Raw genomic sequence first — 288,358 nt, 5'->3', positions numbered from 1 at the left:
TTTGCATCTCTTGCAAAAGATAAGAGGAGCAAACCCCTTGTTGAGACCCCCTCGGTTAATACTTGATAAGGCAGACTGGGAACTCTTCTCTTCCTTTACAGAGCTCACAGAGAACATGGTAGAAGATGTGTGTATCGATGATGCAGTGGAAGCAGTTACGAATGCTATTATTCAGGCAGCTACGTTCTCATTTCCTAGAACCTCATGCTAAAATATTCGAAACTAAGGTGGAATTGTGACTGTCATGAAGCACTGAAAAAAAAAAAAAAAAAGCATGGGGAATTTTTTATAGATACCCTACTTTGCGAAACCTTATAGCATTTAAAAAAGCTAAAGCAAATGCACGAAAAGTAAGAAGGCAGAGCCAGAGAAATTTCTGAATTTCATACGTGTCATTAATAACATCCTGTATGCCTAGTAAGTGAGTTTGGGAAAGAGTTAGAAAAGCATGTGGAATATATAAAGACCACTCACTTTCCTTTTTGGGAAAAGATGGTCAAGTGATTAGTTCCATAGAAGAAATTGCAATTACTATTAGTGAGACATTTGCTGCCGTTTCTTCCAGCAGAAATTATTCACCTGCATTTCTTTCTATCAAGCAGCGTTCTGAAAGGAAATCCCATCACATTTTAACTCTTCCAGCTCTGAGCCTTATAATAGAGATTTTACCATGCTTGAGTTAAAGAGAGCTTTGTTGAAGACACATAAGTCTTCTCCGAGTCTTGATGATGTGTATTATTAAATGCTGAAGCATAACTCACTGACTGCCCTTCTCACTCTTTACACAATGTTGTGTAAGGAGCGAAAGTTTCCCAGTGCATGGAGTAGAGCTGTTGTGATTCATATTGCTAAGCCTGGGAAAGACCCGAGGAATTCCTCGAACTATCCGCCAATTGCCCTTACGAGTTGCGTATGCAAGCTGTTTGAAAAAATGGTAAAAAGCTGCCTAGTCTACTTCTTGGAAAAGAATAATGTTATATAGTCTTATCAAAGTTTTCGAAAGGGAAGAACAACCATAGATAACCTGCTCTCATGGGAGACATCCAATCGAAAAGGTTTTGTTAGAAGAAACCATCTTGCCTCTATATTTTTGACATTGAGAAAGCTTATGTTAATGCATGGGAATACGGTATACTTCGGGATCTTCATGACAGGTAGCTTGCGCGAAAACCTTTCCAATTTTCATTCAGAATTTTTTGAACGCTAGAACATTTCAGGTAAGGATTGGCTATGTTTAGTCAGATGTTTTTGAACAAGAAGAGGGTGTGCCTCAAGGCTGTGCGCTTAGTGTAACCCTGTTCAGCGTTAGAAGCTTTTCCAATCACTCAGAATTCTGTAATAGTGGATGTTCTCAAGATACATATAAACTTAACGAGTCGTGGATATAAAAACCTGTACTGCTGGGTTCCCGGACATGCAGGAATAAAAGGAAGTGAGCTGACAGATATCACATCGAAATCTGCTGTTGAACTGTCCATTCGCCTCATTCCTTTTAGATATATCTGTTATGCCATCAAACAGCTTCACAACAAGTTGAGAAGTGTAAAGCCTAGAATTGAGCATTGGGATTTTAATAGAAATCATGAGGAGGAAGTTCTTTTGATTCGCCTCAGAATTGGTCACACTAGAATGACACATAACTACCTTTCGAAAGCTGAAAATAAGCCTGTTTGTTTAAATTGTTTATCGGTTCGTCATATTTTAATTGAGTGTCTGTGTTTTAATAGTCTTCGCCAGAAATATTTTAGTAGCAGTGACTTACCTCTCGATTGTTTAATCGGAAGAGAGGCCAATTGTAATTTATTTTATTATTTAAAAGAGACTGGCTTTTATTACCTAATCTAATCTGATTTAAAGATTGTGTATTGCATTTTAATGTTTACCACTTGTGTGCCTTTACCTTGTTTTTACATGACTTCATCCTCTGGTTTTGGTATATTTGTCCACTTTTCTATTTTGTTTACTAATAATTTGTTTTGAATTCATCAGATTAGATCATACTACCTCGCGTTTGGCGCATTTTAATCACCTTTGGTTTTGCGCCAATAATCTCACTCACTCACTCTTCTGCATAATTTGAGGAGTCTGGCGAAATTTCTAAGTTTTCGTCGGAAATTTAAATACGGGAGTTTTTATTATGGCCTGTTTTAATTTTTCAAACGCCGTATTGACCTTGGCTGACCAAGTAAACTGGGTTTTCTTTTCTTTTAGTTGCAATGATGATTCGGCTATTTGAGCGAAGGCATTAAATGAAAGTCCTATAATATGAACACATGCCTAAGAATGAAGACAGTTTCTTTGTTTGGTGGAGGATAGTTTTTCATTGCAATTATTTTTTAGGCTTCCGTTTCGATGCCTTTACCCGATATTTTGTATCTTAAGTAACGAAGTTCTGGAGCAGCGAACTTACATTTGGCAGCATTTATTTTTAGTTCGGCTTCATTTAGAAGGCAAAATAGTACTTCACATAAAACCTTAAATGCTGGTCAATTGTTTCGCTCATTTCTACTATATCATCTAAATAAATGAAGGCGTTTTTTTTCCGAAGGCTGGTCGCAAGATAATATCCACTGCACGTTGGAAAGTGGCAGCCACCTCCCCATACACACACATGATCTAAACGGTATTCTAAAAACGGCATAGTCACCGGACTTGCACAGCACCACTGGGCTCGCATAAGAGCTGCTGATAGGGGTTATAATTTTCTTTCTTAACATCTCTTATGTATGGTTTTCAATAATTTTTTCTTTAATCTTATCGTATCGCTAGGGATTGGATTTCACTGGTGCTGCAGTTCTTCAATCAATCTCATGGCTAATTATACTCGTGTACCACGGACTACCATCAAAAAGGTTTAAAAATTCACTTACCAGAATTTCAATTTTTCTCTTGTTTTTCCGCTTCAAATGTTCAGCAGCCAGTTGTGGTGGTTGGACTCTTCCTTCTTGTACTTTATTCATCTGCAACTGTATATACGAGCCAGTTTCCTGCCCACCAGCGGCCGAGCGGTAAAGTCGCTGAACACTGGTAGTTCGGTCTGACGTTCGAATCCCGCGAACGGGCTGGCTGCATGGGTGTTTTCGTGGTTTTCCCCATGCGTAACGTATATACGAGCCAGTTTCCCTTAGAAAGTCCTCCACGAAGGCATCCATCCCCTTAGGCAGATAGCCTTAGTGTGCTTTGCCGTAATTAAATACACACACGCACGCACACACACACGAGCCAGTTTCCCTTAGAAAGTCCTCCACGAAGGCATCCCTCCCTTTAAGCAGATAGCCCTCGAGGCTTTGCCATAATCACATACACATACACATCTGCAACTGTAAAACAGAATCACAGAAATTAAGACGAGCCCCCTGCCGCCTATAAAATAACGGCGGCTTGCAGATTTCGCACCACGAAGAAAACCAAAATTAAAAGCTAACCACTTTAAGAATTTCATCTTTTACTTTGTGCCTCCAATAGTAGTTTACCGATATATGTTCACTGCTTGCCTTGTGCAGAATAACTTTCGCACCGCCTATTTAAAAGGCCTATGTTTTCGAAAGTATTTTCGAAGGAATGTTTCTGAAATGAAATTGCAATGATTCCGAAATGAAACTGCATTGAGCTCTGGAATCAATCAGCGCTTCTGTAGGAATACTGTTTAGTAAAAGCTGCACTATAAACAGTTCCAATTTTCTTACTGTTATAGTTTTTAATTTCCGAGCAATTTTCTTTATTCTGGGGTGGTTGCACCCTCTTGTCACCAGCACCCATTTTTAGATTAACTACTCCCCCTGCTTTTGTTTTGCTACGTTTTGGCCCCCGCTACTCCCGGTTGAATTTTTTTACTTTCTTTTCAAATTGCTTCTTCGGCCTAAACTGCGGTTTTTCCCTGAGGCGTTCACCTAAGACCTCGCTCCTTTGATTTCTCACCCTAGCCTGCTATTCGTTTATTTTTCAACCATGCATCGACTTTGGAACTTACTGGTGGCTACTTTGAATAAGCTAAGAAAACGTTATGAATAATGCTGACTGTGATATCATCCCGTTCTTCATCCACCGCCTCATAGAGAAATAACTCCACCTTCTTGTATTTTTAAACATTTATTTTACAAACACAAAACTAATACTAAACTACAATACTAATAACTGAAGTATATAAAGTAATAAAAGTGAATTTCGGTTTCATTAATGGCTCCCACGAGCCTTCCGTATGACCTCTTTGTCGGTCTCCCTCTTGGAAACTAAACCTTTTGCGCCTCTCCAGACTGAGAGTTAGCGCCCTCTGTATATCTCGTTGGTTGGCGTCACCCATACATCACACCCCCCATCCAAGATTGAAATAGGGTGAAAGCCTATTGAAATATGTCAAATTATGGTGACGTCAAACAAAAGAGTTACTTACCTACTAAAGTCTACAAATCAATCGATACTGAAGTTGAAAGATATGTAACACAATACTTATACAGGTTAGTTCTACACCTACTACAAGACTTCTTCTAAAACTGTAATATATAAATGATTAAAATTAGTATTCAAACAATTCTAATGCAATAGAATAGTTAAAGCGTCTATGATATACTTAAAAGTCTCTAGGAGAGTAGCTGAAAAAGAAACACACACATAAAAAAATAATATTATTAAGAGTTCATAAATGTCTATGAAAAGTTCTTTCTTTCACACAAGTCACTCAATAGTCTCTAGTCTGGACAACGCATCAGCATTGCTTAACTTAACACCTGGGCAATGTGAAATTGTAGTATCATACTTTTGTAATGCTAAAGCCCATCTCTGTAACTTAGAAGATTGTGGTGCGTTCTTTGTGATGAAAGTTAACGGATTGTGATCAGTTATCAGTTCCACAGGTGATCCAAAAATCCAAGTTTCAAACTTTTTCAAGCTCCAAATAACAGCATAAGCTTCCCTCTCGATAGTTGGCCATGCTTGTTGTGTTTTGGTAAGTTTCTGGCTGGCGTAACTAATCGGGTACAACTTTCCGTTTTTCCTTTGAGATAAGCAGGCTCCAACACCTGTTGAAGATGCATCACATTGAATTATAAAAGGTAACCCTGGAACAGGGGTATAAAGACTAGGTGCTTCCATTAGGCATTTCTTTAATTTTTAATTAATTTAATGAATGCTTCGTCGTGTTTTTCTGTCCAGTACAGCTCTTCAGGACTTCTTCTTTTCGTGAGCTCGGTTAATGGATAAGCTGTTTCGGCATAATGTGGAATGTAGTCTCTGTAATAATTACATAGGCCTAGAATGCTTTTCAATTGTTTTTTTGTTTGAGGTCTAGCTAATTTCTGGATAGCCTCCACTTTCTCTGGATCTGTACGATGACTGCCGGAACCGATGATATGTCCTAGATACTTAATATGAGTTTTAGCGAAGGAACATTTCTTGAGATTTACGGAAAACTGTAGTTCTAACAGTTTTGAAAAAACGGTGTCAAGATGTACTAAATGTTCATTCCAATTATTTGAATAAACAGCTATGTCATCGACGTAGGTTCGAGCAAAATCTTTGTATTTAGCAAGGGCCTGATTCATGACTCTCTGAAATGTTGCAGCGGCGTTGCGTAGCCCGAAAGGCATGACTTTAAATTGATACTGAGCTCGATGTGTCTTGAAACATGCTAATTCTTGACTCTCTCTTTCTAATGGTATGGCCCAATAGCCTTTGAGTAAACCAATGCTGGATATCACTTTGGCTTTTCCAATGTAGAATAAGAGCTCTTTAGGATTTTCCATAGGGAAGTCATCTGGTTTCGTTACTGCATTAAGGGATCTAAAATCAACGCAAAGGCGAATATTACCGTCTTTCTTCATAACGCATACAATAGGGTACGAAATTTCAGCGTTGGTTTCTTCAATCAATCCCATTGATAACATTTCTTCGATTTGTTTATCTACTTGAGGCTTCAATGCTTCTGGAATTCGATAAACATATGGCTTCTTCCTTTCATTGTCATTTAATCTTTTTTTATGTTCTCCTACTCTTGCAATTTGTACCTTATTTATAAATAAGTTTTCATATTTTCTTAACAAGTTCATCATTTCATTCCTTTTATCATCATCTAAATGGCTTAAATTTACTTCGCTAAGATGAAAATGATCGGACTTGTCACTCACACTGGGTGTGGGATGGACTTCTCCTAGTTCTTCTTCGTTCTCAAATATTACACCTACTGCCTGTACTTTTGGATTAAATTTTCGAATTTTATTTACATGTACTCTTCTTATTGTACCATCTGTCAGTCTGACTCTGTAAGAATCTGGATTACAACGAGATACTATTTCTGCAGGTCCTATCCATCTGGCATATAATTTATTACTGGAATCTGGAATCAGCAGGTACACTTGATCTCCAGGGTTGAAGTCTTTATATATAGCCCTTCGATTAGCATATCTTGCATATGCACCTTGTTTCAATTCTGCAGTTATAGATGCTTGCTCTGCTGCTATTTCTGCTAATTCATCTTTAGCTCCTGTAGATAATCAACAGCACTTTTACCCAATTTTATTGGTAATGGAATTTCTCCTGACCATGACGATTTTAATACTGACAACGGACCTCTGGCCTCTCTTCCATACATTAATTTAAATGGGGATACTCCCGTAGTACAATTTGGAATTTCGCGGTAAGCGAATAACAGGTATGGTATATGTTTGTCCCAATTTTTAGAGTCGTTTCTAATGATATGATGAAGCATATGTTTTAGAACTTGGTTATACCGTTCAACTAATCCCGAACTTTGTGGATGTCCTGGTGTTGCAAATCTAGGACTTGCTCCTAATCTAGCATGGAATTCTTGTGTTAATTCTGCAACAAAATTCGTACCTTGATCGCTAGCTATTACCCGAGGTATGCCCGTTCTCATAAAGATTTCTAATAATGCGTCGCATGTTGATTTTGCTGTAATAGTTCTCAAAGGGACAGCTTCTGGCCACCTAGAATGTTGGTCGACTAAACATAGTACATATTTGTGTTTACGTGCTGATGGAGGTTCAGTTGGACCGATTATATCTACATTCACAGTGTCAAATGGAAATTCAGGCCTCTGAACTGGAACTATGGGTATACGATCGTTAGTTCTTTCTCTACTTTGTAATTGACATTCCTTACAAGTTTTACAATATTCTTCAATATCTCGTGACATGTTTGGCCAATAAAATGAATAACGAATCCTTTCTTTTGTTTTTCTCATCCCTAAATGATTTGCAAAAATAGATTCGTGAGCCAATTTTAAAATTTGTTCCCTTCTAACTTTAGGTAATACCAATTGACTAACTTGTTCTCCGGAAATTCTTTCGGTATGATAAATCAAGTCATCCATTAAAAAATATTAATTTTTATTTCTTTGCGCGTTTTTATAGATACTGCGTAATGTCTCACATTCCCTTTGCTGTTGTTTAAAAATACTGACATCTGAATGTTGACCCACCCCACTTTCGTTTTCGCCCTGAATGCAACTTATGACTAAATCTTGCTCTCCTCCTATCATAAATAAATCAGCGCGGCTTTCGACTTCGAATTGTTTTGACTGATGATTCCTCGTTTCCGGTATCTGCGATGGAGACACTGTGTCGCAATCACGATTCGCGCTAAGCAGATGAGATTCAGAGGTCAATAAATCATAAACATTTGGAGTAATTACGCAGGGAATATGAAGTTTTTCTGTTAAAGCTACTAATATTTCGACAGGTTTCAATAAATTAGGATTATCAGTATTTTTGATGGATAGAGGAATTCTAGCCACTTTAGCTGATATGGTTTCTCCGAATGCCGAAATTAGGTCAATATTACAGTTGTTCTCAATAGAGAAATTTGATATGTGTTTCGGATTTATAACAGAAATTTCAGCACCTGAATCAATTATGGCTTTGATTTCGTTACCTGCAACGCAAATATTTACTTTTTGCAATGGTTGCGTAAAACTTTCATTTGACAAGCATGAAGATCCGATTTTTGCTATTACTTTATCATTAGTATTTTTCTCTGGTGTTTCTTTTTTTAGAGGAGGGTTTTGTGTTACCGATTTGTTTCTTTGTGAACAAGATTTAGCGAGATGCGTTAATTTTTCACATATGTAACAAGTCTTTGGGTGGATATTTATTTTTATTTATGTTGCTTCTCATATGAGGCGGAATATATTTCGATTCTCTTGAAGAGTGGGACGATTTAGCTATGTTTTCATTAGTGTTAAAAGTGGTTTCGTTTAACGATTTGCCTTTGTTTACAAAATACAAGTCAACTTCTTTAGCTAAATCCTTAGGTTTTAACCAATTTTCTCCTGTTTTAATATTAATGTAATTTGCCGTTTCTCTATCTAACGTTTGGAAAAGTTTATCCGAAATCATTAGTTGACAAAGTGCATGAAAGTCCTTAACTTCGCGTAATTGACAGTAAAACTGGAAATTTGCAGAAAGTCTAGAAGCGAACTGAACATGTGACTCTTTAGGATCGCGTCGTGCTCTTCGGAAATTCATTAAACATAAGCAGTTGATTAATATTCTCTTAATACTAGTTTTTTAATGGTTTCGTAAGATTTTAGTTCATCATTAGTGTAAAATAATATATTAGTTGCCTTATCCCCTAAAATGTTGATCAAAATTTCGGGTTTGAGCTCCTGTGGTACATTTTTAGTTGTGAATGCCCTCTCTAATGTTTGAAAAAACAAATTGAAATTTTCCGATCTTCCCGGAACAGGAATAGTTAACGTTTTAACACTCTTTATCAAATTTTCTAAATAATTTCCCGAACCTGTAATCATGTCTTTATCTGCGCGAGATCCATCTTTAACTGTATTCTGACTTCTAACTTTTTCTAATTCTAATTCTTTCTCTAGCTGCGCTAATTTTAATTTTTCAAGTTCAACCTTTTGAGCTTCTAAGGCTAACTGTGTATCCCTAGCAGCTTTTATTTCATTTTCTTCTCTAATTTTTCTTTCCTCAACTATTTTTCTTTCCTCAACTATTGAGTTTAATAATCCAATTACAAATTCTGGATCATCTTTAAATATTTTACTGTCCTCAGTTTTACCTTTTAGTTGAACCACTGTTAAACCAACAGTTTGTGTATCTTCAATTTCACCAAGAAGGTTTACTAAGTCTTCTTTCTTAGTATTCTTATACATTTTAATTTATATATATCTTACACATATATATATATATCTTCAATACATCTATACTTTGAGTAAATAAGATCAAAAGCTTCCTACCTGCTTCTCTTCAAGTTTCTCTACCGTCATCTAAAGCTCTGGTTCTCGAAAGAGAGCGTGTGATATCATCCCGTTCTTCATCCACTGCCTCATAGAGAAATAACTCCACCTTCTTGTATTTTTAAACATTTATTTTACAAACACAAAACTAATACTAAACTACAATACTAATAACTGAAATATATAAAGTAATTAAAGTGAATTTCGGTTTCATTAATGGCTCCCACGAGCCTTCCGTATGACCTCTTTGTCGGTTTCCCTCTTGGAAACTAAACCTTTTGCGCCTCTCCAGACTGAGAGTTAGCGCCCTCTGTACATCTCGTTGGTTGGCGTCACCCATACATCACACTGACAAAGCAATATTGTCAATGAACGTTAAAAGACTTGCTCAGAAACTTTATGTAGACACTTGCATTATGCCAATAGAGACTTTTTAACGAATATTTCATCATCGCCTTTACGTGATCGAATAGAAAATTTGTGAAAAAAAATTATTTTAGTAAGCATGTGTTTTAACAAAAATATGCTTATTTGTATTGAAATTTATCTTTATTTAGCTTTCGACTGTTTTTTGTTATGTTTCAAATGAATATCTCTTTATTTTACTCTTAACGTTCTAAGTCTTGATAAGTTATCATAAGAATGCTCTTTTTTTACCGTGTGCTGCTTATAGGAAATAATTTGCTATTCAGGTTTTATATTAATGCATTAGAAGATTTTACATTTCATAGAAAAATGGACAAAGTTTGACCATTCCTAATGAGTGGTATTTTCTTAGTGTGTATGTGGGTATTGAATATTTAACTGCATTTTCCCCCCAATAACGCTTGAAACTAATCTACTAATATGTAGCATAAATATGCTTATCTTTTAAAAATCCTAGCTGAAATTTAATTATAGTTAGTTGAATCATCATTAAATATATCTAAAGTGTTGATTATACTACAGAATGATTCATAGTTTTTGTGTGTGTAGTGACAAGGCTAGATAAAGTGAAATTCAGGTTTCCCCATTTATGGTAAATGTGCAACCGACAAGAATCTGTTAAGACTCCTAGTCTTTGGAGTTTTCTTAAAAAAGGTAATATTTAGTAACATTAATTAGACTACAATTCTCGAAAGTGCATAGAAAGCTCCTATAATGCAAATTTGTATGTGCTATAGTAAGAAAATGGAACAATTATTTGGGCGTAATTTTGTATCGAAAAGAGGTTATTCCTCATTAATTAAGTATTAGTAAGGAATATTTAACTGATATAATGAGGATTATAGGAAGCAATTTCTGTATTCAGGATGAATGAAAGTTAAAAAATTCGAAAATATAACGTAGCTTCTGGTAAAATAGCTCTTACTGTTCCTTTCTTTGGTTCCTTATGTAAATATATGTATATTGATAATGCTATGTTGTGTAAAGTATAATAGTAGTGTTTAACAAGATTTCGTTTATAAGAAAATGCATTGGCAAATAAATTAATGAAAACTGACATTCTTGAAAGAAAATCCTAGTATAAGAAATTATAAAATAGTCTATTGAGTGAAGTTGGTTAATGAATTAAGTTGGAACTGAACTAAATTAGTGCAGAAAAAAGGTAATAAAATTTTCTTAGTCAGGGAATTTAAAATATAAAAATAATGGTATGAATTCAATCAAATAAACAAAAAAAAAATCTAAGTTAAAAAGTATTAATTGTTCAAAATAATAAGATAGCTTTCTGCATGCGTACATGAAAGAAATAGTAACTATGCCTCTAAAATTATGGATAAAAATTGAGATTTCATTCTAAACTATATCAAACTAGCTTAAAGGAAATCGAGGTTCGAAACTAAACACTGGTAACAATGAAGAGCTTAAAGCCATGCATTGAAATATAGCTGATATGAAAAATTTAACAAAAATATCTGAATATGCAGGAACTAATAAAGGTTAGAATGCGTATGATGTTAATAATGAAGTAAAATAGTAGAATTACATGGGAAGACTACTACAGAATGAGAAATTGTAGAATATGCGAATTAAAAATAGTGCTATAGAACATATAAAGGTTATTCAATGAATTGGATATAAATAATACCTAATGGTTATAAAATAAAATGCTTAATTGAAAACAATATGTATATTAAGAAATTTAAGCATGTAAATTTAACTGAAATATTAAAATAAGTAAACTCAAAAGCGTTACAAATGAGTTAAAATTTATAGTATGTTGGAAACTAGAAAGAAAAAAGTGTCAAAAAAGTACAAAAATTACATCTAAAATTAATTTAAGTTTATGTGCATGGTGGGAAAATATAACAAACAAGCTAAAAAGGTAGAGTAATTTAAAGATTACGAAGGTTCAAATGTATGAAACAAGTTAAAAATTACATTTAAAACTAAATAATGTTCATATATATGGTCAGAAAATATAAAAAATAAGTTAAAATTAAGAGTATGTTTGAAAGTGTATGAAAGTAGTTAAAAATTAAATGAAAGTCATGTGTATAGCGTGAAAATATAACAATTTAGTTAAAATTCAGAGTATGTTGAAAACTACAAACGTCAAAAAGTATAAATGAAGTTAATATAAAATTAAATAAAAGTCAGGTATATGATCTGAAAATATGCTTAAGTTAACTCGAAGTGTATCCCATCAGGCCAGTGGTCATACGATTAGATTACTGGTTTTATGAGCTATTTTAGTTCCGAGTTGGTCTCGAAAACGTAGTAACGGATGTTCACTTACTCAAACTAAACATTACTAGCAACGAAGACTCTAAAATTTTAGGAGAAATAAGTATTCACTTCGAGTATGACTAATATTAAAAAACGGTTATATGTGTACATATGTGTGTGAAACTAAATGAGTATTATGAAATGTTTTCATTGATATTTGGAATATTTTTAACAGTAATTTAAGCTTTTTACGAAAACAAGCAACAAATGACACTGTCGCGTCGTCTTAGTAACCCATGGTAGCCGTTACTACGATTATCGTTGCCACTCGATGAACATAAACTTTAAATGTTGCTACTCACATACTTTTAATTTTGAAGCAGCAACATGCGAACCTCTCCACTCGACTACTCTGTAATCTCCACTCCTTTCGGTGATGTCAAGGATGATGTAGCCCCTGCGACCTAACTTCCCGTGACGTCATCGGCCACGCCCACACCGCACACCGCGTGCATGTGAACCCGCACTTTATATCTACTGTAATATACTTTAATATTATTTTATTTAATGTTGCTAATGTTTTAAAGTGCATAAATTGATTAAATAGGGTTTATTGTACGCATGCCACACGAATATCTGTTTAAATAGAATGCAATGTTATCAGCGTCTTCAGATATCGACAGTAAGGTCTCGGAACATATTATACGTGGATACATTGATCGTATTATATACACGGCAATACTGAGTTTTATGCAATCAAATGAAATAAATTTGCTAAATACGTAATTTCATTCGTGTTTTGAAGGCATGGGTAAAAAAAAAAAAAAAAAAAAAAAGCTAAAATATTTATATATTTTAAATTCACATCTGTAGTACAAGTGCAAAATAATATTGTATTGCTCATACACACATGGAAAAATAGCTTATGTTTTTTTTTTCGAAAACGTGTATTAACGTGTAGGTCCCGATGCACTTTAGTATGCAAAGATAAACTTTTATTTGTGTGTGTTGCTTGAATGTGTGTAATTTATCCACATGCTGAAAGAGAAAGGTTTTATTTCTATTTAAAATGCTTTTGTGTAAAGCCATGCTAGGAAACTAACTGTAATAACTCCAAACTATAGGCTTCCTTTAGGCATATAGCTCTTGCATGCTTTGTTATAATCTAAGAAATCCAGTCAAATCCATTTACAAATAATAAGTTTCTCAGTTATCGTGTGAAATTTATACATTGAGCTGTATGAATTTCATAAAAAACGAAAAGTAAGTTTGCATAATTTACAGGGAAAAGTCCAAGAAGTTAACAGAAAAAACTGACTGCTAATAAAACTGTTGAAAAATACAGCGCGCGTATTCTCCCACCCTCTTTGAAGATTACGTCACTGATTCGATTGTCGGCAGGTTTGCTGCAATCTTGCTAGAAAACTTTAAGGGGTCTTAATGTCGGCTGGTTCTCTTTTCTGCTTTTTACGATTTCCTGTTCTTTTTTGAGAAACACCATATAAACTTGACACCTTTAGTACCGGTTGTCAACTCCAAATGGTTCCAAATTCGTCTCTTTCCACCATCAAACGCACCGGCGTTTAAAAAGAAATTTAGTTTCTTTTTTCCCGATAGGATTTCACAGATAAAAACCAAACGTTACGCGTCTCAACCATTTTCCAGAACTGTAAATTTCGAGTGAAAAACAGAAGAACGCGCAACAGGTTCGCATGCTTCCTCTTATCATTTCCTTCTCATACTGGGTAAAATGAGACAAAATCTGCCAAGACTATCATTTTATTTAGTTTTTCTAAAGAAAAATACTCTCTTTCTTCCTTTTTCTTAAATGAAAGATGAAATTTTTTAATTTTGGTTAACTTACATTACATCGCTATAGTGTACAGATAAAAATATGATATGCTCATTTTTCTTATTAGGAATACGAAGAGCCTGCTTCTTTTGAGTGTGAAAAGCAATTATTAAATGAAGTTTTTAATCATCGTCAAATTAATGGCTTAAGAACTCTTCCTCATTACCTTTTTTATGCCTGCCATCTTATCCTCAATCTTCTATGTAAAAAAAAGCAAGTGAAGTCCTATGTATAGATGAAGAAATGATGCTTTTACATTTGTAAGAATATGAAGTGTTGATTTTTGTTGGTTGCAAAAGCGTTGCTAAATTAAGTTCCCGTCTCCCCCCCCCGAATTAAAGATACTGTAGAGTCATTAGGTTATTTTGAAGCAGGAAATGCGAAAAATGATTAATGCCTTCGCTGGGACTCGAACCTGGACCTCTCGAATACGCGCTATCTTTATACCACGAAGGCATGCTGGAAAGAGGGAGAAAATACCTCATAATACAAAGATTCTTGCTTATTAATATTGTTATAACTGGGATCCTAGTTTCACTTTTGCACGGAGAAGCAAGTAAATTCCTATAATTTCCAAAGCAATAAAGAAGCTAAATAAAATTAGCTATTACAACAAGTAACGCAACAATGCTGTCTAAATTATTATGGTAGTACAAATCCCAAACTGTATTGAAATTTGTTGAAATCTTTAAAAATATAAAATTATGAAGTTAAGGATAATAATGTATTAAAACTGGATTAGCTGAACTCCATTCCTAATTGCTCAACAAATTATGCATCTTATAAATTCCTTATGAGTTTATAACTTGGAATGCAGTTGTCTTTCATATAATTACCGAAAAATAAAACTAACTTAAACATGCGAGGTATTTTAAAGAGATTGCACAACTAATTCTTTCAGACGACTTTCAACGACTTATTTGCTACTAAGATTAATAAAGCAAACCAAAATTCTGCTTGTATAACACGTTATCCTGACTCAAAATGACACATAAAGTTTGCTCTCTTTCAAGTTAAAGATCAAACAATCTACCGAAAAACAAGCTCCCAAAAATTTAAATCAGTTGTGTGTTAGTGTTTCAAATGACCGGACCCTTGCAAATTAATGCATTTGTCAGCCGTGGGTCATTTTGCCGTTTCATCACCAAGAGCGTCGCTCAAGATGCCTCTCAAGGGGCAAGCGATTTTACACCCGCGAGAAGTTCCGTCCCAATTTTAACGGAGAGCGTGTCAGAAGACGGGGCCAAAAATTTCCCACAGCTCTTACTCTAAAACCAAACCGCTCTTTCGGCTCATCATGTATTTTGAGTACCCCCGTGTCGCACAGACATTATACATGCACAAACATCCATCCTCCTCAGAGATTCGTACCCAAGCCTTGTAACGTTGCGTGCCTCCAACTTGCACGCAACCAAGAGGTGACTGTGAAAACAGGATAAAACACAGAGTCTTGTAAAGGGTTTAAGTCCCTTTTTATTCAACGTAATAAATTACAATTGCGTGCTCTTGACGCTTACAGACGGCGCCAACTCGGCGGTCAAATAAAAATAATAACCTGAAAAGAAACTAAAGACAAGACTCTAACTACGAGGCTCTCTAAAATAACTAACTCACCGCGTTTTACAACACCGCTGCTAATTCAGCAGACTTGAAGCTCACTCGAACGATTAACACTACTTCCCGCCAAGCACATAGGCCGAAACGCGGGGTTCTTCAATTTCTCGCTAACTACCTCCGCGCTCGTGAAGTAAGAATATCACACACCGAACTTGTTTCCTTTCTATTTAACTCATAATACTTCCGCTGATAATTTGAATCCTTGCGCGTTCTACTAAAATTTACATATTCTGGCATTGGCAGTTCCAGGGGAAAGTAAGGCTTGACAGGAAAGATAGTTTAAACTTAAAATAAATGTTAGTTAAAATAAATATAAACCCTACAGCCTTATACGGAAAGAATAAAAAAAAAGGAAAGTAAACTTTCTGCTGAAAGGTATCACGTTATCACAGTAGTTGCAGTCTAAAAACTTTTTCCTTTTTATTTTTTTTACCTTTCCAGATTCATTTCTTAAACGGGAAACTATGGGCTTACATTCAGTCCCTTGAAAGATATTTAACTGTGCAGTCTCTTTTAAAGATCTTGTGTACAATCTGAGCTCATCAATCAGTTTTTATTTCGCATATATGCTAATCATATTAATTCTTTTGGAGAAAAGAGACTCTTCCCCGGAATGTTTAGGAAAATGTTAATGTCATTGTAGGAAATAAAACATAAAGTGTTTGCTTTCCATGCGACAAATATTAAACGAGATATTTAATTTCAAAATTTGCGATTTTTTTTACTATATTCTAAACTTGTCTTGAGGAAAAGTCGGTAAATTTGAGAAATACGAGGGTGATTTCCCCCCCCCCAGAATCTTAAGCTAAAAATCGTACAGAAAGTTCATAAAACTAGAAATTTTTTAATATTTAATTTATGCAAATAATGGCTGCACCAGTGTCCAAGTGATTAAGACCGCTGAATACTAGTAGTTCGACATGAGTTCGAATCCAGGTTGGCTGCATGGTTGGTTCATGGTCCGTTTTTGCCACATTCAAATAACCTAACATAGTTTATGTAAGTAACGTTGCCAGTTGGCAATAGGACAATACTTAAGCCTTCCAGTGCTTTGTAGAGCAAGAGTTCTGTAAGATTCCGTGAATAAGATCTCTTGTTTGAAAAAACAAATATATTGATCAATATTTTCCCAGCAAATATACACAGAAATGCTCGTCAGTTAATCTATTCACATTAGAGTTCTTTTCCTAAATTGATATTTTACTTTTAAGTACGGATGCAAACACTTCTTTCTTCCATTTCTGAACGACTCCTGAATTTAATGTCCAATTTTAAAACTAACATCTCAGTGAATTTGTGCTGTACGGATGTCACAATTTTTATATTACGTTTTTCATAATAGTTTAATATTTTCCTAAATAAAAGTATAGGAACCGGAGGGCAGAATGCATAAAACGTTTAATTTCGTAAATATTACAAAATTTTTCTTTTTATTTAAAAATGCAAAAACATGAATAGGCTAGTACGCAAAAGCGACAAATTCATTTTTCAATACACAACCACGAAACTGTTGAAAAGGGCTATTCGCGATCAGTAAAATGAAAAACCGACTGAATAGAAAGGAGATGCATATACAAATATCAGCGCCATGACGTCAGATGGAACATCAGGGCATGCAAAATTCGAGAAGTCAGACAACTTAAAAAGGAGAAAGGAAGGTGCATTTACAGACATTCTTCTGCAAGTGAAACTGAGATTGCACATGCAGTAGGGCTACAATAAAATATCACGCCGCCTTTACACGTGATAGAACGATTAGTGAGTTCGAGGATGGGCGTAGTTTGACGCTTGTCGCCCGAGAATTCGGAACTGATAAAAATGTTGCTTCACAAAGGCATCCTTACCTTTAGGCAAATAGTCTTCGAATGCTTTTCCGTAATCAAAATAAGGTGGTGGTGGTCGCCAAGAAAAACAACGGGGACTGATGACAGCTGCTGAGCAATGTCGCTCTGCCGGCGGGCAACATTGCTCAGCAGTGCACGGCACTATACTATACGACAGGTGACTTAAAAGGCGAATGACATGATAAAGGTGGCCTATTCGCTTGCCATCTTGAACGCTGCATACCGTTAAGAGCAGCCCATCGGCTGCACTGTTTATAGCGGTGTACAGAACACAAAGACTAGATACCTTATCAATGGAGTCCCGTCTCATCGGAGTTACCAATGAAAACCGTTTCAGTCTGACAAGCGAATCTCGGCGGCAGTTGATATGGAGAAGCTTTCATCCCACCAACATCAGGGAAAGAGGCCGTTGGGAGTCATTAAGGAGGAACGGACAGAACGAAGCTCCACATTTTCGATAGAGCATCTCTTACCCGGAGATCATTACAGTGACGAAGCTATCCTCCCTCCACGGGCGTCTTTTCCGGCAGACCATTGGTCCCGTTTTGGTTTTATCAGTGACCATACACGGTCAATCGGCTATTGCTGATGAAAATGCAATCTAATTTGAAACCTCTGGTTTAAAAAGTTATGCAGTTGGAATTACGAAAAATTTCTATTATAATGTTTGGAAAATTCAATGGGAAGAATCTGAGAGGTGCGCGGGATTGCCCCAAGCTATAAAAATCAAAAGGGGCATCAGTATTATTAGTGATATCGACCTGAATCAATTTTTAACAGGGCACGGTCGCTTCCCTGCGTACCTCTCAAGATTTGGCTTACAGGCCACAGATTATTTCAATACCTGTTGTGTAACTGGAGATGTTGAGCACTTCTTATATCACTGTACCTTATTTAAAGATTTGAGATTACAATATGGTTATAATAACTAGAAAGATTTTGATACTTAGGGAAATTTTCCAAGTGTGCGATGACGATTATCAATAATAACAGGGAGGCATTTGGTGTCTTCGTCTAACAGATTTAATTGTCTTTATATCTTGACTTTTTGATCTTAAAGTATTGATTTTAAATTTCAATTTGTTTTTAGAGAATTGATTATATATGTGATTTTACTTAAGTGGTTTGATTTTTTTAATTCTATTGTAAGTTTGGCCAATAATGTATGATGTTTTATTTGTTTTTGTCTTGGCCATTAATGTATAATATTTATTTATTATGGCTCTGCCCTCTGGAGGTCCTTGGTAATTACTGATTAAGACTGGTTTGATGTCGCTCTCATGTTAAAAGATGAAGCCTCTGTTATTCTGTAGTTTTGTGTTTTGTGTAATTTTTCATATGATTTAATAATTTCCTTAATTTAATTAATATTTTTAATTTAAATTAGTAGGGTTTAAATATGTTTGAAAACTAAATATGTAATGGATTATTTTTTTAAATTAATTTAATCTTTTAACTGTATTTTTGTTTGTCTGCGTCGGGTATGCTGCGTTAACTATAAGGCCGACTATTATCGGCCAGGAGGGTTTCAGCATACTCGTAAACTAAACCATACACGGTCACACTGGACTCATGCTGTTGAGGAGCTCCTGGTGATACCCAAAAATTGATGACCAGCATACTTCTTTCCCTCCGGAGAACACCAGACAACTGAAACAGATTGAAAAATGGGAACTCTTACCCCAAGACTTGTTAGATAATGGGGTGTTGATTATCGACAGACGATGCATGCAACCACAGCGGTTAGGGGAGTTCATATCCCTTACTAAGGCTCTTTGGTTTGTTGTTCTTCCTCTTGGGCAGACAGTTTTTTGTACAAACGCCATTCTGTCAATAAAGTCTTTATCTATTCGTTCTGGCAATGTATGCGTCTTATTCATGTTTTTGCTATTATACTTTTTTCATCCTTTAAGTACAATATTGTGCCTCTATAGTATGAATTTCATGTCTCCCAGTTGATTCTTTTGCGGAATTACAGTCAAAATCAAAAACGTTGCTTAAGTTTTGCACACTAGTGCATATGTGCCAATTAAAACATTTTTTAAACTGGAACCGTCGATAACCAACGGTTTCAAAAGTAAGGGCTGGGTAAAAACTTTTGTGAACCCTGTGCATATTATCCCTTCCCTAGGGTACGAAAGTCATACGTTCGTGAAAATATCGAACTCGTTCGTAACTTGAATCCCTCATAAACCAGCGCATATGGTAACAATAAAAAAGAACAGTATTAATAAAAATATTGTAATGGGCACATGTGGTAAGGTCCACCATAGGCCGAGAGGTTAAGGCAATAAATACTGGTACAAACCCCGGCGAAAGGGCTGGCTGCATGAAAATGTTCATGGCCTGCCCATGTGTAACGCGGATAGAAGTCCATTTTCCTTAAAAATTTCTCCATGAAAGCATTCCTTCCTACAGATAGATAAGCTCTCAAATTGCTTTGCTTTAAACAAATAGCCAATTCTTAGGTTACTTGAATATGGCAAAGCACATGCAAGCTAGCTGCCTAAATGAAGGAATGCGTTCATGGAGGATTTCTCAGGGAAAGTCATGCGTATCCACAATGCATTTGGGAAAAGCCACGAAAAACAGCCACGTAGTCCCTGTTCGCCTGGAATCAAACCCAGGTCGAACGCTTGGTATTCAGATATTTTAACCACTCGGCCATTGGTGTGGTTGAATTAACCGAACAAAACCTTCACGTGGTAATATAATATAATTTAATGATGTAATAATAGTAATAAAAATAATAACAAGTTGAAGATACTATAAAAATAATTTTTCTTTAAATTCAAACTTATGCCTAGTGACGATTATTAAAATAGAAAATTCAGTGAAGTGCTTGTCTTTTTGAAATATTAACTTGCATTATTCGCTGCTCGTGTTTAATAAATGAATACTGAAACTGAATTTCTATGGTTACAGATAGAACATGTTTTGCTGTCTATTTGATTGGGTAGTTCATTTGCAGATGTTAGGGACTTCAGGAGTGGCCAACGACAATATACCAGTGCACTCTACCTTTTGATGACGTCACTGTACTTGGGGTTTTGTTTTTGGTGTAAAAGTCCTATGTCATTCACGATTTCCGGACGATGTTTGAAAATATTTTTATAATCTCATTTTGCGGAATGTACTTTTAATCGGCATAAATTCGTGTATTAAGCCAGATTTCTAAATTTTATTATATGCATGACACTGTTATAACATTTTAACCACAAAACTATCAATATGCATTTAAATTTATTCAATCAGATTACTAAGTAGAAACTTTCAGTATATGTAGGCATGTAATTTTTATATATAATTTATTGAATTTAATATATGTAATCTCGATTATTATTAAATAATCGAGATTACATATATTAAAAGCTCTTACTGAACACTTTTTTCTTTAAAAACAGACAAGAAAAACAAGAGCTTTTTAATACTGAACGGTTATAGGATGTCTACAGCACGGATTTAGAATTATACCAATAAGAACAAATACATTTTTATGCTGATTCTACATAGTTCGCATACAGTCAATTATTTAAAACACGTATTATATATTAAGTAAGGTATTAAACATACTGTAGCTTAGTAATTAAGTACTTATCTGGTATTTTTATTAGTAATGAAATATTTATAAAGTATTTATTGGACACACCTTGTATCTGCAACATTCGACTTGAATATAAAATTGTATAAAAGTATCTAGCTTCATTATTGATGGCGTATTTTAATGGTTATATAGCTTTTTGAGAGCACTGGCCAAAAACTTCAAAAGAGCATTGAAGTTTTAACTGAAATCTTATCCATGAGAAACGTGAAACAGAAAGATTTGTAGAAAGCTTTGTACCTCTTTCTATAGCGAAAGATCGTAATAATTGCCGAAAATAAGGCAGAATATCCGTAGTATCCAAAAAATCAACCGTTACATGCAAGGGCGGTATATTCCGATGTTTATACATCTTAGAATTTTATTAATCGATAAGAAGGAAAAAGTACTCTTTATATTTCATTACTTTTTCTTTTAATTTTCAGAAAAATCATATTGGTATATCATTTCAGCAAGCAAAATGTTATTGCTATTGAAAAACATATAAATCTAGCCTTCATGCATTACCTTGCTTCGTTAGTAAATATATAAAAGAACTTGATCAAGTTTCATATTAATATTTTGTTGCTAGGCACCTCTAGCACCATTGTGTTAGATTAATTAATTTGACCTCGACCTCGAACTTTGAATTAGGTACCGGATTTTGTAATTCACATCGAATCACGTGAAATAGAAATACTTAAGCTTGCGAGCTTTTAAGCTAGAGAGAGTGCTTATATTCTTGGCAGTAAATAATTTCCTCTATTCTGCATTCAGAAAAGTAAACCATCTCTTTGTTTGCTCGCTTCTCTAGGGGCTTTACAATGCTTGCAAAGCATTAATTATTTTAACACTGTCAGTACTTTCCTCTGTAGTATGCTTTTGTGTTCTGAAGACACTGATAAATGTACTTTCTCGCAGTTTAAGTGCTTTACATTTTTTTTGGTAAACTAAGTCCACTTAATAAACAGCTCGTTTAATATACTTTGATTACCGGGCTATTGAAGAAATGGTTGCCGTTTTAAGTCACTCCTGACAAAGGCGGAAACTGTCATTATCTGACTTTCGATAAAATATCTCTTCTGCAGGAAATTGCTCCAGCAAATTCAGAAGAACCTCAAAAGTACCATAGTATCATGTATACTTCTTTGAGATATAACTTTACTTATTGCAAAACGTAATATGAGAAAATAATAACACTGATTTTAACTTTCTCAAATAATGAGTCTTAAATAACTGTCGCGAAGTATTAGTTTGTATTTAACTCACATATACCAAATATTGAGGCAATCTCAATTTTATGCAAGAAATGAATGGGAAAAATGGATGGGCTTGATTAGAAGAAATAAAGGACGCTCAGTTCATCGAGCGTTAATCCTTAATACAATTCTAGGTAAAATTAAAAATCGCTCTAAATTGAAAAATTTTAAGCATTAAAAATTTAAATAACCGGAAAGGAATATTAACAATGAAATGTTTTAAACTGGAAAGATTTTAAAACAATAAACATTTCCTGTAGCAAACTGAAAGGAAATGTCCAAGTGCCTTTAGTCACAGTTTTTGTAATACATTTTACAGTCAAGTCAAATCGCTAAGTATTGAACTTGTGGGGTTCCAAACTTTTATCTAACATCTATAGTTCAGAAACAGATACGTAAAACTCAAGAAGGGTTAATTACCCTTTATTTCTCAAAAGAATTTCAGAGACGGCCCCTTTCTCAGGACGTACAGCAAAGCCTCCACTTGGGTTGGAACTCAAAGTAATAAGAAATGAAATTAAAGCTTAATTAAAAGATATAGCCGAAGCTATCAAGATTTCGAAGTAGTTGGCCCTTAAATATCAATTAAGCTGGTGAAGCTATGAAGGGCCTGAGATACGGCCGAGCATAATAATAGCTTATAGAAAGTGTAGCCGAAAGGCAAAGGCGCACTAGTCAGAATCTCTGGCTCTGTAACGAGGTCAGTGGAGCTTCGACTTAAATACCGCTCTTACTCATTTGCATTAACGGCGATTATAAAAACACATTCTGGTAGGAAATTGTAAGCTGAAATTAATAAGGATAGGAAAGTAGCTTTAACTAAAGATAACTGTTAAAACCTTAGGATAAGCCTTACAAACTTAACCGGTAAGTCATAAAAGCTGGGAAAGATTATTTGCTACGGCAGAGGTACTCAAGGGCGTAAGATGGTATAGATCTTAAAAGAAGAAATGCTTATATGAAGAGAGAGGCGGGTCTTAGAAGAGATGCCTTACTGAAGTACTTTAATACTGTCCATGTGAACATAATCACTCCTAATTTTCTCATATCAACAATGCTAAATTTTTGATATTTTGACGCAATTTCCTTCATTGTTAGTATGATTTATTAAATACAGCAATTCGTGTTAGTAATATATTTAATTTCGAATTCCAATCTTCTAATTCATGTTGATCTAGGAGGAGCATTAGATTGCTTTTTTTTTTTTTTTTTTTAGACTACGCCACACTAGGGCTATCTGCCTAAGGTAGAAATGCTGTCATGTTTGATATTTTAAAAGAAACTGGCTCGTATAGTCTCATTAGATACATGGAAAACCAAAACACTTTATACAGCCAGCCCGTATAGTCCTTGACAATCGAAACTAGAGCAAACCTTCAGCGTTCCGCTACCTTAACGGCTGAGCTATTAATGGGCAAGTAATTAATTATCTCCTAAAGCTAATACAACCTATGTATTCTTAGGGAAGGTTTACCTTTTTTGGAGAAAATTTATTAGAGAACTAGACTCACAAGTAAATTGAAAGACGGATGCCTCAAACCAGCCATTTTTGTTTCATTGGAAATCATGCTTCGGATGAAGCTACTAGAGCTTAATAGTTTTCTCTATTCAGCCGCTGGTGAGCCAATGTAAAATCTAAGCGCAGAAAAGATAACCTATGAAATATTTATTACAATTTCCAATACAGAGCTTTATTACACAAGGATATATTGGGGAGGGATGAACTGGTATTAAACAGGCACCTTTTTGGTTTTTTTCTGCAAGCTTTGCATTTCCGAAATAAATTTACACAATAAAAGTATATTTTTAAAGCTGTTGGAACTTTTCATAGGATAGAGGGCGCTGTTGTGCCAAAAGAATTCTGTGTTTTTTACATTATGTAACTGTAGTTCGCCATTGCGATGTGTGTGTATTACTGAGATATATTTGCTGTTTTCATTAAATATAAATGAAAGATATCGTCATGAATTTTTGTATCCAAATCAAGATCAAATTTACCACTGATGCAAACTCGTTTAAACAAAATATAGTTCGAACAAGAATAGTCAAGTTATTACTAGCCTTTCGAACTACGCATTAGATATCGTTATTCGCTTCGTAACATGTGGTGCTGTCGCCGGGAATTATCGTAATGGTGGGGTGAGTAAATAGTTTTGTTGAAAATTTGGTTGAATAGAATATTTTGTAATTGTTGAAGTAGTAGGGTTGTTTGATGTTGTTGATCTTGTTTGGTAAAAATTTACAACTTTAGGTTTCGCATTTACTGAATATTTGCATTGGTATTTGCAAGTAAGAAAATGTTGTGCTTTCTTAGAATTAGAATTTGTTGTTAATGCTTGAAGTGTGATTTGTTGTTGAAAATTACAGTTTGTTTTCTTAGAATTCTAGAATTAGAATTTATTGTTAAAGTATTTGAGGGGTAAAATTTGTTGCTAGAAACTGTGAAAATGGCTAAATTGTTAAAGCTTCGAACTAAGCGTGACACACATCGTGAACAAACATTAAAGTTAGTAGAAAAAATAAACATATATTTGAATGAATCAGATATTGACATAGATGTATGTGATTCATATTTAGAACAGTTGAATAGTAACATTGAAATTATTAACATACTAAATAGTGACATTGATGAATTGTTGAAAGAAGAACAAGAAATTAAGGATGAAATTAACACAGTAGATGAATATAACGAAAAAATAATACCAGTTAAAGTAAAGTTGCAAAACAAAATTAAATCAATTGGAAAAGTTCCATATCAGTCAGGTGAACAAACAGTAAATCCAGAAAATGTTCACGTAGAAAATAAAACTTTGCATTTAGGAAACAGAACTAAACTTCCTAAACTTTCGCTTCCTCGATTCTATGGTGAGCCTTCAGAATATTTAGATTTTTGGAATCAGTTTGAGAATTCTGTACATAATAATTCTAATTTAACTGAGGTTGAAGTCGTTATTAGGTGGTAAAGCCCTAGCTAGCATCAAAGGATTCTCAATTACTCCAGAGAATTATAAACAGGCTGTTAAATTAATTTCGGAAACATTTGGCCAAAGAGACATTTTAATAAATGCTCACTTGTCAAATTTATTAAATCTGGCACCTGTAAAAAATGCTTCTAACATTCAGGTCCTTCGTAACCTTTATTTTGAATCCCAAACTCAAATTAGATGTTTAGAGGAATTAAATGTCAAATCGGAAACGTACACAACAATACTGACTAACATAATACTAAAAAATCTGCCAGGAGAATTGACTCTTGAATTTTCGAAGCAAAATATAAATAATTGTCATGATTTACAGGAATTGATGAAGTTTTTACACAATGCTATTAGTGCAAGAGAAAAGGCATTCCGTATTAACTCTAATAATGTATCTTCATATAATAATTTTCATTCTAACCAACACAAACAAAACAATTTTCGAAATCAGAAACGAAACTTCCCTCCGAATCGCAATAATCAACACGCGTCAGTAACAGAATTTATGGCGAAAACTTCCGAAGTTTGTTTATTCTGTGGTCATGGTCACTGTAAGACTGAATGTGAAAGCATGACTGTGCAACAAAAAAGGGATAAATTAATTAAGGAAAGGAGATGTCTGTTATGTTGTAACACAAACTGTTTTGTGAAAAAATGTAATGCTAAACAGTGTTCATTCTGCTTTGGTAGACACGCCAAAGCTATTTGTTTTAAATTTGAAAATTCTAGCAAGTGTAAATCTAATTCAAAACCGGAAGAAGAAAAACCAAAGGAATTGGAAATTCAGCCTACTATTTCGAATTCAGTTGTAAATGATAGGAATGTGATTTTATTGCAGTGTGTTAGGACAGAAATTGTTGGTCGTAAATCGTCAGGTACAGTTATTGCAATGTTTGATAACGGTAGTGAGAAGAGTTTTATTAAAAGAAATGTATCTATGAAGTTGGGATTAAAATGTCTAGGGTCAGAAACATTAAAGATTTATTCATTTGGAGCAAAGGATCCTAGGTTGCAAACATGTCGCAGAGTTGAAGTGAGATTGCGAAATATTTTAGATGGAAATGAAGTCGTAATACAGGCGTTGGAAACAGATGAAATTTCGAGGGCGGCGATTAATTTGCCGAATGAGCGTACAAGAGCTGAAATGGAAACCAAGGGATTAACTTTAACGTGGGGATATAATCAAGCGTCAGATGATAATGAAATTTCCTTGTTAATAGGTATAGATTTTTATTGGAAGTTGACAAAAGGTTTTGAAAGGTTAAATACGTCTTTAGTAGCTGTAAACACAGAACTTGGATGGTCCTTGCAGGGAAATTGTGGTGATATGAGTAAAACGGCTGCTGTGAACTTAGTTTTAGGTGATCAAAGCACTGTATCAGCTGAACTCAGGCGTTTCTGGGAACTGGAAAGTTTAGGTATTGAAAACAAGGAAGCGGAGTGTTTGACTTTAGTGGAACAGGAGATACTTGATGAATTTAATAATTCTGTTGGGTTCGTAGATGGAAGATATTGTGTAAAGTTGCCGTGGAAACCAGGTATGCAGGAGAAATTAGCAAATAATAGAGAAGTGGCTCGGAAACGTTTCGATAGTCTGGTTAGGAGATTTAGAGGTTGATCTTTACATTATGGTAACTTGGCGATTTTTTGGCGAAAATTTGGCAACCAACTCTCCTACAGCAACCCTCTATTTTTTTTCCCCGCCGCCATTTTGTCTTCACGAAGTAAAGACATGTTTCTTTTCTTTTTATCTACTGAACACTTCTTCCAACAATCTACTAGCCGAATTACACTTATGCTAGAAATTTTATCAAACAAAACTGCTTAATCATGACAAATATTCACTGCAAAATTGGGAAAAAGTGCACAATACCATACTCCTTACGCGTTTTTCAAAATAACACATACACATAAACCATGTACACGCCGACTTATTTTTACTTAAAAAAACATCCCAGAATTGCACAAAAATGGCATTGCGCACACTCTTCACTATATCCATGTACACTGCTTTTTTCTCATAAATTAGAAAAATTTCACGAAAATACATGACAATTTTCTCAATCTTTAAACCCGGTAAAAAGAACATATATGAAATTACCTGATCGCGAAAAAGTATTTACCCTTTCCAAATATGAACATTTCCACATATAAAATAAATAAAATATCCAAAAACTTTTACCTCTAAATCATCTATTATATTATAAACGTCACCAACGAATTCATACCGCAACCATTACAAATACTTAGTGTCAGATATTTAAATTATTTCCATGCACGTTTACTTCAACTAAAACGTATACCAAATTCCTACAAACATAAAATTCACAAAATAACTATCATTTCATTAAAATATAATTAAATTCAAAAACACTACTTAAAATATAAATGAGCACATACATTAAATTAATAAAAATTACCTTACAATCCTAATTACTTTAAACTAAACCATTGCTAATAACAATTTTCCCAATAATACCAAATTCCTTTCCACCTTACATTTAGAACAATGCATAAAAATAATATCCTCAAATAATTAAAAATACTAACTTACCTAATCTTCTTCAGAATCTTGATTACTTGGCGGATACACTTTTCTAATTCGTTCAATAAAATTATTGAAAGATTTTTTCTGCGAATTTTTCCTCCATACTTCCTCCTCTAAATAAAAAGCAAACTTCTTTTTATCACAATGCCTAAATACCCATTTCGAATTCACTTTAGTTAGGGCCATGGGATCCAAAAATTAACCAACACTGTTTCACACAACACAGAATAAAGCTAAATACAAAATTTCCAGATTTTTTCCCGATTTCCTCCCTTTTCCGATTAAAGAACCGTAATTCGTCCATTAATATCACATGCCATATCCCATGATCTCTCATTTCCCTCACGCAAAATAATGCGTAATCGGAACTGAGTACTGCTCACATTATTACAAAAGTCCCAGGTAGTAACCTTTATCGCCTCCAAAATGTCGCCAAACTACCAGTTACCATATTGTAAAGATCAACCGATTTAGAAATGATACAGCTTTTTATGAGGATTATAAAAAGGTAATTGATGATTATCGTAGGGAAGGTATCATTGAGAATTCGTCGTCAGATACTGAAGTGTCATATTCTGAGCAGTCATTCTACTTACCCCACCACGCTGTCATTCGCGAGGACAAATCTACTAGTCGACTTCGAATCGTGTTTGATGGTTCTTCTCATGAAGGAGGACAACTTTCAATTAATGACTGTTTATTTAAAGGACTAAACTTGTATCCAAATCTATTTGAAATGATTTTAAAGTTTCGACAAAATACAATCGCCTTCACAGCGGATATAAAACAAGCGTATCTACAAATTTTGATCGATCCTAGTGATAGAAAATTTACTAGATTCTTCTGGACTGATGATATCGGTTCTAATTCATATCAAGAAATGAACTTTAGTAGAGTTTTATTTGGACTAAAACCAAGTCCATATTTGTTAGCTGCAACTCTGAAATATCATTTTGATAAATGTAAAGAAGAATTTCCTGATACTTGCAAATTACTGTCAGAATGGTTTTATGTCGACGATTTGATTGGAGGCGAAGAAGACTTGCAAGCGGCTTTGAAAATTACGACTGAAAGTGTAGAAATCCTCAAAAGATGTGGCATGATATTACGAAAATGGAAAACCAATTCCATGGAACTGCGTAAGCTGTGGAAAGATGCTGAGTTCGACATCGATGAGGAAAAGAGCTCAAGTACGGGACTTGACTCACCATCCAAGGTGTTGGGTCTAGTTTGGGATCCAGATGCGGACAGTATATCTTTTAACGTAAAAGAATTATCAAAGTTTGTCAAGAACGGAACCGCTTCGAAAAGGTTTATTCTTCGAGTAGTGGGTCGTGTTTATGATCCTATCGGATTTCTTGGGCCTTTCATCATAAAGCTGAAGTGCATTCTACAGGAACTGTGGAGTCATGACATAGACTGGGATGATAAACTTCCATCGTCACTGGATCACAAGTGGCAGTTGTGGTGCAGTGAAATCGAACACTTAGAAGATCTCCAAATTCCTAGATGTTATTTTTCAAATTTGAACTGTAAATTTATTTCATTTGAAATTCATTCTTTTTCAGATTCATCTCTTTTAGCCTATGGAACTGTATTGTATTTAAGAGCTATATCTGAATATGGGAGGATAAGTATCAGTTTTATTTGTTCTAAAAGTCGTGTAGCTCCTCTGAAAAGTCTTACATTACCAAGACTGGAATTAATGGGAGCTTTATTGTCCGCAAGATTAGTCCATCAAGTAAGTAAATGTCTTAAATTTAATACTTCTAGTTATTTTTGGACCGACTCGATGATTACATTATGTTGGATTAAGGGACAAGCTAGTAAATACAAAACTTTCGTAAAAAATAGAAGAAATTCAATCTTTATCAGATACCAATAATTGGGCTCATTGGCCTGGTAAGGATAACCCTGCAGATATCTTGTCCAGAGGAATTTCTGCAGCAAATTTAGCTACAAACCATCTTTGGTGGAATGGTCCACCGTGGCTAAGCCAATCACCTGAATACTGGCCTACTGAAAGAGAGAACTTAAAATCTACAGACGTAGACTTAGAGCTAAAAAAAAGAATTTGAAAGTACAGTGCAAAATAACTGTTTGGTAGAAAATTCGAAATTTATTTTAGATTTAAGGAAATATAGTTGTTCGTTAAAAGTACTAAGAGTAACTGCACTAGTTAAACGGTTTGTTAATAAACTTCAAAAACGACAAACGATTGCAGGTCCCCTCACAGCAGAAGAACTTCAAAATGCTGAAATAGACTGGATAAAACATGAGCAAAACATAAGAGTTCAACTTAGAATTGCAGAACCTTAAAAATGGTAATTCGATTCCTAAAAACTCACCACTTTCAAATGTAGCCCAATTTCTCGACAGTTGTGGTGTATTGCGCATAAAAGGAAGGTTAGAACAAGGAGCGTTTACAAAGGATGAAGCTCATCCTATACTTCTTCCTAAGCAGTCTAAATTTACAGAGTTAATTATTATTCGAGAACATAATAAAATTTTTCATGGTGGAGTTACATTTACGCTAGCCAAAATTAGGTCTAGATTTTGGATTCCACGAGGTATACAAATTATAAAAAGAGTATTAGGTAACTGCCTAATTTGTCGAAAGTATAAGTTGAAACCAGCTAAACAAATAACTAGTCAACTACCTAAATGTAGAATTACTGAAAACCCTCCTTTTACTGTAACTGGCATAGATTTCACTGGCCCAGTTTTAATAAAATCAGGAAAGGATACGCCTCAAAAGGCTTACATAACATTATTTACATGCAGTGTTACTAGAGCTGTGCACATAGAATTAATCACAAATATGTCAACAAAAAATTTTATTTTGTCATTAAGGAGATTTTTAGCTAGGAGAGGAAATTGTAAAGTTATCATTTCCGACAATGCTAAGAGCTTTAGAGCCACTAATGAAATTCTTAAAGAATTTGCAAAAATTATAATAGATTCAAAATTGAAAGATTTCATATCAATAAACGGCATAACTTGGCAATATATTGCGCCTCACGCGTCTTGGTGGGGTGGTTTTTATGAAAGGCTTATGAAAAGTATCAAAGATCCTTTGAGAAAGGTTCTCGGAAGGGCTCTTCTTAACTTTGAGGAAATGATGACTATTCTATCAGAAATTGAGTTAGTTTTAAATCATAGACCTCTTACTTATGTCCATAATGAAATAAAAGAGCCAGAAGCTCTTGCACCTGCCCATTTCTTGTTTCCAGGGCAAGAAAATATTTCTTATCCTGTACATTTCGCCGACCTTTTCAGGAATGAACCATTGAGCAGGCAGACTTTGACTAGGAGAAAACTGTATCAAACTAATCTTTTGAAACAAATTTGGAAAAAGTGGAAGGAGAATTATCTCCTCGAATTACGGTCTGCGCATACTTTTCTAAATCCATCTCCTGAAAGGAATCTTAAAAAGGGTGAGGTTGTATTGCTGGAGGGGTCGACGAAATCAAAATGTTTATGGCCTATTGGAATTATAGAAGAAGTTTATAAAGGTAGGGATGGGTATGTGCGTTCATGTTTGATTCGTACTTCTCAAGGACTTTATCGAAGACCCGTCCAATCAATCTATCCTTTTGAAGTTTAAAGTTATATATATATATGTTTGTTTCATGTATTGTATTTAATTTGCAATGTAGTTTTCAGTATTAATTCGTGCATATTGATTTTGATTATATCTAAATATATTATTGATATGTAAATTTAATGTGCTCTTCTAAGAGCACAGGTGGGGTGTGTTGGAACTTTTCATAGGATAGAGGGCGCTGTTGTGCCAAAAGAATTCTGTGTTTTTTACATTATGTAACTGTAGTTCGCCATTGCGATGTGTGTGTATTACTGAGATATATTTGCTGTTTTCATTAAATATAAATGAAAGATATCGTCATGAATTTTTGTATCCAAATCAAGATCAAATTTACCACTTATGCAAACTCGTTTAAACAAAATATAGTTCGAACAAGAATAGTCAAGTTATTACTAGCCTTTCGAACTACGCATTAGATATCGTTATTCGCTTCGTAACAAAAGCCAATGTTTGTTCACAAGCTGCGTAGTGCAGCACATGCTACAAGGAAATCCATTTTATTTTCAGAGACAATTGCAGAAATGATATATTTGGTGCACTTGAAAGCAATATCTATTACTTCAATTCTGCATATCGTTTGACCATCAGCTGCGATTTAGATGGGTTTGTTTATTTAATGCAACAGTTATGTATTTAAGACACAATAACACGCCGAATAAATACTAATTCAGAAGTCAAACAACAAAAATCAGCGTTATACCTACAAAATTTTCACAGGACTAGTTTCGATGGTTTTACCGAACCATCATCTTCAGCTGCAAAACCGCAAATGAACAAGATAGGAAATAATGATTAGATAAGATAAGAAAGCCTGGACAAGAATAAGCAAGTGGCGCCATCTGTTGGCGAAACCAGAACTAAAACATAATTTCTCTAAAAGCCGAAGGCAAATTTGGATTGGAATTAGGATCGTTAACTAGAACAGAAAGATTTTTATGAATGTGAAATGCCTCTAGAAAATCCAGTTCTCCAATGGAAGATGTTTTTTGAATAATTTTGGCAGCAGAAAAATTGAAAGTGTGATTTTCGGACCAACAATGTTGAGCAACAGAAGACCTCTGTGTTTCCTTTTTTCTAACATATGCCTCATGTTCTTTGACGCGAAATTTTAAGGCTCTCTTAGTTTGGCCAATGTAAATTAAACCACACTGGCAAGGAATCCTATAAATACCCCACGAATTCATATCCGGAATGGGGTCCTTGAGTATAGAAGTTGGAATTTTATTGATGGGAGAAAAAACAACCCGAAAGTTAAATTTCTGCAAAATATGTGCAACTTTATAGCTAATTGATGGAAAGAAGGGAATGACAACAGAATTTTTATAATCTCCTAAAATAAGAGTGTGGCTTTTAGTGTGTTGAGATGAGAATTTTTTAACTGCTTGATTAATAATGTTGGGTGAAAAGCCAGTGTCAATAGCTATTGCTTTTAAATAATTTAGTTCTTCATCAAGGGCTAGTTTGGAGGAGCAAACTTGAAGAGCACGGAAAACATAGGAATAAAATGAAGCTAACTTTTGTTTAGTCGGATGACATGATTTAAAGTGTGGTGGAAGGCAAACCGATGAAGGTTTACGGTAAACTGTAGTACTGAAGTTGGATGTGTTACGTGTGACCAGAATGTCGAGAAACGGAAGAGAATTGCAAGTCTCAAGTTCAAAAGTGAACTGAATAGCAGGATCAATAGAATTCATTGTTGAAAGAACTTTATTTAAATCATCTTTATTACCTTCAAACAGGGTAAAAGTATCGTCTACGTAGCGTAACCATGCCGGGAAGTTTAAAGTTTCAAACAATTTTGATTCATAATAATGCATGTAGATATCAGCCAGGATGGGACTGAGGGGACTTCCCATGGCTAATCCCTCAGTTTGCTTGTAATATTTATTTTGGAAAACAAAATGTGTTTCGAATTGTGCCAGATTATATGCTCTTCCCAAAATTCATAAACGCGGTATTCCTTTCCGCCCTATTGTATCAAATTTAGGTACTGCCTCGTATCCTTTAGCTAAATATTTAGTTTCTAGATTTTCCACTCTATTAGACAATAACATTTACACCATAAAAAATTCAATAGAGTTTGTAAAAAAGGTTAAAAACATTTCTCCTAGTAATTTACTCATGGTTTCTTTTGATGTAAAATCATTATTCACCAATGTCCCAGTGGAGGGTGCATTAAGATGTCTAGAAACCAGACTTCGCGAATTTCATTTCTCTTGCATCGAAATTGATGAGCTAATTTCTCTCACTCAACTCTGTTTGAAACAAACACATTTTGTTTTCCAAAATAAATATTACAAGCAAACTGAGGGATTAGCCATGGGAAGTCCCCTCAGTCCCATCCTGGCTGATATCTACATGCATTATTATGAATCAAAATTGTTTGAAACTTTAAACTTCCCGGCATGGTTACGCTACGTAGACGATACTTTTACCCTGTTTGAAGGTAATAAAGATGATTTAAATAAAGTTCTTTCAACAATGAATTCTATTGATCCTGCTATTCAGTTCACTTTTGAACTTGAGACTTGCAATTCTCTTCCGTTTCTCGACATTCTGGTCACACGTAACACATCCAACTTCAGTACTACAGTTTACCGTAAACCTTCATCGGTTTGCCTTCCACCACACTTTAAATCATGTCATCCGACTAAACAAAAGTTAGCTTCATTTTATTCCTATGTTTTCCGTGCTCTTCAAGTTTGCTCCTCCAAACTAGCCCTTGATGAAGAACTAAATTATTTAAAAGCAATAGCTATTGACACTGGCTTTTCACCCAACATTATTAATCAAGCAGTTAAAAAATTCTCATCTCAACACACTAAAAGCCACACTCTTATTTTAGGAGATTATAAAAATTCTGTTGTCATTCCCTTCTTTCCATCAATTAGCTATAAAGTTGCACATATTTTGCAGAAATTTAACTTTCGGGTTGTTTTTTCTCCCATCAATAAAATTCCAACTTCTATACTCAAGGACCCCATTCCGGATATGAATTCGTGGGGTATTTATAGGATTCCTTGCCAGTGTGGTTTAATTTACATTGGCCAAACTAAGAGAGCCTTAAAATTTCGCGTCAAAGAACATGAGGCATATGTTAGAAAAAAGGAAACACAGAGGTCTTCTGTTGCTCAACATTGTTGGTCCGAAAATCACACTTTCAATTTTTCTGCTGCCAAAATTATTCAAAAAACATCTTCCATTGGAGAACTGGATTTTCTAGAGGCATTTCACATTCATAAAAATCTTTCTGTTCTAGTTAACGATCCTAATTCCAATCCAAATTTGCCTTCGGCTTTTAGAGAAATTATGTTTTAGTTCTGGTTTCGCCAACAGATGGCGCCACTTGCTTATTCTTGTCCAGGCTTTCTTATCTTATCTAATCATTATTTCCTATCTTGTTCATTTGCGGTTTTGCAGCTGAAGATGATGGTTCGGTAAAACCATCGAAACTAGTCCTGTGAAAATTTTGTAGGTATAACGCTGATTTTTGTTGTTTGACTTCTGAATTAGTTATGTATTTGTTTTATTTATCAAAATCTAGATTACAATACATGAACGTGCTTTATTATTTTTACGAATGGAAATCCACATTCATTTCGATGGAAATACAAATGAAATATTTATAACGGTAGATAATTTTTATTTCTTATTCTATATATTTTTAACGAAAATTTTCTTTTTACGATTTAAAAAAAAAATTTTTTTTTGGACATAGTGCACACTAAAGTAAATTTATAACCTGTGTTCACGTTTTGTGAGGAGATGATACGTCAAAAGTAAGTACAATATGATTTCTGCAAATTTTAATATTCTGTGACACTAGAAAGGAAAGCGAAAAGTACCATATGCCTGCCTATTTCCAGAATTAAAAGAAGTAAAAAAGCACATCGTACCAAGTCCTAAAAAACTGCGTTAAGTGCTGTTCAATTACGACGTTAAATTAAATTTACTTGATGGCTATGATTAATAACGTTTTAAAGAAAAACAGAAACATCACATTCACAATAACCGGAGATACAAATTCAGACTTTATTGTTTCCTTGCATCTTTTTCTGAGTTTTTTGGTGTAGTCTTTTTTTTTTTCTTTGGGGGGGGGGGGTGTTCTCTGTGCAACTTACCTCAACTATGGTGGTGATGTTCATGATGAGTTGTTGCGGTATTCTCGCCTCAGATGCTGCCCTAACGACCGGAAGGAAGGGACAAGCTCTCACAGCGACTCTCTAGCATGAAACCCAATCCACCGTAATACCCATGTAGGGTTACCACAATCAGAACAATTTTTTTTTAAGTCGCGCGAAGACGTCGATCCTCCCGTAATCGCAGTGGGCTACATTTACCCCCCCCCCTCCATCTCCTTTTCATTAGCTCCTTCCTTTCTGACGGTTGTTACTGTTTGTGATTGTAAGATGATTGATGTTAGGGTACGCAGCAAATGGTGTGCATTAATTGCTAGATATATATCGTGGAATGTTATTTGTAACGTTTCCGTTTCTTTGCTTTATTTCCAATCTAGTACTTGTAATCTCTTTCGATGTAATCTTATGCGGCATGCGGAGCGAAAAAGAGAACACGTAACATTTTAAAATCTTGTTTTCCCTCATATTAAGTGATATTCCTGAAAACGTTGAAATGTGAAATTTTACAACAATTTTAAAATGTCTCTTCTAAGGATTAGAAATTCTTTCCAAAATTTTATCTTGATTTTACCGTTAAAATAGTTATTGGGATAAAACAAGATTCCGTGGTTACTTCTTTTTACTACCTGAAAAGTATCGATCGCAGGATGTAAGGCATTTTTGATGACCAAGTAAGGTCATGATGTCCGATGATGAAGCTTATACGAGGATCAACATTCCTTCCTACCATGGGTATTTCACATTCATGTCAGGTTTACGGTCTTAGCGTCATGAGAAGCATTTACTCATTTAGCTCCAAGAACATTAAGAATTAAAGTATAAAAGTTGCTGATAGTCCTTTGTTAAAAACCGTTCCAATACATAATATTAGATGTTTTAATCTCCGGTAGAAGAAAGCTTTTTTGTTTCATTATTATTGATCAATTTGCCTCAAATTATGACTCTTTCGTATCAAACAACTTTGAGCTTCCACGTCACAGACTTTTTAAACTTCGTATCTAAGTTCAACGTAGTATTATAGCTTAGTAATGCTAGCGAAGATTTGTCATTTATGACGTTTTTTTGCCGTAGTATGAAACAACGTATAAAACCTTGTGTTTTAAATCTTAGTTTAACACCAGTTTTTGCCAAACAACAAGCTCCTATTCAATTTATGAAAATGGAATGGATTAATTATTCAGTGTAATCATTCAGGAAACGTGTATTGAAATAACATCCATCTTTTTTAGGGCTTACTAAGAGTAAAATACTTATTTATTTCGAGAATGATTTCATTCTGAAAATTCCTTTGCCACGCTTTATGTCTAGATATTATGATAATTTAATGTTACAATTAAACTCTCAATACAAAATAAAGTGATATCTTTGAGTATGTTTGCTTTAAAATACATCCAACTTGGTGTACATCCTGTTTGAATGCGAAAATTTATGTTTGGTATAGTATATTTGTTTGAATTACTATTCGAGTTCGATGAGACAATACAGCTCGAATTAAACTTGTTTACCTCTTTCGAGACCCACGGCTGCCTAATGAGCGTCAGCATGCTTGTTGCTACTATTCAATCTGAGCTAAATCCAAGCGCTAAATCTAAATTTTCAGGTGATTTTCAGGTTTATGTTTTTCGAATAAAGTTTTGGGAACGTTAATCAAAAAGGTCAAGGAACGAACCAAATTGGTTAGGATCACCATGGAGGTGGGGTGAAAAGAAGTTATTGTTGTTGTTACTTACGCTTACTTTTCTGACAGTAAGATCAGCCCAAGCCCACGCAATTCCTCGTGGCATGGAGCCCAAGATACGCCAGCCGTTGGCAACAGCCTTGAACACCTTATAGGTGACAGTGCGATTTAGCTCAGTTCCGCTCCAATTTTGATGGAGAGCACTCCCCCGGGAAACGGGTCCGAGGGTCTCCCTCCCAAACCCCACGAGAGGACTATGGGCTCGCCGCATATTTACTGTGACGCCATGTCGCACCGATGCTATACATTTACATATCATTAATGCCTTCTCTGGGATTCGAACTCGGGCCCTTCTGCACAGCAGTCAGCGACGCTAACCACTATACTGGTTGGGCGGCACAAGAAGTTATTGAAATGTATTGAGATTGCATGCGTATACCGAACTTGACTTTTGCATAAGTTCAAGGATCTGGAACGGATTAATTACGTATTCCGAGGTACCTCTGTAATCTGAAATTCAAAACTGATGTGAATGAAAATCTCTTTAAATATGTAAAAAATATTAAATAATCATATCTACGCCAATATTCTTTCATGTTTTTTAAAGTCTCTATTTAAAATTAACATAATTATTAATTTGAAGAACAAAGTAAACATTATATGCAATGCAGCACTCTTAAAAGTAAAAGGCTCATTCTCTTTGTATTGTTTGTAAATGGCCATCGAATTAGCCGACTCGAATCCAACCAATTTAATTTCCCTCCGCTAACCTTCTTAGAATCACCTGCTCGCTACAAATACTTATGATCGGCGTATGAGCAAAGATATCCCAAACGCTAGATGACTTTATTTTCGACAGGAATCGACTCTATAAAGCAGTGGTCTCAAATCTGCGGCCCACGAAGCAATTTTATGCGGCCTACGAATGCATTTAAATATGCATCTGTTGCAAAGATTTCAATTATTTGAAGTCCAAGTTAATATTATTTTCATTACTATTAAAAACTAACGTGAACAACTCACCAAGAAAAACTATAAATTGAGCTAATTAATTTACAGTATGATGTAAATCTTAGTCAAAGATTTGAAGATGCATATTTGATTAATTTTTATTCGTACTAGTTAAAAAGGTAAGCACACACTCAGTTACGAATTTTTGCACTAAGATTAATAAATTTGTTTGGGAATACATTTATATGTGAACAGCTTTTTTTCACAGTTGAAGATTAATAGGAAAAGAACCCAGATTACCGATAAGCATCTACAGTCTGTGGTGAAGATAATTTCTAGTACTTTTTCTCCCGTGCATGGACATCATACAAGCAGATTTTTTATTTACATACAAAATTTATTATTTTTTATATGCAGGCATATGTATTGTAATTTACGTGTCGAAGAAAAATTTTAATAAACAAGAGAAAGAGACTAAGTTCACATAATTTATTCTCAAATTTTGTCTCACTAGGAAAATTTCCTCTGAAAACTTAGAAAGTTTACATTTTTTTTTTTAACTTTAAAATTAAAGTAAGTTATTTAATGATCAATTAAATATATTGGAATTATTTGAAGTACATCTCAATCTGAAATATTAATATTTAGCTGCCAATATGTTGAATCAGAAAGTGTAACCAACAAAATGTCTTGCAAGTACCAAACTTCAGATTTCAGATGGAAATAAATATAAATTTGATTTTTTCCCCTTTACGTTATTATCATTATTCTGTAGAGACATTACGTATTTTTTTGGAAGCAGGCAAGATGAAAAATATGTAACGCCTTCGCTGGGAATCGAACCGCGGACCTCTCAATTACGCGCTGAGCGTGCAGACCACTACACCACGCAGTCTCGCTAAGAAGGCGGGAGAAATACCTTATATACTCCCCCTCTTAAAGGGTGACTGGGGTTTTTAGGGGACCCAATCGCCAAATCCTAGGTGAGGAGAATCATCATCCAACATCCTTTTAGTTCGAACGTCTCTGTAGAGACATTAGTTTTTCTTTCTTTTTTTTTTTTTTTTTTTTTTTTTGAAGCAAGCAAGATGAAAAATATGCAACGCCTTCGCCGGGAATCGAGCCGCGGACATCTCAATTACGTACTGAGCATGCAGACCACTACACCATGCAGGCTCGCTAAGAAGGCGAGAGAAATACCTTATAGTTAATGTATGTTTTGATATATAATGAGCGAAATTTGAAATTTAGTTAATTTTTATTTTACCGATAAAACTTTATTTTGCTAAGGGGGAAGACAAGTGTGGACCGTCTTCTGTTTTCAAATCGTACATCGGCCCGTATGCATATAAGCAAAATGTACACTGCTAGGACAACGGCTTGAGTTTGGCCAATGACAATCCAGATAAGGGTCACCCTTAACTCCGCCCACATGAGTGACGTCACATTTCTGACGTTTGTTTACATTCTGCTGCTCGGCGTTACGAAGTGCGTTCTTTCAATGAAAAACATTTTTAATCTGCAATGTAAATTTGCTCTAGTGATGCTATTTTTTAAAATTTTCTTTAAAGTATTATTTTTTACTGTTTCAGAAGGAATATAAATTTATGTCACAAACTTTATAAAATTTCTTTCTATATGCGTGTGTGTATGTATATACATATATGCGTGCATGTGTATACACATACATATGTTTTCAATATATAATCATATATGAATTATATGTATCATTATATGTGTGTGTATGCATATAAATATGAGTGTGTGTGTGTATGCATGTATTCATTTTTCAGGATGTCAGATTTCTAGCGAATAATCTTTTTCACACCTAGCTAGAAGTTAAAAAAAAAAAAAAAAGGTTTTTTTTTTCTCTTAATGAAAATCATCTTTTTTTTTTTTTTTTTTTTCTTTTTTTTTTATTAAGAGAAAGCTTTTTTCTCTTAATTTTTCACATGTTCACATTCAGTTTTTTTTTTAAATAATTAAGATGAATGTATTCATATTTAATATTTCTTCACAACTTGATTTATCACTTAAAAATACATTTATTTAATTTTGGATAAAGTGGGATGTGAATTCCAGCACCATTTTTAATAGTAGAATAATTTCTCTAAAGAAGCTTTTGTTTTTATTTTTTAATTCCTTTAAAAGATAATTATTTCTAATATTATTAAGTAATTTATCTATTACTCCTTGCACACATCCTAAATACGTTAATGGAAATTTTCATTCAATAGCTTTATAAATTTATTTTATGCAGTATTTTAATTTAATAAGAACTAGTATTGATAAAGGAATTTCCATTGATTTCCTTATTCATTTAGTTTAAAATTCAGTTTTCAGTTCATGTAATTATTCTCCTTCATGGCCCTCCACGCACAGCCCAAAAGCGGCTGACTGGAACGCTGATAGTTTGATTCCAGGTGGATAGGCTGGCTGCATGAACACTTACCTGGCTTTCCACATGTGTAAACATGGATATGATTTTTTTTTTTTTTTTTTTTTTTGCTTAGAAAATCCTCCGCAAAGACATCCCTCCCGCATAGACCCTGCATGCTTTCCTTAATCAAATAAACCAAACCAAACCAACCCTTCAAGCAAAACAGCTCCTCAATAGAAATTCTTCATATCTGTCAAGCAAATGACATTCACTAATGTAATAAATTGTCATCATACCACTAAATCAAACACGAAAGTTTTATTAATTATGCTTACAGAAACAAAGTACCTAATACCAGATTTTGTTGATTAATTTGCATTTTTAGAAATAGTTGAATAAATTTCTTACCTTTAATAAATAGAGCGAACCCTCTCTAAAATGACCACCAGCAGTTCTACAGGGTTTTAATTTTGTGTAGAGCTTGTCATCTTAAAGAGAAGATGTTCAGTACCAGAATTTTTTGTATATTGAGGAGAAGTGTCAGTTTCAGAGGTGATCACAAAGAAGAGGTTTGCCATGTTAAAATGCTAATCTGTTCCTAACTTTTTCACAGGGTTTGGTTTATATGATTATGGTGATGCCTCGAAGGCTATCTGCCTAAGGAGAGGGATGCCTTTGTGGAGGACTTTCTAAGGGAGACTTGTTTGTATACACGTTACACATGGGGAAAACCATGAAAACGTCCATGGAGCCAGCCAGTTCGCTGGATTCGAACCTCAGACTGAACTACCAGTGTTCTGCGACTTTACTGCTCGCCGCTGGTGGGCACCTTTTTTGCAGGGAAGAAAGTGTTTTCTAAGTGTAGGACATAACATATCAGTCTAAATGGTCCACATTAAGATTTGATCTAGGAAATGAATAATGTTGAAGCTGAAATTAAAATTATATAAATTTGAATGCCATGCATGTAATGTGAATCTCAAATTTAGTTTCCTGCGATGTGATTTTTCTTTATGTAAAGATCAGGCTCTAGTATATTGATATATATCAATTTTAAATATAGCATGAAGTTTTATATTTGAGTATAATACTGAAAAATGTTAGACATATGAGAAAATAAATGTATGTTTTCTTCACATATTATGAAATATTCATTCCTGACTTAAGGGAACATGAAGTTACACGATTTCAAATCCACTAGAAAAATGTATGATAGTCACAAGTTTGACAAAAGATTCTTTGCTCAAATGATAAAAGGCTTTGGGGCTTTGGAGAACATAGATGCTAATTAGAAATGTGTGCTAAATACGAGCCCATTGCCATCGACATAAATGACCTGCATTAATTTTAATACTGTTTAGGGTCTTACGCATTATCCCTTTGACCGGCCAAATAGCATGATGTAGTGCCAACTATGGATGACTGTGCCCTTTAGTAATTCCATAGAAATGACTGGCGCTTGGTTACCATAGCCCAAATTTCCACAAATGATTGGTGAGATAATACATAAGTATCCTATTTTATATTGACATGAATGAAAACTAAATTTTTTATCATATACCTTTCTACTAAAAAAATTTGTTTGGTCCTTGGTTTGGTTTCGTTTATTTAATTATGCAAAGCACTTGCATGCTATCTGCTTAAAAGGAGGTATGCCTTCGTGGAGGACTTTCAAAGAGAAACTGGCTCTTATACATATTACACCTGAGGAAAACCATGAAAGTGCCCATGCAGCCAGCGTATTTTGCAGGATTTGAAACCCGGACTGAATTGCTAGTGTTCAGCGACTTGAATATTGAAACCACTCAGGTGCTGGTGGTCTGGCCATCGGTGCTATTAAACTAAAATTCATCTATATTTATAAATGGCCCATCAGAAAAATGCACGCACTTTAATTAATAAAAGAAAATTCTTGTGCTTTAGTATTGAACTGAATTATAAGTTAATTAAATCATACATATCAAAGGTAAGCCTAAGTTTCATATAACATTCCTGAATATGTACCTATATAGTTACTTAGATTGCTCAAAGTGTTACAGCGGTAGCCATTAACAGCTAGACACATAGCACAATACTGAGTAGTTATTTGAACAATGTTTAGTCGATGTGTCTGAGGGGACTTCATAATTTTTTGATGAAGGACCTGTAGCCTCACCGATTTACTATACCACACAACATCCCTCCAAATTCATTTTGGTTCACTGTCATGTGTCACATATATGTGAGAGTATCAACATGTTAAGGAAATATCATACTACATATTATAAGGATAATTCAACTTTAAAACCAATATATAGATATCATCTGTTAAAGTCTGGCATATCCTGTATGTGAAGTTGTACTTTTCATTAGTCCCACCTTTTAATTAAAGTAGAGGTAGTACTGTACAGAATATATATGAAACTGAACTGATAAATTTTCATATCTGTCTCTTTCATTTGTTTGCTTTTCGTATATTTTTCAATAGTTTTATTTTTAATGTTGCTTTACATGATGTCAATTTAAACATAAGAAAGCAGAGAACAAAAGAAATTCACACTGAAACTAAATTTAAAATTAGTCTGAAGATTACTGATGTAAAATAAATAGTGGCTAATTTATCAAAATTACATAAGAAGGAAAATGAATAATTAGCATATTCAGATTTTAATTACAAGTAAAAATTTATATTCCTAACAGTAAAAATGCATATTACAATGTTATTCATTTATTACTCACAACCAACTCAGCAGAACTCGTCAAATTTTTAAAATGTGCCAAACTCTGCAACCATGCTCATAATAATCCTTTAATAGGGCAATGTCGCCGTTTTCGTATACATTATTTGGGTTGTATTCCAAGTTTCAACATTTTTTATGAACAAGTTGTGATATTTTTTGCCTTAATTTTAAAATATGCGCTTTGGAATTTGCCAACAGTGGAAAAAACTGCGATGAAAATTCTACAGGAATACAAAATTTTGCCAACAAATTTCTAAAAGAAACAAAAAGGAAATATATTTGGTAGATACCCAATGCTTCTGAGTTTTGTGCGATGCCGAGTTTCTGAAATTCTTTAATGTTTTTTCAAGCAAAAATAAATCGCCCATGGAAAAGAATAGGGCAAAAAAATTGCAGAAAGATTTGGAGATGAACGTGTTTTAATTTGAACGTATTATGTAATCCTTATTTAATAATTGAAATTTATATTTCAAATTGCTAAAATTTTCTTTTCATAATTTGATAATGTTAGCCAACTTACGATAAATATCAATAATTTGGGTATCTGTTGTGAAAACCATCAACTTGCACCCAATGAGTAACTTTTACCTTTTCATGTGTTAAATCCAATTTGAGCCAAGGTGGTTGTGTTAATATGTACCGTTAATTTTACAGGCAGTATATTGTATTCTCTTATATACTGCAATATTTAGTTTGTACTGAAATTATGTAGTGACAATATTTTTACTTAAGATAGAAATTTTTCAATATTATAAGTTTACATTTTGGTTAATTTTTTTTTTTTTTTTTTTATGCGATGAAAAGCAGCACGTTAAAAACTTTAAAACGAATATTTTGGAGTTCTTAAGTTTTGTAATAGTACCAAGTATTATATTTTAAATTACTCGATGGCTATTCCAAAAATAAATAATTTAATTCTGCATACTGGAAGAACATCATTTCTGACTAGCATAAAAATCATTAAAAATACTTATTTTTAAAACTTTAATGCAATAAAAGCAGGTTATCATGAAATGTCTCAGTAAAAGAGAACTTGTGATCATTATGTATTTACAGTCATTCTTATGTAAATAAATGTTACATGATATCTTAGACCTCTTCTTTTCAAACTCTATCTATTAATCTGCGAATCTGAGTATTTCACTATAATAAATAAATAAGTTTTAATAAATGCATTATAGATGTCAATATGTTTGTTTTCTGTAACATATACTTTGAACATTTTTATTAAATAATTTTTCATCTTCAATTTTTCATCAATAATGTGTGCATATATTTTACTTATGACGAAGAGAAATTAACATTTAAAAAATGAATTATAGGCTGAAAGTATATTGTAAAAGAAGATATCGGAAAAGGAAATTATTGCAATTCATAGAACTTATAAATGAATAAATGTGATAATAAGTATCATATTGTTCTTATTTGTTAAGATTGGATATTAAATTAAGGATAATAGAATGGACTTCTAAATGTGAAGCACATGCGAACAATAATACTAATTCACAATATTCTGATATTGATTTTAGTACTTAATGTAAATATAAAGTCTTATTGACAGCTTAGTGGAACTCATATTAAATAGTTACAGTGTGATCTTAAATCCAGTGTATTTATTACAAGATAATGAAATATAGTCTGTATTTTAATTCAAAACTCTTTTCACATACATATCTTTAAAAGCCCAATTTTAACTGGTACTCTTCTGTTATCGGGACAGGATTCAGACATGTAATGTATGTAGCCACAAGTGGTTTTTGGTTTCCTTTTAATTTAGTATGGCAAAGCACATTGGTCTATCTGCCTGTGGGAAGGGATGCCTTCGTGGAGGACTTTCTAAAGGAAACTGGCTGGTATACACATTACAAATGGGGAAAAACACGAAAACACCCATGAAGCCTGACAATTTTCCTGGATTCGAACTTAGTGTTCAAAGATTTTAACACTCTGCCTCTGATGAGCCTATGTATACACACATGTACATGAATACATACATACATTTCTGAATCTGGTCCCCAAAATAAAATAGCACCTTTTAACCTTTGTGTGTTGTCCGCTTTCACGCGGCAATTAGTGACACATAAGAGTAGTAAGCGGAGGTAACCGTGCTACGCCCGAGGCTATAGGGGGCGTGGCCTCCGCCATCTTGGATTACGTAACAACCGAAAGTGACGATACCAGCGCCATCTTGGATTCCTTCCCGCGTTGGAATGACATCATCAAAGTTTCGTTTTTATGGTGTGGCAACGATCTTTTCAAAGTTTTTATTTTTGTGGCAACGACACTATTTTTCAAAGTTTTTATTTTTTGTGGCATCGAATATATATTTTTAGGTTTTGTGGCAACGAACTCTTGAACCACGTGTTTGGAATGACATCTCTTTTAATTTATTATTTTTAATTATTTGACACGTGATTAATATTAGTTTGATATTTGATTAATATTAATACTATTTTGTATGTCATTAATTTTACTTATTTAATCTTTTTAATAAGTATCTTAATTATTTAGTACGTCATTATTTAATTAATTACTTTTAATGAATTTTTGTGGAAATTAATATTATTTTCCCTGAATTTTAAAAGTAACTCCACGTCTGAGATTCGAACTCGCTATCTCTGGAATGGGAGTCTAGCGCTTTACCGCTCGGCTACCCGGTCCTCTTATCAGACTTGTTATTTGAAACCCTCTTTGGCCCTTTTGACTTTTTGCACCATTGATGACATAAGGCTGAAAGTCTGAGCATGCGCTTCATTTGTTTTTACACGACGGCTAGAATTTCTTTTGGCTTCTTAATCATTACTTTATTCATTGCTGTTTTAAATGTAAGATTTTCCCACAGTTTAATTTTTTTTATTATTAAGATATTTTTAATTGTTTTCATTTTTCATCTTATTCTTACTATTTTTTTAGTTAATTTATTAATTTTTGATTTCATTTTTTTCCCCCTTTCCCAAACATAAATTTTATTTTTAACTTTCGCAAATTGACTTTTACTTCCACAAAAGTGAACTTAAATTTTCTTTTTACTTTTTATCTTGCAAAGTTTATTTTTTTATATTTAATTTTCTTTTTGGTTTTACAAAATTAATATTTATTTTTACAAATTTAATTTTCCTTTCCTCTTTTTATTTTAAAAAAGGTGTTACTACATTTTTAACTTAATTTTTTACAAAAGTAATATTTAGTTTCATAATTTTAATTTTTTGAGTTTTTTGTTTACACAAATGCAGTTTTGTTTTTTCCCTTATGCAGTTTACTTCCAAAAGTAAATTTTATTTTTTTTCCCCTTTCCCTTAATTTTTTTTTGTTACATTTTTATTTTACCCTTAATTATTTTCCCCCCTTGTTTTAAATACAACATCATGTTACACTTCCATTTCTCCAAAAGTAAACTTACCTACATTTCTCCGTCTTTGAAATTTTAAGCTGGAATTTACATGCATATAACTTCACTAGATAATATTTTCTGTAACATTAAGCCAATATACACAATGCTCTTTCTATACAGTTTAACTGGAATACTACATTTCTTACTTTTTACTACTAAGTTGGAGATACTCAGAACTTTTCCTTCTAATGTATTTTACTAACTATACAAAACTTTGTTGATTCCCTTTTACACGTCTTACTTTTATTCAAAGGATTCACCAAACAATGTCTGACAAATTTAATTTTTACACTTTCCATTTACACATTTACCCTTATATTTAACTTATAAAACATATTCATGTTGTATTTCTGATTCCTTTTCCCCATAATAAATACAGACTTACACATGTTTCTTTATTGTAAGACCTACTGACTTTAAATAAATCTTATAAGGAGCAATAAACTTTCATGGTATAAAGCCACTCGAACCAATGCATGGAACATTTCTACCCAGTTAAGTTTAGATACATACCAATAGTACTTCATTTCTTCTTATTTTACTCTACAGACATTTATACATATATATTCAGAACACTTCCTTTTATTCAGTAAGATTCATTTATACCACTAACACAAATTTTGCTAACTCTTTGAAATATTTTACAAAAATATCTTGTATTTTCTTGCACATATCCTACTTAAATCACCAAACATACACTGAAACCTTGATTTTTTCCTTCATGTGAAAACGTCACTCGGATTCTTAATATGATTCCACCATTTACCGCAGAACTTTATAAACACTACTCTATTTCAACTTATCACAGCCTAACTCTCTTAACAAGGTACAGAAGATTGAATTATATTTTTTAACTACAGAGAAGAATATCCACATTGTGTCGTATTATTTTAAATTTGAATTATAGTCACATTTTGTGAAGGAGAACTTAATGTCTATAATACACATGGAATTAATATTCAGCCATGGAAATGAAACTTTATCGCCTTTTTCCCAATTTGGAAAATAAAAATTTGTTAACTTGGAATATTTTTAACGTATTTATTGTAACTTAACTGAAAAAGACCCATATTTCACATTGTCAATAATTTATTTAGCACTGAACTCTTACAGCCTTTTGAGAACGAAATTTAATTTATCATACCTGACAAATGACTCCTACATAGTTGTGATACATTACACGAAATATTGAGCAGAGTTCCAAATAATGATCTAACATAGTAATTAACATAAAAGACCTAACACAAATAATTTTAAGATAGAAATTTCAAACTGACATTGCTTAATAATGAACTTTTACAGCTTTTTTGACATTTAACTTCTCGTAGATAATAAATAAAATTACACACAAATAATTATACAAAATAGGTAATAATGACAGCAAGTACATATAAAGATCTACTATAGTCACCAACTTTAAAAATTTTAACGCATTTTGAATATGTTATAAGAAAGACCACACTTTTTGAAAAGCATTATTTTAACTAAACATTGGAACCACACAGTCCTGCGCACATGTATAACATTTTTATTTATCATGAGCACGACACATAATAAGTAAATAAAATGTTCGCAGTGTACGAAACACATTTCTCTTTTAACTGACTGTACTCTTAAGAACAATGCAGTATGGAATGCTTAGAACACTCAGTGCGACAGTTCCTCTTTTCCCCACGCATTGACCAAAATATACACGTACTTTAAAATCAGTTAAACAAATTCAAATGTTAGTATTCAAACAGGAATACTTCACAAATTAGATAAAAGAGAGGTACACAATGAACTTGAGTGATAAATACAGAAAAAGATGTATTCGTGGAGAACTTTTTAAGATAAACTTGCTCTATTTTTCACACATGGGTTACATTTTGCATTTCAGATTAAGGAAACATTCAAGATAATTCCTGTATAACTAGGGATTTTCACTTGTTAGTAATGTAATTTATTAGAATGGTCGCAGATATATAGGACAAGGATGCCATTTCCAAGGAAAACAATTTTCCCCAAGCCAGACTTTAACAGTGAAATATAAAATGAAATAAGAAAATGTCCTATTTCCAACAAAATTAGTATCTGAGTATGCAAAAACATGAACAAGAAACGAATATTTTTTCTGAAAATGTTCCGAATGGGATAAGTCAGGACTAGTTTCATGCACAGAGCGTGAAAAAAAATGATGAATTTTTAATTTTATTTTGTCTGTAGTACATTTACTTATGCTAAAATCTTCCATTTGGTTGACTGTACTTTACATTTAGACGCAAGTTGATAAATCAGAGTGATTTTGTGTTTTAAAGCTTCAGATTCAGAAATATTACAACTTCAGAAATAATACAACTCAAAAGCAAAAAGATTAAAACGACAAGAGAATATACTGCAAGCAAGCGAACGCGATAAATGACTTTTTTTGGGCTGATTTTCATGAATTCATAGATCGGGTGCAAAATTTTAATGCACTGTATATGAACTATTTTTCAAATGTATTACCATTACTGTTTTTCAACTTTACATAGACTTTAAGTAAACATTTCATGTTAATTTACCATTTTTCTTGAGATTTATCTACGTATTTACTAAATTTTTGCATTTTGTTTATAATTTTAATACCAAAAGAACATAAGAGAACATTTTTTTCTTGAAAATGTCCATATTTTTACCCAACTGTTATTTCTTTCATAGCTTTGAAGTAAGCTATTAAACGCATAGTTATCTTGTATTGACCAGACAGCCGTTGGTCTTGCCAATGTTTGAGGGAAGTCACAAAGCTGGAGAATTAGAAGTAATATTTTACCAGTACGGTGAACTTCTTACGGCGTTTTTGATGAAAATTGACCGAATTTAGTAGTTCATTACTAACCTAGGAGCCTTTAACTATTTTTTTAATTCGGAAAAAACACACTCAGAAATTATTATCAAGATTTTCCATACAGATATATTGTACTAGTTTTCATGCCATTAGATTTCCAATGAAATTTGATTCATTGTCACATAGTTAAATGTTTGTTATTTTTTCGCATACGAATGCATTTCGCGTCTCACATACGCTCATTACATATGATTTAACAAAACTGCAAACAAGTTAAATGAATATTTCCTGAAATACTGTACATTTCATTCCGGAAAGTTTACATGAGTACCTTCAATTCAAACCCCTAATGTTTCTTTTCCTGCTTTCACAGTCAATTTAGAGTATAGAATTTTCAGTTTTGACAGAAGTTATTTGTGGGTGGCTGTGATGTGTTCGTGTTTTCATAAACAGTTTTTTGTGGAGTATCTTTTCGATAACCTTTTGAACACTTTGAAGGTTACCACTTTTACATTACTGCCACTGCAAATCATTGAGTTTTCAAATATTTTCCTATTTATCGTTTACAACGCTTCGTAAAGACTTGAGAACAAAGTTTTACTAAATAGTTATATTATTTGATTTAATAATTGTGTTACACATTTAGAAGATTTAACAACACTACCATGCTGAACCAGAAATTAAGAAAAGAAATGGAATTTTTATCTTAGTATACTATAGGAATAGATTAATTTTCTCTGACTTAGATGTATTCGAATGTAGATAATGGAGACTTTTAACTCAGCTCATACGGACTTCGAATATTTTCTCTAAGTCACCACGATCACTGATTTGCATTGTCTTAGATTTTTCTCGTAAAGACTATTTCTTAAAAGAAGTTCATATACTAATTTCATTAGAAACATGTCTAAAAAATATCTCATCTTCTTAAGAAACATCAACGCTTTGATTTAAATTACTAGGAAAACAAGAACCATTGTTTTGTAAACATAGTTTCTCTCTGACTCAAAAAGTTTCTGCTTTGTCATATTCGAAATAAACAATTAACCTTACATACCTAATATATTGTATTGATGAGTTATATTTTAACTTACTGCATTACATTTCAAGCGAATGTGTTTATTGCATCTTTTAATAAAATCTTAAAGGCTGAAATGAGTGAAATGGAAGTAAAAGAAATTCTTCAGATCTAGGCAATTCAGTTGAATGTGCTAATATTCATCCTATTCGAAGCTTATTTTTGGAATTAAAAGTGTAAATTTGATAAAAATAGTTTTAATGAAGATCAAGTACTCTGCAAAATCTGAACGGTAATTATACAAAATTAGTTATAAGGCAGGTTTTCGTAAAATGCGGTTCCTGCGGAGGAAACACTTCAGCAGTCTCCTAAAACTTTAAGTGAGCACCTGATCTTTGCTCTTACAAAAGCTAAGTAGAATTGTAAATTCTACGTAAGAGCGAAGATCAAATGCCCACTTAAAGTTTCAGGAGATTGCTGGTATGTCTCCTCCGCAGGAACCGCATTTTACGAAAACCTGCCTTATAACTAATTTTGTATAATTACCGTTCAGATTTTGCAGAGTACTTGATCTTCATTAAATCTATTTTTATCAAATTTACACTTTTAATTCCAAAAATAAGCTTCGAATAGGATGAATATTAGCACATTCAACTGAATTGCCTAGGTCTGAAGAATTTCTTTTACTTCCAGATTTTTACCTTATGTCTGTATAACCTGCATTTATTCCATTCGTCTTCCTATTACTGATAGGAAAAATTACATTTACATGAGAGATTTGGAATACTGAAGTTCATATGAATGTTGAATAAAGAGAACAAATACAGCATTCTGTCATAATTGACTAATACTCTGAATAATAAAAATTTTAAGAAAACATCAACTTCATTCACGTGAATAAATACATTCTCAAAAACAAACATCCAGAAAATCTTTCACAAGTGTCAACATAAACGATATACAAATATATTTTTAAGTATTTAAATATTTCATAAGCTGAAGATAAACCAAAAGAGTATCGGGAATTCATTGGCATATTTTCAAAGAGATAAAGCAGCAAAGATAAAATAGTTTCCAATAGCAAAGAAAAAACAGTTTCGAAATTTCTAAGCGACAACCTAGAGCACACTCTCAAAACGTTTGCGAAAAGACAATGATCTCACAAAGACATAAATTTTGTGGAACATGACATTATTTAAAAATTTTCGTTCGAAATTTTAGTTCTGATATAGGAAAATACACATTAAGTAAGTAAATGTGGGTATTCGTGTACATGTTTGTAAAAAACAAATATATAAATTTTTAGGAAAATTTTGCATGTTTTCTATTTGGGTAATAATACTTTTAAGTTAGGAACATTTTCTATACTGAATATATGTGTCTACGAAATTCTTTGGAAAAAGCGAAAAGTAAATAATCATTTCGATACTTCTCTAGAAGTCAAGTGTTATAAATGAACAACGATTTAAAAATTAACCAAGAGCACAACGAAGTACATATATAAATTATTTTGCTAATCGGTTATGAACTTTTAAGTAGGATATATCCATAATCTTCAAAACTAATAATGAAACGTTCAATTTAACCCTTGAGATTTTACTAAAGAAGTCTCTGTAATAGTAAAATGCTGGTTAAAATTGTGCTAACAGAAGGGAAAAAACCCCTTTTTTCAAATATTCACATGATATGTAATAAAAATGAAAGCATGGCTCCGGTTCAGCAATGCAATGCAAGTTGTTAAATAAAAAAAAAATTCTAAACTGAGGTTTTTATGTCACGTACGAAATGTATTGAAATAGCGAAAATTAGTAATTCATTAGCAGTGGAGTAGGAAACAAATTTTCAAAGATGATACTGTGGTATGAAAATTAATCAAAAAGTATAACACGTAAACATTTTCTTCGCAATATGTTATGAATGTTTTCGTTTCAGTAGAATGAAGTTAGAAAGTACAAATTTGGTATTGAAACACTCATTTCAGCCTTTAAGAATTTATTAAAAGATGCAATAAACACATTCGCTTGAAATGTAATGCAGTAAGTTAAAATATAACTCATCAATACAATATATTAGGTATGTAAGGTTAATTGTTTATTTCGAATATGACAAAGCAGAAACTTTTTGAGTCAGAGAGAAACTATGTTTACAAAACAATGGTTCTTGTTTTCCTAGTAATTTAAATCAAAGCGTTGATGTTTCTTAAGAAGATGAGATATTTTTTAGACATGTTTCTAATGAAATTAGTATATAAACTTCTTTTAAGAAATAGTCTTTACGAGAAAAATCTAAGACAATGCAAGTCAGTGATCGTGGTGACTTAGAGAAAATATTCGAAGTCCGTATGAGCTGAGTTAAAAGTCTCCATTATCTACATTCGAATACATCTAAGTCAGAGAAAATTAATCTATTCCTATAGTATACTAAGATAAAAATTCCATTTCTTTTCTTAATTTCTGGTTCAGCATGGTAGTGTTGTTAAATCTTCTAAATGTGTAACACAATTATTAAATCAAATAACATAACTATTTAGTAAAACTTTGTTCTCAAGTCTTTACGAAGCGTTGTAAACGATAAATAGGAAAATATTTGAAAACTCAATGATTTGCAGTGGCAGTAATGTAAAAGTGGTAACCTTCAAAGTGTTCAAAAGGTTATCGAAAAGGTACTCCACAAAAAACTGTTTATGAAAACACGAACACATCACAGCCACCCACAAATAACTTCTGTCAAAACTGAAAATTCTATACTCTAAATTGACTGTGAAATCAGGAAAAGAAACATTAGGGGTTTGAAATGAAGGTACTCATGTAAACTTTCCGGAATGAAATGTACAGTATTTCAGGAAATATTCATTTAACTTGTTTGCAGTTTTGTTAAATCATATGTAATGAGCGTATGTGAGACGCGAAATGCATTCGTATGCGAAAAAATAACAAACATTTAACTATGTGACAATGAATCAAATTTCATTGGAAATCTAATGGCATGAAAAGTAGTACAATATAGCTGTATGGAAAATCTTGATGATAATTTCTGAGTGTGTTTTTTCCGAATTAAAAAAATAGTTAAAGGCTCCTAGGTTAGTAATGAACTACTAAATTCGGTCAATTTTCATCAAAAACGCCGTAAGAAGTTCTCCGTACTGGTAAAATAGTATTACTTCTAATTCTCTAGCTTTGTGACTTCCCTCAAACATTGGCAAGACCAACGGCTGTCTGGTCAATACAAGATAACTATGTGTTTAATAGGTTACTTCAAAGCTATGAAAGAAATAACAGTTGGGTAAAAATATGGACATTTTCAAGAAAAAAATGTTCTCTTATGTCCTTTTGGTATTAAAATTATAAACAAAATGCAAAAATTTAGTAAATACGTAGATAAATCTCAAGAAAAATGGTAAATTAACATGAAATGTTTACTTAAAGTCTATGTAAAGTTGAAAAACAGTAATGGTAATACATTTGAAAAATAGTGCATATACAGTGCATTAAAATTTTGCACCCGATCTATGAATTCATGAAAATCAGCCCAAAAAAGTCATTTATCGCGTTCGCTTGCTTGCAGTATATTCTCTTGTCGTTTTAATCTTTTTGCTTTTGAGTTGTATTATTTCTGAAGTTGTAATATTTCTGAATCTGAAGCTTTAAAACACAAAATCACTCTGATTCATCAACTTGCGTCTAAATGTAAAGTACAGTCAACCAAATGGAAGATTTTAGCATAAGTAAATGTACTACAGACAAAATAAAATTAAAAATTCATCATTATTTTTCACGCTCTGTCCATGAAACTAGTCCTGACTTATCCCATTCGGAACATTTTCAGAAAAAATATTCGTTTCTTGTTCATGTTTTTGCATACTCAGATACTAATTTTGTTGGAAATAGGACATTTTCTTATTTCATTTTATATTTCACTGTTAAAGTCTGGCTTGGGGAAAATTGTTTTCCTTGGAAATGGCATCCTTGTCCTATATATCTGCGACCATTCTAATAAATTACATTACTAACAAGTGAAAATCCCTAGTTATACAGGAATTATCTTGAATGTTTCCTTAATCTGAAATGCAAAATGTAACCCATGTGTGAAAAATAGAGCAAGTTTATCTTAAAAAGTTCTCCACGAATACATCTTTTTCTGTATTTATCACTCAAGTTCATTGTGTACCTCTCTTTTAATTAATTTGTGAAGTATTCCTGTTTGAATACTAACATTTGAATTTGTTTAACTGATTTTAAAGTACGTGTATATTTTGGTCAATGCGTGGGGAAAAGAGGAACTGTCGCACTGAGTGTTCTAAGCATTCCATACTGCATTGTTCTTAAGAGTACAGTCAGTTAAAAGAGAAATGTGTTTCGTACACTGCGAACATTTTATTTACTTATTATGTGTCATGCTCATGATACATAAAAATGTTATACATGTGCGCAGGACTGTGTGGTTCCAATGTTTAGTTAAAATAATGCTTTTCAAAAAGTGTGGTCTTTCTTATAACATATTCAAAATGCGTTAAAATTTTTAAAGTTGGTGACTATAGTAGATCTTTATATGTACTTGCTGTCATTATTACCTATTTTGTATAATTATTTGTGTGTAATTTTATTTATTATCTACGAGAAGTTAAATGTCAAAAAAGCTGTAAAAGTTCATTATTAAGCAATGTCAGTTTGAAATTTCTATCTTAAAATTATTTGTGTTAGGTCTTTTATGTTAATTACTATGTTAGATCATTATTTGGAACTCTGCTCAATATTTCGTGTAATGTATCACAACTATGTAGGAGTCATTTGTCAGGTATGATAAATTAAATTTCGTTCTCAAAAGGCTGTAAGAGTTCAGTGCTAAATAAATTATTGATAACGTGAAATATGGGTCTTTTTCAGTTAAGTTACAATAAATACGTTAAAAATATTCCAAGTTAACAAATTTTTATTTTCCAAATTGGGAAAAAGGCGATAAAGTTTCATTTCCATGGCTCAATATTAATTCCATGTGTATTATAGACATTAAGTTCTCCTTCACAAAATGTGAGTATAATTCAAATTTAAAATAATACGACACAATGTGGATATTCTTCTCTGTAGTTAAAATATAATTCAATCTTCTGTACCTTGTTAAGAGAGTTAGGCTGTGATAAGTTGAAATAGAGTAGTGTTTATAAAGTTCTGCGGTAAATGGTGGAATCATATTAAGAATCCGAGTGACGTTTTCACATGAAGGAAAAAATCAAGGTTTCAGTGTATGTTTGGTGATTTAAGTAGGATATGTGCAAGAAAATACAAGATATTTTTGTAAAATATTTCAAAGAGTTAGCAAAATTTGTGTTAGTAGTATAAATGAATCTTACTGAATAAAACGGAGTGTTCTGAATATATATGTATAAATGTCTGTAGAGTAAAATAAGAAGAAATGAAGTACTATTGGTATGTATCTAAACTTAACTGGGTAGAAATGTTCCATGCATTGGTTTGAGTGGCTTTATACCATGAAAATTTATTGCTCCTTATAAGATTTATTTAAAGTCAGTAGGTCTTACAATAAAGAAACATGTGTAAGTCTGTATTTATTATGGGGAAAAGGAATCAGAAATACAACATGAATATGTTTTATAAGTTAAATATAAGGCTAAATGTGTAAATGGAAAGTGTAAAAATTACATTTGTCAGACATAGTTTGGTGAATCCTTTGAATAAAAGTAAGACGTGTAAAAGGGAATCAACAAAGTTTTGTATAGTTAGTAAAATACATTAGAAGGAAAAGTTCTGAGTATCTCCAACTTAGTAGTAAAAAGTAAGAAATGTAGTATTCCAGTTAAACTGTATAGAAAGAGCATTGTGTATATTGGCTTAATGTTACAGAAAATATTATCTAGTGAAGTTATATGCATGTAAATTCCAGCTTAAAATTTCAAAGACGGAGAAATGTAGGTAAGTTTACTTTTGGAGAAATGGAAGTGTAACATGATGTTGTATTTGAAACAAGGGGGAAAAATAATTAAGGGTAAAATAAAAAATGTAACAAAAAAAATTAAGGGAAAGGGGAAAAAAATAAAATTTACTTTTGGAAGTAAAATGCATAAGGGAAAAAACAAAACTGCATTTGTGTAAACAAAAAACTCAAAAAATTAAAATTATGAAACTAAATATTACTTTTGTAAAAAATTAAGTTAAAAATGTAGTAACACCTTTTTTTTTAAATAAAAAGAGGAAAGGAAAATTAAATTTGTAAAAATAAATATTAATTTTTTAAAACCAAAAAGAAAATTAAATATAAAAAAATAAACTTTGCAAGATAAAAAGTAAAAAGAAAATTTAAGTTCACTTTTGTGGAAGTAAACGTCAATTTGCGAAAGTTAAAAATAAAATTTATGTTTGGGAAAGGGGAAAAAAATGAAATCAAAAATTAATAAATTAACTAAAAAAATAGTAAGAATAAGATGAAAAATGAAAACAATTAAAAATATCTTAATAATAAAAAAATTAAACTGTGGGAAAATCTTACATTTAAAACAGCAATGAATAAAGTAATGATTAAGAAGCCAAAAGAAATCCTAGCCGTCGTGTAAAAACAAATGAAGCGCATGCTCAGACTTTCAGCCTTATGTCATCAATGGTGCAAAAAGTCAAAGGGCCAAAGAGGGTTTCAAATAACAAATCTGATAAGAGGACCGGGTAGCCGAGCGGTAAAGCGCTAGACTCCCATTCCAGAGATAGCGAGTTCGAATCTCAGACGTGGAGTTACTTTTAAAATTCAGGGAAAATAATATTAATTTCCACAAAAATTCATTAAAAGTAATTAATTAAATAATGACGTACTAAATAATTAAGATATTTATTAAAAAGAGTAAATAAGTAAAATTAATGACATACAAAATAGTATTAATATTAATCAAATATCAAACTAATATTAATCACGTGTCAAATAATTAAAAATAATAAATTAAAAGAGATGTCATTCCAAACACGTGGTTCAAGAGTTCGTTGCCACAAAACCTAAAAATATATTTTCGATGCCACAAAAAATAAAAACTTTGAAAAATAGTGTCGTTGCCACAAAAATAAAAACTTTGAAAAGATCGTTGCCACACCATAAAAACGAAACTTTGATGATGTCATTCCAACGCGGGAAGGAATCCAAGATGGCGCTGGTATCGTCACTTTCGGTTGTTACGTAATCCAAGATGGCGGAGGCGCCATCTTATCCCCCTATAGCCCCCTATAGCCGCCCCCTATAGCTTCGGGCGTAGCACGGTTACCTCCGCTTACTACTCATAAGCCACATTAGAGCGTCGTGAATAAGCACCTTTTAACCTTACAGTTTAATCTTACAGTGTTTTGATTAATTTTATGTACTGTCATCAATAATACATCGTATGAGATACATCAGCAATGTATCTTATTATCATTAATTTCTTACTAACAATTCAATTTCAATTGCTATGAGTTGATTCCTGACTGATACATATCTTATATAAATAAGTTGTTTCAATACAAAGATCAAAGTTACATAGCATATTTACAATAATTATTTATTACTCATACATATAATGTATAAAATCAGACAGTAAATTGTAAAAAATACTTTTAATGAATTTGGAAATAAATGAAGATATCTCATTATCTCATTAGATAATGAACATATCATAGATATCTGCATCTCATTAGATAATGAGCATATCATAGATATCTGCATCTCATTAGATTTTATAAATGCACAAATTTCACACTCAAAAATACATCCTTATGTAAGAAAATCAATATTAAATACTTAAATAATATAATTCTCAAAAAAAATTGTCGGTACAAGACATATTTTATCGAGTCCAATCATCAGTGGAACTCCAGGTAATCAGTCTTTAATATGTCAAAATGTAAAACTTGAAATGTTCTTTAAGCTGAATTTTTTTTAATCCATTCATTTTTGGCTTATGTAAGTTTTACAGTATTTAACTAGATGTATATTTAACTAGATGAATGTGTATAAACACACATTCAAGCAACTCACTTGAAGGTATGTTTCCTGGAAATAAAAGTATACTTATTGGATTGAATTCAGCGTTACACCTTAGAACAGGTAATGATACCTCATTTTTAGGCATTTTCGATAGTCTTGAAATATCATAACTGGAAACATATCTTACTAAATTCACTTCTTGCTAAATTATATTCAGCATCATTTAGCATTTGCACTTTTATAGCTAAATTAGATTTCAGTAGGTCTATTACACTAAGCACTTAGTTATTCAGTATTATTTTCTTTACATTTCAGCAAAACAACGAACTTCCTTTTAAGAATGCTTACTGAACAATGAAAATTCCAAATATGATATATGCTTTACCATAACTATAATGTCTGTTAATAGTGATTTTATTGAATTGAATTTGATTAATTTGAATTGCTTGAATGTGTGTTTATAGTAAAGAACTATAAGCACACATTCAAGCAATTCACTTTAAGGTATGTTTCCTGGAAACAAAAGTATACTTATTGGATTCAATTCAGGGTTACACCTTAGAACAGGTAATGATATCTAATTGTTGGGCATTTTCGATAGTCTTGAAATATCATAACTGGTAACATATCTTACTAAATTCAGTTCTTGCTAAATTATGTTTAGCGTCATTTAGCATTTGCAGTTTTATAGCTAAATTAGATTTCAGTAAATCAATTACACTTTGCACTTACAGTTATTCAGTATTATTTTCTTTACATTTCAGCAAAACAATGAACTTCTTTTCTAAGAATGCATACTGAACAATGAAAATCCCAAATATGATATATGGTTTACCAGAACTATAATATGTCAGTTAATAGTGATTTTATTGAATTGGATTTGATTAATTTGAATTGCTTGAATGTGTGTTTATAGTAAAGAACTATAAGCACACATTCAAGCAATTCACTTGAAGGTGTTTTTCCTGGAAATAAAAGTATACTTATTGAATTCAATTCAGCATTACACCTCATTGTTAAGCATTTTCGATAGTCTTGAAATATCACAACTGGTAACATATCTTACTAAATTCAATTCTTGCTATGTTCAGCATCATTTAGCATTTGCAGTTTAGATTTCAGTAGGTTTATTACACTAAGCACTTACAGTTATTCAGTATTATTTTCTTTGCATTTCAGCAAAACAATGAACTTCCTTTCTAAGAATGCATACTGAGCAATGAAAATTCCAAATATGATATATGCTTTGCCAGAACCATAACCCCGTCGGTTAATAGTGATTTAATCTTCATAGATAAGCATATACAATAGTCTTGAAATATCAGAGCTGGTAGCATATCTTAAATATATTCAGTTCTTATTAAATAACGTGTTCTTCATTTAACTTCAGTAGTTTCACAGCTAAATTACACCTCAATATCTTCATTAGAGTGAACCCACTTTTTCATCTTTATATTCTTTACGTTCTAATAATAAAATGAAGTTTATTTCTAAGAAAGCATATTGAATCCAGTAAAGAAATCAAGTCGCAGTTAATAATGCTGTAAATATTCAGATATATATATATATATATATGAAATGTATTTTAAGGATTTCTTGACACACACTATGTTAATTCATTGCAATGGTAACTGGTGGCATTTTGATTCAAAATATTTACTGCATTAATTACTGACAGAAATTAGCACTTGGTTTCACTAACTTAACATTAACTTCCCTTGGTTTAAATTCACGCAGGTACATTTTATATATTAGATGATTTAATTCATTATCACTTAAAAGTTTCTGATTATCAATATGCAGAATAATTTGTAAATTACACTTTACATGCATCTTCCAGCCATCAATAACTTCCATCCGACTAGATCTCATTTTCTATTGGAACAGTAGAGTAATCCTTAATATTCCGAAAGTAACATTAAATCGCTATATACATATATTTACGCATATATATAAACACTTTCATTACGAAAAACTAAATGTACATTCAAAGAACGCACTACGTAACTCCGAAAAGCAGAATGTAAACAAACGTCAGAAATGTGACATCTCTCATGTAGGCGGAGTTAATGGTGACCCTCATCTGGACTGTCATTGGCCAAATTCAAGCCGTTGTCCTAGCAGTGTACATTTTGCTTATATGCGGCCCGTATGCAATTTGAGTTTGGCCTGTGTTTGCAGCAAACATTCTGTATTGTTAGACCGATTTTCACCAATAAAATCTTTTGCTGTCCAGAAACCTGTCTTCAGTTACTTCTGCTATTTAAATATTCATTAATTACTTTCTTTACATTTCTCAGCGTTAGTATCTTTTGTTATAGTCCTTATATTGAGAATGTTTCAAGGAATTCGAATAAACATTTTCCCTGGCATCTGTTTTTTTTTCACTTTGTTGCCTGTTGTACATGAATATATTTTCCAGGCTCCAGACGTTTTTCAAATTAATATTTTTTAAAAGTATTTGCTGTTTTAATTTTGAATAGTAGTATATGTAATTCTTTGTAAGTTATTTCCAGTTTACTTTTCTATTTCCTATAATGAGAGCTAAGTTTAAAGAACTCTCGTAGTTCTGAGTACTAACACTTTTTTTCTTTGATATACGTTTTCCGGTTATATTTTGAGGAAGTGTAATATTTACAATATAATGAATTTGATTATAATATAATTACATTTCTTAGAATGTTTGGTTATTTATATTTTTAGAACAACAGTAAGAACAGTATGCTGTGTTTAACGAATGTCTCGCCTGGAGTGAAAACAAGAGCGTTTCAAAGCAGCTGCCATTCATTAGTTTACATTTATGTTCCTCTAACAGTTCAAAAAGAGCACCTACAGCCTTCAAGTGCGATGCGTTGTTTATATACGAAATTTAATGAGCAACGGCTACAGATCAATAAGGCTTGTGTCAGACATTTGTCTTTTAAAACTAATTCTTTGCAAAAAAACAAATGGCTTAAAGTGCTCACTAAGGATACATTTCTTCCCAGTTATTCTGGTGTGAATGTGTATGCTTGCGGTGGATGTTGATTAAACACTATTTATCTATTTATTTTGACCTACATTGATATGCTTCTGATTGTGATACTATCTTAAAATAGACGAAAAGCAACCTCAGACAGGCGTAGATTTTCAATAACACTGTATCGATATCGACAGCATTCGGATGTAAGTCATTCTTCTTTGGCATTCATTTGGCAAAAATATTTTGCCAAAATAGTAAGAAATTCCTCAGAAAGAAAAACATTTAATGAAAAATTCATAGCCTTCCGGAAACGAAAGAATCCACAGTGGCGTTAGGTTAGCTGTTTAAGGCAATGCACAAGAGGGATAACTGTTTGAAGAGAACAATGCCATAATTAAAAGGAGTTCTTAAGCGAAACTGGTGCGTATTCACATTACAGGTGGGGAAAACTACGAAGATTTCCATACAGGCAGTCTTTTTGCAGAGATTTGAAATCAAGTGGAACTACTACTTGAACAGCAATTTTACTGTTCAGGTGCTAGTGGGCTCGAGAGAAGAGATCAGAGGCAAGCATGGAGGTAGGAAGTAAGAGCATGGGAAAGCTATTAGCCATTGAGTAGTTGATTGGAATTAATTAATTAATCAGTTTACAAAAATAACTAACTCTAATGCATTATTAATGCTTTAATTGATGCATCTAAAACAAAACTGTTACAAGAATTATTTACTTTTTGTTCATTTTCCAAACTACTTTATAAATGCGTGCTTTTATGTCTTACTTAGCTTTTAAAATTCTTTTGATTTCATCTCTTTGATGCTTCAGCGAAGGGGCAGTTGAAAAATAATGATGAAACTACCAATATTTTCATAAATGCTAGTAGCTTTATTTAATTAAAACAATTAGGATTGATTACTTTCTTGTTGTAAACTCACTTTAAATTAATTAAAGAAGGATCCACACCTTCAAATGATTTCTATACCAGCACAAATAACCGTGGATAAAATAGAACTTGAATACATCTGCAGTAAATGTTACTTCTCAGCTTGCCAAGAAAAATTTCTTAAATATGTTTCTTAATGTGCAGATTTCTCTACAGATGTTTAAAACTCATTCTTATAAAGTGTGATCGTTTCTAACCAATTCAGAAAATATTCAAGAAACAGTTTTAAGATGGTGGTAAAATAAAAGCTGCTTTTACAAATGAACACCCGGAAAACTAAAACAGTTTTAAAATTTTGAGTTCAATTTTGTTTTTTTCCCATCTGTCTGTAAATAACAGCCATATATTATTTCACAACGAGTCTTTGAAAGGAGTGTTGTTTATTTATGTTTAGTGGGCGTTTTATTCACCATTTCTGCGAACTACTGAAGGCGTTAAAAGAGTCGCTGGAAGGGGGGAAAACCTAGTTAGGATTTATTTGAAGAAAGCCGCAAAATTTATGTCCCAGTTCAAAGGCGACGAACCATTAGTCCACCTGTTTTTTAGTGTTCCTGCGGTATGTCGCTTAATATTTTAAGCTTTGACATGGACGGAAAATTTACAACGAGTGGAAGATTAAGACACCACAAGAAGGGGCACAAAGTATGTTTAAAGCTTTACTCCACGCTAGATTGAATTCGCTGACAAGGCATTGTAATAAAGAAGCAGTTACGTGTTGAATCCCCCAGTTTGTTAAAATGCTCTAATCTGACGGTGATTAGAAAATGTTCCAAATTGTGGACAAATCAGTAGAAAATAATAGATGTTCCTTTCCTTATCTAAAAGTAAAATGTATTTTTTATGTGTAATAAATACATATTTGTGTGACTTTAAAATTCCAATAATTGAGAGTGTAATAATTTGTTGTAATACAGTCTCTGATAAATAAAGCCCCAAATTAATTTATTTCATTCATTTCCATCAATAAAGCATGCAGTCCCAAACAGAGAGGGCGGTTATAAATGTTCGCTCTTCCTCAGATTGCCCCTCCTTTTTACTTTTGATAAAATTTAGTACCTTTTTCTATAACATACTAACAACTTATAAATTATACAGTCAGCATCGTTTTCATGCAACAGCAATAAGAAGCGAAAATTTCGGGAGGGGCTAATTAGTGGGAATAATAATTTCGGCTTCCGAAAACCAAGATCTACGGTTTTTATCCGTACAGTAGAATTCTGTGAAAGAGTTAACTTTTTGCGTTGTTAACTTTTATGTCCACGTACATAAGAAATGTAATGAACTGTTTTACTTTACTATTATGTTTTAGCAGTTAAAACAAATTTGAGCATCCTTAGAAAATACTTAGCAATCTAGCAATGTTTGTGTTCATAATTTTATTTCTCTAAATACTTTCGCCAGGCCTTAGGAAGCAGAAAACGAACTGAAAGAGGGAAGTTAGAGCTGTTTGTTTAGAGTCAATGTGTATCAAGTGCTTGCTTTCAATTTCAGATCTATCTAATAATTTACGGAATTGTCATTAATTGATGCTGATCAATTAAATTGCAAGGAGTTTCATTTTTGCTGAGTATTAATTGAAAAAATACCATTAAAAATAGGGTAATTTTTAATACCCTATTTTAAACACGGTCATCAAGCATTTATTATTTTATTTGTTGCAAATCTGTGATTTTCTTACACGTTTCTCTTTTCTGCATAAACGCAGTTTTCCCTATGTTTTATGAACGTGCTGTATGAAACTGTTTTTAATAATGACATTGGTTTAGTAACGAATCTATTTTTCACGATTACTATTTTACATTTGTCACAGTTTGTTTTATTCATATTTAATTCCTATAATTACTTTAAGTATATAATGCATAACATCTCGCATCATTAAACTGTATCATTTAAATAAATGTAAAGAATTTAGATCTCTTTTGCTTGGTGTACGGGAAGAGAAAAGGAAGCTGAAACGTCATCAGAGATAAGTTAAACATTTTTTGAAATAAAATTAACAATTAAAAACTAATTCGTTATTAAACCCTTTTCATTATTAAAAGATGTGTAACGTGTATACGAGCCAGTTTCCCTTAGAAAGTCCTCCACGAAGGCATCCCTCCCTTTAGGCAGATAGCCCTAGTGTGCTTTGCCATAATTAAATACACCACACCATTATTAAAAGCAATTTCTTACAACACGTTGATTAAATATGAGAAAAACCGCAATGATGCAGAAGTGAGACAGAGTGAAGGAAAAATCAATGTTAATAGAATGTACACTTAAAGGTTTGCGATGACTGCTTTCAGCAAGACGTAAAAATTGATATTTCGGTTCAAACTTTCGAAATGAAGCGGAAGTTATACATGCGGTGCTTAGTCTAAGGATTACGGCATCTTTTAAAAGGCATACTTATTGACCATATCTCTTGTCTGATGCGCTTTATATACACCAAAAAACTTACTTAAAAAAATGTATTCTGAATCACGCATACAACTTCCACAAAACACTATCACTGATATTACTGATACGCCGTTTCGACTGGTTTCGAATGAGTGGCAAACTAAAAGGACTACTTTTATATTTAATCACAAAATCGAAATTTAATGATAACTAGCTATAAGATTAAAGAAGTTTCATGTATATAACTAGGCTTAGCATAATATTTTTTCCTCATACCGAGACAATTTTGAAAAAAAAAAAATACTCACAACAGAGAAAAAAAAAACATAAGTACCTATGATTGAAAAATCTAAATAAAGAAGTTGTTAACAGGAAACAACAGAGAGTTAAAAGAAATTTTAGTAACTCAACTAAACATATCTCAGTATTAAGGACTTATTTTATCACTAGTGTGAATTTTCTTTAAAAGTTCTTTGTTATTTTTAATGGCACTGTCAGTTTTGCAACTATGTAAAGCTTTTACGGATGTTAGCTGTTTTACCTCTTTCTTCAAACCATTTGATATTCATTATTGAGAAAACTCTTTCGACTGGTACCCATGTTCCCTCCATGCTGAAAATTTATTGCATTATTTAAGCAAGATTGGGCAATGAATTTTTCTCCCTTTTAAATGACTGAAAAATTTTATCCATTTTTCGTCCCAACTTCTATTTTTTTCAGATTTCATAATTAGCTAACCAGAAAATTTTGCAATTACTACTACATCAAAATACTGATCCATGTTCATTGTAATAATTGAAACTTTCACTAACATTTTCATCCGAAACTTCATTTTCAGACATGTTAACGACAAACTGGCTATCAAGCTGGGACCAAATCATCAAACCGGGACAGCCCCTGTCAAAGCGGGATGCTTGGTAATCGTATGTATAACGACGCCCTTAATGTGTACGCATTTGGCTTTTTTACTCTTCTCTTATCTCTTGCACTGCATAAATATCTGAAAAATAAATATTTAGTTTCATACTCAGTATACAAAAAATAGCAATTTATTAATATTAATTAATATAAATTCCAGAAATCTTAAAAGAAATTTTTTTTTTTTTTGGTTATATAAAAATACTTTGCAAGAAACAAACTCTGACTCTGGAAAAGCCTTGTTTGCAATTTTTCGATTAAGTTATCTGAATACAAAGCCTCCGAGGGCTATCTGTCTAGAGAAAACGATGCCTTCCGAAAGGTTTTAAGAGTGTCTATAGGTTGGTATATATAGGAAAATCATAAAGCACTTATGCAACCTGTCCGTTCATCGGGATTTGCATTCTGCTCGAAAGCCCAGTGGTTTTAACTACTCTGCGGCTAGTGGGCTTTTGCTACTTTTCGGATTCTTCTTTTTACTTTCTTGTACGAAGTAAAAAGGAAGTATTGTAATCGCGAAAAATTTCAGGCCACATATTTCAACGAAATTATCCATTTTGACCACTATCGAATGCAATTTAACGATGTTTTTGTGTAGCATCTGTACGTAAGGGCAGAATAAAGGACACTTCTCTCCAAAAAAATATAAAACTGATTTAAATTGAATTCTGAAGATAACTTTTCGTCGCGTCTGTACGTACCAGTACGTCTGTGCGTATCGCATAACTCAAAAGCGAGTAGCCTCAGAACGCTGAAGTTTTGTATGTAGGATTGCTATAACCTGTAGATGTGCACCTTGTATTTTGATGGCAATCGGCCGCACCAAAAGTATATAAATATATGTATATATATGTTACTCTGCTCAGTGAGCTCAGTTTCTTTATTCTTATATGTTTGAAAATTGTGCATTTTTTGCTTTAAAAGTGATTGAATTATGTTGTTTTTATCTTCCGCTTAAGGTTTTTATGGCTTTAGAAAATCTGCAAGCAATATTTGTAGAATTATCAACAATTTAAAAGCTGTTTAAGTGCAGCTAAGCCTAATTTTTAAATACAGTGGCGGCTATGTTTGTTTACATTTGAAACAGCAGAATAGTGGATTTATTGTCAATCTAGAGAAACTAAACTTCGCAACAACAAAGATAACGCCTTCATTTATTATTGCGAATTAAATCCTGCTTAATCCATTCTGGAATTTTTTCGAGGAAATAAGTGTTTAAGATTTATTTCGTAATTTTTAATATAGATATTTTGAGATTTTAAGTATTTTTGCCTTGTCGCGAAGTGAGAACTGAATTAATTGAATGAGAAATACTGAATCGTCTGTGAGAAACGGTTTCTTTTTTTTTTTTTTTTTTTAATTTATTTAATTTTTTTATACATCATTTTAGATTTATTATAATATTTGAATAGAACATGTGGCCAAGATTAGAGAATTCTTAAGATGGTCTAAATTTTGTGCATTCTGAGTTATAAAATGAATGAAATGTAACGCTTTTAAGTGAACATAGCGTCAGAGTAAACAAATATAGTGAATTTTAAAGAGTGCATTTATTCTGTTGTGGTTTATGAACTATCGGCGAAGCATATTTAATTCAATCCAATAAGCTTAAATCAAATGCAAGAAAAAATGCGTATAATTTAATATTCCGTACAAGGAAGTCATGTGAAGTACACATCAGATTTTTTTTAAATATGGGGGCACTTGCAATTTTTTTTGGATATTTTTAGGATTCACAGCACTAAGTAAGTAAATATTCTAAAAAACACAGAAACCACATTATCCTGGAATCAACTTTATGGTTGCTTTAAACTAAAAGCGGAGAATGATGTAAAAAAAAGTCCCCTTCAAATATCTTCAAAGGTTTAACTCCCGTCAATATATAACTACAGAAAAGACCACTGTCACATTCTGATGCAATGTACTCTAAGTTCACAGCTGGAATCTACAACTGTTAGCTAGTGAAATTGAAAAATTTGGCTATTTAATTATGCTTAAAAAAAAAAAAAAGAGTAAAGTGAAGATTTTATTTTATTTACATGTAATGACAAAAGCTTATTATTTTCGTATCATTAATCTAAAATTTATATGCTTCCTAGAGAATGTGCCTATGAATGGAATGTTTAATGATTACACGTGTGTATGTGTGTGTGTGTATTTAATTACGGCAAAGCACACTAAGGCTATCTGCCTAAGGTGAGGGATGCCTTCGTGGAGGGCTTTCTAAGGGAAACTGGCTCGTATACACGTTACACATGGGGAAAACCATAATGATTACACGAAACGTCCTGCATGTTTCTTCAAATTATGCACATGATAATTGATGTCACGAAGGTAACCTTATTAATAGTCATATTAATTATTTTTTTCATTCTTATAGATAAGAGTATTGATGTATTTTTTCTTTATTAAAAGATATAAATGAAAAAGATAGCAAAAATGTTTCGAAATTTTAAACGTACAGGAATTTTTATTACTGTGTATTCGCAAACGAAATCTGTTTTTTAGTTGCTGTTGTCGTTTACAGATTTCATCTATGTCAATAATATTATAGGAAGACGCAAATTTACCTTGAAATAAAAGATTATCACGAAAGACTATGTATTCTGTTCCCTTGTAAATGTTTATATAAGTGAAACACTATTTACAACAATCCAACTTCCTGCATTTTCTCCACTAATTGTAAACTGATCATAAAATGAATAAGAATCACTTTACCTTTGCATAAGTTTAGAGAAATGCTAGAAAAACCTTTAATTTTTTGCAAACCAAAAAGGGAGCACTCTTAGAAATAAAATTAGGAGAATATACGTATAAACTATCAGGGTACAATATGTAAAAATCATTAGAAACTATTATTTATAATGAAAACAATGAAATTAAACAGATGCAATCACATCATTAGCAGGATATGATAATTTTATCTAGTTGCATACATGGAATATTACTAAAGATTATTTTCCTAATAAATATACTTCCTGAAACATAAAAACCAGTAACTCATCAGAAATTTGGCTACAGCAAGGGAGGGAAAAAGGAAAGGAAAGGGGGAGGAGGGAAAAAAAGCGAGTACTTTGATTTTGAAAAATATATGAAAATTAACTATCTGCAAAAGCGAGAAAAAGTATTCTGTCAAAATACAGAGAGTTTGTGAAATTTTAAAATCTGCCAAACTAATTCACAACATTTATTACAGGACAGAATTATTTCTAGACAAATTATGACTAGAAGTTTTTATGCAGTTAATCATTTGCTTTGATCCAGTGAACATCTGTTGTCAATGGCTTCGAAAGCTGAGCAAAGAATAACAAAGTTTTGCTGCGAAGCTGGAAAAACCGCAAGTTGGACATATGAAACTTTGTACAAATCACACGAGATTAAGCATTAATACGATCCAAAGTTTTTGTTGGTACAGAAGATTTCGAACGCGAAGATGCTGATGATGAATCCAGGAATGGTTGTTTATCGCAGTTATGATTGGACGAGACCACAGGTTCTTGCTAAAAAATCGTAACTTATCTATGTTCTTGTTTCTGTTTTTGTTACCAGTTTCACTTGCCTGATAACGGTCAGCACAAACCCATGACATTCATCGTAACAAGGCGTCGAATGTGCCTGTCGTTGGCATGAGCCATGTAGGTGACAGCCCGACTTTAACTCAGTTCCGCTCCTCCCCTCCAATTTTGAAGGAGAGAACCTCGGGGCGACTGAATCGAGGGTCTTCTACCCCCTCTTCCCCTACCACCAACCTTTTGGGATGACTTTCGGCTCGCTGCATTTTTAGAGTTCTCCCATGCCGTACAAATACTATACATTTACAAACATTCATGACTTCTCCGCGATTCGAACCCAGGCCCTTTGGTAAGGCAGGCAGAATCACTAGTCACTATCCAGGTTGGCCGTCAAGCTTAACTCTTCTAATGATAACTGATGAAATTAACATCGGGAAAGACACTGCTCACAAAATTATCATCGAAGATCTTGAAAAAAAAAAAATTATTCTTGTTTTTCCTTTCAAGTAGTGATTGCAGACCAGAATGAAGATCGAATACCTTCTTTTCTTGATTTGTTCCAAATGTCAGATATGAATTCTAATTATTTCAAACAACTTGAGACCGGAGATGAAACTTGATGTGTTGCTTTTAATCCCAAGACAAAACAACAATCATCTATTTCGATTGAAAAAGATTCAGCACGGCCACAGAAATTTCGTCTTTAGAAATCTCGAGTACAGACCTTGCTGCTGAAAAGACGTGTTTTGATTGGAAAGGACTTTATTCTTTTAGCTCGTCTTTCATTGTAACATTGTTTCGTTGTCGGCTGACATATCATTGTAACCAACACAAAAACCATTAGCTATGCAAAACTTATGTTCAAAATACATAAACTCCCGAAACAGTTCTATTGATACCCCTGCAAAGTGTTGCTCTAAATAGGAGAGGGTGTGGAACACACACCTATTTTACCTATGTTGGACATCAGATATCCCCGCCTTTCGTCACCAATCACCAACTCGTATTTCATAAAGACGTTATGGCCAGAATTCTGCACTTTAGGCTTAAAAGCTCGTAACTGAATAACTGGTTTGTGCTTCACGTCAATACAAGGCCATATATTTCCATTCTCATCAAGCAGTTTATGGCAAAGAAAAATGTCACAGTTCTTTCCCATCCTCCTTGTTTACAGGATTCGGCAGCTGCAGGTTGCTTTCCCTTTTTTAAATGTAATTCTTCTTTCAAATGTCATTAAGTTCCCTTAAAGATCACTGGAGAGATTCAATAAACCTCTAACAGATATTTAAATAAGATATTTAAATAGTATTCCAAGAAAAAAGTTCTGCAAAGAAATCAAGCAGATGTATGATCCTTCCTAGTGTTGCATAGATTTACAAGGATTACTTATTGAAGGCTAAGAAGTAAGGTTTTTGTTTTTTTAACTTTTGAGTTAATCTTAAAACTTTGTATTGGCACTGTGTATTCACAAGCTTATATTTTGCCTCAAAAAAAAAAAAAAAAAAAAAAAAAAAAGCTGCCAGTTTTAATTTGCAGCTTTCTATACTTTCTTAGATCAGTTCCTTAAAGAGCATCACAGAAACTGTCACCTTGCTGCGTTTAACTAGTCAGATGCTTTACGTGACAGAAACATATTAGGATAATAAGTGGAGAAACGTTTAGTGTTGAGAAAAAAAGCCTGCAGCATGCGCGTTATGTCTTATTTGCTTCCTGTGCACCTGCAGAATTCAAAAGCGCAAGCAATTGCTTGAGCTATTTGTAGCTGTCAGCTTTTACCCTGAAAAATACACTCAAAGGAAGCCGCTTGGATAAGAGAAAAACTGCTTTTAATCTACATAAACAAGGGCCACCTTTTCAAGAAATAGCAAAGACAACCTAATTATGCAAATACCAGAAAAGTAATCCAAATCGGAAAATATCGGAAAAGTAAAAATAAAGTAAAATATGGTAAAGTAAAATAAAGTAAATAAAGAAAGGTAAGTAAAAATATAGTTTATATAGGAAAAAATTTGAAGTTTTTTTTTTTATTTTTTCAAATATCGAAAAGTAATCCAAAATCGGTTTACCGAATGTTTACTGTCATATGGCACTAAATACACTATTTACTCTTAGCACCATATGAGCAACCGCTGAACTGCAGTACTAAAGGCAGTAGAGAATCTGGTAAAAAAAAAAAAAATCCCATATATATAACATCTGAGTCACAATATAAGTTCAAGACTTTCCTGCGAAGTTCCATGTTAGAAATTTTTTTATAAATTCTAAGTCACGCTGTATACAATATTAGAGTTCCCGGAAGAAACTTTACACTTGTGAAGTAAATCAGAAATAGTGTCTCGAATTTTCAAAAAATTTTGGCACAAAACAAACAGAATTTGGGGAGAATTTATTGCGGCTGAACAGAAACATAATTCAAAGTGATAGCCATATTTCAGTTCGGAGAAATTCTAACCCCGAATTGTGGATCCTGAGAATATCTAAATCATGGCTAGATATGAAAAAAATGACAATTCCAGCGAAGATCCAGCTATATTTTTAAAATTGCACTCTTGAAAGCCTATTTTTTTAATTGGAATTAAGGATTAAATGAAGAACACTTGGTAGCTTCGAAAGATGTGAGATGAAGTAACCAGTAAATTCCTAGAACAAAAATGTGAAAACAACAAAAATCATAATAAACATATCAACATCAGTTACATAAATTTTAGTTCTGGAAAGCTGTAAGACAGAAAAAGTAGCATAATTTAGATGATAAACTGCTACTAGCGGCAAAAGCCGTCGAGCTGATGCGAACAAAGTCCTGTGCTTAGTCGTAACAAGTCCTTTCGTTAGATTCTAACTGCTCATTCGTCGGAGCCAGTCACGTGGGTGGTCACCCTGCCCGAAACTGACCCAATCGATGCTGCTTGAAAACCAGAAAACTGGAACTTAGAATAAGTGTAGAAATGTGAAGAAAATGATAGTAAAACGTAAGATTACTGCATCGCTATTGATGTAAGATCCTTAAAAGTCTTCATCAGCAATTGAAATGACTTAATTCTATTTCCCGTCGATAGCTGTATATCGTAATAAAATAACTCCACAGACATTACACAGTTTCAATACATTTATTTTCCATAGCGACACTCAGGCGCTAGGTTTCACCTTACAGCGGAACATATAAATCACAACTTCGAATATACCACAAAATCAAGTTTTTCACAGAATACATTTCAGTGCCAATTCCGGCGGCGTATGCGCCATTAGCCAACATTCCGCTCTGGCGCCAAGCATTTCTCAGCTAATACAAAACAGCAATCTTCACAAGGTACATTGCAGCTTTAAATCCACATGAAAGTTTCTCCGCAATAGTTTTTGCACTCTTGATGTTTTCGATGAGGTGTATAACAGCGCCGGATCTTTGATTTTTCTGATGTGGGGCAAAAGCTAAAACAGCCGCCCCTCACCCATCATCCTTTACATTTCTCTAAAATGTTTGAATTTCTTTAATAAAAACAGAAATAGGAACGGTTTGAGGTAAACACCTAAGCTCCATTTTATACTAAATTCTTTACGTGTCTTTTTTTTTTTTTTTTGTTGTTGTTGTTTTTGTGCTATAAAGGAAAAATGCGTACCGAAGTTACATAATTAGAAAACCGTCCCCTCCCTAGGAGAATCGCCTTTCTGGTGAGCTTACTTTCGGATTCAAGCCTAATCCTAACTCTAATACTGAGTGCTTCTAACCCTTCAGTCTTCGCCACCATTTTTTTTTTCCGTTCTAGGGACAACGGGCATCCCTTAAGCTTCTCAGTATTCTGTATTATTGCATTACTCGTTAAATTAGGTTGGGTTAGATTATATGAATATGACAGAGTCAGGAGGACTACCTGTTTAGAGGAGAGGTGTTTTCGTGGAGGAACTTTTTAAAGGAAACTGGCTCGTATTCACATTACACATGAGGAAATCCAAGAAAAGAAACCATGCAGCCAGTCCTATCTTGTGGGTTTGAACCCAGGCGAGGTCGAACTACCAGTATTCAGCGGTCTTAATCACTCGGCCACTACTCAGGACATTAGTTTGATTATTTACTATGTATTTCGCCATTAGGCACTGCATGGAAAGGGAGGAATGCCTTGTGGAAAAAATTTTTAAGGGAAACTGACTCGTATCAGATTAGAGGAGAGGGGATCTTTCGTGGAGGAACTTTTCAAAGGGACTGGCTCGTATTCACGTTACAGATGAGGAATTCCATGAAAACAAGTCATGTAGACAGCCCGTCCGCCTGGGTCTGAACCCAGGCAAGAACCAGTACACCAGCGGTCTTAATCACTCGGCCACTGCTGAGGACATTTGCCTGATTATTTCCTATATGTTTCGCCGTTAGGGTCTGCATGGAAAAGGAGGAATATTCCGTGGAAAAAAACTTTGTTAGGGAAACTGGCTCGTATCTATGTTACACACGGGGAAAATCCCGGAAATGCTCATACAGCCAGCCCATACACCTATACTTGACCCTCGGACCGAACTACTAGTGCTCAGCTGCGTTTATTGCTCAGCCACTAATGGGACCACTGCATACAAAATATAGGGTATTGCCGAAAGGAAGTATTCTGAAACGATTATACAGAATATGGGCTATTACTGAGAGTATTCGTGCTTCTTGTCTTGTTTTTCATACTTAATATACTTAAAATTACTTTCATAAGTAATTTTAAGTTATTACCTACCTCAACGCTATTAAAATATCACGGAATTAGTAACGAAAATTAAAAGTTTAATCTGTAAGCCTTTTCTTCTGCAAATAAGGGAATGGAATCGTCATAATTTGATCTGCGGTTTGATTTTCGGTTGCCAGAATCGCGAGACTTGATAAACGCTGCTGGCTCACCAATGATCGTAGATATTTTTTAATATGTTTTAATTTGCTGAAACTTCGATCTGAATAGGTTGAAGTGTTCGTGATTAGGTCCTCAAACAGTTCATCAGATTGCTTTTTGTGCTTTGGAATTCTTTCTTTGTCAGAATAGACTCAACTGCAATTTTTTCGGCTACTGTTGACTCTTGTATCAAATATTCCATAGGATTTTTCTCTCTTTATAATTCTCCAGTTTGGGTCAGTTCTTTCGTTAACTACACAGAACGCAGAAGAGGAATTCCTTTTGAATTTCTATATTTACTAGATTGAATTCTGGAAAAATATTAGCTCTAATTTTCAGGTTGATAGTAAATTCAAATTTTTCACAGCATGTACCAGATGTCCTACCTCGTGCTTTGATTTCGCATCAAGAGAAATATCTTTAAGTTCTTTTAAATTTTTGAATATTTCCGGTAAATTCATTAGAAGGACTTTCACAGCCACATATATTAAGTTGCTTTTAAGTTGTAATTTTTTCATAATATAGCGCCGAGTAGTGCCTCCGTCAAAAGAGCGAAGTATTTTCTGAGTAATTCCAAACAAATTAAGTGCTTCTGGGCACGAAGAAGCAGAATGCATAATGACAAAATACGAGGAGTGAGCCAAACATGGCACTAATTCCTCCAGCTTATTCATTTCTGTAATTCTAGCATGTACTGTTTTAGAAATGCCAGCCATATTAGTACCGTTGTCGTAAGACTGACACCGACATTGTCCAATATCTAAACCATCAAGTGTCAATTAAGGCCCTAATTTTCTACAATGCGTTCAAAAATACATTCTCCTATCTTTCCACCAACTTCTATGAAATCAATTAAATTTTTCTTTATCTCGCACAATCACCATACGTTTTTACGTATTGAGTCACCTGGTTCATTTTTTTTTCTGTATGAGACACATGTGGGGTAAATTTGATTCCTTTCCCTTTGTTAGGTCCTTTGACTGGTACTTAAGAGTTGAATTATGTTTGACAAGCGGAGAGATTAAATTCAGAAAATTTCCTTCGCTAGGTCGAGGACACTTTATGAACATGCTACTTGGGATTTCATCAGACCCAAGAAAAGAACGACAGTTTGTTGAAAGATATAGTACCGCATCCAGTATATAGTACTATATAACATTTTTCTCCATTTTTCTTTCTTTGTATAAATGAGTCGCTCAGGGTCTTGATCGATGCCTTGGCACGATTTCATTTGTTATATTGAAATTTTCCACTTAATGATGCACCTCTCTGAATTCCAAACGCTTCACGCTTAGTTAATCTTGCTAAAACTTTTTCCCAATTAATGAATCCTGTTGTTTGGTGTAACGGCAGCACCATGTTTCTGATAAATCTTGCAGGGTGTACAAAAAATTGCATTCTTGTTTTTAGAATATGTAAACAAAGATCTAAGCTTTTCATTATTTACTAATGTTTTGTATTACATGACAAATGTCTACCATCACATATAATGGGATTGAGGTTTACGTTTTCCCGGATGTCTACCGGCTAATAATACTGATTGACTGCTAACCTGTGGCGCCCTCGTTTAAGAGTGCGCACCGTTTTGTATCGCCAGAATCGAGCCATGACGAGTATAGTATTCCTCAATCACAGAGTAAGTTGCGCTGGTAAGATATTGGATGAAAAAGATGGGTGTATTTTATAAAATTGAAAATTTTATTACTAATATTTACTTATTTGGTTAACATAAGCATATATTGCATAAATATTAAACTAAAAACGCAATAAATTAAATTAAATATTATACATATAAAAGTAAGAATTTAAATTCCTGCTGTGGAGTGATATTCAGCGAAACAGGGGACTTTGCAAATCGAAATTACCAGTAACACGATTCCTTCCTGATCTTACGTTTGTAGCAATGCGAACACCTTCGCGTAGGGTTGCTTTTTTTCGATGTTCCGGGTATATAATTCGGAACGTGATTCCCGCCTAATTGGCTTATATTAGGTGTAAATTGCCGAGTTTGTGTCGATTTATTTCTTTCAATTGGATACGTCGCAAAAATGCCTTCAATAAATTTGAGCAAAAAATTGATACGCGATAATGTTCCATTATTTTTTTATATAATATGAATGCATTCAGAAACATAATGTCTAAGAAATGGAGAAATATCTTTTTGCAGTACTTTTTGAAACGTTTTCTTGCTGCGGAGTACGCTATGATAATCCCATCGCTCATATTCACTCCACCCATTTTTTATTATAATTAATCACTAGCTCCGGTTTCTTTGTTATTATTTTTCTTTTCTATGTTTCTATTACGTTGCTTTATACGCGCGTTGCTTACACTGCTTTATACGCATGACGAGTATACTACTCGTCAATACACAAAATCGTGACGCTTCTCCATGACGAGTATACTTGTCATCACAATTAACTGGTTAAGAAAGATTCTTGGTAACCGTTAATTTTTGCGTCCAACAAATCAAAAATTTTTAGTTTTTCTTCTCTCTGCTGCCCGTCCCATCTAAATGAAGAGATTTTTACATCATGGTTTCATGTCCTCCAACTATTCGTTTGATGTCGATGAAGAAGGTAGTTCTTTCAAATGCTGACTTGTAGATTGTTTGGGGATGATATATGCAGTCATGTTTGGTCGTTCAAATTGCAAGAAATATTAATACCCTCTAGAATCTCGGCATAATCGGAGTTGAGGCAGGGTATGACGGTTTACTTTGTAAGGTTTCAACTAACATTTATTTTAAGTTTAAGCTATCTTTCCTGTCAAGCCTTTACTTTACCCTAGAATTGCCAATGCTAGACTATGTAAATTGTAGTAGAACGCGCAGTATATTCAAATTTAGCAGAAGTAAGTTGAGTTTAAATAGAAGGAAAACGAGATTGTAGATGTGCTTCTTGAATCGCGAACGTGAAGGTTGCTAGGTAGAAATTTAAGAACCGCGCGTTTCGGCCTGTGTGCCTATCTCGGCAGTTTTTGCTGAATCTTTCAACTGTTTAATTAGTAAGCTCGCTGAGTCTCAGTGGTATTTTAGAACGCGGTTAGGTTAGTTTAAGATCTCAGAGCCTCGTGGATAGTGATCTCGCTATTTTATTCATCCAGTCATTATTGTTCAGTTTTACATTCTGTTTCAGTTAAACCGCCGGGTCGGCATAGTTTGTGAGCGTCAAGTGGACGCAGCTGTTATTTTTAAAGTTGAATAAAAAGGGCTTTAAACCCTTCTTACGTGTCTGTGTAAATTTACACTTAGTAGCAGTCACTACCACAGTTGCTGACAAGTTGGGGCCACAACGATATTACAACTTCTTCCGTGAAGTTATTTTTTTTATATTAACTGAAATTTGTTTTCTCTGTTTGGCCTTATCCTTTAGCTCCTTTTCCGTATTCCGCTTTTCTCCCCCTCGGCGCGCAAATGATTTCTTTTAATCTAAATGAAATTCACTATGAATTGCCTTAAAATAACTAAGAATCGATATAATTAGACTGAACAGTCCTAAATAAATGGTCATGTCTGGCTAAATATAGTGCGGGCTATTAATAACAAGCATATCTTTTTTAAAAAGAAAAGAGTACAGAAAAGACCTGAAAAGTAAAAAAACCATAAAAATAATAAATCTAGCTTTAAAATCCAAAATGCGCTCTACTGTTCCGAGTCAAAACAAAGGTCAGCCTAAGTTGCCGACTGGCTGCAAAAAAATCTGAATACCTTGCTTTATCTTGAAGATATAATACGAGTATAATAGCTGTGTCTTGTATATACTCGACGAATATTAATTTGAATTATTTTATTTGTCCGGGATGACCCAAGGTTAATTTTTTGGGTTAGCTCTTATAAAATAGTTACAATGCTTCTACATTTCCTAGCAGACGTTTCTATGGGAACCAGGCGACTTCTTCATCAAGTTATCGTTCCATTTCTTATTTGAATACACCCGGCCCAGACAGCAAATGATACAGGGACTCCAGATGTTACAGATAGGATCAGTCTGATTCTATCAGTGACGCCTGGAGTCACTCTATTGGCCTCTGTTTGATCTTCTATTTATAGTTGTAATCGGCTGTACTTAGCTTTATTTTAACTCATGTTCCTTTAAAAGGTTCTTAGTATTTAATTGCAAATCTTCTTAAAAGAGATTTTTAAGCTTGGCTTTAAATTTATTAACATTGTACTTAAATTAAAGAGCTGTTTTAGCGAACAACATACCAAAACGATCCAGCGTTATATTTGAATTTGCCGCCCTCAAAAGTTGCCGCCCGGGGCACAAACCCCGGCTTGCCCCCCGCTAGATCCGAGACTGGTGTATGATTTTTCCCAGAAATTCTTGAACCTTATCGTCTCGTAGCCAGTTAATAGCTTCACTAGTGTCTGCAGGGACTTGATTAATTTTACTCTTTAGTTTTCACTGTACGAGGCTTTCTGAGGTGGAGGAAAATTTCTTTCTGGATTTTTAGTAGGGTGTGGAAAGTCATCGCTCTTGAAAGAAAATTCCGTCGTCTTGCGGGGGGCTGGTTTCCTTTCGAATATTTTTTATACACTTCGCACCCACGATAACTAGATACATGATATTTTCCGCAAAATAAACATGTGGGAGTTCCGTCCTGCTTCTTAAGGCAAGTGTTACTACTATGGTTATCTCTGCATTTGCAGCATCTTATTTCGTAGTGCATAGGTGTTCCCTACCATCAGACGCTCAAGGTAACACTTTCTCCTCGACTGGTTTTCAGCAACAGTGCCCCATACCTCTTAGACGCTATATAATTATAAACATCTTTTCTGGAGTTCGGATCTAGGCCCAACGATATTGCAACCGGCATTACTAGCTACCATACTGATCAGAGCGGTAGAGCTGTCTGTTTTAAACGTAATTTAGCGCTTATTGTACTTTTACTTTTACTTTTACTTTAACAACGAGAAGTTCAGAAATTTTCAAGGCAGATAATAGCATACTATGTTTCAATTAAAGATTCTTAAGTGAAATGATACAATTTTTTTTATATATATATAAACCTGCCAATCTTTTTTTATTTAAAAAAATTCATAAGAAAAATATTTTTTACAATTTTTATTTTTATTTTAATATTTTTGTTTTGCGTTTAAGTTTCTTCTTTCTTTAATATTTATCTGTGTTGCATTTTTAATTTTTTAAATAAAATTATTATTTTTAATACTTTTTATTTATTTATTTAGATTTTACAAAAGTAAATTTTATTTTTATACTTTTCAATTTCCTTTCACATTTTAAAAATTTTGTTTAACGATTTTCTTATCCATAATATTGTCCCATACTATATTTCTTATTCTTCCCTTTTCAAAATTTCAAATTTTTTTTTTTTTTTTTCAAATGTAAATTCCAGTTTAAATAATTTTCATTTTTTCAACATTTTTCAGTTTTATGTTCAAATTTTTCTTGCTTTTAATTTTTATGTACGCTACATTTCTAATTCTTTTACACATAATTTGTAATTTTTTAAATTTTGAAAAAAAAAATGTATGAAAATTTCATTTAAACGACATTTTTTTTTCTGCACATGTCTGATATGATTTAGCTGCGTTTTTAAAAAGCTTATATAATAGATAGTCTAGTTTGCATATCTTGATACCAATGTGCAAGTGGTAGAACCTAACCAATATATATGGCCAACAAGGATACAGTTGAAGTACTTTATCCCGCTTTCCACCAAGTCTTATGAATTTTTTTAATTTGCTTATTTTTTTTATTTTCCTTGATTATAAAACTACTACGCGCTTAATATCACAACCATTTGAAAGGATGTATTTTTTGTTATGAAACATACTCATGCTATTTTTCTCATTTCCACAATGCTAAACCCTTCATTGTTATTGTTATGACTCCTATTAAGTTTAGTATTTCCCGTTTATCATTATTTAAGAGTTTGTTTTGTTTGTTAAGTTTGATGTATGAATCTGGCAACCAGTTTCATATGTTGTGATCGGGAGAATTCCCGTTCTTCTAAACAAGCAGCAGTTAAGTTAGTTACATTAGTGAAATACGGAATGTTTATCAAGATGTACGAAACACTTTATCTTTATACTAAACTCTACATGTAAATAATCGTCTACATGTAAATAAATGTGTTCGTAAATAAAATAAATTGGATATAAAAACCAAGTCTGATTTCGAATCAAAACAGTTATTATGCTTTATTAAATACAGCAAGTCGTGTAGCAATATATTTTATTTCGAATTCCAGTCTCCTAATCCATGTTGATCTAAGAGCACCATTAGATTATTTTTAATAGACTATGCTGCACTAGGGCTACCTACCTAAAGAGGGAATATTGTCGTGTTTAACTTTCTAAAGGAAATCTCGCATTCACATTATACTTGAGGGAAAATCACGAAAGCGCCCACCAACCAACACGTTCGTCGGTATTTGAACCCGGGTCGAGCTACCAGTATTCAGCGGTTTTATTCGCTTAGCCTCTAGTCAGCCTAACAGCAGTGAATTATCACATACAAACAAGGGAAAGTATTGAAGTAATAAGTTTATCTCATCTGTATCCATCTGTGTCAATACATATCTGAGCCGTGTGATCATATCTCATCTGTTATGCAGAACACATTTGCGTATCTCATTCAATCATTGTGTAAAGGCATATTACTGAAACGCCAAACCAGTTACATGTAACGAATGATTAAACTTATGATCTTCCTCTAGAATGGCGGCTAGGAGAAAGGGCGGCTAAGATGAAACAGAGCTCACAACTATAATTACAAAGAAAAGTTTTAAATATTTTGGACATCTATCTGTACCATAAATAGTATTTGTCCTTATTTTGCAAATGAACTATTTTTTAGCACGATGTTGTACTATTTAATTAATAGATTGCAGCACTTTGCAGCACCTAATGTTTTATCTGATGTTTCTTTGAATACTATTTAAAATGCGTTTTGTGTGGACATTTCCGAATTTAAAATATTAATGTATCAATACAGCTTTATATTTGTTATTCATTTCTCTAGTTCTTGAAGAAAATGTTTTTGGTCACAATATGTCGTGCTCCTCATTTTCATAAAAGGCAAGATTAATTGACATTTCCCTAATTCCATTTGAATATTATTTTGTCTCGCAAATTATAAGAAATTATTACATTCCCTCATGCGCACGTCAAACTGGCAGCACATCTGTTTAACAAGCGGAAGATTTGGAGTTCGAATCCCGGCGATAGCGTAGTTATTTTCCTGGCGTCTAAATCCTGAATGTCTCTATAGCGGCCCCCGATTAAAATGTGGTGAACGATAATTCTTCAGTACATGGATTTGGCCGATTTGGTCTTGTTCCCCTCTCCTCAGTCGTCCTTTAAGTGGGGTAAAATATAAGGAATTATCGCATTCCTCCACCCTTGCTCTAGTGATGTAACTGGTAGCACGTCCGGCTAGCAAGCCGAAGTTCTAAAGTTCGAATGCTGGTGAAAGCATAACTAATTTTCGTGTTTCCTGCACCGCATAACTAGATAGCTCTACATAGTGATGTCGGAGACGCAGTGCTTCAAATCAGAATTTTTCATTACTTGCATTAACCTTTTATTCTGGTTGCATAATACTACGCCTATAATGAGAGGGTAGATCTAAATACGATAAATTACTGTCTAAAGGTAAATAATATTAAATTCTGGTTGCATGAAAGTGCAAATATAGATTTCATTCCTGACCGTAGATTCATTAAGAGTTCTGCCTTTCTGTCTTTTATTTTATAGTAAGGCGAAACAGACTAATGAATGATTATTCAGTCATCCTCTTGAATCAAAATCAAACTGAATTTAGTTGCATATATCCATACATTTTTGAATAATTATTAAGAAATACAGAGTCAAAATTCCTGTCTCAAGAAATGATAATGTCGAGAAATCTTAAAACCTAGGTTACTCTACGGTGGCACGGTTTCCTTATTAGTACCAGGCGTGCTTTGACATCCCCTTCGTTTGCTACTTTTTTAAATGTTTAAGGTACCCTTGCTGCTACCATCAAATATGTCAACTCAGTGTATTTGACACTAGTATGACTATGAAAGCATATGTCCTTCCCAGACCTAAAAGTATTTGTGGGGAAAAAAGTGGCAACCTTTAATGACTAGGCAATAGGTAACAAGGTTTAGTGACACAAATGTAATGAAAAATAAAATCTCGTAAAGATATTTCATATGGAAACGCAAACAGCAAAAATAAAATACCGTAAGTATAATTAATGTACCTTAACCTCATAATCTTCAGGTATTACGCATATCAGGTCCATGAATTAATCATGGCAAGAGGATTGGAAGTAAGAATTATTTCGATTATAACAAGATATTCGAAGGCTATATGCTTGAGTGGAGTACATTTTAAGGAAAACTGGCTGGTATTTACGTTATAAACATGGCAAAAGCCATGAAACCTCGCATACAATTAGCCCATTCGCCTGTACTAGAAACGTGATCGGACTACCAGTGTTTAATGATTTTATTATTAGGCGGCTTGCAGGCTATGACCAAGAGGAAAAACGGTCTGTCATCGGCCAAGGTACACCTTACAGCTGACAGCATGACTTTCTGCCCAATTCCATCCCAGTTTTGATCAAGTATACTCCAGAAGACGGAATCTAAGAACCTCGTCTCCTTCTGATCCTACCACCAACATCTTGATGAGACTTTCTTCTAGACGAAATTTTAAGGGACACCATGCCGCAAAGACACTATACATTTAATTGGAAGTGAAGATGCCCTTTTAACCTTTAAAATTAGATAAATAAAATTAATGTACTAGATATTTGAATAAAATTCTATCCATTTCGAGGGCAATCAAACACAGGTACCTCTTCTGCAGAAGCAAACAAAATTTTCGTCAATTTATTTCGCTTCTGAAAAACACAGATCTATGTCTATTCTCACTCTCTTTTTATTGAGAAACTGAATCAATCCATTTTAGAATAAATTAGTGTCTCTTTTGCGTAATGAAACTGAGAAGGGGAAATCGAACGTGCGCTAAGTTGTATATTGGCGAGAGAGAATTCACCTTAGACCTTACGTACAGGGCATTTCACCCTGGAAGACAACCTGAAACTCTTGACTTAATATTTACTAACTCTGGCATTCCTATGGGAATAGATACTATGGATGCGCTCAGTTCAGACCCAGTCCCAATCCATCTGCGTTGGGTATCTCAAAAATCAAACAGCCATACAGACTGGCTTCTTTTTCAAGCTTGAAAAGGACACATAAAAGTATTTTCGCCCTACTAGTTTGCTTTCCAATCCCAGTAAAATTTACGAACGCAATTTCTTAAAAAGTGTGAATTCATACTTTGAGCTACTTCCCTCCAGCCAATACAGATTCAAAAAGCAACTGTCTACTTCAAAACAGCTAGTCAGGCTAACTTAATTTATCGCAGCAACTCTGCACCTAGACATGGCGAGAGTACTCGACTGCGTCTGGTATAAGAGGGTAATCTATACACTTATCGAAATGAACTTTAGTCGAGAAATTATTCTTCTCTGCAATTCTTTCCTTGGCAACCGAAATTTTTATGTCAGTCAACGAAACATCTACACACACTTCAAAAGCACCACTGCCAGGAATGCCGCAGGGTTTCTATCTTTAATCCATTCTCTACCTTTTTTACGTAATCGATTCTGTGAGAGAGGAGCTGGATCATAACTATGTTAGCTTGCTACGCTGCCGATACGGTGGTAGCCGTGATCTCCTTTCAAAACAATAATGCCATCTCTAGGATTTTGTTTTAGATACTTAAGACTGGTTTAGAAAATGAAGAATCGATATAAATGCCTCAAGCCCCTATTGGTAAGGAAGAGCAAGATTCGAAAAATAGTATTGAATAACCTTTACTTATTTGGATAAATTTTAAACAGTGTAATAATGTAATATAAGTTATCTGTGGGTTATCATTAACGAAAAGCTCCCACGGACTTGTCATATTAAGCCCATCATAGGAATAGCTTGGGCTATCGGCAACCAACTTTCTGTACTCCTAGAAAATTAGTCTGGACTGTCTCTTTCAAAAAAAAAAAAAAAAAAAAAAGGGATATATCTATACATTTATAAGACTAATTCTATACTACGTAACTGCAGCCTGGGCGTCAGCCTCAAAGGCCTTTTACAAACTTCGGGTTGTACAGAATAATTGTAAATAATCCTGACCTGATAAGAAACAAACTGATCCACGATGACATGAAAATCGACCCTTAAGTGCACGACATTACTAGAGAATGTTCATTAGGCACACTAGAGACAGAAGTCTACTAGACACAGTGTAAAAAGTGTGAATTCATACTTTGAGCTACTTCCCTCCAGCCAAAACGGCCACTAGACACAGGACAATGGTCTCCCCACTTTTACCTCACTTTCTTGAACCGTTCTTGGAGTTTCACCTGCTAGTTCATCATGTGCCCTCAGAGACTTAATTTTGTTACCTAGCTTATTAAGGCCCCTTCAGGGACAACATAAGTAAATTCTTAATACGTATCCATATCACACTAGGCGTTATACCTGAGCCAGAAACTTACTTTTTTTTTTCCTAAAATGAAATTTACGTCACTTACGAATATTTGGCTGTAGAGTACAATATGGTGAAGAAACGTCTCTTGGCGATGATTTTGTAAAAGATTCAAAAGGATATGAAGAATTCATGAAATGTGAAGAAGAAAATATAGAAAGAAGAGTTTCTGGTAAAACAACTAATGGTGTTCCACCGGACAGATTCTGCTATAAAGTAGAAGACGAAGACCACCAGAAAAAGAGACAGTAGGTAGAAAATGGGTGATTAAAATCAAATTCGATGAAACTTGTAAGAAGATAACATACAAAGCAAAATTAGTGGCTGAAGATTTTACTCAAAAATGCGGCAATGATTATGATTAAAAAGTTTCACCAATAGTGTTGTTGTTGTCGCTGATCCTAACTGGTTAGCCATTAAACTAGACCAGATCCATGAGTTCGAGAACCGTCAATAAATCCAAAACGAAGGTAGGTCTTTTCAAATAGGTCCATTTTTACAAGTCCGAAACAGGTGAGAATATGTTAAGGAGTGAAATGGTCAATATTACATTTCCTACAGATGGGGTGGATCTTATTTCCCCTGTCAAATGTAAGGCATTTCAGGTGCCCACTTAGGATCCTCGTCAAAGTAGTCTGCTGAGCACGATTACCCTAAAAACCAATAACATCTGCCAGCTGCCTGCCAAAGTACCAGAGTACCAGTGATGAGTGAGAGGAGAATACTAAGAAGAGGCAATAGTAGATTTAACTCTCGAGCAGATCTCCAAAAAGGTCCGGATGCTAGTGATCATTGAGTGATTGAAGTACCTTTCTTAGATATGTCATCAACCATTTTATTTTTGTGAAGGGATCCATTGCAGATGTACATCACGATGGGAATAGTGTTTTTGTAGTAAAGCCAAAATACAGAGTGAAATCTTAACACCAATACCAGGCCAGTTTTGCGGATGCTGGATAGAACTGCGACTGTCAGTCAAAATTACAGGTATATTTGTAGGCAGTGCAAGTGTATGCAGTGTATAAAGCCGCCTCAATTACTATAAGTTCAGAAAGAAGAACGGAACAGTGATCAGGGTTTCTAATCTTAATTTTAAAGTTATTAACAAGTTTCTAATGCAGACTCCACTGCCTCAGTTCCCATGTTTAATTTTACTGCCATCAGTGAAAATCTGAAGAGCATCAGAAGGAATGCCATTTAAAGCTTCCAGCGCAGTCTGCTGAAGACAATTTGGTAAATCCATTTATTTGTTGGTATAAGAGATTAAGTCCTTCCAATGGTTTCATAGTAAATTTCAGTGAGTATCTCTCAACAGTTGTACCTATTAAACCCATGAGATAAGCCAAAGAAAAAGGGCCATTTCGTTTTTAATTTTGGGTCCATTCAAGCAAAGCGGATCCGTGTCTTTTCATAACAGGAGGTCGTGATAAAAGAATTAATGAAATTGTGTATGTTCATGATGCAAGTTTTAAAGAAGGACTAATTCTTCAAGTAATTAACTATTTAAAGAAACACTATCAAATAACACATCTTGGGGAAGTTAAATAATTTTAGACATGGAAATAATTCGATAGGGAGATGGAAATTATCTCTGATCTCAGAAAAATGAAATAGACCAATTTGTCAAGCAATTTCAGCTTGAAGAAGCAAAACCTCCTAGTACACCAATGGAAACAAATTTTTATAGTCTAAACCAGGAAGAAAATAATAAATGATATATTTTGACTAGCTAACGGCAGCCTTTTGTATATATCGTCTATCACAAGACTAGATATCACAGCTTTAACTCACATACTTAGCAGAAGAAGGAATAATCCTCGTCAAAAGGACTGGAATGCTGTAAAAAGAATCAGTAGATATTTAAATACAACAAAATACCTACCTCTGCATATTTCGTTGATTAAAGAACCTAATCTTACAGTTTATTCAGATGCTGATTGGAGACAAGGTATTAAAGAAAGAAAATCTGAATCAGGAAGTGTAATTTTATTAGGCAGAAACTGTAATTCGAGATTTTCAAGAAAACAAATGTGTTTCTTTTTATCCTCAGCAGAAGCTGGATGTATAACACTTCCGCAAGCTACGCAAGAATTATTGTGACTGTTAAAACTAACATAAGATTTTACCCCAAACTCTACCAATAAAAGGTTTTGAAGATAATTAGTCAACAGGAAAACTTAAAGAATCTGAAAAGTACAGCTCACGTACAAAATACATCAACACAAAATGCATAAAAAAATTTATATAAAAAAACATTGTAAAATTGTCTTATCTTTTATCAGAGCAAATGGTTGCGGATATTTCGACTAAACTAACTCCTATAGCTAAACTTCAGTTTTGTAGGAATCATTTACAATTGGTATGAGTTTCATTAGCAAAACTAGAGCAGTATTAGAATAAATTAGTGTCTCTTTCGCATAATAAAACTGGGGCGAGGAAATCGAACGTACTCTAACTATATATTAGCGAGAGAGGATTCACTCTAGACCTTATAGCTAAACCAGAGTCTCAGTCAGTTTTTTCTTTCAACCGTTTTACATTCCATCTTGGACAGTAGTCCTGCATTTATCGCCTAACAGGTAAACATGAAGATATTTATGACTGTTGAATGAGTTTATGTAAGTTCTTTTCGGCATTTTTAATTTTAAATGTCGGTTAAGTCTGTTAACTTAATTTTTGTTCTAATTAAGTAAAACTCTTTTCTAAGAGATCTAATTAAGTAAAACTCTTTTCTTTTTCTTCCCTTCTTTTTTTCTTTTCTTTCTCTCTTTTCTTTAAATTAAAGTTTTCATAATTGTTTTGACTTACAATTCTTTGTTGAAACTGCGCTAGATAGAGGATATCGTACTAAAAACGCCTTAGCTGTTTTAATGCACAACACATATATCTAATGATACTTTTTGCTTTTTGGGGCTTAATTTTAAAGTATGTATATTTACGAACAAGCCTTTCCTGCGATTCGAACGCGGGTATAACGATGTAGCAACACTATTGGAATTATCTGGTTACAAGACTAAAGTAACGTCCTATCACTGTCTTATTAAACTCAGGTAAACCTGCTCCGACATGACAACCCCATTGCAAGCATCGCCGAGCCGAAGCAGCGTACTCACTGCCAAGTACGTTTTGTGAGTTTAATGTTGAATTGTACCACCAAGAAATTGCTCTTGACCCCCGTGTTGGGAGACCGCCAGCAGCTTGGTGGCTGGCCCGTTAGCCGCCCGCAATCCGAAGAAAGTTGCCGACCCTCCACTCCGCCGAGGTGGACCCCCAGAGGGGTATAACGATGTAGCAGCCAGCTTTGCTAAACATCGTACCACTCAGATCAGCATACATCTAATTTTTGTGGATGCTGAAAAGCCAATAATTTTTTTTAAATGATTCAGGAATTAATCGACTAGTTTTCGCTTAATACCTATTGATTAAACTACAGACAAAAATTTATAAATTAAATGAGGTACCTCTAATTCAGAATACAGGTGCAAATCTTTACAAGCTGTATTCCATGCACTTGCTTTTAAAATTCTCGAAAGAGCTGATTAAGTTTTACAATTAAGAAGTTTAAAAAAATGTTTTTGCACGAGAAACGTTTATTTATACTCTGGATTTTTGTTGGATGTAATGTATAGAATATGCTGTTCTATGTTATGTTATTTTACATTTTACGCGTATTTCATTTGGTTATCTTTTTCAAACGGTTCGGCTGAAGTAATTTACTTAGTGCGGTTAGTTTGCCAACTAGATCTACCACCTATTTCGCCATTTAAGATCGTACTTATTTAATTGCTTTTCAAGAATAACAGATAAATAAAAAGAAAAAAAAATCATAAATGTAATTAGTTTAAATCATAAATGTAGTTAAGTTTGCGCATAAAAAGTTCATAGGCATTGCAAAAAATCGCTTTACGTCATTCGTGACCAATTAAAGCTTACAATTCATTTCACGTAAAGGATGATCCCAGCTATTTTACTTTAAAATATTTTAAAGCTGAAGTATAATTAATATTAATTATATAACGAGCAAATTCTAATTAAATAACGCATTATTATATGATAATAGTATTACTTATTAAATAATTATCGTAACTTAATCATGGTTACTAATTTAAATTCATACTACTTAGAAAATTGTTCAACGAAGTTAAGGCTCTTAAGGTATATTACTCAATCAGTTTTAATTTTTGACAACAAAAGAAATCACCTTTAAATATTCTTAAAATTTACTATAATAATTTTCTGTCTTCCTCATAAATATGTCTCTGAAAAATCCCTGATTTTTGTATTCGACTAATTTGTCTGAGCTTAATGTTTAAATGTAAAATTTAGCTTTGGAATGACAGGTCTGGAAAACATATTCTGCACTGCACCTATATTTGTTCTTTCCTTTTTTTAGGAGAGGGTAGTATGTCGGGGCATGTGCAGAAGAACATCTCAGGAAGAAATTATGAGAAAATACTTCAACGCATTTCCTAAATTAAAAAAAAAAAAAAAAAAAAAAAACCGAAGGAGGGGCGACGATTTAAAAAAACTATATAAGCGAAACTGGACTTTATATGTAAGAAAAAAATGTGAACGTTGCAACGGACAGCCTTAGTGAAACTGATCATTGAATCTGAACTTCTCAAAATACGTGATTTACTTAGCATCATTGGATGTCGGAAGACAAGGCAGAGATCTAAAAGTCCAATCAGAATGCTTTATCTTCTGCGCTTGCGCTCTCCATCTTCGCACACTGGGTTCACTATCAGATCCCGCGTGATTTTGGCTAATGAACATCTGTTCTCAGCCGCGTATCGAGCATCCCTCGAGTCAGTTCGTTTCTCATTAGCTACCGGAATACTTTCCGAGATTTCGCTTCCAGATACCCGGGAACTCTGAGGCAGTGTTTTGACATCTTATACTGGATGATGCTTTCACCATCACTTCTTTGATGAATTATGAGAGGGAAAGCAGAGGAGCTGGTACTAACTATCGTTGTAGAGATTATATTTATCAGGTGAGAGTGCATGCTTTTTCTTTAGTCTTCATTTCTAAATGTCAAATTTTTCTGGATACCTAGTTTGTCAATTTAACAGGTAAGAGAGTGTTTTATTTTCTTGAGGGTATGAATTAAGAGTACGACGCGATGTCAACTCGCAGATTTATCAGGTGAGATTAGTTTGGTTTTGGTCTGTGCATTATGCTTAAGTTTGGATTAAAATCATTTTTGAAAGGAATTGCTGCTCATTAATCATGTGTAGCAGCAATAAAACTATCCAAGGTATTTGCATCCTTACAATAAAAAAAAGGTAATACTTTATTCCTCTGTTGAATTTATTTATATACCATAAGAATGTAATGAAATGAAAGATTACAGGAATTAATACCAAGAAAAGTAAAGTAATATAAATTTCCAAAAATGCAATAAAGCGAAAAGATAGCTGCTATATAAGAAACTAAATAGCACCTTTCAGTAAATTTATGATATTTATATTATCATTATATGCCAAAAACGTAGCATATGCGTGAAATTAGTAAGAGAGCAGAATTCTTTCGCAAAGTTAACGCATTTCTTTGTTTTTTGGACGGAACTCTTAAATTCCAACAGAAAAAAAAATTAACTTTGATCCTAATGAAATTAAGCAAATCAAATGAAACTTTCAAATTTAACTAGAAAGTATTTTTTAATAATCGGCTGAGATTTATTAAAAACATTATTATACTTTTCAAACGCAATTTTTATACTTATTTTTTTGGTAAAACTAATTATTTTGTAATACTTAGAAATTCAGAAAAATCTGTTCATTTTAAGAAATTATCGATGCTAAAAGACACCCCGATTTCTCGACATTTGTACGAGAAAAAGGGATTGCCTTAGATTTGAAACCTTATAATAGTAAATATGTAAAAATAAGTTTATTGGCCTTCTTGTTTTCTCCCTCGGAGTAGAAACACGAATAGTAAATGAAATGAAGAATGTCACGTGTCTGATCTTAATCGTTTAAAAATATAATTAAGAATTATTTTATATATTATTAATAATATTATTAAACTATATTACGAATAAAACTTTTTGAGGAATTAAGTTACCTTAAATTGGTTAGTTGGTTTTTTTAAACGCGGCAAATAAATGAGGTCTATCTGCTAAAAGAAGGCATGTCTTCGTGAAAAATATTTAAAATCCATAAATAGGAACAACCAATAAACTCAACAGCACATATTTCATAAATAAATATATTTTGATTCTTTGACTTCAAATCCCAATCTTTCGTTATTGTAAACTTACTCAAGATACATTGAAAATCGTATGTCATTTCTGGTTGTATTATATATTACTTAGAATTTAGTGTGTAGGAAGATATGTAGCCAAACAAACAGAAGGGTTACATTTAGCAATTAAATTTACTTTAAACAAAGTTAAAAACATTTTTTACTCTGTGAACATCTAACTATGACTTGATTAGCGTGAAATTTCGATATTTACAATAATTTGCTTTTTTTATGATTACAAATTGCGAATATTATAGTATTTCCATTTTAATTAAACATTTTATTTTTGCTGCTATATGCGCAATTCGAGTGCTGAACATTTTCTACTCGAAGTACTTTCTTTAAATTCTAAGCGGTTATTTCCATTTCTAACAATTATCAAGCCAATACAATGCATTTAATTACATTTTATAGCAATAACTTTTATACGAGTAGTAAACGAAATGAATTAATAACTGGACGAATCTTCTCTAAAATTTTGTATTGAAGAGCAAATTTTTCAATACAAGGCTGAAAAACCATGCTTTTCAGTTAACGGAAAGCAGAAGTAAAAATAAATAATGTGTCCGTCCTGTTGAGATATGTAAATATTAGACATGGGTAACAATTTTTTGTAATAAAATGAAGGATAACAATTTATTTTATTGAAAAGGATAAAAATTTTTAATAAAGAAAGCATAACGATTTTTCTAATAAAATAAGTTTCTGATTACTTGAGACTTGCAACTGTCATAAGAAGAATTTTCTATTTTTGTGTAAATTTTGGATAAAATTTCTAGTTTTTTGATTCCTACTTTCTTCTAACATTAAAATTCATTTAATTTACATGTAACTTATGCATACAATTCAAATTCACATGTAGTAAAAAATGAAAATTTTTAATACCGACACAATATTTATTTATTCTAGAATAAATTGAAAAGTATTTCTGGTATTTTAAACTAATTTTTAAAAACAGACTTAGTTTAAGCAGAAGCACTAAAAAATGCATCTTACGTAAATAAATAAATTAAAATAACCTCTCTATCTTTTGATGTTGCACTGGAACTGACTGAAATTCGCTTGCTGGGTTAAAACACACTTTAGTGTTAACAAAATTTTGAGATAAAATGATTTTTAATTATTTAAATATGCAGCCTATTTCAACTGAAACAGAAAAACGAAATTTGTTTTTATTTACGTGGACCATAAAAGCCATCATATAATCTTGTTTTTATTTTAACTGGATTAAAAGTAAACAGAGAAATTATTTTTTATTCGCATGTAACAAAACACACATCAAATTTGCAATAAGCATAAATTAAGCTAAGACATTATTATTGTTTTTGACTATGAAATAAATGAAAAATAATACGCCTGAGTATGATACGTAACTCCTTTTAGATTAATATTCATTGGCTTCATGTATGCCGAAATTTGTATTCCAATCTACGTATTGCGCACATTCGTCTAAATTAATTTAGCATCTTTCTAAAAATATGTATTGTTCTTTATTATCCTTTTGTATTATTAAAATCAACGATAAAAGTAAAAACCACATAAACAAATAAAAAGAATTATTAATTTTGATAAACCTATGAAAATAAGTAAGCGAACGGGATAAGAGAAATTATTCCATACTGAAATATTATTGTAAATTATTGTTTTAGTACTAATATTAGGAATTTACAGTTATTAATGATAAAAGAATAATTATGCAATTAAGGAATTATGTAATTTTTAAAATCGCAGTGCGTTGCACTGTTAGTTCCTTTTCCGAAAACTTATATTTTAGAGGTCATTTTCCGATACGAATTTGAAATTTCTTTTAATTGCACTAAAAACCATTAACTTCACTATCATTACCAATTTCTTGTGAATAAAGCTTGTCTGATTCAAGCCATCATTCTTTCAATGATATGTTATTTTATGTAAGATCATGGCAGCAATGCTTTGCACTCATCATGAAGGATGTGTTTTTCAATACGTTGTGCTGCTTTGGAATATTTTGAAAATTTAATAATAATAACATTTAATACCTGATCTTTTCCTTGGGTTAGAATTACAGGTTAGTAAATAATATATAATTTTATATACATTGTATAAACTAATATCTAAAGGGAAATCCAGACTTTGTAATATGTATTCATATTAACTATTGAACTATTTCTCTTCTCAAAATGTTATTTCATAAAACAAATTTAAAAAATGAATTTGATCTCTTAAAATGAATAAAAAAGATATTTATTATCTCAGACTTGACAAACATATATTTTAAGAATTCATAATTTCATTTTTCAGCGTATGAATATGTTATTACTGCAGAAGAAATTATACTTATGCTAATTATTATCGATATTAATACTAGTTGTGCTAATTATTATCGATATTAATACTAGTTGCATTAATATTCTTGTTAATAATTAGAAAGGATAAAAAATAATTTGGATAAATACATCGAAGAACAAGTAACAAGTAAGTCATAAACAAGTAAGATTTATAAAAATGCAATTTTTCACAAAGAGATATTTCCTTTAAATTGGATATTGAATTATGAGTACTTAAGAAGTCTTTAATTTTTTAAGGAAAATTTTGGGAATAATCTCTTTTTAAGTAATTAATACTCAGGAAATTTTCCATTTATATTAACACCTTGGTTTCAGTTTTTCTGCTTTTTATACAACATTTAGTTAGAGAACACTGCATAGTACGTCTGTGAAAGATTTGTCATTTTTAGCTTAATGCATTCGATTTTTAATCTGGATTTATTAATTACCTTTTGTATATTTGGCTGATGAACGTCCCACTGAGAAAGATTAAATGCAAAGGCGTCAAAGACAGCATTTAAATAGAAAATGGAACTTTGCCTTGATTTTATTCTCAGCCATGCATGGATTTAAGAAAAATAATATAGCACATTATGAACGCCTCTGTAAGAAGCTGCATCGCTCTGAGAGTTACAATCTACGATATAGTCCCGAAAAGCTAAACACTAAGAAGGGCTGATCTCATGTAATAATTCATCGAAATTTTGCTTTGGCCCATTTGATTGCAAACCATATCTTGTGTGGTCCCACAGGTTTTAAATAACGCATGAAACTTGCAATCTTAATAGTGATGGAAATGCTTGAACATGTTACAAGTACTAAATGGAATTCTAACTACGTATAACTTCTCTTAGAAAGTCCCCCACGAAGGCATCCCTCCCCTTTGGCAGATAGCCCTAGTGTGCTTTGCCATAATCAACTAAACAAAACCAAATCTAGCTACATATATGCGGATGTTATTTTGCTTGAAAGTGAGTTGTGTTAGACCATTCTAAAAGCAGTAGCGATAGCAGGAAGTATCTGCAGAACCTTGCTAATCTTGCAGCTGTCAATATGTCTTTGATGCGGACAAGAGGCGACACGTTAACACTTGAATTAACATCCCGTACCTTGATGACTGCCTCGCGGAAGATGCTGAGGTTTCGAACGAAACCGCGACCCGTACCGTCTTTCTTTCAGACACTGATCTCTGAATAGTAAGCTCCCAGTTAGAAAAGGGATTCATTACCGAGTATACAGTGGTCCTTTAGTAACCTCAGCTGGCATGGCTTCGGCACCAAGCCAAAGATTTGCCTGTTATGCAAGTTTGTTTCCATATCCTTCCATTTATAGTTCAGTTTATTATGACGATATTCATGGTTGATGATCTGGGGCACTGAATATCACCTTCAGTGTTTTGAGATGCGTCGTACCCAATAATCCGACAGTGAAGACGTGCTGACATATATCGGACTGCACCACTGACCCTGTGATGTACGTAAAAAGTTTTAGTTGTCACTGGTGCCAATAGCGTCAAATACCTCATGCATCCTTTTGCAGATGTGAAATGTTACGACCCGTAAACCAGCTTGATTCACATTAGTCTATAATTCTACCTCTTTGTAAATCATCAAACTTCAAACAACCCACCAACAGCTTTTACCTTGCATATTCTATTTTCACAGAGCAGTTTTAAAACATATACAAAAATTTAAACTTTTGCACGGCTTTCACCTGTGAAAACACGTTACAATTTCTGTTGCTTCTTGCTACTTCATCACAAGAACGTGCAATGTAATCCTCTCTAATATCATTTGCATACTTCGAGTGGGTACATACAGCCTGAAATTTTTATGCTTGTGATGCATTTCTCTTTAGATGAGAAAATTTCAGTGTCGAGCACTGATGTTACTCTTTAGATATTCCGTATCGATTCAAAATAATCCCACTATGAAAGCGTGATACCTATAAATATCACATATTTAGACAACAGGTTACATCTTTTCGGTGCTTGTGAATTAATATTAAAATTCTAAACACCATGAAGTTTCAAAAGAAAGAAATCTGGGTTTATTCGTGTTTCCTTTTGCTCCTTATACTTTCATATTATATCGAAATGAATATTGTCGAAAAGAAACAGCACAATATACCCAAAATTAGTCTTTCTTTCCCGATTTTGAGTGAAATTTACGGTAGTTACTTTTGTTATTAATTTTCAACATTTTCCCTCTAATTATTAATAAGTGATTCTTTTCGTTTGAAAGAAGCTGAATAAATAATGTTAACTTCGTGCTGACCTTGAATTATTAACGCCAGTAAAGCACCTACTTGGAATATTTTTTTAAAATTTTATTATTATTATTATTATTTTATTTTTAATGCAAGTTTAATTTATATGACAATGAAGAATTCAAGCGTGTGAAATTTATACTCTGTGATCATCTAAAAGAGGTGTATTATATGTTAAAAGCTTTTAAAAATTTCTTGCCGAATTATAAAATTCTTAAAACTGTACATTGTAATTTTAAATATATTCTGTTGCAATACATATATATATATACAATGTGTTGTGTTTGTGAGTCAAATAAAAAATACGTAAACATAAATTTTTACTTTAATCTGCAACAGTCCTTTCAATCTTCATTTTAATTTGGATATTTCTACTTTCTATTCTAAACATAGTTACTGTTTATAATAAACTTCTCTAAACAGCATCATTTCAAAATTATTCGCTGTCTACTCTTGTGTAACGTTACTCTTGTGTACTCTTGTGTAATGTTACACAAATACTTTTGTCAATAATAATTTTAGAAAGTTATTAATTAGCCAATTAAAATAAAGCTAAACCAAAATCAAACCATTCTGAACGGGAATTTCATCTTACACAAATAGCAATTGCTTTCTGGCTTCGCTGCTGTCAACTTGCTCAAATGTATTTCAAAATATACTGATGTACAATAGTTCTTCAAGAACAGGCACTTAAAGCGCTACTTTATCTATGTTATCTAAAAATATTTGTTAACAAGAATAAAGAAACATTAAAACGACCAGAACTGCAAATGCTCCTTTAAAGTATCTACGCCATTCGTTTCCAAATGATTTGAAGGAGTTCACAGGATTAATTTTTAAATAACGCAGTTTGGAGAGGGTTATTAGAAACAGCCACTAATTTTAGACAAGAAGATGGAAAAAAACAAATTAAAATAAAGACTCAAAGGACTATTGCAAATTAAACTTATGTATAATTGTTTGATTATTTAAGAATAGTGAATATTTGGGGTCAATGACTGAAAGCTAAGCAGGTAGAAATTTTTAATTAGGGTGCGATTAGTTCGTTACGATAAAGAATTTAAGGTCTGTCTTCCAAGAAAGGGGAATTAGTTGCTTTCATATACTCTGTCTTTTAAAATAAATTGGCTGGTGTCTGCACTGCAGGCAGAGGAAACCACAAAAGCCCCAACTAACAAGTACATTCGGCTCCAACGGTGGGGGGAGGATCAAGCTGAATTCAAGCTGCTACATTTCCTCAGTTTCGGCCAATACGTCATTGTAGGGCTTGTAATGTGAGAATTCTCGAGTTATTGAGTTAGATTCATTGTAATTCATTGTATTATATACCCGCTTGTTCATTCTTTGACAAGCAGCAAATTACTGATTAAATCTTAGGAATTACTCAATATGGATTAGAAGGTACTAAAACATGAATAGTATTATTATTTCGCTGCTTGTATTGATTCTATGTTTTAGGCTTTTCCCATTTTCCAACATTTTAATGTTTATAATTTTTGTTCCTTATCGAGAGTCTAAATTATCGATAATGTATGGTAGACCATGTAACATATCATAATTTGCATCCATGATAACAGAAGACAGAAAATTTTAATCTCACTTCTCAAACTAAGTAGATTTAATGATTGTTCAGCTTTAAAATATGAGTAAACAATAAAAAAATAACATCTGCACATTTTGCGAGTTAACGAGGTTAAGGTGAATTTCTAAATGTAGCTAAGGCTTTGAAAGCGCAATGTTTAAAGTGGGATATGCTTTCGTATTTGATGGAAGACTTGTGAAGAGAAGAAAAAACCCAATTGGTTCTCAAGTTACGAAGTAGGTGAGATGGAAGAAATGATGGATAAACCGTACGTTGAGTGTGCAGGAGACTAAAGAAAAAACTATAAAACCTAAAGCAAAGGAATTGGATTTTTTCAGGGGCTCCATTTCTTTACTCGTTTTTTAGTCAAGAACAGTGTAATACATGGATAGTCTACTACTATAAATGTCGCAGTTCTTTGAAAAGAAATCGTATATGGTACAGTCAGCGAATTCAAGGAACAGCCACATCCCAGAGCATGACTCAGTTGACATGCTTTACGTGGTAACACCGCAGAGTTGTGTAGGCATTAATATTTTTAAAAAATGAGGGCTTACGAGTCTATGTACAAGTAGAGAAATATTCTCAAAGAATTATGCAGCTATATGCAAGGCTAATGATATCATTTTGAGTAAGACAATTCAGTGTACTATACAGCGTAATTTGCTCCAAATATTAAAAGCATAAGGCAGAACAAATCAATTTACTTAATGAATACATGTTTGTCTAAATTAATTTACCTGTGCTTTAAATTTCTTCTCAAAAAGTATATATCTATGCAATAAAGTTTAGTTTTCATTTCAAGTGCAGTGGCATTCTATACTTACGTTTGTGTGTATCATTTGATTGATATTCTTTAACATATATAGATAACAACTTACCTGCTGTAACTTTATTTACAACACATTCTACTGCAAGTTAAGAATTTATCATAAACTGATACTTTGAAGTGAGATGATATCCTTCTACAAAGGGATTAGAGTTTTCAAAGCGGTAAAACTGATGCATTTTACTTTGTTAAATGTAGGAATTTTTTCGCTTTCGATAGTGAACTTTTATGTAATTGATTACTTTAAAAAGGAGTTTTTTAAATAACAACCTATAACCTAGCTCATAAAATCTGATAACATACGGAAAATTTTTAGTTATTAAAAATTATCTATGTTGTAATAAATACGATGAAAATAGGCAACGCAAATAGGCAGTAGAAATTTGCAACACGAGCGCAGTATTAGTTCTGTAATGGTGCGAATTTACTTTTGAAACAGAATCCCAAATTTTGGTTATTAAATTCGGGTGATTAATTTTTTGCTTTCTCAATAACTTTTATACATGACAGTTGTGCCAAATAGGAATTCATTTAAAATCGATACCCGACGAGTCATATTTTCATGGTATATAAAAGAAAATGATTATCTTGCTTAATTACGATTCTTCAATCGTAAACAAATTATTAAAATCCTATTTTTTTGCATTTTTTTTTCTTTTGGCTTAAATCTTTTAACTCTCCCCCTCTTTAAATATTACAATGTATATCTAAGGTCCACAGTCCTAAACATAGATACTTAAGCAGCCACGTTTTGAGATTCTCCAAGCCCAAATACTATTTTTTTAAATTTTTAAATCTAATCTTGTATCTTTGGGAGTATGTCTAATACTTCTTTCTTTTCGAACTTTATATTATAGCTTTTTTGAAAATTATTGAAAAACGTGCAGGTGCCACAAATGGTTAAGTAGTTAAGATTTCTGATTAGTAGAAACTCGACAGGCAAAAAAAGTGTTTGTAAATTTAATTTTCATTAAAGGGAATGGATTTGATAAAATGTAAACGTTTCAAAACCAACACCTTTTTTTTCGTAAAAACAGGTAATTAACAAATTAAAAGTTCGTAAAAACAGGAGTTCACTGTAAAGAGTTTGAAAAAATAATTACCATACTAACGAGATATATTTAAATAAGAATTGATATAAATATAATTCAGATATACCTAATTAGGTTAATTAACTGCATCATTACACACTTCAAGCAAAAGAACTTTCATGTTCCTTACTGTATTCGAAATATTTTGGTCGAAACTAAGAATGAGTCTCTATTCGTTATGGATAGAAAGGTATTAATTAAATCGAAACGTAAATACATTTGCCCATTCACTCTAAGCATGTTTCATCGAAATTAGTATGGCAATAATGATTGAAAATGGATTGTATGAAACTGAGATGGGGAAGCTTTCTTTAAATCAATAAACTTTTCTATATATGTGAAAAGTGAACTGTTATTAAGACTTGAAGCAATAGCCCTTATGTAAAGTCGAGTTACATAAGAAATTCATTTTTTTTATAAACTCGTAATTTAGTTATTAAGTGATGCGATTTTGATTACGCGAATCGAATGATGCTTGAACTCTGTTTACGAAAGCTTTTCAAAGCCTGCTAAAGTGTCTGGGCAATGTATTTAATTTTAAACTTTACGTGTAAATTCATGTATTCGACTATCTTTAGTTTCCTTTATTTTGGAATGCAAATTACACATATTTTACGTATACATATTCTGTAATTCCGTATTTATAAAACAGTAATTTTATCTTAAAATATACAGTTTCAAAGCCACTGGTAAAGCAACCATTATTAAGTATGATGCAAATTTCAAGTTAATCTCCTTTGTTGTGAAGTATATTGCTTTTACGTTTATATGGCCTATAAAAGAATTTGTCATTTACTTTGAAAACAGTCTTTTCAGGGCATCGGAAGTCAAATCTGAAAGAAGAAAGCTTATATTTATTGTAATTCAAACTCTGTCAGACTACACAAAATATTAAGACTTAATAACAAAATAATTCTGAATTGAAATCTTTCTACTAATATATATGAAACTAACGACCCAAATTACTCACAGCAACGCTCGCTGATCAGCTTTTGAAGATACTAGCTATTGTTTTGGTAATTCAACGTTCTTTTGGACGTTACTATTTTTTAAAATCTAAAGAATATGTTTTTTGTTCTAAGACTCCTACATAAAGAGCCCTTTACTTTTATTGAGAGTAAATAAATAATAAAAAAAAAATTCTAAATTTCCGATTACAAAGAAGAGCGTGATGATCTCGAACAAGAAATCTTCGGCATTCAAGAACAATATGCTCAACTTTCTAGTACAAAAGCACATGAAAAAAATGCCTTTAATTTCCTTCACCCTCCTCTACCAGAAGAGAGGCTGTGGAAGCTGGATAGCCTTCACTCGACTAATCCTAATATGGCGCAGAATTACCGTCAACATTTTTTTAGTTTACGGTCAGCAATAAAAAAGAAGAAGGAATTCAGGAAAACAGTATGTTGAGAAATTCACAGTGCCTTAGCAGAGGATCAGACATCCGATTTTCACTGTTTCGAAGCAATATGTGAAACGTAAGTGCCACAAATAATACATGGGACGAACACTTTAATTCCTTGCATTCCCCCTTACCTAAAGATCTTGAATGTGGCAGATATAGTAGGGTTATAAGGTATTTTTTCCGCTTTCTTAGCATACCTTCGTAGTGTAGTGGTCTGCACACTGGGCGCCTATTCCAGAGGTCCGTGGTTCGATTCCCGGCGAAGGCGTTCCTCATTTTTCATCTCTCCTGCTTCCGAAATAACCTAATGACTCTAGAGTGGCGCCTGAAATAAAAAGGTGGTGGATGATGATTCTCCACACCCAGGATTTGGCGACTGGGTATCCTAAAAACCCCAGTCGTCCTTTAAAAGGGGGAATATATAAGATATTTCTCCCGCTTTCTTAGCATGCCTTCGTAATGTAATGGTCTGCACGCTGGGCGCGTATTCCAGAGGTCTGTGATTCGATTCCCGGCGAAGGCGTTGCTCATTTTCCTCTCTAATGCTTCCGAAATAACCTAATGACTCTACAGGGTAGCGAACTTCCATCCACATTTCTTTAGCATGAACACCAAATATACAGAAGAGGAATAGGCGGATTGATATGCTAATCATTGTAGAGCAGGAGCACTTTGGAAGAATGTCATTCTTAAAGTGGTAGTGAATGTAATGCAAGGGGCAATAGACATAAATTAGCAGAACTGTCCAGAGAAATGTTAGAATAGTAATAATATTTAATGCTGGTTAGTTGAACTGGAAATTGAAGGCCCGGCATTTGTTGATGAAGATGATTTCATTAATTGACGCTCTTAAATTTAATTAACAGCATTTAAGAAGGAATTTAAGGCGGAAGACTAAATGGCGAGCAAAAGCAAAGCACGAAATGAAGCCATGAAACCGAATGTTTGAATTTAAGAATTCAATGGGTAATATTAGTTTAACTGATTTGGCATGACCGGACATGTTTCCGAATTCCGTTTTTAGTCAAACCGCAAAAGTTTTCATCAGTGTGTGGTAAAATAACTCACGTTTCAAGAAACCCTTTCAGTTTGGCTTACAGTGCTGATGCAGCTAGACCATAGATTCTCAACCTTATTTTGCCCACCGCCCACTTTGATAACTTTTTTTCCCCTAAAGCCCCCCAACTTTTTTTTTTTACTTGCGAATCTGAAACAGCTATTGCCACGATTATATTTAAACGTGTAATATTATATACTATAGTGGTAAGACAGGAATGATCCTATTCTTATTATGAATTTAAAGAAGACTGTTTCAATGAGAACAATTAAAACGCATACTTAATTATATTAAAAATTATTTTTATTAACATTCAAAAGACATTGAATTTATTACTGATCTAATGAGAAGGTTGAATTTCTTGTATTTTAAGGAGTTTGTTAATATCAGGCTCTATTTTACTTAATAACAACCGTAAGTCACCGCGTTCAGTAACATAGAGCCGATTTGTTTGTTTAGTTACCAACGTTGCTACAGCACTAAATCCACGTTCAGCTAAATGAGAAGATGGGAATGCTATCAGAAATTGCTGAAGAATCGATCATAATCCTGGTTGCAAAATCGAGTTCTGCAGCCAAAGTTCTTGGTAGCCATTCTTGAATTTAATTTTTAATTCTTCATTTGTCGTCAGTTCTATTAGTTCTTTTTCTAACTGGGATGATCCTGCTGTGCTGATATTTGAAAAGGGATCCAAAACCCAGTCTGGTATGTCCATGTTTAGAATGACCTGGAATCGTTCCTTGAAATCACTGTGGAGTTTTTCCAAGTGTTCACAGTAAGCAAGCAAGTCGTCGTACTTGAATGATGCTGTTGATAAATTTTTGAAGTTACTGAATTCGCGTCTGCCAATAGTTCTTTTGTATAATAGCAGTTTTACACGAAAGCGGCAACGCTATTTTTTGTCTTAATCAAGTTCAAGTCGTTGTCTTGAAGTTGGAGATTGACATCGTTAAACACTTTATACAGGTCAAGTACGCAATATCGTTCTTTGATGATATGAGGTTGTCGCGCAGTTCCGTGTCTTTGTTTCCTATGAATTCTATCACAGACCCAAAGAGATTGTAAAATCGAGTCAAACAAGTACCTTTTGACAGCCAGCGCACCTCTGTGTGAAGCAGCAATCGGTTGAAATCTTTATTGTTGGCCATGCAAAGCTGACTAAATAATCTGTCATTTAACGAGTTACTTCTGATTTTATTAACTGTTCTGATAATATATTGCAGTGATGTATGGAGGCGTTCACTTATATTTTTCGCAACCCAAATGCTGGCGATGAATTACGCAATGCACAGAAAACACATCAGGAACTTTATTTTTTAAGCCTGCTATGAAGCTTTTGTGACGCCCTGTCATAGCCGGTGAGCCATTTGTAGCAACTGACATATCATTATTAAAAGGAATTTCTTTTTCGTCACAAAACTTTTCCAGTGTATTGAATACGGTTTCTCCTTTTGTATCTGTTTCCAAATTGGTATCAATCAATAGTTTTTGACATATTTTTTCGTCTTTGATAAACCTCAAATATGACAATAATAATGCTTCATTTGGCTGGTAAAGTGGACTCAATCAGATGAATTGAAAATTGGCAAGTCTGCAGATGATTGCACAATGATTCTTCAATGTTTTCAGCCATTTCATAAATTCGTCTTTGCACAGAGCTATTGTTCAAAGGAATTTTTTGGATAATATCTGTGGCTGGTTTATGGAGCACAGTGGTTATTACTTCTTTTACTGCTGGTAAAATTAAATCTTTCCCTATAGTAAGTGGTTTGCCTGTTTTAGTAATCAACAATGAGATATTGTACGAAGCTCGAAGTCTGTCATCGTCTTGCTTAGAAGCTGATGAAAATCGTTTTGATATAGTTGGCTGAATTTCATACGTCTTTCCATGTCTTGAAAATAACAGCAGTGACTGGTTTATAATACTCGTCTTTCTTATTCGGTGTATTATATTAAAATGGTCTTGAAGCCTAGTAGGCCTTCATCGCTTCATCTGAAAATGTTTTTTTTTTGACAAATAAGGCGCATTGGTGATGATGGATTCGTGGGATTTTCGATAAATCCGTATTTAATAGAATCCACACTATACTGCCGTCTCTTCTTTTTTGCTTCTGACATGGTTTTTACTTTACAAATACGTGAACACTAGTAGTGAATGTTAGACATATACAAGTTAAGGGTTGTTTATTATAAACTATGTATACTGTGACAGCTGTGACAAGAAACGTGACATTCAGAGCGTGTAGACAATGAGCTGTCACAAGCTGGTAAAAAAAATACGTGCCAAAAGACGGTTGTTATCAATTAACTATATCCATTTCCCAAAAATACGTGACAAACAGCGCAAGTTCTCACTTAACTATTTTCTGTTCCCATGGGAAAAACCATGGAGGTAGGAAGTAAGCCCTTTCCTACCTCCATGGGAAAAACCGGTGTTAAGCACCCTTGCAGGAGATGCGCGGTGAACTGTAATGGATGTGCTGTGAATAGGGGGCAATGATTGCGTCCGCGGAAGCAAATGGTCTGCTTCGGTTTTATTTAATGCTCTAATCCTAATTTTAACATAATTCATCTTTTGTATAACCAAGAATTAATTTGTTAAGTTTTCATTAAAAATCAAAAAGACAACCTGTCAGTTTATTCTCCCATCTCGGGAAAACTCGGCGACTTTACAATACTAGAGAGGTATCTCTCAACAGTGAAAAGATCAACTTTTAAAACCCTGTCATCAATTGCGTGCGATAATGCTAACGAAAATAAAGTGAACATCATTGCCTTTATATAGGTTGGAGACATATAACACGCATCGACAAGAATAAGATGCAGTGACTCGTTCATAATACTCGGCGCAGAAGAAAAGCGCGGGGGCAAGGGTTATGCGAAAGCGGAGTGCGGGGTTGAAACAAGTACAGATAATACTGCCAATTCCTGCAGGATTGTAAGAATCACGTTTCTTAACAAAAACTTGTTATAAATGAAGTGCTACAAGCATATTATTTTTCATTAACAGGCTTTTGTTAACTTTACCTGTATTTATATATGAGGTATCTCACGTGAAAATATTTAATTCAAATCTAAAATTAAAAATTCTTATATCATCGAAGTTAATGTAGATCTGAATGTTATGGAATCTTTAAGTTCAATTTTTATTCACAACCCGAACTACAGAAATATGTGAATTTTCGCACACGTGGTAAAAATGATTAAAATACATACAGTAACAAAAATTAACCAATATTGGAGCTAGTTTAGTTTTGCTACCTTCTCAAATATTTATAAACAACTAAAAAAAAAAAAATAAAAATTTAAACAAAATGTATTGTTTTATTTTTTTAAAGGCGGAATTTTATTTAAATCCTTAATAAAGTCTATCAGTGGCCATAAAACAACTTAATTAGCTTTATAAATAAAGTTAGGTTATGGTTAGTACCTCCTCTTGCAAAGTATAGTTGCTTAAACTACAATCGTACCATTTGTAAAGATATTAGTGTGTATTCCTGATACAGTAACAAAATCATGCTATAATTCATTAATTCTCACTACTGCTGAGTATAAAGGAACCCAACAGACACAATGTTAAACTAAGTATAACTCTTTATTATAACAAAAAAGTAATTGCTTTTACCCTTCGTTTACTGTATCCTCCCCTAACTACGAAACTGTTATCAAACAATTCCAAGTTTACAAGTTCCTCCAGCATGATTTCCATTTTGGGGAGGGGGGTAAAAAAAAAGCAACAAAAAAAAAAAAAAAAAAAAATTACCTTTAGTTCACTTTTCCTACCCCATACACAAAATTAGATATGTCTAATTTTCTAGGAATCTAGGAGCTAGACGAAAAGAAAGATTCAAATTCAGTCTTTCAAAATTTTAATGTCATTTGCCGATGACTGGTCTAAAATAAGGTAAAACGCAGAGTTCGAATAGTAGACAGATAACCTCAGGAAATTTCTTACAATTATATAAACTGTTATAAAACAATGGATTTATTCGAGCTATTTTGCCCACACAACCCGCTGTGAAGTATCTTTATCAGCTTGTTCCTTCTATTTCCGATATGAGCTAATTTGCAAAAGTAATGAAATATTCAGCTATTAATTTTCGTTTAGGCAAGATAATTGCTCGAAATTAATAATTTATTGGAATTACTTGAAAAATTCGATAAATTATTAAAAGGTATGATTAATGTAAGCATATCCCTGACCTGTAATCAACTGATGCGTAAACAATGGTGTTTAACATCTTTAATATTAATTCTTCGTTTTATATTTAAGAAAACTCAATCATAGATTCAATAGTTAGCAGCATCACACACAATCAAAGCACAGTAACGAACTACTTTTGTTGCGCTTATTAACATTAGAACTATCAATAATTAACGCTTATATTTTTTTTACCAAAGTCAAAATTCGTATTTCGATGGATTAGTAGCTTTAGAAAGATAATTTTAGTCATTTTTTTATGTATTATGATAACAGGTGCACGAAATGGGAGACTGGAAGAACAAAAATATAGATATTTTCTATTGAAAAGCCAGTTGGTGGCCAAATTGTAAAGCATATTGTTTCATAGAGTAAGCATTGAAAGTTATTATTTTAACTGCACATTTTTATTTGATTTAAACAGAATGAAATGCTCAGGCACTACTTCTGATATCCTGATTTTTTTTAAAAATCCAGTAATCGGTGGAATTAAGGCGGAGAAACTGTTGGTGAACAGTATATTGAATAGACCTTGAATATGGCTTAAACATATGGGGATGTTTTATTTCCCCGTTGTTGTATAAGATATTTTACCATTAAAATATTGTCACGAGTAACAACTTTCAGATTATTTTAGCCTTTCAGTATATCCATGATTCGGAAAAATCAAATGGTGTGAACTTCTTTTAAGACAACCATTCACGATTCCAGACAATTTTGGTTTTCTGTGGTAGTGGCTGCCTTAAGCAGTTGATATTTAATATTGGTATAATTTTTTGTTACGTTCTCAAAAATGCTAGTTACATAAGGAGTTGGTTATGTTAGCACGGTAGTAGTCCAGGAAGTGCTCACTATAGTTTTCAAATTTGATGTAATATTGATAGTCAGTCCCACATAAACTAAATTATAGAAACCCTTTGAAAGAAAAACTGCTATCCAATCATCCGCAAATGTGCGAGCTGATTCTTTAGGAAATCAGTCTGTGAAATTAAATAGTTTTATTATAACACCTATATGGGACTAAATCTGATTCTTAACTCTTTTCAATTACAATTCTTATCCTTCAGGCGTAGTTAGCAAGCGGAAGATTTTTTCAGAAGTAGTTAAGCTAGGAGTTTTCACTCCTGGCTGAACTACTTATGAAACAAACAGACCTAAGTATTCAATTTAATTTAATTTTACCTTAACATTTGTAAGTGCTGAACTAAAAATATTGCAACACAAAGTTATTAGTCGCCTGAATCTGGTGGTGAAACAAAAACTAGTTTTTACAATATCTAATTCTTTCTAACAGAGGCTGCAAATCCACGAATCGACTATTAACAGCTACAAAAAATCTGAACTTACCGACAAGGTCTTTTTTAAGATTTTGATCTTCTGAGTGGCTGTTCGTCAAGTCACAAGCTGGCGCGCAAGGCAACCAAATTTAACCTAAACTCTCACATTCAGTTACAAGCTGTAGAGACATCAGGTTACTTCGAAGCAGAAGTCTGGAAAAATGAGCATTACCCTCGCCGGGACTCGAACCACGGACCTCTCGAATACGCGCCGAGCGTGCTGACCACTACACCACAAAGGCATGCTAAAAAGGCGTGAGAAATACCTTTTAAAGCTATTCTTCTGACTTTATGCTAGACTGCTTGCCACTCAAATCTGCATTCCCTCTAAAATGAATGAGCCCGTAAAGAAGTGAGACAATAGGGAAGATGTAAACTAAAAATCTATTGGCTAATAAAATTCAAGTGAAATGCTCTACAACAACTATAAACCAATAATAATTTTACTTTCGCTTTGAAATTTTTACGTTGCAGTTTTTCCCTTACATGTAACTCTACCTCCCCAAACACTTTCTGGTGTGATTTTTAGGAATTAATATTTCTCATATTCACATACCTTCAAGATCTAACTGGCATAATTGAAAGCTCTTTTAATAACTCAAGAGTTGCCTTTTAATTTTTAATAAGTTGTTTTTGATCCAAAGACCTGTTTGATAAATATCTTTTACTGTAAAACCAGGTCAGCGAACTGGGAGTTTTTTATGGCGCCATTTTGACTCCGAAATCTCAAACGGAAGCAAAGAACTACGAAGAGTTCCAATAAGCAATGTATTTTTAACACAGGTCGCTTCGGCTCGACGGACCATGTACATATGCTGCAAACAACACCTTTCTTTAGTTACAGGAGGAAATGAATGCGACAGTAACAACTTGGAACTATATTTTATTACAAGAAAAAGAATGCAAAACAAACGGAACGAAAATTAGCTCAAACAATGTTAATTTACCATCAAGATGAGGAAATAAAATTTATGCTTTAGAAGCATAAGCAATTCAGTTCACTTAGCAGCTGATGGACAAAATATTAGTTTCGAATTAATTTTTAAACTATAGTAATTTATGTATTTTTTCAACAAAGTTAGATAATAACAACTCTGATCGCTTAGAAAGATGACGGTGGAACATCTTCAACAAAAGCGACTTTCTTCGCTGTTGTTCATCTTTTTAAACGATTTCTGAGAAATTTTTTTGAATGCGTTTTAGCTTAAATAAAATATTCAACAGTGTCATATATTTTGAAACTTTTAAAATCCTTAATGTAGAACCTCAAAAACTAATATCGCGTATTAATTAATAATCTGTAAAGGAGCAATACGAAGTGAAACTGCTAAGAATTTTCTCTAGAGTAGATATTGATTGCATTTTTAGGTACTCTTCTATTATCGGGAAACGGATTCAAAATTACATGCGTGTATGTATATGCATGCATACAAGAACACATCCATCCATTCATGCATGCATACATACATATATTTCTGAATCCGGTTCCGACTATAGAAGAGTAACCATTTTTATTTATTAAATGTGTAGTTACTTGGTTACGTACAATTTGTTAAAAATTCAAAGCTAGACTCGTTTTTTAAACACATACGTAAAATTCATTTTTTCAGTAGAGACATATTTTGCAGTTTTAGGGTTTATTTTAGACAGCATATATGTTTGGTAGCTAACTCGTTTTAATCGTCCATGATATTTTAAATTTTTGAACGAATAGAATGCATTTTTTATCTAATTGTTTGTTAAAATTTTGGTTAATTGCACGCTTCGCTGATCTCAATAGCAGATACACAAACCCAGGCGGAGATGGCCTGTTCACTGCAGAGAAAATATTGAGTACAGTCATACTGAAGTGTGAAAGCCACTACCAATATGCTGAACATTAAAAAAAAATTCCTAGTAAATTCAAATAACAAGCGTTCTTAAATGATGTTTTTAATAAACATAATTAGTTTCGCTATAATACTTTTTTTAACAAATTTTTGTTTTCTGCATTTCAAATTTAGTTCAATCATATGATTTGTGTAAGAAGTGTGAAGAAGTTTGGGGACACACAAACTCTACGCAATTGTCGTCTTGCAGCGGGTCTTTTTCTGCAAATTTATATAAGAAATAAACATATTTACTATTTAAGATACAATAACGCGCCGAACAAGTATTAATTTATAAGTCAAACAACAAAAATCAGCGTTATATTTTCAAATTTTTACGGGACTAGTTTCGATGGTTTTACCGAACCATCATCCTGTGAAAATTTGAAAATATAACGCTGATTTTTGTTGTTTGACTTCTAAATTAATATTTACTATTTATTCTTATGCAGAATAAATTTGCGAGGATAGATATGAATTTCTTTGCAGTTGCATGATGACATCTTCGCTCTAGAAAAATAGATAGTGAGTTTCGAATTTTTAGCACCTTTGGTAGAAGCTTTTTTGTGCCCTGTAAAGCTAGGCACCAGAAAAATAGCATTAATTTTGTGACATACTTGCCTCTTCGCCCATTACGCCTAATGCCTGAACAGCCGTCCATATAGCTCATCCCTTAATCCAACACAGCATTACTTTAAAAAAAATTAAAGAGCATATATTTATTCAAATCTTGTGTAATTTTGTATTTAGGGTGTTAATTATTGTGCAAAACTTTAAGTGTTCAGTGTATGATATGACATCTTTACACTTATACTGCGTAGTAGAGAACTCGGAAGCGAAAAATAGTTGAAAATAAAGAGTTGGAAGAAAGATATAGTAAAATACAGAGCGCATTCTTGACAACGATCGAATATAATATTTTCGAATACCTAGTTGTGCTGACTGTTGCATTACTACAGTGCACGAGAAGGATGTCTTATTACAACAAAATTGCATCGCCTTTATAATGAAACTGACACAAAGTTTGATTACATAAACTTACGGCCTAATTTTGTAAAATATTGCATTGCACCAAACTTTAAAAATATGTATTGAAAATGACTGAATGTTCAAAGAAACTAACCATTAAAAAGTAAAGGAAATTAGAAAACTAGTATTAAAGTTACAGAGTTTTGTCATCTTAATTTTAAGTTCTACTGTATAGAAATTTCCTGCATAAGGATTTTATAGTTCGGCCATGCGTAAGATAAATACAAGCCAGATTCCTTTTAAACAGTCCTTCTCTCAAGACAAGTATCCTCGAAATTTTTACCGTAATAACTAAGCTAAGCTTTAAATATTATAAACTGCTCAGTTAGCCAGAAGGAGATTGTAATCTGAAGCGAGATATTAAACTAGAAAGATATTAAAATTAAATGTAATAAATTTTTAAGTAGGAAAATAAATCACACTTTTCATGGTAATAAGCATATTTAAACATAGACTGTTTCTTTAAATTTAATTATTTTTGACATTTTTAAAAATAAAGTCAAATAAAATTTAATGGCATTAAGTGATATAATTTTAAAACAATTTTTTTTCAGAATTTAAAAATAAGCTATGAAGTTTAAAATGTAATGCAAGCGCTTATTTTTTATGATTGAGTTTTCTATCAGTTAATACATTTTAAGTATTTCCCAAATTATTATTAGGTTTTGGAAAGCACGAGAATGATTTTAGATAATATTTAAACATCTCGAAGTGCATTTAATATTAATAAAATTTGCATTTTTACTGTGCAATTTTTACTATTTTATATGTTGCAATATTTAATAAAATAAAAAGTTGTATTTCCAGAGCATGATAAAATTAGTAATACCATTGACGTGTAACTTTAAGGAAGCTATCTCATAAACCAAGTGCATTAAACTAAAAGTGAAAACTTCCCATATTCACTATCTACCGGTAAGTATTTGGGCACCTGTGATAAATAAGAAAAACAAAATTTATTCAAATTCAGTAGTTGGTAGAGCCTCCACGAGCGGCAATGACAGCCTCAACCATCCGGGGCATGCTTTCCACAAGTCTTTGTATGACGGCTATTGGAACTTTGTTCCACTGGCTTGGAGTTCACCGATGTTGGACGGTTGTTGCACACCTTAATTCGGCAATCCACGTCGTCCGAGAGGTTCTCGATAGCGTTCAAGTCTGGGCTTTGGGCAGGTCAGTCCTTTTGGTTAGCCCTAATGTCACAATACCAGTCCATGGTGCACTTCGCAGCATGACAATTGGCAATGTTGTCCTGAAAATAACATGGGTCCAACCCGTAAAACTGCCACTACATAGGAAGCACACTGTCATCCAAAATAGTGCAATAGGCACCGGTGTTCCTTTTACCATGAATTTGGACCAAGGGTTCAGTCCATACCAGGAGAAACACCCTCAGAACCGCCGAACTTTACATGCCTTCTGGCAGAAGGCGTTCTCCAGCCAGATGCCAGACCCAGACCCTGCCATCCAAACGGTAGAGGGTAAATCTTGATTTGTTGCTCCAGAGAATTCGTTTCCACTGATCAGTAATGCCCTGTCGGCGTACGTTTCACCATATTAACCCAGCAGTGCGGTTGGACCTTTTGACCAAAGACTTATAGGCAGCAGCACGACCATGAAAACTAAGAAAATGTGCTTTCTTACGGATGGTATTGTAGAGACATTAGGTTATTTCGAGGCCGGAAAGATGAAAAATAAGCAACCGCCTTCGTCGGGAATCGAACCACAGACCTCTGGAATACCGGCCCAGCGTGCTGAACCACTGCACACGAAAGCACGTTAAGAAGGCGGGAGAAATACCTTATAGTATTCATTAGAACAACACTGCCGGTTGCTTCTTGAAACGCCTACAGTATGTGGGCCATCGGTTGGGTGCGATTCTTCCGAATTTCTCTGGACAGCACCCGTCGGTCCCTATCTCCCAGTTTCGCGGGTCTGCCGACTCGAAGCACATTCTGATAATCACAGCTCATTTTCCATTTCTGAATCACATAGGCCACTGTCGAATTGGGATAATTCAGCTCACTAGATATGCCCCTTAAGGATCGGCCATTTTTGTGATACCCAACTATTGCACCTTTCTCGAAATCAGATAAGTCTGTATTTCGTGGCATCGTACATGCCACTATAATATAGTGCCAATGTTGTGCCTTAAACGGTTTTAATGTTGGAGGGCGTGACGTACATCAGGACCGCATATATCGACGCAATTTAATTCAAAGCTTGAAGCATTTAGAAAATTGACCCAAGAAATTACTGAAATTGATCAGAAAATATTTATTTTAGAAATGAAAGTTTATTGTAAATTTTGGCCAAAATAGAAATCTGGAATGTGGGCAGGCCCGCGCCAAGCCTAATTGGCGCCGTCGTGCAAATGCCTAGCGAGTGCCTTTTATGCAGTGACGATATTCAAGGGACATTTCCTTATGGTTAACATTTAAAATGAAGCATTATTAGCATAATAATATGAAAAACCAAAAAAATTACATTTTATCTTTTAATTTGTCTAAATATGCAAACATTTTGTGCTTTGTTAAAACTCATGCTGAAACTTATTTATTGTTATAAAAAGCCGCCAAACCGGTATAATGGTTAACATTGTCGACTGCCGTGCCGAAGGGGCCGGGTTCAAATCTCGCAGAAAGCATGGATGTTTGTAAATGTATTGTATCCGTGCGGCATGGGGGTACTCTAAGTATGCGATGCAAAAGTCCCCTCGAAAGGTCGGTGGTAAGGGAAGAGGACTGGGAGACGCTTGGACTCGTCCCCCAGGATGCTCTCCATCAAAATTAGGGGGCGAAACTGAGCTAAATCACACTGTCACCTGTAAGGTACTCAAGGGTGTTGCCAACGACAGGCGTATCTTGCGCCTGTATTTGCCACGAGGAATTTCGTGGGCTGACTATAGGTCAGACACGTGAGCATTAGTCAGCAACCACAACAGCGACATGTTATGAAAACGTAACACTGCAAATGAAGGTAAATAATACACTAAACGCATTGGATACCAAATATATTGCTGAACACTATCCATTATTTTAAAATTATAAACAAATTAATTTAGATATCTAACAAGTTTGCACTGAATAAATTGTTGTTCGCGGCGTAGTTTACAACAAGGTTCAAATTGTGATTATAACAGGACATAAAAAATACTGTAGGGCTGATATCTTAGGGATATATCTAAAATTCTTTTTTGTACACCGCTATGTTGTTGACACCGATGTAGCTTAGAGTTTCAACCGGCAATGCTACATTTCCTCCAAAAGTGTGCAAAAAACTGCAGTTCATGCATAAGATCTATAGTATTTGTATCGCTTTGATTTTTATCAGTTAATGCTTTTTGCAGTTTTTGGCATAAATTGAGCCGATTTTGTAATTATATATGTGAACAAAAATACGTGATGCCGATGCGTATGTAAGGGTAGACGCGATTGACAAATCGCGTAGTCCTTATTTCGTGTATACTGTTGCAATCGTAGTAATCTGTGCAACATTTATCTTTTTTATTATTATTATTTTTTTTTTGGTGATTGATTGTTGTTATTGTTATTCTACATAAAAAAAATAGGTGCAGTTACATATTATGTTAAACTTGGGTTAGCTTTTTGATTCAGAAAAGCGACGATTTGAGCATAATTACTCGAAAAATGTTTCTTTACATGAACCATTTGTTTACTAAACTAAAAATTATTATCTTTCGAAAAGAAAGGATTGACATATTTACGGAGTACTACTGAATTTAAAATATACCTATCTGAGATTTGAATAAGTAAAAATATACAAGGTCTGAAATCAGAAACTAGCCATTTTCCGATTTTTAGCTGTATGGAAAATCAAAGGACAATGTTCTGTTATTTCATTACGTCTTAAATACATACTTTAAATTTGATTTATTTACTTTAATAAACAAAAGAGTACTTTACCTGCTTGTAGAGACATTAGGTATTTTTGGAAGCAGGCAAGATGAAAAATTAGTAACACCTTCGCCGGGAATCGAACCGCGGACTTCTCAATTACGCGCTGAGTATGCTGACCACTACACTACGAAGGCTCGCTAAGAAGGCGGGAGAAATACCTTATAACCTCCTTGAATTATTTGGTATTGATCTAATAGTTCATGTATTCTTCAAGCAAGGGTTTAAGACAGGGATGTCAAACTCATAGGTACACTTGGGCCAAACAAACAAGGTTTAACTTTAGGCGAGCCGCCCAAAAAAATCAATATTCATAGAAACGTAGATTTATTTCGAATAATACAATAATAAACATATATACATATTTATATAGAAACAAAGAAACAAACATAAAGAACAAGAAAAATTTAATGTTTACGTCCTGACACTTGACATCTCTTCTCTGCTATTATCTTTCCTATTTCGGGAGAAATTTTGTTTGCAGTGATAACTTTCAACACTGACCCAAGGTGAGCATCATTAATACGGTTTCTAAAAGGAGACTTATTAACTTTCATGACTGAAAATAACTGCTCGCACCAATAAGTGCTACCAAACATGGAAAAAATTATTATTAGGTATTTATTAGGTATTAAATGCACGCGCTGTTCTATTTTTAACCTTCCAACGCAGCTGTCTTTTCAAAAATCGTCTGCGTTGCTAAGGCAACATGAAGCAAATCTAATTACAATTCTAAATAAAAAAAAAACTAAATAAATAAATAACTATGAAATCCGTAACAATATGAATTAAGTAATAATTAATAATAAAGCAAAGTGCATGCACATGCATGCACCAATATATCGTACAAAACTATGATTGGAAAACTGAGACCATGAGTTCGGCCACATTCGGCTATCGGGGGATGCGTACAAGTTCTGAGTGCACGTGTCCCCCAAAAGCCGAAGGGACTCACACGCATTTTTAATTTAAGTAGTGTGTGTGTCAGCTCGCTGTGAGTAATCTAACAACACTGAATAAATTATCGTTAATTACTTAGAAGTAAACATTTCATTTTTTTCTTCGTCGATATGTTATTTTATTATTATATATTATTATTTGCCGATATATTGGCCGGGCCGCAAAAATATTTGTTGTGGGCCGCGAGTTTGACATCCTTAGTTTAAGATATACTCAGTTTTTCAGAAATGAGGTAAAATATTGCAAGCAGTGACTTTTCGAGTGTTCTTAAGAAGAAGTGTTTTACGCAATAGTTCTTATAATAGTTATTTTCTACTTTTATTTTTACTTCCACTTTTTCTGTTTTCACTTTTCCCAGATGTCGGAAGAAAAACAGAAAAAAACTGTCTGAGGATCATAATGCAATGAAGAAAAAGAAAGTGAGAGGAAGACTTAATAAACCATAACTTTAAAATTACTTAGTTTTTCCCAAACCCAGAGAATACTCGAGCTGACGCTACTAGCACTAGTTGTCCATCAACGTCTCAGTTGCCGTTGAAATTGTGAAAAGAAACAATCAGAAAGAGTTAGTTATTAATAAATCAGAAATCTACACTTTCTGCAGTAGATACGCATTTTCCTGTGCCTGATGATTCCGGATTATGCCCAAGTCTATTATTGCCATCCCAAGTTCAAGCTTTAATAGAAAATTGTCCTGAATATCCTGGTTTCGAGTTTCGGTTTCCCAAAAGACAAAAATGGGCGTAAATATTTTTAGATGTACTTTTAATCTTGCCAATTAACGAAAGAGTTAAAAGGTTGCTAAATTCTGCTGAAAAAAATTATGTTTATTGTATTTGTTGCAAAACTTTTAACAGTTTCAGAAACGCAAAACTGAGTAGTTCTGAATTTAACGAATAACTTAATGAGCACTTAAAACTTCAGGAAAAAAATAAAATGCATTTCCGGAATCTACATCTTTGGTCCGATTTCTTAGAGCAATTACGAAAGAATAAACCTGTTGACTCGGAATTTCAAAATATATTAAAAAAGAGACTAAAAATTGGTGCGATGTTATTGAAAGAATTATCTATGCCATTCAGTTTTTGGCCAAACAAAACTTAGCCTTCCGTGGTTCCAGTAACAAGTTATTCGAAAGAAATAATAATTTTTATTAAGTGTATAGAAATTATCAAAAAATTTGACCCTATCACGTTTATATATGCTAATAAAATTCAAACTAAACAAATATGCTTCATTACCTTGAAGATAAAATTCAAAATGAAACAATTAGCTTATTAGGCGATAATATAAAGCAAATTATTTTAAGTAAGGTCAAACCGGCAAAGTATTTTTCTATTTTACTTGATTGTACCCCTGGTGCCAGCCATCAAGAATAGATATTAATTTGTATGAGGTATCTTAATTTAGAAAACACAGACATGTGTATTGAAGAAAGGTTTTAGTATTTTGGTGTTACAACAGATACGACCAGTGAAGGACGAACAACATTATGATTGAAGAATTTAGAGGAAAATGGTTTAGATATTAGTAATTGACGCGGCGAAAATTACGACAATGATTCAAACAGGAGAGGTAAACAGTTTTCGAGTAATTATACTCAAATCCTTGCTTCCAAATTAAAACATTAACCTAAGTTTAACATAATATGTAACTTCACTTACCTTTTTTTATGTAAAAAATGCAGTAACAATAAGCAATCACAAAAAGGATAAATGTTGCAACAAATTCCTACTATTGCAACAGTAAACACAAAATAAGGATTAAGCACTTTGTCGAATGCGTCTACCCTTACATATACATCGGCATCACGTATTTTCAAGTTCAAATAAGACAGGAAAAACCCAGGGATAAATAGAAAGAGCTACCTCATTTCTTTGTTCGACTCCTCGCCGACGCGAGCCTAATGGGGGGACTTAACAGGCAGTAATCTGACGTCACTGTGATGCCACCTGTTCTGATTTCCCGCGTTTAAAACTGTAGTTTCTTTCAGCTGCGAGACGATTTTATAGAGGTTACATATCCCAAATTAATTTTAATCATATATATATCTGTTTTCTAATAATGTATATATTTAAAATAATATATATATGTAATTTCAGTCAGTTTTTATTTTAAATTCTATATTGTAAAGTATCGTTTACGTAACATGGCTTTTTGCGCTGTAGCACTTACAAAAGTACGAAAGGATGAGATATTTTATTTCATGGGTTGGTGTGTATTTAATTATGGCAAAGCACACGAGGGCTATCTGCCTAAAGGGAGGGATGCCTTTCGTGGAGGACTTTCTAAGGGAAACTGGCTCGTATACACGTTACACATGGGGAAAACCACGAAAACGCCCATGCAGCCAGCCCGTTCGCGGGATTCGAACCTCAGACCGAACTACCAGTGTTCAGCGTCTTTACCGCTCGGCCGCTGGTGGGCCTTATTTCATGGGACCAAAGGATATAAATAAGATTTTGCTTTTGACGAAAGAATGGATACACAAATGTCAAAGGCAAGATTCTATTAATGTGAAGAGCGGAAAAATCTACATCGAACATTTTCTATGCAGTGTTTATGAAGATGATATGAAAAATCGCTTGTTTGGATAGCCACAAAAAGAAACTGTTGAAATGGAATGCTGTGCCAAAAGTAAATTATGATGACAATAATAAATCAAATTTTAATGATTTTGAAATAAAACTCACAAATGAAAATGTAGATATTCCTAAATACCCTAAGTTTAAGGATAAACAAAAATGCATGATAATTTGAAGAACAAAATAATATCCTTAGAAAATTGTATTAAAGTATTGAAAAATAGAGAAAAGAAAAATTTTAGAATGTTTGTTCAGCGGCAAAGAAGGTGGACGACATCTAGACAGAAATTGGTATCAGAAATTAAAATCTCAAAATAGCGAAATTTTGGGGAAGTGGAAGCACAAATCGGAGAATTTGGAAAAATGTCTAAAGCCTATATTTATAAAGACGCAGATTAATGTATTACTGAAAAAGAAGGGAAAAATCAGGTGGACTAGTGAAGATATTTCACGTTGCATTGTCATAAGAGCTCTGTCATCTTAAAGCTATGATTTTTGGAAAGAAAAAAAATTAAGGAAAAAATTGGAATATCTTTACCTAGTATTAGCAAATTAAAGAAATGGTGCGCTAAATTTTAGTGTAGTCCGAGAATTCAAAGTGATGTTCTTACTCTAAAGAAGGAAAGAGGCGAACATTTGTATTCTGTAGAAAAAATATGCGTTCTCAGTTTCGACGAAATTATAGATTGAAAATTCTGCTATGACTCTAAACTGTACCAAGTTCTCGGTTCTTTTCAAAATGTGCAGTTTGTTTTAACCAGAGGTCTCATTTCGCGCTCTGCCTCAAATTACTGAGAAACCACGTTTTAGATAAAGGATTTGTTTTAGAAGATGGAACTGTTTTAAATTTTGATATTATTAATGATGTTTTAAATAGAGATTGAGAAGAAATCAAATTGTGTCACAAACTAAAACCGAATTATTTAATGGTCAAGGAAAACGAGAGACAAAAGTTCGCTCCAGAGAAAACATTATTTTCAAAAAGTACCGCAAAAGATATACTCCACCCCACAGGAAATCAAAAAACATCTGACTTCTATGAGTTAATCGATAATATCTTCGGTATTATGAATAGTACCAAAATAGTACCAACAAGAATAACAAGTACTTAACAAACTAATTTTGTTAAGTACTTGTTAAAGTTATTCTTATTGTATCCTTTGTAACTAATTATTGATTAGATTTTGTGCTAGATTAGCATTCTAGATAAAATATAATAGTGTAAAACATCAAAGTAATTGGCATAAAAAGAACTGCTTCCTTTACTCACGCTTTTGAAAAATTAAATAACTGTATTAGGTACTCTGAGTAAAGCTATTTTGTCAAAATTAAGGTAACAATCTTGCATACATTTATTTAATTCTAATATAGATATAAGTATAAATTACAAAATTATTTAAAAAATATCTATTATTATATTGAATCGGAAGAGAATTATAACAATGTAAAATTTACAATTAGGCAAAATATCAAACGTAGGTTAGCAGAAATTTTGCCATATATGTCATATATGTTTAAAACTATGTCAATGTAAAATTGTTTTTTGAGTAAATTTAAATAGCTGCTATTATAGTTATCTTAGAAGCAGTATAAAAATTCTCTCAGTTAACATGCAGATAAAGAAATCATTAGAAATAAACGTGCATTAAATAAAAAAAAACCTGCAAATAAAAATAATAATAAAAAAAAAAAAAAAAAAAAAAAAAACACGGAACTTTATGTTAAATGAGTAGCACATTTTATCTATTATTTTAAAATTGAGTAAGTATTATTAAATTTTTTTAATGGTTCAGTCTAAAATGCATAAAGCAGTAACATTGTCTCTTCCAAATTATAGCTATCTTTCACACACAGCTCATTTAAAACGCTGGTTCAAAAACGCTAATTTCCAAGCTATGAATTGCATCTGCGCGCTCAGTGTCATCATGACTACGTCATCACTTCTCACTTTCTACTTCAGGGGGAAAAGCTCTATGAGCTAGCCCTTCTCTTCTAAGTCCTGGAAGAAACCACCAAAGACAAACTACTGACCTGGTTATAACTTTCGGCCAATTAAGACAGTGTGCTAGGAAGAAGGGGCACTCAGATCTGGCAATCTCGAGGCTGCCTTAACCATGGAGGTAGCAAGTTACTTCCATGGCCTTAACACAGTTAACCCCCCCCAACTCCTAGAGGCGATCCAAGGGTCCGCTAACCTATCGGTCGAGCCGTTGAACTAAGCTAAGTAGACAGGAATACTCAGCAACTCACATTCTACGTCCCCGTTCTGGAGGGATAGTAAAAACATCTTCCATCAACAGGGGCCCCCAACCTCGGACAGCAGAACGAAGTCACTTAAACACTGTCAGACAGACCGGGCTGCTAACACTACGTCATGGTATACAGATGTCGGCTTTAGGAGCCCCCAGGGGGAAACCAAGGAAGAATATGAATATGTAGTTTTGAGGCTCCAGGCGCCCACTGGAAACCTCAAGCAGTTTAAATGCTCGCTGAATTCACCAGCTCCATCGACGGGGGTGTTTCCTCCCGGACATCCATGAATATCTGACTATGTAGCTCAACCACAACCAGATGAACGGACGAGATCGCCATATGGTCCCTGCCGAGCCTGAAACAGCCATCGCTAGCGATGACTCCAGTCCTGCGGAGACTGATTTTAAACACCCGTGGGCGAGACTGCCTAGGTACAGATCCTAATCAGTAGCTACCCAGGTTTTACACGAGTGGACCCCGGAGGGGCGTTCAAATAGTAAAAGAATTTTTCTGTTCAGACAGGCAGCGAGACGAACTGCTTGTTTTAATGATTGCCCGGGCACGACCTTGCATCTGTTGTCGGCGCGGGCCTGAATATGGGCAAACATGAAATTGTTTCAAAGGTATATTATTTTATATAATTCAAAATTTCGTCTTCATAGTTTCCACTCTCAGAGTCTAAAAGTTAGTTTAGACGCTGGAAACTAACTTTTAGACGCTTTGGTGACAGTTAGTTGGTCTAACTCTAATTTCGAAACTGAATTCTCAGAGCTAATTTATATTTAAAAACGAATGAATATTAAATTTATTAAAATAAAAATAAGTAATTTTTTAATCTAAGGTTATTGAATAACCTTAGATTAAAAAAAGAAGCAGGAATAGGTTGTAGAGACATTGGGTTGTTTTTGGAGACTTGAAAAAAGAGAAATGCCCTCGCCGGGAATCGAACCACGGACCTCTAGAATACGCATCGACCGTGCTGACCACTACACTACGAAGTCATGCTAAGAAGGCGAGGGAAATACTTTATATAAACCCCCTTTTAAAGGGCGACTGGGGATTAGAGGACCCAATCGCCAAATCCTGCGGGTGGAGAATCATCATCCACCACCCTTTTAGTTCGGGCGCCACTGTAGAGACATTAGGTTATTTTTGGAAACAGGAGACTTGAAAAAAGAGCATTGCCCTCGCCGGGAATTGAACCACGAACCTCTCAAATACGCGCCGCGCGTGCTGACCGCTACACCATGAAGGCATGCTAAGAAGGCGAGAGAAATACTTTATACGGTACTGAGTTATGAAATAACCTTATCTTCAAAAAAGAAAGAGAAATGAGTACTGAGTTATTCAGTAAGAAAAATGAGGTGCAAATATTATTTCATTTTGTTTATGAATCTGAGTTCGTTATAACAAATTTTAAATTCGCTTTTCATATGCTGAATTTGTCTTCTTTAGGTATCTTAGCAAAAATCCGGTAATAATTATTAATGAATTTTTTAGGAAGAAGAAAGAAATGATTTTAGATGAGGTTGACCGATGAATGTAGCTGAACCTTTATAGGGTTACACGCTTGGAATTGTCAGGATATTACAATACTTAATATGGGAAGGTATTTCGCTGATTAAGGTATTAGGAACATTTGCAAAATAGTGAATCATATATCATGCAGTGAATAGAAATTCTAGTATCGTATGGCCAAAAATTCTGGGATCTATTCTGGTATATGATGCTTTCCCGTTGCAAGTACTGAATTCTAAATATACTTTTATCTTTTCGGCAGAAGGTTCAGTGGAAGCTCATGAAAAATGACTTACAGTTGTCTTCACTCCCATTGCGTTTGATGAAATGATTTCGACTCGGTAAAAAAAATAACTAGTTTTTGACTCATTTGACAATATTGATTCGACTTTTTTTAAAGGATGAGCGGGATTTATAATCAAAAGTCATTATTCACTGACGAAAACATGATGTATCGCATCTTCATGGATCTTGTCCAAGTGGATAATTCGTCTTAACCTACAAGAGTAGCGAGAAGGGAGGAAGAGCAACAACAGTGGGAAAAAAGGCAAAAAAATAAATTCCGAAGGACTTCCTTTTTGTGTAAATCCATAACTTATTTCGATGCAATTTGGCACAGATAGGACAAAAAAAGTACGTTTTTACTCACTTATATGTCTCTGGAAGGTAATACTAGTTTCAAATTAAAAAAGTCGCAAACTGAAAGGTCATCGAAAACAGTGAATATAAAAACAACGAATATAATAGTAATATCAATTTTTCTATGTAAAAATTAAAATTTTGAGCATAATTATTAAAGAAAATCAGCATAAAATGAATTATTTGGATTTTTTTAAGTGAAGTGATTGATGAGAAGGAAAATTTAAAGACTTTATTTAGACAGATATTCGAAAGTATCAAACTCATTTATCAGTTTTTTGGCCCATATTCATTTTTATCTGACAGTTAATTAAACCCAGAAATCAAGTTGTAAAATTTAATTATTTTTGAATTTCTGAGAAGAAGACGTCATCACAAAAGTATTTGATAATTGTAGGATATCTATTGTTGCAATCGTTGACTGTATATGGAAAGATGGTGAAGAGTATGCGTACGTATCGTCGTGGGTTCTTTCACGAACTTACAACATTCCCCAACATTCCACATTTAAGGAACTTCAGCATTTTTATTTCACGGACTTCTTAAATTTGATGGATTATATGTTAGTGAATGCGGTTTTCATTTTTAGTAATTCTTATATTCTTAAACAAAATGTAAGAAAAATTAATGTTTTTATACTTTGTATTTGCTGAACTGAGTTTTTACGTTCTGTTTTTCTTTTAAAAAGTGTACTATGGTTATTTTATTCAACAATAAATACGTACAAAATCGTTTAGAAAAGGTTTCTCAAAGATTATAAAGACAAATTTTATTATATTAAAATATTATTTAAGCTACTATTTTAAATAAAAGAACTAGTGTCCCCTTTTTGCTATATTTGAGACATGCATGAAAGCGATGTAAAGAAATATCTGCTCTAGACACCTTAAAAATTTATTTTATGTTATGACAATGTGCTAAATAATTTGTTAAAATTTAGAAAGTTTTATTAGCCGATAAAGCATTAGTAAATGTTGTTGAATGTAATAGTTTATGAGAGGTTAGGGCTTATCTACGGCTATCGGCTAATATTTTGATATTCAAGTTTATGGAAATATTGGGGAAATAAAGGTAAAAATAGAAATAAGATAATGAAATTTCATTGAATTTAGCTTTATTCTGGAATTAAAGTCCGAATCCGCGAATGTCAAACCGATTAACTGATTTTTCAACGCTTACTTCCCAAACGAAAAACTTAACGAAATAAATTAATAGTAATTGCTGAAGGAATATTTACAAATATTTATGAGATCTGGGTAGGTAGGAATTAATATCTTAAAGGGCACTGAAAAAAAAGGGAAAAAAAAACACTTTATGCTTCCATCTGTTTTGCTAGAGAACTGGATTAGTTTCCTATGATTCAAATTTTCAAAAATTAGAAAAAGTATCAACTTCCGTAAAAGAGTAAACTTTAAGCTTTTGAAAAGTGTAAAGTTTGATGTATGTAAAAGACACTGTAGGACGGCAAATAGCTTCCGTACTTATCGATAGCTTTTAAGATAGGTTTTTTCCACTTTAAATGTAGCAGTTCTTTTATGTTAACCGAGTAAATTAGGGCGATGATTAGAATTAAACAAAATAATGCAGTACATCAAAAAGGGATTAACTTTTAAAAACAAGAAAAGTAAATTTCAAGAGGGGACAGAAACTATATTTTTATGATTTTATATAATTCAGGTATGTGATAAAGTATTTTCTTTGATCGAATTACAGTTTTAATAAAAATAATTTTTGGTTTGCAGTTTCGGTTTTAAAACATGAAAAGTAATTCACACATCTCGGATGAAAATTGGTTTTTTCCTCTCAACCACTAAAAATATTAAGAACTTAAAATTTAAGTTAGAACTTAAAATTAAATGAAAAAAACCTTTTGAAAACAATTAAAAGCTGTCTTAACTTTTATGTGGCAAACAACACCTTTTTTAAGATAGTTTACATAAAATATTAAAAGGAATGCTTGCTTGAGAAAAATTATTTTCGACTTTTTGCAAAAGTCAAAAATAATTTGCGTTGTTTAAACGTTGTGTGTTGAAGAAATTCTTGAAAGGGGAAAGAGAGAAATTTAAAAGATAAATTATTTAAATCACAATAACTAATGTAGAAGCTGTCAGTTTTTTTGGATTTATTTCAGTGATTATACGAATATAATTTAATCTCTATTACCGTTTCTTGCTGGAAATTCTTAAATATTCTTTTTGATTTGATTGATTCTGAAGATATAATTTTCCTTGCTTAAAGTTCCAACAAAAAATATTGTTCAAGTATAAAAGTAATTTGAAATAATATTTTTTAAATGAGCACATAAAAGGTTAAATTGTGGAACAAATATTGTATCAAGTTCAATATCAAATTTTTTGTTTTGCTAACAGAACTAATAGATTTAAAAGTAGTTTTGAATACAATATTTGTGGCTTTAAATTTTACTGAAGATGTTTGCTTGTAATTTAATTAAAATTACTCTATGCTTGATTTTCTCTAACATTTTACTTGCAATTTTAGGTGCACGGTCACCTTCATATTACAAAAGATAAGCCATAGCCATGGTTTCAGAAATGCGCAGTTGTTTCTACGGTGAAAACCACTCTTCAGCAGCTGAACCAGCTCCAATGTATACTCCTTCGAGACCACTTCCTTTGTCCCCTCCAGGTGGGCAGAGTCCACCTTCTACGGCTGCCCAGTCACACAAGTCATATTTGGATGATTATATCTCTAACGGTTATAATGAGAGGTCATCTACAGGTTATTCTTCTCGTGAAGACTTCACCTACTTATCAAGCAGTGCAATAGCACACTCATCGCACAAAATTAGACCAGTAGCTGCTCAATACAGATCAGTACTACAGAAGAATTGTAGTAGAAATTCCTATCCAATTCATCAAAATCAGTCTTATATTCCTAGGTCTCATTTGTTCAGTACTGAAAGCAGAAATTCTGAGCAATTTTGTATCGCTGCTGGACACGTGTCGTCATCAGAGATAAAAGGTCGTAAAAACACAAGCAATGAAGAGAAATGTCATAGTGAGCCTGAAAAACAAACAGCCTTTTTGCCTCTGAATTCTCTTAACAAGACTTACACTGATCTTAGTCAATGTCGAACCACAAAAGGCGGAGATAGAATATATTCTGTTCGATACAGTAATATTCATGTACCTTCTCATTCCTTTTATTCAGATCCAGAAACATTTTTGTGTCCATCAACAAATAACATGAAGAACTGCATCACTTCTGAAGCATCTCTTACTAGTGGGCAAACCAGTACAAATAAAGTAATACCTCACTTTGTTAATACAGTAGCTGATACAGAAAAGCGAGAGAGTAACAGAACTTCAAATGCTTCCATCATAAGAACAAACGAACAACGTTCGCTGGAGAGATCAACATCTTCTTTACATCACCTAAGTATAGGCATCTTAACCGTAAATGCATCAAATAAGCAGTTGGATGACTCAAAGTATGAAAATCATCATGCGGGGTCCGGTAACTATGCTGAAACAGGTGGCAAAACATCTGAACAACGAGAAACGTATACATACGAAACATCTGAAGATAATAAATCTGAATGTAGTAATTATGAGAGTAAAAAGTGTGCAAAGAGACAAGCATATAACAGAGGACAAAATACAAAACACGAATACCAACCACAAGGTTCAGCATCTTCTTCAATCAGAGAACACTACGATAGTGCTGATAAACATGATAATGGACAAATGAACATAAATAGCTTTAATTTAAAACCACAGATATTTAATTTAGAAAATGAAAAGCAAAAAAGTATATCAAAGAATAAAACTGTGAATCACGTGATCTATGAAAAAAAAGATCAATCGTGTAATAATCTAAATGATAAAAAGTATAGTTTTGAAAGACGATATTCTTCAGGAGAACGAAAAAATGCTACTAATTTCGAACCATTTAACTCAAAAGATTCAAAAACAATTAATTTAACGTCCTGCGAAAATTACAAACAGGAATGTGAAACTAATACTACAGAAGGTATTTTCAAACCTTATAGCCCTATCGTTAAAAGTAATCAGAACGGAAGATACGACAAGGAAAGGTATTGTGCAAGAAACGCCAAGTTAAACATCGGCAGTAGTGACGGTGGCTCTGACGGAGAAGACGTTTGCTCTTCTGCCGCTTCAGCCTGCAGTGCATCCCCATCATCTTCCACGGCAACTTTGGAGGGAGATTCTCCAGAAGATCTTCGACGACCAGTTGTAGATAGTGACGACCAGCACGTTCCACATGTATTTGCTCCAGGCCAACACTCTCAACAACGTAGGTGCTTGTTATGGGCTTGTAAAGCTTGTAAGAGAAAGTCTGCCACTGTAGATCGAAGGAAAGCTGCCACTATGAGAGAAAGGAGACGTTTAAGAAAAGTTAACGAAGCTTTTGAAGCGTTGAAAAGACGGACCAGTCATAATCCTAACCAAAGACTACCTAAAGTAGAGATTCTGAGGAATGCAATTGAATATATAGAAGGACTCGAAGACTTACTTCATGGGCCTCCTAGCAGTAGAGATGGTGATTGCGATAGTGGTGGAAGCGACTATGGGGTAAGTTTAAAATATTTAATTCGATTATAATTTTTTGTTTGGAACTGTTACTTGGAATTGTTTCAGATTTAAACATTTATTAACAATGGATCTATTTTAACGAAACAGATCTGCTTTTATTTTTTCAATGAACATCCTATAATACATATATTTTTTAAAGCATTATTCTACATATTTGTAAGCATTAATCTCTGTAACTGTATACTGGATAAAATGCATTAACTTCGGATTCAGCGTTTAGTTAAACATTTTTTCTTTGTTTCTGATTAAAAAATAAGCAGATTAAAATTCATTCTATTTGTAGGCAAACAAATTAATAGAAAAAACAAAACAAATTAAACATGAAAGCTTTAGAAACTAAATGACCAAACTAAAAGCTGCTTACTTATGAGAGTTTTAGTATAAAACTATGGATTTCGCCTTATTTTATATGCAGTACTGGTATGGATTAAGGTTCTTTCTTAAAATGTTTTTGCGAAATCCATCTTATATGTGCAGCTTATGATATCAAAAATATATAGAAATAATTCAGTATTTAACTTTTTTAAGTTTTACGTTAAAACATAACACATTTACGTATACTTCAGATTATGGTAATTACACCATTTTTAATTACTTGATTCGTATTATACCGCCAACATATCAAGCTCACATATGTGAGACCGTCGGATACACACAAGACGTTTTTTCTTGAAAAACATCATAAAAAAAATCTGATGTGTACACCACATAACTTCCTTGTACGGAATATTAAATTATACGCATTTTTTCTTGAATTTCATTTAAACTTATTGGATTGAATTAAATCTACGTCGCCAACAGCGCGTAAACCACAATAGAATAAATGAATTCTTTAAAATTCACTCTAGTATTTGTTTACCATAGCGACACTCTGGCGCTAGATTCACTTAACAGTATTATATTTCGTTCATATTATAACTCATAATGCACAAAATTTATATCATTTAAAGAATAGAATTATCTAATCGTTGCCACATGTTCTATTCAAATACTATAATAAATAATAAAGTTAGAATGATGTATAAAAGAAATTAAGCAAATAAAACAAAAAAGAAACAGTTTTTCACAGACGATTGAGTATTTCTCATTCAATTAATTCAGTTCTCCCTTCGCGACAAGGCAAAAATACATAAAAACTCAAAATATCTGTATTAAAAATTACGAAGTAAATCTTAAACACTTATTTCCTCGAGAAAATTCCAGAAAGGATTAAACATGATTTAATTCGCAATAATAGGATTAAGCATGATTTAATGCGCAATAATAAATGAAGGTGTTATTTTTGTTGTTGCGAAGCTAAGTTTCTCTAGATTGGCAACAAATCCACTATCCTGCTGTTTCAAATGTAAACAAGCAATGGCCGCCATCAAAAAAATTATTACGCTTAGCGGCACTTAAACAACTTTAAAATTTTTGATAATTCTAAAAATATTGCATACAAATTTACTAAAGGCATAAAAACCTTAACCAGAAGATAAGAACAACATAATTCAATCATTTTTAAAGCAAAAAATGTACAATTTACAAACATATAAGAGTAAAGAAACTGAGATCACTGAGCTGGGTAACAGAGTGGATATATATATAAATATATTTATATACGTTTGGTGCTGCCGATTGCAACCAAAATACGAGGTGCGCATCTACATGTTATAGTAGTCCTATGTACAAAATTTCAACGTTCTGAGGCTACTCGTTTTTGAGTTATGCGAGATACGTACGTACGTACATACGTTCGTACAGATGCCACAAAAAATTCTCTTCAGAATTAGTTTTAAAGCAGTTTTATAATTTTTTTGGAGGAAAAGAGTATTTTATTCTGTCCTTACGTACATATATCACGCAAAAACATCGTTAAATTGCATTCGATAGCGGTCAAAGCGGATATTTTCGTTGAAATATGCTGCCTGAAACTTTTCGCTGTTACAATACTTCCTTTTTACTTCGTACAAGGAAGTAAAAACGCTGGGTAGTCTCTTAAGCGATAGCAAAGCCATTCCATAGTCGGGTTAATATGGTAACTAACACACATACATAGACATATATATTTACTCGCGTTCTGTGTGCGATTGCATGTGTACATATTTGTATACGATCTGAACTAAAAACTGTTAATTTGAAAGTAGCGCTATCATTTAAAGAACACGTCTTCCCATATGTGTCACTCTTGACATATGAATCCGTCACACGGTTTAGCTTCCATATATTCAGTTTCACACAATTTTAAACTAGCACGTGACTCAGTTTTAGCCTTTTCTCTTGCAATGTTTGTAATATTTTTTTTTCCCATAGACATGCTTTCAGTGTAATATGTAGGTATGGTATAACTCCCATTGCAAAAATGTTTCCTTTCATATATTTACGCTACTACAGTACTGTCTAAGATACACTTGTAACATGAAAGTAAAATGAATATTCCAAGTTAAAATTTTCAAAACTGTTTTTAAATTAAAACTTAATACTAAATACTTACAAGTACTTCATAGGTACATTGTTCTAGGCAAATGAGGTTTTTCAGATATCAAATTGCATTTTATTTTTACCAAACATTTTACGGAGATTAGTGCAACATTTTATTATTTGCGATTATCATTATTACAGATTGTAATTTTCTGAATACATCAAATTAAAAACATTAAATTGCACTTTTTAATTTTGAGATGCAAACAAGGAATTTAAATTGCATTACGAGTAAGTTTATTGCAAAATAATCTTTGAACATATAATTAATTATCTGATTTTTACTAAAGAACTTTGCTGCAGTCTCAATTGAAGTATTTTTTTAGGTTATTGGGTTTACGAAAATAAAGCAGAAGGAAGAATTTCTGTACTTTTTTCCTTTACTTTGATTTTTTTTTCAGCCTAAAAAAGCTTAAGGCTCTTCCAGCCTATATTTTAATAAGATTTTTACCATTAAAATCGTAATTAGAGTATATTATAATTTTATATAAATATTTTCACAGAAAATTTTATACTACACTATTAACTATAAATTTACGGGAGTTTTAATGTCTCGAGCAGTTTCAAAACTTTTACGTACAATTTTTCGAAACTTCTATCTATAGTCTGAAACCAGATACCCCTAGTTCTAAGTATTTTAAGCTATTGTTTTTAGATATTTGCACATGTTTTATATTACAAACGTTTTAGAATTTTCATATTTTAAATTTTTTTAATTTAAGCTGCTTTACATTAATATAATGTTTTAAATATTCTCTTTATAAATGGAAGTTAATTCTCTTACATATGTACTATAAAAAGTTGATATGAATTTTGAATTATACCTTCATATCTGCATAATTATCAAAGTAATACTTAACTTATCAATGAGGATGCAGCGTTATAATAGATAGTTCTGGATACTTTTAGTATTGGTGAAATAAATTTTGTCTAAATTTCAACGTTTTACGAATTTCAAGACGAGAGTACTTCAGTTATCTAATCAAGGAAATAAAATTCTAAGAATATTCTAAGACTGTCTTATTAAGAAATAGACTTTTATCGACTAAGTAACCTAAGAAAACGAATTTCCTTTCTTAATCTGGTTTTCATGAAGATCACAGATCACAGATTTGTATGTAGATAACTTAGCTATCAAGTGCAACTGAACTAATGTTTTTTTTTTTTTCTTTGGTTTGGTTTGGTTTATTTAATTATGACAAAGCACTAGAAGGCTATCTGCTTAAGGGCAGGGATGCTTTTGTGGAATACTTTCTAAGGGAAAATGGCTCGTATACACGTTACAGATGGGGAAAACCACGAAAACTCTCTTGCAGCCAGTCCATTCATCGGTTTTCTGACTCTGGACCAAACTACCAGTGTCCAACGACTTTACCGCTTGGCAGCTAGTGGGCTTTTAACTAATGCGAATAGAAGCCTGTATTATATGTTAAATTATACGTTTTACGAGTTTTTTCTTTTAATTTAAGAAACAAATATAGTTTTCATTTGCTTACTTTTTCTTGAAATGATAAGTCTGCTAATCTTACTAAATCGTTCGAAATATGACACGAAAGCATAAATTTGACATTACTGCTCTATTTATTATTTATTAAATAGTAATATGGAGTTTAAAAATCTGTTGATGTAAAGCAAATAATTTAGGCTTCGAATTCGAAATATTCTCATATTTTGTAAGACGTTATATATTATCTGTCAAAAATAAATATGAAAACACATTTTGATAAAACAGTGTAAGAAGCAAGTTTTATAAATGAATAGTTAAAGCTTAGCATGGAATCAGGTATGCTTTGTTTAAGAGACATAAACAAATTTGTAATAATTTTTCGATGCATATAATTTGTAGTAAAAAGTGAAAATGTTTTCAGACGCTTAAGTAAATTCCCAGTAGCTTCAAAACTATAGTAAATTTGAGATATTACGAGTATATACGAGGGCCACCCAGGAAGTAGATTACGTTTCCGTCTGTGTCCGCTAGGGGCGGGGCTAGCGCGGCCATCTTGGGGTCAGAGCGTTGCGCAGCTCAGTCTGCATCTAGCCGTGCTAGTGAGAGGTTCGTGCTGTGCTCCGTTCAGATACTGTGACGGTTTGAAATGTCTGCGTTAATTGAAAATCCCGCGAGCTGCGAGGTGCGCTCAGTAATAAGGTTTCTGACTGCAAAAAACTGTAAACCGATAGAAATCTATCGGCAGCTTCGTGAAGTGTATGGGGACAACATTATCACTGAAGGTGGAGTGCGTCAGTGGGTCATAAGATTTCAAAATGGCCGAACCAATGTTCACGACGAAGATCGAAGTGGGAGACCCAGCATAGTGACCGCCGAACTTCTCGAAAAAGTCGATGCTAAAGTCCGTGAAAATCGAAATTTCACAATAACGGAACTTTCTTTGAGTTTTCCACAAATTTCGCGAAGTTCGTTGCACGAAATCATCAGCGAAAAGCTTGGTTACCACAAGTTTTGTGCAAGATGGATTCCAAAAATCTTGACAGAGGACCACAAAAATCAGCGAATGGCTGCAGCGTTGAACTTTTTGGACGCTTACCATAAGGATGGTGACTCTTTACTCGATCGCATCGTTACTGGTGACGAAACATGGGTGAAACATGTGAACTGTGAAACGAAATTGCAATCAATGCAGTGGGGGCACACAAGTTCTCCCCAAAAACCCAAGAAATGCATGCAAACAATGTCGGCAAGGAAGATGATGGCGACTGTTTTTTGGGACAGAAAAGGTGTAATTTTGGTGGACTTCCTGGAAAGAGGCACTACAATAAACTCTCAAAGGTATTGCCAAACTCTCCAAAAACTCAGAAGAGCAATTCAAAACAAGCGCAGAGGAATGTTGAGCTCTAAGATCTTGTTGATTCACGACAACGCCCGGCCCCACACGGCAAATGTCACTCGTAAAGTTCTTGAATCTTTTAAGTGGGAGTTGTTTCCTCATCCGCCGTACAGTCCCGACCTGGCACCGAGCGACTTCCACCTATTCCCAGCAATGAAGAAGTGGCTGGCTATGCAGCGTTTTGATGACGACGCACAGCTGCAAGAAGAGGTAACGAAGTGGTTGAAGGCGCAGGCGGCCGAATTTTTCGACGAAGGAATTTCCAAGCTCGTACATCGCTACGACAAATGCCTTAATTTGTATGGTGACTATGTAGAAAAGTAGTATTTGAGTGTGGCTTTCATCTGTATATAATAAAATTTGTTTCCTATACTTTGTTTATTTTTTTATTCCAAAACGTAATCTACTTTCTGGATAGCCCTCGTATGTATAGAGAGAGTTACTTTATGGAGATTTACTAAGTAACTTTGCTTAGTTATAATTAGTAATACTGAGATCAGAATATTGTTGACTTAAAAGGATTAAAAAATGATTAGCTTTCGAATTCGAAGTGTCCTGAGATCTTTAGATCTAGTTCTATGCAAAACGCGTAATACCTTAAATACTGAGAAACATTTTTGACAAAAATTGAAACAATGGTGCACTTGAAATTCTTAATAAATGTATAAGATTTAAAAGCCTTCAGTAAACTAAGTTATAGTAGTTTAATACTCAGGACTGAAATTATTTATCCTGTTAGCAAGGACAATTAAAAGAGAACATATACCAGTATTTAATTAAAGCAAACATTTTACGAATGACAGAATTCGTATAGATATATAGTGAAAAGTTAAGATGGTGTGTGTGTGGGGGGATTATGGCAAAGCTTCGAAGGCTATCTGCCTAAGGGAAGGGATGCCTTCATAGAGGACTTTCTAAGGGAAACTGGCTCGTATACACGTTGCACATGAGGAAAACCACGAAAATGCCCATGCAGCCAGCCCGTTCGCGGAATTCGAACCTCAGACCGAGCTACCAGTGTTCAGTGACTTTACCGCTCGGCCGCTGGTGGGCCCTGAAAAGTTTAGATGGAAAGATTTATTTCTAGAGAAGGCTTATAAGATGCAATAAAACTGTTAATGATTAACTTAAAAACCGCAACAGCATGAAAAGGAACAACTTGCAAGTTTTTGCTATAACCTACAATAAATTTATCGTATAATGTCTATGTTTTTGATTTCTGTAGAGCTAGCTCGTTGTAGAAGGGACATCTTTGCCACTGGAGTTCTAGCTGTTTTCTGGGCATGTAGAATTCAATAGTCAGCATATATATGCATGTAATAATTAATTGTATTAGCAAATTAACAGAACCACCACATTACTGTCTATTATTTATCGGTTGTATCAACCAAAAACCACGTGAGATCTTCCGTAACTTTCTTCTTCTGATAACGAGAGTAAAGGGCTATAATTATATATCAGAAGGTCGATAGTCAGATATGAAGAGATCGATCAGCTAATTAAAATTCAAAAGACCTTTTTACCTTCATAGGAAATAAAACTCTAAAACAAATTTTCATTTATTTATTTATTTATTTAGTATACATATCTTTAAAATTTACTGACCTTTTTCACAAAATGTTAATTTTGTTATCACCAGACTTCTTTGATGGAAAAGCTTAATAAGCTGAAATTTAAAACCCATCAAAATTTGCGCACAGTTTTTGCACTTTGTTTCTGAATTTCAAAAATCAGTATTTTCAGAGAGAAAACTTTGCCTGCTGTAAATTCTTTTCTGGGTTCTACTGCGTTAAAATGCAGCACATAATTTGGAATCTTAGATAAAATGATTTCTAAAGGTCTTCAAGAACGTAACGAAGACTGACAATGTTCATAAACGGAAAAATTTACTTAAATGAATATCAATACTTTTCTTTACTCATTGGTTAGTATTGCAATAAATTGAGAGAAGCTTGTACTTATTGTCTAGGGATAATTTAGCTTTTGGAAGCAACACGTGGTAAATTAATTGTGTCCTGATTGAAACTCGAACCGCGAATTTTCCAATGCAATAGCATGCTCGGAGAGGGATGCAGTAATTCCTTATATTTCCCACTAGGAGAGCAAATCTTTTTTTGAACGATTTGTGAGATTTTACTTCTTGAAATATACTTTCTCTCTTCAAAAACTTTTTCGAGAAGAGTCTGGTTCCGTTCATGTCAAATACTGCTTATGTCTGGTAATAGTTGACTTGAACGAAATAAACATTTGTACGCCCAGGCAGTACTTTTTATAGTGCTGTTATTTTGTCACTTACTCAGCTGCTATTCAAATTTGAACTGTATTCGAAGCAAAGACATCAACCATAGCTTATCGTATTTTTATTACGTTCTCGAAAACTCTTAGCTTTGTTTTTAATTGGCATTAATTTCATTGAATTACTATTTTTCTGGTATGTTTCCAACGCCTCTTCATAACTATGGTTACTTTCCTGCATACTATTGATATTCACTGCCTGTAGAACGCAGCTTCTTTAACCCTTTCCAGCACGTTACCTTTTAAAGTTGGAGTTTTGATTTAAAAAAAAAAAAAAAAAGGTAGGCAGTCTAATTAAGCCTGGAGGAATACACAAGTAAAATTTTGTGAAGATAGCACTTATCTTTTAATTCTGTGGGTGTGCCCAAAGTGCACTCTTTTCGAAGCTGTATTCGATCAGTGTGCGCCCAAAGTGGGTACACTGATCGAATACAGCTTCGAAAAGAGTGCTGAAACGAGCATTGTTGTCAATGAACTACTGACCGATGAGATGCGGAGAAACAAAGAATACAGACTTTCAGTTGTCCTAGATTATCGGCGAGCCCGATCTGAGCACACCTAGGGTTCGCCGTTTGATTTTAGGCAAGATTTCAAGGTAAAAATTTAAAACTAATATAGAATAAGGAGATTAGCATACAGCCAAAAAATAGCATAGAAATTTCTTTTCAAACAATTCCTTTTATACCCTAAAAAAATCTGGAAGATTTCTTTGAAAAATGAGGGTCTTAAAGAACTAAACATGGATAAAATATATGGATTGGTTTGTGTTGAGCTGCCATCTACTATAAATAAAGAAGGTTTAGAGTAACCTATAGTAACCTCTAAATCCTTTTTCATTTAATTTTTCTGTGCGTACAGAAGGAAATTTTTAGGTGTGTCCAGACCAGGCACACTATGCCGCAAAGGGTTAATATAAATTAATTTTTTGGTTTTCCCTTAATAAGTGCTCGCAATTTTTGATTTATTAATTCCATATGCATTACATATGTAACTTTTTATACTATTCATTATAACAGAGGTTTGTGAAATTCTTACAAAATAATAATAATAATAATTTTTCCTGTGAAAAATTCTCTGAAAGTTCTAAAGAATAAATTGGAAAATTTTTAATAATTATCAAAAAGCAAACTACGGCTTATTGTGTAGAATTATTTTCAATAATATATAACAATATTCGATGAATTAACTCCACGGGATTATTTGCGAACTCCTGTGATTATGAGTTGTAAAATAAAGTAGCTACGTAAATGCTAGAAATAACTGTGTAAACTTAAAGCACTAATCAGGAGAATCTATCAAAATTCTTATCTGTATTGCAGAAAATTGCAGCGGCATAAAGATAGTTAACATTAATAGCACTTAGAAAGTCCTCCACGAAGGCATCTCTTCCCTTAGGCAGGTAACCCTAGTGGTGCCTTGCCAAACCAAACGATCAATATCACTTGGAAATATGCTAGTCTCACCAAAAGAAACAACTAACAAATGATCGTCTGGGAAGGCATATCAATGTGACATTTCGTTTACCCATGCTTTAGCTTCAAGTGTATCACATTTTAGGTTTGCTTTTCTCCTGTAATTTTCATTTTCTTGCTTACCATTTTTTACAGTTATAAGGGAAAAAAAATATAAAAAAAACCTCGAGGCGTCGGATCTGAATGTCAAAAATTAAAAATGCTTTTTGGTAATTGAGTCTGCCGTGTTTGTTTTGCAGTCGCTGCAGAAATAAATTCCCATTATCCTCTGTATTTGCCTCTTCCCAAGAGTCGGTAATGTTCGTTATTTTTGGCCCCGTTACTAATCCACCGCTACTCTCCCTTCCCCACCCCTCGATACAACGGGAGCCGCGATATATTTTTGGGCATGATAAATTGTAAACTCACGGGAATTCACTAGATGCGGCGATTATAGCCACTTTGTTACTTGCGCCTTTCCCCCTGCTTTCTGTGTAGTTTTTGCCGCGACATTTATTTATAAGAATCTGCTCCAATAATTTTTTGAAAGTGAAGTCAGCCTAGACGCTTTCACAAACAGGAATCAAAATGCGGACATACTGACAAAATGCCCAGCAGAAAAAACATCAGATTTTAACAAATTTCAAAAGTGGTCTATTTAATAGTAAATTACATATCTATAATGAAAGAGTACAGCTATAAATTTGAAATGAATGAGCACATAGGTTCTTTGATCAAAAAATGTTGCTTTTGTATTATAATGACTAAGATATTCCGGCATTATCCATGAATCATAGAGTCTTCACAGTAATATGAAAATATTTGCATTTGATATTTGTGGGTAAATCTCTATGGGCAATAATTTTTTATATATTAATTTGTTACCGTATAACTAGAAAGTATGCATTAACAGAAAGCAGATGTTTTACATGTGAAGTAAAAGCATACATTTTATGTCACGTATTGAGATTTATTTTATTTTTGCCATTAATATTTCGCTCCTCAATTAAACTTTTCGGGCCTTCTCTCGTTTGATGCACTCTTTGCTCTAAGAAGGAATGTGAGTCAAATAAGTAAAAAAGAAATTTAAGAAATAGATTAAGAGAGAAATTTAAGGAGCGAGAGAAAGTATGTAAGTTATGGTTAATTTCTGGATCAATATCGAGTACTAGTGACCGAGTATCATACATTAAAGGGGGGAAAAGTTGAAAATGGAATTAAAGAGTTGATTATGGAGGTCATTGATAATGCAGAAGAGACGTAAAATCATAGAATTTCAAGAAGAAAATGAATCAACAAGTCTATAAAATGCTTTGCATGTATTTTCTTTCCTTATTTCTATCGCACTGGATTCTTTTCGCATTGGATATTTTGTATCGCATTGGATAAACTCGATACCTTCATATGGTAAAAGTTTTTCTGTAAGTTTAGGAATAAATAGGATCTTCAAATAATAATACAAAATTACAATTTATGGCTCATTTGCTATCTAATAATTATCAAACGTTGATATCGCCGTAAATTGAGATTTGAAACATCCGAGTTTGGTCGATGAAGCATGAAAGTAATTTCATATATATAAGCTTTCGTTTACCATAATAATTCAGTTATTTTAGCAATTTTTTGAGCTGGTTTGGTTTATTTGATTATGGAAAAGCACTATTTATCTAATGGGAGGGAAGCTTTTGTGGAGAACTTTCTGGGATAAACTGACTTGTATGGCCCCGTTCAGACGAGAGCGTAAAGGGCATAAGTGGTTAAAGCCGAGCTCCGTTGCCAAGGCAACCAGTCTCTGCTACGTCACAGAATCTGGTTTAGGGCTCGTAGCATAGGGTTCAAAGTTTTTAACTTTACGCCGAGTTTGGGATAAGCGTCGACCAATCAGAGCGAAGCTAAAACGAAGCGGCTTTCTTTAGACGATTTCGCTGTCACAACGAATGCGGCGTTTTTTTTTTTTTTTAATATGGAAACACATCGTATCCGAATGAGTTGTAATCGTATCCGAACGAAATAAAGAGTTGATCTCGCAAGAAATCTACGATGATGACATGCATTTTTTAATGAGTTTTTCAATTTATATTGAAAAATATGGATGAAACTCGTAAAGCGAAAGTTAAGCTCAGGATTATTCACGATCCTGTAGATGATTGATCCCATCCAATATTTTCCATTTTATCGTGAAAATTCTTTACACAATGCATGATTGCAAAAATTTTATTTTTTCTGTGTAAATTATTATTATTTTCTTTCTGTCTATAATTTCCTGTTTAATTATTTTTGTATTTAAGAATAAATTTATTGAAAAAGCTGAAAATATTGTATTGCTATTTGCTTCAAATGCTGATTTTCTTTCCAAACAAACTTCATGAATTAATTTTACTAAAACATCAAATCAATATCAAGAATCTGCTGTTTTTTTTTAATAGTAAAAATATTACTTTAAAGAAAAAAGAAAAAATTATTTTCACTTATTTAAGAATAGTCACAATAGTCAATTTAATGGTGTAAGCTTTGTATAAGTAATAAAAGATTAATATTTTGAGAAAATGCTCTTATGAATTCCAAGAAGGAAAAAATGTAGTGAAATATCCTTAAAATAATCAAGAATCTAGACAGTTTTGTCTCCTGTTGAAGTTCTGTTCCGTTTTTTAATTACGTTCTCCATGAAAGGAATTTACTTTTAATGAAACTGAATAGCACACATAATTCGTAACATAGACTATAATTTAATGAATAATATTTATTATTATTATCCACTCTTTATTACTATCTTTTGAATGGAATTTTGATCATTAAATTCATGCTATTTCTCTAGAAAAAATTCCTGGATAACGTATGAATGTTTATAATTTTGATGTATTTGAAGACTTGGGTACCTAAAATTTGTCAATGTGAAATTACTTTTGAGATTTGGTCGTAAATAGAAATGACAGCATATGTTGAAATTAAATTCAGGGGTGCGGCTTATACATGCAAATTATTAAATAGGTGTATGCAAACAGCTGGCAACACAGCAAAATGTATTTAATGATTGAGCATAAAATACATTGTTGGGTGAACGTTTCCTAGTATTTTACTAGTTGTGTTTGCTGGTCATTGTGACCAGTTGTGGGATACTATTACTAGTGATAATTGATACTGGTAGTGCAGCAAACTACTATAGTGATCGACAGGGACAGTGAATAAGGAGTGCTAAGCACACATGTTTCACTGTCACAGAAATATGTTCCTTTTGATTGAAAATTTTAAAAAAATAATAATAATGTATGGTAAGTACTGTTTTTAGCTTAACTGCTTTCACACCTGCAAAATGGAAAAATATTATATACAGGCTATCTGTTAGTTATCCTCAAGATTTTTTTAACTAGGCATATTTAGAATATCGTATTTCTCCCAAGAGAAATTATATATATAAAAATTGAAGAAGGTTTTATATATATAAATATGTATGTGCATGTTTATAGTATAGAGAGTACTACAGTACAATGCAGAAATATTCCATAGTGCTTTGCACAGAAATATATGTGCCAACCAAGTATTGGTCTTTCAAAAAAATATATATCGACATTTTCGTTCTTTTTTGTTTTTTACCTTCCTCCGTTGCCTCTTGGCTAATGAGAAGGGCAGATAAAAGATCATTCTGTTGAGCCAGTAAAATTTTGTGGCGAGCTGAAAAAACCATGACACATCGAAAAAAACAAGCAGAGCGAACGCGGGAAATCAATCGAGCGGGAATATTGTAGACATTCCACGCATGCGCAAATTTAGCTTCTCTCATTGGCCACTGCTTATACCTCGTTCTCGCAGGTGTGAACAGGTCTCCCCTATTTTATGCTCTTATGACTATGCCTCCATGCGCTTTACGCCCACGTCTGAACGCACCTTATCAAACCTTGCGCATGGAGAACACGAAAACGCCTATGCAGCCAGCCCATTATTCTGGAACCGAATCTAGGTTGTACTACTAGTGTTCAGTGACCTTACCGCTCAGCCACTGGTGAGTGCAAAAATCTACAAATGTTCTTCTCAAATGTGAATAATGAATGATTGATAACATTGACTGTATATTTAAAAGTTAATAAATATATTCTTAATTGTGGTAAAGCACTCGAGATATAGGGAGAGGTTTGACAAGCCAGCTTTGTGAGAACTACGTCTATGAGTTTATTATATTTTCCTTGTTCTTATTTGGACATTTTTCTACTTCCAGACGTATATAACTGTATATTTAGTACAAGTAATATAAGTTTCTTAAGCTGTATCTGTACCTTGATAGAATACCAGGTAAAAAAATTTCAAATCTGAGATTTTTACCCACTCGCATTAAACTCTTAAATTTCATTACAGGTGAAAAGCCTCAAGTCCTTCCACAAATGCACTTTAAGCTGAATTCATTTTCAAGACACCTAATAATATTTCTATGATATCGTAAAAGATAATGAGATGACTCTTTTGTTGAAGGTCTATGTGGTGTAGTGATTATCTCATTCATCTAACAGATGGAAAGTCATGGTTTGATTCTCGGTTAAGCCATAGTTGATTTTTCAAGTTTGCTGCTTCAAAAACTTAGAAGTGTCTATACTCCTTGAATCAAAATAAAAAATAACTAGGCACCTTTTTAAGTATATGGGAAAAAATTAAAGTTTGCAGAAATATTTCTTTGAAATTTACACCCATGATCTGAAAACTTATAGAAAACTAAAGTAATTTTTCTTTTCAAAACTTTACAGTATGGATACTGACTTTTTTCTGCCAAGGCGCAGGTATGCATTTTAAAATGATCACCAGAAAATACGTAAGAGATATTTATTAACGTATCTCTGTATGATTTATTTTAATTAACATGTTATTTCATATCCCAGTACAAAGAGATGGAGTAAGACAGACAGTTTAAGTATGATATTATAATATCAATAAAATATTACTTGCATGTTTACAGACGCTAAAATAAATTTAAAAATCAGATGTCTGTACAGCTTAAAAATAGCGTCTAGTATCAAAGATTGACTTTGATCGTTAGGTTCGATGAGCTGAGCAGAATTATTTGAATTTATACTAAAATGTTTTTCTAAACGTGAGATGTGCAATAGCAAGTATCAGGTAATGCCGTTATCATAGCTTTGCGATGCGATAATGTTGTGAACGCAGCAATGTATTTGATACTTTGAGATTTGGTATTCTCAGTTGGAATTTGCCTTCCAAGCTTTATTTCGCTGAATACGCTCTGATTAACAACTATCTGGATATTTCGTTCCATATTATAATTTTCTTTTCAAAGTAAAAGTCATATTTGAAGCTCGAGTTGAAGCTAATAGTGATTGTTTTACAAGTGGATAAATTTTAATTGTTTATTCCTTTTAAAGGAAGTTCTTTTCACTTATTTACATAGTTTCACTTTTTGAAAATTAATTTAATATATAATCTGACAAACATTAGCAGCTTTTTTTTTAAAAAAAAAAAAAAACTCATTTACGATCAATCTATAATTTTGACCTATATTTACTATTTTTAAAAGTACAAATACATATATAGGCAATCAGGTATACATAATTACGAAAACACAAGGCAAGAATAAATTATATTGATTATGCAGTAGTATGCGTCTATTAGCTTTCAAGAGAATATTTAAAAACTTATCTGAACATTGAATTTCAAGTGGCAAATTTCTTATTTACCTATAGGTAAATAGGAACCACATGATTTTCATAAAAGATCTGTTGTTGTTGTGACTAATCTCGCTTGTCTGCATTAGAACAAGACTACGAAATTCTTCGAGGCAAGATGCGCCTGTCTTTGGTAAGAGCCATGGGCATCATAAAGGTGAGTGCTCATATCCGCCCCCCAGTTGTGAAGAAGAGCACCCCGGGGCGACGAGTCCAAGGATCTTCACCCCACTTTCCTTACCACCAACCTCCGAGAGGACCTTTCGGCTCGCCACATATTTTGAGTGTCCCCATTGCCGCACAGACACTATATATTTACAAACATCCATGCCTTCTCCGGTATTCAAACCCGAGCCCTTCGGTACGGCAGTCATTAACCACTACTTCGGTTGGGCGGCATACAAGATCTAAATTTAGGAATAACTTAGCTATGAGAAAACCCGTTTGATATCGTTAGTTAACGTTTCAATTTCTTAAGTGATTAAGAAAATATTCAGTAATTTTTACTTTTGAAATAGTATGATAATAATACATTAAGCTTGATAGCATGCTAAGAAAAGATGTGATTATAACAACAAATCCTACTCAGATCTATCACACACTTTTGGTCGGAACTGGAGTTTCTAAATTTCAAGTAGGTCGACAAACCTTAGGTAATTCTTATTCTGTAAAAGTTTTTTTGCAGCTGGAGACCAGCGGACAGTACTCCCCAACTACTTTAACTGAACTCAGGGTAAGATTGTATTCTAATTTTAAACCATGCCACTTGCTGTAAAATTTGCATAAGGCTCTTGTCCGAGAGCAAAATGTTACAACACAGGGCATCTAAGAAAGAAAATAACATAAAATTAACTGTTAGTAAAATTTAAAGCATAAATATCTCAGCTTGGATGTGTGACCCTTCTCTTACAGAATTGGCCATCAGGTCTGATTACTCAGAGACTTCTATTGGGAAAGAAAGTAGCCATTTGAAAACTGGGAGGAAATATGTATTTATTCCTGCATGAAACGCTCTCTTGATTCTCAGTTTGCTCTCATTTTGCTCAGATGTGTGACGATTGATACCACAAACTGAATTTAGTTTAACAGCAGAAGAAAAATGACACTAATCAGTGTGTCCGAAAACCTGTTAATTCCGACTCTTTTATAAAATTCTTCTTTTCTTTTCATTATTTCATCATTACGAGATAAATATGTAACTTAAAAATTAAATATGCGGTCTCAGAAACAAGTAATTTGCCCTATACAAAAGTAATAAATTGCAATTTCTTTCGGGAAATGACTTTTAATTGCCTACATTCATCGACGAATTACATCAGGCAGAATGTGGTTTGTGCCGCGAAAACTGAGACGGAAGAGCAGAAATTCTTACTGTCTCCTAGGTGACCAAGGCTTAAGCTAACGATATGCACAACCCTTGTCACATGGTCACGAAAAAATTCGTAGACTTCATCTGATATCACTGTTAGACAACTGAGATAAGTCACAGCGATAAAAGAATGTGCTTTCTTCCAAAAGCTCACCTAAAAATTAACAATAACGATGGAAGATTTTTATAATTAAAGAAATTATCTGCAGTAACACACAACGTGAAATTTTGACTATTCCAGTTGAAAACATTGATCAGTGGACTGTCATTCATATTGTCAACATTCCAGAAGAGGCGTTCTGAAACCAGGAATTTATACATACACGGTAAACGTAATATCGATTATATTCTGGGGCTTCTTTCCTTTTCTTTTTCTTCTTTTTATTTTAATTTATTAATTTTATTAGTTTCGTGATTAATATTAATTAAACATTTTATTAATTTAATGTTTTTATGAGTAGTGTTAGTTTTTTTTAAAGCATAGCATGCATTTAAATTATAGTACTTTTATTTTTTAATTTTCATCGAGTGTTTTTTCAACTTCATTCGAAGGTTATTATTTTAGTTCAAAAAGGATAACTGTAAGTTGTATTAAAAATAAAATTTTAAGAATTTCTTTTAATTAAAAGACTCATGCTTTTTTTTTTTTCATTATGTGATTTAAAAGAAAAACTCAGAAGTTTAGAACTGAAATTTGGAGTTTATACAAAATGTATTCAAAAACATGAGTACTGTTATCAAAAACTGTGCGCTAGAAATGAGTAATTTCCATTTTTTTAACGGGAAACCAGCCTATATAGTGTGTTGTATCCGAAATGGCTTCTCAATTCTGATAAACGAGGTTGCTTGTTTGTTTAACAGAATAAGGCAAAATGCGCAAGGGCTGACTGAGTAAAGAAAAAAATGACTTAATGAAGAACTTTCTAAAAAAAAAAAAAAAAAAAAAAAAAAAAGTTCATATTCATGTTACGACTATGAAAACTCTCAGCCAGCCAGCCTATTAGCTAATATTCGGGGCTTTACTATTTATGCATTCTTCATAGGTTTGAAGATTTGAAAAGGGAGCTTAAACTAGTAAAAGAATACAATTTGCTTAACTTTTTTATTCTTTGAAGGAATTTTCACTTACACTAAGAAAAATTCACACATTTTGAAGCTGTTCTCATCATTCGTACTCAACTTCTTAAGGATTCGCTATTTCTGTAACTTTTGTTGAGAAACTCATATTTAAACAAATTATGATTATAGGCATGATTCCTTGTTGCTGTCTCATCGAGGAACGACATTCCCACGATTATAACTTAACCGAAAAATCTGTGCCGGAGAATTTATGATAACACACTGGGGGATCGCCACATGGAAATAATTAGCTTATCGTTACGTTTCCTTGCTCCCTACCTAGTACGGTTTTTCTTCTTACCCCTCTCTGAAGTAAAGGAGAAAAAAAGTGGGGAGGATTCTAATCGTTGGTTGCAAGAATAGCCTGGAAAAGTAAAAGATTTCTTTTCCCCCTTCTTTTAGGGCGAGGGGGTAATTTTTGGAATAGCTAGACAGGTTATATTTCTTATAAATGGGTATGTTTGATATGCAAACTTAAATACGTGTAGTTAACTAAAAAGTTAGCAATATCAACTAAAATACTCAAAATCGTGCTATCTGCTACACACACATACACACGCATATATATATATATATATATATATATATATATATATTGTATAGTATATCACTGAGTAGGAAAAGTAAGAGAGAATATTAGAAAGGTAACGTAAAATATTCTTCAAAAATCCAAAGCAAGATTCTGAAGAGACCACTATGAAAACTTATAAGGTGTTTTTGCAGTATGCCTTCGTGGTGTAATGGTAGAACACTCGGCGCATATTCAAGGGGTCCAGGTTCGAGTCCTGGCGAGGGCATTGCACATTTTATATATTTCCCGCTTCAAAATAACCTGATGACCCTACAGTGGCGCCCGAGCTAAAAGGTGGTGAACAATAATTCTGCACCACCAGGATTTGCGTCCCCTGATCCTTAGCTGCCTTTTAAAAGGTATTTTCTCCCTCCTTCCAGCATGCCTTCGTAGTGTAACAATTTTACACTCGGCGCGTATTCGAGAGGCCCACGTTCGAGTCCATCACTCTACAAAATTAAACGTAAATAAATGGAAAATTAGCTAATTATACTTTTATTACCAGGGTAAACAAACAGTTAAATTTTCAATTTTTTTTTTTTTTAGCTTCAATTGACTTACAGTATCTCAGGAGGAAGAAATTCCACGTTATTCATTCTACTCTGAGTTATTTAGAGATTCATTACTTTTATTTCGTCATTCCTTGAATTAAACAACTAGTGTTAATAAATAATAATATTTTAGTTTTAATAGATTAATAAGTGGATATCTATCCCAATAATACATCCGAAGTTAATGAACTCATCAAAATTCAACTGGCATTTTTTTAAATCCTAAGAATGTGACCCTATTCAGTGAAAGTATCGATCACATGTTTTATAAGCTGACATTTTTAAACAAATCACTAATTTTGCATTAAATCAAATTAATAGGTGCATAAAATACCAAAAAAAAAAAAAAAAAAATTACAACTATAACGAACGAACAATTCCTAAATTTTAATCCAGAAAAGCAATCCCTGTAACTGTTTAGCTAACAATAAATTTTCTTTAAATAATGTATGTATCTATACTCTATGCACGAGCATTTAACATATGTTCAAATAAATGTATACATGAATTCAGTTAGGAAGCTTTTGTAGTGCAACAGAAAAAAATGTTCAGCATCTCACTGAAAAAGCCGTTTATCACATATAACATTCATTTATATTTTCTTAAATCGGTGTTCGCTATTAACGGAAAAATAGTTTTAAATAGACCTTTTGTATTGCACAATCATCTGCTAGGTAAAAAAAAAAAAAAAAAATTTTCAGTTTGAATGGTTTGGTTTGGTTTATTTAATTATGGCAAAGCATACTAGGGCTATCTGCCTAAGGGGAGGGATGCCTTCGTGGAGGACTCGTATACACGAATGGCTCGTATACACGTTACACATGGGGAAAACCACTAAAACGCCCATGCAGCCAGCCCGTTCGCGGGATTCGAACCTCGGACCGAACTACCAGTGTTCAGCGACTTTACCGCTCGGCCGCTGGTGAGCCTCAGTTTGAATGGAGCTGCATTATATGAAATAAAGGTTTCAAATAGCTTATAGTATGTCTGATGCACTTCGTAGTAGCCACTAAAATATATTTCATATTATTTTCACAATTCTTACACATCTGAACAAAGTATTCATACGCATCTGAGCAAAGTTGATAATCAGACATAACAAAATTTAATGTTTATTAAAAGCACTTATATGATAATTTTCCCCAAATTTTATTCATAGTTCCTCACTGAAATAAAATCTGAACAATCTTTATGACATTTTATTACAAATATATCAAAACAATGAAAATTTAGGGCTTTCTGGGAAGGGGAAATGAATGATTTCTTTGAGTAGATGATTTATCCTTAGGAGAATTGCAATATAAACATGCTCAGGAGAGTACTGGGTCAGGACTCAAACGGAGGAGAGGAACAGTTTTATTGCTTCAGGGGATGTATTTGATTTTAGGTTGGTGAACTGCAACAAAACGATCACAACAAGAATCAGCGGTTGAAATCACAGAAACCAAAAAGACTGAAAAAAATCAAACATAAATGCGGCCGCATCATTAAAAAAATCTACTATACAATTAGCAAAAAAGCAACCGTTTTAAATAAGTAACGTACATTTATTAAATGCAATAAACCTTAAATTTATATGTAATACCTTTATAACGTAGTAAAAAGTGTTTTCAGTTTTACTTACTGTTTGAAACCAGCTAATTGAACCAAAACATTTCAAAAGGGGGGCTAATATTCTGAATCACGGTAAAAACAGCGATTTTGCAAAAAGGTTTGAAAAACTGTTATATATGTTTCATCTGGCAGCGCGTCGAGTTTCACTACAGATAGCTTGAAACTTTCGTAGCTGCCACGGAGGATCGTGTTAGCGACTTGATTGCTGCTCGGCTAACAAGGGTGATGAATTATGCCGTAGGGCTTATATGATACGCGTTTTAAAAACTTGCTAAAATTTTAAAGAGCATATCATATAAATATCTGTAAGACAGATACTTGAACCACTAAGGACATTTTAGTGAATATATGAATTACTGAAATCAATTATTTGAATTTTTGTCCAGGAGTAATTAATGATTGGAAGAACTGTATGTGAATTACTATTCCGTTATTTCGTTTTCTTTATACGGAACGATTTTATAATGAAAATACTCTTCATGTAATAGAGGATAAAAGCAGCTAAACAAGCTTCCGAAAGAGAATCTGATGAAATACTGTATAGGAGTTTAAATAAGACTAAATAGACGGTGTTTGTAAAGTATTTGTGGTTTTGCGCTGCCAAACTGACAAAAACTCACTAACTGAGTCGTGTTATCATATGGGTTTAGAATTCTCCAGTCAATAACAAAAAAAAAAAAAAAAAAAAAAAAAAAAAAAAAAAAAAAAACATCCTTTAGTAAAAAATCAGGTGTTAATAGTGAAAAACGGAAAATGAGAAATAAAAATTTGACTTAAATGATAACTTTGCAAGATATAGAGTTCAGTCTTTGTATAAGACTGTTATGCTCTTTGGCTTACTGTATTTAAATCAGCTGATGCGTGCAAATACAGAAAAATGGAGACTAAATAAGATTCTGTATCATGAAGACTTCCCGTCACGTTCCTAATACGATTTTCTTACGTTCAGGTTTAAAACAAAAAGGAATATAATATTCTGTGTGCAATAAAATTTTACTTTCATTGCTACTAAATAATAGCTCTCGAATTTTAATTACAATTTCAGGAACGGTACTTAAGCACTCTAAGATGTATTGATTAAATAAAATAACAAGTGTTTTATTTATTAACAAGTGTTTTATTTTTCTTCAACCGTAAGGAAATATGAATGGAAAAGAAATAACGATCCGTAAGCTTAATATTTGCTGAAAATCTTTAAACTGAATTAGCACAAGTAGGAATTGGTAGTGGTACAAAAGGTGGGTAAGGGCAGTAAAATAAATAATTAAGTTGATCAATCTTAAGTTGCCAATATTAAAAAATAGTGGTCTTACGGAAAAAAAACTAATGTATTAAATTTTATTTTATCTCCAATAATATAATAATTTGTTATTCCTATTTATTGAGTCTAATTTTATAAGTACTATCGTAAAAGTATTAATGAATTTTAGTTACTAAAATATAACATATGTTCATAAACTTTCTGAAAAATATTTAATACATTTATTCACTCCATAATAATAGAAATCAGGGATACTTTAAAAAAGAAAAAAATTAAATCTCAAAAACACAAATGCATCAGGATTACAGATTTCTAAAGGAATGGTAGTTTAACTTTGAAATTTATTGCTAATCAGGTTATCTTTTCTTTCATTAAACATATAACATCATCCTCTTACAACCTTGTTGGTACAAAAGAATCTAACGTTTGCCCTGCTGGATACAAAAGAATCAAAACTTGAGCCAGCTTATTAGCTTTTAGAAGCTAATTAAGGCAAATTAAGTACTTATAAAACTTTTTGTGGTTGCTTTTTTGTTTTTTCTGAAAAACTTGAGGAGAAGGAGGAATTATAGAAGTTAAATGCAAAATGTAATTAACAAATTTTCATTAGCTGATCTTGTTAGTCGTTTTTCCTTTCCTGATCTACAGTTTTTGTCATCACAATGAATACAGTTTTAATCTTCATACTTAATTTGAGACAAACAGGATGCATTCAAAACATAGCAATTTCGTTCTATAACCGGAAATGATATTATTTTACAATCTAGCTTGAGGATCTAGCTTTGGCATTTGTCAACTTCTTGTTTCGACCTGCGAGTAAAAATAAACTCCTCCAACGACTAGATAAATGCCGACCCTCGAAGATTGGTAAACTTTTTGGAAGATGGCCGCGTTGATAACGACGCGGTAAAGTCATGAATCGCCATCTACTGCTAGTACCCGCAGCAGCAACTCGTCTCAACCAAGCTGCTAAGATAAACATCGTCTTTCTTTGAGGAATATTCCTGAAACCAATACCAGAAGCTGTTGAAAAAGCTCTTTGTTTCCATTCTTCTGTTTCTTTAAGTGCTTCTTTAAGACAAATTTCTCATGCAGGTTTAAGGTCAGCATATCACTCTTCGAAGACTCAAGACCATGTTTTACGCTAAAAGAAAAAGAATTTAAGTAATACTGAGTGTGTTTTGGCTTGAAACAAATTTGGATAAGCTTCACTAAGTACTTCACTTTAAGCTTTCTGTGAGTGCATGCTAAGAACTTCTTGCTGGTTTTCGGTAAATACTTAATGTTCGAAGTGGCAGCGAAAAGTTTTAAAACTAAAATATGAAAGTGTGTTTTTGAGTTTTTCTGAAATTATTCATGACTAAAATCTTTAACCTTGTGAAAATCTTTATCCATTTATTTTTGGATTTGATCAATTTTCAAAACAGTATAGTTTACGAAGGCTTTGCTATTTATAATTAATTAAACTTTAACCTTGATGAAGAAGTACCAAAAAATAATTAAGGAAAAGGTTTAAGTTTACACTTTAGATGTAGGTTGCAAAAAGATAACTTACCGAGCAAAAGAAAATGATGTTTAAGAAACATGCTTATTCAAAATAAAAGAAATAAAGCAAATGTAAGTTTAAACTTTTAAGTTAATTTTTAAACTATTAACTTGAAATTGGCAGATAAAGCAATGTTCCTGCCCGTGTTCAGACTATAGTAGTTTGTCTGGTCTTGGGCTGGAATAAGAGAATTACTTTCTTGTAGAAAGGAGAAAAAGTAGTTTAATGTAAAAAAATTCTAATTTTAAACAATATCAACCAATGAGAAAATTTGAAACTTCGTTTATAAGATGTGCCCTATATCTTAGGATAATTTTAACGCAATTTTTTTTATTTAAGTTCCACATAAAGATTATGAACTCCTTATTGTTGTTCTGAAAGGGGAAATCAGCGGATTCTTTAACTGCATTCTTTGCCTTTATGAACTGAAAAGTTTTGGGAGTAAAATATCTGATAGTTCAGCCTTCGTGCACAAGAATTTATTACACGGCGACTAATACAAAAGTTTATGTATCTATTTAGCTTTTTAAGTTTAAATATTATTCAGCCCCACACACCTCACACATGTGTTTGTGTCAGGGCATTTATATCCCCACAAGTGGTTGAACTCCCATTGAAAGCAGTAACTAACTTTTATAAAGCCCTACCCGAGAAAGTGATTTAATCACATGAGAAATACATCGGTTTTGAAATCATTTCTTCTAATATCTTAAATGTCACTGAGTGTCAGTATCAAGATTTAAACCAAATTCGATTTAGGAAAGTACCATGGGTTCTCTTAAAAGCTGCCCTATCTATTTATAGTAAAATAAAAATTATTCTAACAGCTGTGTATGTCAATGGTTTGCTTATTTATTTTGTAGATTTGCCTAAATATGTTATCTCTTGAATTCACAAATGTTTTATTACGACTGGTTGATTTTTATTACAATTGATCAAGTTTTTTTCCCCTCTTAATGCATTTTTAAAGTAAATACAAGTTAATGCACATAATGCGTTTACATTCCTAAAATGATAAATAATAATGAGGTACTTTAAGAAAAATTTTCAACAGCTCTCTTGGAATGTGTAGAGAATGAGATATCCTAGTTAAAAACTGCAGTTTTAAAAGTTTGAAAAATTCCCACTTTCCTCTTATTTTCTCAAGTTGAGATGGTATTGAAGCATTCTTTAACATTTACAGATTCCTAACCAGCTGCTATTCTAGTTCAAGCTAGCATAGAATAGTGATATGTCTCATTTCATTGAAAAAGTTATGTGAAACGTAGTTTTCAAATTGTAATGATGCTGTATTCAAATTTATTCAGTAAGAGTTTTTTTAATGCATCAAGAGGCTTTAATGCTCATAGCAGTTTATAGTGCATTAATTTGGACATTATTTGGATTATTTGCAATGATTATCATTTAAATTCTGTTGGCCCATAACTTGACAGCATCATCCCACAAATGCTTTTGACCTTTCATCCTCTGCAAGATTATTTCAGAAGCTTTGCCAAATTTCAAGACAGGGGAAAAGTCCTCCATTCTCGATGTAACTACCTGAAAATTTGGACAGATAAGAAGCATTTGCATTCTTTTTTAATTGCTTGGTGTTCCTTACACTGCAGTTAACTGAACCGCGCGGGTAAATGATGTAATAAATTGCAAGAGCCAGGATGGTGAGAGCAAGTGATCTCCTAACTTCCCACAGCTCCTCACTACAGGGGATAAACGCATATTTTTCCTTGCTCTGTGTCATCTGGATCTGTGTCATGAGGTTTCAATTAAGAACGTATCTCAGTAGCTAAGCTTCCAAATTCATGCATCGACGAACCGTGACCCTCTTTGACCCTAGCAGCCATTTGTCACGCGATTCCCTTATGAGACATGAAGCTGACGATGTCCATGACGTCACTAGAGATTATGAGAAGCATAAAGTTCCTCCGCATCAACAAAGGCTTTTCTTCACCAAAAGGGATTAGATTTTTTTTGTGCGTGTAGTGAGTTTTATCTCTTTTTAATTAACGGAATAGACTGTGACCAACGTGAATACGTTCTGCAGCGGAGTAGAGTTTTGCTGCTGCCAACTAGGAGAACGCAATTCTATATTGTTACGTTTTACTGCACAACTGCCTACGTTGTCCCGCTATATTCTGACGTGATAGCATCTTTTGAATGCAGCTTATTTTTCCGAAATTTTTTGGATGGTGTCCATTTTGCACCCTACTTGAAGCATAGTCACGATCACGATTACAACTGCTACGTCTAATATGTGAACTACTTTCACAGCTTGAAGATTTTAATTCCTTCTTCAAGAATAGACTGGTGGACATATAAATCTTAATACCCATCTACATAGATCTGTTTCAGTAAGAAGCTTAAGCAACAAATTGTAAAAAGGAATACTTGATTGTTACAAAAATGATACCTAATTAATGAGAATTGCATGTGCATAAAATTTCCTAAACATTGAGGGGAAACTTCATTCAGACAGAATTAATGCTGTCTTAATGTTTTATAAAAGTGATTCAGTTTAAAAGAATTCGAATGTAGTAAAACTACCTTAACCCACATTTATGGATAAATAATTTTTTAATCATAATGCTGGATTTATCAAGAACACGTATGGGCGTTTTCGTGGTTTTCTCTATGTGTAAAGTGTATACAAGCCAGTTCTCTTAGAAAGTGCTCCATGAAGGCATCACTGCTGTTAGGTACATAGCCCTAAGGTGCTTTGCTGTACTTAAATAAACCAAATCTAAATTCTTGGAGACTTTTTCAGCAAACTGCAGTTTGGAGAAAATAGTCTGTAAATGCCTTTATTGTCACCATATTATGAATATTGCCGTATTTTTCACAATAAAAATTCATACAGCATTGTAATGGATTATTTCATTAGGGTTACCCGGTTATCTTTTTAACAGAAGACCTAAAATGTTGCCACTTAATCTTCGCAAAAGCATTTCTAAGGGGAAACTCTACTGTTATAATACTATGAAGTTTTAACTTTAAGATAACGAATATTTTCCTTTTCCTTTTTTCACCTCATAATCTGGAAACGGTTATTCATACTTAAAGTAGTTATAGAGTGAACTTAATGCCTGTTTATAATCCTTTTACACTTATAAAGGATTATCACATACCCCCACGCATTGTTCTGTGGTGTAAGTGATATCACATCCAACTAGCAACCAGATGAACTGTAGTTCGAATCCCTCCGAAGATACAGCTGATTAACGTTTCTCCCTGTGAAAAACCTGATGCCTGTACAGTGACACTGAAACAAAGTTGTGTGGAAAATAATTTGTCACCTCGTGGATTTAGTGATATACGTATTTTGACATAAAATCGGACTTTTTCTGAAATGACGTGCCAATGTTTTCCGTATTTCCATTCTACGACTCAAATAAGGCCTAATTATTAAATTTTGTAAATTTTGACGCAAAATTTACAGAGAAATTTAAAAATTTATCTTCGCGTAATTTTTTTTTTCATTTTGCGTTAAGAATAATTCACTTAACGAACTTCTTGATTTATAGCAACCTATTTTCCTTCCCTTTTTTTCATTGCAAACGAGAGGAAAAAAGTTATCGTTCATTATTTCGAATAATTTTAACAAAGTGCGTAAACCACATTTGGCGTTATTATCACTTATAATAAATATACCAATTTCAAAACGCGTCAGTATGTAAATTCACGTGTATCCTAGAAAATGTTGAATAAAAAAATCTAATTTTTTGCAGGTATACTCAGAAATACATCTACTTTAAGATGATGGTAAAAATTTGATAGGTTACAATTCAAAATTTTTTTCGAAAAATTGATCAAAATTATTTAAACTACAAATTTTAAAAATAAATCATAAAAATGTGTGGATTTTATTTGGAATGAATCCAAATTTCGAATTCTGGAAGAAGGAATAAAATAAGTTTAATAAAAAAACAGATATTCAAAAATATATATCAAATTCAATTAACATCCAGGAGCTAAAATTTTGAGAGCTAATTTTTTAAGAATTACTCGTGCGAATTTTACAAAAATTGGTATGTCATTGCAGAAAAAGTCCGATTTTGTGTCAAAATATCTATATTAGAACAATGCTATATATAAATCTAACACATATCCTAAGTCGTGCTTTCGAGACATGAAAAACGCAAGTTGAATTTCGTCAATCGGTCCAGTAGAACGAGAGATATAAAACTGTCCCCCCCTTTTTTTTTCATGGAGGTAGGAAATTAGATGGAGTGGCCCTAAACCGGTTTCCCCATACCCTGCTTTGAAGCACTGGCGATCCCTTCTTTGGTGACTAAAACATTGGGTAATTTACCATTGAGTTCAATGCGTTTTGACACGATCGGATGTAAATATTTTGTAATTACGTCGTAAATATGCATATAAATGTATATATTTTCTTTTTCTACAATACTTCCGAGTCCTAAGTATATGAAAAAAATACATTTTTAAACAACATGGCATTCTGAACGGAATTAAATGCTATACTTTTCACAGAACAGTTTGCTCAGAATAGTTTAATTTGAAATATTTTCACAAGGTTTCGTTAATTACATTAGAAAAAAAAATTAAGGTAATTCGATTTGATTCGGTTAACGATTACAAAAATTAAGATCAAAGTTTATTGCATTATTAAAATTATGCATTATTTCTTTTCTATTCATAGAGCTTCTTGCTAAAATACTTTCTCAAATATGACATGATTTTTTAGCTTCTAAGGCATCTTTTAAATCGAAAACTATAAGTCAGTTTATAATTAATGCTCTATTCGGTCCATTTCAAATTAGAGCACCTTTTAATTTAATAGCGAAATGCTTTAAATAGTACTTAACTTACTCTGAATATTTCTGAAAGGGAATAAAGAATTATTTTTTAAATATTATTTAAAACTTGTAACTGACTTATTATAAAATGTAAGGGGAATAATTCTTTTAATTATTAGATTTTTTTACCCTTAATTTCAACAATACATATTCCAAAACTCTTCTTTATTACTTTCTTAAATACGCATCTCATAGAAATCGCTTTACAATACCTTTTAACAGATTGCTTTCCAGTACGAACTATTCTTGCTTAAATAGTTTTATAACGTATATATCAACAGGATGCCAATTTATGTTTACAATTCAATGTTAAGGTTATTATATATTTAGATAATATTTATAATCATTATAAATTTAGATACATTTAATAATTAGATTTCTTCACGGTGGTAACTTTCACAGTTATTTATGAATGAATAAATCCTTCATTTCAAATACATTTATAAATAATTTAATAAATATTTACGTATTTTGTTAAAGGCAGATACATGCTTTTTGGAAGCACATGCATAAATACCCATACATATTTCATATTTTTCATTTCCGGCATGTGGAAATCTTTAATTTCTGTGCATTCACTATAATCTTCGAGTAAAGTAATTTAAACTAATTTTAAAAAGTACATGTTGCAATAATATGTGGATGTGAAAAAAAATTATTTTATTTGAAACTTTTGGCGTCTGGAACATAAAAAAAAGGAGCGAATACTGTATTAAGGGTATCGAAAAATGTACAGAATTTTAAAGGTACGGTGCGGTATTTTTCATTCTTTAAGCATAACGTTTTTGATAAAATCTATATTTTTATAGTTCAACAGCTTAGAATTTTATGAAACAAATTCATAATCAAAATCGCTATAGTTAGTTATCGAAAAATAACCAAGAGGTGATTTTTGCGTAAATGTCGCTAAACTATACAAATTGCTATTATCCATCATACTAGGAATGTTTCTTTTATGCGGAAGTGTCCCGTTTTTCGATTTGTATGGAACTGTCGTGTGTCGAAATATTATCAGAGCGCTGTCAAGCGAGCTTCTGAGTGTAAACAAAAAACACCCCATCTCGTGACCGAAGCTTCGGAGCAGTGCTTCACTTCTAATGCCGATTTGGCCACTCCTCCCTTTCTTACCTCCATGATTTTTTTTTTTTTTTTTTTTGAGGGGGCGCAGTGTACGTAGGAGAATGCGTTTTAAGAGAGAGATCTCTTAAGTTGGTAACGTAAGCTAGTCGTTTGGGCAAAACCAAGAAATGTCCTTTACAATACTTAAACATATCATAAGTGAGTCTACAGCGTTTTGTACCTGTCTTAGTGATTGCCTAACCGTTATAAGCTGTGGGGATACTTGATGGATTATGGAAGAACATTATGAGGCTTGAAAGCTCTCTTAAAATGGAATACCCATTTTTATAAGCTAGTAAAAAGTCATTTGTAATTTTAGTAAATAATACCACGTTTTGTTCCCCGAAATACTGCCGGCTATTAATTTGTCACGTAATCCATGTTAAAACCTAAAATATAAAAAACGGGTTGGTGTAATCGTAAGTGAAACTAGTTGCGACATCAGTGATTTGGTTCTCAATTTAGAGTTAAATATTTCCCTCCTTTTGCGAGTACATCCTCCTGTGGTATAGTGTGAATGTTACCTTCGACGATGAAGTGCTTATATGACTAAGAAGCTGGATCATTAACCGGCGAATTCCTAACCTTAAAATGCTCAGCCATTGAAAATGTGAGTAAGCAATATTAAAAAATAATAGCATCCGATAATTTATTGCCATATCTGGGCTATCTAGTAGCCAATACAATCAAACCTTCCAAAGCTGAGTAATGTTTCCAATCACAAAAATGTCAGTTTTGAGTGATTTTTCTTGTTTCTCTCGTGGTTATTACTAAGTGCAAGTTATATCTTGTCAGGAAAAAGATATACTTTTCTCTCCTCTTTGAATGATAAATTCTTCCATGGAAAGTTTTCTCTAAGTATTAACGCTGTTCGAAAATTTTATTTCACATGTGCATTAAAAAAATGGATATTGTCAAAATTCAGCAGCATTTTCTAGCAACAGCTCGATTCAATGAGCAATACAGCAAATGCAGCAAGTGAAAAAGTGTATAGCAAAGTATTAAAATAAGAAAATACATATATACGTAGGTAAATCTCTGCTCGGCGAGGTGTCTGTAATCCACATGGATGTCTAAGCAATTCCCCGCAAACAGATCTGTTAAACATGTAGTCAGCTCTTGTTAAATGCTTGAATGTTAGCAATAATTGCTTCCCCTGATGGTACCCACAACATTCCGCTATGGGTTTTATTCTAAAACATAATACACCAACATAATTCTGAGAAGCAAAGGCATGCTATTTGTAGAGAAAGAAGCGGAAAGTCATTACAATAAATCATAATTGTGATGTTTACAATTCAGATGACAAATCAATTTCTTTGTGTCATCTTTCATTTAAGAAAAGATGTAAAACAGAAGGAAGTTAGAGTAACTGTTTGCAATTAAGTGGGTTGGGCAGATATAATTGAAAGATATACTTGGATTTAAAATATTTCATAAAACGAAGAATTATAAACATTGCTAGCTTCTAGCTATTAATCTAAACTTAATTGTATGCATCCATGTTTTGAAAATAATAGCTGTGAACTACAAAACCCTAGCCATATAGTTACAAAACACATCAAATATGTATAACCTTAAATAAGTTGATGTTTTCAAGTCATGTTTTAGTATTCACGAAAAGAAAGGTTAATTCATTATGAGGATCGTTATGTAAGCATCATGTCAATCGATATACTGTGCTGCATAGCTTGGTGATTTGTACTTAATTATATTATTTAATAACAATATTAAAACTGTGAGGTTTATCTTTTTATTTTAACAAATAGTTAATTTTAAGTTACAAGCCTTTCCCTTCACTCTGTTTTCACCCGTGCTTTTCATGTCAGGATGTAAATGACATAGCGAGCGTTTATTCAGACTGATGCAGAAAAAAGTGCTATGCAAAAGTTTTGGAAGTTAGTGTTAGAGCGTGTCTGCCTATTCCAGACCACGTTGTGCTGTGCAATGCTTCTAGCCATTTGATTTGTCTCGCCGGTTTTCTACAAACTAGAGCCCTTCCTGTGCATTAAATTATTCTGTGAGCCATTAGGCTAATTTACCACGTTTGAAATTGTTCAACGTTACGTATTTCTGTTAAGCCAGAAGTTCTTGGCTTATGTAACCCTAAGTTGGGTAATTGTTAATTTTTGAGTTCGAATAAAAGGGCTATTTACACCTTTCTTCTGACTTTGTCCGTATGCAGTTTAAGACATGAGGATTATTCGTCTGCAGTATTTCTAGAGTTCACCATTATATGTTGCGAAGAAGGTGAGACTCTACAAACCATTAAAATGATTTAAGTTAAGCTTTTTAAATATCATGTATGCATTTAATGTACTTTAACTCCTCAGAAGTATTTCTAAACATCCGTAGACAAGAGCCCTGGTTACAAGCCTTAGAAAATCTTCTAGGAAAGCATCCCTCCCATTAGTCAGACAGCCCTCGTAGGCTCTGTAATCCAAATAATCCTAGCTCCACGCCTAAGCATCAGTATTTCTACACATCAAGAACAATTTGTGTAGTTCCAAGTTTTATGTCTGTATCATAGATACTACTGAAAATATTTTTAAGGTATTTATTAATTTGGAATGATATATTTGAAGCAAACATCTAAAATTTCGCAAAACGTTTGTTATGTATTTGAAAAGAGAATATGCAATTTTAGGGCAATATATAAATGAAAAGATAATTTAGCAAGGAAAATACATTTAACGAATTTTATAGTTTTATAAATCTGTTTTTATCAAAGTTTCAAACAATTAAATAACTGCTTCCTAAAAATTAAGCAAAAAACTTCCGAGATACAATTCTGAGGACATTCTGAGGAATTGTATTATTTTCGGATAACATTCTCTTATTTTCCAAACTGCTCTTTTGACCGGGCAAGGTTCTTCACTTTTCTAGGTATATAAATATGACCCTTGATGTTCCTGCCCTTGATGGATCAAAACTTCTCTTGTGCTGGTCATGGATTTAAAATTTGGAATTTTGCCAAGTGTTTCATTTCATTCTCCAATCTCTATATCTTAGACTGCCACATTGTTCTTATGTTTGTTGTATTTATTTATTTTTTTTTACTATATAACAAGCAAACAGTTCCATTGCCTAAATCTGAAATTATTTTGAATCAATTTTAATAGCAGGCTAATGTACAATTAAAAAATTTTAAAATATTTTAGCATTACCATGTTTCGTGCAGATTATACAAGCAGCGTGACTTGCATATCAAGTTATTAAACTGTATGTTTTACCAATAAAGAATTACAATACTGGCCATTAAAATTGCAACACCAGAAAGGGATGATATGACGAAAGTCAAAAATCACATGAAAGGACGAAGAGGTTGAGATATGCAAATGATTAGTATTTCAGCGCGCATTTAGACCTCGCAGGAAGGAAAAACAATATCTGAAGCACTGCATAAAAGAAAAATTGTAGATTTCTCATTCGAAAAGGGCTTTGTAAGGTTGGAGTTTGATCAGAATATCACGTTATGCCTCAAATAATAAGAAGAAACTCTTCCCAGCAAGTGTCGTAATTCGATAGAAGCAGTATCGTTGCCTATCGAGAGTGTTGATTATCATTCCATGATATCGCCTGTCGCACTGGTCGGCATCCAAGCACAGTCATGCGGATAATGGAATCAGTGGCTTGCTGAGGGTCACAGTGAACGGCATGCACGATCTCAACGCCTTCCCATGACTAACGCCAGAGAGGACAGCCATATTGTGAGGTCAGCCCTGAAAAACAGTATAACATAATCATATCACGGATAATTAACTAGTCAGGAAATGGGCATGTTTCAGCACGTCCAGTATCCTCTCATACAGAGTGTTGACGTTTGCAGCAGCGTGGACTGTCAGCTCGGCTACCATTACTTCGACTTCTTTTGACAATGCCGCATAGAGAGAGACGTCGACTCTGGTGCGTCGAACGACAAAGCTGACTACATGAGTGGCACAATGTCGTCTTTTCAAATAAGTCCTGGTTCTGCGTGAAGCATTCTGGTGGCCGTATACGTGTGTGGAGGCTCCGCGGAGACCGCACGTTTCCTGCTTGCATTCGATGTCGACATAGGGGCCCCTCACCTGGTGTGATGGTTTGGACAGCCATTGGGTTCACGACACGCACATCGCTAGTTCGGATTGATGGTAATTTGAACGCAGATCGGCGGTACATTTCTGACATCTTACGTCTTGTGCCCTGTCTTCGAGGCCTACCAAACGCCCATCTTTCAACAAGATAAATGCAAGACCACATGTTGCAAGTTGTGTTCTGACCATCCTCGATACACAGGGTATTCGACTGCTGGCCTGGCCTGCACTGTCTCCAGATCCGTCACCCATTGGAAACATCTGGTCATGGATTGCTGAGAGACTGGCTCGCCACCCCTCTCCAGCTAATGCGGTTTATGAAGTGTGAAGATAGACTTGAAGCAGCATGGAATGAGTTGCCCGTTTCTGTCATCCAAGCCCAGCCCAGTTCAACTCCATGCCTAACTGGGTAATAGCTGTTTTAGTTGTAAGAGATGGTAGCTGTTTCTACTAATTTCGCGTCTCTGTAAACCCCCAAACTGCTTACAAATTTAATCCTTTTATCTTCATGCCATACTGCTTACATACAATAAATATCTTTTTTCGTATTTGCTTTCGTTCATGGTGTTGAAATTTTAATTGCCAGCAGTGTATTTACTTTTCATCAAACACTGGTTGACATTCGGAAGTTCTTTAAGGAATCTATTTTTCTGAACAAAATTCTTAATGTGTAATAAGGGTAGTATCGTAGCATATGAAGAAATTTTCTTGTTAGTAATGCTGTATTCCAGTATCTGAAAAAAAATTTTTAAAGGGCACACAATATACATAATTGTTATTAAAAGGAAATTTCACCCCGCTGGTGATGGCATTCTTTCAGTTATTTGAATTTGACACCCTTGTAAGAGGAAAATTATTCCAGAGGTTTCTATCAGAAAAGCATGCTCTAAATTTCTCCATCACTTAGAGCGTTCAAAAGCGAAACTGATTCTGCTAAAAACTTTAAGATATGTACTACAGTCTTACAGTTATGAAATACAGGCCAAGGCTTTTCGGTCTGGACTTTTCAAATACTAGAAATTACTTTTCACAAAGAAAACTCAGTGAAACAATTTTCTGATTTAAAATATTTCAAATTATCAAGAAAACAATTGATTTATAATTGAGTGGTTTTATTGTTATGTAATACATAGAAAAAGCATTCTAAGCTAAAAATTCAAATAACTGCATTAAGCTCAAGCTTTAAGTTTGATTAATCAAGATGAAGATATAAACTAACGCAGTCAACTCGTATTATAACTATGCGATGAATTAATAAGTTTTAATTTTAGTTGAGAACTCTAAATAAAGGTTTTTATCTTTTTTTCCGGTGCTTGACTCAATAATTATATCCGGTATTAAACATGGTGATAAGAAGAAACGGGAGTGGCCACGAGCCGTCCTTACTGTGCAAATTTGGTTAAAGCCTTTTGGTTATTAAACTTTCCTGTCCCCTTCTTTTTTATCGGCCCAGTCAGACTGCTATTTGTATGTATTTCTATTCGTTTTTCATTGTATCAAACATGTTAATAAATATACAGCTTTGTAAGTAAACTAAATTCTTTCTGTCACACTATTAAAATATTTTTGTAATTTATCACAATTAAATTTTAGAAGCATTAAAAGCTTGAAATAAATATAAAATAAACTATTAATAAATGTGTTTGATTAGTAATGATAGACATGAAGATGTAATTTGCAGGGTCCCTCGCCCTATGTCTATAATAAAACGTCGGGGAACTTAGTGAACTATGTAGCGACTTCTCGCTGAGTTCAGAACAACTAAGACGTAGACTACAGAAGAGTTAAATTACCCTTTTGTTCACTCGAATAACAGTTGGCCCTTTCTCGGGCTTACAGGAAAGCCTCTACTCGGGCTTTAACTCAGAATAAGAAATAAGAACTAAACTAAAATTAACTAAACGAGACTTAGGCGAAGCTAGGCACAATTATCTAACGTAGCTGGCCCTTAAATTAAACTAGCCGGCGAATATCAATAGGCACGTATAATATGGCCGAGCGTAACAGCTTCAGGAGTGACTTTGCCAGACTTCTAACTAAATTTCATTCAACTCGATTCTAAAAACTCATTCTCGTAGGGAGTTGTAATTGGAAACACGAACTGAAAGAAATGGTTTCAAAATTAAAATAACTGTTATAAAATTAAAATAAGCCTTACAGATTACAGATCAATTATTTTATCTGTGTTACTTAAATATAGATGAATAATTTAAGTGATAATACTAAAATCCAAATTGTATACAGATATAACATTACTCAATAGTACTTTAAAAAGTCATGGTAAACTTAATATAGTATTTCGGAAATCCTTCCATTAGTAAAAAATTTAAAAAAAAAAAAAAAAAAAAAAAATTGGAAGAAGATAATAGATTGCCTTCTTGACAAAATAATAAAACTTCTAAAATTATTTTCTGTACTTGATGAAAAAATATATAATAAATTATTCCATAAAACATAATAAACAGCACTGATTTGTAACAGACATATGAATGTTAACAGAAATTCAAATTTAGATTCCATGAAAATAGTTACCCAATCTCTTATTCACCCTGCATTTCAATGTATGTTTCATACTATAGCATCCATACTATCAAAAATTCGGCGAGAATTCAAAGTGCATGAAGGAAAAAAAATATAAAATAGATTTTTATATCAATAAACAAAAAATTTTTAAACTACATTCTAGAACTCTAAGGGGCAGATAGATCGCTATGGAGGTCATATAATGCAAATAACTTTTTTTGTTATCTTGTTTGTGACATACATAGAAATGCATAATGACACTAAGGAAATATTATGAAGCAAAAAATTGTATATTTTTACAATTTGAGGAATATATTATATTATTTTTTAGATTTCAGTCACATTACTTACAATATTTATGCATACTATTCTTAAAGTAAAGTTAGTTGAGCTCTTTTTTTTAATTCAGTTTAAATAAAAATTAATTAAATAATTTCCATCTTAAGATAATAGTTCAAATAATTATATAATTCGATAATGCTGTAAGATATTATTTTGCGTATATCAGACATTAAAAAGTAAGAAATAACATTCAAATAAAAGCGCGTTTGTTATATCTGGCATTATCTTATCTTCAACGTAAACTATAGACAAATATCTTCAATGCAAAAGTGACCACGCCTAAGGAATTCCAACACAAAAAGAAAGCAGAAACAATGCCAGTACAGAAAAATATAAATTAGTAATTTATGTATAAAAATGACGTACCTAAAAAAGCTTAAATTCTTATTTTTTGATGCAATAGTTCTTTATGAACATCAGCAGAGTAATAATAAACCGTTGCATCACTTTAAATTTTTAAAAAATGTTGGAAATATTTGTTCGAGAGTATCATTGACGCACATAGCATCCCAATGTAACGAAGGGATGATCGAGGGCCAATAAAAGAATGGATTGCAGGGTGAAAACTAAGTCGATTCCCGGCTTCAAATTTGGGGCCAAGACACCCCCTTCCATTTACTTCGTAATTCTATTGTGTTAAACTCTCTTACTAGATTATTCTGATAAGTTTCTTAAAATGAGTAGGGTAAAGAAAGGGTGATATATGTAGGAAAAAAAATAATAATTAATTAAAGAGCGGAATATTTCCTCAAAAGTAGATTGTTTCCAATAATTAATGCGTCTGTTGGCAACAGCTGAATTCATTGGTCATTTAGGCATCAGTGAGAGCGTTGTCCAAGGTACATCCCAAGTGGCGACCAATTTAGCACTCACGAGAAGAGGGAAACTACAGGTGACAGGTGAAAGCAGGTCCGGACACCCGGGCGGCTTGCATAGACTAATCGGATATCGTCCGGATCCCGCAACTATCTAAAGCTACACTCCGAAATCAAGAGAGTACATGGCCATTCAAGAGAAAAGTTTCAGATTTTTCTGTATGCAGAACATTCTCCTGGTTACCTCGCGTGTTAACACGCTGCTACACATACTCGTAATACTATACATTTTATAATATGCATTGCATTGAGCATTGCATTGTACTTAAAGTGCATTTACAAAACTAATTGCTACACTTAATACATTATACTATACATTCTATGCTATATATTATGCTGAACAATTCAACATAGATTCTGAATAATGTAATTGGTTATATAAGACATAACTTGGTTATATAAGACATAGTTTTTGATACAACAGGCTTGAGTAAAGAGCAAAATTGCACATTACGAACAAATTACACACAGAATACACGTTGGTTACTTTATGCTGTACTTTTAATATACAAAATACAGATAACAGATTTGAGGACACAGTACAGCTCATACTGCTTTTGATTAAATAATTTTATGCTAAAAGTTCACTGTTGCAAAAATATTGCTGTATTCTGAAAACCCCATCAAAAATAGCTTTGTAATTAAACATTCTCCTGGTAACATTGCTAGATATAAAACACTCAGTATACTATAATTTTTATAATACATATTACATTGAATACTGCACTAAATTTAAGACACCTTACAAAACTCATTTCTACACTTATTACACTGTGGGTATTAGGTACATATTATATTGAACATTACTCTTGGTTATATAACATAGACACTGGTAATAATTCTTGATTATATACAACATAATTCTTAATATAAAGAGCTTTAACCACTGTTAAAAATAAGCATTGAAAAAAAAAACAGAAGAAATAGAACAATACCTTTCATCACGTTACTCTACATGCACTAGATACATTATATGCTGTACTTGCCATACGCACTAAGGGAAAGGACACACACACAAAAAAAAAATCAAACTTTACTCATTCGAGCACGCGCCCTATAGCCTGGAATAGCACTCAGCCTCCGTAGACCTCAAGACCGTTCAGGGCGACAGGCTATCAGTTAGCAAAAGAATATAATGGAATTCTCCTTACTAAAGTAAAACAAATAAGAAAGTTCAAAGTTTTCACGGATAGCAGCATTTATATGATAATCTGGGTCCGGAGATGAGAGTGTTTCCACTGCGTCCTCGAATCTGTTATCCAACTGTCATTTTCTGTCATCGAATGAACTTAGTTGATGAAGTGCAGCTCTAGTCCTCTTATCCGTCGCCATTGATAAACTTGATGTCAACGACGGAAATATGTTTCTTTTAAACGCACAGAAGAAAGCCTGACGATTTGTTTCAGACGAGAAACAATCTCTAGGTCCGGATACCGCAGCATATCCACTCCATTCTCTAATCTCTTGTCTGTACTTGTGTCATTTTAATGTAGTTGATCAAGTGCAGCTCTAAGAAGACACTTCTAAGAAAACTCTGAAAGTAAATAAATGCACTAAAAATTTATAGTAATAATTTATTAATAATGCTTAGCCTTCAGATTTCTCGGTATAAAAATATGAAAGCATAAATTGTGTGTACTTGTAGAAAGAACGGATAAGAGGACTAGAGCTGCAGGATAAGAGGACTAGAGTTAAATATAAGTAAAACTATGGAAGATTACAAATTCGTGGGTGTGAAAAATTATTATTAACTAACTTTGCAGCAATTGCGCAAATAACTTGTAATAGTAACTTGTTTTCACACTAAATGAATTTAAGATCATACAACATTTGATATGCTAAATAGCATCTATTAGCGCTATTTATCTCTTTCCTAATGTACCCACTTTATATATTATCTCCAACCTTTTTTAATTTTTTTAATATTTTAATTTTTAAGTTTTATTCACTCTTTTAAAATAATTCTACTTTAATTAAACTTAGGAGATAATATAATCAATTAATCAATATTGTTTAGGAAATAAATTATATATATATATATATGTGTGTGTGTGTGTGTGTGTGTGTAAAAGTCATATTTTTGAAGCATAGGAATCAGCATGCAGTCGTTGTAGCTTATGGTGAAGGCTTACAGATGAAGATAACAAAACATGAACTTTAAAAATTTCCAGTCTTTATTTCCACGCGTATAAAATCATCTCCGTATATATTTACCCAATCAAAATGAAATCCGATACATATCTATCATTAAATTATAATGAACTATGATAAATTTCTATGTACATTGGTTTCTTTAAATTATGACGCAGGCATTTTAGAGAAGTGACGCGGGAAGATGTTAGCAATGTAGAAGCTAGCAGAATAATAATGATGTAATTAGCTCGCCAGAGGTATTTATATCAAAGTTGGTGCGATTCTAGAAACAAGCTATGATTGGTTAGTATTAGTTTTAGTTGCCCTTTTCCAGTAGCGTTACATAACATAGAAAAATCTCGAATCTGGGAGAATAGATGAATTTAGAGGAAGATCACCAAATCTAGAATGCTAATTTTGAGGTCGCCAATAATTTTTAAAGCAGCTATCGTATTTTGTTGTATCTTACATATGTATATATATATACATCCCTCAAGAATTCCAAGTCCCACCCACTACCATAAATTACTTCACCCAAGTCTTACCGACTGATATTATTCAAAGCCCCTACTGCCGCTAAGAATTTTCGGACACCCTACACTTCTGAGTCAGACACGAAGAGAACACTTTGCCAACTCCCCCACTAGAAAGAATGTAAGTTACTTAATACCTTTCTGGCCTTTATAGCTTCATGTACATTCACTGATCTTATTTATATTGTTTTCTATATTATTTTTATATTTTCTTTGATTTGTTTTTGCAAAGTTTGCATTATTTATCTTTTTTATAATCTTCTATGTTTATTTCAACTTTACTTTGAATTCGATTTTATAATGACAATTTCCAATGTTTAATTTCTACAAATAATATAGTACTCAAATGCATAAAGATGAAAGTGTCGGGGACGGCTCTTTCATCTTTATGCATTTGAGTTTTACAGGATTTCTCTACAGTAATTGATTTTTACTCCAAATTGAATTGACTAAAATGCTTCATGAGAATAAGTTCTTTGAGTATCAGCATTGGTTCACAATTCCTACTATTCGCGTAAATATTTGGCCTGACTAGAATTGCCGGTTTGGCTTTAACTTATAACTCGAGTAAAGACGAAACACTTTCGTATTTACGTATTTTTATCAATTATTGTTCATTGAACGGGAGTTGGTTTGTTCCCCTTGAAAAGTCAACTAATTTCCGATCAATGACAATGATTACATGTTTTAATTTTTCCTTTTACAATTGAAATATTATTCTTCGTGATGATTTAACTCCAGTCCCTGTTAAAACATTATTAACATTTTGCTTTCAAATTACTTCAAAACATCTTTCAAAATATAACTTACCAATATGGATGCACACTTTTAAAATAATTCTACTTTAATTAAACTTAGGAGATAATATAATCAATTAATCAATACTGTTTAGGAAATAAATTATTTATATAGATAGATATAGATATAGATATAAATAGAACGCGGTAGATATAGAGGAACATTTATTAATTAAATATTTTATTAATATTCACTATTTTTTTTAATTTTCGCAATTTCGTTTCCTAGGAGGTAATCCCAAAACTCCTTAATAGATACATTCATATACATACATACATATATATATATATATATATATAATTAAAGTAAATTATAAGTTTAAATTTAAAATTTTTTGAAATTATAAAATAAAAATTATTAATTAAACTTACAATTGGAAACTATAAGTATTTATTATTGTAAAATAAAACGTCAGCAGCCTTGGGCTAAGAGTGAAAATTTACTGTTAATACTAAAATCCAAATTTAAATGAATAAGGCTAAATTAAAATACGAGTAATTATGAGTGAAACTGATATGCAGTTTTGAAATCAGTTTCCCTCTGCAAACTTGAGGAGGTGGTGAGTGAGAAACTGATACTATAGAGCATCTGGTACACAAAAGGACGTTTCATTCTCCTTAACGCATCAGATTTTTTTAATTTAAAATTTAAAATAAAATTACCAGAAAAAAAAGACAAAAAATCTAAAAGGTTTCAGGTTTTAAATTACGTCCAAAGAGGCGTTTTTTTAACGTTTTGTGTGTTACCTTTATTTATTCAATATCATGTTCTACGTACTCAAACAATAAAATTCAATTCAACAGCAATATCGCAAAGTAATTTTAAAATGAGTATATCTTTGGAATTTCCGATACATTTCCGCGCGGTGGAGATAAAACAGTTTTTCTCTTCATACAGTGTTGCCATTGCTCGCTTTGAAATCGTTTAGTTTTTTAGTCAAAAATTCGTTGAAAGTGTTACAAAATCTGAAATCGATAATAAAACAAATTTCTAATTCAAATTAGGGCTTCCACATGCCCATATTCTATGGAAGATTACGTTATTCAAATTTTGATGGCTCTAGGTACTGTTGTTTTATTACAATGCGAGAAACATACAGATATTTATGCAGATTCTTCATTATTTAATTTCTTTAAATATAAGACAGGGCGATAATACTATATGGTGGCAATAATTTGAAAAGTGATACAGCCTTTAAAGCTTTCAACGCAAAATGCCAAAACGAAATTTATAATTAATAGTCCTTCAGGACAAATTGTCCCTTTGGACTAAAAGTGTAATATACGTATGCATCTTATAAATTTAGGAGACCACCTCTACGTATTTTTAGGTACCAACAAAATTGCAAAAATGTAAAAGAATCCTGAGTAAACAAAAATGGCAAAAAATGTCGCTGCATTGCCAGTTTAAAGCGAAGAATTTATTACTATACTACAATAACTGTTTATTTCTCTATCCTTTAGCCAGATGATATTTTAAAGAAATTATGTAGCCATTTTACTTTTACTATAAGAAATCATGTAGACATTTTACTTTCCCAGATATTTAGTAGCCAGTAGCAACCCACATGGGCTATTTTACGGCAACCACTTAACCTTGATCTTGACACAGGAGAGTCCTTTTACGGTTCTTACTTTTGATCTTAACCGTTCGGATTAGCGGTGCAGGAATATTCAACGTTATAACCGCTTTATAGCATTTTGTGCAAGAGCCGGAATACCGGGTAAAATAACCTATAATCGCGACATATAAAGGAAGTTGGAGACCTTTTAAGGTCACCTAGAGTTAAGAAAGCATTAAAATTTTCTCTCGCTACTTCTATATATAAATATAATTTGTAATATTTGACACGTTGACATAATTTTGTCATCAGAATTGATTCTAAAAAGTCTATTTCTAGCTCATTAAATTTATAAATATTTTATATTATTTTTTATATAATATTTTTCTTCAATTCTTTTAAGAATTGTTCATGTGCACAGCGATATTTTTTGCCATTTTTTTGTACTCACTGACCATGATCATTTTACATTTTTACCACTTTGTTGGTTCCTAAAAAATGCGAAGAGGTGGTCTCCTTAATTTATTAGAGGTATACATATATCGTATTTTTTTATAATTTTATTTTAAGTTTAAAATTTAAAAAGCATCTGATAAGTGAAGGTGTACGTATTTAATTATGGCAAAGCACACTAGGGCTATCTGCCTAAGGGGAGGGATGCCTTCGTGGAAGACTTTCTAAGGGAAACTGGCTCGTATACACGTTACACATAGGGAAAACCACGAAAACGCCCATGCAGCCAGCCCGTTCGCGGGATTCGAACCTCGGACCGAACTACCAGTGTTCAGCGACTTTACCGCTCGGCCGCTGGTAGGCGCCTGATAAGCGAAGGAGAATGAAACGTATTTTTGTGGATCAGATGCTGTATAAAGTACAAGGTGTCACTTTCTCACTGATCACCTCCGGAAGATTTCAGGCACAAACTGATATCATGACTGCATCAATATTTACACATAATTTCTCACATTTAATTTGGTCTAGTTCATTTATATATTTTTTTTAATATTTAATATTATAGTAAACTATCACTTTTAGCCAAAGGCTGTTGACACTCTATTTCCTAGTAATAACTATTTATAGTTTCTAATTTTAAGTTTAATTAAGTGTTTTTATTTTATAATTTAAAAAAATATATTGCCAAAATATATAATCGACTTTAATTAATTAATTATTGTCTAATAATTTTAGCAGCAACTTTGTTGGATTAAGTTTTGAAAATACTATTTATATACTTATTTGCTTTATATATATATATATATATATATATATATATAGTTTCATAAGAACTAATTAGTAGGATAGTTAAATAAAATTAAATAATAAAATTAAATAATTATCTTGAGCCAATGCTGCAAGGAATAAATTAATTGTAGAGACATTAAGTTACTTTTTGGAAGCAGGCAAGATGAAAAATACGGGAAGTTATTTTTTGGAAGCGACTTTGCCGGGAATCGAACCACGGACCTCTCAATTACGCGTTGAGCGTGCAGACCACTACACCACGAAAGCTCGCTAAGAAGGCGGGAGAAATACCTTATAAAATTACTAATTTTTTACTAAATTACTTTGGATTTGTACTTTTAATTACATTGGCTATGTACTTTTTATTAATAACTGTGTTTCTTGTAGGGAATTTGCTTTCGAAATTTCTCGAAATTCTTTTACTATTCAATTTCTCATTTAAGCATTTCACTGCTTTTTGTTTTCTGTAATTCTTTACCTATGCCTATATGGATGACAAAACACGTATTGAGTAATTGAACAGTTAGGTTTGGAGGCAACTTCCCCTTGAAAAGATCTGTCTCCTGCCTTCTCAACAGTTATTCACTTAATACAAATTAATTTATTTTAAATTTTTTTAAAAATAAATTAAGTTTTTAAGATGAAATTCTTGGATTATCGTTTTTTCATACATTTAGATGCTTGAACTTAATTTACTTGCGCTTTCTGAATTTGAATGATATTTTAAATTACTTCGCAGCAATAATTAATCATTTTATATTGTTTACAATTGAATTACCCAAATTTAAAATTTTAATTAGCTGTATATGAATGAGATAATATTGCATTTTTTATAATATATATAATTTAAGAAAAGAGAACAAACTAAAAAAGACCTTTGTGGCCAAGATTATATATATATGTATGTGTGTGTGTGTATAAGATAAAAAATATGTCAAAGTTATAACTCTTACTTGAATGAACAATAGCTCCCCAATTCTTTATTTTAACTTCGGTACTTCCCCTCTCTATTCTAAAATAAAAAATGCTTATGATAACTTTCTCTAAACAGCGTCATTCCTATATTAATTCATATCATATGATTTTTTATAGCGCTGTGACCAAAGCAACTTGCATAACTTCAGCTAATAATAATTTTAGAACTTTATTAATTGTCTCATCAGATAGTATTGAAACCGAAACTAATCCATTCTGAATCAAGATTTCATCCTGAACACAATGCACTTCGTTTCTGCTAGGCCTAACTAGACAGTTGCTGCTCTTTTCTTACTGCAACAATGCATGAAATGTAAATGCCAGCAAAAGGCACGATAAATGTGTCAAATCATTTGTGGCACCAAATTTTTTAACTAAAATAAAAGAATTTTTTTAATCTGATAAGAATGCTTTGTATTAAATCAATTAGGTCTTCAATTATTACTTCATGCTTCAGTATCTCATGTCTGCAGCATTCCCAAATCATGGCACAAACACACGCATACACAGATATATATAATATATAACAAGCAAGCAAGAAAAAGAAGAGTTCAGCATAATTGTAATACATCGAAAAATGTATATAAAATTTTTTATGTGTCAGGAATAATCCTAGTTGTAGTTGCATTTTATAGACGTTACCCTTTTGAATCTTACGCATTGAGAAACAAGTACAGAAGTTAAAGAATTTTTTTTTAGTCTTTCAAGGGATCATGTTATTACATTTACGCCCCGTAACTTCATTCAGGTTGATCTTGGAATAAAAAGGACCATTGATTCCTACTGCAACGTTATACGGTGGAAGTAACTAGAGTGGCTAAATTTGAAATTAAGGGAAACTAAATAGGCTCAGTTAAATAAAGTTTTCCTAATATAAACTTGGAAAAAGCCTAAACGTAATTTTTTATTTGATATTCTGTGTAAGCAATGTGGTTGAATGTGAAACTCAATACCGACGCTCTCAATACCGGAAAGAAGAATAAACATCTCATGTATTTATTTACATTCTTAACTACAAAAATGCAGTCTTATACTTTGGCTGCAGTTTGAAGTTACTCGTCTTTCAACTGATTCTTTAATTGACTTTGATTCTGCCACAGCGATAGTCAGTTGTGAAGAAGGTGGAATTTCCAAGAGGTGCGGACGGAATTACAGTGAAGGAAGACAGCCAAAAACACGATTTCGCTTTAGAAAGATATTCTTAGGATTTGAAAAGCACACGACGAGAAAAAAGGCTTGACTGACTGTGTGAGTAGTTGACGTCATGTCAAGCCGTCAGGTCAGGCCAACGACGATACTTCACCTCTGACCTCGTCGTGACAGTTTGACAGCCTACAACGAAGGTGCTCCTTGGTAAACACAGGGCAAAACGCATCTCTGACGTTCATACAGTGCTCTTCTTACCAATTATTTGAAACAAATACGCCCCCGCAGAGAGTAAAGTATCACTTCATTAGTTTCGTCTAGTAACAGATTATATTTACGGGTTGAAACTAGAAACCCTGAAACGGTTATCCAACAAAGCGAGCACCTAAAGCGAACTAATCCAAAAATCCCAGATTAATATTTACTTTTACAAAATGCTGCATGGATTTAATTTGTTTTGAAACCAATACATTCATATTCTTAGAGTGTATTGCCCTAATTTTCTGCTTTCCTGTAAAAATATGTGTAACATTTCGTTTAGCTTCAAACATTCGTTTATAATTCAATAATTTATTGCAGCAATTATGTCTTCGTATTCCGTTTCTTAAATGATGCGTTAATCCGCTGTCTTTCTAATTACACATTAACATATTACTGAGACCGATTTACAAAAGTGGAAGCTTAGAGAAAAATCAACTACGAAGTCTCCTTCGTTCTAGTTTTTTCAACGTAGAAGCCGCTGACACAAATTAAGTTTCCTATAAAGTGCATTTCATTAAAGTATTCAGTGAAATAACCTTATAATTCGGTATTTTCTAGTCAGTTATTTAAACGAAAAAGCACATCTCACATTTTTGAGCATTTTATTTTCATGGTTTCAGTTAAGTTTGTATTAAACTTACTCAGTTTAAATCCGGATCTTGGTTTCTTTCTGAAAGAAACTGAGAAAAAGGAGAAAAGCCAAAAGGATTATTCTTGATTTTAGAACGAAACTTAATTACGGTATAGTGATATTCCCAAATTAATACAATTAATCTGTTTATCAATTCAGTTATCAAATAGGCAAATAAAATAAGGAATTTAAAAATTCAATTCCTTCCAGACGTGAAAAATCATTTCTTCTGATGTGTCATTCTGCAGTTTTAAAGTTCTACCCCTCTTAAAAATTAATTCTAAATTTGTTCAAATGATGTCATCTTGCTTTTTGAAAATCATAATTTAATAATCTGCAATTTTAAATAAAAAATGTTTGTTTTTTATACTGTATTTTCCGGCAATTTCAAAGGCCCAGTGTTTACTTTTAAAAAAAGTCATAAAACTAAAATAAAAAACTTATTTTTGCTTCCAATTTAATATTTTTAAAACCCAGAATTGAAAAATTTTGTAATGTTCTGTATATTTAAAATATTACAGGAGGATATAAAGCCCCCTTGAGAATGCTTATCCCTTTGGAAATCAAGCCCTATGCATTACACTTAACAAGACAGGTCGGCAATCTGAACAATTTGCTATGGTATTTGTGACGGGCTTTTATTTACATTACATATGAGGAAAGCAGCTGAAGTCCACGTGAAGAGGATTCGTTCTGACGTGATTTCAATCTATGATATATATATATATATATATATATATATATATATAAGTTAAATTTCTATCCACTTAACCGTTCGGTCTTAAAGTCTTCTAAGCTCTAAAATGATTGATAAATGAATTTAAATTTATGCTTTAAGTTTAATTTTGAAACCGATTTTGTTTTTATTCTCACTAATGAAAGCATTTTGGGGCGTCGGATACGTTCAAGAATTGGTAATCATCCAGGGGTCTCTAACCATGGACATATTACCCTGGACACCCAGATTACACATACAAAGGTATTTGCGAAGGTGATTGCCTCGTTTCAGGCCGTCTGATATTTCAGTTACAAAGAAGTGAGAAGAGACATCATAAATGTTCATATGTTGTTGCGGATTCGAGCTCAAGTCCATAGCTATGACAGCCAGCTTTCGCAGACCGCCATACCAATAAGCGGGGACTGCATGCTCTAAAATGTAAAGTTAACTATTAAACTTTAGACTGTACGCCACTAAAAAAAAAAAAAAATAATAAATAAGTTTTAGAATGTAGTAATTTTGAGTTTACTACCATGTGATCTTACTTATTTTGATGAATTCAGAAATGATTGCAGAATGGAACTTAGCATTTTATTAAGTGTCTCTTAATTCAGGACTAAATGAAATACATTATGTACTTTTGTTTAAGATAACCTTCGCAAGCAGGTATTTAATACAAGTTAACAATTAAGAAAAACCTTAAGTAACCTTAAGTTAAGATATCAAAGTCTTTCCTAATCCAATAGCTTTCGTTTTCCAAGAGCTGGTCAATGTTTATGTTCAGCAAATATTAAAAGAGATAATGAACACATGTTGGTAGAATGAAGTTGCCTGTTTTAAAAGCTTTCAACCACTGAGCGCGGAAACGCTTTTTTATCAGAATTAAAATAATAGGCCCATAGGCCGTGAGATGAAATTGAAAGCCTCACTTTTAATACTAAAGGCATTGGATCATTAAGAAATCGAAGCTTTTTAATCTAAATCTGAGGCCAGTCACTTAAAGAATGTTTTAGGTATAGAAACTAATTCTATTAATTAAAGTGTTGATTAATTTTCATGATTTACCTTTCAGTTTTTTTTTTATTTTATTTTATTTTATTTTATTTTTTTATTTTTTTTTAATTTTTTTTATTCTTATCTATTAAGAGATAGCTTTCGTTGTATGTGTTAATTCTTATATGACAAGATTTGCCAAAACAACCTTAACCAGATTTGAAGTAGAAGGTTTATGTTTGTTGTTGCTGTTTCCGTGGCTATGGATTAGCAGTGAGAAGATCATATGAATTAAAACACCGTTCCAGGATCAGACCTCCCGAAAGGTCCGGATTACTGCGGCCGCTAACTAAAGTATGAATCAGAAGTCTATATCTTGCTCCTTACCACATTTGTATCAGTGAGTGTGAAGAAGATATAAGCAACTGACAGTAAAAATGTTAGGATTTCGTTATTGGATTCTTTTGCATCAAGCTCTCTTTTTTCTTTCTCATAATTATGTGTCACATAGAAGCTTTGAATTTCAAACCTGAGCTAATAAAAAGACTTTTTATAATGCCATGCATAAAAATTTTATTCTGTGATCAAGCATACATGAATAAAGTCACTAAACAGTGAAAAATTCCAATAAACTTTTCTGTGGTCTAACAAGCTGCATGTTTTGAAAGTTCTAACTCTCATCTAATTCTTTTAAACATGAAAAGTGTCAGAACTTAAATAATCTCTTATAAGTGTTCTTTATTGGAACCATTAATAAGTAAACGGTTAAAAACAGTCCCTATTCTATTTACTTATACTACTTATAGATCGAGGAATAAAGTTTAGATGTGAAAGCCGCAAGCTCAGTACAAAACTTGGAAGCTTATTCCCTATTCGAGTGTTAAGAATGAAATGCTTCTAGGAAGCGAAAATAAGCTAAATAAGTGCCTGATCTTTCTCTATAGCATCAGAAGAAACGAAAAATAAAAAAAATTCCACGTATCATTTTTTTTTTTCCCCCCTCATCTGAAGTACCCAGTTTCCCTCTAGACATTACAAATGTATTTTGCTTTTAACGTAACTAATTCCGGTACTGGTTTTATATTTAGCGCAACTAATTTAAGTAATATAGTAATCTAATTTTCCTAAAGTCTAAATCCATCAGCGACCGAACGGGAAAACCGCTGAATATTACTAATTCGACTCGGCTTCAAATACCGGCGAACAGGCTGATTACGTGGGAGTTTTCTAGGAGCCAATTTCTTTTAAAATACTTTCTACGAAAGTATGCCTTAGGGAGATAGTCCTTGAATACCTTCCCATAACATAAATAATTCTAAGCAAATTTCTTGGGGAAAAAAAAATGTGCCGATGAATTCTGGAAACACGTCACGAATTCGATTAGGTTCGAGACATTATATTCGTAGTTATACGTGAGAAGTCAGAGTTGGAGGTAGTTCTATCCATCCAAAACACTCTATGCTGTGAGCCCACCAGCGGCCGAGCGGTAAAATCGCTGAACACTGGTAGTTCGGTCCGAGGTTCGAATCTCGCGAACGGGCTGGCTGCATGGGCGTTTTCGTGGTTTTCCCCATGTGTAACGTGTATACGAGCCAGTTTACCTTAGAAAGTCCTCCACGAAGGCATCCCTCCCCTTAGGTAGATAGCCCTCGTGTGCTTTGCCGTATTCTCAGTACATCACTCTATGCTGTGGTCCAGCTCAGCCAATGGTGTTTCTTACATGCATCACGTGGTACAGTCATCAGCAAAAGCCCTTCTGAGAAGGTGACGGAAAAAGGAGAGTCGAGACAATAGCTACAGTTTTTATATTTTATCTAAGTTTCCTTCACGCATATAACTTTTTTATGGCGGGCACTAGCCATTTTTAGGCTTTCGTTACAACTAAGAAGTGGTGGTCATTTTATTACGGAGGCGCCTAATAGGCGGCTACCGTTACCTCCTATGAACGCACAGACATTATTAACACCAAGTCGTACATTACCTGGCAGCTTCTTTGAGCGCCTTAACATGTTATACAGCCTCCCTCAGACGACTGTGCCGGCGGGGCGCCAACTCATCGAACAGCCCGCAGGGACTTCTCATGTTCATCGCCACAATCCATCACACTGAGGGCTGCGCGGGGAACCGTCCTCCCCCCAGGCACAGCGCTTAATATCTACATGAGAGCGTCCCCACAGCGAAGGCAACGGACACGACAGTACCAGTACGGTCCCTGCCAAGCCCGCACCTACCATAGGATGGACCTATGGTTCTAGTCCTGTGAAGTCTGATTATATACCCAACAAAGACAATTTACATCCATGCCTCCTCCAGGATTCGAGCCCAGGCACGTCGGTATCGCAGTCGGCTGGACTAACCACTACACCGTCTGGGCGGCTCATGCGTATAACTTAAAATGTTAGCAAGTTTCCTTCAGGAAGTTCAAGACGGCAACCCATCCATGATACGTAGTTCTCGCTTGCATTGCTATAAGTAGGTGCTTTCGTGGCTTTCTCTACGTGTAACTTGTATATGAGGCAGTTTCCCTTAAAACAACATCCAAGATGGCATTCTTCCCTTAGGCAAACAGCCTTTGATGCTTTGTTATATATAATGACAAATATCTCTCGTACTGCTCAGCGGTATTATTTTTTCAGCCAGGAAAGCCATCCTCCTTTAATGCGTGCAACAAATTTAAAATGCTTACTTATTCGTCTATATGATTTGATGGTATTTCCAATTAAAGGGCGTTTGAAATAGTTTTTATAATTATAAAAATAGAATCTAAAAACGTAACTGTGTGAAGATTATGTAAAGGCAAGCATTTTAAAACTGCGAAGATCAGTCATGATTACTAATGATATTAGATTAGTAATGACATGTTCTCTTTTTAAACCTTAATTACATTGTTATACGCTAAACAGGTATACTGTGTACACTGGGTTTTATGTTATAAAGTAGTATAAGATTGTTACATGTTTTTCCTGAAAGTGAACATCAGAATTCATAATGAATAATTTACAGCGTTTCCTGCAATTAGCCCTGTAAAATATAATAATAATAAAAAAAACTGGTCTGACTCTTCAAATTAAATATTTCTAGATTATTTTTATTATTAATCTTAAATTATACTTCATTAGCATGCCTGTATTATCTGAGATGATTTTTCGAAATATTTATGAAAGAAGTTAAGAAAACGAGCTCTTTGAAGCTTTTAGAGGAATTTCTGAGCTATTGGTGCATTATTTTGTGCAATGAAAAAAATTCGTATCAAACATTTCGTAAGTAGCTGAAATTAAGAGAATTTGTTTGAAATTGTTAGTTGAATTAATAATTTTAGAATGCATGTCTGCGATATTGTTATGAAACACGTTAAAAGTAATCTAAATTTTATCTAAATATATACGTGCATTTTTTTGAGTTTGGAGAATGATCTTCTAGCAGTGGTGAAAGGGGTGCATGGGTCAAAACAGCTCGAGAGCTACTGATCTAGTAGTCAGAGGATATGTCTCGTTTATGTGACGGCTAAATGATCGATGAGTTCGGCCATTCTCGACGAATGTATTATATTGCATGTGCCCGAACATTTTAGGAAAAAAATAATAAAAAGAAATTGCTGTGTCATTCTAAAAAGGTTTCATGAACTAAGTTCTTTTAGTTACTTATGTTCAAGTGCTTTATGATAGCTCATTTTGGAATATCGAATTTCTAATAATGATTGTTTCTGCAATACTGAATTTTGAATTCTGAGAAATATAAGTAACTAAATTCATATTTTGAACAGTAAATAGCAGCGAAACTGTTAAAATCGCTGTTCATTATTCGGAACAAATCTTCTGATTCTCTATAAAAAACATAAACTCTTTGAGTTTAGAAACTATATCAGCAGGTTTGCTTATGTTATACAAATTCCTATCGCTCATATCAGCAAGTTTACTCATGTTACACAAATTCCTATCGTCAGTTACTGGTTTATTTAGCATTTAGTCCCTTGGCGTATACTTTTGTAATGTGGAGAAACTAAATTTCTATGTCCAAAATTATCAACGGTGAACGTGCAAGGTTTGTTTTAATTAACACGTTATTTCTTATGTTGAGCATTTCCTGCATATCTACTGTTTTGTCAACTCTCATAAAATTCTAAACAATCAGAGAGCATCTGAAGTTTAAAGAGAGAGTTGGCAAACTTAGCCTGCCGTACCAACACCGTGTGTAAGTCTAGAAGAGAATTTTAAGGTAAAGACAGGATGATAATTCGTTCAACCAGTCTCAGAAGGTTAGACTTGTATTAAGATTAAATCAAATAAAGTTTAAAGAATTCTAGAAAAATACAGAAAATAGCAAAAGTAAATAATAAATAGAAATCAACTGAAAATTGCTAAAATTAAATTACTGCTCATATAGCATACATAATAAGACAATTTATAGCAAGGTGCTTGAATTACATCTACGAATATATCATTAAACTTCTGATTTCAGATTCTGAGTGCTTTTTTATCTTTTTACTTTTTCAGGCGTTTAATGTCATTAAAGAAGGTCATTTACAAATTTAAAAAAAAATATTTTAATTTCTGTTATCGAGTTTCATACGTATCCCCTTTTGCTCGAACAAGTAGTTATCAACAGTCATGAAACCGTGGCAGTGTGGGAATATTAGGTTTAAAACATACTCTCGTGTATCAGATATCTTTCCACCTTTCTTAATTCAAAGAACGTTGCTCTTTTTTCCCTCCAATATATAAGAGGATCATCGAGAGCAGGAATAAATTCAGGTTTGAGAAGAAGGCCAGCTCTGTGTACCAGAGATGAAGAATCCTTAAGAGATAGCATTCATAGACGAGTCATCCTCCTATATCTCCCTCCCGTGAGCTTTGACTCTCTTCACATTTGATCTATTTCCGGTAAAATCCGATTCTCAAATCCCAAAATTATCTCGCAAAAACATGGCGTAACGAACATGGTAGTGAGGAAGGCTGTTCGGGGCAGGGGTTGTGAAGAATTTCGGATCTAACGTTTTGGCGTCTTTGATGAGAGCCGCATTTCCCCCTCCCCCTCTTTCTTTATTTTCTTATCTCAACAATCTTGTTTCCTTTTCGGAATAGTCTTTGGATCGGCGAGGCTAAAATGAAGGGAAAAAATATTAGATAAAGAAACATATTCAAAGGATTTAACAAACTGGCAAAAGGTGTTCAAATAGCTAGAGTTGTAAGCAGCCTTATTATGCGTGTTTGTTATTCTGAAACAGATTCCTTTCAGTGAAAGTATTAATGCACACAAATGCCTGAGTTTTCTTTCAGTTTTAAGGAAATATTAACTTTAATTTTGATTATGATTACAAAAATCAACTTTGAAAAAAGTCAGTTCTGCCTTATAATTTCGTACTGCTTCTTACTACGTTATACAATGTGATTGATGCTGTACAAAATAGTATAAATCAGTAAAAATTATAAGACAGAACTAGCATGAAATCTGAAACATTCCTCCTTAACATAAATCTCAATAAAAGCCTAAAACATTTATGTTGATATTTCATGATTTTGTTTTCAGTTGTGTAAGATAATTAAAGATTGCACTTTCATTGAAAGAAAAAATTTACGATGTAGCCTTATCAACCCAAAAGTAAAACATGATTTATATCCCCAAAATAAATAAACGAAATAAATACAGAATAAATTAAAGGGAAAAATAAGTTATTAAAAATGAATCTTCTTCAATATTGCCTATTCATCTTATCAAGTTCTTTAACAAAGGCCTTCAGTAAATGTAGCTTCTGAATATGATTGATTATCAAATTTTAGCTTTAATTTTGGGTTAGAAAACTAAAATTAATTTATAAAACGAAAACACGATTTTCAGTTAAAGAGATTCAATTGGAATAGCTAGACTAAAAATTTATAAAATGAAAAAACTTCTAAGCCTGCATATCAGGTTGCTGAAATGTATCTTTGGAAAGCCACGTCCTTCACCCATGACCCGTTGAAATCATTAGAATTATTATAGACTCTTGTTTCAGTATAAATTTTTATACACATATTTATTATTAATTACTTACCATTAAAAGTTCAACAACATTTTATATATCACTATATTGTTATAATTTGATTAAATGAGTACAAAAAAATATTCCTTAAAAGTGCTTGTTAAATGGAATTAATTTTTAGAAAAAGAATATTGTAATCAAAGTTGTGATGAACAACAAACTTCAAACTCATAGCGTTATTATGTAGTTCCGAAGAATCATATAGAAGCTTAAATATAAATGCTGAAAGAGACGTATGCGTTTGTAATGCAAATCACTTTGACTACTTTGTCACGTCTTGCAAATGTCTAAAATACTTTACTATTTGATATTAAATTATGTCTTTCCCACAACGATTCAGGGAATAATGAGAAGTTGTTATACATGAAAGTTCAAAGCCTGAGTAATGTAATAAAAAAATTTAAAAGTTAAAAATTAAATTTGCTTAACATATTTAATTAAAGTTACTTAACTAAAGAATATGTTAACATTGTTTCACATATTTGTACTAATGCTGTCTGTTTAAAAAGAGTAGCATTAGATTTTCTCTCTTATGCGAAATAAATTTGTCTAAAACGTGTACACAGATTTCAAAACAAATGGTAAAAATCAAATCTGTATTTATTTAGAACAACTACAAAACCTTTTAAATTATTTTTTGCATTCTTCTTGCATATTTTTAAATAAGAGGGATGCTTTCGAGCGGAATTTCAAATAGTCACCATCTAGTATTCACTTTAGATGCGGAAAAGTCGTGGAGACATCATGTAACCAGGCCGTTTAGATTATTGATTATGGCAAAGCGGGCGAGAGCTACCTGCCTTATACCCACCATCGGCCGAGCGGTTAAGTCGCTGAACACTGGTAGTTAGGTTCGAATCCCGCAAACGGGCGTTTTCGAGGTTTTCCCCATGTGTAATGTGTATACGGGCCTGTTTCTTTAGAGAAAGTCCTCCACGAAGGCATCTCTTCTCTTAGGCAGGTAACCCTAGTGTGTTTTGCCGTAATCTCAATAAACCAACCTACCTGCCTTATGAGTGACGCCTTCGTAGAGGCTTACGTTCACATTCCAAATAGAGAAAACAATGAAAGCAGCCACCCCGTGCGTCACGAACCGAACTCGGGTAAAACTACTAGTTGAAAAGTCATCCTTTTGTCTACTGGCTGTGCCTCTCCCAGTAAGAATACCATATTTTATATGTTTAAGCCCTTGAGCGAATACCTCGCTCTCGACAACTTCTAAGTTAAGTATTTAGAGTATTCTAAACTTAGCGAAATGCAGGGCGTCTAGGGAATATAACACAAATAAGGAATAATTTATTTATAAATACTGATTTGTGCTCTTTGTCAACCCCTTTAAAAAGCATAAAAGCATCAGTTTTTTTAATTAAACTCATACTTCAGAGTTATCCATATGAGCAAATTCTGTAGTGTCATTTATATAAAATTAAGGCCTAAAACCACATTCAAAAGTGCCATTCAAAAGTGTAAGGTCCATCCTGCTCTGTTGATAGATAGTTACAGCTTATAAATATTCCTGCCACACCGTATTTCTCACGCACGCACTGTCAAATCTTGGAAAGGTGTGAAAAACTACAGTTTGAGACTTTTTTCCGGCTATATGTCATTTTAAAAGCTAAATGTACAAATAAATAAGACAACAACACTCAGTGTGAGAGGCATTTATGCCTCTTCAGGAGCTAGTATATCTTTCAACTTTATCGTGAGTCTACTCGTTCTTTTTTCCCCCATTTCCCTTCAGAACTGTAAATAAGACAAGGATACTGAAACTCTCTGACAGACTCTTGCAGAGTCTTATCATCCGTACGGTAGTTTACGTCTTTATTTTGGGGGCTGTTCTCACCAGTGCTCAAAAATAAGTACGTCAACATAAGCTTAAAGAAGAGGAAATAGACTCGTAATTCGAATTTTAAATAATTTGGTTTGTGGCAGCATATCCAAAGATCGTAATTTTCTCACCAGAAGAAAACTTGTGCTGAGAATACATAGCAAGGAAATAGCAATATTTTCGAATTTCTAGTTAGAAATAAGAGATTATATGTATACATACGTATGCTTGTGCGTGTAAATGTTTGTATTAACGAATTTCTCCCTTTATTTATTTACTAAGAAATTTCAAATTTTTTAACCCTTTTATGAGATAAAACTCTGTTAACTGTATTATACGATTAAAAATTTATTTATTATTTTTCTTTAATAAATTTTGATTTAAATGTAATTTATATTAAAGCTTATAGTTTCGTAGCATAACTTATAGAAATTGATGAAAGAATTTTACAAAAAAAGCTAAATTTATTTAAATTATTTAATACTGGAAAACACGTGAAGCTTTGTAAAAAAATAAAAGTAACCAAGAAAAGTAAAAATTCGCAAAAAAACTTTATGAACTTAAAATATTTGATTTTTACATGGGGCAACACTTTTTTAAATATATTGTAAAGAAACAATAAATAATAGTGAGATGGAAGGTTTAAGCTTTTATAACTGTCCGTTGTTACTTTAAAAATGCACCTGTATTATGCATAATTTCTTCTTTTATTTGATTTTTTCCTCTCCTGAAAATTATGAAAATTTTACTGTCTGTCTGCTCTTTCCGTAACCTTAGTGAGCAATAAATAAAAATCCCATTTTATTTAATATAAAAATTGTAAGATTTTTAATAGCAAGAATAAGGACGGGGAAGAGCTCATATGAATAAAAATAGAACATGCAAAATATTCGTAGTTTTGCATGTAGTTTTACAAATGTAGATATTTAAAATACATTTTTAGGTTTCCCCTTCCCTTAATTTTTCGCACACACGTTCTTAACGTGGACAAGTATTCGCGCATGAAAAATATGCCTCGTTGTACATTGCATACGAGTTCTAAATTCCACTAATGAAACTAACAATGTTTAAAATACATTAGTTAATCGTAGGTAACAATGATATGATACTAGGTAATAACCAGTAATAGTGACAAAGTATTAGTGATAATACCTTATCACTATAACCTACTATTATCTAATACATTTTAAATTAGTAGGTAATAAAGATGAGATTCCGGTAGAATATTTTATTAGGATGCATTTTTTCTAAGAATTGGAAATAAAGCTTTAGTAAAAAATATATTATATTTTAAAAGAACACTGTTTTAAAAAAGTCTTAGATATATAAAAATTGAAAAATTAAAAAATTAATTTCTGTTGTACTCAAAAGTATTACTATCAGAAAAAGCGGACTACATTTCATGAAGAAATCTGCATGCTTCTGTATTTCGATCTCGTAAATAATAAACTTGGTTTTAAGTAGTTCTAAGAGTTTGTTATATATATTCTTTTATTGTTTAGCAATTAAAGAGATTTCGAATTTTGGTCATTTTTCATCTGATTCACGACTTAAAAGATCTCATTCATAGAATTCCCATAGTCTTTCAGTATTTTTTCCTTATTATGCACTAAAAATATTACGTAATAGTTAGCAAAAATGATTTTTATTATAACTGCTACGCTATACAGAAATTGCTAAAAAATTACTAATATATAGTAAATAACGTTTCAGATCAGAATACTTAAGAATAAACTACGGTAGTAATAAAGCGTGAAGTACTAGAGTACACGTAAAATATAATACTTGGCAACGTAGAAGAGGGTTTAATTATTATTCGCCCAAAAAATTAGTAATGCTTTAGTAAATAGCAGCTAAGCGGATCAGGTCAGATGTAATATTTAGGTATAGACTGTAGTACGAATAAAGCTCAAATATTAAAGTAAACGTAAAACGTAATATTTAGCAAGTGCTAATATAAAACATAGCAACTATCAAGAAAGATGTTTAATTATAATTGCTCCGCGATACAGAAATTGCTGAAAAAATCAGTAATACTTTAGTAAATAATAGTAATCAGATCAGTGGTAATCTTTAAAGATACACTGTATTTTGAATAACATTTCAAATGCTAAAATAATGGTATATGAGATTTTTCTCCAACATTTTCTGTCTTCCACATCTTGGAGTCTTAGTTAAAACAAATGCGCCTTTTACAGTTTCACTGAACTCTTTTGAATAAACATGGACTGAAAAGTACTGACATTGGATAATCTATTCTTTGAAACACATGAGAGCTTCGTAAATATATTTTAACTGTAACGCATTTGTCAAGTTTGGTAGATCTTGAAGTTTTAACTAGGAGTGGCTATTTTCTAGTTAAAGATTTTGAAGCTTTAACTAGCTAGACAAGAGAACAAATCTGTGTCCATCATTCAACACGGCTACTTGTTCCTCCTAAATAATTTTCCAATGTTAATACTAGAAGAGATTTACTTTCTAAGCACGAAACACTTGGATATGAGTAAAGCATTCTGTAACAACACTAGTTTCTGAATTATTAACCACCTAAATAGATTTATTTATTGATGGTCAACATTATAATATTTTTATTTCAAGTAAGTATTTAATTTTTCTTTAATAGCAAACTATTTTATACAATTTTAGATGTTCTGAAGAAACATACTTTCTCGTCTCAGAAATATGTAATTGCAAACCAATTCAAAACATGCCACTTGCGCAAAGTTCAAGATTTCACTTGTGAAGTAAGTATCCAAAACATAATCAGTGAAATCCTTTTCCAGACATATTCACAGAGACATATTCATAGAAAAACAGCTTTATATTTATTTTTCCTTTCTTTACATTTCTAGTTAGACTTTTAAGGCATCATTGTCTGTTGCTAGCCATTACTGAATGAATATATTTGTAAACACATGTAATGGATTTTAGCAAATTAGATTAAAGGAACAATTTGCCAAATTTGTTCAATTCTGGAAAATTCTAAAATCGATCTAAATGTTGCTTGGAGTTATAAACAGTTCTTGGTCTATTAATTAAGTCCTATATAATAAAATAAACATCCCTAATATTTTCTAATAAAAATGATAACAAAATCGCAGTCTCAATATGATCGAAAATATTTTGTTTCCTTTCCGAAAACAGAAGACCTTATCTCGACTGCCAATTGAGAAAATTTTTCTTGGCCTCCAACAAACAGATAATTTTGAGAAAGGGTCATTGGGTGTCACTGTCAGGCAAGTGAGGTTAGTCACTACAACAACAGGCTGCTACTGAATCTCAGCAAGTATCTCAACACTTCGTGGCTGTTCAGAATGCTTTGTCTGAGAACTAAGTGTTTACATTATTTTGTTAGCACTAGAACTAATTAATTTCTAACGTATTGAGTTATATTTTTGATACTCTGTGGTACAAATAAAAGCTCAGTTGAATGTATATACCAATAAAAATGGAATCAAATCTGAAAACGTCTTTACAGTCAGAAATATTTTCAATGTATATCTTCTAAAACAATCAACCAAATGTTATATCAAAGATTCACAACATTTTTCTTTTTTCAGTATTGCTGTTCTAAATTTCATATAAAAGAAACTATACAACTAAAATTATGGCATACAGATAATATCAATAATGAGCACCATTTTTTATCTATTATGTTTTTTCTTAATTCCGTGCTTATTTTAAGTAATGGCAACATGTTTATTTTAAAAAAACTATTCCTTTTTCATATTTTAGGCCGTCAGTAGCCCTCCTTACCTCAGTGACCAGTATCAGCGATTTTCGGAAAGAACGCCTTTCACTGCTATGAATGGTAAGTTTCAGTTCTTAGTAATTACTGTAAATTTTATGCCATATATTCTTACGGTTATACATCTAAACGCGTACTCTAGAGTTCTTAGCCAAGACTGCATAATAATATTATTTTTACCTTCTTTCTCAAAACAACTTTTATTAATCGTATATAAACTTACACTTTCCAAAGTATAGTTCATCAATTCACAATCAAGGTGATTTAAAGTTTGAATCAAATATTCACCGTTTCCATAATCATATCTATTATTTACTTTTTCTACACCGAGATCCGTAAGGGAAATTAGTATCTGATGCAATTTCACAGATAACACTTTGCAAATTATATACTGAATAAGTTCCTTGCCTTTTTTCAATTTTATAAGATGACGGATCCACTTCTTCGAGCATAAGTTTATATCAGGGCATTGTTTAACGAACCCTAGCGAATCTAGGTAAAGTAACTCTACGTATTTTAAAGAAACTGGTTATTTACAGTTAAGTGTATTTGTAATAAAAATGAACGGAAAATATTATTGAGTATCCAGGATATGATTCTCTAAAATTTAATACCATAGCTTGCAAAGCATAATATTAAATTCTAAACCTTTCAAGGTTAAAACTAATAAAGTGTTGTTGTGGAATAATCAGAAAGCCCGTAACTAATATAAGCTGTTTCAACTTTCACCCTTGAAAATAGGTTATATGAAAACAGCCACGAAAATATATAATTTACAATGATATCCTATACGAGAATTTCAGAATGACAATTTTTTTCGCCAGTCAGAAAAGCCTTGAAGCTGTCAACTAATTATTACTCTCTATACTTTCTGCTGTTCAGAATAACTGCAGAATAACTCTTAAAGGAGTCCTCAATACTCCATTGTTTTCATCGTTTAAATAACTTATGGAAAAATTTATATGCTGCGTTAAAAGGTGAGATTTTCTTATTTCTTCCACATGCACAAAATCTCAAAATTGGAAAAAAATATATAGCAGTTTTCGAAATTCATTTCATCATTTTTTCCTGATAATATTTATGTACGATTCTGAGACTGTGGACATTCACATTTATAGTGCTCTCACACCTGAGGCATGCAAAGCGTAGAACTAAAAGCCCTAATATGGATTCAGAATTGTATCACAGCAAGGGCTTGTACAAAGTATTCGTTATTATAAAATAACGACTGCTGTTATATTACTTCTTTATCGTTTTTTTTTTTTTTTTTTTTTTTTTTTTTTTTTTTTTTTTTTTTTAATCATTTAATTATTATGCTAACGTACTTAAAAATGTTAGACATCATTATTCAAGAAGTATATTAAGATACAGACAATTAATTTAATTGAAGAAGGGTAGTGATAAAAGAAGTTATCGCATTAACTCAATTTGTCTAAAAAATCCTTCCAGTAATAATCATAATTAGTAATAATAAATTATAATAATAATCGTAAATGATAACAGCAGTTTTCATAATATAAAGTTAATCTTCTATTCACAAACTAGCACGCAACATGCTTACCTTAATGATTAATTCAAGTGCGGTAAAAGAAAAATAACTTGCAGAGCTCTTCTAATAGTGAATAATTAATATTCTTGATTTATTATAGTCCCTTGTTTAAGGTGAACTCAAAATGGTTATTAATAAAATATTGTTGTTAAACTACAGCATAAGTAAAATGATTTTTTGAAGAATTAAAATTTTATAAAAGAATATTTTAAAGCTGAGAAATATTTCAGATATTTATTAGACTTGACTTAGAGCAACATTTCGTCAGTTTTTAAACGATTATACCTGAAGGTTATTTTCTACTATGCATATTATTGCTATATTTTATAATAATTGTTATCTATTATTACCATTATGATTATTCTTGAAAGCTTGCATTTTAAACCATATTGCCGAAATAAGTAAATTATCATCGGTAAAGAAATGAGCTGATAACTATTTTTTCTTTACAGTAGCGACCCCTTTATATAAATCTCTGCTGTGACAGATACATTTTTAATTCAATACGAAAGCTCTCAAGTCTATGTTATGTATGTCTTACATATGAGCGCACTATTAAATACTCATTAAAAAATCATTTAAAACTTTCTCTGCAGTTTTTTTTAACTAACAGAATGTATAAAGAGGCTTACATAATCTTCAAGTCTTACTCGCCTAATTTAAATGAAAGAACTGCTGTTCTAGTGGTTTTAACAGCCGCAGATATCACAGCTTGTTTTTGTTTCCACTACAGCAAATGTAAGACTCCTTATGTTAAACGCTGGCTCTCTGTTTATTATACAACAACAATTTTTTTAGTTTTAACCTTAAAATAATGCTTGAGATTAAGAATATTCATGCAAAAGTAAATATTAATTAAAACTAATATTAGTGTTATTTAATCTTTTCCAATTAATAAATTAACATCAATATCAATATTAATATTACAGCAAAAGAAAAATTAACTATTTTGATGGGTAATATTTTAAGGTCGTAGATTATTTTATGTTAACACATTACCTTTTAGTTAAAGCATACAGCCAGCTAGCTCGCCGGGATTCGAACCCCAGACTAAGCTACCAGTGTTCAGCGACTTTAGGACTCGGCCGTTGGTAGGCTGCACACTTCGTAATTCAAACATATTGACGGCTAAATGTTAATATTTCAGACTGATATTTATTTCATATAATTCTAATGTGTTTAATTAAGGATTAAATAACTTATTTAATTTAAATTTAATAAACAAATCATGAAAACTTTCTAGACTGCACGCAACTTTAGAATGAATAATGACACCCTAAACTTTTCCTCTTGTTTGCCAAATTTTTCTTCGATACATAAATTAAAATGTTTGTATGTAAAAAATATAATTTTTATATAAATATAAAATTTGTTTGTATCTTGCCTATGCACTGGAGAAAAATTATTAGAAATTATCTTCATTGCAGATTATAGATGCCTATCGGTCAATCGGGTTTTTTCCTTTTTAGTTTTCAACTATGAAAAAAAAAAGCTGTTCACATATAAATGTAACTACCAAACAAATCCATTATTCTTAGTGCAAAAATTCGTAACTGAGCGAATTAATTTTTTTAATATGTACGAATAAAAGTTAATCAGATCTGCAAATTCATATATTTGAATATGATTTATACCACACTGCAAATTAATTAGCTCCAATTTATAGATTTTCTGGTGCGCTATTGATATTGTTAGTTATTTCTAGTGCGTTATTTATTGAGAAGAACTACCTTTGAAAGAAACCCAGTGTTTTACTTTTTTTTGCACACAAAAATAAAGTAAAAATTATTTCAGCTGATTTTCAGAGTTTTTGTAATTACGAACCTTTATGTTTGCAAGAAAAATTTCCAAGCTTATTTTGCAAAGGCAATAATCTTATTTTTAAATCGTCCCGCGCACCCTTTTTTTAAAGAAGAGGTGGGATTTATAAAATAAAAAGAACAGGATTTTAATAGCAATAGTATGTGTGGGTGATACTGAAACTTCGATCTTGAAGCACATTTGCTCTCATTTGAAAGAAGTAAACTAAATAAGCACCTGGAAAGAAACCTGCAAATCTTAACTGCTTAGTGTTTTCAGCAAAATTTCACTTGGCAGCGTGTACTGCCGACTCAGCATCAACTGAATTCATAAAATGAGCTAAAGTAATGTGAGCTCTTAGATTTTAACTTCTAAGTTAATTAAAACCACATTCGAAACTTATCGTATTGTCAGTTATTCCGACTTTGAAAACTACAGAAGCAGTGTGAAGATGATTAATTCGTAGGCACCTCAGTGTGGCGAAGCTGAATTCTTAAAGAATTGATGCATTATGAAGAGTTACATTACCTCAAGGTCGGATACGTCACTCGTGAAACTTAGATTTCAGCTGCTTGAGAAATGACGGGCAGCATCATTGTTTTTCAGCATTCATTTACGTTGCAGCATCTATTTTTATTTACTAGCTACTTGAAACTAATTGAAGCTTCTTGACATAGTTCGTGGTGTTGAAAGTACACGTGAAATGCACTGTTAGTGCGGGCAAAATATTTCGGCCTCAGACGCTGATTCAGCAAGACTTTCGTTTTGACATGCAAGCTTCAAATTTTATTTATTTATTTATTGAAAGAGGGGTTAGGCACCAGAAAAAAAGTCTCATCTTTATATTTAGTTGAGTGAGGAATTTTTTAAAATTAATTACGTAGTTTTTCTTTTGCATTGCTTTTTATCCCAGAATATTTTATCCTGATTTTTACGACAAAATAATAAATAATTTGCATGAAACTTACGGCGCATTCTGGCTTCTACGCATGCCTGTTGTGAAGAATATTCAGCTCCGCAGAAAAGTATCAGTATACAGCGCACGATGTAAGCTGATGTTTGAAGACTTGAAATATGGATTTCCTGAAAATGTAAAATAGTCACTAGTTGCGAATGCATAGTAGGAAATAAATATATGTATAAAATTTCCTTGGGGAAAGGGATGCCACGATGGAGACCTTTCTAAGGCGAATTAGCTATTTATGTTAACAGATATGGAAAAGTATGAAGATTCTCCACAAAAAAGCCCATCTATCGGGATGCGAACTTAGATTAATCAATATTAGGCCCTATTAAGACCGCGTTTCTATGAATGATTACAGTTTTTGATTGCAAGGCTTTATTTACCCATTCTGTTTCCTGCACTTGCAACAAAAAACATATATAAAAGTTCTTAATTTATTTGCTTTAAGATACTATTATTTTCAGACCATTCCAATAATATTATTTATTTGCTTTAAGATACTATTATTTTCAGCCCATTCCAATAATATTATTTGAAGACTTATGTAAATTTTACGCATTAATACAAAACGCAAAGATAACTCTCCAAAAAATACATAAAGTATGTGATTTAGATTTCTCTGCTTTGGGTTTATTTTGATTATGGTAAAGCACTCAAGGGCTACCTGCCTAAGGGGGGGATGTCTTCGAGGAGGGCGTTTTAAGGTAAACTGGCTCGTATACACGTTACACATGGGGAAAACCACGAAAACGCCTATGCAGCCATCATGTTCGCTGGGATTCGAATCCCCCCTACTGAACTACCGGTGTTCAGAGACTTTACCGCTCAGCCGTTTGTGGGCCTATGATTTCTCTCTCTGATTTCAAATATTAAATAATTTTAATCGTTAATAATTAAATACGTTTTCGATTTGGTTTGAATAACTGATTATGGAAAGCAGGCTAGGGCATTCTACTTAACAGAAGGTCCTTCGTGGAGGTCTTTCTAAGAGAAACTGCCTTGTATTTATATTTATGCTAATGTAATTTGCAGGTCATTATTGTTGCTTAACATTTATGTTAACACAATCTGAAATAGCAAACGCGTTAGATTTATTAAGGTTTCAAAAGATAAGTCATTACAATGGCTTGAAAATGAAAATACCTTTAAGCAAATAATTAAAAATTTTGCAAGCAGTGTTAATCACGGCAGCACGTTGCAGCCCAGCATTCGATTTGCGCCTTCTTGCCTTAATATGATTCAGTGTTCAGTGGACTTAATCACTCAGCCACTGGAAGGCAATTATTTCTAAAGAACTTAAGTCATTACCGAGTATTAGCGACTATTTTTGGAACTTAATTTCTATTTTAGTAAAAATCTTAATAACTGTTTTATTTTTAAACTTATTTACTACCAGCACTTAAGGTAATAGGATATAATGTTTTTCGATCTCACTGATATTGTCTACGAAAGATGATTTTTAGAAATCAGTCGTTGCCCGTATAGCACAGAGAAAAAGTATTAAGATGTAGTACTTTTTAAATTATCATAAATACCGCATATCCTCAAGAATTTTTCTCCCTAGCCTTTTAGCACCAGATTCTGAAAATTAAAAAAATATTCACATAATTTTCCTCTTCATCAAGCGTTTAGAGAACGAGATCCCATAAAATTTAAAATGGATTCGTCCACGTATCGATTGTTTTCGTCTTACTATCAAAAAACAAACCTTCGCACACTATCTGCTAAGGTCACGCCGAAACTTTGCCTTCTGCTTAATACAAGAATCGACTAACAACAGCGAAGCAAAATGAAGTGACTACTTTTGAGTACTTTTGAGTTATGATCTTGCTGCAACGGCGTCCTTCGAAATTAAATTATTCGTATTTTATTAAATACGAATAATTTAATTTTAAATTATTAATTTAAAAATTAATTTTAAAAAATTAAATTAATTAATTATTCGTAATTTTCTCCTCTCGATTTTCTAACGATAAAAATGGTATTAAGAAAAAGAAAAGAATAATACGCGAGTAAATACGCTATACTAAATAAAATTTTGTTACTTCAAATGAAAGTTTAAAAATAGTGCTTTTTGATGTGCTTCAACGTTTAATGCTATCAGTTACAGCTGGCCGGCACTATGCAAATTCGTTTAACTGTTAAGCTTGCGCTCCGATTTCGAGGGAAAATACCCCAGGGTTGGTGGTCTGAGGGTCTCTCGAGAGAACTCTTCGGCTTGTCATATATTTCGAGTGCCCCGTAAGGGACAGACGCAATCCCCTTACAAGCATTTATGTCTTTTCCGAGATTCGGTTCGGCAGTCAGCGTCACTAACCAGTATCCCATCTGTGCATGAAGAAAGTAGTCTCTGCACATTCCCGCTCTTTGTAAGGCAAAAATGATGCTAGGTTTAGCAATGCTTCCTTTATTTTACATGTAATAAGTCATTTTGCTGAGGCGTCGTATTAACTGTTATAAAACATTCAACACGTGTCAATTGATTTTAATCTCCGCCTACAAAAGAAATGTTACAGGTCTCTTTTTCACTCCTTATTTAAACGTAGATATTTTTCTAATTTCTAAATCGACATTCACGTTTAAATTAACTCTTTCTCTACTAGAACTCAGTTCCAGCTTAATTTTTAAGGGAATAAAAAACAAGAATAAATAAATACTTCAGAGAAAATCCAAATTTAAGACTTTCTTTTGAAACTTCCTATACGTTTTCAGCAGTTTAGAAATTTGTCATTAATGTTCACTCTGAAAATACCCAGTGCCAAGCGATCGAAGTTTTAATCCACAAGGTCAAGTATCTAGAAATCAAAATCATTAAACGCATGCTATTATTTTAACGAATCTACTTGAAAATATGCCTAGTGGATTCGTCGAAACAGCATGCTTCTTGCTGCTTAGAAATTTGTCTCTAATATTTAATTTGAAAACAACCATTACGACATGATCGAAGTTTTAATCCATCACTTCAAGTATTTAAAAATCAAAATTATCAAACGCATGCTGTTTTAACAAATCTGCTTCAAACTATGGCAGGTAGATTCGTTAAAATAGCATGTTTCTTGCAGTTTAGAAATTTGTTATTAATATTTACTCTGAGAAGCGCAAATGCCTAACGATCGAAGTTTTAATCCATCACTTCAAGTATTTAAAAATCAAAATTATCAAACGCATGCTGTTTTAACAAATCTGCTTCAAACTATGGCAGGTAGATTCGTTAAAATAGCATGTTTCTTGCAGTTTAGAAATTTGTTATTAATATTTACTCTGAGAAGCGCAAATGCCTAACGATCGAAGTTTTAATCTATCAGTTCAAATATCTAAAAATCAAAATCTTTAAACGCATGCTGTTTTAACGAATCTACTTGAAAATACACCATTAAAACTGCCAATTTGTTAATTAGAAGAATATATTTACTTTTAGAATTCTTTGCTGATGGGGAAAAAAGGAAGGGGGGAAAAAGAAGCTACTAAAAGATGTTTCGGTTAGAAATGACAAACGAACCTTGGAATTTCAAGCTTTGTCATTAACTTTCAACTGCCGGTCTGTACGCCAGGGGGAGGAGAGATACGATTTTGGAAAAAACACGCGGTTTAGAAGAAGGAGAGGGGAAAGCTCTGGGAGGTTGCCAGTTTCCTCAACAGCAGAGCGCCCCCAAAGTATCTTTGGCATCTTTGGCTACTTCTTTGTCACTCTGCCGTAGAGCACACTATTAATAACGTCAGGACTCTCTTCTTTAGAGAAGAAATTAATATCCAATTTGTCTTTATCTCATCCACTAGCGACCTCAAGCAATACAAGCATTTCAGATATTTACAGGTGGCTGAAAGTGTGTACCATTTGAACAAAGGTAGGATTCTTTGGTCCTTAGTTCTTTGTTGAAAAGTGTTGGAACTCCAGGAACAAAGCTTGTGTTTTTGAACTCTAAATTAATGGACATCAGATTTTATTCTCAGAGTTCTGGTAACTTCCACGTAGTTTTTTTTTTTTTTTTTTTCTTTTTTTATTTCAAATATTTCATTTCTTGGCATAGGTCCTGAAACGAAATTGGCTTCGCGTTCAAAATTCCAAACGATTCAGTTAAGTGTAATGATGACATTATGGATTAGAAAGTAAAGGTATTTAAGCCAATTCCATTGGCCTATGAATCTGTTATACACATAAACACATATATGTGTATAATGATTTAGAAGCTGATAGCTCAACGAAGCGGGAATCGTGACTTACAGACCTGACGTAGAAAAGATGTTAACAGTCATAGTGGCCGATTTCACACATTTTATTTTGCTCTTAAGGGACACAATTTTAATATGTATTATATATCGTAATGGGTACAACCTGCGCCCCCGTCTTGATCACACTTTTGCCTATTCTATATCTTATGACAATACAACGGGTGAAAAAGAAAAGTGCGTTTTCACAGGAGCAAGCAAGACCAAGAATGTGATGCAGACAATATGAAAGCGGGTGTTGATTTTTCCGATAATAATCCTATGTGTTGTATCTGACTTCGAATCTAAAATTTTCTGAAGAACACAAAAACCTTGTCTAAAACTTAAAGGTTTATTTAACTGGAACTTCAACACTGATGAAAACATCACAAACAAAACTTAACATCTTGGGTGGAAAAACTTCAAAGTGCTTTAAAGTAACAGCTATGCCGGCACGGTGAAGAACACTTTCCTTTAAAAGACAGAATCCATCTAGCCCTTTCGGCGTATATCTCCATTCCGCTGAATTCAGACATCCGCTCCTACGTGTTTTGGACTTAAACGGCCACGGCTGGAACTGGAATAGGACTGGATCAGGACCGGAACTGGACTGGAACAAGACGGGAACCGGAACAGGACTGGATCCGCAACAAGACGGGAACCGGAACAGGGCGGAAACCGGAATCTCTCATCCCCTGGCTTCTCCCCGGGCAGGTCTCTTCTGGCTCCAACTAAAAGGAACTGCGGTGCCACTAAGGAAAGCACCTCCTTTTATTGCCGGCGGTTGCCGTTACTACAGGCGACTTATGCAAATATTTAACATCCTTCCACCTAAGGGAAAAAAAAAAGAAAAAAAAAGTGAACTTTCACATCAAAGTAAAACAATGCCAAAGAGCCTTAATATGCCAGTCTGTCCGGCGGAGTTACAGTTCTACCAGATCGTGTTACAGGCCTGACAGATTTATCATCTATGTTGAGTTTAAGTTCAGACAAAGAATCTTGTTTTTCATTCTGCAGCTTCACGTGTACATCATTTTGCGCTACCTGTAAAGGATACAGAGTTCGAACTGCTCTAAGCAAAATTCCATTTCGGGTCTTTACTCTTGCAAGCCGATTTATTCCATCAGGTCCTGGAAGTAGTTCTATGACACGACCAAGTTGCCAAAAAAGTCTTTTGTCACTACTACCGATCAAAACAATATCATCTAATTTAATAGTAACTTTCCTTTCAGCTCTTTTATGCGAAACCTTGAGAATTCCCAAATATTCTTTACGAAATCTATTTTTAAATGCTTCTCGTACAGTTTGAATATACTGAAATCTTCTTTGTAAATTACTTGATTTAATACCGTATTTTATATCCCGCAAACTACTAGTTCTAATTTCTTTTAAAAAGTCGGCAGGAGTTAAAGCTTTAAATTCAGGATCGGAAGGAATTACTGTCAACGGTCGGTCATTAAGAATCGCTTCACAGTCACACAGTATCGTGTACATTTCTTCATAATTTAAACAAGCATGTTTAAGAACATTTTAAGGACTTGCTTCATCATTCCGATCAGACGTTCCCACCAACCACCCCACCATGGAGCACCAGGGGGAATAAATTTCCATGTTATCCGCTCATTGGCTGCCTGCCGATTAATTTGTTCAAAATCTATTAATTTAAATGCATTTGAAGCTCCTACAAAATTAGTTCCATTATCACTGTACACAGTTGTGGGTTTACCTCTTCGTGACACGAACCGATGAAAAGCCTGAAGAAACACTTCTGTAGATAGAGAAGTCAGCAACTCCAAATGGACCGCTCTATAAACGGCGCATGTAAAAACACAAATCCATGCCTTTTCTTTGTTTCTCAACAATAAAGGACCACAAAGGACCCGTTACTTGAAATACTGCTGAATCATTTACTCGCTCTATTGGCGGTGGGGCTGATATGTGGTCAACAGGTGCAGCAGAATATCTCTTGCAAGTAATGCATTTACTCAAAACAGAACGCACCGTTCTTCTGCCAGATAACAACCAAAACCTTTCCCTTAAGGTATTCAGTATATATTGTACACCTGCATGTCCTTTCTTTTATGTTCTTCCATAATTAAATTCCTAACTAATGGATGTTCTCCTGGTAATATTATAGGTGTTCTAAACTCTAACGTGTCATCTCTTCGAAACGCACCAGTTTTAATTCTTAGAATTCCCGCATCATAAAATGGACTAAGAGTTCGTAAGCGTGCGTCTTCTATATCTTGAAACGATTCCGATTGAATCAAGCGAATAACAACCTTTTCTGCAAAATCAATTTCATCAACAGTGAGTTCACCTTTCCTTTTTTTCTTATTTCTGCAATTAAAGAAAAATCGTTGAATCCAACAAACAACTCTAACTGTTTTTCGATAGCTAGAAAATCGCTCGCTCAAACTAAACCTTTCAGTAGACACTAGAGATGAAACCACTGCCTTTTTTTTCTCGCTGGCTATTTCCGCTTCATCAGTTATAAATTCGGCACTCGGCCAATTTTCTTGCGATTTTAAAAGCCAGCTCGGACCCTCCCACCATTTTGACCGGGAGAGTTGGCGAACTGAACACCCTCTACTTGGAAGATCTGCAGGGTTAAGGTGACCAGGTATATGCCTCCAATCCTCCACACGTGTCAAAAGCCTTATTTCCTGTACTCTATTTTCTACAAATGTCCCCCATTGTTCTTCCCTTTTTATCCATGCAAGGACAGTTGACTCTGTCCAGAAAAATATACTTCTGGCCTCAAAGTCTTTTAGAACGTCTGCAGCAAGACGAGATGCAATAGTTGCTGCTAACAATTCTAATCTTACAATAGTAGTTTCCTTTTTACCACAAGGGGAAACTCTAGACCTAGCCTGAAGCAACTGTACTTTAACTGATTCAGGTTCTTCTACACGAATAAAAACTACTGCCGCATACGCTGCTTGACTGGCGTCACAAAAAACATGGATTGAACACTGTTTTGGCTGATATCGTATCCACCTTGGAATTTTAATGTTTTTCAAAAGAGAAATGTCTTTTACCCATTTCAAAAATTTACTTTTAATTTCGGTGTTAACTTCTTCGTCCCATTTTACTTTTGTTTCCCATGTACGCTGTAATAACATCTTAGGTAATATAAGGACTGGACATGTTATACCGATGGGATCAAATACTTTATGGGCTATTGCCAAAATACTTCTTTTCGTAACTTTCTCGAAACAAAGATTTTGTAAATTAGCAACATTTATTTGAAGAGTATCGCCTTGTCTTTCCCATAACAAACCTAATACATTCGCAATAGATTCTGTTTCTAAACTACAGTCGGTATATTCCCAACCCCGCAATTCAAATTTTCGTTCTGCCATAACATCTGAAGATACTTTCATGAAGCGCTGTAATCCATCTTCAATTCCAACACTTGTTACACAGTTATCAACATAGAAACTATTCATTAATTTAACAATAATGTTGGAAGAATATTTTACATCTGCATCATTTTTCTCCAAAATTGAATTTAAGTGATATTGAATAACAGCTCCAAGTAAAAATGGACTACTGGTTACACCAAATACGACTCGACAATGACGAAAATGCTTCAAGCCATCTTCACCCTTTATCCAAAGAAATCGGAGGAAGTTTCTGTCACTAGAATTCAGGCCAATTTGTAGAAAGGTCTTACGAATATCAGAAATCACCCCTATTTTTTCTTGGCGAAATCTATTTAAGATTGTAGGAATAAATGAAATAAGGTTTAATCCCTTTTCAAGACAATCGTTGAGACTCGGAGAACCCTTCGCTTTAGACGAAGCGTCAAATACTGGCCGTAACTTCGTAGTACTATGTTCCTTAACAACATGTCTATGTGGCAAATAATGATGGGGTAAATCTAATTCATTTACGGGTACTTCCTCTATTATGCCCTCTTTGAGCCATTCTTGGAATATATTTTCATACTCTTGGCGAAGATTATCTATTTCAAGTTGCCTAATCGTACCGTGCAACCTTTTAAGCGATAACTTAAAATTATTCGACAGGGAAGGGTGCCCTTCCAACCAAGGCAAAGACACTACAAAGCGGTCATCTTCTATTTTTACAGTATCAAGAAAATGTTGCCTGGTAGCCTCATACAATTCCAATTTAGTCTTTTGTTCGGATGGGTCCGTAATACCAAGCGAGTCGAGGGCCCATAAATCAGAAATACAAGCCTCTTTATTCAACATTGATGTAACTAAGAATGTTGAACCTTCACTATTCAACTCCCCGGTTTTTCCCATAACCGTCCATCCTAACTTTGTCTCAATAGCTACAAGACCATTTGAAATTTGTTTACGATTCCCCGTTAATAATCGTCCTGCAACATCGGCTCCTATTAAAATTTCTATGGGTCCTTCTAAACGATCTGTTAAACTTATTCCACAGTCAGCAAGCTCTTTAAGCCATATTCCTCGTCCAATAGAAGGTTTACAAATAACAGGCTGACTTAACGCATCAAAATTACAACTGTAAGAGCCAGACATATTAGATAAATGAATTTTGTAAACTTTATGTTCACACAAACTGGTCGTTGTACCGCCAAATAATGCGTGGCTAAGGTATTCCTTTACCGTATACCTGTAACCCATATCTTGAGCTGCGCTTTGCAGAATATATGACCTTTCAGAACCAGTATCAATTATAGCTCGAGCCGAACGAGATTTTTTATCTCCTTTAATTATTACTCTTATTGTTTGCAGCAAAACTTTAGGAGACCTTGAAGAAATGTTGGCGAGTGTTTCAGCCTGATTTGGAGGCTGTTCCGTTGCCCTTGTCTCACTCATTTGTGAATGGCCCTTACATAGAAAAATATGATGCCTTTTGCCGCATGTAAAACAAACTGTTTTTAATCTACACCTCCTGACAGAATGTCCAGATTTCAGACACAGATAACAAGAGCGTGTCCTTTGGACCAAAACTTCTCTTTCTGACAACGATAAGTTACGCGCCTGAAAACATTCCGCAGAACCATGATTTATACTGGAACAAAATATGCAGCCTTTTCTAGCTTCATTAGAAGAAGCAAACAGTTCAGCTGCCGTAGGTTTTAAGCGAGGTTCTCTTATCTTTAAACCCGAATTCCCTTTCTTATTACCGTGAGCCAATCGATCGAAAACATTGAAAGATTTAGCTGCTAAAGAAATTCTTTCCTCACTTTCAACTTCACCGCGCAAGAAACATAAAAGGCGCTCAAGGTCAGATTCCCTTTCTCTTAACTCGGCGTTTTCGCCGGTTAAACTTTCTGATCCTATACGCGAAAACTTAAGTCTCTCCCACGTTTTTAAGACTTCATTCGGCAATGCTGATTCTACCAATGGATATAATATCGCGCAATATTTGCCTCTATTTATTCCCAATATCTCCAAGGCTCTTAGATTAGATTCGAGTTCATCGTATAGTTTCCGCAAAGAGTGTGTACCTTGTTTTTGAATAACAAGGGTTAGCAAATCACGAATATAAATCTCCGTTAGTAATTCTTTGTTATCAAAACGCGTCTGCAATGCTTCGATTGCGCTCTTGTAACTATCGCCAGTTGGCGGAAAGCTTTTAACTATTTCCTCTGCAGGAGAATTCTTTTCCATAGCCTGTGCTAAATAAGCAAATTTATCATTATTATCTAATGTAGGATCTTTATCAATCTTTTGGAATTGCCCCCAAAATCCTAGCCATTTCTTCACGTTGCCGTCAAAGATAGGCAATTTAATCTTCGGATAATGTAACATTTTATTCTGAACAAAGGACGGATCAATTAAAGTTACATTCGGGGTTCCAGAAGTAAGATCTTTTACTTTACTTTCCAGAAGTCTCCACCTATCAAAATAGAATTCAGATTCATCTATTTCTTTAACAAGTAAAGTCTCATCTGTAATTTCTTTAAACATTAATTCTCGTATTTTCATTTCAGTATCAAACAAAACTTTAGCTTTCTCGGCAATAACTTTTATTTTAATTAATTTTTCTTCCTGATTAAATTTAGTTTCTTCATTGTCAAATTCATTACAAGCTTTACTGAATAGTCTTCTATATTGAGTTCTTGCTAATTTTAAAGCTTCCATGATTCAAAAATAAAAAAGTCGCTTACCTTGCATACAATATCCTGTCGCTTGACGCCAAATGTTGATTTTTCCGATAATAATCCTATGTGTTGTATCTGACTTCGAATCTAAAATTTTCTGAAGAACACAAAAACCTTGTCTAAAACTTAAAGGTTTATTTAACTGGAACTTCAACACTGATGAAAACTTAACATCACAAACAAAACTTAACATCTTGGGTGGAAAAACTTCAAAGTGCTTTAAAGTAACAGCTATGCCGGCACGGTGAAGAACACTTTCCTTTAAAAGACAGAATCCATCTAGCCCTTTCGGCGTATATATATCTCCATTCCGCTGAATTCAGACATCCGCTCCTACGTGTTTTGGACTTAAACGGCCACGGCTGGAACTGGAATAGGACTGGATCAGGACCGGAACTGGACTGGAACAAGACGGGAACCGGAACAGGACTGGATCCGCAACAAGACGGGAACCGGAACAGGGCGGAAACCGGAATCTCTCATCCCCTGGCTTCTCCCCGGGCAGGTCTCTTCTGGCTCCAACTAAAAGGAGCTGCGGTGCCACTAAGGAAAGCACCTCCTTTTATTGCCGGCGGTTGCCGTTACTACAGGCGACTTATGCAAATATTTAACAGCGGGTTTCTGATTGATATGAGTTGCGCTTCCCAAATTTTCCAGATGGCTAAGAAAAGGTTTCGGTATTGACTATTAAAAGTTTTGATTCCCAAATATGAAATAATTTGAAACCATTATTGCCTGAAGCCTTTATGAAAGAGTTTGCGTTGCGAACTTTATGAACTAAAATGTGGTTGAAATAATTCACTGTTACGCTTGAATTTGGTAGACAGGGAATTCAGACTCTTTCCGGTCGCTCTTTTATGCCGGAAGAAATATTAGGAATTATCATATGGAAGCTGAACAAAAGCAAATCCATGCTTAATTTTTTTGATTTAATCTGCTGCTCATACATAAATTAAAAATGATGCACTATTGTATTATATGAAAATATTGAAGTGACTTACTGACGACTGACAGGTTAGATGCTGAGCCAGTGAATTTAAAATTTTAGTCACCTGTTTGGTTTCTTATTCAGTTTATTGACCTTATAAACTTATTTATGGTTATGACGAATTTTATAAACTGAAACTGATCTGAGAACTTTCAATAAAAAAGTATGAGGTTTATTTAATTACGGCAAAGCACACTAGAGCTGTCTGCCTAAGGGGAGGGATGCCTTTGCGGAGGATTTCAGCGAAACTGGCTTGTATACACGTTACACATGGGGAAAACCACAAAACGCCCATGTAGCCGGCCCGTTCACCTCGAATCGAACCCATGTCAAAACTACCACTATTCAGCGATTTTATTATTCGGCCGTTGGTGGGTTTCTTTCTGTGAAGAATAGTGCTACAATGAATATAATTAATTCGAGAAATATACTGCTGGTCATCACTATTTTAATAAGGTTTTTTATTAGCAGCTAATATTTAACAATTTCTTTATTCATTATTTCAATCCCATCTATCTCCAATGAGAAATACTTTTGAAGCTTTTTTCTCAAATTGACATTACAGAGCATTACACAGAAATCGTCATTTTTATTTATTCATTCATTTTTTATTTTGCACATAAATAAAAATTATCACTGCTTGATAAAAGTAACATTTATGCTTCATATGTAAGTTACATATCTGTAAACGCGCATAATTAGTAAAGAAGACTACCGATATAATATAATTTCAGCTCCACATAAAAAAAAAAGATTTAAACTGGCCTTGAATACGAGAAACAAATTATGTACTTAGTGGAAGACAGGATAAAAATATCTTTTTATCGCTTTTATTAAATTATGAAGCATTCATTTAACAGTACAATACATTATGCTACTTTCAGTGTTAATTGTACATTAAGTTACGGCTCAGTTTAAGAATATTACTATTTGAAGAACATGATAACTGTTAATTAAATTCATACGTGAAGTTTACGTTTATGCAATGCTGTGATGCAGTAAAAAAATTCATGCATTGCAATACTTATTATTAGTGTGATGTTCAGAGTTTAGATTTAGAATAAATAATAGAATGTTTACAATACAATTGCGATATACAATACTGGAACACATTACTTACGGTAAATGCGTTGCAGTACAGCACAAATGCTTAAAAATGATGCTGTGTGGCAAGTTTGGGGAGATCATTGAAAACATATGCAATGCTTCCAGAGAGTCTTCTAATCTTTCTTCCTAGAGAAGTCTCAGTGTAATGCACTTTGGTGTATGCGGATTTTTGTAAGTATTTCAAGCTCATACGTGGCTGATCAATGGGGATAGCTTCTGTAAATGTTTTCGTTTGGTTTTATTTGATTATGGCAAAGCACGCAAAAGCTATCTGCCGAAGAGTATGGATGCCTTCGTGGAGGTCTTTCTAAGGGGATGATACGTACACATGTTACGTTACATATAGTGTGTATGTTACACATAGGGAAAACCAGGAAAACACCGCACTACCGGTGTTCAGAGACTCCCTCGCTCGGCCGCTGGTGGGTCTCTTCTTTAGATGGATCTTCTGGATAGGACCGGTGCTAGGCAGTTGGCCGCTTGGTGCAGTGTGGGTCATAAATTCGGTTACCCGGTGTTTGCCTAGATTCTAAAAATTTTCCCGCCGCTAAATTCTGCTGCCCAGAACCTTCCCTAAATTTTAAAAATTTTGCCATCCTTAAATTTTGCTACCGGTTGCTTCTCTAAATTCTAAAACTTTTGCACCGGTTGTATCGGCTTTGGCGCCGGGCTTGCTCCTGGATCTGAGGCACCCTTCAGTAAGTAGTTTCCGGTATCACCAGTTACCCCGTTCACACAAGTTCATTCATGAAGTTGAATCTGCTCAAGTTGTTCACATATAGACCGTATTCAGTGAAAAACTAAGCGGTTCTTGCTGGCCACTTTCAAGAAATATCTTCCAACTTTGAATTTTCATTTTTTTAACAGATATGCATGACTATATAAAACAAATATTGTTGCAATTAGCACACTGAATCGAATCATTAAAATTTTCAAAATTTCCAAAGCCACCACCACCCGAGAGTTAAAACCGCCGAATGCAGCTAGCTCAACATGGATTCACGTCTGATGGGAGTTTTTGAGGTTTACCCACGGTTAACAGCCTCACACGTGGTCGAATGGTTCAGACCGCTGAATACTCGAAGTTCGACGACTTAAGCGGGATTCCGCACGAATCAGCTTGCTGCATGCTTGATTTTCGTAGTTTTCCTATTGTGTAAGGTGAATACGATCCAGTACCCCTTAGAAGGTCCTAGACGAATGCATCCCTTTTCCAAGGCAGATAATTACTGTGTGCTTTGGCATATTCAGTAACCTGACCTAACCTCAATGGTAACGCGAATATTATCCATTTAGTTTAGAAAGTCCTTTTGTTCTTTTAAAATAAAAATACTGTAAATTTTTCACCTTAATTTCATTCTGAATACATCGCAAAATATATTTTTAGTCCAAAGGGACTATTATTTTGTTTTGCGATTTTGTGTCGAATCACTCAATGTCCGTTTCACTTTTCAAAATGTTGCCAACAAATATTATCGCCCTGTATTATATTTAAAGAAATTAAATAATGAAGAATCTGTATAAATGTAAGTATGTTTCTCGCACTGTGATAAAACAACGGTACCTTGAGCCGTCAAATTTTGAATGATGTAATCCTACTGGGAACATGGGCACCTGGAAGCCCAAATTTGAAATTTGGAATTTGTTTTATTATCGATTTCGTAAAGCTTTAACGAATTTTTGATTAAGAAACTCAAGGATTTCAAAGCGAGCAATGGCAACATTGTACAGAAAAACACTTTTATCTCCAGCGCGTGAGACTGTGTATCGAAAATTCTAAAGATATGCTCAATTTAAAATTATTTTACGATATTGCTCTTGAACTGAATTTTATGGTTCAAGTACGAAGAACATGATATTTAATAAGTAAAGGTAACACACAAAATGTTTAAAAAACTCTCCTTTGGACGTAATTTAAAATCTGAAACCTTTCAGATTTTCTTTACTTATTTTATTTTAATCGTTTGTTATATTAAGCTAGAATTTTACCACGTTTACTTTGTAATCCCGTAATGCATGATTGCTCCCCTCCCCTAGATTCATTATTTGACGAAACAAATGTGAATTCACCTTCAAATTTGTCATTTGATTCATATTCAAAGACAGTCTTCAGCTGATGTGGCGAGCATTTTTTCTACTACTTGCTCAACCGTAATTTCCCTTGGAGTTTCATAATCTTTGAAAATCTCAGAAATGAGACTCTTCAGTTAAACAGTGTTTTGAGTGAAGCTTTCATTTCGAACGTTTGCTAGACCTCACTGCGTACCACCAAATAATGACAGGGTTTAAATTAAAATAAATAAATAAGTGATAACGTTATTTGATGCTTATAATAATTAAGTTAGGATAAAGTTATTTGCTGCTTTCAAAAACTAAAAACATTTATCCTCTCCTTCCAAGAAAGGCAGCAATTCGCATTTGAGTAAACATATAAGAAGGTAACATAAATAAGGGGTAACGAATTACAGTTAATTTCAAAGAATAAATTGCAACTTTTGCAAGACGAAAGTTCTACTAAGATTCTCTTAACCTAATAAGGTTAAAGAAAGAAAAGAATTCTTAACTTCTGTCAAAGGCACAATATAAAAGTTAGAATTTCGGATCCAGTGCATCTACCAGATGTGTATATGACACATATATTTATTTAAATTTAAAATAACGCGTAATCCCACATTTTTAATTATGCACATTTAATTTTATTAATTCAGAATAAAATTTTACTTGTATGACGATATATTTATTACAGAAATTAAAAATCATAAAACTAAAACATAACTTTCCCCCGAATAGGCTAAATGCATCTGTCAGATTAAATAACATATCTAATTAACAGGCTTCAATAATAAAATTATACTTTTAATTTATTTCTAGATCGTCTTAAAAGGTAGTATTACCTTACAAAGGAAAAAAAAATCTTTTGAAAAGATAAAAAGAAAATATTTCATATATTTTTATATTTTTCACTGGGAATCCTGAGAGAAAGTTTGCCTTTGATGAATAAAAATTTCATTTCTTTTTTGATTTTTTTCAATTTTTGTTAATCTATAGGAATTTAGGAGTTAATTTTATACCTTTCTATTTGAGAGTATAGAATCAAATGTATCCCCTCTTCCAAAATTTTGTTAAAGTAAATGCAGGCTGCAGTTTCATTCTAAAAACTGATTAAGCATTTACGATAAAACATTGAAATAATTGGAAATACAGCAATACACAATAAACTGAAAATAACTTTTGATTATTTAGAAGTTCAGGTTTGGTTTGGTTTATTAGATTACGGCAAAGCACTCGAGGGCTATCTGCCTTAAGGAAGGGATGCCTTCGTGGAGGACTTTTTAAGGGAAACTGGCTCGTATACACGTTACACATGGGGAAAACCACGAAAATACCCATGCAGCCAGCCCGTTCGCGGGACTCGAACCTCGGACCGAACTACCAGTGTTCAGCGACGTTACCGCTCGGCCGCTGGTGGGCACTAGAAGTTCAGAATACGGCCTACTATGTAAGATTCATTCTCTTCAAAACGCTATGTATTCAAAAATATCGCACGAACAAATATGAGTAATATTTGAAAACAACCGTATACTCATCAAGTTTTTTGCATACTCTACAAATGCTCTACTTGCTTGAGTCACACGATACACGTCCAGGAGGTAACTGAACTCATTCCAACATTTTGTAGGGTAATCCTGTCTATGGTCATCGCTGGAGCATTGATTTTTCCTGTGCGCTTCTAACGTTTTTGGTAGTGGGGGTGCATAGATGAGATCCTCAATGTTACCCCCCAAAGGAAGAAGTCACAAGGCGTTAAATCAGATGACCTAAGTAGCCAAGCGAACAAAGCGAGATCAACTTCACCAACACGCCCAATCCGCCAATGCGAAAGTACATCGTTCAGGTATCGACGAACATTAATTTTCAAATGAGGGTGCCCGTCTTGTTGGAAAGCAAAATTCCCGGAATCAGCCACCAATTGCGGTAACAACCCCAATTGCAACATATCCAGGTAACTTTCACCAATCACAGTCTTGGTGAACAGAAAATTGGGGAGTTTGCGCTTATTTTCAAATATCACTCATATTTGTACGTGTAATACTGTTGAATATATACCGCTTTGAAAATTAATGAATCTTTTGGAGATTTTAAGAAATTTTAAAATTTCAGGAAGTTCGCCATAGACTATCAATTCATCAGGAAAGTCGCCACTGGCTATCAAAAATTGCGTTTCTTTCGTTTGAATTGAATGCACAAGTCGATGAAAAATGGACAAAATTTATTACTATCACAACAAAAATTTCCTCAGATATTCTTTCAGTATTACAATATCTCACAGTAGTTATATTAACTACTCAAACGTTCAACTGAAGTTAATTCAAAGCAGCTAAAGAAAGCTAATCCGCGAATTCGCTATAATCAACAAGAGCAGTTTTCTAAACAAACTCTTAAAACAACAACAAGCTAACTAAAATAACTGATTAACTGAATTGAGAGGTTTTCCTCCTTTTTATAAGATTTTTAAATCGCGCGTGATAATTTTCTGGAACTTTCTCCAAATCAAAAAGAGATATTTATTTATTACATGTTAAATGCGCATGCTCTTGTATTTTTAATTTTCCGGCTTAGCTTTCTTATAATATTCGTCACGCGCTGCACTGCACGGGGAATAAAACCATTTAATTTACAATTCAACTAACATTAGCTATTTAAATACCAAATCCGTTAACACTGCTCCCTTCCCAAGGACTGCAAGTCGTCCCGGGCAGTACAATCCGTGGACAGGAAGCCAAACTTACAACTGTGGCATAAATGCAATAATAAGCATTACGTTACAATAATAAACAACATGAACAATAAATGCAATAAATAAAACAAATCAAATGCTATCAAATACAAAATACAAATCAAATACTAAATGCACATTTAGAAACAAAAAGGACCATGGTCGTACACTATTTACAATTATTTACATTACGTACTATGGCTATAGTAATGAGCTAACCTGTCGTAATGAGCGACTTTAGGCTTAGAGTTCGAAGACTTACGGATCCGAACCACGACGTCATTCAGCCTGTTTAGGACCGTGTACGGACCATCCCAAGGTGACTGTAATTTCGGACAAAGTCCGGTACAACTCTGATATACGCCCTAATTTCACCAAATGTGGCGATATGTGTTCTTCGCTGGTTTTTGGCGCGATTGCGTGTTGTATGGCAACCCTGTTGACGTTGAAAAATCTTTCGCTGGAGTTCGTTGATTCGCGTCATGCTTTGTGTCTGAGAAGCTAGGAGGAAAAGATATAATGGTGAAAGTTGTTGAATTGAAGTTCGGCAAAAGGTGTGTATTTAATTATGGCAAAGCACACTAGGGCTATCTGCCTAAGGGGAGGGATGCCTTTCGTGGAGGACTTTCTAAGGGAAACTGGCTCGTATACACGTTACGCATGCGGAAAACCACGAAAACACCCATGCAGCCAGCCCGTTCGCGGGATTCGAACCTCAGACCGAACTACCAGTGTTCAGCGACTTTACCGCTCGGCCGCTGGTGGGCTCGGCAAAAGGAAATATACCTCCATGATCCTGTTGAGGGGCAATGGGTATTTGGAGGTGTGGAAAGAGGGTACGGGAGATTATTTTTAGTGGCTGTGCGTGATAGAAGTAGGGATTTGTGATTATTTGTAAACCATAGTATGAATTTTCTGGATAGTGTGTCTGGCTGTCATATAAATACGATAGTGATTACGTGGCAGCATGTTAAAGGCGGTATGAAGTTGGTATTTCTGCTGTTCGAAAAAGCATTAATGGTAAGTGCATTGTATTTTATTTTGTAGAATGTTATGTTCATTTTTTTAGTATGAATTTCTGTCGTTATTGTTTTTTTTTTTTTTTTTGAATTGTTTGAAATTTATTTTAGTTATTTTGTTGATTAGTGCGTACCGTCTAAATTGTGCAATTCGTAGATGTTTTTTAAAGTTGAAACAGAACGCTGTGCACATGGTATTCTTTGAAATTTATTGTTGTTATGTTAATTTATTAAAGCGAGGTGTGCGTAGTTCGTAAGATTCGTTCGTTGCCTAGATTGTGCCATTCGTAGATGTTTTTTCAAGTTAAAACATATCGCTGTGTACATGGACTCTTGTCAAATAATTTTGGTTAGAAACTTCACGGTTTTGCTATCTAATTTTTTTTTCTTTTTTTTCGGATTTTTAGCTTAAATTGTGCGTTTAAAACGTGGTTTTTGCATCCGCGAAAACCGTGTTTTTGGAGACATTTTAGGCTTAAAGTTCGAAATGTATGCCAAAAAATTTAGATAGCAATATGGCAGCGTGGAGTTTCTCGCCAAAAATATTTGGCGAAAAATTTGGCGACTTGAGGGCGCATATCAGAGTAGTTCCCAAAGTCCTTTCCGTCGAGTCGGATTCCACAACCACACCTTGTCTCCTTCGTGGAATTGATGTTCAGTAGCTCTTGTGTCGCAGCGGGTCTTCATCTTTTCCGTCGCCAAGTTGACTCGCTCTCTTGCAAAGTTCTGCATCACTTCAAATCGGGCCTGGAGATATTCAATATATTCCTCAGGCGACGAAGGCGCATCCGTATGGCGATCAAACAGGCGGTCACAAGGCAGACGAAGGTCTCGACCAAAGAGCATCTGGAATGGAGAATAGCTGGTAGTCTTGCGTTTCTTTTCGACCCTAGCATGATTTCGGCAGCTTCCGGTCGGCATTTTCAGGTGAGGATCCCTACTGAGGATGGATAGTCATGTCTTCGGATCCTGAAAGCAGTTTGTTGTTTTCGAAGTCTAAGGAAAAATTGTATTTCCTTAAAAAGTCCAGTCCGAGTATGCACGGATCTGTAATATCCGCTACATATGCCGTGTGATGGTAGGCGGCACTTCCAAACGTGATGTTCAGGTTTAACTTCCCAGCTATGTCACTGCCAATCTTGTCACCAGATGCAGTCTGAAGGGTAACACAGGATGGCGCCCAAATATAAGTTTATCTTTAAACTGTTCAGCTAAATCTTTCCTAATGATGGTAACATTAGCTCCTGTGTCAATGATCATATTGCAAGGAATTCGATCGATATGCCCATTGATGAACAGTCCGTTATTGTTGCCACTCACTCTAGAAATCTTGAGTGCTTTAAAACAAGGTTTTTCATTATCTGGCAGCCTCTGTTCCTTGATATGGTCATTAATTTGTTTCCTGCGTCGTTGCTGAGAAATGGTCTCAATTTCCGTACCCTGGGGTGTTCTGCAATTCTTTCGTACGTGGCCTTCAGTTCCACAGTTCCAGCACTTTGGTTTCTTGTCGATCCTTTTCTGTCCCACGGCATTTAATTATCTGTTTAACCCGCCTCTCTTATTTTCCGTGCTCTGGGGTGTTCTGCAGTTTCTTTGTATGTGGTGGCCTTCAACACCGCAGTTCCAGCACTTTATGGTTGGTTTCTTCTCACCAATATTTCGTCTCAAGGCATTCACTGGTCTAGTCAAATCATCCATTTCATTATCAGTGCCCTGGGGTGTTCTGCAATGCCGTCGTATGTGCCCTTCAATACCACATTTCCAACACCTTACAGCCACTTTGTTCTCACTCCTACTCCGTATCAAAGCATTGACTTCTCTGGCTAAATCATCTAAACGAGCCATCAGTTGATCCACTGGCTCGTGGACTCCCACAGCTCTGACTGGGTAGCGATCTCTACTAGTTGCTTGCTGGGCTGCTTCGAATTTCATGGCGCACACTAGAGCGCTTTTTAAATCTTTAACATCGTTCGTAGAACCTTCTGTATTTCGGGATCCCGGATGCCATCGATAAAGTACTGCAGGGACAGGATACTCTCGTTTCTCTCGGGCACTCCGTAAAGGCGAGGTGGGACAGTCTTTCAACATCCGTGGCGAGTTCTTGGAGTGATTCGGTGGGCTTCTGTTGACGGGATTTTTATTGAAGACTGCTGTAAGACTGGATTTTAATTGAAGTCTTTTAAACATTTCTCGCCAAAGCGCAGCTCCAATGCGCCGGATAGAGCTTCGAAGTCAAGTCTTTGGTTTTCTGAAAGCGCCTGCAGGATATCCGCTGCGTCTGCTCTCAGAGAAGCGGCGAGATGACAGGCCTTAGTTTGGGAATCCCATCCATTTGCATCCGCAACGATAGAAAATTGTGTCTTATACACTTGCCAGGATGTCTTCCCATCATATGTAGATAGTTTCAGAGAGGAATGAGCAGGCATTGGTAAAAATTTCAAATCATCCGAATTGCTCCCTGCCGTCGCTACGAATTTCTTTAAAGTATCGACTTCTTTCGCAACGGCTGAAACCCTATCATTAATTTGTTGCTCGACGGCAGAAACTCTCTCTTCTATATGTTCTTTTACAGAAGAAACTTTTTCTCCTATTTCTTCTTTCACCGAAGAAACTCTTTCTTCAATTTGAGCTTTCACGGAAGAAACATTTTCTTCAATTTGTCCAACTTTATTTTCAACCACATCTATTCTGCCTTCTATAGCATCGAATTTGGTTTCTATTATGCAGGCAATTTCTCTTTTCATTTCGTATTGATTTCTTCAATCTTTACTTGTACAGCTTTTATTTCTACTTTAACAAATTCCTTAACAGATTCTTGGCCCGATTTCATCTCTGCTTGACCAGCATCCATCTTTTCTTTCAATGCAGCAAAAGCACTGATGAGCTGCCTCGATTGTTCTTCCATCGCTCTAGTAATTGGCATTCAAATCCCACTTTTGACACCAAAAATTTGTTGTGTGCGTACGGGTTCGTTTGAATTGAATGCACAAGTCGATGAAAAATGGACAAAATTTATTACTATCACAACAAAAGTTTCCTCAGATATTCTTTCAGTATTATAATATCTCACAGTAGTTACATTAACTACTCAAACGTTCAACTGAAGTTAATTCAAAGCAGCTAAAGAAAGCTAATCCGCGAATTCGCTATAATCAACAAGAGCAGTTTTCTAAACAAACTCTTAAAACAACAACAAGCTAACTAAAATAACTGATTAACTGAATTGAGAGGTTTTCCTCCTTTTTATAAGATTTTTAAATCGCGCGTGATAATTTTCTGAAACTTTCTCCAAATCAAAAAGAGATATTTATTTATTACATGTTAAATGCGCATGCTCTTGTATTTTTAATTTTCCGGCTTAGCTTTCTTATAATATTCGTCACGCGCTGCACTGCACGGGAAATAAAACCATTTAATTTACAATTCAACTAACATTAGCTATTTAAATACCAAATCCGTAACACTATTGTGTATTTCTTGATTAATAGATTCAAATACATATTTTTGTAGAAAAATTTTGAGCTCAAAGTTTGAAGATTTTCTCTGTTAATACTGTCATGTCTACTTTGGAGGGAAGGGTAAACGCACGTCTGACTGCAAAATGATAGCAATTCGAAATTATTTTTTAATCCTAGCCTCCACTGTTTTGGTTTGTTTTTATCGCTAATGAGCGAAAGCGTTCTTACGTAGTAAGTGAACCACTTTAGCGCGATTTGGCGAATTTTTACAGATGAAAAGATAAAAGTTGTTGGTTTTCGCCCACTTTTTTTAGAAAGATTAATTACTAAAGTACCGATATTTATAGTAAGTAAGTAAGCATCAGCGACATATGAAAAGAAAACATACTTTAGCAGATACTGCTGCTAACGTTATCGAACCCCTTGGTGTCCAGATCTATACATTCTAATTTTGCTTCCATCGTGTTTATCAGGTTAAAAGCCTTGACTCGTCCTTTGTTGCAAATTTAACTTCAGGAGTTAAGCGGTTCAGTCGGCATAGTACTGTAGATATTGTAAGGGTAAGTAAACAATGAACACTGAGGATGATAAACCAATGACTAAAACAATCACGCAAATATTGCTTTGTAGAGTACCTCACTTTGGAATTCTAAGTTAATGTTGGAAGTGAGGAATCTAAGAACTGATAAGCGAATAATCGTTTGCGTTCGGTGACAAGAAACAACAAGATAGAAGGGTAACTAACCCTTTATTATTCCAAAAAGATTTAACAAAACTCCGCCTGGGAGTGTACATGCAAAGCCCGCACTTGGACTTGAACTAAAAAGACTAAGAATTAAACTAAAACTAAGATTAACTAAAACAAGTATAGCCGAAGCTATCAATGTTCAATTTGAGTTGGCCCCTTAACTTATTTTACTACGAAGCTTAGCAAGGGCCTGGGTACGGCCGAGCGTAATAACAGCTTTGAGAGAGAGAGAGAGAGAGTGGCCAAAAAGGCAGACGCGCGTAAATCAGAAACTCTGACTCAGTAAGTAACTTCGTGGTTTAAATACCGCTCCTCATTAAATATTCAGCAAGATTCCAAAAGTACGTTCTGGCCGGAAGTAGTAAGTTGAAGTTAAGAATTTGACAGGAAAGGAACTTTACCTTAAAATTTAACTGTTAATAAAATTAACATAATTCTTACAGCTTGAATGCAAAAAGTACAGGTCTGGGAGGAGGAAACATTATTTACGAATCTTTATTTATATTTGGTAGGTTTCAGTTTGAAAGTTAAGGCTTTTGCGCACTTTAGTAACTGCCAATTTATATAAATCGCGTATTACGTAAATCGGGGTTTACTGTATTAATTGTTAATGAGTTAGCTTTTCGTTTGAAGTTACAGGAGGAGGAGAATTCGTATAGAAACTGGGTTCTTAGCCTTTTAATATTTGATTGGTAACTAATCTAGCTACTTTTGTATCATTATTGGGCTGCAACAAGCAAAAATTAAGTGTTATTATTCTCCTAGGATTTTAACTTAAACTGTAATCCAAATAAATATTTTAGTTGCTTTTATACATTGGTTTGTGCTGTAAGACTCTGAGTTAAAAAAGGACAAAAATATTTTCACTAGTCGGTTATAAGGTTACTCAGCATTGAGTGTAATTAGAAAGCGAGTTTATAAATTATAGTTACTGCTTATATCAAAAGAGTTACTTCAGGGGGGGGAGTGCTTTAGAGTCACTTCAGAAAATTTTCTCTGAGCACTCTGCGAACCATAAATTTCGTTACTGGCAAACTTCTGTCACCGCGTCATTAGTTATTATTGCATAGTCTTACTTAGGGATGTGACAAGGGGAGGAGAAGACTTCATTCAGGAAGGAGGAGAGGAATTTAAGGGTTACTGATGCACGTGTTGCGTAAGCCGCCTGTCGGCAAAGATGAAAGGCCATGTCGCGTGAGGGGGAGATACTCTGAGAACTTACTGGTAACCTTCGACTTCTAAGAAAACGTAAAACTGGAAAAAATCTGAGCCTGTTTTTATTAGGTCAGCAGTGTGTGAACTAGACTGAAGAATTAATATTGCTACGAATTTTGTTTATATGTAAATTGTAGTATCTCTTACATAAAGTAACACAAAACGCCTCAGGAGTGTGAAGCATTACCGGAAAAACAGGGTTACATAGGGATCAGACCAGTTACAGTTACATAGATATAGGACAAAAATGTCGCCCAGTTTAGCGACTTTTGGCAGTTTATATTGGTGTGATAGCCATATTCAACATTAAGTGTTCGAATGCCAGGGAACGGGCTGGCTGCATGGGCGTTTCTGTCGTTTTTCCCAGGTGTAACGTGTTTACGAACTAGATTCCCCTAAAAGTCCTCCACGAAGGCACCCTTCAGCCATAACCAAATAAATTAAACAAATCCAACCCTGTAATCCTGTTTTCCCGGCAATGCCTCACACTATTGAGGCATTTCATTTTACATTATACAAGAGATACTACGATTTACACAAAATATACCACTAGAGATACTACAAATTCACTAAAATTATTTACATATGTATAAAATTCATAACATTTAGAGGTGGGTGGGATCTGAACCCACGCGCACAGAAGTGGACTGCGAAACTGCGTTTGAGGAATTGAAAATGATTTTAAAGAAATTCACCGCAACAAATTTAGGAATAAAAGATCTCATATTGCTGTAATTATTGCAGTCTTACTGATGATTATTTTATTGAAACTGCAAGCTATCGCACGTCAATAAAAACCTCGAATTAAAAAAAAAAACTTAGAGAAAGGTTTTTGTTAGAAATTTTTAATTAAACGAAATAAAATGATTTATTTTTTATTCGTCTTAACATTTAAGGCTCATATAGATGATCGTACAGATTTATGTAAATGTGCAGATATGCACATATAAACAGATGCATAAATCCATACTTATAACAGTTACTGCTTTGAGAAACTAATAAGTTTTAATTATTATTCTTTTACAATTAATTCAATTGCAGTATAACTGCAGGCATAATTATATTGTATTTGTATTAATTATTATTATAGTGAAATTATAATTGCATTTATTAGTGATCGATATTTATAGTTTGAGGGAGACGTATTGTTTTTGTTTTAAACATATAACTATATATCCTTGCAAAATAAAATCCGCAGACTCGATCATGCCTCTGAAATTGAAAAACGAGAAGAGCGAAAATAATCTGGAAGTCGTCGACATGTTGCATTTGCGCAAAACACAAAAACTTAATTTATCTTCCACGCACAGGAAATTCTTAGAATATTGCCAATCAGCAAAGCATAGGATCCTTAATTAATTTTTGGCACATCCTCGTTTGTCATTGCGGCACGTTTCAGATAACCGGCCCTTGGCGATTTTTTGCCCTTGGCCAAAATTGTTATCCCTGTCGGAGGGAATTCGGAGAGGGAAAACAATTCTGAACTACCAAACATGCAACATGCAAAGAACAAGACAAAATTTAACTTACCCCAATTTATGCTGACATACTGACGATTATAATATTTTTTGCTAAGCACAAGTTTATGAGATATAAATTAAATTACTTAAATTGCATTTAATGCGATTAATTTAATGTGGATGATCAAAATAAACTAAACATTAAAATTTTAATATTCTTGTTTTTTCCATTATTTAGTAATTCTTAATTGATCTACATGACTATAATATATGTAATATTTGCTTTAAAAAATATTTTAAGCCTGAAATAACTTTAGACTTAAGTTTCATTAAGTATAGTTCTTATGTTTAAATGTTAAGATCGAAATACAGAAAGTGCAAAAAATTAGAATTTTCTGCAAATCGCATATTTGAAAACAGCATTAAAAAATACAGTTTCATACATTAAAACTAAAAGAAATATGTCATAAAAACAATCAAGAACTGTGCCCTTATATAAATAATAAATTTATAAACTATTTTGATAAATCTAGGAAAGCTGTAAGCTTTAAAACATACAGTAAAAGTTTTTTAAAAAATTCTTTTAGCATCGTTAATAAAAGATTAAGTAAGGATGTTAAGTATTTACTTTATTCTGGTATCATCCTCCAACAATATACGGAATTGAATTTAATTTACATTAGAATATAATTTAAATACATACAAATAAAATGTATTAAAATTAAGACTTACTTTAGTTCACAGGCGCGCAGCAATTTTTTTCCACCTCGAGGCATAGTTTGCGCAAATTTAGCGCCAAAAAGCGGGTAACGACTAGTTACGGTTGCAGTGAACAATGAATTCAGATCGTTAAGTTAATAATTTTGGGCAACATTTATTTTTTAGTTTGCATAATTTTTCTGATATTCAGACGCTTTTGTTTATTCACAATCTACCTTTGTACTCATTCTAGAAACAAATATTTAAGGTCTTATCTGTACAGTTCATAATTAATAATACTGCTGTTTAATTTGATTAAAATAAAATAAATAAAAGTATTTCAAACAGAATGATACAGGTTATTTCGCTCCAAACAGTTATACTAATTAACCCTTTGCCATCCGGAACGTATTTGCGGTTCTATTTATGTGAAGTGCCCCTATAACATTATATTATAAAGCAGGGCACTTCGCGTAATGCGCAGTAATCGCGACGATACTTTAAGTAGATACCTTTCGCAGTTGAGAATTTAGCGCCGATCAGTAATTAATCAACTATTTGAAATTCCAAATTACAATTTTGGAATAAAAATTTTTAATTTTGAAACTTTAAAATCTTTTTTAAGGAAAATGTAATTTTTTTAAGTGCTATTCTAGCTAATAACCTTTTTAAACCATTCCAGCTCCGGTTTACTTATTATATCTGTCTCCTATTTATCACAGTATAAATGGAGTCTTGGCCCAATTAAATAAATCTAAGATAATCAATTAAGAAAACTTATAGACATATATAATAGTAAGGTTGTTGTGTCCAGGTGGATTAACTTCCTTATCCTGATAAGGGTTTCAACCCTTCTTCTGTGTACAGAAGAAGGGTTCAAACCCTTTATTAACTCTTTAAAATTTACAATACGTGAGCGTCAACTCGAAGCTAACAAACTTCGCATCTACTTGGGTGGTAACTGAAAGTCAGGTAATTGAAATTAAAATTTGAAATGTTTAACAAGTGATAAACTAGCCTACAGGGCTCAGCGAGGTCCCGAACTTCAACCCCTTCCAAGCTAGCGGCAGCAAAGCAATGCAATTAAGCCACTTGAACCAGCAGTAAGCAAACGTACCTACGGCAGAGGCAGCAGCTAAAGCCCATCTCTCTCTCTTTATCTGTTGCAACTCTCAGGGCTACAACGTGCAGGTTACAAATTAAATAATCACAGCAGAGATTATTAATATAAAGATTTAATATGGATATCTCACACAAGCTGAAAACGTTACATTACTTTAACTAGTGCATACATATAACTGAGTGAAAAGGGAATTTCCCCGCTTAGTTCGCAGTTAAAGAAAAAAATAAGAATAATAAAAAATAGTCCAATGAAATGCGGCGCTCCTTCTGTCGACCTTCGCTGAGCCGTTACGTAATCGTTTGTCTGCAGCGGCCGTCTCCAACATTATCCTACCAAAACTCGACTTTTAACTACTTCCTTCAACATAGAAAATTTGCATGCGTTCATGCGCGCATTTACAACATTTAACTATTCTGGCACTGACAATTAGGGAAATGAAGGCTTATAGGAAATTTTTAATCAAAACTTTAAATTATTAGTTAAAATAAATATAAATCCCTACAAGGTTTTAAAAGTGATGTTTAAAATTTCAGCCAATTTTCAGTAATGCATCCCCGTCCTCAACTTCACATGGATTGCCAAATATTTTAAGGCACCTTCAATTTCGTAAATCAGTAGTAACAACTTTTGAGGTTTTACAGCAAGCCCTACATTAAAAACAACAGGCATTTAATACACATTGGTCTCAAGTGTCTATGAGAACTTCGACACCGGTTCACCATGCCCCAATCCAACACTTCACAAAAGTTTCACTAAATACTCGCCTGTGTGATGAAATGGGCTGGAGTCCCTTGGGGGTGGAATCGCAAACAGTGGAGTCATGGGATCATCGTTCAAAAGTCATGCAAAATCTCGCCTGCAAAAATCTTATTCTTCGGAGTACCTAATTTGCATAGTAGTAGGAATTGACTCATTAAGCAGTTTCTTCCAAGTACCTAGTTTGGGTAGTAGTAGGTATAGACTCATTAGACAGTCATCAACTTACATATTAAAAAAATGGTGAAGCGGTGTTAAGTAATGTGACTGAGTAGCAGTGCGTTCTTCTGGACCCATAGTTTGCGCTGGGATCGCGAAGACCTCTTTACAAGAAAAGGACTCCATAAATACATCTTCAAAATTCTAGATCACAAGTATTCTGGAAAAAGAATCAAGACTGTTTGATAACTAATCCATCATAAAGGTACTTGCACCCCATGTGCATATCGGCGGCTGCTTGAAAAGGCCTTGTTGGGAATGCCCCTGCCTGAAGATATACGTCCCTGATGAGTATCATTTTCTAACTTCAGAAAAGCGTCCTTCATAAACACAGATCTTATTTAATTCTCGAGTGCATCCTTATGTATGTTCAATTTTTGTTTTCATTAATTAATTAAGCAGGGGATGAAATAAATTTCCGATACCGTTATGCAAATTCACTCCACTGGATTTGTATAAATATACCCTTTGCAGAAATGTGTGACGGGCGCTTTTGTAGAAATATCTTATTTTTCATAAGGGTGCCGAAAATTGATTTCATCCCCTGCGTCGTCAATCTATAATGCAAATGAAAACGACATTTGCAAATGTGTTTTTCATTTGCATAAATACCCCTGCCGTAAGTGTTCATATCCTTTTGGAGGTTGGATTTTTTTTAAATTAGAGACTGATTTTTGTAAGGAACACACGTCTTTTGCCAAGGCACCCTTTTGAAGTATTTTATTTTTTTGAACATCGATCGATCTTTATAAAGGTGTGTTTACCTTTACATCTGGGTACCATTATGAAGGTGCTTATAAAGAGCCACTGCAAAATATACCATACATTGCAATAACTGGACACATTGCAGATGAAATTAAGAAAAGGCGAGCTGCATAATATACACTGATTCTAGATACTCCTTTTAGACCCACAACTACATTTTAATCTTGACATTAGCTATATACAGTTTCCATAACATGCGGCCCATCCTCCAACATGCCAAGTGTTAGGGTTGATCTTCACCATTTGCCATTCTACACTCTTAACCTGAAAGGTTCATGTTCATTCACACAGGTTCTTTTGTAAATGCAAAAACATTAATATTATGATACACATATGATTGTATATATGTGTATCATAATATTAATGGTACATAATTCTTACGGTGGCTCGTTTTTTACCTTTCCCCGTATATTCTTACGGTGGCTCGTTCGTTACCATCAACTATTCATTACATGAAGTCAATTTCTGGCAACTAAGGAGCTCTTGACAAAGAATGTTTAATCCTTAGAGATTTTTTGTTAAGAGTTCGTAAAGCGCTACATATTTTGCAGTTTTAATGAGAAAGCTCTCCAGGTGCTTACCAGGAGCGCAGACACAAAATGCAGATTTATCTGTTTTGCATTTTTGGCCTTGTTGCCCTATATAAATACGATTTATTTCTTGACGTTTCTTAAAGCTTAATCATAGATTTTTGAGTTAGCCTGTATATATAACAGAAAGATGAATTTTACTTTGTCGATGCATGTGACAGATGATCCCCTTAAGATGGGAAGCTTAGCAAAGTTATTCACATGTCGTAATGGAAATTAAAAAATATATATATATTATACAGTCAAAAGTTTTTAATCCGGACTCTTCGGGACTTCGGCGATTCCGGATTATCGGTTTTTCCGGATTATAGATCATCAGTTTAAATCTGGTAAGATGGCATGCAGAAATTATAAAATTAAAAATATGAAACCGTAATTTATGAAATAAAGAGCAATTATGATCTAAAGGGTATCAAAATTTACAAAAAAAAGTTAAATTTTTATTTGTTTACTTTATTAAACATTTCTTTCAACGCGCACATGCCTAAAGCATACATTACGCATAGTCGACATACATTACGCATGTGTATTCGTGATATTTATAATGACGAGGAATTTGATTTAAATCATATCAAAGACGGAGTACATCGAGATGAAATACTACATTATAAGCCGAATAAAATAAAAACATCTGCCCTGAAGATAAGGATAGTGCTGACAGATCAACTTCTAGTTCATTGCGCCGCCGCGAAGTTCCCCCCCTCCCCCACACACACACAGAGCAGCGTGAAATTGATAAACAGATTCGGAATGGTTAGAGAAACAAAGGATATGCCTTTATCCATTTTTTGCAGCAATTCCACTTTTTGTTTGATGGACATCGAAACATGCTTTTGCTTTGTAGATCCTTTGGCAGCTCCAGAATCGGAAATCCTTTTTGACATAATCGAAAGTTCAAGCTTAGTTTTATAAAATTGCTTTAACAGTCTGCAAAAAATAATAAGCCGGATCCAATTAGAAGATTAAGGAACAACGCAATCTGCAACATTAAATGAAATAGATAATTAGATAATTTTAGCTTAGCTTATACCGTCCGTTATACATTAAACGCGCATGCGTAAACGTATATGCGCATAATAGCTTTGCGCAATTGCGTTTACGCATGCGCCGAAAGTTTGTAGTTTTGAGGTCCGGATTATAGATCATTCCGGATTATGGACGTCCGGATTAAAGTCTTTTGACTGTATCATAAAACTATGGAACATGACTCCATATTAATTTAATTTACTGAAAAACAAGTCTAGAAAAAATTAATCATTATTAATAGGAAGAGTTGTAAGGTATTTCTTTCTCTTTAAGGCGGTCCTTAATGGTATAATCGGAAGCACACCCCACTAGCAATCAGAGGGCCGGAGTTCGAAACTCGGCGAGGACAACACATATTTTTCCTGCCTGTTGGCTCCCGAACTAAAATGTGGTAGACTGAAATTTGTCAATATCAGGATTTAGCAAATGTGTCTCCACCTTCCTAGTCGCCCTTGAAGTGGGAGAGAATGTAAGGAATTTTTCCTTTATTGCCAAGCGCCTTCGTGGTGTAATTGGAAATAAATCCTGCTAGCAATTGGAAATTAGGCTAGTGTGTTGCATCTTTTTCATATCCTGCCTAGGCAAAGGTGTAGAGGAGGGGCAGAACATACAGGCCACTGATTAAGGGGTTGCCTCCGAAGAACCTTGATTTTTTAAGCATACGTTGAAAAGGACGAAGCTAAAAAGTTGTCTGTATTGCGAGAATCAGTTCCTAACTTACATGTGCCGCTTAAGATTTTTTTACAGTGTATGTTTCAGTTGCTCCTTGCTAGAGAAGTTTAACGAAGTTGAAGTTGATTAAAAGCTATCTTCCATCAACTATGTGCTAAGATTTAATGGCTTGGCAGTCCTTTGCATTGAAAATAAATACAGTAGCTAAAAAGCATTAATGAATTTTTGACGAAGCTATATACAAATTTTCAGAAGTCAAAACTCACTAAAAACAGTTATAATTTTTTTTTATTCACAGAAAATTTAACATTTTTTAAATCATAAAAATGGCTGATTAATAAGACTTTTTTTAATACGAGTATAAATTTATCTGCTTAATGTAAATTATTTTTTCCTTAATCTTAAGACTTTTGTTTTCCAAATCAATTCAAATATTTAATTTTATTTAAATAAATGTTATTTATATATTTGTGTTGACATTTTATATGGTGATTATTATAATAAGGGGTGGAGGGGGTAGTGAGATTTCCATCCTGAGCCTCAATAACTAGGTCTGCTACTGCAGATAGGATTTTGCATGTTTGGCATATTTCTTGCTTTGACAAACCTAATGATTTTAGAAAATTACATTTTATGTTTGTACAGCTCTTCCATCCTTAGAACGGTCAATTTACTAAGCATAAAAACTTATCTCAAACATTCTGTGCATGTGTATTTTTATATGTTATGTAAGCTAATAGGAAATATTTAATAATGGAAATTTCCCTCATTCATAGTCAGTTTAGAATCCACAAAAGACAATAGGAGTGTTATAAATAATGTACATAAAGAAAAATGCGTAATATATTCTAAAAAATTTAGAAGGAGATTGCAGATATGTGAATATTGAAATAAATATCGATAAACAAAACAACAGTAAACTCAAATTTATGCTTATTTTAAAATCGAATGATAGAGTTAAAAAAATGTATTATCTCTGAAGAGTAAGATTACTTATACTACATTAAAAGGCACCATTAGCTTTATTTATGACTTTTCACTCATTAAAAAAAAATTAGAATTTTATTATCGGGTAAAGAAGCTAATGGGATAAATGAAGCTAACAGAATTATATATATGTTGTCTTCTATTGAAGACATATGTGTTATTTCGTTCCATTGACTAATCTTAATTTTCATGTTAATCTTATATATCAATTTTAAATTAAGAGTGCATCTGTGTCCCTTTTTTTTTTTCAGGGCAGGGAGGCATCTTTTATAAAACTATAAGTATGCAATATTTACTATTGAACAGGAAATGAGAGCTGTATGAAAAACTACCACAAAAAGGAAATTAAATTTTTTGACAGGATGAAATATAAAATACTTATCAACAATTAAAGTCCTTGTTAATAATATTTAGCTGAATTTTAAATATATATATATATATATATAATTTAATGAATAAAAATTGAAGCTAACACAATTAAAATAATAAATTAAAAAATTTATTTACATGCATACAATTTTATATTAAATACACAGATAATTTTCCTACCATTACAAAAAATAAACAGATGAGTATTTCTTTCTCATACACTCATAGACAGGAATAAAGAATTATTTTATTAGAGTTTTGAAATAACAGCAGTCCCCCCCCTTCATTTTAAATTCAAAAACTTTTAAAATTACAGTGATTTTTATTAAAACATAATAAATATAGTTTGATTAAATATTCCTTTCACAAATATTTCAACTAATATTACATAGCTCATATTAAATGTCTCTACTATTAAATAAAGGATCTTTCTCAAAAATTCTTTTTTATATATAGACATATAATTATAAATGTATCAGTTCACTTCTATAATTATATTTTGTGAAAATATTCTTAAACTATTAAAAAGAAAAAAAATTCCTTCATTTTAAAATGGTTATGAGATGGATTTGAATGTAATGAAGAAGACATTTTTTAATAATAAAAAGAGGAAAAAAATCTAAAATAGCTTAAACATAGACACCTTGGAAAAAAATTATAAATATTAATAAAAATAAAATTTTCACAGCACATCATTTTAGCACAAAAAAAATCTATCATTAAACTTTGCATACAGCCACTTTACCGAGATCTTCATTTCAGTATAAAATACATAAATTTCATCTTTCATTTCCTATTTATCTGTTTTGGTATTTTCTAATTTAAGAAATTTTGTCTCAAATCACATTTCATCATGAATCATGATGCATTAATTCTAGATTCAATGGCAATTACTTTCACAGAGCATATATTAATTGAACTATATGCTATCAATTTCGTATGAAGGCTTTCCATATGAAAATGAAGTAATAACACATAAGCTAGAATTTTAATAGTAACAGCACTGTGAGACATTACAGTTGGCTTACTGTAGGAACTATTCAGCAATGCAATCATTACCATACTGTTACATCCAATGCTGCAATACTTTTGCTTATCATCTGATAAGCTTGCTTTAAAATGATTTCATTGAAGGACACTATAAGTCAGTGTATTGCCATCTAGCAACTGAAAAATTGGTATGCAGGTTTTATGGCTTAATTGTCTGATTTATCAAGATTTAGGTAATAAGTTTTTATTTTGTTTAATGTTTCTTTTTAGAATGTTGTTTGGTTTGCTTGATTCAGCCATTTGCCCTGGAGTTGTTGACCTTGGGTGATTACAGCTTAATGACACTACTAGAATGATGCTGACAGCAGGATGAATAATTTTGTTGCATAACTTAGCTGACAGCTCCTCCATATATACTAGTCTGCTGTTTCTGCTCACTAAATCAGCTGGAAGCGTTAAAAATTATAAACATGAAACAATTTGCATAATAATTACAAAATAGAATTGTAATAAATTAATTTATATTTTTAGTTCATTTATTTATTGAACAAAATAAATGTTAAAGTTATTAAAATGCAGCACTAAATTAAAATATTAATAACACTTGTAGTATAGTATAAAAACACTGATGCTACAAATGCTAAATTAACCAAGTACAGGGACTTTAAAGTGACTTATAATGCTAGGTTAGGTTTTTGAATGCATTTCAATTAGGAAGTGACTGATAATACTAGGTTAGCTTTTTGAAAGCATAAGTTCATATCATACATAGAGAAAATTATGAAAACGTCCATGTAGCCAATCTATTTGGCATGATACAGAAGCAATAAACATGTTTAATGATAAAACTGAAATGAATAAAAATATTAATGAGGTTAAATTTATAATTTTGTTGTTCTTTTGCATTTCAGTTAATATTTCTATCGTAAAAACTGTCCGGCTTAACACTGTCCACTTTCTCTTTGACAAAAATGAACATTATTCTCAATAATGACAATCTGAACATTAATTGTGAATTATAATAAATTTGCTAGCTGCTGTTCTATACATTCACAATAATAATGGCTTGAGTAAATTTCTGCGTTTATTTTATTTATGACCTCCCAACATTTTTTTTACTATGCTTTATCCTATAGTTCCAATTTGAGGTAACATGGTGCAAATATCCAGAGTTAAACTCTCATAATAACAGTACTATTTACAACTGAAGCCAGCAAGCACATATCATAAATTTTCAGTTATATGTAGAAATAATTTATAAGCAAATAAATCTTTATCATATGGCCAATCTCAATTCAACAAACTAATTTTCATAACCTTACATGATTGTTAAGAAATATATCACATTTGCATTCCTCAGCTTTGCTACTTTTTAACTTTAACAAGCTAATATTTAAGTACTAAACTATAATACAGTTATATATCTGAAGTTATGTGATAGGTGCAACTAATGAAAGTTCTGACTTCAGATTTCCATTATTCAGGATGTTATTTAATTATTACTGTTTTGTTATTGGGATCAGTTTCAGAAATGTGCATATGTATGCATGTGTATATATATGCATGTATGCACTTACACCCACATCCATCCATCCATTCATCCATACATGCATATATACATAATTCTGAATCTTGTCCTGATAACAGAAGAATATCTATTTATCTTGCATACAAAACAATGCATATGAATTTAAGTTAAAAAGAAGCAGTGGCTAAAAATGCACTTGTTTAAAAATATTATACATTTCATAAGAATTTATCAAATTTTCTCATTTGCATAAAGCTAATTTAAATTATGAAAATTTAATTGTATACAAGTAAAAGATTAATTATTGCTGTGAACTAATTTTCAGAATGTATAATTCCATTCACTTTATTGAACCAAAGAATGAAAGTAACAGCACTGTGCATAAAAATGTAGAACAACTGCATTGTTAACACAATTAATAACTCAAGTGCTGTTTTGAAGAAAAGTATGGGGTTTTTAGAGCAATTAGCATAAATTATTAGACTTTGCTGCTACTTATTTTATTAAAGCTAATTCTCATGTATAGACACAGGTTTTGTTCACCAGCATTTTATGGATCACAATTTCAAATACAAATTAAGTACAGGTATAAATGTGTGAAATAAAATAAGCAGCCTTATTAAAGCAGACAGAGCCTTGCAATATTTAAAAGTTACACGTTACAAAATTGGCAATTCAATCAGCTTATTTTGTTATGGTGGCCACTTTAATGTACAAGTGTCACCTGTATATATTCTAGTATATTTTAGGAGCATTGAGCTTAAATTAAAAGTTGTATTTTACCTTTCTGGTCCTTCTTCCCTATATAAATTTAGCATCTGAGGTAGCTATTTTATTTTACAAAAGGTAGAAATAAATATAATAGAGCTTTATTTTTTCAATTGCAATTAACTCCCGATAACGATTTACGAAAATATGAACTAATTATGATTTGCAATTTTTTTTTTTGGGGGGGGGTCATGCAACTACCTTATTAGAAACATTTTAGCACAGTTGAAATGAACTGGTGACGAAGTATGTTTTGTCGCTGGAAGTGTCATTCTTCCTATAAAAGAAAGATTCTGCTAAAAGTTGTCTTATGATTCGGCAACTTAATTTTATTGATGCAGCCTACGCCTTAAAACATTTCTCGGTATTACTGAATTTATTCAATGAATGTTATATAGATATTAAAATTGTTTAAGATACTATAAAGAGTTAAATATACGTTAAAATACGTATATAGATACGTTAAAATGACGAAAGCGGTTAGAAACATTTTCTGAGCAAAACTTCGAGGCAAAAGTAGTTGCAAAGCACTTTTATTTACTAATTCAAGTATTAAAAGTTTTAATAATTGAAACAGTAGTTGAAAAGTGTTTATTCAATATGAGAAACACGTAACGAACGGCCACTTACGTTTTCTTCTCGTACAGACAATAGTGCCGGATTACTACTACTACCATGTATAGTGGCTGAATCCGCTACCTGTTGTGATCCAGGGTTGAAATGAACTTCTAACTCAAGTTCTAATATTAACATGTATTTTAATAAAATAAAAAATATTAGCAAGTGCTGTTCATGACGATGTGGGACTTGGATACATTCAGTCCCGTAACTTCACAAATTTATGAAACAGGAATGCGCGCGATCAACAGCATGCACGAGGAGTCATAATTCTAGCGGGCCAAAATGCCCACAGACTCAGCTGGAAGATCTTGGCCCTTCTCAGAAAACCACCTTCCTTTCGCTGCCAAAATCATACTAACTCACGGTATAGTTACCTCCGCTGAACTCCCGGGGGGGGGGGGGTTCATATAATGTTATAAAGATGCCGACACCTTCGCGCACATTCCCGCCAGCGGCCGAGCGTTTAAGTCGCTGAACGTTATTATTTTCGACTTGCATTCATTTACAGGGAAAAAGACTAGCTGCAAGGGCGTTTTCGTGGTTTTCCCATATGTAACGTGTATTTCCCTCAGAAAGTCCTTCACAAAGGCATCCTTCCCCTTAGGCAGATATTCCTAGTGTGCTTTGCCGTAATCAAATAGACCAAACCAAACCTTCATGTGCGATTGCTTGCCAAGATTAAGACCTTCACATAGATGTCCTGGCAGTCTTAATGAGGTACCGAATTTCAGAAGGGTGCCAACACATTTGTGCCTTTATGTCAACGTATCGTTGTGTCTTGGCGAACCGTTGCCAGCATGAAATAAAGTGCAAATATCTTTGCTTTCTTTGGCGACCGTTCTTCAAGTTTAAGATTTTTCACATGGACGTCCCAGCAGACTTGATGAGGTTACTTTTCTCACGATGCTAAACTTCATAATGGTACCTGCACACCATTCTGCCTTTATACTATGACACACCTGCAGCCTAGTGTATAGCGGGAAACTTGCAAAATTGGTGTCAGCACGTTTTCTCAAGTTGTGTACGACAGTTAGGCCTACCCTATGCCAGAATGTCTCGCCAGAATTGAAACCATAGGCCTTCCATTCGAATATGAATTTACAACAACAACAGCAGATATAGGTTTTTGTTTGGTTTATTTAACTACGACAAAGCGCACGAGGACTATCAGCCTAAGGGAAGGGATGCCTTCGTGGAAGACTTTCTTAGGGGAACTGGATCGTATACACGTTACATATGGGGAAAACCATGAAAATGCTCTTGCAGCAGCCCGTTCGCTGGGATTCGAACCCCAGATCAGTGTTCAGCGACTTTACCGCTGAGCCGCTGGTGGGCACATACAGGAAACTACGATATTTCTTTACGATTATAAGTATCAATTTAAAACAAATATAATGTAACTCTTACTAATTTACTAATTATTTACATTATTTCTTCATGTCTAAATGATACGAAATAATTTTAAGGCCTTATTTATGAAAATTTCACGAAATTGTTGGTGTAATCCTAAGCACGAATTTTTGCGAAGTCATTGATGCAAATCGTAGACCGCAAATTATGCATTCCATCGGTTATAAAATTATCTCTGAATGCATGCCTTCTTTCACTAAAGGACACTAAGTGCAGCAAATGTTGCATTTGAATGCACCGTATTTTTCAGTGCTTTTCCTTCAGGGGTATGTGAATATTTATGGGGGCTGAGTTTACCGTTCGTTGGAGTTTAAATAGCACATCATTCCTATTCGGGAAGTTTAAATTATCTAAATGGATGTTAAGTTTTAAGAAAACTGCAAGGAGCTTTAGATTTCAAGCAGAGAATAACAGTGGCAATCATTTTATAGGACTAAAATTAACAAGAATTTTTGAAGATCCCTCTCTGATTTTAATTCTTGGTGAATTTATAATTTATTTTAACACCGTGGTTTGACATGTATCATACAAACTAAAAGAGCGTTATAATTTTGCATCAAAGAGCAAATCCTATGTTCGAAAAGGAAAACTGAACTGATTTTGATAGTTTTCTGTTTCGCCGGCGCAAATCTCGCCAAGCAGACTTTGTTGGCGACAACATATAGTATACAGATAAAAAATGTCAACAAATGTTAATATTACGAATTTTTTATTTTGAAGGCATAAACATTTTAATATGGTTTAAAATTTTCTAAAAAGCCAATAAATAGAGAGAATAAATTTGTAAAAAGACATTAATTTAAGAATTTATTATGCTTTAATGGTTCAACATCCTGATTCGCCGGTTCGTATCACGTGACCCCAAGTGATCTCATCTCACATAAACTACGCTACAAAAATCTAATTCTCTCAGTAATTACCTACATTAATTTCAAGTTAAATCTTAATTTGGAACACAAGTTTAAATGCAAGAATTATTCCAATTCGTACAAATAGCTTACTCAGAAATTAAAACCGCGGTGCTTTACTTTGCTAGTGCATTCTCATTAGAATTGATGAATTTAACACTTGATTTTTGCCTTTTCTATATTTTCGTCTTCGGGTGAGCGGTGTGATTGCATTCTAATTTACTTAATTACCGCGAATTATCTTAGAGCATAAAATTTAACTATCTTGTAAAAATTCTATGTAATTGTATGCTAGTATTGAAAGAAACAATCACTCTGATAAGAAATGTCTGCGGCTTGTTTTGAAAATGAGGCGTATAAGGTTACCAGCGAAGATATTCCGTTTGGCATCAGTTGTACCATTATTGGCAACTTTATCGTTTGCGCCGGCAAAACGGAAAAATACCCTGATTTTTGATAGTAAATAATGGTTGGGAAAAAAAATTATTTATTATTTCATGATCAATTTGATATCCACACCCCATCTGATTTCCACATATTTATCAGACGACATTATATTGTACGCATTAGTCTTCGTGTTCAAAACATAATAAATCGTATTGTGGTAATTACTTCTGAGAAAAGCTACCATTTTTAAGAACAGAAATAAACACTGGTACTGAATCTCAATTTTCAAAAATGACCACCTCCATTCTGTGGCGCAGTCAAAGCGATCTGCTTGGCTTCCATCTCGATACACACTAAAAAAGTCTTTAAGATATCAAAATGGCATGTAGGAAAATAAATAACAGCTCTGAAAATTCATATTATAAATAACAACTTCTCAGTAACTCGAAAACACTTATAAGTTAGGACTGTAGCTTTATTTCACATCTCTATAATTATTTCAACACTTTCGCCACAAAAGCGAGAACACTCTCTTCTCCAAAGCGAGAACACACTCTGGGTTTTCCCTTTTTGCACAGCACTGCTCTTTGGAGGCATTTTCTACATTTTACAGTTCATATAGCAAGGAGGTAAGATTGAACATCCTCCCGCCCATTGAAATTGCAAATTTCAATATGAGAATATCAAAACAAATTTTGCAAAAGTTGAATAACAATAATATTCAATAATAAAACACATATTATAATAACACTGTTTAACAACTTAAATGAAAATAATTGTAACATAATAAATACAACACAATTGCAATAATACCATATAGTTTAACTATTGGTTCGGCAACATACATATGTGACGACTACTTCTTTTCAGAAATTTACCATCTAGTAACCGTAAATTGACAACTCTTACTTTACCGTCCTTGCCTGGAAATATCTCAACAATTCTAGCAACCAATCATTTGGTTGGTGGAAGATTCTCATCTTTTATAAGCACAACAGTTCCAACTTTAACATTATCTTTATCAAACTGCCATTTTGATCTTTAATGTAAATTACTAAGATAATCTTTTCGCCACAACTGCCAAATTTTTTTAAGATAATTAGTTATTTTTTGCCACTTGGAAAGTCTGTTTTCGGGGATATCTGTTAAATTAGGCTCAGGTATAGAGGTGATTTCTCTGCCCATCTAAAAGTGTCCGGGGGACAAAACTCTATAATCATTAGGATCGGAAGACATAGGAGAAAGAGGGCGTGAATTCAAAAACCTTTCGATTTGCATCACAATTGTTAAAAACTCTTCTATACTTAAATCAGTATTTCCCACGACGCGTTTCAAATGGTATTTGAATGACTTTACGCCAGCCTCCTAAAGACTGCCAAAATTGGGAGCCTTGGGAGGAATGACCTTCAAGTCAACATTTTCGGAAGATAAATATCCTGCAAGAAGTTCATCAGGAGAATTCACCATATTAAACAATCTCTTTAACACTTGTTGCCGCACCTACAAATGTTTGTGTGTTATCCGTAAAAAGTTTTCTAGATTTGCCTCTTCGAGGGAAAAAAAAAACCTTTCAAGACAAGAAATAAAAGTTTCTGTTGTTAGATCTGTTACGATTTCCAAATGAAATGCACGGGTTGCGAGGCAAACAAATACGGCAACATAAACTTTGTTAAATACACCCTTACGCTGGTTTTTGTGTTTCACAAGAAAGAGTCCACAAAAATCGTTTCCTGTATCATTAAATGCAAAATTTTCATTAAAACGCTCTGATGGCCAGATTTTCCATTAACTGAGAAGAAGTAGAAGGATTTGCCTTAAAACAAACAACGCACTGATGGCAAATCTTTCTGCAAATATTTCTCCCATTTATGGGCCAGTATTTTTCTCTCACATAATATAATAAAGTTTGCGATCCCACATGAAAGCATTTTTTGTGAAAATACATTACAATTAAATCTGCTAAACGATTTTTTGGTGGAAGCACCACAGGATGTTTTTTACAGAACTCAAGAGTAGAATTTTGGAGGCAACCACCAACTCTAATAATAAAATTTTGATCAATAAAAGGGGTAAATCTTTTAGCTTACTATTGGGGGCTCCTATTTCACCCTTAGATAAACTTTTCAGCTCTGCTGAAAATTTTTAAGATTGTACCTTTCTGATTAAGAAAATCTCTGCTTGCTGTATTTCAGCAGCGGTTACATATCCTGACCTTTTGATATTCGAGTGTCTTGCATTATAGATGAACTTGAAAAGAAAACTTTAAACACGTAAAATATGCATAAAATCATTACTTAAGTCAAAAATACGATTTAAAAAGTTATACTATAAAAAGTCCTTTGTTATACTAAAACGTTTCAAAGGGTGAATATTATCACAGTCTTTTTTTTTTTTTTCAGTTCATTAAAGTACTCATCCTCAGTGGCACTAAGTTCTGGAGACTCAGGAATAATTTCCTTTAAGAGAAGGCAGGTCAAGTCCACCAAGTTGAGTTATTTTTAAGATAATCACTACTTGCACCACGCGTAAGTAAATCAGCTAGATTAGTCGTGCCTGGACAATGATGCCACGTAGCATCAGTTGTCAAGCTTTGTATCTCTTTCACACGGTTTGATACAAATTGATTCCACTTTTTGCTTGGACTTTGAATCCAGTATAAGGTGACCTTCGAATCCAAAAAAAAAACTTTTTGATATTTGTTTTTTGTCAATAATTGGATTCAGTTCACTAGCTAATCTTGCCGCAAGTAAGCTCAAGTCTTGGCAATGACAGCTTCTTTAACGGAGCCACTCTGTATTTTGAAGCTACAAGATTGATTAAGATTTCATTCTCAACCTTTAACTTAACGTAAACAACTGCTCCATAAGCCTTAATACTAGCATCCGAAATTGTATGAATTTCCAGTTTTGCATCTTAATCAGTAAGAGAACCAAGTATATATCTCGGAACCTTTAAGTTTCTAAGTTATGGAACTTCTTTACATTATTTCATTCACTTCTCGCTTATATCAGGAGGTAAAGCTTCATCCAAGTATTCGGGTGATATACTATATATATACAAGTATTCGGGTGATATTTCTTTGCCAGATCTCCTCGAACAGGCACTTGAAACGGATAGTAAAAGGAGTCACCAGACCCAGCGGGTCGAAGATTCTTCCAGCAGCCATTATTAGAAACCGTTTAGTGTTCCTTTTCTGTTGAAGAAATTCCAGCAAACTATGAATTTCTAAGGATAGATAATCACTACATGGATCCTACAAGAGACCAAGAACTCTGTGTAATTTATCCTTTAAATCTTCTGGACATAACTGCTTAAATCCCACAGCTTTCCACTCCTTTATTAACCTTTCAGAATTTGAAATCCACTTCCTTAATGGCATCTCAGCGTCTCTCATTATTTTTTCAGCACTTTTAGAAATTTCAAAGGAAGATGGAATGTCATCATTACCTGTGATAAGGTCATCTACATAAAAACAGATATCAAACGTTTGTACTGTAGCAGGAAAGTCCTTTCTGTACTTCTATATATGGTTTCTAATAGTTACTGCCAATAAAAAGAGACTTGCGTTTACTCCAAAAATTATCCTTTTGAATTTATATACACATACATTATTCATATTGCCAATGAAAAGAAATCTCACTGTGTCTCTGTCTCTTTCACGTAAAGAAATTTGCAAGAAAGCCTTCTCTATATTTGCCAAGAAGGTGATCTTGTTCAAGCGAAAGAATGTCAATAAATGAAATATATTTGGGTTTAAATTAACTCCTTGATATAAACAATCATTTACAGATAATTGTCCTGGTCCATGCGAACTTTCATCAAAAACAATCCTTACCTTAGTAGTTAATCTCTCTTGTCTTACAACTGCATGGTGGGGTAAGTAATATAGAGGTTTATTCACTTCCTCTACTGGGCTCATCACTTTCTCAATAATTCCCTCACTCAAATAATTATTCAAAATATTACGGTACTCTAAATACAGGGAATTATCACGTTTCATTTTCTTAATAAGGTCTGCAAGTCGATTTTTTGCAACATCATAATTGTCTTTAAGCTCCTTCCAGTTTCTCTTCCAAGGTAACCCAACCTCATATCGTCCGTCTTTAAAACATATTGTTTCATTTAACATTTCTAGGGCCTTATCTTCCTCATTTCTCAATTCAGTATCTTTAATACCAAGGGATTCTAACTCCAGAAGTTTGCTAATTGATTATCTAAATCTTCGAAATTGTTTACTAATCCACAATGATAACTGTTTTGTTTACTTAAATTCATAGACCCACTTACTACCCAACCAAACACTGTCTCTTGAAACACCATAAATTCCTCTTGTAATTTTATTTGATTTGGTTGTTTAAGCAGCAGGTAAAATATATCAGCTCCCAGAAGAGCATCAATCTTCGTTGGTCTATAAATATTTGGGTCAGCGTAATAAATACTTGTTGGAAAACAAATTTTCTTAACATCCAATTGTTTCGAAAGAGTAAGATCACTAATATTATCTACAATTAAAAACTCAACATTTCCTTTAAAGTCTCCATTCGAATTTTCCACTGACGTTACTACCTTACTTTTAACAGTTAAAATCGAATTATTCAAGCCAGTTAATAAGAGCATTTATTGTTTGTTTTTTTATTTGTAACATATCCGCGATTTCCTTTCAAATGAGGCTGACTTGACTGCCTACGTCAAGAATTGCTATAATGTTTATTAATTCTACATTTCCCATTCGAACCTTAATCACAGCAGTAGAGAAAAACGTGTAAGTTTTTCGACCTTGGAAAGGAAACCTTTGCTCTGGCGCCGAAAAGATTTATGTTCACATTCATAACTCGTTCCGACCAAATGACTGATTTATGGAGGGAGTTGCATTTTGGGTTTCGAAACTAATCGCGTTCGGATTTAATTCGCATGAAATGTTTATTTCACTAGCATTATTCGGGGCGAAAGATGCTTTTTGAGAATGTATACTATGGGGTGAATTATTATTTCTTTTCTCAAAGTGAATCAGGGTGTTATGTTTTTCACCGCACTTAGCACATAAAAATTTTGAAGAACACTGTTTTACACTATGGTTTAAAAAGCAGTTAAAACACAATCTTTGCTTTTCTAGAAATTCAACCCTATCATTCACTGATATATCTTGAAATTTAGGACATTTATATATAATATGATTATCCAAACAGAAACTACACTTAGATGACTTGACATTACTTAACAACACAGTACCTTTAGAACAATGTTTTTGGTTCCTGTTCTTAGAAACTCTAGACGCTTCTTAGATTCTTGCATGATTTTTCATAAATTTAGGAACATTATTTTTCTTACCAAACTCGCGTTCGAACCATAATTGTGTTGAAGCATCTAATTTTTATAACAAAACATACCCAAACATTGTATCAGCAACCTATCAATTTTGTGCTCTAAAGTTTCTAACGCTCTTGTACATTCAAAAGTAATGTCAACTAAATTCAGTAAAGCACTAGCAGATTCACTGTGAATAGGTGGAACCTGTGAACACTGTGAGGCCAGGGTACCTCCTTCTTTTTCTTTAGGCCTCCACTTCCACCACCCTGTTTTGTCTTCCAATGAAATAACGTAAGTAAAATTCTGAAGTATTCTTTTCTCAGTAAGAGTTTATTTCTTAATTATATTATTGTGATCATAATTTACTTGACATTCGTATCTTTCATTCGAAAATTTTAATAGTGCAAGGAAGGTATGGCAAGAACATGGGGCTGTTGAGATTTCGTAGTAACTGCTTTGAATGCTCTGCCCTGTGTAGTATCAAGAGCATGAGGCTGTTGAGATTTCGTTGGGATTACTTTGAATACTCTGCACTATGCAGAAATAATACTTCTACAATTCACAATTTCGTATGAAAGCTCAGCATCCGAAAAACAGGTTCGATGCATATGCTGTTCGTGTTTTACCCTATATGTAATGTAGCGTATGTAGCATAATAGTCATGCTTACTTGACTAGCCAGTGGCTTCACTAAGAATCAAAATCACGTGGAGCTGTATGTGATTGTCTTAGAGAGGAATACATTTAGATACTCCTTAGAGAGGATGTCTTATGACACAATTTTCTTTTATATCTAGTTCCCTTTAGTGATAACTACAGCATGATACTGATCGTTTCATAACACATTTTGAGATGGTCTTTTATATTTAATTTAAATAAAATAAGTGCTTAAAAGATTTTGCATAAACATGAATGTTTTTTTTTCAGATGTTCCTGAAACCACTCCGAATAATGTATCCAGTTTGGATTGTTTATCTCTAATTGTCCAAAGTATCAATCCCTCCACAAGTTCTCTCCTATCTGCAATCACCATGGATGTTGATTCTCCTGATGCTGAGTCATGACTGCTTCATTTTGGATAGCTAAGCACCACAACAGCGCAAGAGATATAACTGTTAATTTTATAACATGAATACGCATTGAACGTTTTGAAGAATTTATTGAAAGCATATACAGTTAACATGAAATATTAAAAGTATACGTTTGTTTTATTACCCTTTTTCGAAGAGAAATTTTTTTTTCTTCCTTAAAGAAAAATTATAATTAAGTTTTTTGTATAATTTCCCGCTTTGAGATCTAGGTTCTTTTTTGCATTAAGCTGAGAAAAGAAATAAATCTTAATAAGGAGTTTGAGAAAATATTAATTAGCTCTTTAAATAGAATTAAGTTTAGCGCTAAAGTGATTTTTTTCATTTAGAAAATTTTAAAAATATTACTAAAGTATTTTTACTTCAACATCCATATTTAGAATGTCACACTCTTCACAAAAAAAAAAAAAAAAAAAAAAAAAAAAAAAAAAAGACAGTTCTGTATTTCTCGCTCTACTGGCCGACTGAAGAAATTTAACTAACTTTTCTGAAATGAAATGATAATTTTTTTTTAATATTTAGATTTTACGACTCAAATTATGCCAAAGTATCAAGCTTTGTAAAAATCGCACGAGTAGTTTTTAAAAAATTAGATCTCAAAATTTTAGCTCCTCAGTATTAATTGAATTTGGTGTATATTTATTAATATCTCTTTTTTATTAAACTTACTTGATTCCTTCTTTCATAGTTCAAAATTTAGGTTCTATACAGATAAAATACGCTGATATTTTCTGATTTGTTTCTAGGATTTGTATTTTTTAGTAATTTTTATAAGGTTTTTTCGAAAAAAACTTTTTGAATCATAACCTATAAAACTTTTACCATCACCTTAAAATAGATTCATTTCTAGGCGCACCTGCAAAAAATTAGAGTTCTTTTATTCAAAATTTCCCAAGATACACGTGAATTTATATATTGGCGCGTTTTGAAATTTTCTATATTTATTATAAGCGATAATAACGCCAAATGTAATTTAACCACATTTTTTTAATTATTTGAATGAATTAACGTTGTGCTTTTTTTTTTTTTTTTTTTTTTTTTTTTTTTCTAGCCATGCATAGTGAAAGAAAAAGGAAAATAGGTTACCATAAATTAAGAATTTCGCCAAGTGAATTATCCTTGGCAAAAACTGAAAAAAGTGCGTTAAGAAAATTTTTAAATTTCTCGTTACGTTTCTCACCAAATTTTACAAAATTTAATATTCAGGCATAATTTGAATCGTAGAATCGAATTATGAAAAAAATCGCTATGCCATTTCAGAAAAAGTCAAATTTTGTGCCGAAATATCTATATTAGAACAGTGCTACATAGAAATCTAATGCATATCATTTCGAAACATGAAAAACGCGAAATTAAGTTTCGTCACTTGGCCCAATAGAACGGAAGAGTATCCGTTCCCCCTCCCTTTTTTATGTGGAATATGCGTTTCCTTTGAGTGATACTACCGGAAAAAATTGATGAAAGTTTTGTAAATATTGTATTTTATCTATTACAGTCATAACTTGTTTAAAAGAGAAAGCAATAATAGGAGAAAAAATGATAAGAAAGTAATACTTAACATTACACAATCTGCTTTGCTTTCTTAGAACAGCATGCACTCTAAAAACATGAAAATGATTGATATACTATTTTTACAACTATCAAATGTTTGTAATTAAAAGACAACTCAAGTTTTAAATTGAAATTCAAAATGCAAGAACAATTTCTTGTCAAATGATTGTTAGACTATTCAGAATTGTATGCTTATTGTATTCTAAGAAATATTGCTTATACTTATATAAATGTTTTTTTAAAACTATTGATGTATATCAGAATATAACTTTTTATATCTGGACTATTTTTGCGCGCATATGGTATACAAATATGCGTATGTAAAATCTGAAACAAAAATTTTATATATCTTATAATGCTTTGTAAAAATATGTGCTATAGTTCTAAGAAGCTCGACTGAATACTCATTTGGTACGTATGTTTTGGTTTTTAGTACATACCCTTCCTTATACAGGAATAAAATTTAATATACACAAAATTATCTATGCTCCAAAATTTAATTTGCCTACAAACTGAAACTTTTCAAAGCTTGTATGCGCTAAAACGGTTGAAAATTTTGCAAAGCTATGAAATTGGAAACTTTCTAACGTAGTCAATACCAAATTAGATTTAACAAAAATCTATTACAATCTTTAACTGTTTCAATGTTTTATATATATATATATATATTTCATGTAGCACTTTTAATTACATTTTTAAAGAGATTATCATGTATTTTGGTATATATAATTCGAAACTCTCTTATTCAAAACAAACCTGAAGTATTTAAACTAAAAGTTGTTACCTGAAATAGCTATGGAATAATGTAAATTCAATAACGATCTAATACTATGAAATATAGATTTGTTAAAGACATTGCAATATAGTCTTGCTAACATATAAGTAAACTTTTTGTTATTGTAAGAATTCTTACGAATCACCATTTGTAAGCAAAAATATGCATATTAAAATTAAAAATATGACCTTATATTTCAATTAAATTAAAATATTTTATTATAATTAAACTAAAAATTATTTCTTGTTTAAACGTATGTAGTTGTTTTAATATTCCCCATATGCGCATGAAGGATTACAAATAAGTTACTTGTATCCGTTTGCACACATAATGCAGGAAATTGTTTTCAGATTGAAGAATTTTACTGTGAATGTTTTAAGAAGATCTATATTTTTCTATACTTTAAATATTATTTTAAATTTAATAAAATGCTGCATTTTTATGACAATGAAATTTCATGTAATTAAGTTTTTGGAATTTTCTTAAAAAAAAACTGTGGTAATATATATACATGCTTTTAAATTTAAATGAATTTTCTAAATAAAGGACAGTATTTTTATAAATATGAGCACATAAATTTAAAGTGCAGTTTCATATTTTAATCGGAATGAAGTAATTGTAGTCTTAATAATATGCTGTTATAAATGCAAGTGTTTATTGCATTAAAAAGTTATATTTTATAAATATATTTTCAGAACATTGTGCAATATAGATTTTTTTATATTATTCTTCATGTTACCAAAGGTGTGTAAAATAAGGTTCTTTGTGCAATATAAAAATACTTATAAATTTGTATATACTTTACTCTTTTAATGAAAAGTAATTTTTATGTATATTAATGCGAACTCCGCTACTACATACAGTGAGATGCTTCTGAATTTTCTGTTAACATACTTAAATTCATAAGTTAAAAATCAGCAAATATTAATGAATCAGCAACTAAGAAAGAGTTTCGGAATTAGCTGATTGAAAACATGTCTTGCATTTTAAAAAAATGAGTACTAGTACTTGAGTGAGTGCAATTAAGTCAAAATTCTTTGTGCAATCCAAAGAATTTTATATATTTGTAAATATACTTTTCTGTGAAAATAAATTTTATTTTAATATTAGTGATAAATTATGACATCAGCAACCAAAAAAGGAGTCAATTTTCATTAATTACGGAGTCCAGATCATGTGCTAAAAAGTGTAAATATTGATTTATGAATCGAAGAAACTGTTTGTACAGTTTCGCAGCATAAATATCGCCTACTTTGGAAGAAATTAGTGCCAAAGACTGAGGATAATATCTTCCAGTTTTGAATTTCTTGTTTAATTGTTTGTCAAATAATTAGTATGTATTTAAAGAGTCCTTATATTTAGCAGCGGAAACTTTTAAGATATTACACCAAGTGCCTTAAAATCGTGCTAAATTTTCATTGTAATTTAGCATTCTCTGTAAGCATTTTTTCTTCATGCAAGAATTCTTAACTTACTACGGTTGTTAATTTCTTTTGATAAGTTTTGTATATATTGCTTGTATTATTGTGAAAATTTCGTCCACTGTTTCATAATATCCAAAACAATTATTTGCGTGAATGATACGAATGCATTGCATATGTAATTACAGCATCAACAACTGTATAATGTGTACTTACAGCATCAATAACTGTATGATGTGTACTTACAGCATCAATAACTGTATGGTGTGTACTTACAGCATCAATAACTGTATGATGTGTACTTACAGCATTGAAGACATATTTTGTTTCATTAAAAGATTATACCTGAAATGTGATCTCTTGTTTCATTCTTAATTATAAATTAATATTTTAATTTTTTATTGAATATAAAACTTTATTATTCAATATATTTTAATTAACTTGAAATTAAATTATTGATCAAAATTTGAGAGTAAGATATTTAAAAATTTTCATATCTAGTATACCAATTTTTTAGTTTAAAGGTTGATCGTAAAGAAAGAAACTTATGATTCATAACAGAAAAATTTTAGATAAATTAATACGATAGTATTAAATTCATAGTTTGTAGCTATTATAGCGAAAAAAATCAGTTCATGTTAAAAAATAGGTATTTGAAAAATCGAAATTCATTTCAACTTAATAATAATAAATTTTTTATCAATAATTTTTATATCCAGCAAAATATAATAAGGTATAAATCTAATGCATTCAGCTTTGCTTTCAAGTAATAATGACATAGTTTTCTCAAATTTTTGTGTAATTATCAGTTAAATTCATTGTTCATAAATTATCAATTCATTCATGACTGTATTTTGACTATGCTTTTTTGTTGTTAAGTTTTATTATTAACGCATTAAATTATCTTATAGGTGTAGATATGATTTGCAGATCGTTAAGCAATAAAACTAGTTAGCTCATCGAAAATTTTAAAAGAGATCGGTGATGAAACTGTGGCAAATTAGCACTCTAATAGGTTCTGTTATGCTCCACTAAGAAGAGAAAACGTGATAACCCACTCTATATTTATACCATTACATATTAGGTAATTTTAACATAAAATTACGATATGTAATAACGCATAGAGTAAAGGGGGATATACATTCAGAACCCGTTACTACGTTGAACCCGACTTATAACGAACCCTCAGATGTAATGAAAGAAAGCTTTGGTCCCATCCAGTTTCTGCGAACTTAACGTTATTTTATACAGCTATAGCGAACTTCCAAGAGTATGAGAATCGGATGTAATGAATTTCATTGATAATTTCGATCGAAATGTTTTTACATTTTTCTTTTTTTTTTTTTTTTTTTTTTTTTTTAGAAATTCTGTAAGTTTTAATGAAAAAAATTACTGACGATTAAAATCATCTACATTTAGGATATTAGGATCCACATTTCATTCTTAAAGAAAAAAATCTGTAGGCTGCTTTTGTTTTAACTTCATCCCAATTTTCTCTGTGTTCTAAACAAAGGCTATGTGAGACAGGTGTGACACACAACTTTAGGAGAACAAGCATACACTAAGCGTATCTCAGCGCACTATACCTGAGCTCAGAGCACCATACTTAAGAGAAGAAGGCGTGAACATGTTCTCTGAGTCCATTAAAATTCTTTCAGTGAGCTGCCAAATTTTTCAATCTTTTCAAGATTGATGCTGTGATGGAAATTTAAAAATTCGCTATTCAGAGACGGATGGCGAAGGAAAAGCATGGATGGCTTCAAAACTATTTGAAGAAGAGTTAGTTACGAAGTGGATGGAGAACTTTTGGCCAAAAAGCGGGAACTTCTCTTGATCATTGATTAACAACTGACGCCGGAAAATTTAGAATGAGTTAAGATTTTTTTCCCTCCCGAATGTATTTCTGATGTTGCAATTTATGGATCAAGGCGTGATCAGAAGCTTGACGTGTCACTATAAGAAGCAGCTTCTTTTAAGCATTTTGGAGAAGTACTATAATCACGTCTGCTATAGCGTTCCTCTTGTTCATGCAATACTGCTAAGAAAGTACTTGTTACAAAATCAAACATCCGATAGTATTTTCAATACGCTGGCCCAGCAAAGTGTGTCGAAGCGGAAGATTACGTAGATTTGCCTGTCGCTAAGAGGCGGCAGGCAAATTGGCAAGGTCTGTATTTAAATTGTTCCAGAATGTGATATGGAGTTTTATTAATCATGCTAGGACGATGCTGTTACACACGAAGATCCAAGTGATAAAGATATTGTATTGTGACAAAAATTTAAATGAAAAGTGCTGACGTCGAAGATTCTTCTTCAGATGCTAATGAAAATACTGAAGAAGAGCAAAATACGAATGGTGAACTCCCTACCACAGAGGATGCAAAAGCTGCGGTGTATATCATTAATACGTTTTTATTCGCGTAAACTGTTCTAGAACCGAAAATGATGGGATCATTTCAGGTTTTGGACTAAAAATGTAAGTAAAATGTTCTTGCAATATGACTTACACCAACAGAAAATCATAGATTATATTTGAGCTCAGAAGTTAAGTAAAAGTGAAAGTAAATTCGTTTAGTTTTGGTGTTTTTATAATTTTATGGATGAAATAGTTATTTATGGTTATAAATGTGTAATTCGAGGAAAGGATCAGGACCATAACATTTATGCTAAATAATTTATCGTTTAACATGATTAACGTATAGTGAAGATGGAAAAGAACAAATTTAAGATCTGCACATAATAATAATAATCGTAATCAAATCTTAATATGACTTTTTTTAATTAGGTTTATTATTCACTTATTTTGGTAAATGTGACAATGTTCTCAGTTTTTTTTTTAATTTTTTTATTCGTAATTAAATTTTTATACATTTTTGTGAGATAATCTATTTTTATTATTGGATCGGATGTAGCAAACCACAGGATATAGCAAACCAAACTTCCGATCCCTTGAAGTTCGTTATAGTGTACTACTTAATTTTGAATCCAGTTCTGTTAGTATAAAGAAGAAGCAGACCAACGCTGATGCGTTTGCATCTTGTAGTTTACTTCAAATTTTTCTCAAGTTTTACCCATAATTAAAGTAGTTGTCAAATAAATGGTATAAAAGAAATAATCTTCCTGACATGAATAATTTCTTCCTCTGTTTTCAAATAAGAGTTGCACATACCAACCACAAAAATTATCAGTTTTGCTACACTTTGATCGCTGGTAACTTGTAAGAGAGACATAATGATTACAAAGACGGATAAAGAATGAGTATCCCTGAAGTTGATGGAGGAACAGATCTCCTGGAACGTGGCCTTCATTCTGTCTTCTCAGAAGTTTAGAAAAGAATGAGTGTGATCACCGCCAACATTGCAAAAGTAAGTATTTTGGAAAGAATTAATTGCTTCTTTTTTATGTCCAATTTATTTTTCGAAAGGATTTTTTCCCTTTCTTTGAGAATAATGATGACGACTCAAGTGTGACTGTAACAAACAGTCGAGTGACACTCAAAGCCGCAACAAAATCTTGAAAGACGAACTGTCAAACTAAATCCCTCACTCAGCGTGTCTTCTAAATAAACCCTCCCTCTTCTTTTAAAGTCGAAGGCGTTTGAGTGAAGCGAAAATTGTTTTTTATGGCCAAGAGCCAGGTCTTCTTTCAAGTTTTTAACTAACCGTTTCAGTCAAGTCCATTGCTGCTAGATGCGAGGACTGACAAGAAGTGTAGGTCAGAGGGTTCACGAATGAGATAGATATTTCAAAAAGGAATTCGAAGAGCTAAGGTTGCAATCGGAAACAGAAATGATCCGTTAACTTTAATTATTTTGGTTCTCGTTAACTTTGATTAGTACCATAAGAAAAAAGGAATAAAATCTAACCTTTGAACCTCTATCATTATTTCTAATCCTGTGAAAAGGACCAAAGATTGAACCATATGACCTAATAACAAAAATAAATCTAATATGATGAAATTAGTGAAGGAGCTCCCTGTCCCCCCCCCAAAAAAAATCTTGAAACTTCAGAAATCTTGTTCTCAAATGGCTGGATGTTTAAATTTTGCATAAGGAACGAATTGCAAATAAATAAACAATCGATTATATTTGATTTGCCCGTATGCAGGTATACTAATTCGTAAATGTTTCGTACCTGCATTACTTTCTTTATATTAGCAGAACTGTTGCTAGACCCTGAATTTCATCACTCTAAAGAGGACTGGGAAAGGTTAATTGCTGTTGATCCTTATATTCTTTTCATGTATAAAATTGGGCAACATTCGTAAGCATAAGATAGCAAATTTATTGAGTACTTATCTCTGTGTATTATATTATAGCTTTTTGATGACAAATTGCTAAGTGCATTAGCAGCGATCGAAAGCCAGAAGCAGAATGAATAAGAACGTTTAGATTAAGGTAGGAAAGATATTTTGTGAATTGAGAGGGCTTCAAGAGCATTAATCTGATTTTAAAACTAGAAAAAGAAATGTCACAGGGAAAGTTATTGGCAATTTTTTTAGTCAGTTTGTAATTCTACGAGTACACTAGAAAGATAATTATAAAAATATTAATTTTATGTTAGAAATGGGAAATTACAAAGTTAAAAAGAAGTTTCCAAAGTTACTAAACTGTCCTAAATAGATTATCACTTTCCGCTACCTGGACAACTTTCTTTCTGATAGCAGGTTTCAGAATTGCAGCGATATTTGTCACACAGTCGAGGAATTCTGAAAGTTAAACCCAAAACTTCTTTCTATTCTAAAATGTGAATTTTACAGAGAACTCACATCTTAGCACAGTATCGGCAGAAATACGTGGATGCCAAAGGGCAGGGTTTCTCAAACATTTCCAATTAACGATTCCTTTTACTCGAATAAATATTGTCGTGACCTTAGGTATAGTGGTGTAATCAGTGGCGTGGCGTAACTAGAACTCTTGGGCCCTTATGCAAACAAATTTTTGGGCACCCTATTAAATTCACAGTACTTTTAAGACAGATAAGTGGGTGGATATATATTCTGCCAATTGCAATAAAAAAGTGAAGTGCACAACTAGCTATTATGGCACTGACATATACAAGATTTCAACGTTCTAAGGCTAATCATCTTTGAGTTATGCGAGATGTATATCTCTGTTTCTCTGTACACATACGTATGCACGTATATGCGAACGTACAAATATCACGGAAAAAAAATCCCTTTTGAATCCGTTTTAAACCCATTTTATAATCCTTTTTTGAAAGGAAGAGCCCTTTATTCTGTCCGCACGTACAAATGTCACGAAAATAAACCGTATAAATGGATTTGAGAACGGTCAAAACGGATATTTCCGTTGAAATATGATACCCGACATTTTGGTATATGTAACACTGAATTCAGCTTTTATGAGGGCACCTTGCCCTTGGTCATAGTATTTATAAGAGAATGCGTATTTTTTTTTAAAGTTTAATCATGTGAATATAGTTCAGCAGAACATTCAAGGGCCCCTTAAGCCTTCGGGCCCCTATGCGACGGCACTCTTTGCATACCCTTATTTACGACACTGTGGTGTATAAACTAGGAATACGAATTACAGCATTTGCTGATGATGAATCATACAGGAAATGTATTTGAAAGAATTCTTGTTATACATACGAATATAATTTTACCATGTGTTAATGACAAAGCTAAAACTTTATACTAATGAGCGGGATGTGCTTACTTACTTTGATATAAAGGGAAGAATCTTGGCTGAATAACTGATACTTCAGCACATACAGCTTGTTCAACGTTTTCCAGAACTGGCCAATTTTTTTTTTTTTTTTTTTTTTTTTTTTTTTTTTTTTTTTTAAATTTTAGAAACGTTAATACTGAAATTTCTGCTTCGTATAAAGACGTAGTAGGAAATGTTAGAAGTATGCTTAGAGCCATCTCAGAAATTGTTGGAAGCTATCCTAATCCATAGCCAAAATTTCTTTGACATTTTTTTTTTCGGAAAACTCAAGATTTAAAGCCTTATTGTCCAATAACTGGGCGAAATCTTCTCGAGCATTTAATGATAAAATGGCTTTCATTAATCATATGATTTGAGTATGGCTTGTGAACCCAGTTTTCGTTTTCAACATCAAAATTTGAAGGAATGTATTTTTATAATTGTGTCTCCACACACTTCCAATTATTTTTTTTAAATACCTTTCAGAGGTAAATCTTTGGAAAGGTTATTTTCAATTACAAAAGCATCTACTGCTCTACACATTTCTAAAAATTTATCTTATAGTTTATTTTCCCGTATATTCAGTTTATTAAAAAACATTTGAATTTATATTTTAAAATAAATATATTACTATTATTTCCCCGAAGTGACATGTTTAAATCATTTAACTTTTCGAAAATATCTGAAAACAATAAAGATTTAAAAGACATAATTCATTCAGAAAAAAGTCAGCAAAATAGGATTTCTGCTCGGTTAAAATATAACAACTTCATCTTTCAATCTGTATAAACATCGTCCTCTTGAGAGCTACAGTACTTCTTCGCGTAATAAGATTTGGTAATTGGAATTCAGATCCCTGCAAAGGTTTTAAAGAATACGGCTCTTAAGGGATCGTTTTTTAATAAAATTAATGATTTTGATAGCATCACAAAGTACAGAATTCAAATCTGTTTATATATTTTGTCTACCAGTGTTTTCCAATGGATCACACAGTGAGCAAAAATCATATTTTATTTGCATCGGCTTTAATTTTTAATAAAAACTTACTATTCTCACCCACTATACAGATACTGACGCAATAAGTCCATTGTAGACACTCATTTAAGAAAAATTCATCAATTTTAAGACAAGTGTCTTCCTCTCTTATGCATGCTCCCAAAGGACAACAAAACAATAATTGCCCATGTATACTTCCTTCATACACATATCTTACATGAACTAACAATTGTGAGAAAATATAAATATCAGATGCTTCATCCAAGTGAATTGCAAGCTTTAGGCTGTTCTTAAGCGTATACTGTTGCAATTGGTCTTAATTAAATTCAGAAATTCTTCTCGAAAGTATCACCCAATAAAAGAAATTCACGAATTTTATATCTGTACTTTTTTCCATGAAATATATCCGGCATTTTTTTTTTTAGCATATTGCATGCTCGGTACTAAGATGTTGTTTTTTTGTATCGACGGTTTCATGTTCTCAATAGCCACAACTTTATTACAAATTGAGCAAACAAGTTGTTCCACATCATTGCGATTAGCGTGAGAAAATCCAAATGACTAAAATGAATAGTCTTACTTCTTTTCTTGCCGAGTTAAGACCCATTTTCTGAGTACAATCATCACATTGTTTATCCTTTCTGTTTTAATTGTAAGGCGTTTTCTCCCTACTTGTAGGGAGAAAACCTTTGTGGTGTAATTGGAAGCCCGCTCGACGCCTATTCTGAAGGTTCGGAGTCCGAATTCCGACGACAGCGTTGTACATTTTTCGGGTTCGAGCATGGATTAGTCATTTATCTTTAACAAGAAAAAATCTGATGTGTACACCACATGACTTCCTTGTAAGAAGTATTAAATTACACTCATTTTTTCCTGCATTTAATTTAAACTTATTTCATCGAATTTCATTAGAGATATATTTCTCATTCAATTAATTCAGTTATCACTTCGCGAGAAGGCAAAAATACATAAAAACTCAGAGTATTTATATTAAAAATTGAAAAATATAGAAAAAGGATAAGGATAAGGAACGGGGGACGTGGGCACTATGCCTCTACGATACGGTTAATTAGTATAGCACCACGTCCACCATAATCTAGAGAACTCTTAGGACAACACTAATTCAAATACGTGAGTACATAATTAAAATACAGAAAAACATAAATCACCAAATACAGTTAAAACAATTAAGAGAAATTTTTTACAATTAAAATTACAATTTCTACGGAAAAACAAGCAATTCGGCCAGCGGGCAAAAAGGCAGTTTTTTCGATGCACAAAACTGAAAGTTTACTTTTGGTTCTCACTCGACAAAAAAAACACTGAAGGCGTAGGAACTGACTTAATTTGTTGTGGATGCTATGGAGTCAATATATGGGATAATTTAACAAGTTAAATTATAGTTTTAGAATGGATTAAGCATCATTTAATTTGCAATAATAAAAGAAGACGCTACTTTGTTGTTGCGAAGTTTAGTTTCTCTAGATTGGCAACAAATCCAGCATTTTGCTAAGTTTCAAATGTAAACAAATATGGCTGCTATAGTAAAAAAATTAGGCTTAGCCGCACTTAAATAACTTTTAAATTGTTGATAATTCTACAACTATAACATGCAGGTTAACTAAAGGCATAAAAATCTTAACCGAAAGATAAGAATAACATAATTCAATCATTTTTAAAGCAAAAAATGTACAATTCACAAATATATAAGAATAAAGAAACTGATCTGAGTATCAAAGTGGATATATATGGTGCTACCGATTGCACCCAAAAAGGGAGGTGCACATCTACATGTTATAGCAGTCCCACATACAAAATTTCAACGTTCTGAGGCGAGTTATGCGGGAGAATCATAGATACATACGTACCTACTTACACACAGACGCCCCTAAAAAATCTCTTCTGGATTCATTTTAAATCAGTTTTGTAATTCATTTGGGAAAAAAGAGTCTTTTATTCTGTCTTTACGTACAAATGTCACGCAGAAACATCGTTAAATTGCATTCGATAGCAATGAAAATGGATATTTTGGTTGAAATATGGTACCCGGAATTTTTCGTGATTATAATACTTCCTTTACTTCGTATAAGGAAGTAAAAATGAAATAACACCTTTTTTCATTATAAATGCCTATTTTTCGCTTTTAAAATAATACAGAAATCCTAGTTATCTATAAAATATTTTTGATGTGAAAAATGAATGGGGGGAGGGGGAAATCTAAAATTATGTATCACTAAAATAAAAGTTAAGAATGAGGTAAAAAGCTCGGGTTTGCTGTGTGGATCCGATTTAGCGGTTTAGATAAAGAAGGAGCCAGTCGTGTAGCCAATCTTTACCTTATTGTGATTGTACATCCTATTTTCTGTTCAAGTTACTTAGCCACAGGTAGTAGTTAAATTATGAGCACCGAGTGAGTGCTTTTTTGTTTAGTTAAAAAGGAAGGTTATTATAACCTTCTACAGTTATCTGCTCTTTCAAGACTTAGCGAAAATTCGCTACATAGTCTTTCAGTAGGGTCTACTAGCTGATGCTCCCGAAACACACAAAAAGATTCTATAGTTTGAATAAAGAAACTCCAGAATTCCGTAGAACACTGTTTGAAGACCACTGCAGTAAGCGCTAAATAAGATGTTAATAAATACCTTTAAATAGCAATGATAGACATGGGGTTCTAATTTCGAATAGTTCTCTTGTCATGTTTAAATACGGATGGTTAATTTAGATAAGAGTATCAAAAATCGAAATCGTACGTAAATATAACATTAATAACTAACACTTTAATAATAAAAAGCGATGGTAAAGGTAATATAGCTCCCCCCCCGGAAATCCTTCAGCTAATAAATAACCAAAAACAAAAATTGAAGATAATATTGGATTGACTTTTGGATAAAGTAATAAAACTCCTAAAATAATTTCTACACCCAATGAAAATAAGACGTAATAAATTATTTCTGAAATATGAATAATACTACTTTACATAAATTTCAACAGAAATTCAAAAAATTAGATCCCATGAAGATAATTTAAGTTTTTTTTTTCGTACGTACCCCTGTATTTAAATATTTAACTCATAATACCTCATCCACATTACCAAAAATTTGATCCATTAAAACTTGTCCACTGGTGATCGAGCGGTAAAAAAGCTGAAATCTGGTAGTTCCAAGCTGAATTCGAAACCAAGCGATCGGGCTGCCTGTATTGGCATTTTTTTGTGTTTTTCTCCATGTGTAACGTATATACAAACCAGTTTCCTTAAAAAAGTCCTCCACGAAGGCATCTATCTTTTTAGACAGATAGCCCTAGTGTGCTTTGCCGTAATAAACTAAACTAAAGCATTAAAACTTAATAAACTACATTTAAATAACAGAACATTCTTTATATCCAATATTATCTTATCTCCAACATAAATTGTAAACAGATTCAATACAAAAACCTAGAGATGCCTAGACTGTGCCTCGAGAATTCTAATACAAAAGGAAGCAGAAACAATGAGAATAGAACATAAAATATAAATTGCTTTAATTAATTAGGCTTAATTTTTTATGTGCCAGTTCTTTCAGCACATCCAATAGCAGGCAACAAACCATTTTATCACTTTAAATTTAAAAAATATAGAAAATATTGTCGAAAATATCCTCGATGCTTAGTAGACAAGGACCGAAAACAGAAAGCGAACATGAGGTGAAAGCTGACGTGTTTCCCGCCTTAGATTTGGGGCACATGTCCGCTCCATATAGTATATCAACCTATACTCAAGATTTATGAAACCGAAGTTACTGTGGCTGTTACGAATCTTTTCCAATCCAAGCAGATAAATGATTTTTAATTCCACAGAAAAGGGAGCTGACTTGCTTGCACTTTCATCGAAATGTGCTGTTCTGTGATAGTCCACTAATTAGCAACGCCAGACCAATATTTATTGAATATTGAAATTCCTTTACAAAGTTACAATTTTGCTTAGTAGTATACATGAGAACATAAGAGTGTGATATTTAATATTAAGACAATGACTAAAATCAATGGTCAGTTCGTAGTAATAGTCATATCAGTAGTCATTTCAGTAGATAACAGTGAGTTGTGAGTTTCAGCAGTCATTTAAAGAATTTTAAACTGTTCGCATTCAATAAATATTACATTATTAGTAATTTACAAGAATCTGTAGTTCTTATAAAGCTCATATTATGGTCAATAACCATGTACTATAATAGTATATTCTGTATATTATCAATATTTCATGGTGAAACAGTCAGTGATCCATATGGAAAGTCAACAGACATATATTCCAATAGTTCAGAGTTTCTTAAACTGTGGGCCGCGACCTGCAGTAGGGGATCACCACAAAGTTTAGCAATTTTGATATTTCTTTAACTTATTATAATAATTTTACAATTACCAAATATTTTTGCATAATGTATCTGAACGTTCCGATGTATCTTTTTATATTCGAAACGTTCATTTTCTTTTAAAAATCAAAGTTAATGACCTAAAATTGCAACAGTATAGTATAGCACAAGTGAAGAAAATGACAGTTTCATTCAAGAGAGTACCGTATTTGCGCAATGCTTATGGAGTTCCACAAATTTTTCATAAATATTATGTGGTCCCCACACCAAAACGTTTAAGAAACCCTGGTTTAGGTGTTAATATTTCATGAAATAATTTAGCCCATTGATGATGAAACGGTCATAATCTGTAACATATTACAGTAATTTCCATATGATCATACACTAACTATAAACATATAGTAATATAATAATTATAAAACAAAAAAATGCATTAATAATGCAGTTTTTAATGTGCTAATTACAAATCACGAGGTAGCATTGCGGTAGAATAATATAACATAACAATTTATCAAAATAAATATTATAATTAGTGTAAATACCACCATTTTACAATGTTAAATATGTAATAAACATTACAATACAATCCAATATAATCCAATATTAACACTGTACAACAAATGTACAATATATGTAATATATATACCCATACAATATGTACAGTATGTTGGAAACAATATGTCCAGCATGTACAACATTCATTAAAGCTACACAAGAAAAAGATCAGTAACTGTTGCAACATACAAGTACTGAGCTTTCTAAACAAATTTCAGCATGCAGTAGCTAACAATATAGTAATACAAGTATAAACATAGAGTAAATATATTAATACAATAGTGTATGCAATATATGCATCATATATACCAAACATGCAATATTATATATGCAAGCAGATGTTTGCCGTTTTTTCTCGGGATCGTAAGTAAAGTATAAAATTCCATCTCCTGTTCTAATTTGTTTGAAAATATCAGGATCAATATCTGCCATCATGACATGCATTGATTTGATCTTCTTTCTGTCCTTTAATCAATGAAGATGAGTGTGGAACAGTAAGAGACAAAACAGTGAAAGACAAAACGTGGGATGGGAGTATTTTTTCAAGCTTCAGCATTACGCTATTTCGGCTAATGAAAGGTTTCATGGGAATGTTCTACATTTCTATAGCGAGAGAAACCCGCATATGTGTATTTTAAATGTATAACATAGATTTCTTCAAAATATGTTTTCAAAATTTTTATTTAAATAGCATGCATAGATGTATAGCACACATAGATTCATGAAAATATATGCATCGCCTTACATTCATAAGATCGACATTGCCTATTCAATTGACACCGGAGCAAGTCTGACGTCAGCATAGGATCGATACTGACTTACGACCGGTACTGGTTGCCGGCATACCATCGATAACACATATCATACAAATAGTGATAATTATAATAATATATAAAAGGATTAGTCCCGTTTATTACCTGCTCAGAGTCGTGAGAGGCATATGGTTAATATCGACATAACATCGATATGACATAACGGCTGACTCAGGCACATAGATGACTCAGGCAGATGCGGCATAGCATCTATATCGACATTGGCCCAACGCAGACGAGGTTTATATTGACCAAAAGCTACATCAAACATATATGACCAAAAGCTAGGATCAAAAGGGATCGATCAAGAAGGTAAGTGTTTGATTAAAATTTTATTTTTAAGTACCTGCACAGGTTCAGCAATAAAGTAGAATCAGCACTGGCATAGGATAGACACCAGCTGAGAATTGACCTGAGCAATAGCATCGACACCGGTTTTTAAGCTGCTATCCTGTGCCGGCAGAAAAGAAACTGTTGATTCTACGCAGTGTCGATCTATACCGCATTCCTTCTCCATCAAAGAAATGAAGCGAATTTCCGAAATCAAAATCTGTACCTTTAGTAAAATCTGTACCCACTACATCAAAATAAAGTTATTTTTCTTTCCATTCCTCTGTTAAGTCAGTTGCTAAGTAAGCCCTTAACTCTACTCTCACATGTATTTCCATGTGCACTCCAGTGAAACAATGAAGTTTCGAAAATATCTATTTTTATCATCTGGGCTTGAACAGTACTCCATCTGGGCTTGAGCACTACGGAACAGCTGAACTTGAGGTATTTACCTTTCCTTTGTGATTTGTTAAAGAATCGAAAATCTGCCTATTGATTGCAAAGCTTGCAATTAATATCAAAATTAAATATATCACTTATAATGCCTTTCTAAAAATTTCTTTCGGAGATTTGTATATATTTAAAACTGACTCCTTGCTTCTCTCAGCAAGGGTGAAAATCATTTATAAAAGATGAAGTCAATCTGGCATTAAGAGTTGAAACCCGTTGACACCGTTAACTGCTGCTGACGACAAGTTTGACTTACAGTTTTTTTTTCCCTTAGTCTTAAAGCACTTCAGAAGGAATACCGTTTCTAGTAAGCCAGATAATCATCTTTATGTTTTGTTTGTAATTGATTATTCTTTTTTTAAATACTTTCATAACTTTTTTTTGCTTTTCTTTTAGACAGTGAGGTTGCCATACTAGACAGACCGAAAAGAAAAAAAAAAAAAAAAAAAAAAAAAAACAGCTTAGAGATCAGATTTTAATATTGCAAATATATAATAAAAATACTGTATCAGTTTTCTAACATCGCGAAATAAGAGTGCAAAGCATATACATCCCTGAAGCTCCAAGAGCTACACTGTTGAAAGGCCTTCCAATAAAAGGGTTTCCTTTCTTTCCGATTAAATAAAAAAATCCGTTAAAGGACTTAGTTCATACAGAGCACTCAGACTAAATTTTAAAGAAATCCCCATCATCCAAATACTTTATTCTTATCGTTTCTCTGTTTTGCTTGTTTCGCACAAATTTCTGTTTCGTAAACATTATGAGCAGTAAACGACGTGAGAAAAATAACAAATTATGTAAGATACATTTATACCATCGACGATTAATGAAAGCTTCGTTAAGAATACATTATCAAAATTCTAAACGGCTATTCAGTCGAAGGCGAATTTAAAAAAATGGCAATCTAAGGATTTTCAGATTACAGTATAACACCTCGCCGAAGAATTCACCTTTGAAAAAGTTCAAAAAATTGAAAAAAGTATTAAAAACCATAAAATAAACATATTTGCAGTATTTTAAGCTAAATATTTTAAGCAAAATATTTTCGAAAAATTTACTAGTTTAACAATTAACCTCCAGAAATTTAAGATGTAGAATATAAAATCAGGCATCTAAAACTGTTCAAAATAACTGCACTAAACTGTAAGGAAAAGGAAATTTGCTATGATATTAAGCCACCATAAACTGATGCCACTTGAAGGGTTTTGGATTTATTCAATGAAGAAAAGACCTAATTGTTCAAGATATGGATTTTTTTCGGAAGCGAAATTGTCCGCTTGCACATGACGCTTATGACAAACATTTCCCGCAAGTGAAGGCATTCTGTGGTGAAAATCATCAACACCTTCTCTTCGAGGTATTAATGGTGTTTATTCTATGCTCTTTCTTTCTGATTTTGTTTGTATGTCACTAATATTTCCTCCTTACTATAAATTCCTTACAAGATACTGCTGGGATCAAAAACGATCGAGAATTGATAAATATCATATAATATATGATAAATATATGAATCATAAACACAAGATTACAGTTTATTCCTCAGTATTTTCTATATCTTCCTTCTTATACCAAAGTTTTCGTTCCCCAATCCTCAAAACGTATTTTAAAATGTTTTTCATGAAATCCTTCAAGACTCTCAGTAAATCTTCTTTTATTGCCCCAATAGACTAAAACAACGACTACGAAGAGGCGATTTTAATCATGGAAATCAGGAAGAATCGACGGGGCAGCATCAGATGAATACAAAGCTTGAATTTTTAGTCAAAATATCACGAAAAGCAGCAGAATTGTAAGAAAGGGCATTATCCTGGTGCAAAATCCGAACGTTACCTTGTCACAATTCAAATTGTTTTCTACGACTATCGAAGAAAAGAATCAATATTTCTTTTTATTTTTGACAAAGTCTTTTCAGTCTTTCTTCCCTTTCCATATGTTATCCATTTGATTGTCGAGCTGTTTTTGTATCAAAGGCTTCCATGTTTCCTCACCTGTAATAATGCGTTTTAAGAACTAAAAGTAGTACCTAAACCAATTCAACATGTTAGTACTTTTGGAAAATTTTTCATTTGGTGTTTGTATTTTGAAACAACTCGAGAAGCGATGCGCCGCAAACCCAAATTACTTGCTAGCGTCCAAACAGCAACTTGTTTAATAACGTTCTAAATTGTCAAACGACGGCAGCTCAGAACCAGATCTCTGACATGCTGCTTATTAGTTTAAGTGGATGTTCAACAAAAGCAAGGTTTATCTTCGATGCATTCTCTACCTTCCTCAAGTACCTCAAACCATTCTAAAATGTAAAGTAAAGTGTTTCTAAAGCTAAGTTCTGATAAAATGTTGTTCTCAAAGAGTTTTTGCAGCATTTCAAACGTTTCTGTACCGAAAATTTTATTGTTAAGGTAAATGTTTATGCATATTCCTTACTCAGTTACACTGATCATTTGGTATAATGGCCAACACAAAAACTCTTTTTGTTAGAAACGAATTTATTTGCAAACGATTAAAAGAAATGAAAGTCGGGCTTCGATGGAAGTCCTACATGTTCGGAAAACAATTTGCAAGCGATTTCTTGCACGTGGATTTTTCAAAAGAATAGTTTCTGATATTCATTTATTATTTTTAACCAAAATGGTCTTGGAATAAATGATAACCATAATTGTCAAGAGTGTATTAAGATAACATAACATGTAAATTTGTTGCATACTGTTGGAAGAAACAACGTAAATTATGAAGAATTTCAAAAGACATTGTTTCCAAATGAGTTCAATTTCTTTTAAAAAATAAGCTTTGTGCAAAGAGTATAAGAAAAACAAACAGCAGATAAAATTTCATTTCATAAGCTCAGCAGAGCAGCAGTCATAAAAATTTCTATCCTTTTGCACCGCGTAACTTCATGGTGTAATCAGAAGCACGTTCGGCTAGCAGCCGAATGTTCCTGGATTCGAATCCCGGCGAAAATATTACTACTTTTCTGTGTTTCCTACATCGATAAATATATGATTGCTCTACAACCTGAATTCCAGTTATTCAGATAATTTTTTTCATGTTACTAAGACAAATAAAATTAAACTTCTTCCTAATATGTTTAAAAAGAGGTAACACAGTACAGTCCCTATTACATTTAAAATGCTATTAAGTTAAGAGGTATTTCTCCCGTCTTTTTAGCATGCAAAGTTCTGGCAGAAATTAAGCCCTGATATAGAAGAACATCCGTGTTTATAAATTATTTAGTCAAAAATCTCAACTTCATCTTATAGAAGTTTTTCAGAATGTTTAGGAAAGTTCTGCTCTGTGAATATTAGTCCTGTATGCGATTTTTAACACTTTTGATGTGTAAATTTGTTAGCTTGCATTGATTATCTTCTTCAGAAGAGTACTTTAATAGAGAAAATTTCCCTGTACCTCAAAAAAGAGGGGGGAGGTTCGTATTTATACTAACAAATGAAGATAATTATAAAAACGGCCAAAACTTCGTTGTTTCGTCATGATTTAAAATTAGACCACCACTGACGGTGTTCAGTGCTTCTTACCCGTTCACCTATTCTTATGTCTGAGAAAAATTCTCCGATTTGCAGTAAAAAGTACCTCATTATGCCAGTTTTTTTTCTCCAGCAAAAACTGGATTGTAGAAACTTTATTTCGGAAAATCATCTTTGTGGGGATTCGAGCGAAACTGTTGGTGTCATTAATAATGCATATTTTTGGTAGCATATGTTATTTAGACTCCTGTTTCGCTTATTAGACTTTTGCTCTATATTACTTTCATCAAGATTCTTTCAGAGAAAAATATTCTTTCCCAGAAAAAATATTTCAAATGTTCACTAAAATGTTAACATGTCTATAACTTAAAAACTTGTAAAAGAGACATATTTTGCACATGTAATCTTAAATTCTTTACCTCTATAGCAATCTGTGAGGTCCTGGGAAATTATTTTGGGTTTTTGACTTTTTACTCAAGACCCATATCTATCATACGAAATAAATCGGTTTGGAAAACATTCGAAAAACGTCATCTTCAGACATTTTCCAATTTCAAACCGCCAAGTCTCATCATAGCCAGTGTCGCTAACTTCGCCAAAAGTGGCATGCCATTTTTCACACACCAAAGAGTTTGTAAGATCTAAAAAAGAAACCTTTTAGAGACATAAAATTTTTTGGGTTGTTACTCTCCCCGACGTTTCTCCAGGGAGGCTAAAAAATGAATGGGCTGCGTAAGAGATGCGAAATTCTATCTCGTGGGGTTTTCTGTCCGCGACAGGGGAAGGACTGGTACAGATCAGCAGGCACTTTGTCTTCTTTTCCCGCGTCTTACAGGAAATGACCCTAGTGAATTCAGGTCAGCATCCGACCGCCACAGTAAATTTAACATTGTCGCAAGGCAAGGTAGTTAGAGACCGCATGCTCTTGCGAGTATTTGATACGCCCGATCTGCCAAATTGTTAACTGAACAGTATCTTCAATGCATTACCATAGAGAATGAGAATTTCAGAAACAAGAAGTTTAAGAAAACAAGTAAATTGCGGATTTTTGAAAGGACAGATTTTAAAAGCGTTTATGTGAAATTAGTTGGTACAAGTACTATACTTCAGTATAATTATTATATAATTTTTATATAGAAAAGCAAACAATTGGGAGCCGAAAATCACTTCATAAATCCTGCATATTTTTTCCTGTATTTAAAAAGTATACAAGCATGTCTATTAAGAATAAAAAACAGGAAAAAAAATTTTTTTAGCTTAGAAATATTTTATTTTTTACAATATTACCATAAAAAATGCCAAATAAATTGAAGAGGGCAGCTTATCTTTTAACTTCAAAACAGATAATGCTGTTGTAACGACCCTTGTGTTTCTTTAAAAGTATTGATAAATAGAATTATTGTGTAGTAATTCTTTTAGTTTCGTGTTACCTTTATTTACTTTATATTACTTATTTATTTATATATTTTGACAACATATTTGGAACTGAAGTGACAAATTCCTTCTTAAATTTTCCAATTCACATCAGTGGAATTAATATATCTAATGAAATAGCATAAATTATTATTATAATTTATTCCAATAAAAGAAAGTTCAGCAGTTTATTTAAATAAAATTAAAAATCACCGAAGAGTTAAATTTCGGTTAAAAGATCACCGAAGAGTTAAATTTCGGTTAAAGCAGCAACTTTTTTAACTGACTATATTCAAATTCAATCTCTGGAAACAACCTGGAGCTTTCAACAGCTACTTGAAAGCTGCTCAAGCTTGCCTTTAGTGACAGTGGTGAATGTAGTGAGAACCACAGAAGCCGGCTGATAGCCGAGAAGTTGCTCCTTGAGTGCCGAGATCTTTTAAGCCAAAGATGTTTCTTGGCTTAAACCAAGCCATAGCTGGCGACTCGTTGCTGGAGAGTGGGATTTTATCCACTTTGTAAAAATTTGTTCGCTACTCTAAATTTTAAGTATGTGCTTTTCCTTCTCCTCTTTTATTATATTTATTCGAATTCTTTATTTGTAAATTTTTAACTCGTTTCTTCCAAGTCCTATGTTGCACTTCGTGTTGCATAAGGAGATATATATATATATAAATAAGAAACTTTTGAAAATGAATTATGGAATATTAAACAAAAATACAAATACATGAAACTAAACACATAAAAGAAAATCTTGCTCCACCAATGTTCGAGCGGATAAAAACTGCTAAATACTAGTAGTTCGTTCTGGGTTCGAACCCGGGCTGATTGTATGCTATTTTTTGTAGTTTTCCCCATATATAATATAAACATTAATTAGTTTTTCTTTGGAAGTACTCTGCAAAGACTTCTTTCAATTAGGTAGATAGCCTTCGTGTGCTTTGCCACATTCAAGTAACCATAAATGAAAATTTAAATATTATTAACATGTTTCGAATAAAAGCAGATGGCATCTTTATCATTAAAAGAAAAATATCGCCCAGCTAAAGCTCTAGCGTTTAAAGTTTATTTAAAATGTTTCATCATGGTGCAAGTGCGTTACAGTTGAACAATAAAAGCACACAATCTTTTAAATACTTCCATCAAATCTATACATTAAGTTCAGGAAAACCACATTGAGGCATATTAGGTCAGATTTCTTTTAATTCCACTTGAGTATTCAAAGCTAAATTTACATTAATTAACTAATTCTATTCCTTATTAATTATTTTTATTTTATTTCATTTTTAACATGTCATTTAATTTATTTTATTTTATTTATTATTTTAATCCAAAACAAAGTTCAATCTTTTCATTAATTATTTTAGTATGTTTCAAACTATGGTTATGGAAAACTTGCATTTTGTTTACTTTAATTTTCAATTATGTTTTCTTTTTCTTTCATAAAGCAGACTAATTAGTTTCTTTTTATCCGATTAAACATATTTTAAGCACATTACATAGCAGTTTAAATTTCTTAGATTTTCAATCTAAGGAACACTCTATAGAATACAAACTTTATAGATTATAGTACAGTTTAGCTGAAATATCAATCCTGACCTCCTAATGTACAAAATGTTACATAAAAATGAAACATATATGAATAAAACATAATATGTTATTAATAACATATTATTGTTTTATGGTATATGTATAACACATATTGCATAAAATGTCAATAATTTTATATTATGGTACTTGACACCAAAGCTAACGAACGCCTTCAGCAACAGCATGATCGCAATTAAAAGTTTAATACAGCAATATTTTTTTAATATTTAATTCAGTTTACTGTAATTTATATTCCTATCTATCCCTGATTACAATAAAAACACTCTAGAAAATATTTCGCTAACAAATGAAGAAATTTGGAAAATTCCATCGCCATAAACGAACGAATGCAGAATATTCGACTAATGGTAGTTTAAATATATTTTTAAGATATTCATTATAGTTCTAAAATGGTTCTTGCATACTTTGTGGAGTACATACAGGGGCTAGCTAGGCCTGAATTTTGGGGAGTTGATGCCCATTTGTTGAAATAGAGTTTCTTCGGTAGGCTATGAACTGCGCGAAACTTAATTGAAGACCCCCTTCTTGAACTGCCCTACAACGAACAATAGCCAGCTTTTCCATTTCCCACTTTATATACGAAGGCTGAAACAGAGCAAAGAAAACCCAGGACTGACCGATTTTGCTTTTCCTTCTAACAAGATGGGTGCCACAAAAACTCATTATCCTAATTATTGGGATATTTGATTGAGTTTTCAAGCCTCTATTTTCGTTTATCAGATGTAAAAATTGTGAGTTAATATTAAATTAAAATCTGATATGTGCTAAAGTAAAAATGAATTAATTTTACACTCACATTATAGTTTTATAATGCTTAAAAAAATAATGAGCCAAATCTCGTTTATTCTCCACGGGTATTAAAAAATTTCCAAGCAGAAGATTTTATCTATATAGTAGATATATCAGTTTTGACATTCATAAAATTGATAGATTAATGACATACAGAAAACTGAGCATACATATAAATCAATCTATCAAATATCGGATTTGTAGCGCGTTTTAATAAAGTTTTAGTTTTCTGGTCTAGATAAATCTTAACAAATTTTCTTAAATAGTTTTAACTTTTTGGTTTAATGAATGGAACATTTTTTGTTTTTGGAGTGGTTTTAACTTTCAAATTTACCAATTTAAGTAAATAATTCTAATTTAATCTTAAAAATTATTTTTATTAAATCTAAAAATTAGGTTTGTTAAGCGGTTCTAAATTCACACCAGTATTATCGTAATATATTCCCTTTTCAACTCTTCCAGATGGCATTTCAGGTCTCTCTGATATTCGTACGCTTTAGTTTGTGATGTTGCGTGGCCCCAATTTGTCCGCAACAGTAGTAGTGACTGTTATGAACTGGAAATTACACAAACTCGTAAGAAGGGTTTAACTCCCTTTTTATTTCACTTTAGAAATCACAGTTGCGTTCTACTTGACGCTCACAAACTACGCCGACCCGGCGGTTAAACAAAAATAGAAAAGTACAACTAAAAATAAATGACAGGATGCATAACTAACGAAGTCATCTACGAGGCTCTATAATTGTAACTATCTTAACCGCGTTCTAAGGTACAGCTGAGATTCAGCAAACTTTCTAATAAAGAATTTGAAAGAGTCAACGAACTGTCGAAATAGGCACACAGGCCGAAACGCTCGGTTCTTAAACTTTCTACCAAGCAACCTTCACGCTCGTGATTCAAGAAGCACACCTACAATCTCGTTTCCCTTCTATTTAAACTCAATTACTTCTGCAAAAATTTGAATACTCTGCGCGTTCTACGACAATTTACATACTCTGGCATTGGCAATTCCAGGGGAAAGTAAAGGCTTGACAGGAAAGATAGCTTAAACTTAAAATAAATGTTAGTTAAAATAAATATAAACCCTACATTTGCCGCTGCCAGAATTTGGTAAACTTGGAAGCAGGTCCTAGAAACGACCTGTTGAAAAAGTTTCCACATTCTGATCTAAAACTCAAGAGCCCCGTTTACATAAAACAAACTGTTTTCTCAAAGATTAGAATCATTTCCGTAGATACATAAAATTACCATCTCTTCTTACAGGATCTTTTCTGGTCTTCAGCAATCGATCTTTTTTCTTCCTTCCAGCACCTGGAAGGAATAAGTATCAGTATCTTCTAAATACATTATGATTTACACTTTCTTAACACTGGATAAGTTTTCGTTTTCGATCCTTTTATTTTCCTTAATTAACTGCTTAATTCACATTCATTCAAGTATTCAAACATGAATTTAACTTTACCCTGGTTCTCCACCATGTGTGGTGTCAAACGGGAATATTCGTGTTTTTGTATTACGACACTTCCCCTAACCACAATATTTGTTAGAATTCCAACAACCAAATAGACACACCTTAATCGACATACTGAAACTCGATGAGCTATGTTTAACATTCTTAAAATTGAAGTGTAGGTGGAGAATCCTACAAAACACATTCATTCTAATTCCCCCTCATTCATCTTTAGACATGCAGGCTTTGGCTCTAAAGCATGATTTTATCTACTGTTTAATACTTAAATTTGAATTCATTTCTTTCAAGCATTTAATTTTAGCATCTAAAATTTTATGCTTCTAGACTAAATTCTACTTTTACATAACTTTCAAGTATTTACGTATATCTACAAAATTCTAATACATATGATTTTTACAATTTACCATAAAATGAATAAAATAAAAATAAAATTTTACTTCACGCTTTCTTCGCCAAGCTGGCGGCACTGAAACTAAATTTTTCATTAGTACAAGAATACGAAGTTATTTTACTTTCGGCCAAATTTTGGCTTTAACATAACAGAATTAGTCTTTCGACCAACAGGAACTGCTTGCTCTTAGATTTTATACTTAAAGAAAATAATACTTTTGCCTTAGCTAAATAAAGTAAAACAAAACTAAGTCTCAACCGAGACAAATTGACTTCCGTCAAAACATAGAACTTCGTATTTACGCATAACATTTCATAACAAAAGAAAAAAATTTATAGGAGATTTTAACTTATCTTTGACTTTTCGATGCTTGGAACTCCGACATCCTCTTCTCGCAAAATTGATCCCAAGTTATGGAATTCATGGACGTCAATCTCCGCTTTTGGGTTCTTCTAGTTTCCTCCATGGTGACTTTTCTTTTTCGGTCTCTGTACGCCGGCCTCTTGGGGTGGTAGTCTTCGGGTTCCTGTCTTTTCCGTTTTACCCCTGGACGGCTGGTCTTGGCGACTTCCGGTCTGGAATCGTGCTTGAATTTCTTCTGTTGGTGGCAATCTTTTCGTTCCTCCGTCTGTCTTTTTTTTTCTCGTGAACGGCGGCCTTGTTTGCTCCTGACTATCTGGCCCTGAAAGTGGTTTCCTCGACGCAGACTTTCTACTGTGGAAAGTTGTATCTGGTCTTTTCCTATTTACCAAAGATTCTTTACGCGGCGGCGTTGATTTCTTGCATTTCTTGAATGCTGGAGTCTGACCATTTTCCTTCCTTCTTTTCGGGAGCCTAGAATGACTTGTAGAAGGGCTAGGTTCCTCTTCTGTTCTCTGCTTCTTGGGTGGTGGAGCGGGTGGCGTTACTTCTGGACCTTCCACTTCTTTTGCGCTTGAGTCCTGCAAGAAACTTTCAAGGATTTCAAAATCATTTTGATTATAATATTTTTTAACCTGGTCGGGACTTGCTTTGCAGATTTCCCCTCTCTCGTTCTTAAAGTACAATACGATTCCCTTGATTTCCTGAATTAGATAGGGGCCTTCAAATTTTGGAGCCAACTTTGCAGTGAAATTGTCTGGGGCACTTGATAAAGAAAATTTCCGCTTTAACACTTTATCCCCAACTTTAAAATCTACTTCACAACGTTTTCGATCATAGTACAGTTTCTGTTTATTTCTTGCCGTATCCGAACTTTTAACCGCCTGATCAATGAGTTTCTGTATATCTTTTTGTTTGAATTCTTCCTCTCTTTGTTGCACAAAGAATAATTTATCTAGTGGCGTAAATAACTTCCGTCCTAAAAATAATTCTGCTGGAGTTTTTCCCGTAGTATCATGATTTTCTGTTCTTAAAGGATAAGCTAACTCATTTATGTAGCCATCCCAGCGCTTGTGATGTGTGCTAACATAACTTCGAATTATTTTTACAATATTTTTATTAACTCTTTCTGCGATGTTTGCCTGTGGTCTATACGGAACCATTTTGATATGGCGTATACCAAGTCCAGTGCAAATGTTTTCAAAAATTTGGCTAACGAATTGTTTACCGTTATCGCTAATGACTTTTATCGGTGCACCGTATTTTAAAATGTATCTGTGTAAGAATGCATCTGCGACTGTTTTGGCTGACGCGCGTTTAAGTGGAACAATTTCTGTCCATTTTGATAAAGGATCTACAATTACTAAAAGAAAACGATTTTTATTTAACTCACTCTGTAGCTGTATAATTCCTTTACGTAGAGTTTAAAGTTTTACTAAAAAATGCCAAAGGATGGCCATTTTGCATGAGAACCGCACCTACGGCATAGTCCGACGCATCTGCTGCAATTTCCAGGTTTTCGTCCCCTTCCGGGAATTTCAAAACAGGGGCATTGATGAGTGCTTCTTTTAACCTTTCAAATGCAGTATTTGCCTCTGCTGTTCACGTAAACTTACTTTTCTTTCTTTTAATTACTAACAACGGTTCAACAATGTTCGCAAAATCTTTTATGAACGACCGATAATAAGAACATAACCCAAGGAAAGAAGAAAGTTTCTTGGCGGTTTGGGAGGTGGGAAATTCTTGATGGCTTTTATTTTTGAATCCTGAGTTTCTATACCCTTTTGCGAAATTTTATAACCCAGCTATTTAAGTTCTTTAGTCGCGAACTTGCATTTTGATGCGTTAATTGTAAGACCGGCCTCTTTTAATAGTTTAAACACTTCTTCTAGATCTTTAATATGTTGTTCCAACGTACTACTCGTTATAATTATATCATCTAGATAGATTAAAGTCGATTTTCCTAGGACAGGCTTTAGAACAATGTCCATAGCTCTCTGGAATGTTGATGGGGCCCCACACAACCCAAATGGCATGCGTAAAAATGCATAAGTGCCCGATTTTGTGATAAACGCGGTTTTATGTATGTCTTCGGGTCTCATAGCTATTTGATAGTAGCCAGACGTTAAGTCCAACGTAGTCATGTATCTCGTAGACTTAATCTTTCTAATAATTTCCTCTATAACCGGCAAAGGGTAAACTGTAACTTAGTAACACTATTAAGCTTTCTGTAATCGATAGCAAACCTCCAAGCCCTTTTATCCGAAGGAGGGAAATCATTCTTTTTCCTACATAGTACGACTGAACTCGCGTACTCACTATTTATGGGTGTTATTATCTGGTTCTTCAACATTTCCTGAATGTGTTCTTCAATTATTTGTCTTTCTGTTTATCATACCGGTAAGGTTTAATCCTACAGGGTTTGTCGGCAGTTAATTGTATATCATGCGTAACAATTTGACAATTACCAGGCCGTTCTGAAAACAAATTCGAAAAAGTACTCACCACTTGCTGGATGGCTTGGCTTTCATGGTCATTCAAATGGCTAAGGTCCACTTGCGGTTGTTTCACTGGCTCCACCACCCTCCGATCCATTTCCAGCATAATCGAATTTTCCTGATATTTCAGTTTGGCCTTCGCGGCCTTTAAAAACTCCATGCCTAAAATGACTGGACTCTGCAAATTTTTGACAACAAAAGTTAATACTTTGAGGCTTTCATCTTTTACCTGTATTTGTAATGATAATTTCCCAACGCATTGACAGGTTTTTCCCTGCGCCGCTATAATTTCTGTGTTTTTATTTTTAAATAATTGTAACCTATTAAAATTCTTCTTAAAAAATGTATCACTCATAAAATTACCTTCTGCCCCTGTAATCGATGAGGGCTTCTACTGGTACATCGCCAACCAGGACTTGTATAATCGGTAATTGTGAGTTCTTTACCACGACCGTATTTAGGTATCTTCTTGAGGGTTTTTTCGAAACTTCCGGGGTCTGGACCCTCGCTTTTACAGGCCCCTCTACTCGTTTAAAGCTTTCCTTTCAACTTCTGTCTTCTGGGTACGCGGACGGTTGTTTTCAAATTTCCTTTTTGAGCCTTGACCTTCGAGCTTCGATGAGTTGGCTTGATAGCTCTTTCCCCCATAAGAGCGATTTGTGTTTCCGGTCTGTTGATTTGAGGATTGCCTTCGGAGACTTTGGGAATACGATGCCCCTCTAGCTTTTTCCGTTATTCTGCGATTTTGGAACTTGACCGCCATCTCGAAGAGTTCCTGCAAGGTGCTTGGGTTTCGGATTTCGAAATAATCTTGGACAGCAGGTAGCAATCTTGGTAAGATTATTTCAATAATCTCTGCGTCGGGTTTCTTCCCATACAGCATGTTTATCAGCTTAACTTTTCGCAGAATGAAGTCCGTCAAATCTTCTATATTACGTTAATAAAAACTATACAGTTCGGCTTCTAGCTTTGCTCGGTCTTTCACTATGGGGAAGGCCTTTAATAATGATATTTTGAAATTTTCAAAGGTATATGTTTGGCCTTCGAATTCCCCTAATAAAAATTTCCCTATATTCTTCCACCGTAGTGAGGCCTGTCCTCTTAGTGCAGACATGGCAATGGCAACTTTTTGTCTTTCAAGCACAGGGTATAGCTGGAAATGATTTTCTAGGCCTTCTAAAAGTATCGCCACCGAATTTTTTCCGTCGAAATTGACGTTTGGCTTGATCGATGCTCTCATCGTCTGGAACAGGTATCCAAATCCTTCTAATTGGTTCGCCATTTCTTGTTGTTGGAGTTGTACAGGAGCTTCCATCCAGTTTTCGGCCATTTCAGTTCGTAAAGTGTTCGGGCGCCAATGTGATGTTGCGTGGCCCCAATTTGTCCGCAACAGTAGTAGTGACTGCTATGAACTGGAAATTACACAAACTCGTAAGAAGGGTTTAACTCCCTTTTTATTTCACTTTAGAAATCACAGTTGCGTTCTACTTGACGCTCACAAACTACGCCGACCCGGCGGTTAAACAAAAATAGAAAAGTACAACTAAAAATAAATGACAGGATGCATAACTAACGAAGTCACTATCTGCGAGGCTCTATAATTGTAACTATCTTAACCGCGTTCTAAGATACAGCTGAGATTCAGCAAACTTTCTGATTAAGAATTTGAACGATTCAACGAACTGTCGAAATAGGCACACAGGCCGAAACGCTCGGTTCTTAAACTTTCTACCAAGCAACCTTCACGCTCGTGATTCAAGAAGCACACCTACAATCTCGTTTCCCTTCTATTTAAACTCAATTACTTCTGCAAAAATTTGAATACTCTGCGCGTTCTACGACAATTTACATACTCTGGCATTGGCAATTCCAGGGGAAAGTAAAGGCTTGACAGGAAAGATAGCTTAAACTTAAAATAAATGTTAGTTAAAATAAATAGAAACCCTACAAGTTTATTAGATTTATCACTTAACCTCATTCCTAATCATGGGCTAATTTGTACCTTAATATGTTTAGAAAATATTTTTAAAAAACGTTACGTAAATATGTATATACTTTATTAATTCTATGCTAGTTATTTCCTGGTATCATTCTTATTTTGTTCGATGAGGGGTAGGGTCTCTGATCCAGGCACCCTGGTGTTACAGCACCCATTTACACACGTATTATTGTAATATATGCCTTATTAAGCTTTCCGTTTTTAATCGTCGAAGTTATTTTAAAGTTATTTATCTTTCCTACAAATTCCATATTTTAAAATTAGAAACGTTTAAATATTTATTCTGTTTTCCAGTTACTTTAAAGGATATAATTTGACATACATCCAATTTCTAATACATATTTAATTAATAATAATTGGCAATTATGAACACTTGCAGCATTTCCATAGTTAATAGAAAAATTCGAACTCCCTTATATTCATATCTTGGAATTTTTAATTTCCACTTCATCCATTTTTTTCATATATTGTTATATTGTATTCAAGTTTTCATGTAAGTAGAATTTTTAAATTGTTGTATTCTATTTATGCCAATTTTTATTTAAATGATAATTTTCATAAACGCCTGCATAATAACTTTAACAGAACATGTTTATAACACCCTGGTACAGATTAAACTTCAATATGCAGCCTATTTTCCAATCTAGTTTCAGGCTTAATACTAAATATTATCCTTCAACATGTTTATTCAAGAACAATATTTTAGTACCGATTAATGGTTTGCACGCCAGTTAACTATATTAAATTTTCCACTCTAGTTCAGACACCATGACTACTATTATTAAAAAAGATGTTAAATCAATAATAGCATTAATAGATGTAATTTATAAGAAATATAATTCGCATGCTATAAAATTATTTAATTTATAATACTACTATAACACTATTTACTCTAGTATTGCAGTTAATTTTGTAGTACTATTTGAACTATTTTGTAATACTATTATAAAACTATTTGCTCTAGTATTGTAGTAAAAAAGCTGTTTCTAATGCTAGTATTTTTGTTGACTAATAGCTTTTGCTTTCTCTGCTAGGTCTTGATTTTTTACTGTTATTTAAGTAATTAGTCTGCTTATTAGATATTCTTGTTCTTGTGATATGTAATTCTATTTCTCTATTTTTCTTTTCCTGTTGGCTGCTATTGGCTTCGAAAAAAGTAAAATTAAATTGTAAATCTCAGCTTTTTGAAAAGGAGAGGTCTTCTTCGGGAAGTGTGAATACCCCCTGTAGTGTTCTTAATGAGAGAAGAAACTCGCTTTATGAGGTCGTTAAATTGCTCTCCCGGCAGGCAAAAAGGCAGATCTTGATTCGCGCAGTTGGGTCATAACCGATTTCTTGAAAACAAGCTAATTTTTTATGTAATAAAATACCTGACTCAAATTTTAAAAATTGTGAAAAAAAATCAACACTTCTGTTTAATTTTTTTTAAATTAAATTGACTGCCTGTAATTTAATTAATATTTTTAATTTTATATTTTAATACTTTATAGTATATAGCATTAACCCCTTTTCCTGTAAATGTTTCCGTTATATATACGTTATTCGAACTAATACCTTGATGTTTGTATTCTGAATGCAGGTTATGACACATAAGTAGGTTATAGACGCACATTAAGCAAGTTATAACAACACATAAACACATATGCACCTAAGGCTATATGACACGTAAGCAAGTTGTAACAATGAAGAAGGCGTGTTATAACAATGTATAAAATGCGTTTAAACTGCACATGCATGTGTTATCGTGAAAAATCACATGGTACCAAAATTGTTATGGTTTCCTACTCTGTTGACATAACACTTAAAATTTTTTAACAACAGTAATAAACTAATATCAATAAGCCCTGTACATTTGCGTTGTGTTTTCGGATTAACCCTGAAATCAATTTGAGAATGAGACGGGTGAAAATCATGAGCACACACACAAAAATTTAACCTTTGAATGATCTAGAAAAACTTATTTATTTAACTATTAATGTCAATTATAAATATATATATATCCATTAGTTGAAAAAAAATATCAAAATATATTCAACAAAATTTGAACTATTGTTTTACACATCAAACATTTCCAAGTAATTATTTTTTTAACATCCTTGTAATTACTATTAAATTTAATATTGCAAATCTGGTAAAACATACCAAAATAAACTATAAATTTAAGAACACTACCCTCCCCGGGGAGAAAATAAAAAAAAATTTAACAAGCTACACTTTCTACTTCACACAGAATTCATCAATACAACAAAAAATTATTGCTTAATATTGCACTCAATATCATCATTTAAATACTATTATTGCACATAACAATTTTTATTATTTAATTTTTTTTCTTAGATTAATTAAATATGGTTTAACCGGATAAAGATAAGTAATGACACATTTACTATTCTACAAACAAGTTCGTCCTGAGAAACAAGAATGCTCTAATACAAGCACTATTTCAAATCATCCTCACCAATGAGTAATTCAAAAAAACATTCAAGTAAATAATTTCCTGAAGAACTTAATTTTCTTAACCATTAAGTTAAGTTACAATAATTTTAATAAGGTTATAAATCTTTATTCCATTTAATGCTTTTACTTGATTGATACACCAAAGAAAAATGATTTCTATAGAGTTAGGATAAAGTTATCAACTACAAAAAAAATTTAGGGTTCAACAAATTAACAAATTAAGTTAATTCAATCATTTTAACTTCAGAAATCTATATTATTTAACTAACCAAGAATTAACCAAAAAAAGAAAAGAACTTATCTGTTTCAAGAGCAGAAGGAGCATCAAACAAAAGAAATCCATCGAAGCTCATGAGGAATGCTGGCAGCCTGTTGAATGGAAAATAAAAAAAAAGTTCGTCGAACAGTCTGGATTCATTACGGTAGCCTAGAAGTTCTAGTAGATTTTAGGATGAGCAAATGAGGTTCCAAAACGGCAAGATAAGTGAAATACAGTGCTGGCAGCCTGTTGAATGGAAAAAAATGTTCGTCGAACAGTAATTATTCATTACGGTAGCCTTGAAGTTCTAGTAGATTTTAGGATGAGCAAAAGAGGTTCCAAAAGCAACGGTTGTAAATTATTCATTATGGTAGCCTTGAAGTTCTAGTAGATTTTAGGATGAGCAAATGAGGTTCCAAAAGCAACGGTTGTAAATTAACGCTCTGGTTCCGAGTGAAGCGACGAATCAATGGTGCGCATCAATTTTCTAGAAATTTACTTCTGTAATTTTTCTTGAGATACACAAACACACACAACAAAAACTGATGAAAGAATTTCGATTTTTTTTTTTTTGAAGACATAGATGCCCATACCTACGGCCCGCGCTCACAGCGCTTAGCCAAGAGGCCCGTAGGTCTATCGGGGCGAAGCTCCATTTTCTTCGTCGGAGTCAGCTGTCGCCTCCGGCCAATTCAAAGGGCAAAAGAAGTGTCAGAAAGTGCAAAAGTGTAAAAGTGTAAAAAGTGCAAAAAGTGTAAAAAGTGCGCTCGTCCCACAAAACAACCCGTTAAAAGGGAGAGCGCCGGACTGCCAAGTTGGCGCAACCCATTTTCCGCCGAAAGTTGAAATAGTTGCAACCACAGCATACCCTCATGTTATCAAACTCGCCAAAACCACTATTTTGAAACCTCAACGGAAAATCTATGTCGCCAAACCCTCGCCAAATAAACACCACCTGCGACCGGGGGAATTAGGAATTTCAACAACCCTGCAAGGGTCCCAACGAAAGAACGCTGAAAACTCGCAAAAAGTGACTTTTTCAACCGGAAGGAAGGCATTTCATCCCCCTTTAACTAAATCACAAGCGAAACGAAGAAAATTCTACTAATTAAAGCTCATAACTGAAATGCAATTAAAGTTAGAAAAATGAAAGTTATGCCAAATTAAAGAGCTAATTTTTCTGCAACTAATGATATTAAATACTAAGAAATCAAATTAATTTTTGACATGAAAAACTGAGTTTATTACGTAGAAAAAAAATACTTATCCATTGTTTGCGTGTCCAAGATTGAAGACGCAGTTCGCGTAAACTCGGAAGCCCAAATTATATACAACTAGAATTAATAGGCCCAAAAAGAATATAACCAAACTTGTGTAGCTCAAATTTTGAATAATTACAAATTAAAATTTTGATTTTTATGAATCACTGAGTTAAATTAAATTCGCTACACAACATGCCTCCGATGATCGTGAAAAAAAATTTTTTTGGCGAAGCCAAAAAAATTTTAGGACCCACAGACAATGGAAAAGTTTTACATAAGTTACTAAATACGAAGAGGGGAAAAAATGTACATAATGGTACCACATGTTAATCACAAAGAAGGATACATATACCTATTTATAATTAATCCTACCATAAATCATGGTTAGCAAATATAAATCCTACCAAAACAATGGTTAGCAAATCCAAACCTACCATAATTGTATGGTTAGCAAAGATCCCTTAGTGAACCGAGTAAGAGGGTCAAGAAGTGTCCCTGGCACACAACAAGCATACATCAAAACAAAATAAAAGTGTTGTCAAACAACACGTGACACGCCCTAAAATAAAATGTGAAAAGTAAAATGTAAAATCACGAAACCCCCCCCCAAAGGCAAATCAAGTGAAAAGTGTGTAAAAACAAAATATATGTAAATAAACAAACACCACTGAGTATACGAGTGTTTAAAGCAAAACAATTCAAGAGCTACTGGCGCTTGACACAAAATGTAAACAAACTAGTTCTTGCAATCACCCATTGAAGTGACAATATTAACTCAAAAGTACGCTTAAGGAAAAAGTGTACCGTATAAATCCTAAGTTTCCCTAACACACAGAATTTCACTTCCCTAAGAACTGACACCCTACCAATACGAGAGGGCAAACGAGTAAACACCGCGACTGTACAGCGCAGACTAAACTACTAATAAATCCTTGGCATAAGAAAACTAAAAACGAGTTGGACTAAGAAGAACAGAAGACCATCACCACGAAGTGTTGGCTGGAAAACTATCTAGTCAAATATTCTAACCGAAACAAATCCCGACTACCATGGCTAAGGGATTTCAAGAGAGAGAAAAAAAAATTTTGAACTTAAGAAAAGGAGAGAAGCGGGGACCAGCCCAGCAAAACCTCCAAAAAAAACAAACCCGGGCTATTGAGACTAGAAAGTTCCCAGCCAAGACAACTTGATCACAACCTCACATGCCAAAACATGTAAAATCCAAATGCAACACTCGACCAATGATAAGCCAAGAAGACTACACAACTATACTAATTGATTATAAAATTTGACTACAAGAATACAATTACCAGAAACAAATAATAATTTAACCAAAATTGTATACAAAACACACTATTTCTCAAAATATTTCATTTCACTTTTTCGACACAAAACCATGTGTATCTCTAGGCCTTAGATGGTAAGGTGAATCGTGTGATGAGTTCTTTACATTATCTGTCAAAATTGAGTCATCCTTTTGAAGTGTGGGAAAAATAATTCTCTCTGGTACCTTCGTGAGTCTGTCCACGTGTATCGTCTGAATCCGATCAGGATTTGTAATTGAAGAGATTTTATAGTTAACTTTAGTCACTTTCTCAATAACCCTGAAAGGTCCCTGATTCAATTTAGAGAGTTTTCTAGCCATACCTGGCTGAACTACTGGAGTGTATAAATACACCAAATCTCCCACTTTTATGTCCTTATCATGAGAATTCTTTCCACGTAAATTTTCTTGCTTATCAGCAGCCTCTGTTAAATTCTGATTTACTAATTTAAAAGCCTTTTGTAATCTCAAAACCAAATCTTTAGAATAATTGTTTGTGTCATCATAAGTTCTAAAATTGGTTTGCAATAGTAAATCAATTGGTAAGCACAAATCCCTGCCATATAAAATAAAAGCTGGACATTCCTGAAGTGCACTATGACGACCAGTTCTGTGTGCCAATAAGGCAAAAGGCAGATGTCTATCCCAATCCTCCTGAGTTTGAGAAACTAAGTGGCTAAGTGAATTAATTAAGGTGGCATTTAATCTTTCTACTACACCATCAGACTGTGGATGATAACTCGTAGTAGTATGTTTAGTAATCCCCAATTTCTTATAAACTTCCATTATAGCTTGAGAAATAAAATTAGTACCTTTATCTGTAACAATGTGCTGAGGTATACCATGAGTTGAAATGAATTGTTCTAATTTCTCAATTATGGATATGGATGTAGTGTCCTGCAAAGGATAAGCTTCAGGCCATCGTGAAAAATAGTCAGTTACGACCAAAATATATCTGTTGCCTGCCGTAGTAACTGGAAGGGGACCCACTATATCCATCGCAATTCGCTCAATGGGACGGGTAGCCATAGGCATTCTCATAAGGGGAGCCTTATGAGCAGGTCTATGACCCCTCCTCTGGATACAGGAGTGACAGGACTTAATGTAATTGTGCACCTGTTTATGCATACCCTTCCAGAAAAAAGACTTTTGAACTCTATGAAGTGTTCTGTGATAGCCTGAGTGTGCAGCAGTAGGAGAATCATGATGCTCCTGCAAAATTCTTAATACTAGTGTTTTAGGAACAACTAGTCTATCTTGTTTCTGCCAACGTGACTTGGGTTTCTTGTATTTGCAATACAAAACATCTTCCTTTACAAAAAATATCTGAGAATTAGGTGTAGGAGACTTATTATTCTTAAGATCAGTTACAATCTGTTGGCAAGAAGGATCAGAAGCTTGTTCTTTTTTGAATAAATCCAACAATTCAGGAGTAATGGAAGTTTGAATTAACTGTGTAATATTTACTGCTCTAGATAAATAGTCTGCTGTTAAATTTAATCTACCTGGTTTGTGAACAATCTTATAATCAAACTGGGATAAACCCATAATCCAACGTGCAATTCTAGAAGTGGGATCTTTAAGTTTTAAAACATGAGATAATGAAGCTTGATCAGAATATACTGTAAATGGTTTACCAAGAAGATATTGTCTAAAATGTGCTGTGGCCCAAACAACTGCCAAAATTTCCCTCTCTACAGTACTATAACGTGTTTCAGGACCTTTTAATTTTCTACTAGCATAACAAATTGGATGTTGGAAATTGGATGTTGACACAAGACAGCATCCAATGCATAATTAGAAGCATCTGTACACAAGGAAAAAGGTTTAAGAAAATTAGGTAAAGCCAAAATGGGTTCATTTAGAAGTTCAGCTTTTAGAATATCAAAAGCATGCTGAGCTTCATGTGACCAATAAAATGGAACTTTATCTTTAGTGAGCTGAGTTAACGGAAGTGCCTTTTGGGCAAAATTTGGAATGAACCTTCTGTAAAAGCCAATAAGGCCTAAAAATCGCCTAACTTCTTTCCTATTTTTAGGTGCAATAAAACTCTGAATGGTCTTTAAATTTTTATCATCAGGCTGTATAATACCCTTGGTAACTTTATATCCCAAATACGTAATTTGTTCTTTCAGAAAATGACATTTAGAAGGTTTAAGTTTTAAATTATGCTGTTTTAGTCTATCAAAAACTAACTTCAATTTTTCCAAATGTTCATCAAAAGTTTTAGAAGCAATGACAATATCATCAATGTAAATCCCTATTTTTAATGGTGAAAGATTGGCCAAAACTATAGACATCAACCTTTGAAAGGAACTAGGAGCATTTCGCATGCCAAAAGGTGTTCGTAACCACTCATAGTGCCCAGAAGGAGTCGAGAAACCACTTTTGAAGGTGTCATCAGGATGAATTTTCATCTGGAAAAACCCTGAAGTTAAATCAAGTGTGGAAAAGTAATTCGAATCTCCTAACTGTTCTATCAATTCAATCATGGAAGGCAGAGGAAAACTGTCTTCTATCGTTTTCTCATTCAACTTGCGGAAGTCAGCGACTAAACGGTAGGTGTTATCCGCTTTCTTAACAAATAAAACAGGAGCACTGTAAGGGCTGTCACTTTCTTGAATGATGTTGGCTTCAAGCAGCTCTGCCACCTGCCTATCTAATTCATCCCTGAGATGGTAAGGTACTTTGTAAGGCTTTTGCCTAACAGGAATATTATCACGCAAGTTGATGTTGTGTAAGATGGTGTCACACCCTGTTAACTCAGTGACTGAGGCAGCAAAGATGTTACTATACTGATTGAGAAGGTGTGATAAATGTTGTTGTTGCTGCTCAGGTAAATGTGTAAGATCAAATTCACCACCCCAAGACTCGAAATCCTCACCTGTTTCTATAGTGGTATTGTTTACAAGTTCAGAGTTATGTGTGATGACATTAACAGGTTGGGCACTGGCCAATTTCATTCCTTTATTGAGATGTAGTGTATTCGGTGAAAAATTTGCAATTTTGACATAAAATTCGTTAGATGAAGAAGTCTGATTAACTGACCTGGCTATGGAAAATTGACTTTGAGCATGTTCTATTAAAGGTTCAATTAAGACAGTATCAGTAGTGAAATTTACAGAACGAGCAGTGAGCTTAATGATATTTTCAGAAAAAGGTGGTAATTTATGTTTGGTTACAGAGTAACAAAATGACTGAGAAACTGAAGTTGAAAAAACCTTATTATTCATAGCACTAGGCTGACTTAGATTCCATTTAAGAATTACATTTGATCCTAAGAGTTGAGAAGTGGAGAAATCCAAATGCATATTGTGGTCTGCAAGAAATTTAGTTCCTAATAAAGCACCATACTGAGATGAAAGAGGTGTGTCAGTAATTAAAAATTCTGTTTCAAAATATTGTTGTTGAAATTCAATTGTTAAATTCATTTTCTTATTTATTTTTACTTTTTCTGCAGCAATACCCTTTAAATATATGTTACATGAATCCAATGAGAGTTTATTTCCAAAACATTGAATGTATTTAGCTTCTATGATGTTTACAGTTGCCCCCGAGTCCAATAAAAACTTTATTTTATTCCCCAAAATAGATCCCTCAACAATAGGCAAAGACGCCTCACTAGTGGATACTGAACTAAAAAGCATCAGCTTTGTATAATAAACTTTATTGCTATTCTGAAAGAAGAAATATTTAAGAGAAAAATTGCCTGCAGCGCAGTGCGGCTAAGAACACTATTCTACTGAAACATAAACATGAACAACTGTTGCCATTCACACAAACTTAATAGTAAATAAAGCACGTTGCCAGTAACAAGATTATTGCAAAAATCATAACATAAAATTAAGCAGTGAGGAAATAAAATATACAAAGAAAAAAAAAGAAATGCAAATATTAAATATGCAGCCAACATTAACTCCCACCCTTGCCATTGCATTAACAATAGATCATTCCCGATGCAATGGCAATGGTAAAAGTTTTACTATAGGTCTTTTAAAATAACCATGAACAGTTTTTACTGTAACAACTCTAACATTGCCATCCTTTCCTGGATGGATTTCAGCAATGCGACCTAAAGGCCAAACACCAGGAGGCATGTTGTCCTCCTTAATTAATACAATATCACCTAGAGACAAATTTAGAAGTTGTTGCTTCCATTTGTATCTTTGTTGTAAGGAATTTAAATACTCCTTATAATATCTCTTCCAAAAGCCTTGTTTCATTTGTTGTAATAATTCCCATTGTTTTAATAAAGTGGGTTTGGGAATATTAGAAAAATCCTGTTCTGGGATGCTAGTAAGAACATCCCCAGTTAAAAAATGTTATGGAGTCAAAGCATCTAAATTACCTACATCATTGTGATTAGTTTTAGATAAGGGGCGTGAATTTAACACAGCTTCAATTTGAGTTAGTTAATTCTAGTTAATTCAAGTAGTTAATTTTTCAAATGTTAACTTTGTCTCTCCTATCATTCTTTTCAAATGAAATTTTATGATCCCTGATGCCCACAAACCACCAAAGTGGGGAGAAGCAGGTGGAATCATTTTCCATTCCATAGTATTTTCAGCCAAATAATATAAAATCAATTCATTGCTGTTAAGTGAAAGTAGCAGAGTTTGCAATTCGGACAATTTTCTTTTTGCGCCAACAAAGTTCGTACCATTATCCGAAAATAAGTATCGAGGTGTACCACGCCTCGATACAAATCGCCCAAGAGCAGCAATGAAAGAATCTGCAGTTAAGTCGCTAACTACCTCAATATGGTAAGCTTTGGTAGCTAGACATACAAACAAAGCTATATAACCTTTAGTGGTCTTAAAGCAACGACCTTTGTAACATTTCAAAATTACAGGACCGGCATAATCAATACCTGTGCTAAAAAATGGTCTCTCAAGTGTTACTCTTTGTTTTGGCAAGTTTCCCATTAACTGATTATTAGATGACAATTTATATCTGTGACAAACAATACATTTATGGATAAAAGACTGAATAAGTTTCTTACCATTTACAATCCAATAGCTTTGCTTTAAAATGTTAGCTAGTAAACTGGGCCCTGCATGCATATAAGTTACACGATATTGTTTAACAAGCAACAAAGCAATCCTGTGTTGACCTGGTATAATTATGGGATGCTTAGTATTGAATGACATGTCAGAATTTTGCAGCCTACCTCCCACCCGTAAAACACCATCATCATCTAGAAAAGGAAAAAGTGAGCTTAAAACACTTTTAGGATTTAAAGATGAATTATTTTTGAGATCCTTTATATCTTTATGGAAGTGCACAAACTGGATCCATTTAATGATCAACTTCATAGCTGCTTGCCTTTCATTAGATGAAGGTACTACTGCAGGACTTTTTAACCTATTATTTTCCGAACCAAAGACCCGTTCTTTGCACCTAGAAATAAATCTTAAACAAAAAGAAATTACATTAACTATTTTAGATAAAGAAGAACAGTTCTGAAATAAATTGTCCAGAGTGTCATTAGTCAAATAAGCTGTTGTACAAAAAATTGATTTTGTCCTTTGTTCAGTTAAGACAGTTGCATCGCTGTTAGTCTCATTACTGACAGAACATTGTAGAGGCCACTTTGAACTGTCGAACGCTAAGAATGATGGCCCATGCCACCATAAGGATATGTTCGTTAGAACTTTAGGATCGATTCCTCTAGAAGGAAGATCGGCAGGATTCTGTTTCGACGAAATATAGCTCCACTGTTGATAGGGAATAGCATCTAATATTTCTGAAGTCCTGTTTGCCACAAAAGGCTTCCATTTTCGAGGATGAGCTGCTAACCAACAGAGAACAACCTTAGAGTCAGTCCAAGCGTGAAAGGAAATTTCAGTACTGGAGAAGGCTTTACGGACAGCTTTGATTAATCTGGCAAGGAGCAATGCACCTAGGAGTTCCAGTCTAGGTATGGACACTTGTTTAATGGGAGCAACTTTGGTTTTAGCAACCACCAAATTGACTTCATTTCTGTCGTGAGATGTTGGTTGAACACAGTAGATAACAGCAGCGTAAGCAGATTCTGACGCGTCACAAAAACCATGCAGATAGATATGGTTAGACGTAGTTTGAAGCCACCTCGAAATTTTAACATTTTTGAGAGCCTTAAGATCTTCTTGAAGTCGCTGCAACTTCTCTTCCCATTCGTTAGGCAGTGGGGCATCCCAGTCAAGTTTTAAAAACCACAATTGCTGATAAAACATTTTCAACTTGACTGTACATGGTGACAGCAAGCCAAGAGGATCAAAGATTTTAGAAGATTGAGAAATGAACCTTCTTTTAGTAATTTCAGTCCCAAAATCCATAGAAATGTTAAATAAAAATACGTCTTCTCTAGAGTTCCGAAACAGCCCTAAAGTCTTGGCACATTCATCTGAGTGAACTTCCAGGTCATCTTCTTCATGATTATCAATGGATAAATTTTCGAAAAAGCTTTGAGCAGTTTGATCTCCATTTCCTTAAATTAAATCCACGTTTCTGTAATAGCTGTGAAAGCTTAGAGCATAGGTCAACTGCTTCCTCTAAACTGTTTGCTCCAGATAAACAACCATCTACATAGAAATCATTTTTAAGAACGGAGGATACATGAGGATGATCCTGTTCTGCATCCAAAGCAATTTGCCACAAACAGCGTGTTGCTAAAAATGGTGCAGATGCAGTGCCATAAGTAACTGTACATAATTTATATGTCTGCATTTCTGAATTAACAGATTCTCTCCAAACAATTTTTTGTAAATGTTGATCCTCATTATCTACTAAAATCTGGCGGTACATTTTTTCTATGTCAGCAGAAAAAGCTATTTTATGTATACGAAAGTTGAGCAATATTGAAAATATATCTCCTTGTAGTGTTACACCTACCCCTAAAACAGAGTTCAAAGAAACTGAATTTTTAGGTTTACATGAACCGTCAAATACTACACGAAGTTTAGTGGTAGAGCTAGTCGGTTTAACAACAGCATGATGCGGTAGATAATATACTTGCTTATTTTCTTCATTCTCAACAACTGGAACCATATGATTTAAAGTTTCGTATTCTTGCATGAACTCCTTGTATTGCCTACAAAGTTCTTTATCTAAATCAAATTTTCTTTCCATGGATAGAAGACGAGAAATAGCCAAAGGTTTGGAGTCGCCTAACTCTTCAGCATTACTGAAAATGGGCAGTCGGACAACAAATCTGCCATTTCCGTCTACTCGATAATTTTCTTTAAAATGATTCTCACAAAACTCTTCTTCAATCGTTGATTTCTGATTTTGGAACGTTAATTCTTCCAACTCCCAAAAACGCTTAAGTGTTGTATCGACGTTATCCTCAATATGTAAACTAATGCGATTAACACTAATGGGATGCGGAGTATTGCCTTCTGTTTTAATTCTGCCTGATACAACCCAACCAAAAATAGTACTTTGCGCAATTACATTTTTATAGCCAACAATCTGCCCTGGCTGAAGCAGAGAAAAGAAATAGTCAGCTCCAATTATCATGTCTGTTTGGGCGTACTGAAATTCGGATCGGCAAGATTAATTGAATTCAAATAATCAAGGTCCTTGCTGTCAATCTTTACTGAAGGCAAATGCGAAGTTAATTTTTTAAGAATATATGCTTGTATTAAAACACCATTTTTTTTCAACTCAGATTTCGGAAACAATTTTACGTTTACATAACCACGAGTCAAAGCTGCTTCAGAATCACCAAGTCCCTTTACGCAAATACGGGCATTTTGTCTGCGTATATTTAATTGTCGAATAAATGATTCACTGATGAAAGAAGCTTCACTTCCACTGTCAAAAAGAATGATACATTCGTGACCTTGACCAGCAGAATCGTAAATTATTACTGCCGCCGTTGGTAAAAATGAAGTACTCTGACCCTGAATAGAAAAACTCGAAATATTATTTTGTTCGTCTGAATTAGAAATTTCTTCATCAGATGGAGATGAATTTAACACAACTACGTTATTACTTTTAATATCTTCATGCAGTAAAGTATGGTGTTTTGCTTTGCAAATAGAACACACATTCTGCGATGAACAAAATTTTAATTGATGATTTCCGAAACAATTGAAGCATAATAAATTCTTGCGAATGATATTTTTCCTAGTCGTAATATCTGCACCTTTAAATTTATAACACTTTGATAAAAAATGACAACCATTGCAATGCTGACATTTTAGAACAGAATTTTTATTATTATGTGAAACATTCTTCGAAACAGAGCACTGATTTTTATGCGATACTCGCTTTTCATTATTATGAGTGTTTAACATTTCAAGTGAAACACATCTTGAGTTTAAGAATTCCAAAAAACATTCTAAGGTAGGAAATTCTTCTTCACCATTTTTTTGTGACCATAAATGGCGCGTTTCCGGATCGACTTTTTCTAACAAAAAATAAATTAGCCAAACATCTCTAGACGAAGCCTTTTCGCCAAGAGATTTTAATCCACGGATAACTTCATCAGATGTATCAGATAGTTTTCTTAGATTAACAGAATCAGCGCTAGTAATTTTGGGTTGCTCAAGAAATGTTCTGACAAGCGACATTACAATTTGATTTTTTCTATCATAACGATTCATCAGTTTGTCCCAAGCCTCATCATATGTAGCTTCGGAAATCGGAATGTGCTTAATAATAGCAGCTGGTTCGTCTTTTAAAAGTCCTATCAGATATTGGAATTTCTGAATTTTCGCTAATGACTCATTGGTATGAACTGTCGCCATGTACAGATATTTAAAATTAAGCCAATCGGTATATTTACCATTGAAACTCGGAATGTTTAAACGCGGAAGTTTAAAGCTAGCCTCAACAGCAGTGGGATTTGAAATCAAAACATTTCTGGCCGTTACGGATTCAACGGTGGATTGATACATTACTTTCGTTTCAAAATATTTAGCTTCGAATTCAGCAATTTCAGAAGCTTCTTCGGGTAAAGCAGCATCATATTGATCAAATTCTTTAAATATTTGTTCAATTCTTTCTAATCGTGCTTTTAATTCCGTTAAACGTAACTGATTACTGAAACTATTTTGAAGCCGCGTTAGGTTAGATTTCGTTCGTCCTCTTAATCTTTTAAGATCAGATTCACTTAATTCTGTCATTATTACCATGAATAATGATTAATAAGCACAAATAACTTCAACAAGATACTTAAGCAGCAAAAAATATTTCCGCTTATCTTTCTGACGTCACGCAGACGATTTGCAGTACCAGTACTTAAAAGTTCGTTAAACACAGTTCTAAAGCATATAATAATAACACATTAAATAGCATTAAATGCCTCACCTGGGGAACCAAATAGTTGCCTTGAACTAAAAAGCATCAGCTTTGTATAATAAACTTTATTGCTATTCTGAAAGAAGAAATATTTAAGAGAAAAATTGCCTGCAGCGCAGTGCGGCTAAGAACACTATTCTACTGAAACATAAACATGAACAACTGTTGCCATTCACACAAACTTAATAGTAAATAAAGCACGTTGCCAGTAACAAGATTATTGCAAAAATCATAACATAAAATTAAGCAGTGAGGAAATAAAATATACAAAGAAAAAAAAAAAAAAGAAATGCAAATATTAAATATGCAGCCAACAGATACTGTAAAAACCGATGGCACCTCCAAAAGGGTTTTAGGAGACGAAACGGAGACTGGTTTCTCCCCACCCTGAATTAGTTTAAATTAAAACTTGGTGCTTGGGGATTCAAAGCATTTGTAGCCACACTTGTGGTATTTGGAGTACCCGAAACAGCTGGTGTGGTGTTATTAGAATGTCTCCTGGCTGTTTGGTTATTTCGAAATCTCTGTTGACCCTGTCTAGAGTGCTGATTAGGCACAATATTCGCATAGCAGTCCCTGCTAACATGCCCTATTCTGTTGCATCTGTAACAACGAGGCTGTATGGGTCTTGAACGCGTACCTTGTGATATTAAACTCTGCACCTGTGTTTGGAGAGAGCCCATCATTTTTGTAAGCTGAGCTATATTTTCCTGCTGCATCTTAATAGCTGTAGTGAGCTCTGAGTTGGTTACTGATGGTGGTGTAACTGCCTTCTCGACTGCTGGCTTAGCAGCATTCACTGCTCTAACCTCAGCTGTTGCAAAATCACTACTAGCATGGCTCTTAGCCCACATGTCTTCCTCAATAATTGCATGCTGTTTAGCAGATGCAAAAGTTTTGTGATTCTGTGGCAGCAACAAGCGTCGCAAATGCAACTGCAATCCTTCGATAAACACTGACAGAAGTAAATCCTGTCTCTGTGCTTCTGCTGCAGGGTCACTGCTTCTTTCCACTGGTACAGTTTTGTACGAAAGAGCCTCTATACGTGCTGCAAACTGTCGCACTGACTCGTGTGGTTTCTGAAAAGCCTGAATAAGAGCACGGATGTTAGAGTGCAAATTGTGCACTGAACTGAACCTCTCTTTCAACGCTTTCACAACATAGTCAAGACTGGCTTCTTTCTTTAACCTAGGATTATTCCTAATTAATTCTGCAGCCTCACCTGCCACCTTGACTCACCTGCCACCTTGATCACTGTTAACTTATCTTCATCTGACCAACCCACATGAGTGGCAATGAGATCAATCCTATCTAAGAAGTCATTCAGACTAATTCCCTTGTCTGCACCTGAGAACAGAGGAACAGAATCCAGAGGATCAGAACCAAAAACTGATAGAGCCATTACTTCTTGACTCTCCTCCCAGTCTATTGCACTATTACTAGCCGCTCTGGCTGCTCGTTTTGACACTTTCTTTGGCATTTTAAACCGCAATCAGCAATTTCCAGCACATAAAGTAGGGATGTATCCCAATGTGTGATTAACACGCGTGCCTTTTAACCTTATGTTGCAAACATACAGTTGCAAAAGTGTGAAACCGTAATCCTCAAAATCAATATGTAAACATGCAATACAAAATTTTGCACAACAAGGAAATACTTAACTAAACAGGTACTGCGTGAAAATGTTTGTGTTGGATACAATAGTTTTAAAGTCCAAATGTGTATCAGTAGTACATATCTGGTATGCAACCTCAAACAATAAGTATAAAATAAGCACAGTAATACGACCACTGTATAGGCCCGTCACTGTAACTAACTAACGAGTAGGGTTTCAGTAAAAAGCCTAGACATGTGGAAGAAAACTTTCACATAAATATGCAATAGTACACATGACAATCACCAGTCTCACGTCAAAATTAAGCTCCACTATAAGCGCAAGCCAAAAGTGATGCAAAAATAAACAGCACAACAAAAATTGTTAACTGCTAAAATTTGGTTCGAAGGTTCACGGCACCAATATGTTATGGTAAAATCATGGTACCAAAATTGTTATGGTTTCCTACTCTGTTGACATAACACTTAAAATTTTTTAACAACAGTAATAAACTAATATCAATAAGCCCTGTACATTTGCGTTGTGTTTTCGGATTAACCCTGAAATCAATTTGAGAATGAGACGGGTGAAAATCATGAGCACACACACAAAAATTTAACCTTTGAATGATCTAGAAAAACTTATTTATTTAACTATTAATGTCAATTATAAATATATATATATCCATTAGTTGAAAAAAAATATCAAAATATATTCAACAAAATTTGAACTATTGTTTTACACATCAAACATTTCCAAGTAATTATTTTTTTAACATCCTTGTAATTACTATTAAATTTAATATTGCAAATCTGGTAAAACATACCAAAATAAACTATAAATTTAAGAACACTACCCTCCCCGGGGAGAAAATAATAAAAAAATTTTAACAAGCTACACTTTCTACTTCACACAGAATTCATCAATACAACAAAAAATTATTGCTTAATATTGCACTCAGTATCATCATTTAAATACTATTATTGCACATAACAATTTTTATTATTTAATTTTTTTTCTTAGATTAATTAAATATGGTTTAACCGGATAAAGATAAGTAATGACACATTTACTATTCTACAAACAAGTTCGTCCTGAGAAACAAGAATACTCTAATACAAGCACTATTTCAAATCATCCTCACCAATGAGTAATTCAAAAAAACATTCAAGTAAATAATTTCCTGAAGAACTTAATTTTCTTAACCATTAAGTTAAGTTACAATAATTTTAATAAGGTTATAAATCTTTATTCCATTTAATGCTTTTACTTGATTGATACACCAAAGAAAAATGATTTCTATAGAGTTAGGATAAAGTTATCAACTACAAAAAAAATTTAGGGTTCAACAAATTAACAAATTAAGTTAATTCAATCATTTTAACTGCAGAAATCTATATTATTTAACTAACCAAGAATTAACCAAAAAAAGAAAAGAACTTATCTGTTTCAAGAGCAGAAGGAGCATCAAACAAAAGAAATCCATCGAAGCTCATGAGGAATGCTGGCAGCCTGTTGAATGGAAAATAAAAAAAATGTTCGTCGAACAGTCTGGATTCATTACGGTAGCCTAGAAGTTCTAGTAGATTTTAGGATGAGCAAATGAGGTTCCAAAACGGCAAGATAAGTGAAATACAGTGCTGGCAGCCTGTTGAAAGGAAAAAAATGTTCGTCGAACAGTAATTATTCATTACGGTAGCCTTGAAGTTCTAGTAGATTTTATAATGAGCAAAAGAGGTTCCAAAAGCAACGGTTGTAAATTATTCATTATGGTAGCCTTGAAGTTCTAGTAGATTTTAGGATGAGCAAATGAGGTTCCAAAAGCAACGGTTGTAAATTAACGCTCTGGTTCCGAGTGAAGCGACGAATCAATGGTGCGCATCAATTTTCTAGAAATTTACTTCTGTAATTTTTCTTGAGATACACAAACACACACAACAAAAACTGATGAAAGAATTTCGATTTTTTTTTTTTTTTTTTTTGAAGACATAGATGCCCATACCTACGGCCCGCGCTCACAGCGCTTAGCCAAGAGGCCCGTAGGTCTATCGGGGCGAAGCTCCATTTTCTTCGTCGGAGTCAGCTGTCGCCTCCGGCCAATTCAAAGGGCAAAAGAAGTGTCAGAAAGTGCAAAAGTGTAAAAGTGTAAAAAGTGCAAAAAGTGTAAAAAGTGCGCTCGTCCCACAAAACAACCCGTTAAAAGGGAGAGCGCCGGACTGCCAAGTTGGCGCAACCCATTTTCCGCCGAAAGTTGAAATAGTTGCAACCACAGCATACCCTCATGTTATCAAACTCGCCAAAACCACTATTTTGAAACCTCAACGGAAAATCTATGTCGCCAAACCCTCGCCAAATAAACACCACCTGCGACCGGGGGAATTAGGAATTTCAACAACCCTGCAAGGGTCCCAACGAAAGAACGCTGAAAACTCGCAAAAAGTGACTTTTTCAACCGGAAGGAAGGCATTTCATCCCCCTTTAACTAAATCACAAGCGAAACGAAGAAAATTCTACTAATTAAAGCTCATAACTGAAATGCAATTAAAGTTAGAAAAATGAAAGTTATGCCAAATTAAAGAGCTAATTTTTCTGCAACTAATGATATTAAATACTAAGAAATCAAAATAATTTTTGACATGAAAAACTGAGTTTATTACGTAGAAAAAAAAATACTTATCCATTGTTTGCGTGTACAAGATTGAAGACGCAGTTCGCGTAAACTCGGAAAGCCAAAATATATTACACTAGAATTAATAGGCCCTAAAAGAATATAACCAAACTTGTGTAGCTCAAATTTTGAATAATTACAAATTAAAATTTTGATTTTTATGAATCACTTAATTAAATTAAATTCGCTACACAACACATGTAAACACATTTTATGACGTAATTTTTATTACGTATGTTATTATATTATGTAATTTTTAATATTTATTTATTTATTTGCATGCGTTAATAGTTTAAGAATATAAGGAAATTAAGCGTTTATTTAAACACATTGAAGGAAATACCGAATAATTTGGAAAAGCTAAAATTCGCAGAAATTTTAAACTTATTTTATCTTATAACCTATTATTAATTTATGTTATTTCAGCAGATAAAGAACCTTATATTTCTCTGTAGAAATATGTTTCAAAATTGCTATTGTAGACCACTGTTGAGTTTTATCATTATTTTATAGGAATGATGAATTAAAATTGCATTATTAATAACATATTATCAGGTTCAATGTTTCTTCTAACCTTCTTCGGAAACATACAATGACCTGACTAGAACAGAGAGCTTACTAAAGCTATGTTCACTAATTGTAGTAAGTAGACAGGATACAGACGAAGGGTATACAAAACCCTTTATTTTTTTCTTTATATACAATGACTTCCGTACTTCGGAATACAATGACCCTCCACTCGGGGTCTAACTTAAAAGATATCAAAATAAAACTAAACTCTAATTTAACTTTAGAATAAGATTGGCCTTATAATAACAGAAAGCGTATGTAGCACAGAGACTGTGAACACTACAATACGTTTAATTTATCAAGAGAATTAAAACCTCTGGCCTGGAAGGCAAAGTAGCAACTGCGTAACTTCTAAGGTAAGCGGCCTGCTTCGAACTCACGGCTTCCTCTCTTTTGCTTGGCAAAAAGGCCACACTTAAATGCTTGGCGTTCGCCAGACAACTTTGCATAAACTCCTTCACGCTTATAATTCTGGCCGGAAGTAGAAAATAAGAAGTGATAGTAAAGATTTAAAATAAAATAAACGTTAGTAAAACTTAAGATCCTTACAATATTACTTTTATTTTATCATTTATTTTATTGCTTAAAACTGAGTTTTTATTATCCTACTTGTTTGTTAAGAACATGAACTTTCTTTCTCTGAAAATACAACTTATTACATATGTTTGGCAATTTTAATTTTTCAGATATTCATGATCTTCATGAAATAGTTTTATAATATGTGAAATAAATGTGAAAAGTAGTAATTGATAATGCAAAACACATAAATGCGGGACGTTGTAGTTTGTAGGATTGGCTTCTACTATGTTTTAATAATTTAAAATTAGGCTGTTTTCTTCCTGATATCAAATGAATGTTTATTACAGATTATTTAAGTTTTCTAGTGAAAAACTTTAAAAATCAAATTAAAGGCTCAAATACGCTATAAGAAATTTTTAAGATAATTCTATGTTTCATTTTCATAAATTTGAAAAATATAAACCACTGCACATTGAGCAATATTAGATGCAACTTGAAACAAACAAAATTAGAAATTGATCCGTTGTTATTACAGTCCGTGTCATATCTAAATTATTCATATTCACTAAAAAGACTGCTATCAATTAAGTTTCTCTTTCTTGATTTAGTCAATAACTTATGTCAGATAATGACAAGCACTGTATGATGATTCGCCGACAATACAATAAGCGACGAATTGAAATTTGGTGCTTAAAAGGATTTATGTAATCATAAAAGATTTATAGCTTTATAAGATCTACTTCCTTATATATATAAATTGTTAAAGGAATTAATAATGTCATACAAAAATATATGAATTTATATATGAGTTTGGTTTAAATAGGAAGCAATATCTTTTAGTCTCTTTCCAGCTGCTTTTAAAGATTCTCAGAATTTAAGGTAAAACAATACTGACAGAAATTTCTATTTGGATAAGAGCTAGAATGATTTATTTCAGATAGAAAGAACGCATGTAAAGAAACCTTGGATTTACGGCTTATTGAAGCTCCACCAAAACTACTGTAAAACATTTAGGTTTTTTTTTTTTTTTTTTTTTTTTTTTTTTTTTTAAGGAGACATGAAAATGGTGCTTCTGGACCTCTCGAATACGCATCGAGTATGCTTCTAATTACACCACGAAAGCTTTCAGAAAGGAGCGAGAAAATACCTTATATACTCCTTCTTTTAAAGGGCGACTGGGGATTAGGGAACCTAGTCGCCAAGTCTTGGTGGTGATGAATTATCGTCCGCCACCTTTTAGTTCGGACGTCACTTGTAAATTCATTAGGTTCTTCTTCTTCTTCTTCTTCTTTTTTTTTTTTTTTTTTTTTTTTTCCTCAAAAGACATGAAAAATGTGCATTGCCTTACCGGGACTCGAATATGCATCGAGTATCAATTTTTCTTCCAGTTACACCACGAAGGCATACAGAAAGGAACGAGAATATACCTTATACTATCACTGCTGAAAAACTTCAGATTTATTATTTCAAATGCGCTATATTATTACTAACTGGTAAACACTGTTTAACTTAAAAGAAAACAATCACAATTTTTTTGTTTGCATTCACTTTCTTATGCTTCGGGAAAATTCCTCCTATATACTAAACAAATCTTTATAATGGTATTGCTACTTACTATGAAATAAACAAGAAAAAGTATTTTGAAATTCTTATTATTTCAAATTTCTTATTATTTTCAAAACTGCAATAGCTGCAATAGCAATGTTCAGCATGAGGAATATATCTTAAAAGTTTAGGTTTTGATGACTAGGTATTAGGAAAATTAAAGTTTTGGATAATTTTCCATAAGCGCCGTTCTTTCAGAGTCTCGTGAAGAAAGATTCAAACTTTAGAGCGTTCAAAGAAGGAACAATTAATGTGAAGTAAAATGTGTTAAGATTTTGTTTCCAATTTGATAGAAATCTGAAAGGTTCAGTTAACAGAATATTCTCCTGAAGTGCTGCTGCTGATAACTATATCTCTAATTATTTAATAAGAGAGCATTTTGATTTACATGTAACTTCCTATGTTAACTCAAATACGGTACATATTTTTAAAATTAGACCAAAGAGCAACCATAAACATGTACGATACACATGAAGAAAAATCTGGAAAACTCACGCAGCCAGCCATTTCCGTTATCGAAAATGGAACTGCAGCTGAACTACCACTGTTTCGCCGGCTTGCATATAAGCAAAATGTGCACTGCTAGGACAACGGCTTGAATTTGGCCAATGACAGTCCATATGAGGGTCACCATTAACTCCGCCCACATGAGTGATGTCACATTTCTGACATTTGTTTACATTCCGCTCATCGGAGTTACGCAGTGTGTTCTTTGAATGTACATTTGGTTTTTCGTAATGAAAGTGTTTATATATATGCGTATATATCTGTATATAATGATTTAATGTTTGTTTTGGAATATTAAGGATTACTCTACTGTTCCAATAGAAAATTAGATCTAGTCAAATGGAAGTTATTGTTGGCTGGAAGATGCATGTAAAGTGTGGTTTACAAATTATTCTGCATATTGATAATCAGAAACTTTTAAGTGATAATGACTTAAATCATCTGATATATAAAATGTACCTGCGTGAATTAAACCAAGTAAAGTTAATGTTAAGTTAGTGAAACCAAGTGCTAATTTGTGTCAGTAATTAATGTAGTAAATATTTTGAATCAAAATGCCACCAACTACCATTGCAATAAATTAACATAGTGTGTGTCAAGAAATCCTTAAAATACACTTTATATATATATATCCGAATATTTACAGCATTATTAACTGTGATTTGATTTCTTTACTGGATTCAGTATGCTTTCTTAGAAATAAACTTCATTTTATTATTAGAACGTAAAGAGTATAAAGATGAAAAAGTGGGTTCACTCTAATGAAG

General features: G+C 33.3%; 1 protein-coding gene and 1 long non-coding RNA gene across 3 annotated transcripts; one reads left to right on the top strand and one right to left on the bottom strand.

Annotated features, from left to right (window-relative positions):
* The first annotated feature begins 89,018 nt into the window (after nt 1-89,018).
* LOC118186657 (uncharacterized) lies at nt 89,019-238,721 on the top strand. Of its 2 annotated transcripts, none has more exons than XM_085808709.1 (4): nt 89,019-89,258; nt 123,856-125,912; nt 184,999-185,074; nt 230,629-231,811. In XM_085808709.1, exons 2-4 carry the CDS (start codon nt 123,897-123,899, stop codon nt 230,634-230,636), a joined length of 2,100 nt encoding a protein of 699 aa, XP_085664835.1. In that variant the 5' UTR covers nt 89,019-89,258; nt 123,856-123,896; the 3' UTR covers nt 230,637-231,811. The 2 variants fall into 2 exon arrangements, with proteins under 2 accessions (XP_085664835.1, XP_035212667.1); XM_035356776.2 differs by lacking the exon at nt 230,629-231,811 and adding an exon at nt 234,463-238,721 and having other exon boundaries at nt 89,024-89,258.
* On the bottom strand, nt 161,728-192,897 carry LOC118186658 (uncharacterized). The gene is made up of 3 exons (XR_004757810.2): nt 192,824-192,897; nt 189,329-189,443; nt 161,728-163,959 (listed from the first exon to the last, which is right to left on the bottom strand). It is a non-coding gene; the product is annotated as an uncharacterized LOC118186658 (long non-coding RNA).
* Nucleotides 238,722-288,358: the final 49,637 nt, after the last annotated feature.

The sequence above is a fragment of the Stegodyphus dumicola genome, chromosome X1 (genome assembly GCF_044657685.1).
Source record: "Stegodyphus dumicola isolate Sdum_Otavi_A_Nest chromosome X1, ASM4465768v1".
In the NCBI taxonomy this organism is placed as follows: Eukaryota; Metazoa; Arthropoda; class Arachnida; order Araneae; family Eresidae; genus Stegodyphus; species Stegodyphus dumicola.
Note: the sequence above shows the minus strand (reverse complement) of the source record. Positions and strands in the feature narration are given on the sequence as shown.

Excerpts from the sequence above, each read along its gene's own strand:
- LOC118186657 (XM_035356776.2), top strand. The coding sequence starts at position 123,897 with ATGGTTTCAGAAATGCGCAGTTGTTTCTACGGTGAAAACCACTCTTCA. Across the intron at positions 125,913-184,998 it reads GTGGTGGAAGCGACTATGGG|GCCGTCAGTAGCCCTCCTTA; the intron begins GTAAGTTTAAAA and ends TTCATATTTTAG. Across the intron at positions 185,075-234,462 it reads GCCTTTCACTGCTATGAATG|ATGTTCCTGAAACCACTCCG; the intron begins GTAAGTTTCAGT and ends TTTTTTTTTCAG.